At 42.2% G+C, this 257510-nt stretch overlaps 3 protein-coding genes and 1 long non-coding RNA gene across 13 annotated transcripts; 1 reads left to right on the top strand and 3 right to left on the bottom strand.

Annotated features, from left to right (window-relative positions):
* Positions 1–30708: 30708 nt before the first annotated feature.
* Positions 30709–97160, bottom strand: SIAH3 (siah E3 ubiquitin protein ligase family member 3). The gene is made up of 2 exons (XM_039507804.1): positions 96982–97160; positions 30709–31469 (listed from the first exon to the last, which is right to left on the bottom strand). Exons 1-2 carry the CDS (start codon positions 97114–97116, stop codon positions 30876–30878), a joined length of 729 nt encoding a protein of 242 aa, XP_039363738.1. The 5' UTR covers positions 97117–97160; the 3' UTR covers positions 30709–30875.
* Positions 97161–104131: 6971 nt separating this feature from the next.
* Positions 104132–143765, top strand: LOC120387306. Of its 3 annotated transcripts, XR_005590115.1 has the most exons (7): positions 114658–115104; positions 124628–124790; positions 132761–132912; positions 138766–138834; positions 140478–140596; positions 141252–141341; positions 143682–143765. It is a non-coding gene; the product is annotated as an uncharacterized LOC120387306 (long non-coding RNA). The 3 variants fall into 3 exon arrangements; XR_005590114.1 differs by lacking the exons at positions 114658–115104; positions 143682–143765 and adding an exon at positions 104132–104255 and having other exon boundaries at positions 141252–141380; XR_005590113.1 differs by lacking the exon at positions 143682–143765 and having other exon boundaries at positions 141252–141380.
* A 10170-nt stretch (positions 143766–153935) lies between these two features.
* Positions 153936–211065, bottom strand: ZC3H13 (zinc finger CCCH-type containing 13). 8 transcript variants are annotated; one of them, XM_039484835.1, is made up of 20 exons: positions 210767–210898; positions 201591–201713; positions 201051–201160; positions 194378–194489; positions 185926–186034; positions 184056–184195; positions 183071–183228; positions 181453–181650; positions 179790–179963; positions 178358–178668; positions 176670–177134; positions 175436–175618; positions 169996–170548; positions 166800–166903; positions 165364–166359; positions 161928–162431; positions 158594–158743; positions 157586–157786; positions 155453–155616; positions 153936–154431 (listed from the first exon to the last, which is right to left on the bottom strand). In XM_039484835.1, exons 2-20 carry the CDS (start codon positions 201705–201707, stop codon positions 154261–154263), a joined length of 4920 nt encoding a protein of 1639 aa, XP_039340769.1. In that variant the 5' UTR covers positions 201708–201713; positions 210767–210898; the 3' UTR covers positions 153936–154260. The 8 variants fall into 8 exon arrangements, with proteins under 8 accessions (XP_039340769.1, XP_039340762.1, XP_039340723.1 ...); XM_039484828.1 differs by having other exon boundaries at positions 201591–201716; positions 210767–210894; XM_039484789.1 differs by lacking the exon at positions 201051–201160 and having other exon boundaries at positions 201591–201716; positions 210767–211065.
* Positions 211066–212718: 1653 nt separating this feature from the next.
* On the bottom strand, positions 212719–247000 carry CPB2 (carboxypeptidase B2). Its single transcript, XM_039484940.1, has 11 exons — positions 246746–247000; positions 238344–238419; positions 233091–233215; positions 232882–232990; positions 227346–227447; positions 226035–226142; positions 223984–224094; positions 220077–220167; positions 216746–216948; positions 213147–213231; positions 212719–213025 (listed from the first exon to the last, which is right to left on the bottom strand). The coding sequence occupies exons 1-11, from the start codon at positions 246895–246897 to the stop codon at positions 212841–212843; spliced, it is 1347 nt and encodes a 448-aa protein (XP_039340874.1). The 5' UTR covers positions 246898–247000; the 3' UTR covers positions 212719–212840.
* Positions 247001–257510: the final 10510 nt, after the last annotated feature.

Below are 257510 nucleotides of genomic sequence, written 5' to 3'. Positions count from 1 at the left end.
TATATCACACTTAAACATAAATCCTTTATATAACATAAAGTTCCTTTCATTCTGAATGCTAAGAATGCCATAACTCTGATCCTATACCTTTTGAGTTCTATACGAGATTACCTCGTATCTCTGTATCGTATTACCTGTTGACCTCAAGGAAAGCAAGATTGGGAACCACTGGCCTGCAGCTCTCTCTCAAGTTAAAAGCCACAGCCACGTCACAGGATGCTGCAGGGAGGAAAAGTATTGGTCAAGGACATGGTGAAAGCCGCTATTGTTGAAATCAGATATGCAGACAGGCCCTTGTTAAGGTCACATACAGAAGGCTCATACATAATACCCATGTTATCTATTTCTTCAGAAGGAACTTCTGAGTTAATCCAATTATGATGAGAAGCTATGGTTTCAAGGAGGTCAATGTCATCATTATAGGGCCAGCTGTATCTTTGTCCCCTCTTAAGAACATAAGAATAGCCATACTGGACCTTCTGACAGTGGCCACTGCCAGATGGTTCAGAGGGAAATAACAGAACAGGGCAGTTGTTAAGTGATCCATCCCTTGTTGTCCACTTCCAGCTTCTTGCAGTCAGAGTTTTAGGACACCCAGAGTATGGGGTTGCATCCATGACCATCTTGGCTAATAGCCAGCGATGGATCTATCCTTCACGAACTTATTTAACAATTTTTGAACCCTGTTATACTATTGGCCTTCACAACATCCCCTGGCAATCAGTTCCACAAGTTAACTGCATTGTGTGAAGTACCTCCTTATGTTTGCTTTTAATGCTGCCGCCTATTAATTGGATTGGGTGACCTCTGGTTCATGTGTTTTGTGAAAGGGTAAATAACACTTCCTCATTCACTTTCTGCACACCATTTATGATTGACTGTTATCATAGTCCACCTTATTTGTTTCTTTTCCAAGGTGAACACAGTCTTTTTAATCTCTCCTCATATTGAAGCTGTTCTATACGCCTAATAATTTTTGTTGCTCTGTACTTTTTCCAATTCTAATGTATCTTTTTTGAGATGGGGCAACCAGAACTGCACGCAATGTTCGAGGAGTGGACATACCATGGATTTATACAGTGACATTATGATATTTTCTATCTTATTATCTATTCCTTTCCTAATGGTTCCTAACATTCAATTAGCTTTTTTGACTGCTACTGCATGTTGAGGGAATGTTTTCAGAGAACTATCCACAATGACTCCAAGATCTTTCATGAGTTCTACTAGCTAATTTAGATATCATCATTTTGTATGTATAGTTGGGATTATGGCTTACAATGTGCATTACTTTGCATTTATCAACATTGAATTTCATCTGCCAATCACCTAGTTTTGTGAGATCCCTTTGTAATTCTTTGCAATCGGCTTTGGACTTAACTATTTTGAGTAATTTTGTATTGTCTGCAAACTATGCCATCTCCCTGTTTATCCCTTTTCCCAGATCATTTATCAATATTTTGTATAATGCTGCTCCCTGTACAGATCCTTGGAGGACCCCACTATTTACCTCTCTCCACTGTGAAAACTGACCATTTATTCCTACCCTTGTGTCCAATATTTTAATCAGTTACTGATTCATGAGAGGACTTTCCCTCGTCCCATAACTGCCTACTTTGCTTAAAAGCCTTTGGTGAGTGACCTTGTCAAAGGCTTTCTGAAAGTCTAAGTACACTATACCCACTGGATCACTCTTGTCCACGTGTTTGTTGACCCTCTCAAAGAACAGGTGAGGCATGATTTCCCTTTACAAAAGCTGTGTTAACTCTTGTCCAACATATCATGTTCATCTATGTCTCTGATAATTCTGTTCTTTCATATAGTTTCAACCAATTTGCCCAGTACTGAAGTCAGGGTTACCAGCCTATAACTTCTGGATCACCTGTGGAGCCTTTTTCAGAAATCGGAATCACCTTATGTATACACCAGTGGCATGAACATACAGCTAGGGGTAACATAAAATCCCTCCTTTACCTGTAAAGGGTTAAGAAGCTCAAATAACCTGGTTGGCACCTGACCAAAAGGACCAATAAGGGGAGAAAATATTTTCAAATCTAAGGGGGAAGGTTTTTGCTTTGTGCTGTGTGTGGGTGCTCTCTCCGAGACAAAGAGAGAGACGAAGCAAGTAATCCAGCTCCTAATGAAATTATACATCTAATATTACAGAAATAGCAAGGAAATTCGTTAGAGTATCTTTTGTTTTAGCTTGTGAATTTTCCCTGTGCTAAGAGGGAGGTTTATCCCTGTTTTTGTAACTTTGAAGTTTTGCCTAGAGGGGAACCCTCAGTGTTTTAAATATTATTACCCTGTAAAATTACCTTCCATCCTCATTTTACAGAGGTGCTTCTTTTCCTTTTTTTTCTTTATAATAAAGTTCTGTTTTTTAAGAATCTGACTGGTTTTTAGTGTCCTAAAAACCCAGGAGTCTGGTCTGTGCTCACCTTGTTTATCTATCTGGTGGGTAGATTATTCTCAAGCCTCCCCAGGAAAAGGGGTGAAGGGGTTGGGGGGATATTTTGGGGAAAAAGGAGCTTCAAGTGGTCCTTTTCCTGAATCTTTGTCTAACTCACTTGGTGGTGGCAGAATATTCATCTAAGGGCAAGGAAGGATTTGTGTCTCGGGGAAGTTTTTAACCTAAGCTGGTAGAAATAAGCTTAGGGGGTCTTTCATGCAGGTCCCCACATCTGTATCCCAGAGTTCAGAGTGGGGAGGGAACCCTGACAACCAGTCACTTGGTACAGAGGCTGATTTAAGCAATAGGTTATATAGACAGTTAGTAGTTCTACAATTTCATATTTGAGTTTCTTCAGAACTCTCGGGTGAATAGCATGTCGTCCAGGTGACTTCTTATTGTTGAATTTATCAGTTTGTTCCTAAACCTCCTCTATTGACACCTCAGTTGGGGACAGTTCCTCACCTCAGTCACCTAAACAGAATGGCTCCAGTGTGGTACAATCCCTCACGTCCTCTGCAGTAAAACCAATGCAAAGAATTATTAGTACCATAGCACCTAGAGATCCCAGTTCATGGACCAGGACCACAGTCTTCTGGGTGCCATACAAACACAGAACAAAAAGATGGTCCCTGTCAAAAGAGCTTACAACTGAAGTACATGACAAGAGACAACAGATGCATTTAGACAGACTGGTGGTGTCTGTCTTTCTTCAGACTGTTCTCTGCAAACAGTTCCCTGGTGACTGCTTCTCCCCTCTCTCTAGAGAGTAGCTTTTTCACTGATTAGTATCCTTTTGAGCATCTGGCTCACAGCTTTGGTAAAATAAGGCCTGTAACTTAGGCTGGAACCTGGAAGTATCATCCTCCCAGTTAATAGTTCAGGAACTATGTGACCCTCTCCCCCCCGCCAGGTTGCTTATCTGGAATTGTTGTGTTGCCTTCCCACTAGTTTCCTAACAGTCCTGCTAATAACTAAATCAACATGTGTATGCAGTAAACATTCCAATAACGCAATATAACCATACAGTAACTTGTCCAATAACCAGGTCACACACAATATTCATACATTGCAGATCAGCCAACTGATGCTTAGGCCACTAACATATCCCTTCAAAGATCACTTTATAATGACGATACACATATATTTGATTAAAATCAGGGGTTGTCCCTTTCCTCCCTGCCCTGACAATGAACTTAATGCTAACTTTTGTGACATCAAATCACTTACATGGTAACAGATTGTAATTCCACAAACATGGGTTTATGAATTCATTGTTGGATCAGGGTGGAGAAATTGTACATGAAAATGTTCTTATTCAAACACAGATATCTGAAGTAATAGGAAGGGGAAGAGGGACAATTAATACTCAAGTTAATTGCTGTTGCTTAACTTTCCCCAAGTTTATTCCAGCGTGAAATTCCTTGTTTAAGGTCTCTCGGAGTGATCAATGTATGCCTTCCTAAAGCGCAATTTTCATGGAGGTTACACAAGACAGAAATATACCATGACTCATTTATGTGATTGCTTTTAGCCAAAGTGCAGCCATTAGGCTTCTGATGAGGAACATTAAAAATTGTGCTTAATAATACTGACACCGAACTTTTTGTCTGCACAGCATGTTACAAACACTAGTTAATCCTGTGAAGTAGCCAAATTATTATTATTATCCTCATTTTTCAGGGGAGTACAGAAGCAATGAGGTTGCGTATAGAGCTGGTCAGAAAATGGTTTGCTTGTTTTTTTAATTTGAGGAAAATTTTGATTTAAAAAAATGAAAACATTTTGGGTTTTGGTTGAAATGTTTGAGGAGAGAAGACACTTCCTGGGCTTTTCTGTTTAGTTGAAAACCCCAATCTTCTGTTAAAAATTGTCGGAAAATGTGCAGTCATCACTAGTTCTATGCCTTGCAGAAGCCTGCAGAAAAGAGTAATTGGCTTTACATCAGCAAAATATGCCCTATCTTGAAAATAGCTTAGAATCAGGGTTGAAAACTGTTACAGGTAACAGCTGATATAAACATATACATGTTCCTGGCTTCATGCTTTATGCTCAGCCCATACTACTCTTCCAAATCTACTGAGCAAATATTTGAGTGCTTTGCTGAATCAGGGCCCAGAGCAAACCAGTCTAAGCACCACAAAGAACTCAGCTAGGGAAATGTAATGAGGATTTAAATTAATCCATTTAATCTGTGTAACCTAAGAGAATGATATTATTTGGCTAAAATGAAATCCTATGAGATTTAGTAAAAAACAAAACTCTAACAGGAAAACAGCATGAACATCATTGTGTTTCAAGGATGTGTGTTTAATCAGGTTTTGATTCTGCATGCATTGAAAAGTAGGGGCCCGTGAGGACCCCACAATTTTAATCAACTTTCATGTATGAGGCTACAGCTGACAAGGAAAATATTTTCTTTGTGATCCATGTCTGCAGTGTTATTTCCTAATATGCTAGAAGTTAGGTGGTGAAATTAAGCTGCAAGCAACCAAGCCTGAAGCAATATTGCAAATGGCACTAGAGGCTACTTACAATACTGCACACCTTTTGGAATAATATAGTCTAGTTTAAAGGGCAGATGCCAAACAATATCCTTGCTATGGGTTTCCCTGCTGCTCCAGCAGCTTGGCTACATTATAGCATCTCTCCCTTTCCCCTCAGAATGGAACTTTAAGTTTAAATTTCATAGTATGTTGGAAAACAAACAAAACCAAATGACTAAATAAATTGGGGGTGGGGAAATAAAATGACAGATAGTCACTGTCCCGACTTCCATACGTCAGCGGTGTCCCCTTTATTTCGTGTGTGTTACAGTCTCAATGTGGCCAGACCTATCTTGGTATATTATAGTCATTGCAGTTCAGGCATGAAGACGGGCTTCCAATTTTCACATTAACCCTTTGAAATCCAAAACGGAAAAATATAAAAATGAAAAAGTCAAGTAATAACAGATATAAAATGTAAGCATATTGTCTGGCCTCTGGCCTGCCAAGTACACAAGCAAAATATACTTAAACCTGTATCATTTCTCTGAATAAACAGTAACAATGCGGGAGAATAGTGAGCATGAAATTAACACATTAAAGTTTGACAGCGCTTATGAATACTAGCAAGAATGACCTATGCCGAAAGCAGATCCCCATAGCAACACCACACCTGAGTACTTCATCGTCTCGCTGGCAAAACTCTGAGTGATTGGATGTCTTTCTGAAAGATATGCTCCAGCTCAGCAATGAATTTGGGGCTTGATACAAGAATTACTGGTTGAAATTGCCCGGGCCTTTTTCCCCCGCAGGAACTCAGACTAGATGATTATTCTGGCCCCTTCTGGCCTTAAAATTTACTAATCTATTAATCCGATACAGGGGTGATGGGGTGGCTGGTGCAGGGGGCTTTAGGTCAGCAGAAAGTTCTCCCGCACAGGGGGAATTCTCTACTGGCTTTCTCCAGTAGTGCAAACTATCATTAGCAGACCAGAGAATCTGGCCCTTATTGACTTCAGTAGAAATTACATTGGTATAAGGGCTGCAGGATTGGGGCCATGTGGGAAGATCTTTTGGGCATTGTGCTCAAGAAATATCTAGAAATCTCTCTCTTTTCAAGCTGACTTATAAGATTTCCATTGTTTTCACTACTATTAACTATTGTCATGCATTTTTTTGACCAATCAATTAAAAAAGTAGTATAGTGGGCTAGAGGAAGGTGTGGTCTGACAGAGGACTAGCAGACAAGACCTTTAGAACTGAAGTTCCACACAGTGACACTGGCTCCCTCTTTCATCTTGGGTCAGTGAAACCTCTCTGCTTCAGTTTCCCCCCGAATAACATGGGGGTAATAATATGATAGCAAATTATTTAGCTTTTCATTATGCTGTATGGTCTGGATACTGAGAACTTCACAGCAACTGTAGGGATAAAACTCAGATCGTCCTACTCTAAAACCATATCCCTTTATCAGTTGAGTTAAAGGAGAGCTTGCCAGCTCTGTCCAGCTGTCCAGTAGAGAGAAGTGATATGTACACACAGAGAGGTGGTTCATTGCAATACTTGCCTGAATTTGTCAGTTAATGTCTGTAAAGCACCTTGAAAAACTCCAGGTAAGTTTTATCATTATAGTTCAGCCCCTTACTTTTTAAAAGCTACGAAAATCCCCCTTGCTTGTGTCAGCATGCCAGAGATTTAATGGAAAAGGTATAGATCATTTGATAGCAAGCTAGGAACCTTCTGAAATGTGTGTACGGATATTTGTGTGCCCATGCATGCGTGTGTGTGTAATATCTTAGTCAAAGCAGACATTTAATAACCCATAATTTTTGTTTCTCTTTCAGAAAAATCACCATCCAGCCTCTAGTGCATTGTTCATCCTATTAATAAACATCTGGCAAACACAAGACACTAGTGACAAAGTTATTCAGACTGAATATGGAATGAGACTAATCATTACTTGTAAAAATCCTGCAAGCTGACTTTCTCATTAAAATTTCATTAATGTCTTTTTTCTGACTCTGCGAAATCTGGTATTTTTAAAAGCATCTCACTCTATTATATTTCCATTAACATTACCCATCATATTAATAGCTCTGAAATATGCACTAGTATGTCTGTGCTCTTAATGAGTAAAAAATCCAGAAACACAGCTATGCTGTGCAAAATAAATAATCATTATTATGCTTTGTATTCATCCCAGGAACATACAGTAAAGACATCAGCAGGGTTCCGACCTGTTTCCAAAGTTGTCATATGTTTAGAAACAAAATGGCACTAAAATATTATTACTGAGCAAAATCAGTATCTGGCTGACAAAAAATGTGTTAAGTGGATGCAGTTAAATGGCCATTTCTTTCTCTCTTCTTTGTTTTCTTTTCTCTTCTTCTCTCAGTTCCACTGGGAGCTGCCCCATTGCAGTACCCCTTTCATCAGCCGGTAGGACAAGCATTCATGCGAATGACTCTCTTTGGAACTTGCTCGGTAGACCTGTCGGCAGAGGTTTCAATGCAGCTAAGACCCTCTCCCCCTAGACACTGATTACATCAACTCAGTGACATACAATCCTCCACTTGATGAGCGGGCTCCCTCCCAAATGCCAGTTTACCCCTCTGAAACTCAGTCTCTCTCTTCATAATAACAGCCCCTTCCTCCGGTACCACAAAGCGAATGAAACCATTAGAAATGTTAAACAGGGGAAATGTACCCTCAGTACACATCTTAAAGGGTATGATCCAACTCCTGGTAAAGTCAATGGGAAAACTCATTGACATCAGTGGAAGTTGAGTCAATTTGTTAATTGAATTATGTAATTATGTTGTTGGCTGCCTGAAGAACCTGACAGGCCTGATTCTGATCTCAGTCCAGTGCAATCCAGGAGTAATTTCATTAGGGGTTTAATGGAGTTGCACCAATGGAAAACCACTGTAAGTCTCCACTCAAGCAAAGAATTTAAGCATGTACTGAACTTGAAGCAAGGCAGCACTCACTCTGCAATCAATGGGGCTTCTCGCATGCTTGAGTGTCTTGCTACATCAGGGTTGGAACAGCATCAGAATCAGGCCCAAAGTGTTTATCTCATGAAAGAAGCAATTCCATTTTAAAAATGCTCCCAATGATCAAAGATTGGTGGGAGGGTGGAGAAATGTTGCAAAATGCAGGGAGTTATTGAGCCAAATTCCATTTGCACCAACACTGATGTAAATCTGGAGCTAATCTAGTGTGGTCAGTGGAGTTACATGGAGACTTACATTGGCATAAATGAAAGCAGGACTTCACCCTCTGCCTTAACATAATGAAAAATATAGTGACCCTGAGGACTTGAAATACCTTCATTCATCCATCCTTTCAAGATGTGTAGGTGCATCCTGTAAACAAATACAGTAATCCAGGAACACAAAGGAAGCCTGCTCTATTATTCAAATTATTATGCAATCAGTAATGTTCACTTTCTTATATCTTTCTAAATAGTGTGAGAGAAAAAGCAATATCCATGTTTTCTGTCTCCTGGGAGGAGACGGAAATTTAACATGTAACCTAAGAGGAAGACAGAGTTATCGATGCTGAGACCCCATCTAATCTTCACTTTGCACAGAGGGATTAGGGTTAGAGTTATGGATTTGCAGTTTTAATCAGAAGAGCCAAAGGAAATTTCATCATCTATTTTGGATTATTCTGGCCACTCCATGTACCCCCATTCCTCAGAATAATGATGAGCATTTGATTGAATCCCATCTCACTGATACCTCCAGGCTTTTATGACTTTATGAAAATTTGTAGTAATTTCAGCTGCTGTCTCTCAGCTCAGAACATAATAAAGTTTCCCCTCATAATTTTCCAGAAGATTTGGGAATTTAATTAAGGAACATTTTCTATGGACCATTGGGACAGCTGTTCCCATCTAATCTGATCCAAATAATAAAGATTGCACTCCTGGTTCAATTCCTGTTCTGAGTGACCAGCAAATGTCATGGAATGATTTTGTCCTAGACACTACAGTATCAAAGAAATTTCAGTCCATCTGGTCCAAGGAAGAAAGTCTTGTTGGGATTTCCTCTGAGCCCCGTTTTCACTCAGCCTCCCAAGAACTCAGTGTGACTCCAGCCTTCATCACTCAGGTATCTTTATTTGGTATATGGCAGTGCTACAGAGTTGATCAGACTCAAATGCAGTGGAGATGGCTGCAGGGTACATCTCAGCTCCAAAGTTACACTAAACATCTCATTGCTTTTACTATACATTGCATCACACATTTTTGGATTGGCTTGGTTACTTTGCAGGAACTAATCCCATGCAGCAAGCACTGTCCACGCACTGTCCATGGTTCGACTTCCTCTTTACCTCATTTCTACATTCCTAACATATTTTGTTCCTTGTTATCTAGTTCATAGTAAATAGTTCCCTGCGTGTTCTCCTTCTTGTCTTAGTTGGCTCAGACATTCTGTCTTCTTAACCTACTGACCTATTTACTTATCTTATTTAGCACAAACATTCTGTTTTCAACCTGATGATTCATTTACATCCCTAATTCTATCTTCCAGAAAATGAGGCCTCCCTCCATGTGTTAATTACTCATGTCGGGCCGGGCCTCAGCTCCAAGCCTGAACAAGTTCCCACTGAAACCAGCTGTCCTCATATAACAGCAGAAGCCAGTTTCTAGCTATAAAACCCCCATAAGCCTGGATCATCACAAAATATGTGCTGCTCCAATCCTGCCCCACTCTGATTAAAGAGGAAAGGGAGGTAGATCATAAAGCAGAAACATATTTCTAGTAATTTCTGTTGCCCTTTATTTTGCTTTATAACAGAGTACTCCCAGTCACCTCAGTGAGAATTGTGCATGCTTCACCACTTCGCAGGATCAAACCTCAAAAGGTGGACTTACCATTCATTTCTTAGGCCTGGATCCTACAATTTACAATGTGTGGTCAGTCCTCATGTCGATGAGGCTCTGTGCACGTGCAGGCTGCACCCAAATGTTGTACATTTGAGAATCAGGGCCTTTGATTATAAGCTGTTTGGAACATCATCATCATCATACATGCATGGTCTACTGGGGACTGTTGCACCAGCAAGAGTGACCATGGTTAATGGTGTTGCCACAGGCATTGTGTAATTAAGGTCCCAGATCTAGCTCAATCCCTCAACTCCACGAATCTCTGGGCTGACCTTGTGGGAGGTAGGGGTCAAGGCGTGAACCCCTTCACGCATCGATGGAGGGTTTGAGAGCACAATATGCTGGTGTGTCTTGTCCGTCCTGGCAACACGGCCGAAGAGCCTGCAATGCTGCTTTTGAATACAGTGTGCAACTGAAAGAAAGACACATCTCTGCAAGACTGTGACATATCTTACAAAGTCAAACCACCTTGTGCTCAGGATTTGGTGCTGACAGCACATATGGAATGTCTCTAGCTGCTCCAAGCCTGCCTATAAGAGAGTCCAGGTTTCTGATCCTTATAGCAATACAGGTAGTACACAGGTTTAATAGAGCCTGAACTTTGTCCCAGCACAAAGACATTTTTGCATCCATTCGCAAGACATGGACTTCATGCAGGAGGTGGTGAGACCTGTTCATCGAAGAATGTCTGGTTTGCTGTGACCACTTTAACAGTGCTTGCAGCCTAGGTAGATGAAATGGTCAGTGTTCTTCATGGTACATGACCCCACTTGCAGTGAACATTCTGGTGCCCCAGCTCTGAGGTTTTGGACCTTGGACTTCTGCCATGAGACATTCCACCCCAGTGTCCTGGAGACCTTGGAGAGTGGGGCTGAATTTCTCTAATTTCTTCACAAACAGGGCAGCATCATCAGTGTAGTATTGTTTGGAAAACACTTGTTCACCAACCTTGATTCCAATGTGTGGCGACAAGTCCTAATATCCAGTTGATAGCTTGACAGAATAGTGCCAAGGCCAGAATGCTTCCCTGATACACACCTGAGGTTATGTAGAAATGCATCGAAAGTTGTGACCTAACACAAAGGGACTGTGTTTCCCTATGTGTTTGTACTGCACCTAACACTGTGGGGCACTTAGCCTGAGGATAGCCCCTGGGAGCTACTGTAGTATATGAATTGTTGCCCCTTTGCTGAGCAGTAGCAGATTTCGGAACCAGGCAGATTCCTATTAGGATGGTTTGACATGATTTGTTCTTGACAAATCCATGCTGACTGTTACTTATCACCTTATTATATTCTAGGTCTTTGCAAATTGATTGCCTGATTATTTGCTCCATTATCTTTCCAGGGACTGAAGTTAAGCTGACTGATCTATAATTCTTTGGGTTGTCCTTATTCCCCTTTTTATAGATTGGCCCTATATTTGCCATTTTCCAGTCCTCTGGAATTTCTCCCTTCTTCCATGACTTTTCAAAGATAATCACTAATGGCTCAGAGATCTCCTCAGCCAGTTCCTTGAGTGTTCTAGGATGCATTTCATCAGGCAACTTGATGTGCAATCCATTAACACCTTTTGCCTAAACAATATTAAATAATAATACGTAATGAGATTGCAAAATCAAAAAGGGCCAAAGCTATACAGAAAAGCAAACTCTCAGCACCCTGGATCCTGACCAACAGCCCAGATTTCAGTCCCTGCACACTCCATACACAGAATGGACATAGGAGACAAAACTATTTGTTCACCTCTAGTGGTCCTGTTAGTCTGTCTGTGTAATCCCTACTTCCCATGGAAAAAATCCCTGTGCCAGATCTCTGGAAAGAAGAGGTGGGGGTGTGAAAGGAAGAGGCCATAGCATCCACATTTAGGGGTTTCAAGTAAAGAGGGAGTAAAGACCTCAGGATTTAGTTATTTATATTGATTGTACACATTGAATACTGCATAACCCCAGCCAGTGAATGTTAGGGACCAGATTCATTGGCTGCTTTGCAGCACTAGAACAATTCACAGCAGCCTGAGAGCAGTGGGTGTCTCTGGGCCCTAAAATGTTAGCATTATACTTTCTCAAAGAAAACAGAATTCACTAGACAGCCTTGCAACTGTGCAATTGCTTTTGCTTAATCTCACTCATGTTTGTGACCCTGGATGAAAGGCGATAAGTCACCTTTTTCCAATTTCTCTGCTATTGTTTGGTATAGGACTGAATCACATTCAGTTAAAGCTGTTTTTATAATAAATCTTGAATCAAATTGAGTTTAAATTCAGTCTCTTTGCCTGTAATTCAGTTTTCATTGATGCAGTAAGTTGGTAGAATGGATGTATTCTGAACTTTACTGTATTTGTTAATGAGAACAAGGAAATGCCATTGGAGGAGCATTTCTACCATTGTATTTTAAATCCAGAGACATTTTAATTTCTTACTACTTTTCATTAGCCTGACAGCTTCAAAAGTCATAGACCAAATGGACAGACACAGGAAGAGGGGATTTATCATTCCTTTGAAAAGAAACCCACTCATTTCCTTCTGAATACATTTTGTTTTTGTCTGTAGCTACGGAAAAACCACTTCTTCCCTCTTTTACAGATGTCTGAAGCCTCCCCTATTACCTTGTCACTACCAGAAAATAGGATTTCTCACCTACAGATGGCTAGGAGGGAGGAGGGTGGCCGTGAACATTAGGTTGAAATTACTTGTCAAGTTTGATCAATTCGTAGAAAGACAAAATCCCTTTTGAAAAGGCATGGTTGATTTTTGAAGATTAGCAGTGTTGTCCTTCCAGCTCCATTGTCTGACTAAATTATACAAGGATGCAGTTTATTACATAAATGAAAAATGCATTTGCATGTAGATGGTACATAAATTATTTCATTCTGCTCAGGACAGGGCAATAAACACTTTCCCCCTCCACACATCCACTCCAATCTGGACTTATGAGATATTTTGGTTTGGTTTTTTTTTCTCTTTTCCCTTTTATTGCTTTGTATGTATTATTATTTGACAAGGCACTAGGGAAGGACTACATGAATCTATTAAAGATAACAAAGCTCCATTATGACCTGAAACTCAGGAAAGGAGGCAAATAAATCTTTTGTAATGTGGAATAGTTGGTCTCCAGTTCTTAGGGCAACAAAAACAAAACAAAAAAAAGTTGATCTCAAAGCGAACACAAATCTGATTCCTGCTGCTGTTGCAGTGCTTTCTTTTTACAGTTTAGTCATGGCATGATCTGATGCATTAATTACCATTTGTGTGGCTCTGTTTATGGGAGCATTAGGAGACAATACCTGATTCATTACATCCTTGAGCAGTATTTCCAGGGCACAAGTACGTGTGTGAGAACTATGGTTTGTTGTATACTTTAAGGTCTATAGCTAGAGGCTGCTAATAATAAAAAAAAAAAATTGGGTTTCCGGGAAACTGGGTGGGCGGAAGCCCGCCCAATGCTAAAGGATCCCCCCCCCCCAGCCTAAGGGGAGGATATACAGGACCTCAGAAACCCACTAATTTCGGGGGACAACTAATAAAAGAACAGGGACAGGAGTGCGGTCAAAGGGTCATAAGAAGGGAGCCTGACGGGGACACCGAGCAGAGGTAGTTGGCTTTCTTTTAAAGGAGAAAAGCTACAAAATGTAGCCTTTTTGTTTAGAGCGGAGAGAAAAATCTTGATTGCAGACACTGACATCTATAATTTATAGCTAAGGTTGTGCCAGTCCTATTCCAGTAGAACCCACCCATTTCATCATTGTCATTGGAAAGGCCCCATCCTGTACCACTGAAGCCAATGGGAGTTTTGCCACTGACTTCGATGTAAATGGGATCTGGTGCAAACTTCTCTCCTGGCTGAAATATGCCTTACAAGACCTCAGCCAAGAAGACCATTTTTATTTTAATTTTTTTTTATAGATCTGCTAAAACGGTGGGCCAGAGCCAGTTGCACAAGCCCCTAACTTTAGTAATCCTAGCTTGCAAATGTCAGCCCATAACATCTCAGAGCTTGTCTACTGAAAACTTACCTATAGCCCTCATGGATGTGAAAAACCCCACATCCTTGACAGACATAGCTATGCTGACTTAACCGCTGGTATAGACAGTGCTAGGTCAAAGGGTGGATTACCCTATAGAAATGGGAGAACCCCCATAATGTACACATAGCCTCAGTATCCACATCTGTAAAATGGAGATAACAAAACCTACCTCACAGGTTTTTGAGGATTAATTGGGTGGGAAAACTGCCTTGGGGATTTGGCCATCTCATTCCCATTCATTTTGAATGAGAAATGGCTGTTCAGAGCTCTAGTCTTTGGCAGTGTTGAAATCTCACTCTTAATATTTATAATCTGCTATCCCAGTATCATTAGCAAACAGACTGGGCCCAGATTCTACTAATCACATTGAAGTAGTAATAATAAAAAAACCTTCCTGTTTGTAGGTACTTTCCTCCCTCCATTAACAATTTTTTTTCTGAAAAACCCCATCAAGTTGCTGGACACATTAAACAGTAGAAAAAAAGAAAATGAAACAACCTTTTAAACCGTCACATTTTTTAAAGAAGATGGTTCTAAAAGTGGGCCACACAGCGCCTTTGTAGCTACTTTCATTAGCATTCCTGGTTATTTTTAGCCCATGGTCTCACTGTGCATGCGGAGAGACTGTATTATAGTAAGTGCATGCTGCCTTTTAGTCCCCTGGCAGCATTTCAATCCTCAAAGTACATTTTTAGTACTGTCTCAGCATTCTATGGCACTACATTTTCATTTGCAAACTGACAATTGCTCCACAGCCATCTGTGTATTAATTAGAGGGGGAAGTGGGGGAAAACCAGTCAACCAACCAACAAAAATCAATTCATTCCTCCCACTTGCCATTACAGGATTGATCAATCCTGCAAGGTGCAACCTTGCTGGACTGGGCCTAAGGTTATGCTAGAAAACCTAAAGCAAGGGCCTTCATGTGAAATCCTCCACCCAGTGCTTCATGGGAGGGTTACACTAACTCCCACCAATGCTGCACAGGGAGTTCAGATGGTAACTCCTCCATCAGTGTCAGCTGTTACAGGCATGAATCCCCTTGTTCACTGAGTGGTTAGTTCCCTTAGCATGAAACTCATGTGTAGGCACAAGGAGATAGCAACTTCATGGCTGATGTGTCTGGGGTTCAAGTTTTATGCTTTGTTTTTCCTAGAGATTTGCATCCCTATCAGAGAACTGAGGTTCATCACATTTCTTTACGCACCCCACGTTAGCCTCCATTCCAGTTATGATGCTCCCATTCATCTACCAGGACAGCTCATGAGTTTAACTCTTAACTCCCTTCTTTATGGAACAGAGACCAAAAGGTTCCTGGAGTCCAATAATGCAGCCGACAGACACCCTCTATCATGCTGTATCTTAGATAGTATGGGCAGAAACTGCCTAGTGTGTATGTGCACCACTGCCCTCTATTGGACAGAAGCAGACCTGCTCAACTGTGCATAGACTCATAGACTTTAAGGTCAGAAGGGACCATTATGATCATCTAGTCTGACCCCCTGCACAATGCAGACCACAGAATCTCACCCACCCACTCCTGTAACAAACCTCTAACCTATGTCTGAGTTATTGAAGTCCTCAAATCGTGGTTTAAAGACCTCAAGGTGCAGAGAATCCTCCAGCAAGTGACCCGTGCCCCATGCTGCAGAGGAAGGCAAAAAACCTCCAGGGCCTCTGCCAATCTGCCCTGGAGGAAAATTCCTTCCCAACCCCAAATATGGCGATCAGTTAAACCCTGAGCACGTGGGCAAGACCCACCAGCCAGCACCCAAGAAAGAATTCTCTGTAGTAACTCAGATCCCACCCCATCTAACATCCCATCACAGACCATTGGGCATATTTACCTGCTAATAATCAAAGATTAATTAAATTGCCAAAATTAGGCTATCCCATCATACCATCCTCTCCGTAAACTTATCAAGCTTAGTCTTGAAGCCAGATATGTCTTTTGCTCCCACTACTCCCCTTGGAAGCCTGTTCCAGAACTTCACTCCTCTAATGATTAGAAACCTTCGTCTAATTTCAAGTCTAAACTTCCTAGTGTCCAGTTTATATCCATTTGTTCTTGTGTCCACATTGGTACTAAGCTTAAATAATTCCTCTCCCTCCCTGATATTTATCCCTCTGATATATTTATAAAGAGCAATCATATCTCCCCTCAGCCTTCTTTTGATTAGGCTAAACAAGTCAAGCTCTTTGAATCTCCTTTCATAAGACAGGTCTTCCATTCCTCGGATCATCCTAGTAGCCCTTCTCTGTACCTGTTCCAGTTTGAATTCATCCTTCTTAAACATGGGAGACCAGAACTGCACACAATATTCCAGATGAGGTCTCACCAGTGCCTTGTATAATGGTACTAACACCTCCTTATCTTTACTGGAAATAGCTCGCCTGATGCATCCCAAAACCGCATTAGCTTTTTTAACGACCATATCACATTGGCTGCTCATAGTCATCCTGCAATCAACCAATACTCTGAGGTCCTTCTCCTCCTCTGTTACTTCCAACTGATGAGTCCCCAATTTATAACCAAAATTCTTGTTATTAATCCCTAAATGCATGACCTTGCACTTTTCACTATTAAATTTCATCCTATTACTATTACTCCAGTTTACAAGGTCATCCAGATCTTCCTGTATGATATCCCGGTCCTTCTCTGTGTTAGCAATATACCCTATACTGTTAATCATAGAAATCACAGAAATGTAGGGCTCGAAGGGACCTCGAGAGGTCATCAGCTCCAGCCCCCTGCACTGAGGCAGGGCTGAGGAAACCAAGACCATCCCTAACAGCTGTTTGTCTGACCTGTTCTTAAAAACCTCCAATGATGTGGGTTCCATAGCTAACAGAGACTCTGAAGTGATAGAAGACTGTGCTATATAAGTGGGAGGATCTCAGTTCCATCCCTGTTATCACTCTGAAGTCTGGGTAGCCATGCTGTATAGCATAGTGACACCTGTGACGTTCTAGGCAGCCATTAATTTGTTACAATATAGATAGGGCTTTTGTCTTTCAGGGTTTATTAATGTTATGGGGGGGTATTTTTAGCAATTTTTGACTTTTATGTAGATGTCCAAAAATCAGTTTTTTTCAGGTCTGTCTCTTTGTATATACTGTAATGAATTATATCTATAATATATCTATTACTCATTACAGTAGTATATACTGTAATGAGTAATCTCTTTGTAACGTCCCTAGTGCACTTTAACATAGTACTGCTTGAAACAGCACTCTGTTAAAGTGCACTAGGTAACCTTTAGTGCATACCAGCAGGATCTACATGGACCAATTATTGTACAACACATTAGTGAACTTCAGAAATCACACCCACATAGTCTGCATTACTGCTCCATGTAGACAAGCCCTAAGATATAATTAACCTTTTCTGGTGTTTTGCTGATGTTTATTGGCTAAACAACCAATTTATTTACTGGTTAAAACAAAAAGCAGAAGCCCTGCATATAGAGGTATGGCCTATGAAGTCTAAGGATTCTAGCCGGCCACAGCCCAAGTCAGCTAATACTCTGTGATAGCTTTGTTTTATTTGGTTTTGTTTAATAATGGATTAATTGAACCAATAGACAATTGCTATTTGTCTGCCAAAGAAGATATAAGTGCAAAGCAAACATCATGGTTGTGCATGTGTTTATTTTTGATTAAAACCTGTATGTAAATATCTATGTATACAAATTAGGTCTGGCCATCAAACTCTCAGCATGTTGCCTAAGTAACCCTCAGTATCGTAAAGATTGGCACCTCTGTTTTATTGTGTTCTATGGCAATCGATCAGTTCCATCTGCAGTTACTCACATCAATGCGTGCGCTTCATGTACATGTTCAAGGAGAGAATTTGGCCCTTCATGCTCTTTTAGTGCCATTTTCATGAGTATGTGTGTGAGCGAATTAAAGGTGTCTCCAGTCCAGAGCAACTACATTTTCTTTCTCTGTTTTGCTGAATTATGTAAAATACCCTGGGTGCATCTCCAAGATAGGTTCTATTAGGATTAAGTAGTAACGACCTGGTAATTCATGTGGTAGCTGGGACGATAGCATGGACCCTGCGTTAAAGAGTGAGCTGAGGCTGCACCACTAAATTATGAATATTCACAGTGCAAATCTGGTCAGTTTTGATCATTCAGGGCTATTCAAGGCAATTTCTATCAGGCATCATGAAAGCAGGAAACAGGTTCTGGGAATAAGAAAGTAAAGAAAAAGATTGAGGTTAAAGTGAATTGACAGGCAATAGGATTAGAACTCCTGCCCAATCCTGATCTTGCAAATAACTAACAGTAGCCTGAAATTAAAGAATTAAACCATGAAGGTTTTCTTGACAACTGATCTGATAGCTCCAGAAGTCTATTCCAGGGGCATTCTCCTGTCAGCCCCAGGGAGACAGAAAGAACACCAAGCAAGCCACGATGACCAGCCTCCTTTTCTTTCTTCATAATCGAATGTGGAAAAGCTCTGTAATGCTAAGGAATTGTATTGCCTTTCTCTTTGTTTCCACACACTCAGCCAAAATTAGCATCTGGCTACCAAAGGGCCCAAGCTGCAAAGCTGAGGTCCCTATCTGGAATTTGAAATCCCCTCCACCAAAAGTGGGGAATGTGGTGTTGGATCAGAGGCTTTGGTTCAGCCTGAGAGAGAGCGACAGGGATGAGCCAAAGTTTGGGGGTGTTTGGACCTGGGGTTTGGTTGTATCTATTGTAGTGGTGATGGTGACCCTTTTCTCTTAGATCCAATTCTGATCGTAAATGAGGGGAAGATTAAAGGTGGGGGACAATGAACCATAAGTCAAGCTCTGCAGCCAGTGCACTGTTGCAATTGTTCTTTCTGTCGTAGTATTTCATTCCCACCATCTCATGATGCAGTGCCCTGTTCGTAAAAATAACCCTCCAATGCAAGCTGGTGTTACAAGGAAAGAATACCAAATAGGGTTTAACGCCATTTTTCATGGCAGATATTGTGAAATGTTTTACAGATACAGATAGAAAGGTTTATTACTGCTCTTACATGTAATACATCATCATAAGGATTTCTAGAAAATTATATACCCCAGTTCAGATTATGCAATTCTCTCTCTGAAATATCATAGCAGCCTGAAAAAAGTGTTTTTCACAATACAATACATTAGATTAATACAAAATATTTTAAGATGATAGTAGAAAATTGAACAAATACAAGCATATTCCAGACATTGGTAGAGAGAAAACAGTATGTAAGAACATAAAAAAGGCCATACTGGGTCAGACCAAAGGTCCATCTAGCTCAGAATCCTGTCTTCCAACAATGGCCAATGCCAGTTGCCCCAGAGGGAATGAACAGAACAGGTAATCATCAAGTATCACCCATTTCCAGCTTCTGGCAAACAGAGGCTAGGGACACCATCCCTGCCCATCCTGGCTAATAGCCATTGATGGACCTACCCTCTATGAATTTATCTAGTTCTTTTTTGAACCCTGTTATAGTCTTGGCCTTCACAACATCCTCTGGCAAGGAGTTCCACAGGTTGACTGTGTGTTGTGTGAAGAAATACTTCCTTTTGTTTGTTTTAAACCTGGTAGATACAATAAATCTCTAATATTTTCCTATGTCATTTATTCTCCTCAGGATCTGACCCAGAACTTCTAACTCAGGCGTTAAATAAGGCCATACTTAACTATAAGCATGTGCTTAAGTCTATCTCTATTCAGCAACGGGCTTAAGCACCTGCTTAAATCCCATTAAAGTGCCACTGAAATCAATAATTCTTAAGCATATCTTATGGTGCTTAAGTGCTTTGCTATATAAGGGTCTTTGGCAACATTTTTAGGCAGTGTAAAGAGAAAAGGATTCAGGTCCTTAGCTGACTATTTTCCTATGCCATAGCAATAAAGGCATCACTTGGGTTAAGTTTAGAGGTGAGAGCAACAAGGATAATGTTGTGGTGGGCATCTGCTATAGACCACCAGACCAGGAGGATGAGGTAGCTGAGGCTTTCTTCAGACAACTCACAGAAGTTTACAGATCATAGGCCTTGGTTCTCATGGGGGACTTCAATCATTCTAACATCTGCTGGGAGAGCAATACAGCAGTGCACAGACAATCCAGGTAGTTTTTGGAGAGTGTTGGGGACAACTTCCTGGTGCAAGTGCTGGAGGAACCAAGTAGGGGCCATGCTCCTCTTGACCTGCTGCTCACAAACAGGGAAGAATTGGTAGGGGAAGTAGAAGTGGGTGGCAATCTGGGCAGCAGTGACCATGAGATGGTCAAGTTCAGGATCCTGACAAAAGGAAGAAAGGAGAGCAGCAGATACAGACCCTGGACTTCAGAAAAGCAGACTTTGACTCCCTCAGGGAACTGATGGGCAGGATCCCCTGGGAGGCTAATATGAGAGGGGGATGAGTCCAGGAGAGCTGGCTGTATTTTAAAGAAGCCTTATTGAGGGCCAGGAACAAACTATCCTGATGTGCAGAAAGAATAGCAAATATGGCAGGCGACCAGCTTGGCTTAACAGAAAAATCTTCAGTGAGCTTAAACACAAAAAGGAAGCTTACAAGAAGTGGAAACTTGGACAGATGGCTAGGGAGGAGTATAAAGATATTGCTCGAGCATGCAGGGGTGTAATCAGAAAGGCCAAAGCACAACTGGAGTTGCAGCTAGCAAGGGATGTGAAGGGTAACAAGAAGGGTTTCTACAGGTATGTTAGCAACAAGAAGTAAGTCAGGGAAAGTATTGGACCCTTACTGAATGGAGGAGGCAACCTAGTGACAGATGATGTGGAAAAAACTGAAGTACTCAATGCTTTTTTTTGTCTCTGTCTTCCCAGACAAGGTCAGCTCGGACTGCTGTACTGAGCAGTCCTCAGTGGTGAAAGAACAGGTTAAGGACTATTTAGAAAAGCTGGACATACACAATTCCATGGGGCCTGATGCAATTCATCCGAGGGTGCTGAGGGAGTTGGCTGATGAGATTGCAGAGCCATTAGCCATTATCTTTGAAAACTCATGGCAATCGGGGGAGGTCTTGGACAATGGAAAAAGGCAAATATGGTGCCCATCTTTAAAAAAGGGAAGAAGGAGAATCTGGGGAACTACAGCCTCACCTCAGTCCCCAGAAAAAAACATGGAGCAGGTCCTCAAGGAATCCATTTTGAAGCACTTGGAGGAGAGGAAGATGATCAGGAACAGTCAACATGGATTCACCAAGGGCAAGCCATGCCTGACCAACCTGATTGCCTTCTATGATGAGAAAACTGGATCTGTGGATATGGGGAAAGCGGTGGATGTAATATATCTTGACTTTAGCAAAGCTTTTGATACGGTTTCCCACAGTATTCTTATCAGCAAATTAAAAAAGTATGGATTGGATGAATGGACTATAAGGTGGATAGAAAGCTGGCTAGATCTTCGGGCTCAATGGGTAGTGATCAATGGCTCAATGTCTAGTTGGCAGCCAGTATTAAACGGAGTGCCCTAGGGGTCGGTCCTGGGGCTGGTTTTGTTCAACATATTCATTAATGATCTAGACGATGGGATGGATTGCACCCTCAGCAAGTTCATGGATGGCACTAAGCTGAGGGGAGAGGTAGATACGCTGGAGGGTAGGAATAGGGTCAGAGTGACCTAGATATATTGGAGGATTGGGCCAAAAGAAATCTGATAAGGTTCAACAAGGACAAGTGCAGAGTCCTGCACTTAGGACGGAAGAATCACAAGCACTGCTACAGACTAGGGTCCCACTGGCTAACCGGAAGTTCTGCAGAAAAGGACCTGGGGATTACAGTGGACAAGAAGCTGGATATGAGTCAGCAGCGTGCCCTTGTTGCCAAGAAGGCTAACAACATATTGGGCTTCATTAGAAGGAGCATTGCCAGCAGATTGAGGGAAGTGATTATTTCCCGTTATTTGACACTGGTGAGGCCACATCTGGAGTATGGCACCTAGTTTTATGGCCCCCACTTCAGAAAGGATATGGACAAATTGGAAAGATTCCAGCAGAGGGCAACAAAAATTATTAGGGAGCTGGAACACATGACTTATGAGGAGAGGCTGAGGGAACTGGTCTTATTTAGTCTGCAGAAGAGAAGAGTGAAGGGGGATTTGATAGCAGCCTTCAGCTATCTGAAGGGAGTTTCCAAAGAGGATGGAACTGGGCTGTTCTCCGTGGTGGCAGATGACAGAACAAGGAGTAATGGTCTCAAGTTGCAGTAGGGGAGGTCTAGGTTGGATATTAGAAAAAACTATTTCACTTGGAGAGTGGTGAAGCACTGGAATGGGTTACCTAGGGAGGTATTGGAATCTCCATCCGTATTGGTTTTTAAGGCCTGGCTTGACAAATCCTTGGCTGGGATGATTTAGTTGTGGTTGATTCTGCTTTGAGCAGGGGGTTGGACTAGATGACCTCCTGAGGTCTCTTCCAACCTTAATCTTCTATGATTTTATGTTTCTTGGAAAGGAAAAAAAATGTAGAGTGCAGAAAATATCTTCATTATGTTTAGTGATGGAAAAACTTCAAAAGATCTGGAGGTCGAACTAAGCATTTGAATTATTATCTGAACCATAAGCAAACTGCAGGATCCTTTGTGCCTGTTTTACAAACCATTCCCTTTTGATCCACTACTGCCAACGCCCTTTGCAGATCCAGGCCCAAACACCCTTTGTTACTGTTATTAAGGCTCTTTTCTTTCTACCTTTGAAGAATTAGGAGAAGGTCCTAGCATACTTCACGGCCACTTTGTAGGTTTTTAGATTGCCACATGCTTTCGAATTCCCTGCACTAGTATGCTCAGTGGGAAATGAGATTGTGTTAAATATATGTTAGCACTCAATGTAGACAAGGGCTGTTTCTACAGTGAAGCCTAGGGTTAACCATGACCAGCTGATTTTAAATCCATCAGTCCTTGTCTACAGCGGGTGGTAACGTGTTTAATATCATGTTAGTTACCATGCATTATAACACAATGTCATTTCCCATGGTAGACAAACAAAAACCCTTTGAGGCTTCCTCATTACTGGAGATCTATTCCCTTGACATGGGAAGGGCTTTGGCAGCTGAGAGGACACCAGACTGTCCATTTCTTAGAGCAATCGAATCAAGTGGTTTTCAGCCACTGGGAGAAGAAAGGAGGCTGGGAGTGCCTGTCAGGGAGGACCAGTGGGGTACTTTTCATAGATAAATTAGAAAAGTTTGGGTTGGCAACTGGGAGAGACTTGGTCTGGGGGCCAGAGTTGCTTGTGATGGAACAATGAGGAGATTGTTTACAGCTGGTAAGGGGTTGTACTAGGGCACCTTGGTATTTTAGGGATGGGGTCCAAAGAGGGTCTTGGGGAGTGGGCCAGGGATTGGATACAGGTGAAATGGGACTGGACATAGGGTCAGGGAGTGGATGTGGTCACAGAGAGGCACTAAAGAGGGAACACCTATGCTCAGATTCGAACATGAGACAGATGTTTAGGTTGAGGGAATGGGGAACATTTGGGGCTGGTTCTTCTACAGAGTTAATTCATCTCTAAATATAATATAGAAATGGAAACCTGTTCTGAGCTAGGATTGGGGACCTAATAATTAGAAGATACTTAAAATAAAACTGCTCTGGGATAGGTTAGAACGGCTGAAACACCAGGACGCTTTTCAGATCCCAACCGTCCACAACAAAAATGGAAACAAAATTGATGCCTCAGTGAAGGACTAATAACACTGTCTTTAACTATCAGCAAACAGTAGGGAAACAAGTAATAGACATGTTAGTGGCAATAGAAATGATCACATGCTTCATTCACCACAATGAATTCTGTCTTTTCTGAGAGGAGTTTCGGACAAACATTTATGCAGTTGAGGGGTCAGAAGGCCTGCAGTTATCTACAGGCCAACTGTGAGTAAATGGGAGCCTACAAGATGTTTTTAGGAATCATTCCTTCTTCAGAACAATTACATATCAGAGCTGGCTCAGTCTGTGAATCTTTCATCAGACACTATCATGCTTTATCATTTAAAGTGAAAGGTGACATTGTAAAAATGACTCTATGAGGTTCCATGTTTATTGACATTCTTCATTAGTCAATTTGCTCAGTTGATGAGTAGTAAAGAGATGATTTGCCTAACTGCCAGCCCTGCAAACTCAAACTGGGATCTGAAAGTCAGGCTGTGGTTGTTCCTGCTTGTGCATTATCACCAGTAATGAAGAATTTGCTTGAAGATGTTGCCTCTCCTGATCTGCACCATAGGAGTCTATTGTCCTGCTATGTGACCACAGAACACATTGAAAGTTATAAATAGATAATGGTGTGTGTACATGCATCTCCTTGGAATACCACATTCTGGAAATGAGGGTGTAAAAAGCCTCTTGCATCTCAAATGTCAGAGGGGTATCCGTGTTAGTCTGGATCTATAAAAGCAGCAAAGAGTCCTGTGGCACCTTATAGACTAACAGACGTATTGGAGCATGAGCTTTCGTGGGTGAATACCCACTTTGTTGGATGCATGTCCTGCATCTCAGTATCTTCATTTCCTCTCTTTCTGCCAGCCTGTGCAGCCACACAACCAAATCTCTCCCTGCATCAGTTAAGATTAGGTGATTTGGTTTTTTAGCCTTTTCTGCTAAAATATGTTGCCTTTTATAATGTGTTGTATAGTCCTTAATTTCATTATTAAGGTATACAGTGTTTATGTTTTTAGAGTTCATTATGATAATCTAATCTGACTTTGTGCATAACATAGGCCACAGAATTTCACCAAGTGATTCCAGCATCAAGCCCATAACATGGTTGAGAGAGAGCATAAATTTAAGAGGTTTAATAGGTGTTCCTCTTATCCCACTATAATGTACATTTCAGACTAACAGCCCTGGTGCTTAAAGTGCTTGGTTAAAGGGCACTTACTCATCTAATGGTTGTGCTTTTATATCCAGGACCAAAGAAAGGCATCTGAGACTCACACCCATTAATAAAGAAAAGGTTTTGGAGAATCCAAGATGCAAATGGAGCATTCCCCTGGCATATATCCAGGATTCAAGTTACTTAGAACCAGTGCTTAAATTTTTCTGTGACTATGTCTTCACTGTTATATATGCTCGTTACTTCTTTCGAGTTAACCTAGTTCAATCGAGATTGGCACACCCGAGCTGCTATGTTCACACTGGCACTGCACTCGCTTGTGAGTTGCACTATGACATTTGGGGGCACATTCCAGGGTTTTTTGCACTACCATAAGCTGAGCCTCTCAATGAATTCTTCCTCAGTGAATTGTGAGAGAATTTGTCCGTCCCTTCTGGACACTCAGGGGGAATGGTGAAAAGGCACTGGCTAACTAATGACACTAGGCTGCATCCATACTGCAGAATGGTCACGTTAGTTGACGATTTGTGCTAACTCAGGCTGTAGCTTGTATTCTCTAATGGGCCAGTCAAATTGAATTAAAAGTACCATCACACTCGACTTAAGGATTTTTATGTGTGCACAGGACTCAAGATAGGGGTAACACCAAAGTTGTAAGTCAAGTTAACTTGGCACAAGCCCTTCGTCTGTAAACAAGGAATCTGATCTGTCAGGGAAAGAAGGCTCATGGAGGCATGGGTTTGAGGCTCAGGTTCAAGGGCTCCTAAATCTGAGGTTCTGAGTTTTTCAAATCTTTCTCCTTTGAGTTAACCCTAGAATAGAGACCCCCCAAACTGTTGTCTATGGAGTCTGGATCACTCATGGTGGGCTGGGTGCTTACTGGTGATGCTTGCAGAACATGATGCTGGCTCCCTCGAGTATGTCTACTCCACAATTAGACACCTGTGGCTGGCCTGAGGCCGCTGACTTGGGCTTGTGGGGCTTGGGCTAGGGACTGTTCAATAGTGGTGTAGACGTAAACCCCAGCCCAAGCTCCAATGTCTATAACTCACGTATTACATCAAAATTAATACAACAGCACACAGCTTCCACTGTGTGGCTCTGCAGAATCAAATACATTCAGAGAACAGTTACTGTGATGTAACGTTTCTTTCTGAAGGCCATATCATGCCTTTGGATATATGTGTGCATCCCTAATGTCTTCAAATTGTTGCCCTTCTTACATCTGTGGTACTCCATTGTCTTCAATGATAATTGAAGACAGGCTTTTGCCCTAACAACTCTTTCAATGATGCATGTGTGAGAATATGAGAGCCAAGTCTCTTTCTCCTATCTGAGGTGAGTATGTACTGCTCACTGGATTAAAAGGTAGTGCGAACTTCTGTTTGTGTCTAAAGTAAACAGCTCTGTCTCTGAATACACACAGGCAGCAGATCTCTTGTGTAAGGAGATGTCATTTTTACATAGTCACTTTTGGGAGTAGAACCCACATTAACACATGCTGTCAGATGCCGATGCATGCTCTTATGGTATGTGTGTTGTAGCATGAATGGCATGCACAGAAAGGTAACCAGTGCCTCAGTACTGGCCCTCAAGGCTTCACTCCTTAGAGATGATGAGCGAGGCACTCTGCAGTGATATCTATCTTTTTTTCTAAAGCAAATCATTAGAAATTTTATTCCAGAGTTCATATTCTCTCCTGGTTTTGTTGGTTTGTTTATTGCTCTGTGTCTGTTTATATTGGAGGGAATGTAATGTTATGAAGTAATGTTCCAACAGGAAGAAAACTATCCTCCATTTTGCCACCCAGAGCAGGCTCCCCCATTATTCTGAAAGCAAAATGAGTGGCTGATGAGACCTAATTGACTTATAAAGAGTCATCTATGTATATGGTGTGGGCTTAATTCTGGATGGGCTAAAAGGACTAGTGTCCTCTTACTGAAGACCCTAAGGTAGAATTCTGTTGGTTAGAGCAGGGAAAGGAAGTCAAATGTTCTAATCTGACTGTGGGCAATTCACTTGGCCCAGCCTTACAGGAGTGTCATGAAAATTTACTAGGCTAGGCCCAAAATCTACTCATGTACCTGTGACGCTGCACCCCATAATGCTTTATGGGAATATGACATAACTGGAATATGTTTTGTGCTGCCTGTGCCATGTAACATATCTCTGTAAAAGTATGGTCTACTGTATCTATTCATCCTATTTGTACACATATATCATTTTGTACTTAAGGTTAAGAATATTGGCTGTGTACTTGCTTAGAAATCAAGCAAGATTTGCGAGGCATTTGGTCAGCTTCTTTAGGAAGGAATTCACAGGGTTAAGTACCCGCTCAGGAAGCACTTGGGGAGCAATGGATCTTGGAATGCTCCAATCCACATAAAAAGTCTTCCTGGAGACATACAGGATACCATGTGAACAATGGCTTCTCTGAGTCATGCATGGACATGTGACTTGCCCAGGTGACTCCAGAACTCCTTCTTGGAGCTGGACTTTGCATAGGAGTGAGGAGGGGGTCTTCACCCACAAGGGCTGTGGCTCAGCAAGACAGGGTGCTGGGGTCCTGAGCTGGCAGGGAAAACAGGAGCAGAGGTAGTCCTGGCCCATCAGTTGGCAGCTCCCAAAGGGGTTTCTGTGATCCAACACATCACAATAACCTTCACCATGAAGGCTGATGATAATGGGGGAAAAAACTAATGCTGTTTTTCTCATTTGTCAAAAAAATATTCTCACCCTAAGCAAGTGGGGAAATATAATTTTACAAGGTGGACTTAGCTCAGCCTCAATTTCCTCATTACTAAAACAAGGATAGTTATCTACCTCTCAGATATGTAAAGCTTAATTCAGCAAAGCTTCCAAAGGGCTTTGAGATCCTTGGATGGAATGTATGCTAGAAGCACAGAGTGTTCCAGTATAATATTAGTTCCAAAAGTGAAAAATCCAGGTTCTCATTTGTGAAACCAAGCCCTGGTTGCCTTTCAGCCATGACAGGAGAGGTATAAAAACGTATAGTAAGGCCATTTCAAGGATGCATGCAAACCAAATTTCACTGATTCTATTTGCCAACATTTTCTAATTTCTGTAGCATTGTTTTCCCACTGAAATAGTCCACTTCATCTTCACTTTGTGGCACAAAGGGTTGGTCATGCATTTTGAACAATGAATCAATTAGAATGCCTTCTATGTCAGGAGATACTATACAAATCTGAAAACATTTGAGTTTTATTTAGCAGATACTCCAAAAGAAGCCATGTAAAAGGAGTCACTTAGATTGACCATGATTAATTTGGGGAGCAGCTATACTTCTAGTGTTCTGCGTTCTGTCATCCCCACCCAGAATAGAAAACTATTTCATTATCAGGTTCATATGCTTTTACCTTAGCATACAAAGGCCTGGGCTGGTTTAAGCTAGTGGAGCTATATATATATATATTTAAGCTATATATATATATATATATATTTAATATATATTTAATATATATATATTTAAGTTCAGTAAACGATCATTTGCCTGAGGAGCTAGAGACTCCAGTTTAAAGCCACAATATGCCAATGATTTATTTATTACTGTTATTTAAGAAAATGTGCAGCAGTTTCCAGTTCTGAATATTTAACTGTGCATAGAAAAATAAGCTGCTCTGAAATTCCTTTTATTTTAGTGCATTAAAATATAACCAGCACATTCCAACCAGAATTCACTTAGAGCAGAGAACTACGCTACAGCTTACACTGTACCACTGTGATCTCATTATTGAGACTGACACTTCCTTTTTAGAAGTCATACTTCATTTCTATCCACTTATGAATGGCAGGCCCGAGCCTGTTGATGAAATCTTGACTTTTCTTTGATTTTCAGTGCCACCAGCTGGGATAAAATCCTAGGTTAAGAGTCAATGAATGTCTGTAGCTCAGTATTATCTTCCTGGTATTCAACTCAGAATCAGGAAAAAATTAAAGGCAGGGTTCCACCACCGATTTTTACGGATGAGCAGAGTGGGGCCTGAGCCAGACTGTTCAGATCTAGACTTTCCCATTGGTAGAGGGGCACTTGGATCTGGAGATTTTGGCATTGTTTTTACTAGGAAACAAGGCGTGTTCTTAACTTGAGTTAGCTGACACATGGTAACTAACATGAGTAAACAGCTAGTGATGACAAGGCAGTTTGTAGTTTTCATGTGACTTAGTAGGTCAAAGTAAACCCTAGGTTCTCCCACTCAACCTAATACATGTGAAAATTACAAACTACCTTGTCTTAACTAACATGAGGTAAAATCTTAGTGAACTCAAGCTAAGAACACATCTTTTCTCAAAGTGAAGATGTACCTTTAGTTTATCCTTCTATATACAGTGGTCAGACACAAAGTTCAACTCCACATCTGGATCTGAACTTGCCTTAAATTTGGAGATACTCAGATCCAGGGTATTGGAGCTGATTCAGTACCAGAAATGGGTCAGAATCAAGAGCTATCACAGAATAATAGCTCTGTGAAAAACCCACAAATTTTCATGACACTACTCTCACTTGGTTTCCTATGAACATTTTTGAGCAGGGGGATGTATAGAAAAAGGGGGGGGGGGAATGTAAAGTTGGAGGAAAAAAAGATTCATATTGCAGGTAGATATTCCAGCTGTCACTTTAAAATCTGTATTAATGAGTGAAAGCCATGAGGCGGAGGGCCAGGAATACAACAGCACAATCGCGCTGCAACACTTCTCCTGGAAACTTTTGCAGGCTTTAGATTTCTTTTCTGAAAAATGCCCTTTGAATATTTGAGAAAATAAATGTTAAAAAATGAAAGCCCTCATGATAGATTATGGATACCTTGATTTTAGAGACAGATTGGTTTTCCTCTAGCAAGCCAGCCACTCTCGAGAGTGATATGAGAATATAACTTAATTTGGTTCAATATGACGTCCAGCTGGGTGGTGTTATCTGATTTAAAAGGTAGATTTCCAGGCCCTGGATCAGTGAGGAGTGAATACTGTGTAGAGGTAGTGGGTTTTTCTTCAGTGGACAGAGTAATCTAAGGGATGAATGGATCATCAGTGCCTGTTCTGTATAATGAGAGGCCAAAGCATATCCTCTAGGATGTATCTACATTGCAGCTGCCTGCATGCCTTCCAATCCAGGTAGATGGTATGTGCTAGCTCTGCTTGAGCGAACACAATAAAAATAGCAGTGTGGAGCTGCCCTAGTACAAACCCAGCCAACCCACTGGGTCTGTACTCAGGTGGCTAACACACACCACCACCTGTGCCACAATGTCCACGCTACTACTTCCAGTGTGCTAGCTTGAGCGACCATAGTTTATCCAGGCTGGGGGGCAAGCTCCCAGCTGCAGAGTCGACCGGCCCTTAGACTATAAGTTTTTGAGGGAAAGGACTGCCATTTGTTATATGTTTTTATAGTGCCTAGCACAATGTGGCCCAACTTGTTCGTGGGCTTTAGTCTCCACCTCATTATCAGTGTTAAATGATCATGGCTGTTATTGTTGTTAATAAACAATAACTGTGGGATAAATATGATCTGCCATTTGATATTAGGTCTATGATTCCCCCTTGCCTTTAAATAGTGATACTGGCTCCTAGAGGTGGTGGGTCATATGATGCAATGCTCTATGCAGACCATCTGCTGAGGTCTGATGGAGTATTGCATGCTGGAGCTTGCCGTCTTCTCGTGTAGTGCCTTAAAGCTTTGGACAGCTGCAAGTTGCTCCATTTTAAGCAAACTAATTGCAGTCCCCCACTTCCTATGAAGTTGCTAATGAGTGACACCCACAAATGGGCCAAGCAGGAGCCTCTGTCCCAAAGAAAATATTTCACCTTACTACCAGGAACTGAGAGCGTCATTAGTACTTGGTTATTAGGCAGACGCTAAAGGAAAAGTATTTGCATAGTGTAACCAAACCAAGGATTCTACAAGTCACCCTGCTGGTTCTTTCCATGCTGGCAGTCTCTGCTCAAGAGATTCAGTAGCTTATTTTGATGGAGACAACAACTTGATTATCACCGTTAAAATGTGTCGTAAAATTGTATTAACAAAACAGCGAATACATTACACAAAGGCCTTAATCATAGGATGTTTACATAATGCCCACTGTGGACAGGTACGAAAGAGCATAAAAGACCTGAGACCCCAAAAAAGTCCATTAGTTCTGGCTTTCTCAAGCTGCTGAAGCACAGAGTTTTCTTCTTTACATTTCTGCTTCAGCAGCATGAACTTTGCTCGCAGTTATTGCAATTCCTATAGCCAGGCTTCCATTATCAGAAAAGAGCTGGGCCAGTGAGGTGTTAAGGACAAGGCAATCGCCGTCTGATATGACAGAGTCAACGCACTCCAGTACCGATCTCGGGGTAGCTTCCCACTTCAGGCGCCTCTGATTCCTGTTGAGCTCGAGCCTGTAGGTGAAGTTATCGGCTTGTGTGGGGGTGCCAATCAACATCATGGTGGCAAAGAACTGGGGGTGGCCTTCGTATTTCTCCTGCTTCCTGAGCACAAGCAAAAAATGGTGGCCCAGGCAAGAATGCATTATTATCCAATCTGTTGGTGCAGGGAGGTGCATGTCTGTGGCCAGGAAAACAATCTCTGCCCCATGAAGGATGTTGATCCGGTGCGTCTGTCTCAGATGTGATACCACCACTTCTACATGGCCTTCCCACTGACAAGAAAACAGAGGGCACATGCAAGGAATCAGTTGCGGGTCGTGCACTGTCTCAGGGGGATGGTGGGACTGAAGGCTGCCTTGCTCTGTGGAGGTCTGACCGACTGCATGCCTGTTTGATACATACTGCAAGAAGAAGAGAAAAAAAACCACGATGAAAGCTGGGGATACCATTCCAGGCACTGACTTGGAACATACTTACAGGGCCTGGGCCTGAGAGGTGCTGAGCACCTGCAAATCCTATTGACATCAATGGAAGCAGAAGGAACTCAGCACCTTTGAGATCAGACATACCCACTGTGAGCAAGATGTGGACTTGTATAGACAGCAAAAGGTGCCAGCAGCTGTCTCGTTCTGCTGGGGAAAAGATAAACCAGCAGGACTGCAATAAATCATCTTAAATGAAAGTGATGTATGTGTTTTAAAAAGCAATTGCATTAGTTCAAGGGAAACAAATCTGTATTTTGTAAAAAACAAGGAGAGTATGGGGCATTGTATGCAGTTATGGCTCTTAGAGCTCCTAACAGGGAAATGCAATATTTATAGCTTTATTACCCTTTAATGAGACACTCTGGCAAACATGGACTTTTTAAAAAATCTGAAATAGCATGTTGTATAACACATAATTTGTGAACCAAAATCAATTTTCATTGTGTATGATGGCCTCAGTATTTTTCTTTATGAAAAAAATATACTTTGTGCCTAAATCTTGCTTTTTTTAATCCATATATATCTAAAGGTGGACACACGACAGACTGAGGCAGTGGCACAATAGCCCATGCACAGAGACACCAGCTCTTGGAGTCCTGGTGATTGTGTCAACATTTCAGCTTTCATTACAAAAAAATACAAGTTTCTATCCTCATGGTTGTGAAGAAATGCTCAATTTATGTTTTTGAATTTAATTGATGAAGTGACCTCTGCCTCAGACTGCGGGCATCCTGAAACAATAGCTATGAGCGATAGGAACTGTCTCATACATCTCAATGGGGAGCTAACTCCAAGATCCACTGCTTTGAGGAGACCTGCCAACACCTCCTCAGCACAGGATTTTGTGAGTGACAGAGGAAAAAGAATGCAGTGAGTATTCAACCCTTCAAAGTTCGCTCAACACTAGTGGCAGTTTACTACTTGAAACCCAAGTCTTGAAACCCATTTTCAGCCATGGGAGGTGTTCATGCACCAGCAAAAGCAATGAGAGACAATGAGTATGCTGCTGCAGAACAAACCATGTGCTGAAATGAATGTGTTGATATAACACATTCGACACTTTGTCCAGTACTGCTCATTTTAACACATTTCACCTGAAGCAGGAAATAACAGTGTGTATCAGAACAGCTATCACCTGATTATGTCTCTAGTAGAACTGGGAATTTATCAGTCCATTTGGCGTTCGCTTGTGAATGTCAAGTTGCTGAGGCCTAACTATCCCACCCTATACCACATTTTGGACTGAAGTCTCCTTCCATTATTATTTCCACATCACTTGGACTTTGTCACCCCAGACATCCTGGGGGATATCCACTCGTAAATTGCCCCACTATGTAAATGATCAATATTCACTTGAAAGGCATGATTGTATAGTCCAGGCTTTTCAGGCAGTTGAATTTTGATATGTAACCTCTAAAGATACAGTGGGCGGAGGACAATGTTAAATGTGCTGCTGTGTATTAGGTGGTACTCACTGAGACCCTATACATCTACTTTCTTCGATATTTGATACAAAGAGTAATGGATCATTTAAACATGTACTGAACCATCTAGTACTTGCTTTGGAGAATTATTACTCCAAATTATTATGTATGTATTTTGTTGTGTTAAAATCCAAGAATTTAAAATTTCCAACAAGGTACTGAACCAAAGACTGATAAATAACCAGCATTGCCTGGAAAATAAAGTAGATCATTATAAACTAATTAAGGTGTCTGCCTTTAGCTGCCTGCTTATCATAGAGGGATGACAAGTTCACACTTTATCCTGCATTTCTTCCTTCTTCTTATTTGGATGAAAGTTATAGTTAATTTAAACCATCTTTGGTGAAGGAGGTTGTTGCGACAGCAGATCATAAAAGGCCCTTTTTTAAATCTCTGAAATGCTAATTGCTTCATAAAATGAATTCTAATCTCCCCATCTAATACAATGGGTGTGAGCAATTACTTTCACTCAGCAAATTGTTAATGCAACATTAGTGATTATACTAATTAAAACTAATGAACTCTTACTCACATGCGGATAAACCTCTCAACCACTCAACAAATTCCAACCGTCTATCAGTTTTATTTAACTTCCATTTTGGAAGATGGATCTTAAATTAACCTCTGGAATAACATTCAAAATTAGGTTTTTAAATGTAAAGCTTTATTAACTGTGTATAATTCCTCTCCAAAGATTACCAGAGTCAGATAAACCATTTCCATTGAGGGCATAATTGAATTTAAAAATGTATTCTCCTAATTTGATAAGTTACACTAGCATGGTGTATAATGGTAGCTCATCCATCTGAATCGTAGTCAAGGTAAAAAAAAGACATGTCTCTGCAAATATCATGCTATGACAATCATTCTTTAGTGGCTCAGGAGCTGGGTAAATAATTTGTAATGAATAATTTAATTCATTGAATTTTACCTCTTCCTAGCTTTGTGAATTTTCCACAAACAAATTGTGAATTTCTCAAATGTATTCAGTATTGGAAAGGATTTGTTATATCATTTCAGTGAAGAATGCCAGGTTGGTATCTTGTTTCAGGTCAGATTAGTATGAAATACTGGAACTTCAAGATAAGTTGATTACATGAAGGTCACGTGGTGTGCTTCTGTTGTCTGACTGGATAACAGCAACCCTTGGCATTGAGTTTCTGGTAAGAATACTTACATGTATGAATTAAAAATTCACTTCTGCAAATATTTTGCAAGATTTGTTTAAAATCCATAGTCTCAATGAACATCCTTGCCAGAAAACTCATTTGCTAGAATATCTCCTAAAACCCTTGAGATTTAAGTGGTATATAGGCCTTTTGCTGGTTCTCCACACAGGCATGAGTTGCACCCACACACACACACACAAAGAGGCATGAGTATAACAATAGTGAATTAGTTTAAGTGTTCAAATGAATACTTATGAACTTTTCCCCATGTTTGACCCACACAAACAGTTTCCTTCTGTCATTTTTTTTAAGGTAAGACTTATTGGACTGTGGTTCTCTTTAAAAACAATCAATCAAGTGCAATGCTTAACTGATCCTTTTGCCAAAAGGCATATTTATAAATACATGGCAAACTCAGCTGAATTACAAAACAAGAGAGAGGACGTTTGGGCTTGTTGTTATGATGAAGACGATCCAGGTTCAGTTTCTGTCTCTTCCACACATTTTCTGTTTGAACCTGGGCACATCACTTAATCACTCTATGACTCCATTCTCCAGATGTAAAACAAGGATAATGATCTTTCCTTTCTTCCACCATTTGTCTGTCTGGACTATATAGACTGTCAATTCTTTGAAGCAGACAGGGTCACCACAAGCACATATACAGCACCTAGCACAATGGGCCCCTGATCTTCATTAGGGCCTGTTAGCACTACTGGGATATAAATAATCTGAATATTTTAGATTTACACTAATGTATGTGAGAGAAGAATTTGGCCTCTGCTTTAGTAATGACTGAGAACTGTAGGGTTATTCGTTTCTGTTAGCTGACAGGAAAATGAGAACATCACGCTCAGTGAGCAGGGATGACTCTCTCCGTACCTGGCCAATAAGGATTGCTGACAGAAGAGCAACTGCTGTTAGTAGTCAGCTCTTTCTGGATACTTGTATAACTGGGTTTTACCCAGCAATCACTGCGTGCTTTAGAAACATTAATTAATTCTCACAAAATCCTGGCTTATTTGCTCAGACAGGTCACGGGCCTGATCCAAAGTCAAAGTCAATGGGAGTCTTTGCACAGGGTCACTCAGCAAATCAGTGGCAGAGCAGAAGATAAAACCCAGGAGTCCCAACACCCTGCTCTTCCCAGAAGGCTGCACTCTCTCTCTACTGCCATTTTGGCAGTAGATGTGCTTTTTCTTAATTTTTAGTAATGCTTTTGACACAGTCCCATATGACATTCTCATACACAAACTAGAGAAATGTGGGCTAGATGAAATTACTATAAGGTAGGTATTCAACTGTTTGAAAAACTGTAGCGTAGTTATCAATGGTTCACTGCCAGACTAGGAGGATGTATCTAGTGGGGTCCCACAAGGGTCTCTCCTAGCTCTGGTACTATTCAACTTTTTCATTAATGACTCGTATAATGAAGTGGAAAAAATATGCAAATGACACCAAGATGGGAGAGGTTGCAAGCATTTGGGAGGAAAGGACTAGAATTCAAAATGACTTTGACAAATTGGAGAATTGGTCTGAAACCAACAAGATGAAATTCAATAAAGACAAGTGCAATATACTACACTTAGGAAAGAAATATCAAATAGACAAATACAAAATGGGAAATAACTGGCCAGGAGGAAGTACTACGGAAAAGGATCTGGAGTCATAGTTGATCAGAAACTGAACATGAGCCAAAATGTGATGCGGTTGCCAAAAAGGCTAATATCAATCTGGGGCACATTAACAGGAGTGATGTATGTAAAACACGAGAAGTAATTGTCCCACTCTCCTGAGCATTGGTAAGGCCTCAGCTGGAGTAATGCGTCCAGTTTGGGGTACTGCACTTTAAGACAGATGTAGACAAATTGGAGAGCCTGACCTATGAGGAAACATTAAAAAAAAACTGAGCATGTTTAGTTTTGAGAAAAGAAGACTGAGGGAGGACCTTATATCTTTAAATATGTGCAGGGCTGTTATAAAGAGGATGGTGACCAATTGTTCTCCATGTCACTAATGGTAGGACAAGAAATAATAGGCTTAATCTGCAGCAAGGCAAATTTAGGTTAGATATTAGGAAAATCTTTCTAACTACAAGGATAGTTAAGTACTGGAATAGGTTACCAAGGAAGGTTGTGGAATCCCTGTCACTAGAGGCTTTTAAGAACAGGATAGACAAACACCTGCCAGGGACATGCAGGTTTATTTGCTCCAACCCCAGTGCAGGAAGCTGGACTTGATGATTTCTCGAAGTCACTTGCAGCCCTACATTTCTGATTTTTTGTGAAAATATAGGTTGAGTGACAGCCAAGTGCACCTTGATAAGCTGGAATTTTACAAATAGTTCAGGTGAGAAGCAGACACTGTTCCTTTTATGGACACAAATGACTTGTTTCCTTGGGTGCTTGAACTACAACGGGCGTGGTAGACCCTCGCTCCCATATTTTTACGTGTCAGTTAAGGCAGATAAAGTTCTCTTTGAATTAGACTCCCATGCCCTCCCCAGCCCCTGCACACTTCACCTATGACACACCTCACATGTTACTTATATATTTCTTCCCAGTTTATGAATGATTTCTAGTTCTAAAGTCCACAATGTCTGAATTTTCTCCCTCATGCTGTTTTGATGTTCATTCATATAATCTGGGAGCCACACTATAAATGAAGTATCTCAAATAAGGAATTGATTAAATGTAACCAATTTGCTGCTTGTCCTCCACTCTATTAGCTGTGCTGCAGAATCCTATTGATGTACCATTTAAAATCAATGAAACATCAGGTTGTTCTTGGTACATCCCAGCAGAGCTCAGAATGTGCATTCTGCAGCAAATATGGAACTTGGGACATTCAGCAGCAGTCAAGGAGTTAAAAAGTCACTTTTAGTGTTTAATTAAATGCCATTTAATTATTAAAACCATATTTATTGAGGTTCAATAGTTACAATATAAAAATGACAAACCTCTAGCAGTTCTTAAACTTCAACAAATGTTTATCACCAAGTTATTAAACTTCCATAATAAATACACTTTCCACCAATGTTTTTAAGTGAATGTAGCTCTGGTAAAAGAGAGAAGCCTATTTAAATCTTGAGATGGTGGGTGGAGCCCCCCAGAACAACATAATGTCCACCCCCCTCCTTGCTTTGGAGCAAGGACTTGAAATTTGACAGGGGGGCAGCCTTTGTGTCAGAGATGTGCCTTTTGCTGTTCCTGTGACATTCCACTCAAGTTTTGCTAAGTTATAGGCATTTGAAAAATCAAATTTGCATATCCTCAGAAGAGACTTGAACAGATACATTCCCCAAAGATTCCATCACACTGAGCATGCACCAGCCCAAGGCATAGTAGGACTTTCTCTGTGCTGCTGTGGGCTGGACTGGGACTGGGCACCAGTACTAAGAACAGAGAGCCTGTGCCTCATATGCTCCGATTCCCCCCACCCCCAGATGAGACTGGTCAGTTTGAGGAGCAAGCTGTCTGATTTGAGTGCAGAGTGGACAAGATCCAGACTTAAGGGGGGAGGTGGGGCGTGTAGAATGGAAGGAGCCATGGGAGAGGATTGGGACTGGAATCTGGGGGAAACTGGGACTGAATAAGTGTCATGACTGGGATGAGAACAATCTGACTTAGTGGTCAGAGTGAGTGCTGAGTGCCAGGTTGAGTCCAATACCAGAAGGTCAGAGTCTGAAAGAGGCCAGAGGGCACACGAGGAGTCGGGTGTCACGAGGCAGGCAGGGTCAGGTTACCAGGAGATCAGAGTCAAGCAGCAGGAGCAGGTAGTGTAAAGAAAGCAGTTCTAAACAGGAAAAATCCAGTTGCACGGACAAATTCCTGTTCCTCCGCTCAGTTTAAATACAAGCAGGGAGCCAATCGGATCCCAGAGTCCTCCAACAGAGTTCAGCTTCTAGTTCTAGCAACCAAAGGGGTCACGTAGGTGGCAGGTCAGAACTTACAATAGCCTAAGAGCTCTGTGGGCAGGTATTCAAGACCCCCCAACCCCTAATGCTAAGAGGAAATACTGGGAGCGGAACCTTAGAAAACTGGGGATCCCTGGCATAGGGGTATGGGACAAGAGGGGAAGGAAACAGAGTGAGCTGTGGCTTGGTGTATGGTGTGGCACCAGTGTTTTCTGCACTGAATCCTCTCAGTTTGTTGGATTGATGCCTCCCTTTTTAAGGTTTCAGAGGGGTAGCTGTGTTAGCCTGTATCAGCAAAAACAATGAGGAGTCCTTGTGGCACCTTAGAGACTAACAAATTTATTTGGGCATAAGCTTTCGTGGGCTAAAACACACTTCATCAGATGCATGGAGTGAAAAATACAGTAGGCAGGTATAAATATACAGCACATGAAAAGATGGGAATTGCCTTACCAAGTGGGAGGTCAGTGTTAATGAGGCCAATTCAATTAGGATGGATGTGGCCCATTCCCAACAGTTGACAAGAAGGTGTCAATATCAATAGAGGGAAAATTACTGTTTTAGTGACTCAGCCACTCCCAGTCTTTATTCAGACCTAATTTGATGGTGTCCAGTTTGCAAATTAATTCCAGCACTGCAGTTTCTTGTTGAAGTCTGTTTTTGAAGTTTTTTGTAGAAGAATGGACACTTTTAAGTCTGTTATTGAGTGTCCAGGGAGACTGAAGTACTCTACTACTGGTTTTTCAATGTTACAATTCTTGATGTCTGATTTGTGTCCATTTATTCTTTTGTATAGAGACTGTCTGGTTTGGCCAATGTACATGGCAGAGGGGCATTGCTGGCACGTGGTGGCATATATCACATTGGTAGATGTGCAAGTGAACGAGCCCCTGATGGCTGATGTGGTTAGGTCCTATGATAGTGTCCCTTGAATAGATATGCGGACAGAGTTGGCAACGGGGTTTGTTGCAGGGATTGGTTCCTGGATTAGTGTTTCTGTTGTGTGGTGTGTAGTTGCTGGTGAGTATTTGTTTCAGGTTGGGGGGCTGTCTGTAAGTGAGGACTGGCCTGTCTCCCAAGGTCTGTGAGAGTGAGGGATCGTTCTCCAGGATAGGTTGTAGGTCCTTGATGATGCGCTGGAGAGGTTTTAGTTGGGGGCTGAAGGTGATGGCTAGTGGCGTTCTGTTACTTTCTTTGTTGGGTCTGTCCTGTAGTTGGTGACTTCTGGGTACCCTTCTGGCTCTGTCAATCTGTTTCTTCACTTCCCCAGGTGGGTATTTTAAGAACACTTGATAGAGATCCTGTAGAGGTATATCTCTGTCTGAGGGGCTGGAACAAATCTGGTTGTATTTTAGGGCTTGGCTGTAGACAATGGATCATGTGATGTGGTCTGGATGAAAGCTGGAGGAATATAGGTAAGTATAGCGGTCCGTAGGTTTCTGGTATAGGGTGATGTTCGTGTGATCATAGCTTATTTGCACTGTAGTGTCCAAAAAGTAGATCTCTTGTGTGGACTGGTCCAGGCTGAGGTTGATGGTGGGGTGGAGATTGTTGAAATCCTGGTGGAATTCCTCAAGGGCCTCCTTCCCATGGGTCCAGATGATGAAGATGTCATCAATCTAGCACAAGTAGAGGAGGGGTGCTAGGAGACGAGAGTTGAGGAAGCGTTGTTCTAAGTCAGCCATAAAAATGTTGGCATACTGTGGGGCCATGCGGGTACCCATAGCAGTGCCGCTGACTTGAAGGTATAAATCGTCCCCTCACCCTCAACTATTTCATATTTGGGGATGATTTATACCTTCAAGTCAGCGGCACTGCTATGGGCACCTGCATGGCCCCACAGTATGCCAACATTCTTCCATGACTTAACTGAGAGAAGAGTGTCAGGCCTATGTACACAGTGGCCAGCCCAGCTGCATTGGTATTTCATGACCTGCCCTTCTATACTGCTGATGTTGACTGCAGAGAGAACGCTAATGTTAGTGTGTTGGTCTTCCCAGCTGATCCTAAGAATCCTCCCAAAGCAGTGCTGGAACCACTCCAGCCACTTGAGCTATCGTCTATAGTTTACTTAGGTCTCACACACATAGAGAAGAGAGGAGATGACAACTGCATTGTAAACCAAAATTTTGGTGCCTGTTTGCAAATCCCTATCACTGAAGACTCATTTGAGTAGTTTTCCAAAGGATGTGCTGGCACAGAGGATCCTGTCTTCAATTTCTGTGTCAGTGCTGGCTGTTTGGGAGAGGTAGCTATCAAGGTATGGAAAATGGTCCACATTTTGCAGAGGTTCTCCACTGATGGTGATTTGTGGAGTACAAAGAATAGTTTGTGCAGGTGAGGGCTGGTAGAGTACCTTGATTTTCACAATGTTGAGAGAGAGACCCAGGCTGTGATAGGTTTAGGGTACTTTGCAGGTTGGCCTCTGTGTGTGCAAGAATGACGCAGTCATCCGCATACTGAATCAGTGATATCAGTTCTTGTGATCTTAGATTTTGTTTGGCGATGTCAGCGATTGAGGAGTTGACCATCCAGATGATACTCAATCCTGAATCCATCAGGAAAGTAGTCACAGATGAGAATCAGGATTGCACCAAGGTAAATGGAGAGGGTTGGTGTAATGACACAGCCCTGCTTGGCACCAGTGCGAATGACGCGTGGTTTGGTCTCTGAGCTGTTGTACAAAATGGTGGTAGTCATCCCATCATGGAACAGTCTGATGATGGAAATGAATTTCTGGGGACAGCCAAACCTACACAGCACTTTCCATAGGGCATTACAATTGATACAGTCAAAGTCCTTGGTTAGATCAATGAATGCCATGAACAGTTCCTGGTGTTGCTCTCTGAACTTCTCCTGAATCTGTCGTGCCACAAAGATGATTTCAATTGTGCCTCGGGATGGCCTGAAGCCACACTGTGGTTTGGAGAGGAGTTCCACGGCCGATCATTCCTCATGCAACCTTTATTTGAACTCCCTGTGTGTATGCAATATAAGATAATAGCCTTCAGTTACATGATCACATTTTTCTAGAGGACCCCCACTTCATTCACTGCACAGATTGGATGGTGCTTATTTAATTCTTTTTTCTTCTTGTTGTTCAATGTGTGGCCCTTTCATGAGCCACCTGAGATAAGCGCTGCCTGGAGCCTGCACCCCAGCCCCAAGCCCCCTCCCACACCTAAACTCCTTCCCAGAGCCTGCACCCCAACCCCTGGCCCCAGCCCTGAACCCCCTCCTGCACCCCAGCCCCACACCAGAGCCTACACCCCCAGACAGAGTCCTCACCTCCTCCTACACCTCAACCCCTGCTGCAGCCCGGAGCCCACCTGTACCCTGAACCTGTCACTTCTGGCCCCACCCCAGAACCTGCACCCTCAGCCCACCTCCCATACTGCCTCCCACATGCTATCACCCTGCCCCAGCCCAGAGCCTCCTCCCACACTCCGAACCCCTCATTTCTTGCCCCACTCCGGAGCCCTTACCCCCTCCCACACCTAACCCCTTGCCCAACTGGGTAAAAATGAACGAGGGTGGGGGAGAGTAAGCAATGGAGGGAGGGGGGGATGAAGTGCGCAGGGGTGGGGCCTTGGAGAAGGGGTGGGTGGGGGTGACACCTCCATAAGGGGGCATGGCAGGGGATGGGGCAGGGATGTTCGTTTTTCTGCAGTCAGAAAGTTGACAGCCCTAAGTGAAGGAACAAGGCCTGGTGCCCAGGAAGCACCTGGTGCAGAGGGGAGAAGCGGGGTGGGGGTGGAAGGCCCCAAATGAATCTTCTTTCCTTAGCTGATGCAGGCTGCTTAAGGGACAGAGCTCCGCATCTTCTATAGAGAGGTTGTGATTTTCTATCAAAAATTGTATAAATGTTCCTTATCTATTATCTAATGTACCTGATCTATTGTACCTTATCTAATGTACCTGATCTATTAACTTGTGCCATAGTCTGTGAAATGTGCTACTTATCCTATGCTCTTCCTGACATCCTCCTTTTCTCTGCTTATATGGGCCCCACCCAATCTCCCCAGCTACATAGAAACTATCTCCACTAGTTCTCTAATTCTTAGCTCCCATTTGACTCATAAAAGCTTTGCCACCCACTGATACACACCCACATGTTATTTACACCTACCACGTAGGGAGTAAAGCTCTAAAGTTAACATGAAGAAACTAGTGATCCTTTTAATTCTGGGCTTCAATTAATTTCTTTTCTGCTCTTTTTAGTATGCTAATGACATTTTATAAATCTGGTGGATGAAAGAAAAGAGAGGGGAAAAACCCACGATGTCAAAAGCCAAATTTCCATAGCTGAAATTAAGAAATCCCAAACCAGAGCCCATGTTAGAGATTTATTTAAATTTTTAATTACATGAAATCCTATTAATTTATGAATGCATCAGCAGACTATCTTAAGTACTGTATATTAGTCAGGGGGTTGGTAGTGGAAGGAGTTATTTTCTCCACTATCAAATGGTGCTGAGAGGACAATTTCAAGCTCATTTTGCTCATCTCAGTTTGCAACATAATCAAGCATGAGACGGTGACGCTGTGCTGCTGGAATGTGTTAACGTTTCTAATGAGGCACCACTGTATATGGAGAGAAATTGCTGTTTTAAGCCTTGTCGATGCTAGAGTTTTGGAACCAGTAAGATCACACAGAGGTATGCCCCAACAGTGCTGTGTGTCCACACTACTCATGCTGTTTTTGATGCAGTTTGGCAGCAGTTTTGTTCTGTGTCCATGCTAGCAGTGTACCATATTCCCTTCCAGGTATCTATCCCTCAGTTCTTGGCCCACGTTGCTGAAGTGGGGGCTTCTGGGAAATTTCAGCATGTCTTCTGGGAGCTATGGGGAGCTGTGGTGGAAGAGTTAAACTCCCATCGTTCCTCAGTGAAAATCATGTAAGTCCCCTGATTACTTTTACGATTTCATCGTCCTTTTCTCAAAATGGACACCAGAGTGAATGTTCCGCTCTATCCCTCCTCAGCAAGAAAGATGTCTGCTGCAGCTTTTGAAAAGCATTTGTGAGGCAGCTGAAGAGGCTGTGGGAATACAGCTGAAGGATTTTCTGTCAGCACCCGTCTGATTCATGATGGAGCAATGTTCATGCACCTACCACTGCCTGAGTAGACAGCTCTGTGCTGTACTGGCAGTTGATCTTCAGTGGGCAAAGTGTGGCTTTTGGGTGTGCACTACAACCACAGGCAGGTGTGACTGAGTCATTCTTAAGACCTTGGATGAGCTGCAGTGACTGTGTGACATCAGGATATGGAAAGAGACTATTCTGTGCCTCTGTGGTGAGCTAGCCCTGATACTGCAGTGCCAGACCATGAGGAGGAGCTCCCCTAAATGTAGACGACTAATGAAAATTAAGAGAGATGATCGCCCCTGTAGAATCTGGTTGCCCCAGCTAGCAATAGATCAGCTGGGTACCAATTCGTGGCTGTGGCCAAAACAGTACCCACTGTGGAAAATTTGCATTGTGATTTGCAGGGACATGTGATCAAGGTGGCCATTGTGTCAGATATCAAAGGGATGTAAATAGCTGAGGTTCCTGACCTGAAGGAGGCACTGATGGAACCCATGCACTCACACTAACAGAAAAGGGCACCATTCAGTGATCAGGCATGCCTTCACAGAACCACAGGGTTGGAAGGGACCTCAGGAGATCATATAGTCCAACCAGCTGCTCAAAGCAGGACCAATCCCCAGACAGATTTTTGTCCCAGATCCCTAAATGGCCCCCTCAAGGATTAAACTCACAACCCTGGGTTTAGCAGGCCAATGCACAAGTGGAAGGTTCATGGGTATGTACATAAGGCTGCAGTATTGCCAACTCCAAAAATTCATGAAGGTGGGTTTTTTATATAAAAGATGATGATCAACAGAGGGCTCAGGCAATGGTGCTATAGGGAGGTCTTTGGGATGTTTCCCGTGAATGCCTCCCAGTGGCTACAGGACTGTTCTCATGAGGCACACTCCATCTGAGAGGGGAGGGAAAGAGATTTCTGGGATACAAGTTGGCACAAAGATTAAAAGAGCTTTAAACTAGGAATTAGGGGGGAGACTCTTAGGAGATTCTGATGTAATCTCCACGCCTGTTTCCAATATTGAGCCAGAGGAAAATCCAGTGACAGAGGATACAGCAATGGAGACAGGAACAACATAGGGTAGGAGAACAGACAACAAAAGGAAAGATAGTGCCAAGACCAATAAGAGTAACAGTCAGCGAGATGATACTGGTAGAAAATGACTATCCCTAAGGCCAATTGGAAACAACTAAGATGTCTGTACACCAGTGCAAGTAGCCTGTGTAACAAAATGGAGGAACTAGAACTACTAATCCTGGAAATGAAACCAGATATTATAGGGATAATAGAAACATGGTGGAATAGTAATCATGGCTGGAATTGAAGGGTATGTGCTGGTCAGGCAAGACAAATAAAGTAAAGGTGATGGAGTAGCATTGTATCTTAATGACTAGACTGTAAAGAAATGAAAAGAGATGGAACAGATAAACCAGAATCTGTTTTGGTTTATCTGTTCCATCTCTTTTCATTTCTTCTTTGGGGAAGGATGGTAACAGAGGCTACACTGGTATAGTGCTTGGGGTCTGCTACAGACCCCCAAGATCCAATTTGGATGTGAATAGAATCTTCTTCATTAATATTTCTAATGAAATAAATACTACTGAAAATTGTGTGATTATGGGAGATTTTAATTCCCATATATAGATTAGAGGACAAATGCTACTAGTAATGATACAGCCCAAATCATCTTCAATGTGATAGCTGACAGGTTTCTTCACCAAATAGCCACTGAACCAACAAGAGGTGATGGCATTTTAGAATTGTATTGGTAAGTAGTGAGGACCTCATAGAAGTCCTGGGTGTACAGGGCAACCTTCGTTTGAGTGATCATGAGTTAATTCAGTTTAAACTAAATGGAAGGATAAATAAAAATAGGTTTGCAACTAGGATCCTTGATTTCAAAAGGGCAAACTTAATTTTTTAAAGGGAGGCTGGGAAATTAGTTAGGGAAATTGACTGGAGTGAAGAATTCAAGGATCTGAAAGTGGAGAGGCTTGGAATTACATTTAAGTCAAAGTTGCAGAAACTATCCAAAGCTGGGTTCCACAATGATCCCTTCTGGCCTTATAGTCTTTAAGTCTATGAATCTATAGACCATATACGCTGCTTTATTTCCATGAATATATTATATTGTGGGGTTTTGGGCCAGTCTTTTGATTTTTGAATTCTCCTTTCCCCTTGCCCATCGTGTGTGTGTGTGTGTGGCCAATCTTCCCAAATTTATTAATGTGACTTTTTTTGGCCCCCACTGCAGGTGTTCTTACACCCACATCTGCCCATCCCCTTCACAGCAATTAATTCTGCTCCCCAAACCTTAAATCAATCTTGTCCCCCAGCTCTCCATCCATTCTGTCCCCACATCACCTCTTCCAGCCCCACCTCTGCCCCTCTTGCAGCTCCTGGGACTCCACCCATCCCCCTCCCAGGCCCAAGATGAGGGAGTGGAGTTGCAGAGGGTTCCCCTTCTTTCCCTTCTAGGTTGGAGGGGGCACCGATGTTGTTTCCATCCCCACTGTAATTCTGGGGGACTGTGCATACCTTCCTTTCCCTCAGCCAATGACACATTTTCATAACTGACTATACAAATGTGAAGAGATGCAGGTTCAGCTATGCACTCAGTAGGTGCAGGATGGGGATGGAATGTGCATTCAGGAGCTTGAAAGCAAGATAGTGAAGGCAACAGACATCACTGACTGCATAACATGCCTGAATGCAAAGGAGAAATGTTCCATGGAGTGCCAAGGCAGCCTGGCTGACATCAGCCTAGGCACAGCTGGACAGTGGTTTCACCTGAAACTGTTAGTGCAATCTGCAGCCAATGTACTGCACAAATTAGGTGTATTCTATGCACATGTTTTCATACTGGGCATAGGACAGTGGCGTGAATATAACCTTTAGTATAGGTTATTTTATGCTGTCATGCTGCTATTTATGCATTAAGATATCCTTTATTTATCCTCTTCCCTTTGGACTCGATTGAGATTTTATGTCTTGTCCCGGGTAAGGGGTGACGTATAGCTAGCCTGTCCCAGCAGCAGTGCAAGGAAAGAATTGTGCAGGGAAATAATCTGCTGGTGCCCTTAACTAGCAGCCGATAACTCCAGAGTCACAATATGGCCCCTGCTCTGCTTCTTGGTGGTGCAGCCACGTGCTGCCTCTGACTTGGGCTGCACTGCAAAGAATGCCCAGTACAAAAATTAGGATGTAGCAGACAATTTGTTTCACTCTTTATTTGGTACAAAGTGCAAAGCTATTAGGGCTTTAATTGAAAGCAAAGAGATACAGTAGTTCTGGGTTGTATATGCTCAGTTTGAAAGGGACATGAAGGGTTCGGGGGAGCCCTGGATCTGACCTGATGGTTTTCTGGTTTACAGTCACACAGGAAAGACATTAAGATGGAAAGGAAAAGAAAAGGAGGAACTGGTTTCCTGCTGTGCTTTTAAATTTACCAGTTCAGACTGGCTCTAATAAGTCATCATCCAATATTCATTTACAAGTTACTACAGTAACAGCATGTCTGAGAGGAGAGCAGATTTATTGGTGTCAGCTGAGATAATTAGACCAAATCCACTCAGACAATAGAAATTCTTTCCCTGAATCAGACAATTTCCAGCTTTCCCAATAAGGCAATTTAAATGTAATATAAAACTCTTTCAATAACATGTCCTGAAAGTGCAGGGCTGTGACATAAAACATTCATTTTTACTAGGAGAAAAGAAATCCCAAACCAGGGTTTCCAAACCCCCTCACTGATAGAGATTGTATCGAATGTCAGGCTTCTCTAACTGGTGTCCTAGGTTCCCCTTCTGAATCACCGAAACATGCTGGATTTGAATGCGCCACAGCACAGCATGGGCTGCTCCAAACTCCAGTTTTGCAACTGTCCTGCAGTCATGAGCAGCTGGGCCCATGCCATGAAGTGCACAGCTGAACTGGGATTTAATTCCTAATCCGCTAATGTCTGGAGCAGCCTAGATTCTGTGTTAGTATTGTTTCCGTCCATTATAATGACAGGCCTGAGCTGTGAATTCCATATTGAAATCTGCACTTCATTCCATATTGAAATCTGCAGCATTCAAGGAGGAGGGTATGTGTTTGGGGTTTTTTTTAAATAGGGTTCAGGTCCATCTCCAGTCACAATTTGAAGTCATGAGGCCAAAATCTGGTCCCTGCTCCAGCCCCTTTGTCCTGTTCTACCAGTGCAAAGGGGGCAGAAATCTACCCTAATGGGGCAGCTGAGGATGCCTCCATCAAGACGGAATCCCTGAGGGAGCAGAGGTGGTGCCACTAGCTCCCTACCTAGTCATCCATGGTGAAGGGAACTTGGCTAGCTGTCAGTGTCCCCTAGCTGGAGCATACTGCTCTCTGGTGATCCCTGGGCAGTGTAACCAGCTTTGAGGTTGCTCCGTCTATGCCAGGGGCTGTAGCCTAGGGATCTGAGAGTGAAGAGTGGATTAAAACCATCTCTGCTCACTATCTTCTCAACTGCAGCAAGCAAAGCTCTAGCACAGCTGTGAATCTGGCCCATGGTTTGGAGAAACATAGGTTAGAGTGTGCACAACCAGTTGGTAAAGCTGAGGTATTAGTCTGCTAATCTGGTCCAACTGTCCCACATGGGCAGAAACCACGGTGTTACAGATCGTTAAAAAGAGAACAGAGGAAAAACCTTCAGGGTCCTAAATAACTGCACATAATCTTGCATGTCGACTTCCTGAACTGCCTATACCCCACCAATGACGCCAGCCTGAACTTCCTGTCTGTTCACAGGTCCAACAAGCAGCATTTCCCCTCCCCCCCCATCTAACCTCTTGTATATGGAGAGAACCCCCCAATTCTGGTCTCTTCATGCAAATCCCATGTTAAGACTCACCTTTTTCAGGATGTCCATAAGAAGTGAATCAAACATAGTTATCTTTTAAAAAAATCTTAACTGAGTTATCAAGATAACTAAACCGAGTAAGTGTGTGTGTGAGATCTTCTTGCTGGAAGCCTTTCTTTGCTTGACCCAGTGCCCTCCTTCTTTGCTGCCCTCACTCGTTGCCTCGTGCTTGAAGTGTAAAATGTCAGCTCTTAGCGGGAGAACATTTTCTAGAAGAGCCTGATCAAAATCCCACTGGTGACAGTAGAAAAACTTTCATGATGTCCATGGGAACTGGGGTAAGCCCTAAGCCCCAGATCCTCAAAGGTATTTAGGCACCCAACACCAAATGCCTAGTATGCTAACATGATTTTGAGCACTGTAAAAATAAATATCAATTGTGAAAGAAAGGCTGGTCTTATGGTTAAACCCATCATCTGGGACTCAGGAGAGCTGAAGTCAATTCCTAGATTTTCCCCCATCTGTAAATTGAGGAATAATATATCTTCCCCTCACCCTTTGTCTAGGTTCTCTATTTAGATGTTTTTCAGGGGACAGACTGTCCCAAGCTATGTGTATGTACAACACCTTGCACAATATGGCCTATAGAAGCACAAATAATAATGAAATCGCCTCCGATTCAGCTGTTTGGGTGTTTTTTTTCTTTACATGATATTTACATTTTTTAGCGAGGGGTCAGTTTTGAGTCTATAGTACAAAATTGACCATAGTCAGTCTCCATAGTACAAGATTGATCATAATTTATCATTACTTCATTGGCTTCTGTAAGCGTGACTTGAGTTTAAGTATTCAGGGTTTTAAGAGGAAAAAACACTCCTCTCTATAAATATCTTTAGGTTCTAGAAACAAAAAACAAGAGTTCATGGAAATTTCACTCACTCCATGTAAATTATGTTGCTGCATCATTAGTAAAACCTTTGTAGTGGGGAAGAGGGAATTTCCATGGGAACAGTAGTGATTTAAGCCACAAATATTTTTGTTAGATTCAAAATATTAATCTGCTCCTCTTCCCACCTCCCCTTTGAATTCTATGTATAAACCTTCCAGAAGTCAGCTTGTTCCCAGGCAGAGGAGTGCAAGTAGAGGGGAATAAAGGAGGCTGAATTTAGTCAGAGAAGACAATGTTCCACCTACACCAAGCAAATTATGGTTATTAATAGAGGGAAGGTTTAAGAGGTTTTATTTTTTTAAAAAAAACTTTTTACATTAAGCAATACAATTGTGAAAGGTACCAGATTGACAGCTCTGGAGACTGAGGAGCTCTGTCTGCAGCAGTACAGCACAGACAGCCATGATGTTTGTTTTTTCCACACTGCCCAGCCAAGTTGCCTCAAGCCTAAACTGGGTGGACCTGGGCCACCTTGTCAGCAAATGTGCCAACTGACAAGGGCATTTTTGTGATGAGGATTTTCCACCAGGAACTGGAGATTGGCATTTCATATTGGAACATGGGGTGTGTCCGCTTGGTTCAGTTTACTGCTCTCCCATTTCTAGTGACTTACATCTGGCAGTGGGCAATCTTTCATGTATCAAAGGAAAAATAAATAGGGCCTCAAATGGTGGTAATGTTTGATCGTTGCCAGCCCAGGCTGGATTTTAGCTGGTAACCCGAAGGTGAAAGACTTCATCCATATCCCACCCCGATCCTGAGAGCCTTTCACATCACTAGGTTTCTATGGTGTTAGTTTTTTATATTCGGATATATAAACTTATCTTGCTGAAAGCAAAGTGCAAGTAACCAATGTACAGGATCCGCTACTTCAGTCTTATGAGAATAATGGAGTCTTGGAACCTCTCTGTTTAAATGAAATTTTCCTACTACTGTGCTTAATTTTTTGTGAAGAGCCGACAGTATGTTAGACACACAAAGGAAGCACAGCTTCTACCCAGAGGAGTTTACCATCCAAACAGATGGACAACATAGGATGCTCTGGGAGACGCAGAGGAAAGTTCTATAAAGGAGCATTTATATTTGAAGGGTGAGATTTTCCCAAGAGCCTAAGGGAATTGAGCTCCTAACTCCCACTGCCTTTCACTGGGAGTTAGGCACTCAGCCCGCTGAGCTATTTTGGAAAATCTGACACATGTTATCCATCTCCGTCTCTAATGGGTGGGTGACCACATTTTGCTGGGGATTAGCATTTGTGGAAAAAGGGAGACCTCTTCCTGTTTCCTATTAAGCAGATTCTGTCTCTTATAAAAGCTTTCCAAGGCTCTCCTGTTTCTCATGTGCAAGAGTATCTTAGCCCGCAGCTTCTAAAGTCACAGGAATGGAACATGGCCTCATCCAGACACACCGAGCTTCAACCACCGGAGTCCTGATGTTCCAGCGACAGCTCTACTAAACAAGGAGAAGAACTGGCCAACAAACAATTAGGTACATTATAGGAATAGTTTTGATACCCCTACTCAGGCTGAGAAGTACCTTACTCCTTGAACAGTCCCACTGAATACAGTGGAGCTGCTTGTGGAGTAAGGCACAACTCAGTATAACTATATGGAGCAGAATCTAGCCCTTAATAACTGTTTTGTGTGAGACTATGGGTTGGAAAGGGCAGCTATTGCCAATTTGCCTATGGCACAAAATTCCATGCGCTGGCACTGGGGTAGGACACCGTGTAACCAGCTGAGGCATTGGGCCGGTCATACCAATTCTCAAGCCTCGAGATTTAATTGTGGAATAAAACTAATTTGCTGATGTTGTCATTATCAGGACAAATTCTCATCTCAGACCTTCATGTGAAAAGCACTAGAACAAATGAATGATTACTGACCCGTGATACCTATTAGAGATTACACTTGGGTCATCTCATTTGTTGGTTTAACACAAGAAATTAAGGGCCCTAGCATGGCTGTCACAAGACTTGAATTGATAATGAGAGAACCTGGTCTTTATGAGAGACTTATTCTAGCACAACACACAGGAAAACTAACTAAGAACAAGACCTTGAACCTGGCAGGACTTACCTCTCACTCTGATGTCCTTGCATTACTACCTGGAAGTGTAATATAGCAGTGATGCAGTTCAGTACTAAAATTAGTCTTCATATATACAGATAAGTGCTCTTGTCTTTTGCTTCACCCTTCGCCTACATCACCGCACACAGCTAAATTGCACACTGAGGTGTTTTTGAATCAAAAGAAGTTAAACTGATAGGCCAATTCATTTCCAACAACAGCAGTCTAGTTGGACTCCTGTGCGCATTGCCTGAGTCTGATTGCAAACCAGGTCTCTGCTGCCAAGTGACAAAATTGCACTTTAAAAAGCATCCTTGGTGCTGAAAAAGAAACATTCCTTACAACTTTAAAATGATTGAAGCACTCCATGGCTAATCCATCCCTGGACCACAAATCACTAAAGGCTAGATTCTGCTGCCCTTTACTTAGCTTGAGTAGTACTTTACTCTGCCAGCAGCTCTGGGACCACTCACAAACTAAGGTACAACACACATCTAAGGGTGGCAGAATCTGGCCCTTATATTTTAAGACAGGATTGACTGTTAAAAGTTAGTTTCTTTCTTTCAAGTGATAGGGAAGGGTCCAGAAGCCCACCACACCACCAGCAGTTCCTGGAGACATTCAACCTGCCTGCCTGCCTGTGTAGCACATATGTGGGATGAATGCCCTGGCTACACTCAGTTGGCTTCTCCACCACCTTCTTGGAGCTGTATTGTATCCCCCTCCACTACCCTTATGGTGTGGAAGGATGGCAGAGCCATGGCTTTGTCTCTTCTGCAATGTGTTCCACCACTAGCAGCATTACCTCTTCTTTGTGCTCAGAGAAGCCCAAAGACCAGCGTGATACCCCCTGCCCAAGTAGGGTTATGCAAGGTGGGAATTTACATCCATACAAGGCTAGCTACAGTGTGGGCACCAGTATGTAATCTGCTTTGGATTTAGAGCCTTCAGGCCAAGAGGTATCTATGAACACAGGGACCTACGTCTGCCTTACCCCTTGTTTGGCCATTTACACCTATGCAAAGGAAGTGCAACATGAGTATAAAATGGTACCAAATCAGAATGGTAGGGCCAGATCCTTAGCCAGTGTAAATTGGTGTATCTCCATTGACACCAATCAATTTACTCCAGTTTAGCATCTGGCCCAGGAGAGTTTTACACCTGCTTTGCACCCCTTTTGCAAGGTTGTAATGACTACACAGAGGGAAGGGAAGGACACAGTCAGTTCCTGCTGCTTTTTTAGCTGTTGTTGTTAATGCAGTTGTGGAGATGACACCTTTCCACTCCCCCCATTTCCCATCTTATCCCTTCATCACACAGGCTGTCTTTCAGTTCTTTAAAGGTTTCCTCTCTTTGCTTCTTTTATGGGATTTGACCTCTCCTGACCCGAGGCTGTGAAAGCAGCTTTGCAAAGCTGGACATGCAGGTTACAAAAGACTTGTATTTCCATTTTGCATCTTTTGTGAGCCTACTTGTCATTTGTTTCAGGTTCCTAGTTACATGGAGGCCTGCAAAGGGGAGCCATGCTGCAGCCTTCAGTTTTACTCCAATTGGCTGAGATTTTCCTGGTATTGATCAATAACAGATATTACATAGGCATCGATACTGAGGATGCATTAAGTAATTGGAAAAACTAGGCCCACATCTCCCCCTTCCTTTCACTCCAGGGCCATTTATCATAACATTCTTCAGCAGCAGAAAAAAATGTGCAGGAGCTGAATCAGCCGTGGTTTAAAGTGGCCAGAGATAATTCAAAGTAATAGCTTGCAGTGGAGCTCTGGTGTTATGTTAAATACTTATGGGTGTGACAACGATTTCAGTTACACTGGGGCAACTCAGGAGTAACAGACATCAGTGAAATTTGGGGTCTCTGCATTTTGAAGATACAGGTCATAGCACACTGCATCTTTCTCCATGTATTGCTTTCCTCTATACTCACAGTGATGCAATGTCAAACACCAAGCAGGAGAAATATGTTTCTATCTCTAATATAAACACCCATTACTGTGATAGCTGGGTGCCGGGCAAAATAATAAAATAATAATAATGTAACTAGGATGATAAAATAGAAAGGCCAGTAAAGAGGTGGGGGGGGGGGAAACTCACTATTTTAGAATCCTCCCCTTCCTGGATCCTGAAAGGGCATTGGCAGAAGACTAAGGGAGAGTGAATGCTTCAGGCTGAGAAATCAAAGCCCCAAAGGCATGATAGGGCTTTCAAGAAACAATGTTACAGTACTATATAAGATGGAGTATTGGGTAGGGGGCTGTACATCAGAATATTATGGTAGAACAACATCCGGGGCAACTTAAATGATCTAGAGCTAAAGATAAAGCCACAGCAACTTCCTTCATAAATCATTTTGTCATTCTCATGCTTCTGGCATTATTGTTGTGTCTCTCAACAGCAGATGGTTGTTACATATTACACACGTTATGGTACTGAAACACCAGGGGGTGAATTACAAAGAAGCATTGTGCGTGAGACCTGGAGGTCTCAGGGGTTGGTAACAGCAGACATGCAGCCTTTCACCTCTAGGATACCAGTGCAAATCCACCCTGGGCCAGTAGTGGCCACAGGTTGTTCCCATCTGACTGGCCTATGTGTTATGAATCTGGTAGTCTCACATCCATTGCCAGTGCATGGGAGTTCACATGACAAAAACAACCATCCCAATTCACACTCTTGCTGATAGTCCTGAGAGGACCAAGTCTGCCTGGACACTACACTACCTTCTCATGCTTTGTGGGATTCCATGCAGGTCAGGACTGAGACACATGGGTGGAGCAGTGTAACTTGACTTTGGCTGTCCATATCGTACATGTTCAGCGTGTAAATAAATCCTTTCAGACTCTAGGGCTGCCATTCTGGCACTTTTCCTAAACATTAAGTTAATGTGGGAGGAAAAACTAATAAGCCTTACCTATGAAAGTCTTTTCTTCTGGTGAGTTACGTTCAGATATATTGTTATATTTGTCTTCTTTATTAAAAAAAACATTTCTTCTGTCCATTGTGCATTGTGTTGGCAGCTTTTCTGGAACCATTTCAATTCACAAATTGTATTGTAGCCCTTTTGTTGACATAAAAGGCCATTGGGGCTTTGACTTCACTATCAATGGAATAGTTATAATACTGTGCAAAGCACCCTTGGAATCAATGTGATTCTCCTATTAGAAATACTATGCACACAAATTGTAGAAAGAAGAGTCAATGTGTATCATAAAGCATGTTAAGTAGATGCTAAACCTGCAGTGCAACCACATTTCAAACCTCAACACGAACCTCTCCCTCTCTCTCATAGATAGTTCAGGATTTTTAATAATTGTAGTATTTGTGAGAGCTCTCCGATGACAATCCTAGGGACTGAAATCCAAACCAGGGCCTAGTGCTGCACTACATTGTATGGTTTTATGCTGATGTACTTCCAGTTGAGATCCAGTGGCAGAGTAAGCTTCCCCTCCCAACCTAGGTGCCTCAACTCCAGCCTTAAGAGACCACCACGGTGGGCAGTGGTTAAAGATCAAAACAGAAGTAGAGGAGCTCACCAGTCACAAGTCTTGATCTTAAGTGGTGATCATCTTGTGATGACACACCACAGCAAGGGAAAGAGAATGGTAATTATCTATGTGTGGTTTTATACTGCTTTCATCCCCATGTTTCTGAGCAGGGCTGGCTCCAGAGCTTTTGCCGCCCCAAGCTTTCTTCTTCGGCGGCACTTCGGTGGCAGGTCCTTCCCTCTGAGAGGGACCAAGGGGCCCGGCGCCGAATTGCCGCCTAAGAGCACCTGGAGCTGGCCCTGTGTCTGAGGGCCGAGAGGGCCATAAGAAGGATGGAACTGAAAGGAGTTCATGTTCAAAAGCAGGCTCACAGCCCACCTCACAGAACTATATGATGTTGGCTCCCACATACGGGCACCTTCGTGCTGCTCTCAAGCCTCTTTCTGTACATGCCTCCATTTCAAATTGGCTAGGAGAATCTGCCCTAATGTGTCACAGAAACTGGGGGGAGTCCTACCTCTGCATACTTTGAAATAGTGATGCAATTTCCTGCATTTGGGGAGATAAAGAAATGAAACTCAGCTTAGCCTGGCACCTCTCTGCAAGAGAGAATTCCTGATACTTTACAGCTACTGGCACCAAAACTTAAGGGGAAAAAAAAAGGGACAGAGAGATATGATTGGCCAGGTCAAAAGTTAAAAAAAAAAAAAAGCTCATTTACTAAAACAAAAAAATTTCATTGTGAAAAACCTAGAGGATCCTTATATGTACCAAATTGCTTTCTTTGTCTTTACTTCAAGCACGAAATATCAATTACGCTAAGGTTATGTCCTAGTTTAAAAGCAGGGTGAGATTTATGTGAACAATCAGTTTTAGTTACAGGGAATTAATCTGGTGTTGGACTGAATTACTTTTCTTTTATGTCATTTGTCCCCTGGTACCAAGTGGCACTCTTGAGCAGGGGTATCTCTAGTAAATGTGCCTTCTAGTTATATGTCCAAATCTGAACAGCACAAATACAGCTACGTGAAGGTTCAGATTCAGCGGAAGTAAATACACCCAGCTGGGCTTATGTGACATAATATTTTACTAGAGTCTTATCTCCAATTTCTTATACAAAAACAAAACAAAACAAAACAAAAAAAAACCTCAACCTGTTTCTATGAAAAAGATCTGAAGCTAAAAGGCCAGAACCACAATTATTTGCTGGAGCTGTATATTCCCTCTGTGACCATGTCATTGTAAAAAAAAATCCAATTATAGACGTAGCAGATAGTTTGAAAAATGAACTGAAATATGAATGATGAACGAATGCAGAGCCAGAGTCCCAGCTGATGAAAGTCAGCGTAACTCCACTGAAGTGAATACAACCAGTTTAATGCAGGCAAGGATCTAGCCTGTAACCTTTTTGTTTCATATGAATCCTACCACCTTCAAAGTTCTCAGCCTGACCACAGTCAGCACGGTCACAGCATTTCTTAGGGAAGAGACCCTTTTGCATCTCACTTTTGACATAGTGCAATAGGGTGTTCACCTGATACTTGCCCTGAAAGGGTTAATGAAGACTAAGAAGGGGCTAATTAACCCAACAGGCCACAGCTGAGAGGAACCAGGTGGCTAAGCAAAGCAATCCCCTAATTGAATGAGGAAGCCCAGCTGTGGCAGAAGGAGCTGGGCAGGGACTATAAAGGCAGGAAATTGGCAACAGAGGGGGCTTTAGGGAAAGTCTGTAGTCACTCCTTGGAAGAAGGGTGGTGTGTTCTGAGTGGCAAACTCAGAGGTGGGGAAGCCAGGAAGCTAGGACAGGGCTCAGAGAAAGGTAGTAAGGTCTAGAAGGGAACAGACCTTGACTGCTGGTTAGAGGGTCCGTGAACCAGAACCTGGAGTAGAGGATGGTCCTGGGTTCCCTTGCCAGCCACTGAAGGAGTGGCACTGCAAGGCAGTGAATGGGAAGACTGCTGAAGGAAAATTTAGGTACCCTATAAGGGGAAAACATGTAGCGTGACCTGGCTGGAGGTCCAAGTCACAAGGAAGTGGTGGCAGTAGCAGCTTGAGTTGCCAGAGAGGTGCTTCAAACCTCCTGAGAGAGGTGGAGAGACAGTGTGCTATCATAGGAAGGGGTGTTGACCATGTGAGCTGTTCCCTCAGAATGACCTGGAGGAGGTGCCATACTTGTGGTGTTTAAGATTTTACCTCCCAGCCTCTTCTATGGTGCCCAAGAGTGAAAAGCCACAAACACAACAGTCAATAACTCCAAATTTGGGGCCCCTTAAATAAAAGGAAACTCATTAGGGAAAACAATAGAAAAATCATTAAACAAGAGATTAAAATGTCACTCAGTGGGCCACAGCCTCATGCTGAGAAGTGCTGCACTCTGAGTCCTTTGTTCACCTCCATATGAGGGGTGGATGTCCCCTAACTCTGTCTATTACACTGTATTTACACATAACCCAAGACCAGTATCTGTATATCCAGCAAGATGTGGGGTGTTAGTCCTCCCACCCTTTCCTATAGGCTGGTTTCCCACTCCTGTTTGCAATTAGCCTTTGTGGGGCTCACTGAATCAGTCCAACTCAAACCACAAGGTATTGGAACTAGCTGAGTTCAGCTCATAAGACTGAGGTTTCCTGTCTGGTGTCCTTTACATCAGTGGATGTCAGCCAGGGGATGCAGAGGTCTTTCAGGGGGTACATCAACTCATCTAGATACTTACCTAGTTTTACAGCAGGCTACATAAAAAATGCTAGCAAAATGAGTACAAACTAAAATGTCATTTGACTTGTTTATACTGCTCTATATACTATACACTGAAATGTAAGCACAATATTTATATTCCAGTTGATTTATTTTATAATTATATGGTAAAAATGAAAGGTAAGTAATTTGTCAGTAATAGTCTGCTGTGACACTTCTTTGTGTTTTTGTCTGATTTGTAAGCAAGCACTTTCCAAGTGAGGTGAAACTTGAGGGTATGCAAGACAAATCAGACTCCTGAAAGGAGTACAGTAATCTGGAAAGGTTGAGAGCCACTGTTTTATATCATCTGGTACCACAAGGACATTAACTCAGCAATCTCTTGATACCAACTGGCACTGGGCATAAAGGGTTCATAAGGGTTACAGGAATCCTCTGGGTCTGATATGTACATACAAAGTCTCTAATAAAAGCCTGTGTCACACCGGTTATTTTAGCTCCATCTCTAAAAAGCCTGCTATGGTCTATATATAACCACTTATTTCCAATATTTTTATTCACTATCATTTGAATCTGTTCTTTGTTAATTTTATTTTTTTGTTTTCACTGTAACTACATTGAAGTGCTGAGTTTTCAGCAGAGATGTTTTCTAAAGGAGTAGTAAGCTGTGGTGTATTGTTCCTGGTAATTGAGTGTTCAGTGGATAAGGGGCTATACACTGCAGGGAACGCTCAGGAATCGGGGGTTGGTGTGTGCCTATTGCTAATGTTCACTGAGAGAGTGAGGCCTACAGAGGCTTAGACAACAGTGATTGTGTTACCAGAGGCTGGTGGTTTCAGGGAACTGATCCATAGCAGATGCACACAAAATTTCCCCATGCTCAGGCAGGTGGAGTGGTGCCCCATAACACTGGGTGCCCTTGGCAAGTGTCAGACACCATGAGAATGTGTAGTGTTGTAAGAAGATAAACAGATAGAAAACCAGGTTTGCTTTCTACTGCATTCTCCATTAAGCAATCCCTTAGTGAATGTCCCTTCTGAGCTTACCTAACCCTTATGGTCTAGTTTTAAGGGATGTACTGACTTTAGAGTAATAACAAAAGCTTCATTTCTGAAGTATCTGATTTTGGATGTCCTCTTCCACACTAGGGCAAATGGAAACTGTGGATAGGATAGACACTCTGGACCAAATTTTAAAAGGACCTCAGGCATCTGAAGATGCAGATAGATGCTTTTGATAATCCCACTTAGGCATTTAAGTGCCTGATTCACATTGACATCAATAGAAGCTAGGTACCCAGTCACTTTTGAAAATCCCACTAGGCACCTATTGGCATCCTCAGGTGCCCATATACCTTTAAAAATCTGTCCCTCGCTCCCCGCTAGGTCAGATACCTAGAAATGTAAAGGAGTTCACACTATCACCCCATAAAATGAGCACAGCACCATCTGTCACATTTTGGGATGCAGCTATCTGTCTCCTACAAAGTCTGAGACCACTCAGAACATTCTTATACAATCCTCTCCCTCTATAAATCATAGAACAGGTACTGTCCTCTGACACTGAACTGAAATGTGAAATGATTAACTCTTGGCCGGACAAATGGAAAATCATGCACAGGTCAAGTAAAGATACTAGAAACATTGATTCAAAAGGTGGGATGGAATCCACAGCCTGCTGTAATTAGTGTGCAGCCAGGCTATGGCTGTTCTTACAGATCACGAGCAGTGTGGGAGTGGAGAATTAGACATGGCCTCTTTCTTCTCCTGTCTTTTAGTCTAAGGCATCATATCTACTCCCCCTGCTTCCCGCATTATGGAAGGCCAGCATAGCCCACAAGTGGGCGGTCCCCTTGTTCCAGGTGTCCATTGCCTGTCTGTCCCATACAGTGAAGATGAGACACTTCCACTGTGTTTTGGCTATGCCACAGAGCATTTGCCACGAAATAAAAAATATAACAAATATGGCTTTGGGAACACCAGACTGAACTGGTAACACTTCATCCTTCTAATACAGAGCTAGTTTCTGCTACCCTTACTCAGGCTGTGCAGCGCCTTACTCCATGATAGTCCCACTGAAATCAACTGAGTTCACTAGGATTACTCACTGAGAAAGGTACTACTCCATGTGAGTTACAGAATCTGGCCCACTGTTAGGTTGTTACTCAAATATTGCTGTAATAGCTCACTTCTAAAACGTGTATTTGAAGTAAAACTCCAAGTGATCCTTGGAATTTTCTGTAGCGTTCCAGCTGTTCTGGCTGGGAAACAAAGTTAATAACCCAATTAAGTGTTGAGAGGGAAATGCATCTAGCGTGTACTCTACCAAACTCCAAGTACCTTAGCCCAGAGTCTAATCTCAGTCATGCTGGTGCAAAAGTACAGAGAGGGCATTAGTCAATGGGGTCCAATTCATCAGACTTTTGCATCCATTTTGCACAGGGGTAAGTGGCTGCATAGCAGGTGTAACAAGCAGCCAGACCAAAACAGCTGTGTTTTATACCAATTTTTCACAGATGCAAATGCCCACAACAGACACAGGCCAATGGGTTACCATCAGAGCCAGCTTGTTGAGAGTTCAGATTCAGGTGCGCTGATTTTTATTCTTTACACTTAGAAAACACCCTTTAGCTCAGGATCTCAAAGCTCTTTACTACCATTAGGTGGGCTCAGCTTTTGCTGTCCTTTCTCGTGCTGAGTAGTGCCCTAACCATGCAAGAAGTGCCCTGAAACCAACAAATACTTCTGGAGTAAGGTATTACTCGGTGTAGAGTGGCAGAATCTAGCCCTTAAGCATTATTCCTTTTTCCTCCCTCCACTCCCCCTTCCTCTCCTACCACTCATTTTTTACATTTGTCTCACCATGCCCCTATCTAGGGTGGGTTCCAGCCACCTTGAATCCACCTCAGGCGTGACCACACCAAATGCATGTTTAATTACACAAGCATTCTGCCAATGTCATCTCTCCTCTGGCTCCAGAACACAAGGCAGCTTCATGTTTCTCCCTCATGATTTTTCCTCCTCCTTCAGTAAGAGATGGCTTAGAAGAACAATCTTTCCATGCACAGCATACTGTGATCAGTTCAATCTGCCACTCACCACAGTTGCAGTTCCCTGTTGGTGGTGTCAGTAATTAAATCACAGTCCTTTTGCTAAACCTTCTTCAAGGATTCTTTTTTGTCTAAATTATTATTTTACAGCAGCTCCCTGGAACTCTGCAAAGTCTTAGAGCTTGTTAGTTTTAAGACTGTGAAGCTGAAGTGTCAGGCTTTTTATTAATCACCTTAAGCACTTAGCTATAGTGGGGCGGAGGGGGACTTCAATTTGAGTGACATGCTGGAGATCTCATGCGGCCAGTACTAAAGCATCAGAATTTCCTGTTATAGATGACAATTTCCTAAGTCAGTGTGTTGCTTCCTACCCGGGGGAATTCTATATTAGAACCCATATTGACAGGAAAAAAGGAATTGATCACTATTGTCAAAACTGTGCCTACAAATCTAGCTTATGAATTTACAATTAGGGCCTTACAGTAACCTAAAACTACAAACATTGATGGGAAAAGGTAAAAAAGGAAGACAGATTGAATTAGTCCAAACAAAAAGTCCTCTTGCTATAACTCCAGGACTGTTAAAATCATGCTTGGTAAGCATGGAACAAGAAATCGGTGAACCAAAATTGGTGTGTTGGAAACCAGGCCTAGTAGGTGAACAAAATGATAAGGGATGGGCTATTCTACTGTGAGAGTCTGTATCCCTATGTTCACCCTTTTTACAAAACTATAACTGATTTTGTACAAAATCCATGCTTTGTGAGGGATCATTTAAAAACTCATAATGTGCTGATCATTATTGTCCTGGTAAAATGTGTAGCAACATTGCATGTAGTAGACTTTTTCATTGCTGAAACATATTCCAAATTTAAAAAAGCAAGCACAAACCAGTTCCTCAGACAAAAGGCAAACTGATGCCTCAGCCAAGTGTCAACAAAAATCAAATGGACTAGCATCTAGTTGAGCTCCCATTCTTTGGCAGGAAAAAGGGCATGAGAGATGTACATGAAAAAAACAGCTGGAAGTTCTCATCCCATAGACTTTCCAGCCTGATCCCCAGCTGGAGAGGACTCTCAAAGAAGAGAATTGCTATAAGAAACTGAGCAAACTCCCCAGATTATCTCTCCCTTCATCTCTATTCATGTCATCAACAACACTTGAAAGACAAAGGAAGCATCGCTGGACTGGGGAGGGATCGTGGCTAGAATTTGAGGTGAGAGCAATCCTTTTGTTTTGAGTTCACTAAGCTTGTTAAGTTAAGAATTTGCATTTTACCTTTTATTTCTTTGTAACAAATTCTGACTTTTATGCCTCATTACTTGTAATTTTTTACAATCTTTCTGTAGTTAATAAACTTGTTTTATTGCTTAAGCTGGGCAGTACAGTGTGTTTGGATTCAAGTGTTTGGGAAACTCCATTTGAGATAACAGGGTTTGTGCATATCATTTTCTATGAATGAAATGACAGACTTTCTATGAGCTTGTATTGTCTTCAGAAATGTTCATCTGCTGCACAAGTCTGGGACTGGGAATTGTAGCCCAGTGGGCTATCTTACCTCTATTGTATTCTCTGCTTTGCATTATATTCTGCTTTATCATATTCAGCAGTAAGGCAAGGAACCTATAGGTTTGTATCCTTTAAAACATTGGCTTTAGAAGTTAGCATGCTATTTCTTCTAAAGCCAATGTTTTAAAGGATACAAACCTATAGGTTCCTTGCCTTACTGCTGAATATGATAAAGCAGAATATAATGCAAAGCAGAGAATACAATAGAGGTAAGATAGCCCACTGGGCTACAATTGAGGCCTACGAACTTTGTCATATAAACGTAGGTAACCCATACATTTTGTTATGCATACTTCCACCTTTTCATGTTCTCTGTATGTATAAATATCTCCTGTCTGTGTGTTCCATTCTATGCATCCGAAGAAGTGAGCTGTACCTCACGAAAGCTCATGCTAAAATAAATTTGTTAGTCTTTAAGGTGCCACAAGTACTCCTGTTCTTCATACATTTTGAGGAACTGGAAGTTGAATGTAAGGGGGAATTTTGTCCATAATGACATCACCCAACCATAGAAACATGAACTAACACCAGCTTCTGGAAGATTTTGAATGGAACATCTGACCACAAGAGGGCCATGGCAACGAATTGACACATGTGATAATGGGGTGAAATCATAAATATACTAACCTATAGAAAGACACCTTAATATTGGTAAGGGGAGGAAATACAAATAAGGAAGAGAGAGAAACCCCTACTGAGTATGCATTAGACATGGTAACATAAGAGTAACACTTTATAAGAGTGGCATCCTAGGGCAGTAGGGGAGAGAAATGTAGTCCTAGGGAGGAGCTGGAATGATGGCCACTGGTGAAGTTGAGGAAGATGATTGGCTAACATTTTCAGGTTGTTCTGCAAGTGATGGTGTGAGTATGGATGTTCAGATGTACTTTCTGTATTATCTCTCTCTACCTTACTGAGTTAGTGTGTGTGACTGCACAATGTATTAATCCATTATTTGTAAATAAGAGTTCCTATTGTGAGTTTTGCACCTGTGCACATTGGGGTTCCCAACTGTGTAATTTTAATAATACTGGGCCTGATCTTGGGATAAGAACCTGTCTCCCCTTAAAGTGATAAATGGGAATTCTTATTCATAATCTATAGATCAGGCTACAGAATTTGTTGGTGTTACTCTTATCTGAATTATATAGCAGAGCAATTTATATGCTAGAGGCTGTGTGTGAGCAGGCCAGGAGTGGCAGCTCTCACAGCGAAGCGAAGACACCCCAGGTTAGAGAACTGAGGGGCACAGTGGTCAACAGTCCAGATTGTACCTTGGGTAATGTCACATCTGCCCATCACTCCTTTTTCAGGTCCTTAAAGAAAGACTTGGGGAGAAAAACTGGCTACTTGGAGTGATCTTCACAATAATGGCTGCCACCCCCAACATCTACTGGGACCCTGGGCCTTCGTGATCGAGATGTCCTGAGTGGGCCAGGGAGAGGGACCCAAATAGCATCCCCACCTGTACTGGCTTCACCTGAACCCCAGACATCACCCGGGATGAAACAGGATCAGATTTTAACAGCTCCAGATTATTTCAACTTTTTCTCTTTCCCCAAACATCTTTTTTTGCCATGTTAGACTGTCAAGCAAGGGGTCCTTCTAAAACCTCTCTTCAGCAACAGGGAGCAAGGGCTGATGAATTGAAGCCTTATTTAGTACTTTACATTTCAAATGTTTTAATTGTTTTTTCATTTCTTTATCTTTAATAAAAGGTTAAAAGGATTTTTAACAGTGTGTTTGCCATGGTACTAAGCAAACTGGGGTCTCTGTATACCAAACACTAAATCTTGTTTAGCAGTGTTGAATGTTGGACAGTGACTGGGTTATGTCCACACCTTTAGCCATTTACTCTATCTAAATTAATACCTCAGAGAACTAAAAATCAATGGCAGATTAATCAATCAAATCAATGTGCAACCAGAATAAAGTCCAAACTAGTTATGTTTTAATATATACATCCACAGTACCTTAAAAGGACCAAAATTCACAAACCTGTAAACAATTACAAGCCAAATCAGCTGGGAATTAAAATGTAAACTAGATGCCCAAAAAGCCACACTCGAGAGGGTTGTACTGATTAAACTGACCTGGTTTACAGGGGAAGTGTAAGCAGCTATAAAGAAATGTCAGAAAGAGGAAGTTGCTAATAATGAATATTAATCAAAGCTAGGAAGTATAGAAAATTAATAAGAATCAAAGGAACACAAAGGGAAACCTATGGCCATCAGAGGGAGGGACAATAAGGAGTTCAAGTATATTAAGAATAAAATCCCAATAATGCTATTGGTCTATTACTAGATGGAAATGTTAGAATTATCAGTAATATTTCTGTTCTGTTTTTAGGAAAAAAATTATGATCCTATCAGATGATTAATGGCAACACTCTTTCCATTCCATTAGTATCTTAGGAGGATGTTAAACACGGGCAACTAAAGATAGACATTTTCTAAATCAGCAGGTCCAGATAACTTTACTCCAAGAGTTTGAGAGCTGGCTGAGGAGCTTGCTGGACCGTTAATATTGATTCCCCCCCCCCTCCCCCCAATGCCTTGAAACACTAGGACAGCTCTAGAAGACTGGAAGAAAGCTTATCTTATATCAGTATTTTAAAAAGAGCAAACAGGATGACCCAGGTAATTATAGGCCGGTCAATCTGACATCAATCCCAGGCAAGATAATGGAACGGCTGATACCGAACTTGATAGAGAATTACAGGAGGGTAATAAGTAATACCAAGCAGCATAGGTTTATGGAAAATAGATCCTGTTTAACTTGATATTTTTTTGAGATTACAAGTTTGAGAAAGGTAATAGTGGTGATGAAATACTTAGATTTCTGTAAGTCATTTGACTTAGTACCGCACAACATTTTGATTAAAAAAAAATTAGAATGCGATAAAGCTAACATGGTACACTTTAAATAGATTAAAAGTTGGCTAACTGATAAAATTCCAACTATGACTGTAAATGGGGAAATCATAATTGGGCAGGCATGTTTCTAGGAGTGTCCTGCAGGGATTTGTTTGCTGCCCTATGCTAGTGAACATTGTTTTCTTCCAGATTATTGATCAAAATCATCACTGAAAGTTTACAGATGACCCAAAAATTGGGGGAGTGGTAAATAATGAAGAGGATTGGTCACAATACAGAGCAATCTGGATCACTTGCTACGATGGGCACTGGCAAACAATATGCATTTTAATATAGCTAAATATATACATGTAGGAACAAAGAATGCAGGCCATATATACAGCATAGGGGATTCTGTCCTGGGAATCTGTGGCTCTGAAAAAGATTTGGGGGTTATGGTGGATAATCAGCTGAACATGTACTCCAAGGGTATGTCTACACTATGAAATTAGGTTGATTTAATAGAAGTCAGTTTTTTAGAAATTGATTTGATACAGTCGATTTTGTGTAAGCTCACACGGAGTGCATCCACAGTACTGAGGCTAGTATCGACTTTCAGAGCATTGCACTGTGGTAGCTATCCCACAGTTTCCGCAGTCTTCGCTGCTCATTGGAATTCTGGCTTGAGCTCCCAATGCCTGATGGGGCAAAAACATTGTCGCGGGTGGTTCTGGGTACAGTTCTGGGTTCTGGGTCGTCAGGCCTCCCTCCCTCCGTGAAAGCAATGGCAAAAAATAATTTCTCGGTTACCCATGCAGACAACATACCATGGCAAACATGAAGCCCGCTCAGCTCACTGTCACCATGTGTCTCCTGGGTGCTGCTGGCAGATGCGGTACTGCAGTGCTACACAGCAGCATTCCTTTGTCTTGTGGATGGCAGACAGTGCAATATGACTGCTAACCATCGTCATCGTCCTGTGGGTGCTCCTGGCCAACCTCTGTTAGGTTGGTTGGGAGCACCTGGGCAGACATGGGTGTTCCTGGCTGGCCTCGGTGAGGTCAGCCAGGGTGCCTGGACAAAAATGGGAATGACTCCATGTCATTCTCTTCTTTAAGTTTTGTCTAATGGAGATTCAGTCCTGCCTGGAATATCATGCCAGCTGGAGGCTTCTCCCAGTCAGCAGCACCTACCCCAGCCTACCCCTTGCTCCCATGGCTCATGAAGCCTGGACAGTAGTAAGGAGCAGTTCAACTATAGGCTGAGTAAGTGCATAATGGTGGTAGAATGTGCCTTTGGAGGTTTAAAAGCTTGCTGGTGCAGTTTACTGACTCGGTTAGACCTCAGCAAAAGCAATATTCCCATCGTAATTACTGCTTGCTGTGTGCTCCACAATATCTGTGAGGGGAGATGTTTATGGCAGAGTGGGAGGTTGAGGCAAATTGCCTGGCCACTGATTACATGCAGCCAGACACCAGTGTGGTTAGAAGAGCACAGCAGGGCACACTATGCATCAGAGAAGCTTTGAAAACCAGTTTCATGGCCAGGCTGTGGTGTGAAAGTTCTGTTTGTTTCTCCTTGATGAAAACCCGCACCCTTGGTTCACTCTACTTCCCTGTAAGCCAATTGCCCTCCCCTCCCGCCTTTGATCTCCGCTTGCAGAGGCAATAAAGTTGTTGTTGTTTCAAATTCATGCATTCTTTATTGATTCGTCACACAAATGGGATAACTGCCAAGGTAGCCTGGGAAGGGTGGGGGATGAGGGAAGCACGGGGTGGGGTAGTTGTAGGGGCACCCTCTAGAATGGCATGCAGCTCATCATAGAACTGGCATGTCTGGGGCTCTGATCCAGAGCGGCTGTTTGCCTCTCTGGTTCTTTGGTAGGCTTGCCTGAGCTCCTTAAGTTTCATGTTGCACTGCTGCGGGTCCCTGTTATAACCTCTGTCCTTCATGCCCTTGGAGATTTTTTCAAATATTCCGGCATTTTGTCTTTTGGAACAGAGTTCGGATAGCACAGATTCATGTCCCCATACAGCAATCAGATGCAGAGCCTCCCGTTTGGTCCATGCTGGAGCTCATTCAAAAGTTCGCGGGGCTTTTCCTGTCTACCTGGCCAGTGCATCTGAGTTGAGAGTTCTGTCCAGAGCGGTCACAATGGAGCACTCTGGGATAGGCCCAGAGGCCCATACTGTCAAATTGCATCCACACTACCCCAAATTCGACCCAGCAGGGTTGATTTCAGCGCTAATCCCCTCATCGGGGAGGAGTACAAAAATAGATTTAAAGAGCCCTTTATGTTGACAAAAATGGCTTTGTCGTGTGGACGGGTGCAGGGTTAAATCGATCTAACGCGGCTAAATTTGACCTAAACTCGTAGTGTAGACCAGGGCCAAGTGCACTGTGGCCAAAAGGGATAATGAAATCCTGCGATGCACAAATGGGAATCTCAAGTAGGAATAGAGGTTATTTTACCTTTGTCTTTGGCATGGTGCAATCACTTCTGGAATAAACAATTCAAGAAGGATGTTGACAAATTGAAAAAAAGGGTTCAGAGAAGAGCCACAAGAATGATTAAAGAATCAGGAAACATGCCTTATAGTGATAGACTTGTGGAGCTCCATCTATAACTTAACAGACCAGGTTAAAGGGTGATTACTTGGGGAACAAATATTTAATAATGGGATCTTCAATTTAGCAGAGGAAAGGAAATACAATCAAATGGCTGGAAGTTGAAGCAAAATATATTCCAACTGGAAATGTGTAATTTTTTTTAACAGTGAAGTAATTGACCATTGGAACAATTCAGGGTAGATTCTCTATTGAAGGCAATTTTTAAATCAAGACTGGATGTTTTCTAAAAGATATTTTCTCTGAAGTATTTTGTGGAAGTTTACTCCTGGGGGACTTCAGCACCACAGCACAATGCAGAACTTGTGCACAATTAATGTTCTGTGCAGAAATTCCATTTCCGCCGAGCAGAAATGGGCTGCAGAGCTGCTGGCCTCCACTAGGGGCCGCTAGACCCAGCAGAGCCCAGTTCCCTAGCTTGCTAATAGACACTGCTGGCGGGAAGGGAAGGGAGCTGAAGGTTTCCAGGCAGCTACAGTTACTAGAATGATATGAAGGAAGGAGTCAGCATGCGAAAAACTCCATGCAAGCCCAGGACCCACATCAGGCTTTCTCCCTCTGGTACTCCGGGGGGGTGGAGGGAGGGAAAGGGAGGACGGGAGGCGCTGTGGCTGTCTGGGCTGTGCGGGGTGGAGGAGGGACATGCTGCAGCTGGGCTCCAAGGGAGAGGGGGCAGAGAAACATGAACTGGGCTGTCATAGAGGTTTCCTTAACTCTCCATTTCCTGGGGGAATCTTTTTGTCTGTATTGTTACAGACATAATTGCTGACAGGTATTTTGAAATTACCAAAATTTGAAACTGGGCATGATTATATAGTGTGGTGTTGACAAATAACATATGCCGAGTTTTAAAATATTGTGCATAGGATTTTTAATTTTTGGTGCCAAATTCCCCCAGGAATAGAAGTGCTATGGCTTGTGTTGCACAGGATGTCAGACTAGATCACAATGGTCCTTCTGGCCTTGGGAACTATGAAACAACATAAGCATCTCATCACTTAGTTGTATAGGGACATGGTGTTGTGTGGTTCTGCTATCCCCCTGAGAGATAAGTGCACCATGTTACCATGTAACTGTTTAATGCTCTTGGTTTAGTGCTGCTCCCCACAGCACCAATGTTAGGGCGCTTGATAAATCAGGGCCATATCTTCCCCATAATCCTATCCAGTCTGGTGCAATCTCAGTTTCAATCTCCAGCCATGGGAGTGTCCTTTTATATAAGGCACATTGTAAAGGATCTTGCCAGTCCAGTTCATGATAAATATAAAGAAGGCAGGAATGAATAAGATAAGTAGTTGTACCACAGATTTATGACACGGTGAGGAGCATTGCATTAACAGGTCTCTACTCTAAGTGCTAAACAATGAGGCCAATGCTTCCTACCACTCCCTCTCCCCAAGATAAATTGACCCTGTCTAAGTAAGAAAATCTTTCCCAAATCACATTACAATCAGCTTAGATCACAGAGAGGCTTCAGGCCATAACAAAATTAGAGCTTTTAAATCATTATCCCTTCTCCACAAACATCTGCATGATACAAGGGAAGCTAGACTGCAAAGGAGAGAGAAGGGTTTCTCCTGATCTCATTACAGCTTTAAGTAACAAAATAAATAAAGGAAAGTTGACCCATGGCTGAGGGAAAGCCATCAGGGGTTACACAGAGGCAAAGAATTACTCAAGGATTTATTTATTTTTTTTGTCATGAAATGATTTTCTATCCCTTGTATCTTTTCCTGGACTCCATAAACTAGGTAACACATGTACATATAGTTACTCAGGTAGACATGTCTGTAATTTCACATTGTGTGTGTGTAATGCCAGTGTTTTTTAATTCCAACGTCTGAATATTAACTGTCGTAAGAGTTTATTCTAATATATTACAAGACTACAGCTAAAAGGTTGTATACAGGAGCCAGGGAGCGTGTCTGATCCCCTTACTATGCCAAGCAATAACTGAACTGATATGGTCATTGTACTCAAAGAGAAGTGCAAACACTGTATTAAAGCTGAAATGAAGCCAGCGGAACACAGGAGTATATTCAGGCTATTGCAAAAGAGGCTTATACACATAGCATTATGGTGGGAATTGGACAAAAACTCACTGAAGCTGGTGGGCATAGCAGCCACCCTTCATTCAGGAGAAATCTAAAAAACAAGTCAAATGTGGAATAGATAGCTGAATCAATTGAAGCCACCACCCAAAACACAGGTCACATATAAGGCTGGTCAGAAATCTGAGCTACGTAGGTGGAGGGGTTTGACTGGGGGCTGAATGCAAATACATGAAGGGAGATATTGGTTGAGGGAACTGTGTGTGTGTGTGTGTGTGTGTGTGCATGTGTGTGCAGTCATGGGGGGCTTGTCTATATTTCTGTTAGTCTATAAGGTGCCACAGGATTCTTTGCTGCTTGTCTATACTTGAAACACTACAGTGGTACAACTTCAGCTGCGCTGCTGTTAGCACTTCAAGTGCACATAGGGTGACTAGGTGTCCCAATTTTATAGGGACAGTCCTGATATTTGGGACTTTTTCTTATACAGGCGCCTATTAGCCCCTACCTCCTGTCCTGATTTTTCACACTTTCTGTCTGTTCACCCTAAGTGTAGATGCTAACTACACAGACGGGAGGGGTTCTCCTGATGACATAGTTAATCCTCCTCTCCCTGAGGCAGTAGCTAGGCTGATAGAAGTCAGTGGAAGACTTATCCTCATTGTCTACATGAAGACTTAGGTTGGCTTAAATATGCTGCTTGGGGGTGTGGATTTTTCACATCCCTGAGTGACATTGTTGGGGTGATCTAATTTGCTGGTGTAGACCAGCTGTGTGGTGAGTGAGTGAGTGTGAGTGAGAGTGTGTGTGTGAGAGAGAGAAGAAGCAGCAGCAGCAGAAACATTACGGAAGCAGACAGAGAAAGCACCTGGGAAGTACCAGAGACAGACAGAAAAACACTTGTAGCATGTTCCTAACTAAAAACTGAGAGCAATTTGGGGCAGAGTGTTGACTGGAAAGAGGCTTAGAACTGAGAGCAAAGAAACAGTCTCCTGCTGTTTGAGTCATACGGTGTTCAGGGAAACAGGACTTTGTGTACATTCTTTGTAAATAAACAGGATTGCAACAAAGAAATACGAGACTCATAGAATTAATTTCTCCTCCTAATGGAAAGAACCTGGCAAGACCCCAAATATTGGCTAACCATTTGGGACAAAAGGAGTAATCATAGCAAGGTCCATGACCATGATAGTTTTCCTCAAATGAAATCTCCTGAACTCTGCCCATATCAAATCAGGATTTTCTTCAACAACCTATTTTTACTCTGTGTTCCAAACACTTTGTTCTCAATTGTGAAGAGAAGGAAAATAAAAATACTTTTTTAGATCCAAACCTAAACAAAGAAGAAATGAAGAAGAATGAAACATCTGAGTCTGTAAAACTGAGCTAGAACTTTTGCATTTCCAACAGGCTCTTTCAAGAAATTTTCTGCATTAGTTGCTTCCAGTCATATAGTGAATCTAATATGGCCCCCAAAAACAGTATCTGAGCATCTCGGCATTGATGGATGTATCCTCACAGCACCCCTGTGAGGTAGGGAAATCTTATCCCCTGTTAGATATGCACTAGATCTCTCACAAATTCTGTGGCCGAGCTAGGAACTGATTTCATATCTCCCAAATCCCCTTGCAGTGGCTTCACCACAAGCTCTTCTTTATTCTTTCAATGCAGAAAATGCAACAAGAATGGTCTTTCTCGTGGTTTTTTGGCACTTCTGCTTCTGGCTGGATTTCACAAGTGCTGTGGCAGGCAGAGGTGAAAAAATTACGGACATTGGAGGGGGAGGAGTTGAATTGAACATTTCAGAATCTTCACAGAGGTTTGGTCAGCTGCAGTAATGGGCAATAGGTCTGGAGGAATAGCGGGCAAGTGGGATTGGGCAGGAAGAGAAGATTTCTATTTTTCCAAACCAATTTGCCCACCTTGGGTTTTAAGTAGAGGTGGTCCCCAAATGCAAAGTTTAGATCCAGATGTAGACGTTTTCCAGCATCCAGGAATGTTTGAGCCTAAAGTTTCCTTTCTGGTCCATGTCTGTTTTAAGCTGTATCACAGTTATACAACTATCTCTTTCTTGCACAATGACTGATTTCCTGAAGAGAAAAAATAAGTAACCTCCACTCCTTACACGCACACACACACACACACACACACCCCTCAAGTGCCAATTTCTCACTTTGCCCGGGGATACTACAACAGTTTTCCTTTCCTGATTTTGTTACTAAACGAGCTCTGCCAGGCAGCTTGTGGCGTGTTCCTTAGCAATCAGAACACTGTCTACACTGCCACTTTACAGCGCTGAAACTTGCAGCACTCAGGGGGTGTTTTTTCACACCCCGGAGTGAGAAAGTTGCAATGCTGTAAAATGCCAGTGTAGACAAGGCCTTACTGTATGAACTTCAACAAACCATTTGATCTCTCTGGGCTCAGCTTCTTGATCCCTAAAGTGGAGAGAAGAGTAGTTGCAAGTAGCCTGGGGGATTTCCTTTCCAGGAACATTCTTCTAAAAACCTGGCTATTTGGCAATGGTAAACATTTAAGTTCTTCAGAGCAATTCTTCTGAGTCATGGATACAATATCAAAGGGAAGAGTAAGATCATCAGAGAAGAAAGGTAAGAGATTACTTGATCACAGTCTTTTAGGCCCAGATCTTCAAAGGTATTTATGCTCTTAACTCCCAATAATTTCAAAGGACATTAGGTATCTAAACTGATCATACAAGATGCTGTAATCTAGCAGAATAAAGCATAACAGATCCAGTCATTGGACATTGAAACTAGATATTAAATTAAACATTTGTGCCTTTATTTCCAGTTTTAACCATGGGGATAATAAATCGTTGAAAAAATACCAAAGGCTGTGGTGGATTTGCCGTCACTTGAAGTCTTTAAATCAAGGTCATCTGTCTTTTTAAAAGAGATGCTATAGCTGAAGCAGAAGTTATGGTGCAGGAGTTACTAGGTGAGAATCTCTGACCTGTGTGATGCAGGAGGTCAGACAAGATGATCAGAAGGTTCCCTTCTGGCCTTAAAATCCATGTAGCCATTTTTGCATTCATGGCTGGGATGGTTTAACCATACTCAGGGAGGCAAGTAAATCATCCCACATTCCTGCCCAAGCTCCACTCTGCTGTTACCTCTTCAAAGCTTCTAGTCTGTGCTGAACAAGGAAGGAGGACCTGCTACCCACCCCGTACCACCACCAGCAGCTTTGTTCATTCTTTAAGATGTATATTTCCAGCAATGTACATGATGAATTGACTGGACAAATAAAAGCAGCAGAGTCCTGTGGCACCTTATAGACTAACAGATGTATTGGAGCATGAGCATCAGACGAAGTGGGTATTCATCCATGAAAGCTCATGCTCCAATACGTCTGTTAGTCTATAAGGTGCCACAGGACTCTTTGCTGCTTTTACAGATCCACACTAACACGGCTACCTCTCTGATACTTGACTGGACAAAGTTAATGGAAAACAATGGAGTGTGTGTCCCCTCACCCCTAAGTCTCTGAAATGTGCATTTGATTTAGGCTTAAGACAGTTATTGCACAGCCATGAAGTATCAAATAGTTGTTAATCCTCCGTAAATGTAACAACTAGGTAACAGACACATATCTCTCATTTTTGGCAGCATGACAATTGGCACATCAGACACTCTTCTGAAGGAGCAGTTCTTTCTAATTTTCCAGTATGGGTTGAGTCTTGAGCATACTGTAGAAATGAAGAAATTGTTTCATTCTTGGAATTCCTGGCTGCTGAAGTCACAACAGGTGGAATCTTTGAGGGACTGATTATTTATTTTTTGCATTACTGTAGTATTATTATTAGACCTTGGCAGACCCTACTTAGCATATATACCTTATTAAATCATATTAGGCATCGCCAAGGTTTGTGAGCGACAGTAGTTTTGTTCTTCCTTGACGGTTATAGGCTAGTAACATTATAGAACTCTTTGGATGCTTACTGTATCTAAAGATTGATTTAGGGTTAAATTAGTGCACCTTGTTCTATTATATATTCATATGGTTAATAGTCTAACTTAAAGTATGTGAAGGCAGTAGCCTGTGTGAACTGTAAAAGCAGGCAGTAATAAAGCAAGAGATTGTTGCTGATCTGCAGCTGATTTGTCTTTATTTGAGGAACTACTTCAGTGTCAGACTTTAACCAGTTCTTCTGAACAGCTTTTTTTCAGCAGCAAACCCATAAGCAAGCTGATTAAATGCCAGTTGGTTTTTGTAGACATATTTACTGAGCACAAAGAAGAGATCCATCTCTGTGACTTTTCTTCTGTAAATATTTTTAAATAAGCAACTGGTATTTAATTACCACACTGTAAAATAATGGCAAATAGATCTATTTCTAGATACAACAGGGCAGTTGCTTTATGGTAATTAAATAACATCAATTGATTATATTTAGACTCAAACCTTGGAAGATCAGGAGTCTCACTTCTCAGGATGGAATTTATTGGCTCCAAAGACCTTGCTTCTGGGCTGGCTCAAGCTCATACAGTTATTAAGACTTCTCAGGGTTGACAGTATTGAGAAATAGCAGGCAAGAGAAAGGTGGAAGCAAAGTATTTCCTATTGTCTTGTAGGGTTTTCTTTTCACTGGAGGGAGGTGTCTCTTCACATTTCTATTCTCGCTTGCAATCTTGAAAGGGCAGAGACTGATTACACCATAAATTTCATGTTGAATAACAATCTTTTTTAATCATAGTTGTGTTTTGCAAATGCAAAAATAAAATTGTGCATTTCACTTTTCACTGGCATTGATAGGAAATGCACCATGTTATTAAGAACAGGATCAGGCCAATAATGGGTTTTTTTAATTAAAGCGTTTTTATTTTTTGCTTTTCAGTGTATAGTGTTTTTTATTCATTGGTAATATACTGCAAAGTGCTACGATTCATATGCAAAAACCATTTCATTAAACTCTAAAATCAACTCAATCAGTACTTTACAACCAATAGGGGGATGATGCTGATAAGGTAGGGAAGGAAAGTATGATGGAAAGGAAAAAGAAGGAGGGAAGAGAGGAAGGAGTTTATGGACCAGTCAATGGGTCCTGGGGCATTCCCTAGTTGAATGCACAAAGATACACACATCCTCACCATAGCTGATAATAGCTAGATCCTCCCAACTAATTGTAAGCCAACCTGGTCCAGATGCAGGGCCGGCTCCAGACCCCAGCGCGGCAAGCACGCGCGTGGGGCGGCCCTTTCCCGGGGGGGCGGCAGGCTGGGCCGGCGGACCTGCCGCAGTCATGCCTGCGGGAGGTCCAGCGGAGCCCCGGGACGACCGGACCTGCCGCAGGCATGACTGCGGACGGTTCGCTGGTCCCGCGGCTCGGCTGGACCTCCCGCAGGCACGCCTGCGGCAGCTCAAGCGGAGCCGCCGGACCTGCGAACCGTCCGCAGCTGCGGGAGGTCCAGCCGAGCCGTGCGACCAGCGGACCCTCCGCAGTCAGGCCCGCGGGAGGTCCGCTGCTCCCGCGGCTCTGGGGCGCCTCCCGCGCATGACTGTTTGGGGCGGCCAAAAAGGTAGAGCCGCCCCTGTCCAGATGAGCACCAAAATCCATGATTAAAGATGTAAGATTATCAGGACCGGCTTTAGGCACCAGCAAAGCAAGCACGTGCTTGGGGCGGCACATTTCCAGGGGCAGATTCCAGTTGTCGGCCGGGCTGGGCTGCGTGTCGTGCAGCAGCAGGGTGGGCAGGGCCAGTAGGCCGGCCAGCAGCCAGAACACGGCCAGCAAGAGCAGCGCGGAGGCGCAGGGGCCAGGAGTGCGGCAGCAAGTGCACGATGGCCAGGTAGCGCTCGAAGCTGAGGCAGCCCAGGCAGAAGACAAAGGCGAACATGTTGAGCAGCACCAGGTAGCTGCTGAGCTTGCACAGCGCTGAGCCAAAAAGCCAGTGGAAGTGTAGTGGGCAGGCCACAGTGTCAGGGTCACCAAGAAGGCCAGGTTGGCCAGCGCCAGGTTGCCAATGTAGGTGTCTGCGGAGCGCTTGGCTCGCGGGCCCCGCCACGTGGTGAAGATCACCAGCCCATTGCCCAACAGCCCCAGCATGAAGACCAGCATGTAGAGCATGGGCAGCAGTGAGAAGGACACCTCCCAGTCCACTCGCAGTGCGCACCCGGCCTGCTCTCATTTGCCTCCCTGTATAGTAGGGCTCGCCTCCCAGTGGGTCCGTGGCCGCGTCCTCCATGGCCCTGCACTGTGCCCTGCCACCGCCACCGCCCGCTGCCTATAAAGGGGGCTGCCGCCACTGTCCCCTGCAGCACGTCCAGAGACCTACCCCTGGCTGCTGCTCTGTCAGCCCAGCCCACTGGGGGCCAGGCTGTCCCGGGCCAGGGTCCTGCCCTCCACCACAGGCACACCCCGGTCCAGAATCCCAGCCCCTGACCGAGGCAAATCACTTCCCCCTCACACACTTCCAGAGTACCCTCACCCCCTGCCTCCCAGCCCAGAGCAAAGCTCGAAGAGAGACAGAAAGGGAACAAGGGTGGCTCCTGTTTGCTTGGGTTGGGGGGGCGAGTGGAATTGCTCCAGACCCCACACCGGGTGAGCCAAAACAAAAAACAAAACAAATAAAAAAACATTGCAAAGTGTAAACTTGTGTAAAAGCCACCAAAAAAAAAAAAGAGGGGGGGCAGCCAAAAATTTTTTTTGCTTGGGGCGGCAAAAAACCTAGAGCCAGCCCTGAAGATTATGTGTAGGATCATGCACCCAATGGAAAAATATTACATATTTTTCTCCCCTGTCCATTATACATATTCATGAATGATTTTTTTCTTAATTTCAAGACAGCTAGCCCCAGCCGTATCCAATTCCTCAATTGGTACAATGGTGATCTCTGATTTTGCTCCATTATCCTACAATTTACTCCTGACACAGTTGGCAAGAAACAAAAATAGACAGAGGTTTAATACCTCACTGGTTTTCAGACCCGATTTTGAAATGCTTATAAAGAAAGAAATTAACCTCTTCCTGGGTACCTGTGAGCCATCAACTCCCTCTGACAAGCTTCTTTGAGAAACTTTAAAAGCCTGCCTTAGAGGCAGAATTATTAGCTTTGCTGCAGCTAATAGAAAAACGAGGAAAGGAAAGTCAGAGCTGGACCGAAAATATACTAAACATTCTTCTCCAGGATACCTAGGCACTCTGCCAAAAACAGGTACAAACTCAATACGTCGTATGTAGTTCAAGCTGAATTTGTACAGATAAGACTAAACTTCTGCCCCTTCACACGAGATCCTGGAAATTTTCGTTGGTAAAATACCAATACTCCAACTCATTGTGGGCCAGCAGCAGAACTACTATCAATGTGAATGCTTATCAAGGCACTGAAATCCATGAAACTGGGTAAGGCTCCTGGCCCAGACAGCTTGCCTGTTTTTTGTAAACATTTTTTCCAGATCCTTTGCAGGTAAACTGACTACCTTGTTCAACACATCTCTGTAAGAAGGTAGTTCCCCCCTTCCCCTCCAATCTGGCCAGAGGCCTTGATTTCAGTTATTCCCAAGGTAGGGTAGGAGTTCATGTTATGCTCAGACTATAGACCAATTTCCTTCATTAATGGTGATGTGAATATATTGGCCAAAATTTTGGCAGCCGGTCTGGAAGGATTTGTGCCCAGCATCATATATTGAAACCAGGTGGGATTTATTAAAGACCGGCATGGTTTAGATCAGCAACCTTTGGCATGCGGCTCGCCAAGGTAAGCACCCTAGTGGGCCGGGCTGGTTTGTTCACCTGCCGCTTCCTCAGGTTCGGCTGATCGCGGCTCCTACTGGCCGCGGTTCGCTGCTCTAGGCCAATGGGGGCTCCGGGAAGCAGCGCGGGCTGAGGGATGTGCTGGCCGCTGCGTCCCACAGCCCCCATTGGCCTGGAGCGGCAAACTGCAGCCAGTGGGAACTGTGATCGGCCGAACCTGCAGACGCAGCAGGTAAACAAACTGGCCCAGCCTGCCACGGTGCTTACTCTGGCAGGCCACATGCCAAAGGTTGCCAATCCCTGCTATATGTCAACGATAACTTTTTATTTATAACTAATCCTGAATCCGCAATCCCAACCCTTCTAGCATTAATCCAGGATTTTGGCTAACTTTTGGGGCAATAGAATTAATTGGGAAAAGTCAGAACTGCTTGAGATTGCTCAGCTGCCTTCTAGCAGGGTTTTCTCCCAGTGGCCATTTCGTAAGCAATCAGAGGTACTTAAATACTTGGGGATAAAAATACCAAGGGATCTAGAAAATCTTGTAAAAATGAATTTAGAACCCACCCTTCTACAGCTAGTGGAGGATACCAGTTTGTGGGAGGCACTGTCTCTCTGAGGGTGGGAGGGGGATTAAATTAATGCAGTTAAACTGTATATTTTACCTAGATTTTTGTACATTTTGAGTAAGCTACCTGACATCATGTCTCCATCTTATTTTAAAAGATTATTAAGGCCTTTTATATGGAGCCCAACACAATGCCCTGGGCTATCTTAGAGGAAGTTTCAACTCCACATTGATAAGAGTGGTTTCAGGCTCACAGATCTTCAGAACTATTATGTTGCCTCTGTCATGCCTCAGGCCTCTCATTGGTTCCAACCCATGAGTAACAACATCTGCATATAGGTGGGGATTGAAACAGAACTAATGAAACCAATCCCCTATCAGGAGTCTTTGATTCCTCATTGTACCTTACAGAGAAAACAGGGCACCCTCCACAGTGGCCACCAGGAGAGCAAGTGCCATTTGGGCAAGTTGGTCACCTCTGAGACCATACAGAAGTCACTGTCTGGGCTAATTCTGACTTACAGATTGGCAGCCAACCAATCATACAGTGAGACTTACTTGGTTGACGGTGAGAAGAAAGTCCCTTTGAAGGTCCAACAACATCAGTATAACCTCACTACCACAGTGCTATAGCAATATATACAGCAGAAACATTTTTTGACTAATCTCTTTGGTCCAGGAGCCAGAGGGCTGCCCGACACCTGTGAAGTACCAGTGAATAAGGCTAAGATTTTGTCATGGTTATTTTTAGTAAAAGTCAGATGACAGGTCACAGGCAATAAACAAATATTCATGGAAGCCGTGACCTGTCCCTGACTTTTACTAAAAATAACTGTGACAAAATGGCAAGGTGGAGAGGGTCCAGCACCCACCGAGGCTGCGACTCCAGAGTCCCCCCGCCATTGCCCATAACAACTGGGAGCTGCAGGGTCCATCCTCCACCCGCGGCAGCTGGGAGCTGCAGGGGCCACCCCCATCAGCTGGGAGCTGCAGTAGCTGAAGTGAAAAATGTCATGGAGGTCTCTGGAAGTCACGGATTCCATGACCTTCATGACATAATCTTAGCCTTGCTCATGAACATTAGGTGCCTCCCTTGGGCAGACTGTTTCAAACCAAGGCACAAACCCCCAATTGGTTATTAGCTTCACCAATCAAGTATCGAGTGTGAACTCCTCTAGCACTATAACAGCCTTAACATGGCATCACAGACAGTCCCCTTGGGCACTCCTGTCCATCTTGCCACCCAGGCAAGTCTGCCTTTGTGATGGATGGTCCCTTACACCACAAGTTACAAGAACATTCAGGTTATTCCCCCAGGGGACCAGTCACTTACTCCAGGCCAAGTGCACCTCAGATCACACACCAAAGACAACACTTCTAGTCAGTCCAATAATAGACTAATCCAAGCAGCTTGGGGATCCCTTGTTTAAGCTTAGAAATATTCCCCTCCCCAAGCAGCATAGTAATATCTATTTCTTCTTGACAAGGATTTTTATTTCCTTGCCCAAGAGCTCAAGCTCATGGGAAGAGCTTTTGTGCATGTCCCCTCTTCATGTGTGTGGGGGAAGCAATGAACAAAGTCTTATATCCTCTGATGTTCCACAGTGGCTTGTCTGGTGTCTATAGCCTTTCTTTTGTTGGAGAGGAGATAACATATCTTGTGGTGAACTGGTATTTCACAGCTGATAATGCTTCTCTCCTGGCTGTGGGAGTTTACAGTTTCAGAGCAAACACTTAACTATTACCTTATAACATGGAATACAGACTTTATAAATAAGATTAATACATCTAGAATCCTATAAGCATGTCCTAAAGAGTAAACACATTCCTATACCTCTAATACCTATTTTAACAATGCTAACACACAGGTGAGCCAGATTGGTTTCCAGCTATGCCTTAGATGGCATTGCGGGAGGCCTGGGACCTTGGCATGAGCTGGCACACGGATCCGCCAGCATCACAACAGGGTGTAATAAAGATTCTCCACAAACTCTTCAGACTCATGCCATCCATATATGATGAAAAAGAACCCTTTGCATCTCAAAGTTATTACTAAATACTGGGATAAAGAGCTGGAGCATCCCTCACAGGCTTCACAGTGGTCATTTGTGTAATACAATGCAAAACATGCTTCCATAGGGTTAGGCCCACAATGTCTGACTTTTTTCTTGGTGTTTGGAGGAAAGACTGACCTAGCAGTGCTGAGGCCTCCAGATGCAGTGGAATAGTTCCAATGTACAGGGAAGCCTTCGATGACCCTATGATTGCTATGTAGGAACTCCCTGCCTGCTGTCATCAGGCAGTATGAGATATGACTGGAGGAGCGGCAGGGCAAGGACAAGAGATCTGCTGCTAAATGAATCTGCCAGCCATTGCTCTCAGTGGAGCAGGAGATCCTCTTCTGTGGCTCAGCAACCAGGGGAGATTTCCTGCTGTCTCACCCCTATGGAATGCTCCAACCCACAGCCCAGTGGTTCAGGCCACTGCCTGGGGAAGGATGTATCGCATTATGCACACACAGTTCTTTTTCTTAGCAATTTTGAGTTTAAGAAATACATCTCTTTCCTGGGGTGTATTAACAGGAATGTCATACATATGACATGGGAGGTAACTGTTCTGCTCTACTTGGCACTGGTGCCACCTCAGCTAGAGTATTGTGTCCATTGTTGGGTACTGCATTTTAAGAAAGATGTGGATAAATTGGAGAAAGTCCGGAGGAGAGAGAAAAAATAAAAAGAGGTCTAGCAAACGTGACCAATGAGGAAAGGTTGAAAGATTTGGTCATGTTTAGTCTAGAGAAGATAAGGCTGAGGAGACATGATAACCATCTTCAGATATCTAGGAGGTTGTTATAAAGAGGATGGTGATCAATTGTTCTCTATGTCCACTGAGGATAGAAGTGACTCTAAGAGCCCATTAATACCCACTGACAAAGGGTTCATTGCCATGTAACAACTACCCATATTACGCTTGACAAACTCACAACAGTTTGTGAGAAGAGTGTTGTGTGAAGAGTCAAATGAAAGCTGGTGACACAGCAGTCACTAATATCATTGTGTGATGTATGTACAGATGGTGTGTAAAGAATTATGGATGTGTGCTGGAAATATGTTCCTAAAATACATCTTGGTGGCAGAGTTGTTAAACAAGTTTGTCCTAAACAAAGGAATATGGATTTACCTGTCAGCCTTGGAATCTATTGTGAATCAAGTATTCTGAAACCAGCACAAAGGACGCTTCATTTGCATTCTAAGTCAACAGAAGAGCAGGTTATCAGGAGCATGAGGAAATAACATGCGGTAAGCTTCCCAAAGCACCAACAGTAGGGGAGAAAAACTTTATCTGAGGATACACTTCAAAATTACACATTTCAAAGGTTGACTGGACTATAAATAGAAGGGGAGTAAACCCCTAGTTATCCATTACTTAGGGAACAAAGAGGAAGCACTCAGTTGTATGAACTGTGGATCTCCTGCCATGTGTGTGGGTGATGCTGGAAGGTTGCTTTAGGTAAGAAACATATCTGAGCCAAGGAATGCAATCCACTAAGTTTTAGTCACTGGAAAGGATGATCATACTTTTGTTACCATTTTCTGTCTCTATTATCTCTGCTTAGTATCACTTAAATCTCTGTTCTTTGTTAATAAACTTGCTGTTTTATTATAGACCCATCTCAGTGCTGCTATATTAAGTGAAGCGTGCATCCTCTACTGAACCAGCAGACAGGTGTGTACTCTGTCTCTTTGGAGACAGTGCACCTGGTAATTTTTGTGAGTATCCAGTGATAGGGGCTGGATACTGCAGAGGAACTGGGGGCAACCATAGTTCCCTGCCAGGAAAGGAAAGTACTGGCAGAGTCCTGAGGAGTTTGCTGGGCTAGCTAACAAGCCAGAGTGTCAGGGAGCTGAGGTACAGTTTAGCAACAGCAAATCTCACTTTCACTGAGGCAGAGGGGTAACAAGGTGGCTTACAGTTCTGGATACCCCAAGATAGCATCACAGTAGGACAGGAGGTAATTGGCTTAGACTGTAGCAAGAGAGCTTTAGGTTAAATATTAGGGAACACTTCCTAATGACAAGGGTAGTTAAATACTGGAATAGGATACCTAGAGAGGTTGTGGAATCCCCATCACTGGAGGTTTTAAGAACAGACTGAACAAACATCTGTCAGAGAAGACCTATGTTTACTTAATCCTGCCTCAGAGTGGAGGGAAGGACTAGATGACCTCCAGAGGTGCCTTCCAGCCCTACATTTCTAGGATTCTCACAAGACAGTGGAAAGGCTCAATTTCCACTTGAATTTCTGCTCCCAGTAATGTTTTTGTTTTACAGAAAAGCAAGGCAGTGGTTTGGATGGAATTTGCTGCATGACCTGTACCTCTCTCACTAATGGAGATGTGTGTCTCTTTGGGTAATTGAGACCTTTATCTTTTTTCAAAATCTCTCCCCTTTTATTTTATTATTTTTTAGAAAGCCACAATGAGAAAACAGTTGATTGTGGTGATATAACATGAATACAAATTTCATACACAATTTCAAACACCATGTAAGATGTTTGCAGACAAAACTGAAAAACAAGACACATTGACAGGATAAAGTAAGAGCTCTCCTTGAACCACGTTGCGCCTGTATAGAGACCATTCCCTGACATAAGCACTAAGAATGGCCAGACCAATGGTCCATCCAGCCCAGTATCATGTCTTCTGACAGTGGCCAATGCCAGGTGCTTCAGAAGGAATGATCAGAACAGGAAATCATTGAGTAATCCATCCTCTGTTGTCCCCTCCCAGCTTCTGGCAGTCTGAGGCTGGGGACATCCAGAGTATGGAGTTGCACCCCAACCATCTTGGCTAATAGCCATTGATAGACCTATCTTCCTCCATGAATTTATCTCACTCTTATTTGAACCCTGTCATAGTTTTGGCCTTCACAGCATCCCCTGGCAATGAGGACAAACGGATATAAATTGTCAGTCAGGAAATTTAGGCTTGAAATTAGACGAAGGTTTCTAACCATCAGAGGAGTGCAATTCTGGAACAGCCTACCAAAGGAAACAGTGGGGGCGAAGGACCTCCATGACTTTAAGATTAAGCTAGATAAGTTTATGGAGGGGATGGTATGATAGGATAACTGGCTTAGTCAATAGGTCAATAAAGTGCCACACTGGTAATTAGTACAATGGGTCAATGATAGGATATTGTTAGCCTTTTTCATGAGGGTCTGGCTGGAGAGTCTTGCCCGCATGCTCGGGGTTCAGCTGACCGCCATATTTGGGGTCGGGAAGGAATTTTCCTCCAGGGTAGATTGGCAGTGGCCCTGGAGGTTTTTCGCCTTCCTCCGAAGCATGGGGTAGGGGTCGCTTGCTTAAGGAGTGGGTGGATTGGCTTATGTGGCCTGCATCTTGCAGGAGGTCAGACTAGATGATCATAATGGTCCTTTCTGATCTTGAATTCTATGATTCTATGATTCTATGAGTTCCCCAGGCTGACTGCGTGAAAGTTGTATTTCAGACCTGCTGCCTATTCATTTCATTGGGTGACGCCTGGTTCTTCTGACATGCACTTCTGTTCCTGTTCTACCCTAACCTGCAAGGGTTTGGGGTTATCCCCTTGTGTTATCTGCCCGTCAAGCAGGGCCGGCTCCAGACCCCAGCGCGCTAAGCGTGCGCTTGGGGCGGCGTGCCGCGGGAGGGCGGCAGGCAGCTCCGGTGGACCTCCCGCAGGCACGTCTGCAGGAGGTCCACCGGAGCCGCAGGACCGGCGACCACCAGAGCGCCCCCCGTGCCGTGCCGCCGTGCTTGGGGCGGCGCAATTCCTAGAGCCGCCCCTGCCGTCAAGACCCCCTTAAGGGCATTGAATTGATTTTGAGTTAACTGTATAACATTAGGATATTGGGTGGGTGTAAGTGATTTTTATGTGTCCCAGACTTAAAGGTCAGAGGCTAAATTGCGTTGAGAATAACTCACTTTATTCAGAATTCTGCCTGCAACTAGACCACCTCAGGCTGTGAGCTTGTCATGTCCCAAACTCAGCAGGGCCTGGTCAGTATGTGGATGAGAGACCTCCAAGGAAAACTAAGGTTGGTACAGCATAGTTCTGATTCAGTAGGCTCCACTCTGCCCACTTAAGTTAGTACAATGCTGACAAATGCCCCAGTATGCTTTGCTGTGGTGGGTCTTTCTTATAGATGAGACATGACTAATCATTAAAGGGTTTGTCTTACCTTGGAAAATACATTGAGGTTAGCAACTTTCATGACCCCTCAACCTTTTTTCTAGTGAAGACCCAAGTTAGCACCTTCTACCTCAATGTAGCATATTGAAGTCTACCCCAGGTGGAAGTCTACATTGAGGTAGAAGGTGTTAAATTGTGTCTTTACTAGGGAAAAAGTAAAGGTGTAATCCAAGGTGAGCTATACTGAGTGTGAATACTCCCAAAGAGACACGAGCACTTTTCAGAAGAGGAAGGTTGTTAGTACCCTTATCCTAGCCAGCCATGATATCTCAGCTAACTTCTACCTCAGATCACAATTTTCTGTTACCTAAACAGCCACCCAACTCCATACAGTTTCAGGTGGGGAAAACTTTCTTCACTTTCCCTCCTAAAAACAAACAGATAAACTGTGCTGTGTAATGCTGGTGCAGAATGATTGCTTCATTCTTTTCCATTGGTGGCTGCATATGAACGGTGGAGGAATGATCCCTACATGCATTATTTAACACTTTTTAAATGTTTTATATTTTCAAAGTACAGGTTAATCATCATGAAGTAATTAGGGCCACAAATATGAAATGTGGGTACCTACAATTAACTTCCAAATTTCATAATCCAGCTCCTAAGTACATGTAGCCAGATTGTGAGCTGAGCACCCACAAATCTCATTGATGCCAGTGGGATCAGCAGGTTTCTCAGCACTTCTGAAAAGTCATATGGACCTTATCTACAGGTCCTTCATACAGATTTAGGAGCTTAACTTTAGGCACCCACATCTGAAAATTTTGACTCAAGTCTCAAAACACCCACGTGAGGTCAGAAAATATTATTAACCCAATTTCACAGAGAGCAAGCAAGACCCAGAGAGGTTAAGGGACTTGCCAAGACCAGGCAGTGAGGTACTAGCAAAACTGGCTCCCAGCATCAGACTCAATCTATTATATCATGTTGCTTCTTCTATTTTCTGCTTTCAGTTGTAGGCAAGCACCAAAGTGCTCAGAAATTATATAGTGATGCATGAATTATAAACAAGTACATCAGTTAGGCTTTAGGTGAGCTGTAGCTGAGAGCAGAATTTGGCCCACAGTATACGAAGTGCATTGGCATCCTTCTGAATGAAAAGAACTACATGCATTATGTTATTTCATCTGCAACTTTCATGTAAGTTGTAAAAGGCAAGAACAAAAAGGGTTATTTTTATCAAGAGCTGGGAGACTGGTTTCAGTATCAATTATTTTTCCCTGCTAGTGAGTCAAGAAAAGGTCTTTCCTTCCCTACTTAACATCTGCTTCTTTAGTCTGAGTTCTCTTGCTAAAGGAGGTCAGTTGGCTTCTGGTGAATCAAAGTGACTTTAGCTTAAACAATAATCAGGCATAGTACCTTTACACTGCCAAGGGTAACATACTGTTGCTGCTGGATTTATCTGTGAATCAAGGAAGATTCTTTCTAATCATTGCCTCACTATTAAAAGTACATTAAAGGGTGGAAAAATTATTGAGAGATACCTTGCAAGTTAAGCTAACGTTTCTAGTTTAACTGAAATGTTAAATTATCCACAATTGCCCTGCCAGGCCACTGGAGAGATTCAGCTAGTTTCAGATCTGTTTTCTGATAGTGTCTTCATCTTGTACCAACAGCCTGAAAGAAAAATTCAGGCTTGGTAATCAGGACTTTGTTATTTACAAGCCTGTGGCTGTGTTTATACCACCTCTCGTAACCTTAGCTTTGAGTCTCCTTCTGAAATATTTTCTGTTACACTAAGAAATCCAATAAAAGTTTCATTTATTTTAAAGCTATATTATTTCCTGGCTGATTTACACTCTTCTGAGATTCCAGGCAAAAGTTACAATTGGAAGGAAGATTCCAGTAAGGCTGCAAGGGGGAATTGGGTGAAATGATTTAGAACTACCACAAGTGCTTATATCTGTTTTCACAAGATACCTTAAATCTTGAGCTGGTTGAAGACTATAAAAAAAACTGCCTGCAAGTAGTCATTCCAGTTTAAAATGAATTTGATGCAGCCACCAGGCTGCCTTTTGTGTTCACAGTCTACAACCATTGAAAAGTGTGTGTGGAGAGTTCACTGTCAAGGGTTCACTGTCAAGCATTCATGCACAAGTGGGGTATTTTACAGGGGATGGGACCCTGACAGCAGTTCCTCAAGCCCCTCACTAGAGCCCTGGCACAGAGAAAATTAAAGTCAAACATGGAGCTGACCCCTCCCCCCTATTTGCAAGTAGAACCGTGACCCACCAACTATACACAATTACTTTGTGGGAATGAGAGGACAGTAAGTATTATAAACAGCTTAATTAATTTTAGGAATGACACCTCAGACAAGTCTGTGTGGCCCAGACAGGGAAAGGTATTTTCTAAAATTCCCTTAACGTGATTGCTAGAGAACTGCTTGTGAGCAAGTCATAGAGTTAAAAAAATAATTATAACATTAATTTAAGCAAGGAAACCTTGATCCAGTTGCAGACATTCCACAAGGAGAAAGAGGCTAAATTCATTGAGCAAATTATTCTCTCAGCTCTACTTAAAACATGGCTTGCTGTAGGCAACTGGATATGGAGCACTCTGTCTTCTCCATTTAGTAATGTATTTCACATTGCCTGTACGTATCAGTGACTGACTGACATACCCCTAAGCATATTTTGGAGTAATTCTTCTCATCTCTGGCCTCCCCTACACCCACAACACCCCCCGTTACAATACCTATTAAACATAGTTGCTAAAATCAGAGGGGTAGCTGTGTTAGTCTGGATCTGTAAAAAGTGACAGAGTCTTGTGGCACCTTATAGACTAACAGACGTATTGGAGCATGAGCTTTCGTGGGTGAATACCCACTTTGTCAGACGCAAGTGGGTATTCACCCACAAAAGCTTATGCTCCAATACGTCCGTTAGTCTATAAGGTGCCACAGGACTCTTTGTCGCTAGTTGCTAAAATGATATTCCTAGCCTGGTGATCTGCCCACATCACCCCGACTGCCTTCAAAATACTCCACTGGCTCCCCTTCTCCACTGCAGGTTTAAACTTCCTGTACGTGGACTCCAGGCCCTGCACAGCTCTGCCCCTGCCTGCTTATCCATCCTAGCCACTCACACTGTCCCTCTCCTAATCCAATGGTGACAGCTTCAATGCCCTGTTTATCGGCTTCAACTCCCCTCCCTACATATCTCCTGAGCTAGTCTGAAAAGCCATTCTCCACTTCTCCTGAAGAGCTCCATCTTCCATGACTCCTAAAAGAAAGGAGTCAAGGACATGTATTTATTTGTGTATAGACCCTTTTTTAAAATTAAATGTCTGTTTCACATTGCTAAGTATCTTCCACATCTTCGCTGAGTCTCCACACAATCTTAGTGATGCAGTCCATGCCTTTCTCCTCTGTCCTCACCCTATTGTTTTGTGGCATCCCTCTTTTTGATGTTATCTGAAATTAGATTGTATGCCCTTTGGGACAGGAAGCATGGTGCCTTATCTGTACCTTGAGGCAACTTGCACACTCTTGTAAAATAATATTGCATATCATGTTTGGATGCTGTGCTCATATCCATATCACCTGTGTTTATCTTAAAGAGGTCTGGCAATCTTGGCTGGATTTTCTTTTGGACAAACCAAAGGAACCATTTTTTGTTAGCTGTGGTCTCAGACCTGGAAGTGGCCTGGCTGGATTTACTACTTGTTAGGTGATAGCTACCTATAATCAGAGGCATCTTCTCTCGAGCTCTTAGTACCTCTCAGAAGAAGAAACTTCCATGCAGCCCACAAGCCAAACCTGGCTCACATAACTCTAAAACAGGGGTCAGCAACCTTTCAGAAGTGGTGTGCCGAGTCTTCATTTATTCACTCTAATTTAAGGTTTCGCGTGCCAGTAATACATTTTAAGGTTTTTAGAAGGTCTCTCTCTATAAGTCTATATATTATATAACTAAACTATTGTTGTATATAAAGTAAATAAGGTTTTTAAAGTGTTTAAGAAGCTTCATTTAAATTAAAATTAAAATGCAGAGCCCCCCGGACCAGTGGCCAGGACCCGGGCAGTGTGAGTGCCACTGAAAATCAGCTCGAGTGCCGCCTTTGGCACCTGTGCCATAGGTTGCCTACCCCTGCTCTAAAATGTAGTTTACAATTGTCCTCATCATTATCAGAGGGATGCAGATAGTAGAGACTACAGGTCCCAATATGCAACCCTGCATCTTGATTGGAACAGATGATGCATTGCAGCACGGGGACCAGTAATTTTTCTAGCATGTACCTCCCTATTAAAAGGAGAAGGCGGCTGAATTCTATTCTGTTTTATACATATTAAGTGTGGCTCTCAGGTTCCTGGCAAGTTCCTACTACAGGCTCCAGCTGAATGAAATTTGAATACCTCTAACTTGAAGACAGATGACTAAGGCCCCAACCCTACACACACGCTAAATTCTAAGCATGTGAATAATCCCTTTAAATTCATGGTACTACTCCCTGTGCTTAAAGTCCAGTACAAACATGTTTGCAGGATGTGGGTCTGCAATGCTAAATATTCTGACACTATCAATAGCATCATCCTGCAGTTACCATCTCAAACTCTCATTTAGCAAAGCCTGAAGGTGACCGTAACCTTCTGCCTACCCCAGCCAGGACAAAGAACCCCCTTTGTGTTTCTTTACTAGGTTTTCACACTTATTACGTTGCTTATTTTCCACATGGCAGTCTCTAACATTGTAAGCATGTTTTCATTTTCTGATGGGATGATGCTCTTCTCTGCTCTGTTGAAGCCCACCTCATTGTTTATCTGTAGCCTCTATTTGTTTTCTACACAATGAGAGGTTACTGATTTGATCCAATTTTTTTCTGTCTCGTTTGTGCTCCATTTTTCTGTGCTTTGCCTTTTATTTCAATGGATAGATAGTGCCAGAGAAAGGAAAGTGTTGGTAAGCTCCAGGCTTGGGAGTCAGGGGATTTGGATTCTATTCCAATCTGTGCCACAGATTTCCTGTGGGATTTTGGCAAGTCACCTAACTTCTCTGGAGCTCAATTTCACCATCAGTAAAATAAGGATAACAACACATTCCTTCCACGCAGGGATGATGTGAGGATAAATCCATTAATGTTTGCCAGACATTCAGAAATGCCTCTAAATAAGTTAACTGTTTTTTGATTCAGGTGGTACACTGAGTATATGTAAGGCAGCTCATCTGAAATGCCAGGATATTTCTCCCTCCCCTCCTCTTAATATAGAACACTTGGGTAGAACACGTTTCATGCATCAAGCAGAAATCTTGTATGTGGTGTCGGACTCTCAGGCCATCAAGTCTTTGTGGTTGTGTAGGAACGGGTCAAATGGCGAATGATCGCTATGGCCGACTGTCTGGCTAAGTGTTGAAGAAGAAGACGACGCTCACACTGAGGTTACTAGAAAACCTCCATGAACCACTGAAATTTTATCCCAAGTGCAGCTATACTCATTCCTGCCACTGAACCCATATATCCCTAGAAACTAATTCCAATAAACAGAGATATTGACAAACGTCTGAAGGTACATGATGCATTCGGATTTAGCCACATGTTTCTATTCACATCAATGAGGTGAAAGGGGCTAAATCTCTCTGCTTTTACAGTTCCTGAATATCTTCTCACTGGTGATTGTTTTGCTGGTATAGTCTATCAATAGCTGAATTGATTGCATGGAACAATTAGTTGATTAATTGAAACAAAATTACAGTCATTCAGTTAAATTGCAAATCAGGAACCCACTCCTGCTCTGAAGTCCATGGAGTTTTACTTCAGTGGGGACAGGAGCAGGCCAAAATCAGGTTACTAAAAAGCAAGCAGGAAAATCTTTTGCTTCAGGTTTTCTAACAGCAGACAAGTGGCAGTGTGAGGAACAACAGAAAGGAGAGGAAGGTACTTTACAGAAAGAGGTAGGCTATGAAAAGAAATAAAAATGAAGCAATCCGATAAGGTGTTGAATGCCTTGACAGTCAGGCTTTCAGTTTCCAAATAAAACACCTATCAGGACAAAAAGGCATGCTAGGAAATTGCTCACATTTATAGCTGTCTCCAGACAAAAACCTCAGCTCCGAACACACACAAACTGGCAAAGTTTGGATCTAGATCCTGATCAACTGAATTTGGCAGCTCATCTCTACTTGCATTACAGCAACTATTATAAAAATTGAGTATAATGGGAGCAAAATATTTCCTAGATCGCTTTTGATTTTCTAAAGAAAGCTGCATCCTATCAAACTGAAACTGCATTCTTTCCCTTCCCACCTTCCAGGCACAGGCCTGGGGGCAACATCTCTCAAGGCAAATGAAGGGGCCTTTTATTTTCTTTTGTGTGTGTAAATGTTGTGCACGGGAGAGGTGCCAGATTGACAGCTCTGGAATCCTCTGTGTAAACTGACTCCCCAGGTTATTGATCCCTCTCATATGGCAGGAGTATGAACCTTTGTCACCCTGACCCAGGTCAGATGAGTAGAACCAGGAAATAAAGTCCACTCTCTTACCAGTATGCCTGTGTGTCAGACATTTATTATAGCTTCTGTTTATTCCCAGAACTGGGTCAGAATAGGCAGTGTCCATGTAAAGCTTCCCCACCCTGTACTGGGAAGATGTCTTAACCCTGACTTGTAAGGAGGGTGAGAAGGTAATTCAGTCTCCATGAACATTGCAGTGTTGCCAAGTTGGACAATTTTATTGCAAGTCTAGCAATTTTGAAGGTCTGCTATGAGCCCCCACCCCACATGCTGGAACCTGAGCATCTCAGCTTTCATTTAAGGAAGAAAAGCACATTTTTAGCCCTTGTGGGTGCAGAGAAAAGCTTGAAAACATAGACCCTAAAGTCTCCAACACCAAAAGACAAATAAAAAGAGCCCAACATTTATTCTTATTTAAATCTCATTATTTTTGAGCCAAACTCATGATTTGGGAGTGCCTAAACCCATGATTTTTGAATGCATGGGGCTCGCAATATTGCATTTAATCTGTGGCTTCTCTGCTGAGTAACCTACAAATCATGCCAATTAGTGCCAGCTGTGATTATTTTTTGTGCAACACATGTCCACTGGGAACTGGATCGAGACCTATCAACTCATTTCACATTGTCAGGCCTTTCATTCACGCATCTCTTTCATTTGCACCCTCTGTGTTAGCAATAGTCACCCTATGGGGCTACATTTCTCCTGAGATGTATTGGCCCATTATGTGCAATAGAATTTAAGAACTACGCTGAAAGATGATGGCTATAGTGTGTTGTGGGTGGGGCTGATGGATCAGCATGTGGGACCATATTAGATAGCTAGTTATAAACACCTGCTGTCAAATCCCCTGCTGAGAAGATGGGTATTTCTCTAATATTATAATAACTGCACTGTCTTCCGTTGAAAATGCCTGACTTGAAACTTCTTGTGAGGAACTTTTTCTTTTTAATAAAAACTTCTTTAAAATCACATTACTCTCAACACCCAACCTTATATTTACCTGTCCACCCCCTGCTCCCAGAGCTGTATCACAACAGACAACAGCAATAGTTAATCTCCCACAAGAGGGGGGTCAGTTTAAGACGATTAAGTCAGAAACTATTTTTCCCGCCATTTCTTGTGCTTTATTTTCTCTTAGGAGAGATCACAATTGCTGTTCTATCTGATTACATTTAAACTCTGAGCTGTCCTAATTTTACACTGTAATGTCTGTGTTAGACATTGAAAATGAAGCCCTTGTTGCTCCGTGTTAAGCCTCTGTGGGGTGTGTGTATAAACTCAGGGTTAATGGGTTAGAACAGAGAAGAACTCCAGGGATTAGATAGATAGAGGCATTAATAGACAGTCTCCCCCAAGGGAGAGTCAGTGAAGCATGCTCCCACATGCCTTTGATGCAGGAAAAGGGTTGTGCGTGAATCACGATGGTTGCGTTTGCACAGAGATGTAGCAAACTGCGGAGGTTTCTTGGCTATTTGTCATTAAGCTGATTTCCAGGTTTACATTTTGAAGCCTGTTCAGCTGAGGCAGTGGTTAAGAGATGCAGCAAGTCAGCTATGGTTGGCGCCTTCTCTGGGGACACTATGCTCACATTAAAGGCTTTAGCTAAAGCTTTTACCTCTTCTTCAAATTACACTGTGTCAAATACTAATTGAGAAATAACCTAAAGCCAATAAGGACTCATTTGCACTATCAAACTAACCATGTTTATACTGTAGTATGTGTGTAACACATTGTATTCTGAATGCCCTCTAGTGGTGATTGTTACTGTAGTACTACTTAATATGGGAAATTGCCTGATGAACTAAACTAGTCAGAATCTTGAACCAGAAAGGAAGGGCTTCTGGGTGGGGAGAGTGGGACAATATAGCAGAGTGGGTTGTTAGCAGCATGTTTCAAGCTGCCTCCCTCTCTTTCCTTACACTAAATAAATAATTAAATCCCACATGTGTACAATATACCACGGCACTTAATCCTGGTTCAAAGTCTGTTGGGGATAAAGTGGATTACAACGCAGTCTGGCTGACCAGTGTGCATGGAGACAAAGTATTATAACAGGATTAAAAACCCTTCTCTCCTTCAGTTAAAGCAGATTTGTTTGGGTTTTTTTAAGATCTGGTTATAACAGTTTGGCCTTGTGAGCCATGCAATACTCCGAGTGGCTACAAGATTAAACTGTGTTTAGGCACCTCTTTATCATAAGGAACCATATTTAATGTCATGAGAGCCTAAAGGTCCTGTAGAAAGGAGAAAAGATGGTATCATAAGAACAACACATTTATTTACACCAAGAATATGAAATAAACAAAGGACGGTGGTGTTAATCACAACAAGTTAGAGTTACATAAAGTCACCAGTGCATAAATTGTAAGTTTTGGGGGCTGTCTTTTTATTATGTGTGTGTGTACAGTGTCTAGGGCAATACAGCCTTTATCTTGATTAGGGTCTGTAGGCACAACCGTAATAAAAATATTATATTATTGTTGCTGTTACTGTTATCATCATTATTATTATTAATAATAATAATTAATAATTAAGGAGGAAATACTCCATTGTAAGGCTGAACTGCTGTAGCAAAAGGAAAGAAGCAGAGACTTTTGAGTTCACTGGTCTTCTGCCATCCCTGTAATTTCCTGCATTCTTATATTTCAGTTCCCAAACAGAACATAAGACATGAAAGGGCTGATGGAAGGAAGGTGTAAGAGGGGCTGAGGAACCTGTACAGTGGAGTTATCATTAATGGAAGAAAAGAAAAGAAAAGAAAAGAAACAAAACACATTGACCCTTCTTTGCACGTGAACCAGAATACATTCCTGTTCTTTCCACGCAGAGAAAGTACTTAAAACTTTCACAGTAAGCTAAATGGCCTTTATCCAGGCGCAATGAGCACTGCTTCTTTAAGCAACCCCCTTTAATTATCATGGTCTTAAAGAGTGTAATCATTTAGCTAGTGGCTAGCTACATAATAATGCTTTTGCCTTTTATTTCAAAAGGGAGGCATCACATTGTATGCTTGAAGGAATCCCAGGTTGCTAAGTAATGGATATAATATGATTGGGAATGAAGGTGACCTATAGAAGCATGGTAAATACATGATTTTCTCTGCTCAGCAAGTGAATTTTGATTACAGCTCAGCACATGCCTCTGGTTTTAAGATGCTTGTGGCATTCTTGTGAAAGCTCATGAAAGGAGAAAGTACAAAAAGCTGCAAGAAAGAGAAATAGGCTTCAAAAAACCTATTTATACCCACATCAAATAAAGAAAATTAAGGGCGATGGTTGTAATCTTGTCTGTCCTTGTTTACAGCTGCCTGTGTTAGTCTGTCATACGAAGAGAAAATAACAGCGGATCAATACAGCTATCTGCATTGATATTTTAGCATTTTTTTAAAAATACACTAAATGGAGCGTAAGCCTCCCTAGTTAAGTCTTTTCTGCCTGAGGAAGAATATATGTTTGTAAGTGTGTATTTTACTGCCAACACAGAGACCAACACTAAAGGAATTGGTAAAGTAGCACATTCTTTACAGTCTTAGGGCTGAATTCTGATCTCAGTTACAGTACACTGGAATGAATCTGGAGTAATTCCATTGACTTCACTGAAATTCCCCTGGATTTACCACTGTGTTAGGAAGACTGGAACGTCACATATCTCTCTCTGCAGAATATTAGCATTTCCTGGCACTGCATTGGCAAGTAAACATCTTGGTAAATACAGGATCACTGAATCATGTAAAATGTACATGATGTGTAACCACAGAGCCTCAGATTGGGCTTGATCCTACATGCACTGAAAGCTCCCATTGACTTTAATGGTGCAGGACCAGGGCCCTGGCGCAAACTGACTTCAGTGGAGCTATGCCAGTGTACACCAAAGGAGGATCTGCCCATATGGGATGTGTCAAGATAATTGATCATGTAAAGAAATGTGATAAGACTTATTTATTATTCATATTACAGTAGCAATCACATCAGTGCTCCATTGTGCTAGGCGCTGCACAGATCTGGTTGCTACTGTAAGAGCAACCCCTGCCCAAAGAGATCACAATTTTAGAGTGAGCACAAATGTTCATCATTTTGGGTGAGGAAAGTGCTTGTGCTCATGGCCCTTGTTCTCAGTCAGATTTGTACTCTCATTGTTACATCTTGTTTTATATTTTAGGATTGTCCAAAAAAAATTATGGTTAAAATGACCAAATCATGGATCATCAAATATGGGACATCAAAGTTTGTCATAATACTGTAAGTCACCTAAGGAGTATATTTGGCTTTTTATTTTAAAGTACTGTAATACATCACTTGTATTTTAATATATTGGGACACTTTATTTCTAAAGTTCATAATTTATGTAATTTATTATATATTTGTACAGTGCCTAGCACTATGAGGCCCAATCTGCTTGTAGTCTTTAGATGCTAGCCCTGTGACAGTTATCATTATTCTTATTACCAAATATGGAAATCTTTGAAAATATTTCACCAGTATCATGTTCTGTGACAAGTTCCAAGTAATAGTTAGAGCACTTATATATTAATAAGTTTGCAGCACACTTCACTGTACAAGTCATTGGTTTTTTTCATATTGAAATGGTTTCTTGATCACATTCATATCCCCCTAGTGTTATAACGTATGCAGTGAAACAGGCTCACTGGGCCTGATCCTGCAAACCCGCCATATGAGCCACTCCCATTGAAGGAAAGGGGAGTTTTTGTTATGGGTTCAATCCTGCTGTTCCACCAAATCTGAAACTCCCATTTGCTTCAGTGGGACTTCTGCATGTAATGCCCGATGCAAAGCCCAGTGAGGTCAATGGAAAGACTCTTGACGGCAGTGGGCTCTGGATCAGTCCCCTGAAGGGCTCAGCCACTATGAGCTCAGAAAGTGAGACACTATTTATTTCTGGGGATAAAGAAAACACCAAATTGTTTCAAAGCATTGGAACGTACAGACTGCAGCTCCAACCTGAGAGAAATTGCTCTGATTAACTGCAAGCCCAATCTGCTGAAATGCTGAGCACCCTAAACTTCCACTGCCTTCCATGGGCACTCTACATCCTACTGGATTGGCACCTGTCTAGGCTCCACTGTACTTCAACTGGCAATAACCTAGGACACTCATTTGCTGCTTCTTGTTGTTTTAAGCAGAATGATTTGATGGTCTCCTGCTACTGTGATACATCAAAGGGGTTAGGGTAGAATTCTCCATTTTGTTAAAATATCTTCCATCCACTTACCGAGTCTGAATATTTCTTTCTACATAGTTCCTACCTATTCTGAACAGTCACACCAAACCTTAAGATAATCGGTTTTTTAAATAGGTTGTATTGGTGGGGGAGGGGGAGAATCACTTTGCAAGAGATGAGATAAGAAGTGAGCTAGTCGCTAAACGTTCCCTTTGCAGCCCTGCAATGCCTGCCCTACCTCATCCATACTGCTGGGGGCTCCCAACATGCTCAGAAACATACCCTCCGGGAGTGGCTGTACTTCTAGAAATGACCTCTTCTCATCAGTGGGACTCTCTAAGATAGTGTTGTCTGACACTGTAAATAGCATTCCTAGCAGCCTGCATTTTGTGAGTGCTACTTTCTGGAATAATGAAAAACAAGATTGTGGTGGCAATAACCAATGGCATTTTAAAGGCATTTAGGTGCCTGCCTCCCTTTGACCCTGAGTTCTGAGGCGAGACCGGTTCTCTCAAAGGATCCCCTAACGCCCTATGCTGGGAAGAGGTTCCCTTTGAGTTCCTGACAAGGACTTTGGAACAGCCAAAGAAGAGTCTGCCTAAAGAATCCATCTGTGGTTTTAGATGGCAGGACAGGACATTCTGTTCAAGAGAAGTCGGTGAGGACCTCCAGCAACCAAGATGGGCATTGATAAAACTGCTAATTTGTTATCATAATAAACCAATTAAAGACTCCCAATAGTCTGTTTGCCTCACTAGTTGCTTAGCTCCTCTCTAGATGAGATCACAATCATTGGGTTTTGGCATAGGCTCAGCTACTGCCACGTTGTCAACGGAAATCTAGAAACTTACTAAGAGAATATAGCAAGAGGGTTATTTTTATGGTGTCTATAAATGGTTTTGCTTTATTAAGGCTAATTTAAACTCATGACTAAAATATGTTCACCTTGCAAATGACTAGGGGCACTTTATATGACAGATGAAATTATTCAAATTCCCTATAGAAGAAATAGACAAACTCAAAGAAAACCTCCCTCTCTCCCTCTTCAGCTTTCTAGTCAGCAGCACGTTTCCCTTTGGTATCAGACAGTTCGGAAAGATTTCCAGGATCTGTGTTCGCACTGTTTCACAAAAGGAAACAGATTTTCATTACACTAACTTTTCCAATATTTTTTTCCAAATATTTGCCTCTTGAATATTTGATACACAGATGAAGGGGAGGGTGGGCTACTAGAGGGAGAAGCAACAATGTCACAACATTCCCTGTAGCCACTGATTGCTTGCCTTTAGCTCTAAAGTAAACTAAGCAGAAAGACCATATGAAACAGTCTCTTTGCTAGTAATGTGTTCACAACAATCTGTCCTATTGTGCTAAAACATCATTTCACTCCCTATGGAGAAACAAATGAGTAGCATAAAACACTGGAATAGAAACATATTTTTAACTCACCTTTAGGCTGTGTGTTGGGTTTACAACACAGACAAGTTGCCCAGCAGCTGAAAAAACCCTCTTAGCCTTGTAATGTTGAAACCTAAGGTGAATAAGATCTAATACAGCCCCAAAGCACTGGGTGAAGAAAAGCATCACAACTTTTGTTGTTGTTGTTTGGTGAGGAAAGCAACGAAGGAGACTGTCAGTCCTTGAGACTGGGGAAGGAGCGCAGCCTGTGAGAACTACACTCCTGCACAGCTTAGCATGCCTTCATATTCATCATCAAAATAAGATGGTTAGAATCTTGCAGCAGTGGGTCAGCCAATCAAAAGGACTGGAATGTTATCCTTGAGGTCCAGAGACAGCCAATAACAAATGCTCCCCCCGCCTACAAAAACTCCCTGATGAATTGAGCCTGGTGGAGAATGCATTATTGAACATTACCATACATCAGCACATTGCATTTATCTTGTGATTACAGCCAGCCATACATAATGCTGTGGAGATATGCAGACAAATTGATTGTTTAATGTCTCCATTTATTAATTGACTTAATTTAACACAAGAGCTCTCTAATACCAAGGCTAAATGTAAAACATTAAAAAAAACCACCAGTAAAACTGTGAGAAAGTAGCCAAATGGATTAAATATACTCTGTGTTTTACTTATAAAAGCAGTTCAGGAGAAAAATCAAATATTAGGAGAGTATTACAATTTCTTCTAGGGATTAAACAGAAGCAGATCTGTATATATAAATAAATGTGTGTGTGTGTGTGTTTGCAAGCTGTAATTAGGATTTATGGCACTCTGACTTTTTCTGAATCTTATTCTCAACTACTTTTCAGGAAAGAAATTCCAAGAGCCCCAAAACATCTTTCTTAAAAATATAAGACCAGCTCCTCAGCTGGCGTAAATTGACATAGTTCCATTAAAGTCAGTGGAGCTATTCTGATTTACACTAGCTGAGGATCAGGTCCATGGTATCCAAAAAGTAGTAATTACTGGATGCTGGAACTAGGAGAGCACAAAAAGGCACAGAGCATGCTTCTAAAAATAATGAAATACATGATGCATGAATGCACCCACACAGAGAAACGAACACTGAAGGAAAAGTGGCTTGTAAATCAATGGAATAATTACAGATGCAGAAGGCTTTTACTTGTCATTCATTTGCATAGTGGTGGGCAGCAAATTGCTAATTAACCACTAGATTGTCCTAGACATTAAAAATGGGATTAAGATCATGCATGCAAAATAATATGCTTTGCTATATTATTACCAATATGGCTCTGCTTCGATGGGTAAGGGACATTGACCTAAACCATCAGGACTTGTTAAACTTGAGTCCCATGACAGGGCTTTGCAGGGGTGGAAGTTCCATAGCAAATGTGTGGCTCAAAATGCTTATTCATTTTGTGGGACAATTCTGTGTGATCTGTTGCTCTGCTTGTTAATAAATCAAAGAAGGCTAATTTAATTAGCTCTCTGCCTGTACTTCCTATCAGGGTGCTATTTAGGATTGCTGGCTAAGTACTCAGATGGCTTATTTAGCTTTTGTAATCCTTTTCCCTTCAGAGCATAACAGATAAAAGTAGCTCTTTGTTGTTGTTTTTTTTAAACACAAGACCAGCTTGGATCAGAATTCTGCTCATGACAGACAAGCCCACATACCGAGCCAGCTCCAATCTGTGACTGAATTGTCACAACTGCTAGTTCCTAAATCAATACTGTCTCCGCCAGACTGCAGAGGATCGTTGCAAAAACCTTGAATAGATAAATGTGTGGGATATCGTGAAATTCTGGTACAGTAGGTTATGCAAAGAGAAAAAAATGGGGAACAAAAAGTTTGCTTGAGAATTAGAACAAAAGATATTCCTTGCAGTTCTGAGAATATGTATGGAGAATATTTTTCAAGTAAGCTTGAAGAAGAACTGAGCAAACATTATAATTAATTTATTTGATTAAATTTAGCCTTTTTCTCTTCATGAATTATCTACAGACTATCCGTTTTTTTAATTTATTTGTTATTTGAAATTGTTCACGCACTTTATATGAACATATTTCAACCTAGGAGTTGTCAAAGCACATATTTTGCAAATAATGTTTTGTATTAATGAATGTTGTGCATTACTTATGATGTGTGATTTATCACTTAAGTCACATGGAATTATTTCTGTTTCCGTGATTGAATGGCTGAAATGTTTATAAACAGTAAGGACCAGATTTTTAAATGTATTTAGGTGCCTAAAGTTGCAGATAGGTGCATAGTGTGATTTTCAAAAGTGCCTTGGTAACTCTGGCTCTAAATGGACTATCAAAGATACTATATTTCAAGAGGGCAATATACTGACATTTTCATGAGTCTTTCACATTCCACAAGTAATCTTCCAAATAACTATTCATTGCTATGATCTGTTTGCAGAAAATGACTTGCAAGAATGTGAATACAACTGAATGTATCTTGTGGTTATTATTTGTGTTCATGTTCATCAATAGTCTTTTGCAGAATTGGACCTAGCTATAAATTATAAGGCATAAGTACTTTATAATTTCCATACCCTTTATTTCTATTTTAAGTATATAGGGCCTAATTCTCCTCTCACTGACATGAGTTTTACCGTGGTGAATTGAATGCAAGGGAGTTACACACCAGTGTGAGTGAGAGGAGAATCCAGCCCAGACACTGGATTTACTTGATCAATACAATCTAATTATGAATCCCTCGTTTCTATAGCTCACTACTACTAAATCCAAAGGTAATTTAATTCCACATCATCTGACCATGGGCTAGATCCTCAGTAGAATCTGGATCTGGTAAATGAGCACAGCTCCAGTGACATCAGTGCAGTAAAGGTGTGTTTATCATTGCAAAATACTTCACATGATGCTGTTACTGCATGGTCCTAATGTGATTATAGGGTCAACCGTACAAAAAGAGCACAGCGGATCTGTAATGTAACGGTTAAAATGTTTCTGGTGTGTTCACTGGACCTTTATTTCCCCCTCCCCCCATGATTTGCTCCTTCTAAAATTCACATTCAAGCTGAAAACAGTTGTTAATGTGTCAACATTCCCTACTCATTATCTGAAGAAGAAAACAAGTGGCTACGCTGTAGAACTCGACAGGGATGGTTCAGATGCTGCAGCTGCAGGGGTCCCCCAAGTCTCGAAGTCTGATGGCATCAGAGACAGATGGAAATGCTATTGTGAGGTTTTGCTGCTCGTGTTCCAGTGTTGAGTAGTGTAGGGTACAAGCTGACCGAGAGCTCTGTGGAGAGTTTGAGCCTCCTGGGGAGTTAGGAGACCTGTTTCTCCACTGCTGTAGTCCACTGTGTAAGTCACTTACACTTGTGCACAGTGAATGCAGGTGGTGCCAAATGCTATCACTGTGCACGTTTAACTGTGCAAGGTGCAAGGCAGAGGTGAGTCAAGCCCAAGACTTGTTTCCCCAGGGAATTCCACGCCATCCCCAATTTGTATGGCTAGAAGTTTCAGGATATTTGTGAGGTCACACTCTGAATGTTGGACCTTCCAGCCAGGAACCACAGTCATATGACTTCCTAGACTAGCTTGTATCAGCATGAGACCTAAGTTCCTAAAGAGACTATTGCTGTGTTAATATTTTTAAACTCTCCCACAGGTACCACATTTTTGCAGAGGCAAAGTGTCCGTATAAATTATGCATAACCAAGGCAAAGGACAGAGTGTGTGAGAAGTCAGAGCTTTTACCAGCCATGAGGTGAGGCTGCAAGGAGGCTAGGACCCTGGAGCTATCTAGTTACTACTAACACACTCATTACTCTGGTGGCTAAGCTCCTGAGGCTAGATAGCCATTTTGCCTGCTTTGTTTTTAGCGGGAGTTGCTGTGGTGAAATTGAGACGCTAGTTAGGAACTGCAGGTATCTAGGCATGAGGAAAAAAGATTGCAAAATGCTAAATTGAAAGGTTTCAGTTTGATTTTTTTTTTTACTAGACACCTTTTGGGCCGACCTTTTAAAATTCTGCCTTCTCTTCCTCCTTTCTACATCCTTACTCTCTCTGGGTCACTTCTCACAAGTGACAGGCTCTCAGTATATTGGTCCAAATTCTGTTCTCACTTACACCTGTGTAAATCTGCATTAACTCCATTGAAATCAAATCAACTACTCTAGATTTATTCCTGTATAACTTTTATTGGAATCTGTTCCATTATGCTCCAGTGGAAGGAAAGTAAATGTTTTTCAGACAGCATTTGTGAGAGCCTGGATCCTGAGGAAGGATGAGGCAAACACTGCCTGCAGGATGCAGTGCTTTATGAGTATCTACTCAGGCAGGTTATTAGCCTGTTTGCATGACCCTATTACTGACTCCCTGTAAGTCTTCAGGCAAGGCTGCTTGACTTAGGACATCCCCGTATGCATATGGCCCAGGTACTATAGATTTATAGTACCTTGGAACACACAGGTCAAGCAGCTATGCTGCTGCCCTCTTGCAGGTACAGCCTGGATTAGAGTATACTACCTTCTGCTTTGGGGAATGACCCCTTGTACATAGTCTATACTGATCTTTATAGCTACTAATTTGTTCTCGAACCTGATACTAGTTCTAATGCATTGCAACATCACTACCTGAGCCAAGCTGCACATCCATTTTCTGCCTGGCAAGAGACTTCATGTGTCCATTCACCAGGTCATTTGGAAAATACCTGCTACAGGAATGGTCACCTTTCAAGCAGTACAGCCTGCAAAAAGTAGCAATAAACTAGAAAGGAAGGAGATGGCAGGTTTCAAATGCCTAAACCTGGCAGGTTTTACTCAGCCCTAGCTCTTTCCAAGGATGGATTTCAGTCCTGTGCCTTTGGAATGCAACCTTAAAAATTGTAGTCCTGTCTGCTGTACTTGGGGTTTAAAAATTCCCTGGAAGTTTTTATGAGTAGGTGGGTTTGTCCCTATAACCTTAGTCAAAAATCTCCCTCTCCTCATTTCTGGTGCATCAGACAGTACACTTGGAACCTGATTGTGTTCTCACTTATGATGGGGAAAAGCATCTACGAGGCCTGATCTTTCCATTCACTCTCAACAGTAAATCAGAAGTAATGCCACTGAAGTCAACAAAGTGTAAAAGTAGCATAAGGGAGAGGAGAATCAGGCCCATAGATATAAAATCCAGATGGACTATTATGGCCATATATTCTGATCTCCTGTATAACATCGTAATTTATTAGCACTCAGTAATTACTGCATCAATCCCAATAATTTATGGCTGAATTAGAGCAGTGGCTCTCAACCTTTCCAGACGACTATACAGGGGCGGCTCTACAAATTTGGCCGCCCCAAGCAATCATGCCTGGGAGGCGCCCCCGAGCCGCGGGAGCAGCGGACCTGCCGCGGGCATGACTGCAGAGGGTCCGCTGGTCGCGCGGCTCAGCTGGACCTCCCACAGCTGCGGACGGTTCGCTGGTCCGGCGGCTCCGGTTGAGCTGCCGCAGTCATGCCTGCGGGAGGTCCAGCCGAGCTGCGGGACCAGCGAACCGTCCACAGTCATGCCTGCAGCAGGTCCGGTCGTCCCGGGGCTCCGGTGGACCTCCCGCAGGCATGACTGCGGCAGGTCCACCGGCCCAGCCTGCCGCCCCCCTGGGAAAGGGCCGCCCCAGGCAGGTGCTTGTCCCGCTGGGCTCTAGAGCCGCCCCTGCGACTATACCCCTTGCAGGAGTCTGATTTCTCTTGTGTACCCCCAAGTTTCACCTCACTTAAAAACAACTTGCTTATAAAATCAGACATAAAAATACAAAAGTGCCACAGCCCACTATTACTAAAAATTGCTGACTTTTTCATTTTTACAACATAATTATAAAATACATCAATTGGAATATGAATAGTGTACTTACATTTCAGTGTCTAGTGTATACAGCACTATAAACAAGTCATTGTCTTATGAAATGTAGTTTATACTGACTTTGCGAGTGCTTTTTATGTAGCCTATTGTAAAACTAGGCACTACCTAGGTAAATTGATGTACTCCCTGAAAGACCTCTGTGTACCTCTAGGGATACACATACCACTCGTAGAGAACCATTGAATTAGAACATATAGTTTTAGAAAATCTTGGCTTAAAGACTTTTTTTTTTTGGGGGGGGGGGGAGAATATTTGGCAAAGAATGTTACCATATTCTTTACAACAGCTGGGATAGCAGTATTACTGGCTTTGGCCATTGATCAGACAGCCTCCAAAGATAAAGAATACAAGAAAAGACCATTTTTACTTGAGCAATAACAAATGCAGGAATCAGTTCATGAGGACTGGCCCTCTGGGAGGAGTTTTTAGTCTGAGGCACAGTGTCTGAGGCAGTTTGGTTATCTGTCTAAAGAAAATGTCCTGAGATGTGGCAATTACTACTAGGAGAAGAAAACAAAGAAAAAAGTATTGCATAGAGATATTTTTAATGAGCGATCATTTCAGTTGAATGTTTTCTCCCAGGCTGCCTCTCGTGTCTGTAGAAAGCGCCCTGTAAACATCTGCAAAACTAGCTCATTCTCCTCTGTGGTGGGGGGGTAGAAACCCCACACTGGGCAACCAGGGATTAAGGAACAGCTCTGGGCTCAGCCAGCCCTGCCTCGCCACCACCTGTAGGAAATGCACCAACTGGAGGAGGAGTTACAAGTCAGGGTAGTGGCTCACTTGCTGGCAGACCAGGGAAGAGAGCAGACCTGCATCCTGCAGCTCCAGCCAAGAAGAGCTGAAGGAAAGTTAGAATATTTCCCTAAAACAACTGCACAAAGGTCCCTCCCTGGGGGAAGGGAGGACCTGCCACAGAGATAGCCTGAGGGGGAAGCATTCTTCTCCTGTGCTTATATGAATTTCAAGTTTTGTTAAATCCTCTTTGTTTTGTTTTGACTACCCCAGCAGGGGAAAGTCTTAACACCACAGGTGCTGACTCCATGGGTGCTCCAGCCCTGGAGCACCCATGGAAAAAATAGTGGGTGGTCAGCCCCCACCAGCCACCCGCCAATCAGTTGCTCGGTGAGCCCTGCCAATCAGCTTTTTAGCAGCCTGCTGGAGCAGCTGCGGGGAGGGAGTGGAGTGGGGTTGGGAAGAGGTGGAGCGAGGGTGGGGCCTCGGAGAAAGGTGTGGAGTGAGGGTATAGCCTCGGGGCAGAGAGGGGGTGAAGCACCCACCCAAAAAGAAGAAAGTTGGCGCCTGTGGTTAGCACTGACCTGGTAAGGGGACAGGGCCATGCCACAGCAGGGGGCAGTTGCTGCCCCGAGAGAAAGGGAGCTACCACGCTACACGCAGCCACCAGGAGGTGCCTTGTGGTGAGTGGACACCCTTCACGCTGCCTTAACCCAGATGGTAACTTTGGGACAATTGCAGGGAGGTGGCAGGAAGTGGCCCAGGGAGGACAGCCTTAAGCGCCCCTGGTTGTCAGATCACTGATAGCCCTCAACGGGCCCTGGATTGGAGCCCAGTAGAGTGAGAGGGCTCAGGCTCCCCTACCAACAATCTGCCCACCATTCACGGAGCCAAAGCCCCTGACCACTAGGCAATGCTCCCCTACCAACCACCCCCCCCCCACCAACCACCTACTCCTTCAAAACCCTCTTTAGAACTTTCCTTTGTTGTGACACGTACACAAACATTGACAACGGATAGGCTGCCAGTGTGCTAAGACCACAGCCTCCCATGCTGACCATACTGTACAGTTGTTTCCTTGTACTCCTCAGTCGGTCTATCTATATCCGTTGTGTCTTGTCTTGCACTTAGATTGTGAGCTCTTTGGGGTGAGGGTGATGGTTTTGGTCTGTATTTGGACAGCATTTAGCACAATGGGGTCCTGGTCCATGCCTGGGTTCCTAGGTACTATGATCATACAAATAATAAAGAATGCCTCCTCCCCTGCTTGGCTATGTAAGTCTGCTTAGTCACCTTTATTGTAGGCAGTTTGTACCACTGCAGGCTTTCAACACCGTCCTCTAAACCCTTCAGGGATAAGGGCCCTCTTATCAACTTGTAACTAACCCCTCCTTACGTACCATCCATTAACTTGGCCCACGGCTCTCTCCTCAGGCACATGGTGGAAGGCAAAGGGGCTGCCTGCGCAACTTACTCAATACAGACCTGCTGAGCAGGACTTTTCTTGTTAACCTTCATTCAGCAGAAACTTACATCTCCCTCCGGCACAGAACGACATTAATGCTATAAGGGATTAAAAAAGACACCTCTCCAATGTGATTATTATTAGTAAGGAGTATTCTAGCCACTGGGTCAAGAGGGGAATTCTGCATTTCTCCTTGAGGGATGTCTGGTGCCCAGGGAAAGAGGTTGCCTCCATCTTCTTAATTTGTTCTCATCAAACTGCTACATTTTTTATGACCTTCTGCTGGTTTATTAACAGGACAGTTTATGGCAATATCTCATGCCCCTTCTATCTGTGAATGTTACACCAGAGAGAGCGAGTCTCCTTTAATGCACAGGAGCAACATGACAGCTTGATAAAGACACATCACACTTTCATGCTGTTATTAGGTAAAGTATCCGCCATGATTTCCTCTTTGTGGTAACTGCCCGGTTAAATTGTCAGTGTAATATAGTGCCCACATGCGAGTCATGCTGCATTGGGCTACATCAGCTCAGAAAGCTAATGTAACCTAACAGCACAATCACCTTATGTCAGAGGAAAAGAAAGTGCCCAGAAACAGGTTGTTTCTGCATGAGCTGTAGCTCGCGCAACGAGGCGTCCCTCTAATTTTTAACAGGCTTTAGGGGCTGAGTTATTTCAATTGACAGCATGCCTCATTTTGAAAGGCTGCCTCTCCTTTTGTTCATACTCTGGCATTTGGTACTGAGTGCTATACTTAACCTGAGTAAACAGCATCACAGATTGGAGACAGCACTGGTGTCACCATATAATTTTGTTACTGTGCTCTTATCCCCAGAGCCGACTTGCAGTCAGAATGTTGGTTCTCTCACTGAGCAAGCATTGAAAGCATCACAAATTGACTGTAGGCTTTTTGTCACCAAGTTTACGCAGGGGGCAGGGGAACCATAACCCCTTGAGGGTCAGTGCATGACGGTCAGAAGCAAGAGAGTCCTAGAAAGGGAAAATGTTCTGCTATGACAGCAAAGCATAAGCAGCTTCAGAAAGCACAAGCAATCAGCACTATTCCCAGGGCTTAATTTGTGCCAAGGCCGTGCCCCGGCACCTCCGGGCTTGGCAGTGCATAGCCCCGGCACCTCCGGGCCTGGCAGTGCATAGCCCCGGCCCCTCCGGGCCTGGCAGTGCATAGCCCCGGCCCCTCCGGGCCTGGCAGTGCATAGCCCCGGCCCCTCCGGGCCTGGCAGTGCATAGCCCCAGCACCTCCGGGCCTGGCAGTGCATAGCCCCGGCCCCTCCGGGCCTGGCAGTTCATAGCCCCGGCACCTCCGGGCCTGGCAGGTCATAGCCCCGGCACCTCCGGGCTTGGCAGGTCATAGCCCCGGCCCCTCCGGGCCTGGCAGTTCATAGCCCCAGCACCTCCGGGCTTGGCAGGTCATAGCCCCGGCCCCTCTGGGCTTGGCAGGTCATAGCCCCGGCCCTTCCGGGCTTGGCAGTTCATAGCCCTGGCACCTGTGGGCCTGGCAGTGCATAGCCCCAGCACCTCCGGGCTTGGCAGTTCATAGCCCCGGCCCCTCCGGGCCTGGCAGTTCATAGCCCCAGCACCTCCGGGCTTGGCAGTTCATAGCCCCGGCCCCTCCGGGCTTGGCAGTTCATAGCCCCGGCACCTCCGGGCTTGGCAGGTCATAGCCCCGGCCCTTCCGGGCTTGGCAGTTCATAGCCCTGGCACCTGTGGGCTTGCTGCATCAGTTATGAATGTAAAAAACTTGCCCCAACACCTCTTTCATTACAAATAAAGCACAGACTATTCCCAACCATGTCAGTCCTTTCTCCAAGGGCAAGACGCCCAGTTAGGGCTTGTCTACAGGGATTCGTAATGCACATTCCAGGGGTGTGACTTCTAAAGCACACTGAGGTGCTGCGCATTAATTGGCCTGTGTCAACCCCACTGGTGCGAACTATAAGTTCCCTAGTGCGTGAGGGGCTGAACCTCTTTGAGAAAAACTAAAATGAACATGAGGACAGTATTTAGCAAGGCCATTATATGTCCCCCATCGCTGTAGGAAGGGCGTACCCATCGGATATGAATACCTCCCAGGAGTTTTATGCTGTATAGGGTGCACACAATTACATTGCTGAGCAAAGACTGCACTGTTCTGCAGCTGCGTTCCTCCTTGTTCTTAGCTTACTTGGGTCAAAACCCCTGAGCCACCCTAAACCCTGAGTTACACCTGCTTCTGTGGGTGAATCCCAATGGATGGCAGAAATTCCAGGTGGTTGGGGGATTCCAGCACGACGAAGTGCCTGCAACCCCTGTTCTGCCAATGAGTCCACAACCAGCTAGCACAGCTGCTGAATGGGCCGCTGTGGCCATGGATAGCTAGAGTGGTCCTTGCACTGATTCAGCACAAACCCCAGGGAACCTCTGCCAGAAAAGCTCCTTGGGAGCTATTTTCCCCTGGCTGAATCCCCAGGAAAGGGCATTGATGCAAACACTGCCTGACCTGTCCTGGTGGTGAATCCCCGATGTGGCTTCAGCTGCTCCATTAGTGCTGGAGGGTGAGATTTGCACCCCTCTGCATTTATTCTGCACATGAAGAGCTCTCCAGGTTACATTACAATCAGGACTCCAAGTTTCTAATCTCTGCCACTGACCTTGAGTAAGTCATTTATCCTTGCTGTGTCTCAATCCAGGTGACTGCTTGCTAGCATTGTGCTCCTTCCCATCCACATGCACCAAATGCAGCTTGGCTGCCAGTGGTATTTTTCGATAATAAATCCTCCAGCAAGTTCAAGTTAAACACAGCTTTGCCAGAGACAACACAAAAAAGGGTTCTTGTCCAGAAGGAAAGATCACTTGTAATCAAACCACACTTTACTATCTAATCCTCTTCCTCCTCCGAGAAATTCACGCTCCTCTGACTCAGCTTCTGTCCCCACGGCACTTTGAACACACAGAGCCTGATTCTGATCTCAGTTATACAGTGTGAATCAGGACTAAGTCCACTGAAGTCAATTGGCATAAACATGGTGTAGATTAAATCAGACTGGGGCTAATTAAGCATATTATTATTTACCCCAAATTTCTCAATTACTTGTTCCTCATCTCTTCTCATTTGTAATGATGTTAGCTGCATTTCTGCTTTATCCATGTGGCATGGCCCCTTTTTCCACACAGAAAATTGAATAGACCCCATTGCTCTAAGAGCCAGACTGTGCTCTCAGACACACGTGTGCCATGCCCCTTTAAGTTGGTGGGATTTGAACGTGGGTTTCTGATGCCTGAGTTTGACACCAATGCACTTATTTCACCTGTTCAGGGTCATGAAAGGAGAAGAGAGATGACTAGTATGGTATGAAATCAATTCATGGGCTATGCTTTAGTGTAATCTACCTTTTCAATTATGTTGATGTTAGTGGAGGAAACTGATTGATACTGTGCTCATAGGCCAGCCAATTTTAGTGAAGGGTATCTAGCTTATGCAGGGTTATGCCCTGCAGCTATGCTACTTTCTTAGCTACATGTAAAAACTAGTCTTTCGACAGCAAGTTCCTCATGTCCTAGAAATAGGTCATGATGTCTACGATGCACTTTTAGATATTTTGCCACTACCAGCTTACTGCACAAATGCCAAGGTCGGACAATCTGCAGAAGGTTAACTTAGTCGTATCGCTGATCCAATCTGTTTATGGTGTCTTTGTATTTTAAGTGGAAAAATAATGCTTCGGATAGGGTCAGAGCAGCAGCTGATCTTAGCAGCTGAGTGTTGTATGGACTTGAATGGTGGGAATGATGTAGGTATTAGGGACACCAGAGAGGAGAAGGAGGATGTAGTAATCAACACAGGAGACGAGGAGCATCTGACTGAGAGTGTTAGCTATGTGGGCAGAAGGAAAAGACTGGCTTTCAGATATGCTATAGAGGAGAACGCATGAGGATATGGTTTGGATGTATGAGGTAACAGAGAGAGAGAAATTGAAGATTTCCTCAAAGGTCGTCTCATCAGCTCTCTGCGGCATCAATAAGTTCTGCTGTAATAACTGGGCTTACAAATTTACCCTCACTGTGAGCTCAACTGTAAAATGTGTATAAAAGTTTGTAAAATGTCACAGTAACCTATAATAACTAATATTGATGGGAAAAGATAGGAAAGAGAGACAGAAAAACCGAATGAGTTTAAACAAAAAAGCTTCCTGATGTAACTCAAGGACAATGTTAAAATCATGGTTGGTAAAAACAGGAGCTGTGGAACTAGAAATTAATGAGCCAAAATTGATAAATTGGACGTTTGGCCTAATTGGTGAACAAAATCACGAGGGGATGGGCTATGCCACCCATCATTCCCTTTGTGAGTCCTTAAAGAAAGAAACTTTTGGGGGGAAATATGGAAGCGCAGATGGAGGCTACTGAAGTGAGCTTCACAGTCATGGCTGACACCCCCACCATCTCCTGGGACAACAGGACTTTGTCCTAATACCGGCAGATGTCCTGAAAGATGGCAGGTGATGACTCTACCCCTACCAGCTCCAGCTGAATTCCAAACACCACCTGAATGGGATTGGACCTTTAACAGCAGCAACAACAACAGCGCCACCTTTCCTCAAAAGGACGGTTAGAGCCATCTTTGATACCATCTAAGAGTCTGTCAAACAAGAGGGTTTTTCCTTCTAAAACTCTTTCCAGCTACAGGGAAAGGGAACGAGGGATGTTAAAACAAAATTTTACTTAATACTTCACATTTCAAATGCATTAGCCGGTTTTGGTTTTTTTTCTTTTCTGAATCTTTAATAAAAGGTTTAAAGGATTTTTAACAGTGTGTTTGCAGCGGTAATCAGGCTGAGGTCTCTGTATACCAACCCCAGACCTTGTTTAACTGTTTAATGTTGGACAGTGACTGGGTTATGTTAGCACTTTCAACCCATTTATTCCATCTGTATTAATACAACAGATCTCATCCTGCCCTGTCTGCAAATACACCTCTACTTCAATATACCGCTGTCCTCGGGAGCCAAATAATCTTACTGCTTTATAGGTGAAACCGTATTATATCGAACTTGCGTCGATCCGCCAGAGTGCACAGACCCACCCCACCCCGGAGCACTGCTTTACCGCATTATATCCGAATTCATGTTATATCGGGTCGCGTTATATCGGGGTAGAGGTGTACGTTCAGTTCTTTGATTGGTAGCAACAAATATATTTGACGTTGCAAGCTTGGGTTACAAACTTGGGTTTGCATTTTCACTCACGCATTACTTCCTAAGGGCTCGACTGTACAATCTTTACTCACCTTGTTAAGCACATACCTCAGTGGAACGATTCAGCCAGGTATCTGCTCATCAACGTAAGGCTTGCTCAAATTAGCCCTAATGCATTAAAAATATAGTGTGTTCCAGGTGATATCATCAGAATAATCACTGAAAGCCATATTATGGACTGGATTTCAATGAGGAGGTCAGTTTAATGTGGATGACATGATGCAGCCTTTATTTGGAGCAGGGATGTTCGAAAGACCCTATTGCATTTCTTTCTCTCTTTTGAAATACAACTCATTTATTCTGATATACACCACCAGTAAGAAGGAGTTTCTGTCTCTAGCTCTCAACAATTTTTTAAATACTAAAATCATTCCTTATCCAACAACAGTTGGAGTAGTTTAAAATAGTCATTCAAAGGGAAGATAGTTCTAATTTGCTGTGAATCTCTTAATCAAAGGTCTGTGTCCGAGAAACTGACTGACTGCTCTTGAAAATGTGACCAATTTTGTCTCTGTGATATGATCGTATTGGTCCTGGAATATTCAGACCTTTATTTAATGCTCTGGCATTACACTGCTACAGGCGATGTCTTCACTGCTAAAAGAGGTGTATTTTTACATCAAGATAGCTATCTTGAGTTGAAATCCTAATGGAGATAAGGTACCGTAGTTTTTGCCTTGATGTAGCCAGTCGAGGTCAACGCTATGGTGGTTGTAGCTATGGTTTATCTCCACCAGCTACAATGAGGTAAAAACTACCTTGTCTTCACTAGGATTTTAAATCATGATAGTTAACTTGAGATAGCTAGCTTGGTGTACAAATACCCTAATCGTCACTGCTAAAAGAGGTGTATGTCTATACTGCACTCATAGGGAGTGACTGCATCTTCAGATGACAAACCCAAGCTAGCTTTAATCTCACTAGTTTGGGTCCCAGAGCAGTGAAGCCATGGCAGTGCATGTTTCAATACAGGATCATCCTGCAAATAGTTACCCAGGGTTCCAGGTGGACCTGCATTGAAGCTCACACTGCCATGGCTTCATTGTTCTGGGACACGAGCTAGCTAGATTAAAGCTAGCTTGAGTATGTCAGCTTGAACTGCTGTCACACCCTCTAACTGTAGTGTAGACATGCCCTTAGCCACAGTCTACAACGTACTTTGTAACAGATAGCTCTAGGTTTAACACTGCATAGATACTAACATTACCACGTATCAGAGGGGTAGCCGTGTTAGTCTGGATCTGTAAAAGCAGCAAAGTAGTTGTTCAGTAATTCATATAGGATTGTTTGTTTTTTCCTGGTTATCTATCTAAGTTTTTATACCATGCTTATGGCCAGAGTATTTGAGCTCCCTGTAGCTAGTAAATTATAATTTATAGACAGTTTTATAAAATACTTTAATAATTTATATCAAGCCCATTGTGATAATATCTGGGCCCATCTTAAAAAGTTAAACCCATCAGTATCTATTGGCAACAACCGGCTACAGAACAAACAGCTCATCACTGTTACCCACTGCCATTGAGATAGCCTCATCCAGCTATTGACCTCAATTCACAAAAAACAGATCAAACAGATGAGGTTTGACCTGCATTCTGTAGGCCATCACACTTGGGCTCTGTGGACAGCAGGAAAATCAATCTGAGAATTTATACTATTTTACATTTTAAATGGAAATTTATAAAATCATGATACAGGTAACACTGAAATACTGAGTTATTTGAAATCCAGTGCACACCATGTAGTATAACAATGACATGCCTTGGGAGGGGGTTGCAATTTTTTTTTAAATGCAAGGATGTTGGATTATCAGCTGAATAACCTGGTGTTATTTCACACTCTCCATGAAGCAAGGCCATTAGAGACACTTTTTTCTTAATTACTCAGCAATCCCACTGAGATTAATTTACCTCCAGGGTTGAAATATGCCAGGCATTTAAAGTGCAACCCAAATGATTGTATTAAAAGTTTGCCAGAAGGACTATCGGTATTTTATGTGCATAACATCCCAATTCAAGTGGTTTGAAAAAGTGGCTGTGATGTATTTAGTTTAATTATTCCTTTCATTGCTTTTATAAATGTAGTATATATACTTCACACTGTACACCTAGGCACGTTCATTTTTAACTAAAAACAAACCAATAAATAGATTCTGTTTTTCATGTAATGTATTCATTGCATTACTGTTGGTAACGAAAAAAATACAAAGTAGATTATAGGAACAATAAAAAACTTAATGGGCTAGTTAGTAAAGCATAAAAATAAAGGCCTTCTTTGATTTAAAGAGCAGAACAAATTTAAACAACATGTGCATGTCTGAAATGTAAGACAGCAGGCTTTAGAGGAAAAAGCACAGGGTCTGGAGTTAGGAGTTTTTCAGTTCTAATCCTAGTTTTGCCACTGACTCGTTATGCAGCACCAATCTGTGCTTTAGTTTAGCCAAATGAAAAATATGGATAGTAATAGTTTAGTACCCAGCTGAGGTGAGATGAAGATTAGTTAATATTGGTAGCGTGAATAAGCAAAGCACTCAGAATTATTAGAGTCATGGTCACGTGGTGATATTATTTGGCAACACGGTTAGTACTGTGTGTAAATTAAAACATCCAGCTGGCGTTTCTTTGCTGATTAGTTACATAATGTATAGTCTTGTGGGAAGCAAATCCATACACAAACACCTACACAAAGGCACAAGTGAAAGAATGTTTTATTAGCAGAGCTCCAGCAGCCTGCTTCATACTCTGTAAAAGCCCTACTGATTGATCCTGCCAGCAGTGCTTGGGTTTGCAGTTTAAGAGCCAGCCTTAAAGAGACACACCACTGCATGGAACAAAAGCAGAATTAAATGAAAATAGTCTCTAGACGTACTCCTGAGGGTGCAATGGCCAGTTCGGGGTAATGCTGTTCATGAGTTTTTAAACATAGCCAGGCCTTTTGATTTTGTGTGATTATAATATGGGCATAAATCCCAAGTCACACGACAGTGAGAGCCAAGTTTTTATAACCAGTTAGGAATGTGACCAGTTTTACAGCCACAAGTTACAGCAGGGGTCGGCAACCTCTGGCACGAGGCTCGCCAGGATAAGCACCCTGGAGGGCTGGGCCAGTTTGTTTACCTGCCGCGTTGGCAGGTTTGGCGGACCGCGGCTCCCACTGGCTGCGGTTCGCCATCCCAGGCCAATGGGGGTAGCAGGAAGCGGCGAGGGATGTGCTGGCCATGGCTACCCGCCACCCCCATTGGCCTGGGACAGCAAACAGTGGCCAGTGGGAGCTGCCATTGGCTGAACCTGCCAACACAGCAGGTAAACAAACTGGCCCGGCCTACCATGGTGCTTACCCTGGTGAGCCGCGTGCCAGAGGTTGCCGACCCCTGAGTTACAGGGTTCCATTTGTGTTGACACACCAGCTTCTATGCCATCATAAATGTGTTTTCGCAGCCATACCTAGCTCTTTGGCTGTTCACATTTTTAAGAATACATTCTGGGCAGATACCCCATAGTGGCCCAGCAGCAGCTGCCAATGCAAGTGAAACCCACATACCTCCTGAGTGTAGTGCTCTATCCTCCCTAGTGTCAATGAGACCACTTAGAGAAAGAGATTAATGAGTCTGCTACAGTCTTAGCTAAGGGCCATGTACCTTTTAGCTCATGCATTTAGCTCCAGAAATCCCAGGTTCAATCCTGGGACAAAAATTGGTCCTGCTAGTGAAGGCAGGGGGCTGGACTCGATGACTTTTCAAGGTCCCTTCCAGTTCTAGGAGAGTGGTATATCTCCAATTATTATTACCTTTTTTTATCCCATCTGCCAACAACTGGGGTCTGTCGGTTTACACAAGGACTATGGGTATTTTTGCAGCTCCCTCCTCAAGTCGGATTTCTTAGGCAAAAATTATAATCTTCTGCCTCCAAAATCTGCCATTTACTGTGTACAACCCCTCCCACCCCACCCCACCCCACCCCTGGATGAGGTCTCTAGGTGTTACCACAATATGAATGTCAAATAAATAATAATAATGATCAAGGGCCATAGTGGCCATTTTGCATCACTGAGACTTTACTGGCCCTTCAGGTGGCTGCATCTTCCATTTTCTGGCTGGTGCTGCCTAAGGACAGAGAGGAGATTGTAGCAGCATCCAAAGATGTATTGGGTGTGGGCATACCATGAAGCAAGTGCTGCTGAGCCATGTGAGTCATGTTCCTGAAACAATGGAGAGTTCTGAACAATACTGGGGTTTCCCAAATTGTGCAGGGGCTATTGACAGAATACCCTTTCCAATTCTTTGCCCTCACAATCAGGCCATGGAGCTCTACAACCAAAATTCTTACTCTGCTCTGGTGGATCGCAGATGGTGTTCTACAGATGCAAACGCTGGCTGACCTGGCAAAGGTTAATAATGCCAGGACATTAAAGAATTTCATCCTGGGAAGGAAGAGACAACCAGGGATTCTGTTCCCCCAACACAGCTGAGAAATATGTGGTGTATCTGCTCCAGCGGCGATTCTTGGCAGCCCAGCCTACTCTGGCTAATGTAGCCATAGCCACGTCGGGAGGATGTCAGCAAAGGGTAATTTTAGTACCACTTTGGTGATGTGACACAGACAGTTTGGGAGACTGAAGGGGAAATGGCAATTCCTACTGAAGCAAAATGGCACAGAACTGGAGTATATCCCTACAGTCATGGCTGCTTGTGTTGTGCTCCCTCTTGTTTGGGAAAGCTGCGAAAACACATGGGATGCTGAGGCTGGGCATTTTCTTCAACTCATTGTGAGCCCCGAGGCTACTAGTGATGGTCCTGCTGTCGTGGTGAACAAGGTAAGTGCAGTATTTCACTCATATGTATCCTTGAAGTCAGGAAGAGGAAGAGGAGTGAAATCCACATAGTGCGATGCTTCTGTTAAATGTTCTTCATTATTTGGCCTTATTCTAATCTGATTAAATTGACATCTGGCATTCATGGCTGTACGTAATAAAATGAAGCATGTATTGAACTCTGTTCCCGGGCTTTTTATGCAGGCACATGTCATCACAGAACAGGATCTTTATTAGGAAAACAATCATGCAAAACACTTTTGGGGCTGTGCAAACTGGAACACAAGTGGTATTTAAATGTCAGCTCTGCTGCTTGCTTGCAGCTGGTGGGTCACGGGGCGGTGACAGTTCTCGTCTCTTTCCACGCTGTACTGATGGGAAGCGGTTCTGAGATTCCAGGATGGGGAGGAGGCATCAAGTGTGGAAGGCTGAAGAAGTGTTGTTGCACTTATTGTGAGGCTGGAGTGCATGAATAGTCCCATTGGCAGCCTGGGAGCTGCTGCTGATGGTGTCTCTGAGCATGTCTACACTTTCCTCCGGAGCGATCAATCCAGCAGGGGTCGATTTATCGCATCTAGTGAAGACGCGATAAATCGAACGCCGGGGGCTCTCCTGTCAACTCTGGTACTCCACCGGAGCAAGAGGCACAGGTGGAGTCAACAGGGGAGCGTCAGCAGTTGACTTACCGCGGTGAAGACACTACGGTAAGTAAATCTAAGTACGTCGACTTCAGCTACATTATTCATGTTATTCACGTAGCTGAAGTTGCGTAACTTAGATTGACCCACCCTCACCCTCACTGTAGACCAGGCCTCTGTCACCATTTCCATCATGTGACTGCATACTTCCAAAGACTATCTCCTCTCTTCTCCTGCTGCCTCTCCACCATCCTCCTCCTTCCTTTGGTAGCTTCCCACTATCCCCAAAACACCACAACACCAACATGCAGTCATCTCAAAAAGATCTGAGCACCTGCTCTCCTGTGGAAGATACTAGATCCAACACAGGCGCTATGTGTTTTGATAAAAAGCCTTTTTTCTGCTTCCAGCCCAGTTTCATTTTTTTCTGGGTCCTGCCATGATGGTGTAATACTGTGCTTCAAGATGGCACCCTCTGGAAGCTATGCATGTCAGGAAAATCAGGATTTTGAATTTGTTGCAGGAAAGAAGGAGAGCTGGGATGGAGCAAACCTTCTTTCCACACAAATTGATTACTAATTAGCAAACGAGACTTTTATGGTTTTCATCTCCTATACATGAAAGTTTCCCTCAGTCTGCAGGTTCCTCTTTAAATTTACACCATGGATAAGAAAGCATCCTTTATTCTTGCATTTCCACATCATTTCCCAGTGCTCTGTCATTAATGTAAGTGCAGCCCTGAGGGTATCTCCATTTGTGTTAGAGGGTGTCAGTCTCATTTACAGTTAATTTGGGAGAGATCAACTCCACTTTGCTTCGCAGGACTATAGCACAGAGCCAGATCTGTTTATGAAACACACTTTATTACAAATAGTGGTGCCCTCAGGGTACCACATCAATTTATAAATACTTAGTCACCCTTATTCTCGTAACCCATTAATTGCCAGCATTTTCCATTTTGTTAGACTATAACCATGAATCATCTCATTATTTAGCTGTTTCCACCTGGAAAGTGACATCCTAACTAATGAAACTGGGGTAAGAGTCATTTATTTGCAATCTAATAATACTAATGAGATAGTTACATAGCAGCTTTTTGTCCAAGGATCTCAATGAACTTTACACACACTTAGAGAGCAGTTAGGAGGAGTGTAGATGTGCGAACTCGCCCCTGTGGCGCCTCCTGCTGGTTACATAGCTCGTTCCAGCTCTGGAGCGCCCTCTGCAGGCCAGTGATCTTCCTATCCTCTTGGGCCCCGTGTCCCTCCCTGGACCCCGGTGCCCTTTTAGCTGGGGTTCTGCTTCCTGGCAGCAACCTCTCAGTCTTAGGGTCTCCCCTCCCTCAGGAACCCCCAACCCACTATCCCCACTTTGCCTCAGTTTTGGCTACTGCCAAGTCTCCATCTAGCCCCCATTCCCTGGAGCCGACTGCAGTATCAGCCACTCATCATAGGCAAAGGGGTTTGGACCTGCTGCCTTGGCCTACCCCTGGGCTGCCCTCTGCAACCCCCAGTACCTTTTAGCCCAATCCTAGGCCGCAGCCTGGGGCTTTCCAGACTGGAGCTCCCCAGCGCTGCTCCACTCAGGTACTTTGTCTCTAGCTCCCTGCAGCCAGGCCCATCTCCCTCTACAGGCAGAGGAAGACTGTTTGCTCCTGGCTTCTCTGGCCTTCTTATAAGGCCCTGTTGCTCAGTTTGGGGTGTGGCCCCAGCTGCAGCCACTTCCCCCAATAGCCAGGGTTTTACCTTGCCCTCTGCAGGCCTTTTCCAACCCCTTCCAGGCTGGAGAAGGTTTCCCCCCTCTACAAGGATGAAGAAGGGATTAAGGGCAAAATCCTTGTGTGACACCTTGTCGGGGTGTGGGAGTGCAATCCAGACCAGTGTCACTACCTGTCCTGTAACCTTGGGTGCCTCACAATGCTTTGCTATTATAGCTCCCAACCTGGAATGCTCACTGCCAGCCTGCCAGCATGCAGTCACACCCTGAGTTTCTGTGTGCTATACAGATCATACTCCAGCCCAGCCCTTCTATAGCCCCACTCTGGCTTCCACCAGCCTTAGTTATTACTTGCAGGGTGACCCCAACTCACTCCCAGTTCCAAATTTTCCCAAAACCATGTGCTCTGCATGTCCAGCCTTTCCCTGGACAGTTCACAGAAATAATGTGGTTCGTTTGTTCCTTTAAAGACACAAAAACACATTGTGTAAACTTAACTGGGTGGTAAAGACACCCTCCCCTTTAAACACAGCACTGAGTTGCTTTATGGTAAAAATGAAATAAATGTATTAACAAAATAGACATAGGATTAAGTGAGGTCAAGCAGAAGGTAAAACAAAACAGGGCATGCTTCTAAAAGCCTAAAACCCAGTCTAGCAAGATACAAGCTTTGTTCAAGATGTTTTCTCTCACCAATCATTTTCTTCCCAGTATGTCTGACTTTCCCTATCAGTACCTTCCATAAAAGCACAAGGTGCTGGCGTTCCTTGTCTTCCTAGGTGAAAGATCTTTGCCTAAGCAGGTTTCTCACCTATATTCAGCTCCAGAGCCTTCAACCCCCACTTGGTTGAAGGACCCATCTTTCTCAACTTGCACGAGCTCTGGCCTCTTGCCTCTGTCTAGTGATGGATGCCAAAGATGGCTTCTGTCCTTGCTTATATCTTCCAAAGTTCTATGAACTTGTTTCAAGAGACAGATGACCTCATGCTGTTTTTCCCTTCCTGTGGGCTTCCCCTCCCTCTGTACGATTTCTATGTGAACAGAGCTTCCATTGTTTCTGATTCCACCATGCTTAATTTACATAGGAGACAGGTAGATAGCTGTGACATTCCCTTCTGTCTGGGCACACTGTACAACCTAATATCAATGAGTATCCATAACTCCTTACATAGTGTTAATACATACATTTCACAATGATATTGATCACCAGTATGGCATTAGCTTTCAGTGAAGACCTCACTTTATGCACTCTTATAATACACTAATATTATATAAAATCAGTCAATTCCATTTGGTTTTCACTTAGATATTCAGAACTACCACCACCTCTGTCTTTATAGACCAATAAATCTTTGAAATGCGTATTTGAAGGTTACTCCTCAAAGTAAAGTTTATTTACGCTATTAGGAAGGCAACATGGTGGTGAAGGAAGCTCTGTGCCTTCTCTTCCCCCACTTATGTTTGCTGAAATGCAAATTGTTCTGTTTCTTGCCACTTCCTCTCCTTGCTATCTTGATGGTCCTGTTTCCGCTTTTATGCAAATATGGACATTTGTTGCCATTGCTAGAAGATCGGACTGGTCAGAGAATCAAATACGCATACCTTTATCTAAAGCAACCTGTTGATCAACTCCCCTGATGCGCCTCTCTAGAACGCATTTTAGTTTTCAGTGCAGCATATGTCCATAACTCTTAATATCCACCATGTACATACATCATGGAAGATTATTAATGATCAATGAGTTATTCATTTTCAAATGATACCACACAAGGTGTATTTTGTACAAAGATTATTACAGTAGTGTGTAGGGTGTCAATACAGGGATGCTTAGCATCATAACTGGCTCTACTGAAGTCAATGCAAAACTCCAAATAACTTCTATAGGGCAGGATTTCATGCCAAATCTTCCAATGTCCAGAAGGTAGGTAAACATTATTATCCCCATTTTATAAATGGGCAGAGAGATGAAGTGACTCGTCCAAGCTTACACAGCAAGCCTGTGGCAGAGACAGGAATAGAAGCCACATCGCTTTGGATGAGGGGAAAGCAGTGGATGTGCTATTTCTGGACTTTAGCAAAGCTTTTGATACAGTTTCCCACAGTATTCTTGCCAGCAAGTTAAAGAAGTCTGGGCTGGATGAATGGACGGTAAGGTGGATAGAAAACTGGCTAGATGGTCGGGCTCAACGGGTAGTGATCAATGGTTTCATGTCTAGTTGGCAGCCGGTATCAAGTGGAGTGCCCCAAGGGTCGGTGCTGGGGCCGGTTTTGTTCAATATCTTCATTAACGATCTGGAGGCTGGTGTGGACTGCACCCTTAGCAAGTTTGCAGATGACACTAAACTGGGAGGAGTGGTTGATACGCTGGAGGGTAGGGATAGGATACAGAGGGACCTAGACAAATTAGAGGATTGGGCCAAAAGAAATCTGTTGAGGTTCAACAAGGACAAGTGCAGAGTCCTGCACTTAGGATGGAAGAATCCCATGCACTGCTACAGACTAGGGACCGAATGGCTGGGTAGCAGTTCTGCAGAAAAGGACCTAGGGGTTACGGTGGATGAAAAGCTGAATATGAGTCAACAGGTGTGCCCTTGTTGCCAAGAAGGCTAATGGCATTTTGGGTTGTATAAGTAGGGGCATTTCCAGCAGATCGAGGGATGTGATTATTCCCCTCTATTCAGCACTGGTGAGGCCTCATTTGGAGTACTGTGTACAGTTTTGGGCCCCACACTACAAGAAGGATGTGGATAAATTGGAGAGAGTCCAGCGGAGGGCAACAAAAATGATTAGGGGGCTGGAGCACATCACTTATGAGGAGAGGCTGAGGGAACTGGGATTGTTTAGTCTGCAGAAGAGAAGAATGAGGGGGGATTTGATAGCTGCTTTCAACTACCTGAAAGGGGGTTCCAAAGAGGATGGATCTAGACTGTTCTCAGTGGTAGAAGATGACAGAACAAGGAGTAATGGTCTCAAGTTGCAGAGGGGGAGGTTTAGGTTGGACATTAGGAAAAACTTTTTCACTAGTAGGGTGGTGAAGAACTGGAATGGGTTACCTAGGGAGGTGGTGGAATCTCCTTCATTAGAGGTTTTTAAGGTCAGGCTTGACAAAGCCCTGGCTGGGATGATTTAGTTGGGTTTGGTCCTGCTTTGAGCAGGGGGTTGGACTAGATGACCTCCTGAGGTCCCTTCCAACCCTAAGATTCTATGATTCTATGATTGCCTAACTTCCCAAGCCATCCCTTGCTCACTAGACTATGCTGTCTTTCATTTCTGATAGCTGTTTGTGTTAGGAAGATGAATGGGAAGCCAGGGAAATTCTATCCACCCAAAACTACTCCCTGTCTCTAAACATTGAATTACCTTCCACCCAGGGCTTGCACTTTCATATGCTAAGTAGATTACAGCACGTCATTCCATTTACTGATTTGCTGTGTCAGAGCTACAAAATTAGCTTACCCTGCATGCTTTCCCTGTTCTGTTCTTTTCCACCTAATTCCCATCAGCCATTCTGAGTGACCATCCTTTGTAGTAAGCCTGTGTGAACATGTTGATTGGGCAGTTCCTCCCAGATGCCAGTTGGTTATGGGGAGAGAACTCAAGGAATCCTCCTCCTCCTCTACCATAGTGTCCACCAAACTTTGACCAGTCGTATTTGTCCAGATAGTAAATGGTCTGACTAATCACCAACTCAGAATGCTTTCAATCAGTGTCAGACCCGAGTACCTCCTATTGCAAAGACATTTTTCCCTACGTTATGGATAAGTTCACCATATCTTATCTAAAACAATCTCTCCAGCGCTGCAGTGAAGGACTGCATGCAGAGGTTAGTGAACATGATTTCAGTCTCACAACCAAATGTCCTAAGAGCACTGAGAGAAGCCAGCATCGCCATACATGGAGGGGGATCCGTGTCCCTATTAGTTGAAGGCTGGATCTGCCACTGCCTAAGAACTTCAGAGACAAGAGCTACCAGCAAACATGAAATACACAATAATCCAGCCTGTGCTTGGGAAAATCATCACTCAGTCCAACCAACAATTCCAGCTAATACCCTGACTCCAACCTTTCCTTTTTTGGCAAGCTTATCATGAAGTTGTTAGTGACTCAAATCCAGGAGCAACAGCTCTTTCCCGATATCCTTTGCCTTCTAAATCAAGCTTCAGATTAGGGTATTATAGAACTGATGCTAGCAGCATTCATTGAGGATCTCCTTTGCCGTGTCTCCATGGCTGATATTTTTAGGTCTATTACCAGCCTTTCACAACAATCATGAGGTGCTGCTCCTCTGTGATCCCACAGGAGCCGAGACCAGCTGATGCTGCTCAGCACCTGTCCCCTTGCTTTAATCATGAGGGGGCTGGTGACAGGGCATTCTCAGTGAGGACTTCTCACTTCCCCCATCAGTTCAATGGAGCCTGGATTTGTTGACCTCTGTTTCCCCAGGACTTTCTCAGGGCAACTGAATGCTGGCTGGGTGAGGGTAGCATGAGATCTTGGCTTTTCTTCTAAAGAGCTGTAGGTTTTGAATGGTGGAACTAGGCCCAGCCCTTGTTTTCATAACACTGGGTCTAATGTGTGACTGATAAACTGAGCTGTATTGTGAGTAGGGGATGGGGCACTGTCAGGAGTCAAAAGAAATTAAATAACTCTAAAAGAAAAAGGTGTTCGTTTTGAAAAGACAACTTCCGCTCTATTAAAAATTACTAGTAGAGCTGGTCAAAAACTGGTCATTAGCATTTTTTTCAATGAAAAATGGCTTTTTGAGTAAGTGAACATCTTCAAAAAAAGAAACTCTGTTCTCAAAGATTTTTCAGTTCTCAAAATCCTAAAATTTGAATTTCTCAATGAAAACCAGAAGAAGTTCAATGAAAACAAAAAATTTTCATTTTTGTCAACATTTCTGCATGGAAAGGGGGGAATCTTATCCCAGGTAGTTCTAGTTACTATTGTAAAATAGCCCCCTTTTACTCTACACATTGGCCAATGAATGATTTCAAATCATATCTGCTTGCTTCACTGAGAAAAAAAAATGCTTTCAGTCCTGTTTGCCACTGCAGAACCTTTGTAGCCATCACGGAGCAGTCTGCCTTATTTAGGGTTGCCAACTCTCACTGAAGCCATTCCAGGAGATTTCCCCCCACCCCCAACATGATGTAATGTCATTTTCTTAAAATATCCTATTAAAATATCCCAGATTGTTTTCAATAGTCACCGGGAGATCAATGCCGATTCCGGGAGACTCCAGGCCAACCCTGGAGGGTTGGCAGCCCTACCCTCATTGCATCATCAGGAGAATGATTAAGCTTCTAATTGGAGAATCTTTATTCTGCTGAGTATGAGGCAGAAAGAACAACAGCTTGATTTTCAGATGTCAGGGCAGTTTGTAGCTCTGGATAGATTTGCTATGGCAATCACTGCAAGAGAATAAAGATGGAGCCCCTGCAATGGCAGTTTTACTCTCATTTATTGACTACAATCACATTTTAAGTAGCTTTTGTGCAGGAAAGACCTGGGTGAAAAGGAGGACAAATCAGGGAACTGCAGGAAATGGCAATAGGAAGAACATGTCAAAAGAGTGTAATGGTCATCTTGGTTATGATGATAGACTGAATATTTTAGCATCCAGCGTTTTAAAGCCCTGAGATGATCCTGGCTATATGCCATTGAAATTCATTATTAAATCATATTTAACTAATATGGTATTAACTATCAGAGGGGTAGCCGTGTTAGTCTGGATCTGTAAAAGCAGCAAAGAGTCCTGTGGCACCTTAGAGACTAACAGACGTTTTGGAGCATGAGCTTTCATGGGTGAATACCCACTTCGTCGGATGCAAGTACTGGTATTAACTGTGATTGTGACAAGTATTTCTCTATGATTTCCACTGTAATGCAGATATACTGAATGCATCATTAGTTTAAAGCATTGGCCTTGAATGGATAAGTTTCATGCTCGTTCCAGCTGGGAATATGGAATCAGCCTCTGTCTACAGAGGTTAAAAAAGGATGGATACATCCTTGCTACTATCTTCAATCCTGCACTTTTGACTCTCACATTAAAAATAATCCATTTGCAAAAGCAGAGTCTTAATTGTGCTATCTTGGCCAAATCCCAGCAGAGATAATTTTGCCAGCCTAGACAGAGACGTTATCCTTCATAGCCCCTCAAAAAACTGCTGCATACTGTTGCTGCCACAGAAAGATTGCAGCACTCCACCCAGGGGGTGGCTGCATTTCAATAGTTGGTCAGTGGTCCCTGTAGATACATTCTACCCGGCACTTTAGACTCCTGCAGGGGCAAGGGTCATGCTAGTGAAAGGCATTGATTCTCAAACACATGCAAGACCATTCATCAGACACATGTAATAAGGTCATTTTTTAAAATTATAATACAGCTCCAGGATGGACCAAAAAGCAGGTGACAGAGCTGGAAGTTCTAAGCCAGTAAGTGGAAAGCTGGGGGTTCCCTTTAAGGTTTCATCTTTGCTATCCCAGGCTTTATGGAACACTAAATCATTGTCACACTTGCCCCCATCTTCCTCTTTAATTATTTCCCTCTCCCTCTCATTGTGAAAGCTGACAGATAAAAATTGTAAAAACAACAACAATTCCTGGGAGTTCTCCTGAGCTTTATGGAACATTCCTAGTAACATGCATCCAGATGCAGTGACTGTGGCATCGGTTGTCTATATAGCTTGATGATGGCTATATGATGATGGAAAGATTAGGGATTATTTTTTTCCCTAATCTTTCCATTACCTATAATATTTTTACACACAAAGGGTTTGTTGCTTAGAAAACAGTTACTGTCAGCCTTTGAACAGCTGAAAAGCTTCAGCATCTTAATGGAAAGTAAATTATTGGTGCTTTCACAATCAAAGAGGTTTTGTAACCTGATGGGAATCTTAACCGTTTCATGTCTTTTTTTTTATTTGTCCACTCTTCTCAAAGTGAATGAGAATTTTGCAGAACAGTTACAGCGTGTGCGGTAGCGATGCAAGTTTCCCCACCAAGGTGTTTCAACCCTGAGCAAGATGGGCTTTCTTCTAGGGCAAGAGGATATTTCAGCTGGCCTGCCCATCAGTGCATTACCCCCTTCTGACTGCAAAAGGAGGATACCCAGTGAACACCTGTCCTGTGGGACTTGGACTGACTTCAACTCTTTCATTTCACAGAGGCTACAAGACTACAGTCAGATGGTGACAACTATTGGTTGAATTGCATTCATCCTGATTTCTTAGAGGCTACATATCCCATTGCCATTACCCTGATTCACTCACACTTGCAATCCGCTGGCAGTTGCAACAGGATTCTGTATTCATCACTCTGTCTCCACTGGTGAGTAGTGTAGTTACTGCTAAAGAGTTGCTGTGTTTCAGTCTGAAAGGGCCTGCCTTTTAGCTGTGGGTAAAGTGCCTGTGGTGCATGGAGAGTGTGTAAAGTATTTTGGGATTATTTGTGGACCAAATATTGGCCGCGTTTACACCCTGTAGAATCTCATTTATTAACCCGAGACTCCACAAAGGGTATGTCAGGGTACAGATCGGTTCATATAAATAATTTCACATGTGCGCACACACAGACACTGACTATCACACACAACTCTTAAAAGATAAAAGATCTTTCTACCTTTGTTGAAAAGGGTAAGGCAGAAGCCAAACTACCCACATCAGAAAACGAAATAGTATCCAGGCTTGAAACGTTCAATAGCTTCTCAGCAAAGGTGTGTAGAGGCAGAGAGACACAGAGAGGCTCTGGCTAGGAAGCCAGTAAATAAAGGACAAAATTATCTCCAATCTCTATGGTAGGACTCGACTCTGATATTTTGCTCTCCCTCCCTGTGACATAAATGGGAGGTCTTGTAGGGAGAATTTCCTCCCACCTGTAAGTCTGGTTTGGCGGCCTGTCGCCTCCTGACTGACAGCTAGCCTGTAAGCTCTCTCTAAGGAAGGGAGTGTCTTGGTCACATGTCTGTACAGCACCTCGCACAACAGGGTGCCCTGCATGACTTGGATCCTAGATGATACCATAGCACAAATAACAAATAATATTGTGAATATCATTTGTGCTTTAATCTGCAGAGAACTCTCTCATTTCTTTTCTTAGTTAATAAATCCTTAGTTAGGTTACTATAAGATTGGCTAGCAGTGTTATCTTTGGTGTGCGATCTAAGGTACCAATTGATCTGGGGTAAGTGACTGGTCTCTTGGGACTGGGAACAATCTGAATATTTTGTGATTTTTTTGGTGGAAGTGACCATTGATCATGATGTCCAGCTTGCCGGGGTTAGGATGACCAGATGAGAGACATGAAATATTGGGGGGCGGAGGGGGGTCGCTGGCAGAGGAAAAAAAACCAAAAGAGCCGCCAGAGCATAGGAAAAATTGGTGGGAGCTGAGCTACCACCGACAGCTCCCCACCCCCGACCGCACCAGTTCACCTCCGCCTCCCCTGAGCTGGCTGCCGTGTCCTGCTTCTCCCCACTCCCTCCCAGCACTTGTGCCGCCATACAGCTGATTCATGCAAGCCTGGGAGGGAGGGGGGAGGAGGAATGAGGCGTGCTTGGGGAAGAGGTGGGGCCAGGGTGGGGATTTGGATCCAATGGGGCAGGAAGGGGGTGGAGTCAGGGCGCACCTCTGCCTGTGCGCCGAAGTGCAAAATATCGGGACAATTTGCATCTCGACCGATGTTTGGTCAGGACACGGGACAAACAAGTAAATATCGGGACAGTCCCGATAAAATCGGGAGGTCTGGTCACCCTAGCCGGGGTGGCATGATAGACTGGAGAGCCCAAGTGGACTGTCTGTGATGCCATGGTAAGACTGTTATAGCACTTCAGGAGTTCACACTTGTTATTGGGTTGGTGAAATCTAATTATTGAACATGCCACCAGTTTGGGACATCTGCCCTGCTTTTTGATTGTCTGTCCTGAAGTTGGCACTCACAGTCTTGAACCACTCCAGGCAGCATGACAAATACTACTGAGTCCTAGTATGTGGCTGTGAGAGGAGCATTGCACACCACTGAGATGTGAATGTAGGGAGGGCAGTTCCCCTGATTTTTGTTCCTTATCACTAAACCTACAAATCGTTGCTGGAAATGTATTTTACTCCCAGCTATATAGATGAGTTAATAAGCATATAATGTGTGATCTACAGTATAAACATCAATAGGACTGTACATAGTGTAAAGCAGGTCAGAATATAGTCCACATGATATGAAGCTCATATTATATATAAAAAAACCTGGCTTTCTTTCACTGTAACTTTCTTAACCCTGTTAAAGGGAAGGATTGAATTTAGCTCCTGACAGGTGAAAGATTTATGGCTAGAAATGTGAAGGATAGTGACCCCTTTCATCAGCAGCCCACATGCCTAGTGGGTGAGAAGCTGTGATTCGACAAGGTCATATTCATTACCTACACCCTAGCCCAGAGACACAGATGACAACTGCACCTCATCCTTCAGCCAGGAAGGCTGTAGTCCAGGCCGCTAAGGCAGCAGGGGTAATCCACACAACTCATTCTATTTCCCCTCCCCCTGCAAAGAAAATTAACAATTTCACTTGTGATCCTAAATCCGATTCTAACCTAGGTGTCTAGATGGCAAAGGCAATTGCTTTAATCCATTAAGCTACTTTAGCACCCTGTCTTTATCTGAAACTTGCAGACAGAAAGTGTCACTGGGAACTTGATGGACTTAAATACTTAGTGCAATCAAAGTTCGTGGTGTGTAAATTACATTTTCTTGGGTAGCTTGTTTAAAAGGGAAAAAGCAAAAAAACCCGATCCTTATCACAAGCCTGGACTCTTCGGATACAGCTGTGACCATGTTAAACAAACCATGGCAGTGAAGGATTTGAGAAGAGTTTGGGGACCGAGGTGGTTTGTTTGTTGTTATTAATTTGGAAGTGGCTGCAGCCTGACAGACAAGCCATTTTTAAGGGTGACGCTAACCCAACAAGAAAAAACAACAGAGCCTGTTAAAACAGTGATGCTACGAGTAGACATTTGTGTGACATGTTGATTTCTTAGTCTCTCCCTATTATTTGCCAAACTGCGTAAGGTTTCCAACACCTTTATGCTGAATCTAGCTGTCACAGAACTGTAATTTAGCGTATACACAGGAATCGATGTTTGATGACTGGGAGCAGAGAGATCCCTAATGACAGCCTTTTTGGCCTCTGGCATTTTAAATCCCCTGAAGCTGTTGTTATGTTTAGATTCTGACTGTGGAGAAGCTAAAACCTGCATCCAGAACTGCCTATCTGAAGGGGGGAGGAGACCGTCATGCTCAGAAGCATCGTGTGCTATCTCAGCTCAAGATTTTAGAAACTCCAGGGATTGATTTTACTGACGCCCTAGGAAAATCATTCAGGGACCACATGTTTTGAAAAGGAGCTGGATCTGGGATTGGAAATGTGGTCAGGTCTTCATGCTCATGCCTAACAGCTGAAAATGAGAAAGGCTGAAAGCAGAGATACCTTTGCATTGAACGATCTGCTGGTGGCAACATGCATTTTGACCCCTTCTTGAAAAATTGGCCTCTTAATACCTTCAGGGAGTGTTACTTCCTGGTCCATGCTCATTAGTAGGGTGGATATAAATTGATTAAAAAAACCCACCGATTTTTAAAAAATGTAAGTTTTTTAATTTAAATTAAAAACAGGTTTATATACCAAAAAAAATCAATTTAAAATTAAATTTGAAATTGACAACCTATATTAAAGCCTAAACTTATTTAAAAAGTTATCAAAATGATTTAAAATATATACAAAATATATGATCCTACCTGAATCATGGGATGATCTTCAAATAATTGCAGCTGAGTTGTGAAGAAGACATGGAAAATTACGGAAAAGTAATAATGGATGTTTATTAATTGTGGTAATTTGGAAAAGCCACAGCAAACCTATTTGTTTAAAAAAAAATTGCTGGAACAATACAAACACTCAACTATTATGTTATGCCTGTGAATTTTTTTAGCCAACCAGATAATTTGGTGCAATGGCAGTGCCCTAACTTGAGCAGGGTGAGCGCGGCAGCCATCCAGGGCACAAAGCTGTGGCTGGTGGGCATAGGAAATGGGGCAGAAAAATGAGGGGAAAAAATGGTAGGAGGCAGAGCCCTGCAGTGAGCGTAGTATTGCCACCCTTACTTCTCCACTGCTGCTAGTGGCGGCGCTGCCTTCAGAGCTGGGCCCCATGTCCTGAAGGCAACACCACTGCCAGCAACAGTGGCAATACCATGCCCACTGCAGAGCTCTATCCCCTACTGTTTTTTCCCCTCATCCCTCTGCACCTGCTTTGCGCCCTCGTTAAAACCCTCCCCAAAACTCTCCAAGATCATTTAATGTACTAATAGTCAACAAGGTGTGCGTTGCAAACCTCAAAATGTATGCACAATTCTGGACTGTGCCAAATAAGCTAATTTAAAACAAAATTGTGGTAGAAGCCTAATATTGTGAAATCCACAAATCCTGCAATATTGCAAATGAAGGTAGGACTTAAAAATATAATATTAAGCAGTATGTGTTTGCTGCCAAGTTTTAGAGAAAGACAGACCACTGAACTGGTGGAAGTCGCTTGGCATTTGGAAGCAGAGTCTGTTGAAGTGCTAACCCAGTTTATGAAACAGTAATCTCTTCTGCAGGTTCAGAGAGAATATTTTCTTCATTTCAGTTTATTCAACTAGTTCAGTTCAATGACTAGTTTGTTCAAAGTTAAGAAACAAATTGGAAGTTGAAAAAGTTTTCTTCTTTAAAGCTATGAATAAAAGCTAGATGTGAGAGGATGAGATCTACTGGGTCTAAAATCTTAAAGGACGTGGTGACCAGAAACAATCAGTTCAATTAACTAACTAGAGATAATATTTCCTTTGCTTAATAAATCAGTTAGTTTTAAATGTAAAACATGTTTTGATATACACATTTGATATCCAGCACATTTATTGTACTTAATAAAAAAAATGCTGGTTTTGTGCATTTTAATTGTATTTGAATTTCCATCCAGATAGAGCTTGATATAAGTCACAAGTAAAAAAATAATACATTAGGAAAAAGTTAAACTCTATAATTGCTTAAATAAATGTGTATAGCTATAACGTATCCTCCCAGTTAGCAAAAAAGAAGCCCAAAATTTAGTGTATTTAGTGTATTTAGTTGCAAATTGATGTGTTTTAATGATTGCCAACCACTGCGAATTCTTTAGGGAATTATTATAAAAAATATATGCAAAACACGATTAAAATCGATTATGTAAATCAAGGTTTCCTGCTTGCTGATTTAAATCATTATTAAAATTGGAGACTTAAATCACTTTGATTTAAATCCCATCACCCTGGTGATTAGTAAGAAAGCAGTCAAATTGAACACAAAGAGTCAGGGTCCTAGAAGGAGAAGAGTGTTTTCAATTGAGTAAATAATTTGAACCACAACTGCTTCTAAATGTCTACACTGATTTGCTGCAACAGTAGTTTAATCTTGGAAAAGTTGGCTGAGATTTTCTTAAATCCTTGCATCATAACCACCCTATGCATGCTATGTAACCCAGCTTGACAGAAAACCTAAAATGCTTCATTACCCTTCATGAGATTATTAAAGCCAGTGAACTAATGGATTTTCAGAGATAGAAGCCATTGCAAGAGGCTCTAAATCAGCAGTGGGTGTTGAATCTGAATAAACTACTCTCTTACCAGGCTTTTAAAGTCTCAAAGAAAAGCACAGGAAGCTCTGTTCTTGTGCTGTCTTAAATAATCCACATAGTCGTACGTCCATCTATTCCCTGGACACGTCACTCCCCAAAGGCCAGATTCTGCTATCTGGCTGCAATAATAGAATCGTGCTGCAGCCGCTTGGTGCACGGTTCTTGACTAGACTCTTCCAAAACCTTCCCTGCACAAGAGTTAAAATCAGGGGAGTCATTATGGACAATTAACTTTTATAGTTGGCACAGCAAGGACCCTGGAAATTTACAGATGAAGCTAAAATTTTGTCCTTTGTTCATTCCATTCTAATGAGGTTTTCCAGCTCATACACTCTCTCCTTGATGCAGGCTGTAACTATTATTAAAACAAAGGAGTTTCACATGCTGCAGATGAGGAACAATAGTATTTAGGATTGCCTCGTGTTCAGTTGCTAGTTGACAAAATTGTCCATACTAAGGAAAGTTGAAGAATATTTCAGGTTTAGCTTTATTTATGTGGAATTAAACTGGTCCCTTCATATAGCCTTTTTTTAAAGAGTGACTTAACAGCCATTGCATTTTCACAGTAGTGCTTATAGCTCTAAAGGTAGGGTGACCAGACATCCCGTTTTTAAAGGGACAGTTCCGTATTTAAGCCCTCTTGCGGGTGTCCTGACTTTTTATTAAAAATGGACATCCTGCTCTTGCTGGATCCCTGCTCACCAGCTGCCTGCCCACCAGTGACTGATGATGGGGAAGGAGGGTGTGAAAGCTGGTGGTGGGGTGAAGATGCAGTATGTGAGGCCAGCCACTCCTCCTGCCAGTCCGTCAGTGCAGCCCTTGCTGCGTGTTGGCTCTTGGCCAGCAGGTCCCCACCCATTGTCCTGTTTCCGGCCGCACTGGCAACGCAGTGCAAGCTGCAGTGGCTAGTGAGTGTGGACAGGCATCAGGCAGTGATGAGTTACGTGTTGCCTCGATTGCCAACTCAGGGTGGGCTCCAGCTTTTCCGCCGCTCCAAGCGGGGGAAAAAAAAGAAAAGAAAAAAAGAGTGGCGGGACTTTGGTGGAAGCTCAACCGCGCCGCTTCTTCTGCAGCAGTTCGGCAACGGGTCTTCCCTCTCTTCCTCTTCAGTGGCAATTTGGTGGCAACTCAAAGAGGAAGAGAGGAAATGAGGGACCCACCACCGAATTCCCGCCGAAGACCTGGGCATGCCGCCCCTTTGAATTGGCCGCCCCAAGTGCCTGCTTCCTACGCTGGTGCCTGGAGCCGGCCCTGTGCCCACTCATCGGCCCTTTACATGTTCCCCCTCTTGCTGTCCTCTTCCTGCTTTGTCCCTTCACCTCACCAACCCCATTGCTCCTCCATCCCCTTCCCCCCTCAACGGGGCATGTGCCACTCCCAGCACAGTGTGGAGAACCAGTCCCTGGTCAGAGTGCTATGCTCACCAGCAGCCTGGCCAGCAGGCTCATTCCTTCTCCCACTGCCTCTGGCTGGGCCCGCAGGAAAGCCCAAGACCCTCCGGCCCCAAACCCCTCACAGCGCTGGCATAGGGAAGCCTCTCTGCCTGTCAGCTAAGCTCTGGAGTGGGGGGGGGGGGAGGGCGAAGCAATTTCCAGCCTGTTCATGCCCTGAACCTGCAGGATCCACAGCAGCCCCCAGGGCAGGGGCCTACCACCCTCGTCACCTGCGCCTCCCCCCTCCACACTGCATCCTGCCCCCAAGGAGCATGGGGCTGCTTCATCCCCTAGGCACCCTCCCCTGCTGAGCCACCTCTCTGTCCAGGTTCGCTGAAGCCCCTGCAGTCAAGTTTCCTGGGCTCTGGTACACAATGCAGCCTTAGGGCTTAACCCCTTCTTGTCCGTGCTGTAGCTGGGGGACAGGTGGTGGCTGGTGGTCGTGGCCAGCAGTAGCCTGGAGGTGTTAGCTGCCTTTCAACACTGCCGACAGGAAGGGATGAGCTGCTTCCAGCCATACAGGAGGGGAGGGGAAGAGATGAGCTCTGCAAAGACATGGGCCAGGTCATCCCTTCCCCCTCCTCCTCCTCTGCAGCTGGAAGCAGCTCCCGTCCCTTCCCTCCCACACCGTGCTGAAAGGCTGCTGCTGGCCACATTCTGGTGTGACCCCTGACAGAAATTTGGGGAGAGGAGCATGTGACCCCACGTGGCCCCCCAATGTGTTGCCTCGGGAGGACACGGTGCCAGATACCAGGAGCGGTGGGTCTGTGCCGGGGGCTCAGCCAGGCATGGAGGGTCAGGTCGGTTGGTCAACCTCCATCTGTGAGAGAGAGAGAGAGAGAGAGAGAGAAAACCCTAAAGCCTTCAAGATAAGAAGGTAAATAAAAAGAATCCAACTATACCATATTTCTTTTTAAGAGGTGCTCAGTCAACTTGATGTTAATTTGAACATTTGTACAATTGGTTGCCGTTGAACTCACTAGAATACTAGTAATTTTACCAGGTGTCCCATATTCGGTGTAGGGAAATATGGTCACTCTATCTAAAGGAGACCTACAAAAGGTTATTAAGAAACTGGTTTGTGCCCTTTTTTCACTCCTTTATAGTGCAGAAAGAGAACCTGATTTTGTTTAATGTTTTTAAAAAAAATGTCCTGCTTGTTTTTTCCCTTAGGAATATCAGGAACATTAAGTCTATTCTTCTCTGATTTTGCTGGAGGATATGTGGGAGGTCTCGGGGATACCATCCTAATGGAAGACGGGAGGTTGTCAAAGCCTTAAACAAAGTTCCCTTTATTCTGTGTGTTGGTCAATCTCTGAAGTCAAGTAAGTGTTAACAAAAACAGTTTTAAAATAAAACTAAAATTACACACATTTTAGGTAGTCTAACAAAAAAATCCCGTCTCTGCCAAATTGCTCAACTTTCACTCTCTTGGGTCTTGTGATGTCACCTTTCACTAGTCTCCAGACCTAGACAGGACTTGCATTCCTAATTTAAATCAGCCTTTCTTTATAAGCCGTAACAGAATAATAGCAAGGGACCAACCCCATTTCCTCCCCCACCCTCGCTTTGCAAGCCCCCTCTAAGGCTGGACTGTAGTCACCTCTATCATGGATTCTATGATTTGCCATTTAAAAACATCCTGTGATATATTTTGGGCTATTTGCATGGGAGTGCCTAGACGGGCGGGTCTGATGTACTCATTGAATAATTTTTTCTACAAGCTGGGTTGCATGAGAGGCTAATAGAGAAAAGAAACTCAGGGATAACAGTGCAAGGACATAAAGGGCCAGAGCAGCAGACTCTCAATGAGAGCGTTAATTACTCAGGGACTATTACATTGGAGAGGAAGGTTGAGTTCGTAAATGTAGCTTGGTTACTAGAAAACACACCAGTTCATTTCACAGCCGACAGGGAAACAATCACACTTTAGCACTCGTTGGCAGTCTGGGCAGAGACACAGAGGAACTGGACTACCCTCTCACCACTAGATGTTGTTCCATCACCACAGGGTTGAGGTGTGTCAGGAGGACAGTTTGTAGAACCTGCATTGCCTCTGCCCCTGCTCTCCCTATCCTGTGGATTGAGGATTCAGTCTTCAGGATAGTTGATCTCCCTCCTTTCACTGGCCAAAGTGGCCAGAAGGAAGAAACTCAACAGGAAAGTGGGGCTCATTTGACTGAGACCCTTTCACTCTTTAGGTCACATATCCAGGCACAGTTCCTTTGGGTGAAGTCCACTGAGTCCCTAGACTCTTCTGCGAAGCAGTGGGTATTGTGTGGGTTTCTATGCTCAGTGTCCCCTTCAGGTTCCCTGGTTTTAACAGTCTGATCTGCATTCCCATTCCTTTGTGTGGTCTTGGTCCCCTGTCATTAGTTTATTCTTGTTCTTTCGTAGCTTCCCCTTCCCTACTGTTTTTATTGAGGGATGGCTTCTTCTGTTCCTTTGTCCACTGATTCCTTGGACTCATTCTCAGAGCAGTGGGCACTTTCTGGGCTTCTCTGCTTAATGTCCTCCTCTGGATTCCTTGTTCTGACCCTGTGACCTGTACCTCCACATCTGTTTTTTCATTCTTTGTCCTCTGCAATCTGGGCTCTGTGGCCCCTCACATCTGAGGGGGTGGACCTTTCATTCTTTCTGCGGACTCTGCCCGCCAACCCAAACTCCAGGTAGTCTGACATCTTTCATGAGCATTAAATTCACAGGCAGGATTTAAAAAGAAAGAGAAAACATGCTTTTTAATTTTTTTTAAGAACACTTTTCTCTTACGCTCCTCTGAATTTGCTCTGAGAGAGCCACAGACCTGAGCCCTGCACAACCTGCCCTATGCATTGTGGAAAAGCATTATGCTCTGCTGAAGCATTGCACCCAATGGACTGATGGAGTCTGCTCAGGTATGTAGACTCCTAGGTTAAAAATGGTTAAACTATTTGCCAAATGCGTCTGCTGCTATTATTGCCCCCAAACAAACAAACAAACAGATGATTTAGGTTGCTTTGTCATAACCTCATGTCTGCTCCAAGACACAAGACTTTGCTAGCTCACAAGTAAGGATAGTGATCACATGGTTAAAAACCAAGAGCAAATTGAAGGCCCCCTTGAAAACATTGAAAACAGATGTTCAGAAGACTCAGACCTCTCTCCATTAATTTCAGAATTTAAATGCCCGTTAATTCCTCTTTTTATTGCACAGCGCCACACTGCAGCATGTTCAATGTCAGAGAGAACTATCCTGCAGGGACACTTGATTGATCAAACCTGAAGGTCACTTAAAAATGTGGGAACTTACAAAACAACAGGGGTGAGGGAGGGCGGTGCTTCAAGTGGCACGTTTCAGTCGGGAACCATCATGTTATATCGAACAGCTGCTGAAACTAGAAACAGTTAGATGTAGGGGATTGGCAGTGATGACTTCACACATGATCTGTAAAAAAAAAAAAGAGGGGGAAGAAGGCAATACACACAAAGGGATTTAAGTCTGGAAGTTACCCAACTCCTAGCCAAATAACCACTGGAAACTGGTGAACATCTAGTTTCAAGGAGGGGCAGATGGGACTCGTATTTTGGCATCTGGTGAAGAGGTTAAAGGGTATCCGTTCTGCCATGTTTTCGCCTCTTCTTATTCTGCCTCTCTCCCTCCTGCTTCAGTCTACTTACCCCATCCACTCCCCTCCCTAACATTCACCCCTTTCCCTCTCCCTCACTCTCTTTCCCAGACATTCATTCTGTCACATTCCCTCTATCCTTTGTCTTCCAATCCTGTTTCCTATATCTACCACCATTCAGCACTCCCCTCTCCTACAGAGAAGGTAAGCAAAAGCACAAACGCCTGCCCCAGTGACTATATCTGGAGAAGGGGGTGGCTGAGTTGCTTATAGCCTTGCCCCTTAACCTCTGCATAGTCTCCAACTCCTATGGATCTAACTAAATGTATAGGAAGGCTGCCACTGGAAGATTCACTGGGAGTTCTCACCAAAGACAGAAACATATGATCAGCCTAGCGGATGGTGGATCTTGGAGACACACACCCACAGCTCCCCCCCCCAATTTCACCGGTTCAGCTGGCCAATGGCTATTTCAGAAAGCCAGAATCAGCGGCAGAAGCAACTGCGATAAAAAGCCTATAAGACCCAGTAAACGCAATGGTTCCCCAATCCCATGGCACTGAGGAAGTCATAAGAAGTGGTCCACTGTACTATACATACCACTGGCAGCTCTGCTGAGAATTATATTGTAGCCGGATTTACAATGCAAATATTTAACTTGCAAATCATATTTCTAAGCAAAAGGATGTCCATCTATATGTGGTCAGTAAGTAGCACAGACTAGTGGAAATGAAAATAAGGAAGGGCAAGCGCTTCTGCGGTAAACAACTCTGTTAGTTGACAGATGAATGAACTCTCCTCCCAATTTTCTGTTAATGTCAAGAGCTTCACTTAATTAACAAAGATGACATGCCTATTTACCTAAACCTTTAACTGTGCATATATCATGTAGGTCAAATATATATTTGAAGACGGCATATCCCAGTTGCTTTTGGGGGGGGGCGGGTCTTGGTAATACTATTGATATACGGCTTTTCTATTTAGCATCTACGTACATCTTCTTAGACTCTTGTCTATGGTGGAAGCTTGTCAGTTTGATATCTACAAGGCCAGAAGAAGTCATAATTGAGAATATGTCTAACTGGTGCAGTATTAATTATCTGTAACAAACATGTCAAGTCAATATGCTGCTTGTACACATAAGATTAGCTTCAGTTAGTACATTAAAAGGTCAGCAGGAAGAAGAGAGAAAATGAGAGATGTGGAAAATAACATCTCTGATGTGGGGGGATATGCGGTGGGTACTCGTGAGAGATTGTCTCCAGAGTATTCAAGTCCCTTTCCCTAAATTAGCTGCACTTTCCTTCCACACAGTTACTATTAATCATGATGCTGTCAGTATAAAGACACAGGAATATGTTATGCTAGCCAATGACTTTCCAATTAATTCCAACTCTCCTGCCCACAGAATACAAATCCTTTACCCACGGAAATATTATTTCTGGTGGTCATCTAAGAGCTGCTCCTTAAAAGAACAATAAGTGTTATGGAACTCTGCAATCATAACTGATATTACTACATGATAAAATTCAGGGTGGACAAGAACCTATTCAGAAATATGCAGTACTCCCTTAGGACTAACAAAGTACCTTAATAATTCAAGGGAGATATCCAAGGTACAGTTAACTTTGGTTAGGCATATTGATCATTTGATGCTGGTAATGAATTGAGGCACTATTTAGAGGTCTCCAAGGAATATGCTAATTGAGAAGGTATTATGCTACTACAATGTGATGCATTAGCGACTATTAGACTTCTCTTTAATGGATAAAGACTAGGTGAAGGAGCCACCTCCAACCCATGCAAAGAAAGCAGTTAAGGCTGGAATTTTTTTAAATTTTTCCATATGGACAATATGGGCAAAAAGCCACTAAAGAGTGGGTTGTCCTTTCTATGATAGTGTTCTATTTTGCTGAGTACATCACTTCTGTTGATGCTGTTCAGAGTTATGTGTGCATCAAGGAAAGAATATAAACCAGTTTGAGCTGCAAAGACTAGTTACAATGGAGTCAACTAAACAATAAGATTTCAGCCTTATCTGTAAATAATCCAGGCTTTTGTATGTTTACTTTAAACCTCAGACCTGCAACACTTTAGAGAATGTAGAAACCTACCTCAGAGAATACAGATTTGCAGATATATGTGTTAGTCTGTATTTTTAACTGAAAAAGCTGTTACAGCTCTAGATGTATTTTGTAAATCCATAATTGAGCTGATTTTACACTATGTAAATTATTTACATATGTGAGGAACACATATACTAAAGATAATGAAAACCATGCATATGCTGATTAAACACTTTAAATGTTACTAAAATAAGTAGAGATTTGTAAGGCCCTAACTCAGTATTGTGGACTAACAGTGTAAAATAGTACTAAATCATGCCAGCTTTGAATTATGGACACAAGCTATTCAAGAACAGCAAACAATTTCTTTCCAGTCTTCCATTTTATGGATTCTGCTCCTCCTCTCCCCCAAGATGTATAACATATGTAAATAGGAGTTAAAGACAAAGACATTAAATAAGTTTCACCACACGCTGAATCTTAAACCTTTGCAAATAGGGGTTTATAATGCAAATATCGACACACTGCTATGTCCTGAGTCCTTGCCTTTAAAAACAGTAAGAAAAACCAGAACAGCCTGGTCACTCCCAAGCATCAAACTGTATCAGCTATGATGTTCATCCCATTTACTAATATGAACAGATTTCTGGGTTGGTTTTTTTTTAAGGCTAAATGCATGAATGACATTAGCGTTGGCTTCAGTTGCTACTTTCCTCCACATTGTAGCCTGCTTGCTACAGATAAGTGTGACAAGTTACATTTATGCTGCAACAGAAGGGACTGATGAAAAAAGTATTACATCTAAATAAGGATTTTAATATAGCTTTCTTTCTAAAGGAGATGGCAGAAGACCTTCAGAAAAGGCCATAATAATTCACATATATAGAGAGCCATTGAATCTTATCAAGTTATTAATGAAATTATTAGTCTTTTTAATTCTAAATGACTAAAATAGCCTCTTAGTTGGATGGCTAACTTTAATATCATATTGATTAAGATTTTGCCTAAGGGAACTTGCATTCTATACTAACAATCCAGTCCAACGAGGAACCCATTTAACACTCTTATTAGCTCTATACAAAGATTAATTAAGCAATAATTTCTTCAAAATGGCTCCTCATCAGTGGTTAATAACAGATTTGTTAGTTAACTTCGTAAAGCAAGATCCACAGTGGTGAATGTTCTAGCAAGCTGGTTAATTGTTTTAATGATTTTTGCAGCTTTTATTGCTGATTTAAATTGTACTTCTCAATTTGTAACAGGAGTAATGTTCATAAATAATTATCCACAAGATGCTGTTATGGCAGCACAGATGGAAAAAGTCAGTCATTTAACTAGAGGGGTTCTGGAATTCATTTAGAATGAAGGCCACAATTTACAGCAAGTAGTTCTTTTTAATGCATTTTCAAATAGATCTACGATTTCTTGGTTTAACATTTTGATTTAAAATGTTTTTATTGTTGCTATCTAATAATATTTCATCATTTCCTTTTAACCTACACTCCAGAAAACATAAATGTCTCCACTACCAAGCAAACAAAACCCACAACAACAGCAGAAGTGAAGGCTGGGGCAGGTGAGAAACATCTAAGACCTATAAATAGGCCTGGCTATCAAATATAAAGACTCAAAGGTACATCAAAACTTACTATTGTAAAGTCTAGTAGAGACCTTGCTAGATGCTGATGACTAGCATGTGACTGATTTCAACAATTACCTGTGCCTTGGAAAGATTTGCAGTGAAAAAAAGAAAAATACAGCCCCTATTAAGAGTTATGCTGACTTTTCATAGGCTCTTTCACAAGATACTGCCAGAAGCAGACAATTTCAATTACACAGTGAAGACTAGATAAAGGACTTCTCTTTGCACCTGCAGACCTTGCATTGTTATAATCTGCATAAAACAAACAAATAAATCTATCTAGTGCAGTAGTTCTCAAACTTTTATACTGGTGACCCCTTTCATATAGCAAGTCTCCGAATGCAACCTCCCTTATAAATTAAAAACACTTTTTTATATATTTAACACCATTATAAATGCTGGAAGCAAAGCAGGGTTTGGGATGGAGGCTGAAAGCTCGTGACCCCCCCATGTAATAACCTCGTGACCCCCAGTTTGAGAACCCCTGATCAAGTGTAAGCCAGGGTCTGAATGAGCTCTCCTCTGCCATCTGTTGATGAACTGGGGGGAAAAGACCTCAGGAACAGACTGTATTTGCATAGACACACCTACTTTGCCTCAGTGATCAGCAGACAGACCTACCTTGCCAAAGAGATCGATTTTGGCATTTTGGGTTAAGATCCACTTTAGTCTTGGATGCAGGAGCAGTGAAATTTAATTATCCTTATCGTTAGCATAACAGATAGGAGAATTATACTTAATATGCCATAATTGAGGGAGTTACCTTACACTGAACCCCACTCACTAAGTAGGGGATAGTGATGTTAACTTCAAGTGAAAGTCAGAGCGGGTGTGTGCTGTTCCTGAGGGTATTCAGGGTTGTGTGGCATCTCACCAACACCTGCCTTTAGCAAGAGGAAACCTTGTTTTTGGCTCCTCTAGATCAGCTCCCTGAAACTCTGAGGCTTTAGCAGCACAAGCAATACCATCCAGTAGTGATAGGCACACAGTGACCTTCAAGTTCTCTGAGCATTCCCGCTTTCCAATGAACACTCAACAGAATTACTAGGTCTGCTGTTCTCAAAGGAACACTACACACCAGCTTGTAAGATTCAACTCAGGACCTGCACTTGCTTACCACCACAGCATTAGATATATTTATAGTGAAAACAAGAATATGTTTATTATCAAAGAATAGAGATTCAAGTGATAGTGAATAAGAACACTGGAAAGAAGGTTACACTCATCTTGTGCAGCAACTGGAGTTCTTTGAGATATGTATCCCTATGGTTGTTCCACTTCAGGTATGCTCACACCCCACACAACTTTAATCATGGTACTTGGTAGTAGTCCCTGTTTGACCAGCGCATGCACCCTATGTATTCCTGTGCCCCACTCAGAGGCCATATAGGGCTGCATGGGCAAACTGCCCTCAGTTCCTTCTCCATCACAAAGAGGTAACTCCAAAGCGGAAGGGAAGAAGTGCAGGTAGTGAAGCACCCATATGGACACATATCTTGAAGAACTCCAGTTATTGCACAAGGTGAGTAACCTCGCCTTCTTTTTAAAGTAGTGTCCCTATGGGTGCTCCACTTCAGGTGACTACCGAGAAGTACCCCCACTGGGAGAGGGGAGCCTTTGGAACCAAGTTCAAGACTCAAGACAAGATAATATTTCCAATTTAGAAGACTGGGCCACTGCAGAATGCTTGGAAAAGGTATGTATGGAGGTCCAAGTGGCAGCCTTACAAATGTCCAGAATAGGAATCCTCATGAGTAATGCCATATATATATATAGCGAGAGAGAGAGATCATGGAATGGGCCAATACCCTAGGAGGCAGTTATATACCACAAATATTCTGGTGATTTTCTAAATGACTTAGTTCTGTTCAAATGAAAGGCTAATGCCCTCCCAACATCCAAAGTGTGCAAAACAGCCTCCTCTCTGGACTCATACAGCTTTGAGGGGAAAAAACAAAAGATGGATAACTTGGATGACACCTTGGGTAAAAATTTTGTGTGTGGACTTAACTTTGTCCTTGAAAAAAAATACTGTAAATGGAGGGCACACCACTACTAGAGACTCTTTCTCCAACCCTTTGGACGGCGGTAACAGCCACCAGCAAGGCCATCTTCAGAGATAAATTAATGAGAGAAGTAGCTGCCATTGGCTCAAAAGGAGGATCCATAAATCCTAAATTCAAATCCAAAATCAGGGTGGGTTCCTTTACTGGACGGGAAAGGTTCTCCAACCTTACAGTTATGGGATGAGCGAAAACTGAGAATCTCTCAACCAGGGAATAAAAGGCTATTATAGCCACCAAGTGGTTCCTGATAGAACTCAGAGATAGTTCTGTCTTTTTGGTCTCTAGGAGGTAGTCTAGAAGTATTGAGAGGGAAGAGTGAGCAGATGGAAAATGTCTCTGGACACACGGATGGCTGAACCTTTTCCACCTGTGATGGTAAATATAGCTTGTGGAATCTTTTCTACTGTTCAATAACACCTGTTGTACCTCCTCAGAAGTAGTAGACTCTTATTCCCACAAACCACTGAGGAGCCAAACTTTGAGACCGAAGAATCTTCAGATTGGGGTGAAGAGTCCTACTAGCATCTTGAGAAAGAACATGAGGCATGGGTGGAAGGCTGATTACCTGACAAGTGCGTGGGTGAAATACATCTGTCTGGGCCACGTTGGAACTGTTAATATGATCTTGCTTGATTTTGTTTACCACTTTCAGAATCCAGGGTATTAGTGGAAATGCATATAGAAGGCCTCTTGCTCATTGAACAAGGAAGGCATTTCCCAATGAGAAAGGGCCTCACATCCCCAGCCCCTGCCAAAGTGTTTACATTTCCTGTTGTTAACCATGGAAAAGAGATCTATTTCTGGAAATCCACAAGCCAGAAAGATTTGATTGAGAATTCAGGAATCTAACTCCCAGCATAGTTGTGGGAGAAGTACATCTGAGGTCATTCACTATCCTGTTTTGTTCCCTGGGAGGTAAGCTGCTGAGATTAGGATGCAATTGGCTATGCACCAGTTCCAAAGCTTTATCACTGTAGCACAAAGGGAAGGAGATCTGACCCCTCCATGTCAATTGATATAAAACATGCAAGGCTATGTTGTCTGTCGAGATCTTTATGGACCTGTCTCTGATTAAAGGCAGGAAGTGGATACAAGCATTCCTGTCGGCTCTCAGCTCGAGGAGGTTGATATGTGGTCATGCCTCTTATGCAGACCATTTGCTCTGAGTGTTGGAAGTCCCTAAATACACTGTCCCCTCTCTCCCCCCACCCACAGCTCATCAGGGTTGCATCTGTTGTTATGGTGATGGAAGGAGGAAATTGAACAAATGAAATCCCCATGCAGACATTATCTGGATCTTTCCACCAATTGAGAGAATTTCGTGCTTGACAAGGGACCAACATCAGCTTGTTCAGGCTGTGTTTGTTTGGAGTATATAAACAGTTCTGAGCCAACCCAAAACATCAAAAACAGAGCTTGGAATGTTGTGTCACAAAGGTGCAAGTTGCCATATGTGTGAGTAGTTAAAGACAAATTCTTATTGATGTCTGTGGGCTGATTTGAATTTTTGAGATGAGATTTGTTAACATCAAGAATCTGTCAGAGGGAAGATAAGTCCGGGCTGATATTGCATCTAAGGATGCTCCTATAAACTCTAGTCTTTGTACCAGCCTCAAAGTGGATTTCTCAATGTTGAGCTGCAAACCTAGCTCACAAAACAGGGATCTTATCTTTATGGCAGCGAAAACCTCATTGTAAGATTGGCCTTTGAGTAGCCAGTTCATCCCAAGGTGCCGAAGGTAATCTGCGACCACTGCCAAAATGTTCAAGAACACTCTTGGGGCAAAAGAAAGGCCAAAAGGAATTACATGATACTGGAAGTAATCCCGATCTATCAAAAACTTCAGGAATCGTTTGTGAGATGGATGAATTTCAGTATGAAAATAGGCATTGTGAAGATTGAGGGCTAAAAACCAGTCTCGCAGTTGTAATGATGGAATTATAACTGAGAGAGTCACCATCCTGAATTTTTCTGATTTCACAAAGTTGTTTAGGAGTATTACAGCCAAGATCAGTCTCCATCCCCCATTCTTTTTCATGACCAAAAAATAGTTGGAGTAAAAGCCCCTCCCCCTCTGTGTTGAACTGGAACTGGTTCTACAGCTCCTATGTGCAGAATGGAGTTGACTTCCTGTTTTAAAAGGTACTTGTGAGAGGTGTTCCTGAGGCGAGACAAGGAACAGAGGTAGATAGAGGAGAAGGAGATAAAATTGATGGATTACCCCAGTTTTATAACCTCCAGCACTCATTTGGCTGACATAATTTGCTCCCATCAGGATTGAAAGTGGGAGAGACTGTCATAGATATGGCCACTGTTGTAGATATGGATCGAGCAATAGTGTTGGTCACATCCAGTAAGGCCTGTAATGATGTTCTAGCTAACAATTTGCCCTTGTTAATAGCCTGAAACTGTTCACGCTGTTCAGCTGGCAGCTGCTCGGTATAGGGGGTGAACTTGGCATAATTTGAGTGGTTGTACTTTGCCATGGGAACTTGATAGTTCACAATCCTGAATTGAAGAGCTGGAAAGGAGTAGATCTTTCTGCAGAAATAGATCTAGATGTTTTTGTTCCCTCTCATACAACATGTTTTTTTCCTGGTGTAGTCAGCCATGACCATTCACTGCCTCCACAATCAGGGAGTTTGGTACTGGATGCATAAACAAAAATTCAGAATCCTTAGCTGGGACATAATATTTTCTTTTGGCCCTTTTAGGCATTGGTGGTATCATCACAGGGGTCTGCCAGAGGGATCTGGCAGGATTCAACAGAGTCTCATTGAAAGGCAGGGCAACCCCCAGTGACGTGAGTCCTTTGAAGAATATCCAAGAGCTTATGCTGCAGCTTTCTGATTGATTCCGAGGTGATCTGTAAGGAATCTGTGATGCATTTTATTAGCTCCTGGAAGTGTTAGAAGTCATCAACTGGGGGAGGTATAACCACTTCATCTGGTGAAGATGAAGAAATATTCATTTGCAGAGTAGCCTCTTTATCTGCCCTGGCTTCCTACTCCTCAGACAACTCTTGTACCTGAGGTAGCTGAGGAGGGATGTGGATGGATGAGTTCTCCCTCTGTAGTCCCTGTGAAAGAGACTAGAGGTATAGAAAAATTGTTGCTGATATGCAGACTAAGGATCCTAGTATGAACACTGGAGAGGTGGCATCCACTGGCGCTCGAACCAGTTTGGGTAGGTATGGGCTTGTCTCTGATATAACTCCCCCTTCTTCTCAAAAGGGTCAGGAAGGAATTCCTTTAATTGATTAATAGGGGAATCTGGGACTGAAATATCTGAGTTGGAGGAGAATTCAAACGGGGGAGCCCCTCCACTCTGAAGGTGTTAGAGAGTTGACTGTTACTGGGGAAAGGTCCCACCTCGGTGATCAAGCTTGTCTTGGTACCGATAATCATTCAATACCCATTAACAAGGGGACTCTGGTTCCTTCGATACAAATAAGTGCCTGGAGTATCTGAACTCCTGCAGCATCGGGTGGGGTTTGAGCAACAGGGCTCCATTCCCCTGTCAGTGGTGTGGGCAGATGCAGTCCCACTAAGTCTTTTCTGGCAGAAGTAGGCAGGACAAACAAGGATGTCTTGGGAGGTGCCAAGACCATTTGAGAAATGTGGTGTCTTCCTGGTAATGAAGCCATCTAGTGGTCAACTTGGATACAGACTGAACTCAAGGAGACCGTAGGTACTGCTCTCATAGGGTGCCTCTACACTGGAATAAAAGATCCATGGCATGGGTGTGGCTGGTCCAGGTCAGCTGTCTCAGGCCAACAGGGCTCAGGCTGTGGGGATAAAAATTGCTATGTAGATGTTTGAGCTCAAGCTGGAGCTTGAGCTCTGGGGCCCTCTCACCTTGCATGGTCCCAGAGCTCAGACTACAGCCAAAGCCCGAATGTTTACATAGCAATTTTACAGCCCCTCAGCCCAACCCCCATGTTCCGAACTGTGCGGTGCTCTCTCAATGCTGCGGGAAGCAGCTCAGATCGAGATAGATCATCACCTGCTGATGTACAGCACCTCAGAGTAAAGATGAGGTAGACCACGGGCCACCATGAGGAATACCTTGGACCACATTCCAAAATGTGTTACTGCAGAGGGGTCAAATAGCAGGAGTCTAATTCTTTCCAAAGACTGCTCTTTTTAGTTTTATTATTTAAATCCACAATCACAAAACATCTCTAATCACATCAAGTACAGCGTGTCATGCTTGGGAATGCTCCAGAATCCATTTGCTGCTGCTGTAAGTTACAGAAATTCAATAATTCAGATTAGTAGAAATCCAGTACAGATGTTTTGCCTGCTCTCCATTTAATTTGCTGGTCACACCAGACACACACGTCCCCTTCAGAAATCTGAACCTCCTATCAAAGAAAAATACATTTCAGTGGTAATCAGGGCCCAATAACAACAGTCAAAAGATGATGCTGGTACCGTTAACCTGTTACACTTGCTCCTCTTTTGACACTCAAATCAATACACCACTGACTAGTTGCTCTGAACATTGTCAGAAATATTTGTGTTGCTGTAAAGACAAACAAAACAAAAGAGAGTCTTCTTCATTGTTCTTAAAGGCTAAAGTGCTGAAAACCAATATCTGCAGTTTAAAAGCAAGCACAGAAGGAAAACATCTTTCCAGGTATTAGAGGTATCACTTTGGGAGTATGTTGATTTAGTCACGTCATTCTCTTCACAGTTCACACTTCTTTCTACAAGTGAAAATGAGAGTTGAATCACCCATATGTAAACATGATTATTCCTCTTCATCCAGAACTGTGTGGCTGATGTATACCCCTTGCCAAATGGGGAAAAAAAATAATCAGACTATGAAATTCCTTGTCCAGCTGCCTAGTTCATTAACTAACCAGTACATTTTATTACAGGCTTCAGCAATTTAATGTGAAATGGGCCCATTTTATGCTACCATGGTATATGAGCAATGTGAAATTGCTTTTTTGCTTTTCCTAAAAAGGTACTCAAGTGTCACCCTAACTTGAATGTTTCCTTATGAACAAACACAGCAGCAATGCAGTATTTCCTTTGATGACATTTGCATATACACTGAGAGGCTATTGCTACAGTGCTCCCACTGAAACACTCATGTACCCACATAAAAATGCACAAGGGATGTAACAAATTTGCCTTTCATTTGTTTGAGATGACTCTAAGACCAGTGCTAATATCAGTATATTTTAGTCTTCAGGTGATTTAACAAGCTCTCACACTTCCACTAGGGCCGCCCAGAGAGGGGAGCAAGTGGGGCAATTTGCCCCAGGCCCCACAGGGGCCCCCACAAGAATGCTCCAGCCCTGGCCCCACCTCCGCTTTCCCCCATCCCCTCAGCGCGCCGCGTCCAGGAGCGGCCCTGGACAGAGCTAAAGTGGCGTGGCTCTGCTGCGGCCTGAGCTCCTCCCCACTCAGAGCCGCATGGTAATGGGGCGGGGCTGCGAGGTCCGGTCCCGCCGGAGCCACGCTGCTGCAGCGCTGTCCAGGTGCCAGGGCAGCTCCTGAACATGGCACATGGAGGCTCCAAGAGAGGGGAGAGGCAGGGGTAACCCAGGAGCAGCCCTGAATAGAGCTAAAGCGGTGTGGCTCAAGCAGGGCCTGAGCTCCTCCCAGCTCAGAGCTGCGTGGTAAGGGGCGGGGCTGCGAGTTCCAGGCCGACCGGCAGGAGCTCAGGTCCCGCTGGAGCCACGCCACTGCAGCGCTGCCCGGGGCTGCTCCTGGACATGGTGCGCTGAGGCTCCGAGAGAGCGAGGGGGGGGTTGGATAAGGGGCAGGGAGTCCCAGGGACAGTCAGGGGAAAGGGAGGGGGCAGAGGTTTGGTGGGGTGGTCAGGGAGCAGGGAGTTGGATCATGGGCATTCCGGGGGTCTGTCAGGACTCGGGGGGGGGGGAGGTGGATGGGGTCAGGGCAGTCAGGGAACAGGGGTGGTTGGGAGGGGGTTTCAGGGGGCCAGTGAGAGGACAAGGAGCAGGATGGGTCAGGGATTCTGAGGGGGACAGTCAGGGGGCAGGAAGTGGATGGGGGTCAGATAGGGGGCAGGGCCAGGCTGTTTGGAGAGGCACAGCCTTCCCTACCATAAAGCTCATTTAGCAGTGTGTGTTAAATAGCTGTCTGCAAGCCTCAAAGAGCTGTTATCTTTTCCATGGAGGAGGGATCACAAGAGAAGAGCAATATCCTACACCACCTACCTCCTTCCCAACCCTACCAAGGGCGACCCTCCTTCCCTGCATTCCCCAAGGCTCCAGAGGTTTTAATTCAGTGGTTCTCAAACTTTTGTACTGGTGACCCTTTCACATAGCAAACCTCTGAGTGTGACACTCCCCCCCCTTATAAATTAAAAACACTTTTAAAATATATTTAACGCTATTATAAATGCTGGAGGCAAAGCGGGGTTTGAGGTGGAGGCTGACAGCTCGCAACCCCCAATAATAACTTTGTGAGCCCCTGAGGGGTCCCAAACCCCCATTTGAGAACGCCTGGGTTCATTTAATTTTAGCACCCTATGTCCATTCACATGCATGTGCTATTTTGAACATTTCAGTTTTCACAACAAAAGCTCATCCCAGATTCTGGAACAAGCTCAAATGCTCGGTTCATGGAGTATGTACATAAGCTATACTAAAGACAAACCCACAGTAACTGTCTCCAGTTTGTGAGGGACCCCATGGAGCCAGTCTCTAGGAAACAGATACATACATGGAGGTTAAGTCCATTAATGACTATTAGCCAGGATGGGTAAGGAATGGTGTCCCTAGCCTCTGTTTGTCAGAGGGTGGAGATGGATGGCAGGAGAGAGATCATTCGATTATTACCTGTTAGGTTCACTCCCTCTGGGGCACTTGGCATTGGCCACTGTCGGTAGATGGACCTTTGATCTGACCTAGTATGGCCATTCTTATGTTCTAAGCTAAATGAACCCAAAGTTATGGAGACAGATATGAGTCAAGGAAGCCAGCAGAGTATCAGAGACCTGGAAAAATCTCTCACTGGATAGGCTCAGGCATTTGGTCACAATTGCTGAGGTGGTTCAAAAGTTTTGGATTTTTTTAAGCAGTTTTTAATTGTTTCTTTAAACAAACACAGCAAGTAGCAAATATTTGGCCACATACTTCTGAAACCCCAAACCATGTTCAGGTTTTGGCAGACTAATTTCAGCTTTTCAATTAAAAAAACCACAACAAATTTTGAAGGAAAGCAGACGTCGTCCGTGATTTTTTTCTGCTTTTTAAAAACCCCTAGTTTTCGATCCAAAAAAAGTTTTGATGGAAAATATTTGTCCAACCCTTTTAATGAGCTTTAGTGCCTTTTAGCACTATCTGATGCTGAGAACCAGTGATACCTTGCAAAGGTGACTTGAAAAGAAGTTATCTCAAAACTGGGTTTGTGCCGAGATGCGGAAGGTTTTTAAATATTTATTTTTCCCAGGGCTGCCCAGGGGAGGGGCGGCGCCAAGTGGGGCAATTTGCCTTGGGCCCCGCAGGGACACCTACGAGAATATCATATTCTATAGTATTGCAACTTTTCTTTATGGAAGGGGCCCCTGAAATTGCTTTGCTCCAGGTCCCCTGAATCCTCTGGGCGGCTCTGACTTCCACCTGGATCACAGGAGACAGTAATTTATGTTATGATGTCCTCAGATGAAAAAACATGCTAAAAATTTGAAAGCTATTAATGCAGTGTTAACTAGAAGTATGCAGAGTGAACCAAATCAATAAAATACACATTTATGAATAATTCTGCAATGACTCACTCATTCTAGACTGTACTGTACACACTCAAATTTGTATGCCAAAAAAAGGGGGAATGGGCTAGAATACAGCAATTAAAAATGAAAGGGATAAATATCTCACAAATTTATTATTCTATAATTTCCAGATTACTTCTGAGTTCAGATTTTGACAGTAAGTGACTGTTTCGACAAAATTTGCAAGGGAAGGTACCACTGCCTAGCAGTGGGGAACAGAGCACATGTTGCTCAGTAATATGCAACATTCGCTGAAAAAATATTTCCTTTTATCAGTTGAATTTGCCACTTCTCCATTTCACTGAATGTCTCCTTGTGTTATGAGACAGGAAGAACAAAAGCTCCCTGTCCACTTTTTCTGTACCATTATTTCATATATTTTATTACGTACTCTCATTCATCTCCTTGCCAAGGTAAACAAACCCAATCATTTTAATCTCCTTTTATGAGTTTTTCCATGTCCCTAATCATTTTTGTCCCCTTCTCTGAACCTTTTCTAGTTCTGCAATATTATTTTGAGATGGGATGAATACAACAAAGAGTATTCTTGATGAGGCTGCACTATTGATTATATATGATGACATTTTCCATATTATTCTCTGTCCCATTTCCTATGCATTCTAACATCTTTTTGCTTTTTTGACTGCAGCTGTACATTGAGCACAAGTGTTCATTGAACTATCTGCAGTTACGCTCAGCTCCCTTTCCTGGATTGATATAGTTAATTTAGAACCCTGAAAGACATGCAAATTTTTCCAATGTGCATTAATTTGCATTTGTCAACATTGAACTTCATTTGCCATCATGTTATCCATTCACTTTAGTTTGGTCTTTGAAATTCCTCACAGTTCTCTCTGGTTTTAACTAATCTAAATAAGTGTATAATTTGAAACTTTTGCTACCTCACTACTTACCCTCTCTCTCTCACTACCACCCTTCCATATCATTATTATATTAAACACAGGACCTAGAATGGAATCTTCAAGCACCACCACTGTTAACCTTTTGCTATGAAGAAAACTGATCATTTAGCCTCTGTGTCCTGTCTTCTAGCCAGCTTTTGATCCACAGTACTTTGCCTCTTGACTGTTTAGTTTCTTTAATAGCCTCATGAGGGACCACATCACAGGTCTTTTGAAAGCCTAAACAAACTAAGTCAACTTTCTTTTGCAGAAACCATGGTTAGACTCTATCATATTTAACTTTCAGGTGTTTTACTCTAATTTTAATGATCATTTCAACAAATTTGCCCAGTACAGATGTAAATCTTACTAGTCTAATTACCCAGATGATGCCAGAGTCTTTTTTCAATACAGGTACAACATTTGCTACCCAACACTCCTCTCGTACACTATCTATTTCTAATGAGAGATTGATTGTTTTTGCCAACAGCTCAGCCACTTCACAACTCCTACAGAATTCTTGTACATACGCCATCTAGGGATGCCTTGCTTTTTACATCATCAATTTGTTCTAACCCATCTTCTGACACTATAGTCCTTGATATTACCTCACCTTTGGGTTTGTCTACACTACCACTAAAGTTGATGTAACTTATGTCACTCAGGGGGTGTGAAAAAACACCTCCCTAAGCAATGTAAGATACATTGACTTAAAGCGGTGTCTCTACCATGCTATGTTGATGGGAGATGCTCTCCCACCTACATGCTTCCGCCTTTCATTGAGGTGGAGTATTTGCATCAACAGGAGAGCGCTCTCCAGTCAACATAGCGCATTTTCACCAGACTCTCAGTAGTGAAGACAAGCCCTTTGTTGCCAGAAAAGAGCAGGACAGAGGTCGGTATCTCCACAAACATCCTCTGTGGTGAAGACTGATGCAAGACATTATTTAAGTGTCTCAGAACCTTAATTGCTCCTTTTATCCCCTCGGAAACCAACAGACCAACTTTTTGGTGGTGGTGGGGAGAGAGCTGCCTGCTCCTGATATTTTTGTTTTTATACCTTTAGCTATTTGTTCTCTGAATTCCATCTTAACCCTTCTAACATCTTACCTGCTATAATGTGTCCTCCTAGTGTCAAATTTCCAAATTTTGAAGGATTTCTGTTTGGTTTGAATAATCTCTTGAACGTTTCTCTTTAGACAGATCTGTTTACTCCTTGCCTCCCTAGTTCCCTTGTTGCTCAGCAGTCCTTATACCTTCTGAGATTGTCTTCTTAAGTAGCATCCTTTCCCTATTTATGGATTTGATTGCCCCCTCAAAACCTTCCTCTGCCATCATGCCTACAAAAAATCCGGACAGCTGTTAGGCAGCTGGTGCGCTAGCACTGCAGCCCATCACACTGTCAAATATTGTCTTACTGTTTCTTTGTGCTCTTCTTGTCTGTCTCATCTTTTACTAGATTCTCAGCTCCTTAGGACAGGGACCATCTTTCTTAACTGTTTGTACCGCACCTAATCCTGACCCATATTTGTGCCCCCCCAGTCCCCTCCCAGGAGAGGTTACTTACCTTACAGTAACTGGACTTTTTTGAGATGCCTGTGTCCACAGCTCGCTATTGTAAATGTATGCTCCCCGTGGGCACAAACCCAGAATCTTTTAGCCACCAATGTCCATTGTGGCCTCACGTGTGTCCCCCCACTTCCCTCACACGACCTTCCCTAGGGTATAAAAAGGTAAAGCAGCCCCACCCACCACAGACAGTCAAGTAAAAGACTGGCTCAATGGGGAAGGAGGCTGAGAGTGGCACCTGTGTGCACAAAGTCATCTCAAAGAACTCCAGCTACTGTAAGGTACATTCCCTTTCTTCTTGAACTTGAACCGAGCTCTTTCACATTCCAGGTGAATGTGCTAACCACAGGGCTAGAGGGTGTACCAGGAGGTATGCTATGGCTCTCGAACTCCAGTCCATGGAGACCTTCCTGGCTGGCTCTAGAATGTTTTTTAGAAGTAATCAGTGGGAGAATGTCGAAAAAGAAGTTGGTAGCCTTGCAGCAATCTGTATTATAGCATGAAAGATTTAGACAACCACTTATAAGGATTCTATAAATGCCCAAAAGAAAAATTTCTGGATGGAAAGGGTCAGAAGAGTCACCAAATGGAACTAATTTTGTCACATTCCTATTTCAGTGGTTGTTGCTCACACTCACTATATCTGGTATACACTACAGCAGTGGTTCTCAACCTATTTACCATTGTCGGCCCCATATGCAGCCCTCTGTGTATAACATGGCTGCATCCACAAAATATATATACTACCTGTATAGAATATGAGGGTTGAAAGGGACCTCAGGAGGTCTAGTCCACCCCCTGTTCAAAGCAGGACCAATCCCCAGACAGATTTTTGCCCCAGATCCCTAAATGGCCCCCTCAAGGATTGAACTGACAATCCTGGGTTTAGCAGGCCAATGCTCTACCCTTTGAGCTATCCCTCCTCCTCAAATGATGCTGATTAGGCTGCAAGTGGCCCACAGGCAACAAATTGAGAACTACTGCAGTATAGCCTTTTCAGAGCCAGGATTGTTTTAGGTTTTTTTTAAAAGAAAAGATGCCTGAAAACCTCCTAGCACCAACTGGGTATATCATCAATAGAGTGGACTGCATATTAATAGAAATTCCAGGTTAGAATACAAATACTGTACAGTGTGCGCATATGACTGATCACACCACACTGAAACTGATGGTAATGAGTCACCACTGAAAGAACTTGAGGAGACTGCTAGAATCATTACAATGACCCACTTCTGCTACAGAAATGTCACTTCAGGACACAAATTAGCAAATACAGTTTGTAATGGCATAAAAAAATTATTTCTTGGAACAGCAAGTCTCAAGAGATGAGAGGCTATTCTTGATACAATCCCTGATAACATTAGGAATGGTTCAGGAAGTAGAGTTGGACTAAACGTTTTACAGCCAGTGGACAGAAGTGAAATTCCCCTTCCCTAAATTATTGTAAAATTAGCTAAATGCACTACGAGGGTTTGTAACCCTCTGAATTGGCCTCTCTCAGACAGGATTCCTGGCAACTCTTACGTTCTCCAAAACCAGAGGACTTCCTCACCTATAAACACATTCACATCACTTTTTGGGGCCTGTTGCTGCAATGACTGAGATGGGTTCCATAGAACTCTTTTCAGAGTCCCTCACTGCTACTCCCAAAGCATCCAGGTTTCCTGCAGAGCACTGTAATGCACTTTACATTCACAGGCAACGCAAAGCTTCTCCACAGCACTCACATTTCTTGTCACACGGGAAGCAAAAGAGCATACTTGATTATTAGGGTTGAATTCAGTGCTGATTTCACGCAATACCATTAGATGAAGGTGTATATATGTCAGTGCTGCATTTGGCCCTTAATGCAAACAGCCACTGAGTGAAACACATGCCACCACTAGCCCATCAAACCTACTCTATTTTGCATTCTTTTATAGGGAAAAGTGAAAAATATTCTTCTACACAGTCAATGTGTATACAGACACTGACTGTTTTACAGGGAAGGTGAATAAAGAAAGTTCATTGTAATTAAATACCAATCTATTTTGTGTACTGCAGTCTTACACAAGACTATTTTTAGCAATAAAACGTGTGTATTTTGGAAAAGGAGATTAAAATAGGCTTTAACACAATTGGAAGCTATGAGTTAATACATTCAGCTCAAAGGCTACCTTGTAGTTATAAAATAAGCTAGAGCACTTTTAAAGCCTAGACAGAACAGGAACATTAACTCTTGCTCTGTTTAAACTACTGGTGTATGTTTAAAATACACATTAAATCACAGAAAGAGATTAATTGCTCATAATGCACATGGGGAAGACCCCAACAGAATTAAAGTAATATAAGCCCCCAAAAATGTTAACATGAAAGAGATAGAAAGAACGTAAGTTTTGTATGGGCCATGTTTTACTTTAATAAGCATAAAAACAAAATGGTAAAACTTATACAAAGGCATACCCTATTCAGGTATAAACATACCTACACATGTGCATACAACAAAGCTGCATATTTTCTTTAAAAAAAACCATGATTCTCTAAAAGCTACACTATTAGCATTTTGCTGTGCATAACTGAAAGCTGGATGCCTGCATACTAGGAAAGCATTATGGTAAAAATTAGTTACCTGTATGCAGAGCTACCTAAAAAAGGCTGGATTTGATTTCATTTTGATGGTCACATTGTTTTTAAGTATCTGTAATAATATATAAATGACTGGTCCCACGAAAAATTATTTCAGAATGAAGAAAAAAGATACACAGACAGTTTTCTTCTTCCTTTAATATCAGGTGATGTAATAGACTTCTAAAAATGGACATCTTGAAATTATTACACTGATGCATAAAACAAGTATATGTTACATTGTAAGATTCAATGTTATAAACGTTGAAATGAACTGAAAACAAAGATCTTTGTATTTTTACTATTAATTATTCCCTCCAAACGCATAATAGAATTACCTGTAAAAACAGTCTTTTCTTCAATGTCTTACAGCTGCTTTCCAACCAAATCAGAAAGTTCAAAGGGTATAAATATCAACATTACTGATGGGAGATAAACTAGATGGAGTTCCAAAGTGGACACTGGCTTAAGACACACATACTTCCTGCTGGATATTTGGTTGTGGAAGTTTACTATCTTCTGTCTTTTCCTGCCCAGGACCTTGGCACACAGTCTTGCGTTTAAATAACCGTAGACTCAACCTTAACAAGTCACTGTCTACTACTGGAGAATTCGTGTAAGTCTGTTTTGTTGTGCCCTGTTTGGATCGAAGAAAGAAAAATTAGTGGCTTTTTGACAAGTGGGCTGAGATATTAGACTAAAATATCCTCAATAATTAAATAACAACTGTATGTCCTTTGAAATGGTCCCTCCTAGCATTAATTCTAACAGTAATTTTGCCTTCTCTATTGACATGCAAAGTCAGGAAACCTAATTCAGCATGTGACAACTGACAAATCCTTAGAGAAAACATTTTACAGGAACAAATATTTAGTAACATTCCTAAACTAGAAAACTATACTTTTATAAACATTATTTGTACAAAAGCCCACAGAATCCAAAGACATCAAGGAATTATTCAAAAACCATCCCTGAAACCACATTTCTTTAAATTATTTTAATTTATATATTCTACCTTTATAAAAGCATGTTCCCGGAGTTTAAATAAAATCTAGCATACAAGGGAGCACTCACCCCTAGTAACACATCTCAAATTAATCTCTTAGGCTAAAGTAAAATAAAAATCCCATGACCACTTAATACCAATGGAAGTCCATCCTCCACTAGATTTTGGTCAGTAAACCTTGATTTCACTGCACACATACAGACAAAAAATATTTCCATCAATAATCAAAAAGGAGAGAGAGGAAAAGCTGCTTGAGAACTCACTTTGATTTAAGGATATTCGTTTTGTAAGGTTTGACATGTGATGTTGACAACCTGTGTTTTAACAGTTATAAAACTTCAACTTTGTGAATGTCAACATCTGCTGCCAATTACAGTCTGACTTGACCACTCCCTTCATTTTGCACAACTGTGAAAATTTAAATCAATACCAATTGAAAAAATGCTATTATCCACTGACATTTAAAAAAAATAATCAAATTCTGCCAAGTCTAATTATTTGTGCGTGGAGGGAGGCAAGAACAGAAAAATAGACCAGCAACAACATATAAACTATATCAGAAGAAAGGGTTATATCATTGTAGAGATATTTTGAAGGCAAAGACAATTCATGTTCTTATATTTTAAATGCTTTATGTAATCCATGCACTTGCCTTTTCATTTTTCACTAGCTGCTTGCGAATTGCAGAATCCCTTCTAAAGCACAGGGCTTTACAGCAAGGACCAAGGTTACTAAGAAGACCTGCTCTCTCTTCTTTTCGCAGTAATGCAGCCATGTTCAGGGCCCCAAGTTCATGTTCAAACAGATTTTCTGCATCTACAAAGAGATCAGCATGTATAAGAATAACTTTGCCGACTGTGAAATATTTTTTGTCCCACAGAAAAGTGAATTTATTGAAGGTAAAAATTCTCACATGTGATTTACAGACTCCCTAGTCATGTATTATTTCTAAAATTCTTGCCCAAAGTTGAACTCAGTGTTAGAGGAAATAGGAGACGAGGTGACCCTTGGCCTCTGAGAAGAATACAAACAACAGCTCCTCACTTCACCCTTTCCACTGATTGGTGGAGCAGCATTAAATAGAAGAGTCTAGAATGGGTGTGCTTTCACCTTCTGCACTGGAGGGAAAGGACTATGATGGCAGTCATAACTGAGGGTTAAAAACTTGGGCACAGCTTTAGAACGGAAGAATAGGCTTCTTCCGTGATCAGATGAATGGGTGTGAAGACAAGGGGGTTCAAAGTTGGCATTAATCAAAGTCCTATGTTCCCCTTTTGTGTATCACCAATGACCAATGGGTACACCATCATCAAAACGGGCCACATGTGGCTAAACAGATGTGAGATGTAGAATATTTCCCCTTTCCTTAGTGCAGTTGCCACTTCTCACTCTGCAAAAGGGTGACGCAAAAAGGATGGCAAAAAGGTGCCCAGGAACCATGGAGAACAAGTCAGAAAAATCGATATTTTAACCAGCACACACTTCCTATGAGAGTCGCTCCCACCCCCCAAAAACTACCCTGTTAATACTATTTGGAATGGAAGCATTAATTCTTCCTCTATGTTCTGTATAATATCTCTGCCAGAAGTGTCAGTGGGCTGCAGCAGCAGCAAAACAATTAGGTTGGGGGAATCACAGAGAAGTGTGGATTTGGACCTAAGCTTCTATCTACTCTTTTCCAGGTCACAACCTCTAACCCAGAGAACACTGCCATTAATCCAAGAATAAGGAGAGGATGTATCCAAACCCACCTCTGATTAATGTAAAAATGAAAGGATAACATATTAAAGTATAACAGTGTGACCGAAAAACGTAAGTTACAAAGACAAATGTGATATACTACATGGCCTTCGGTAAAAGTCAGTGACATCTAGATATCAAAAACTGTTTTATTTGGTGCTTGGCAGAGAGCAAGAGCATTTTACATGAAGTCTCACATATGGCACTGTAAAAAGCAAGGGACCTGGGACAAGTCTAACGGATAAAGGTTTGAAGGCTAATGCAGTGATCTAGGCAGAATGCATACAGGGACATGGGGACACATGTTTTAATCCACTTACAAAGTGATCTTTTGACCAAGCTGAGCAGGACATTTTTTAGACAAGGTAAAAGTAAAGAAGTACTCAGAATCAAGGATGGGTCAAAGAAAATAACAATGAAGTTGCCAAGACAATCCAGATGGCTAATCAGGAACTCAAGTAAATGACAGACCAAAAGGCAACTTCAAAGCCTGCCTGTAACCAGGAGTCTGCCAAGGTACCAGATGCTGTTGCTCAAAGAGCATGTTTCACAGCTAAGCACCAGGGTCCTAAGAGGAAACAGTTGTAAATAGTAGATGGGGAGGAAACAACTAAATAAAGACTAGAGATTTAAATTCCATCACTTGTTAGAAAATGGATAAACAAACAAGAATCCCAAAAGGGGTTCTCTTTCTTTTGTACTTCAATTTACTAACAGAAGCAAGAGATCCACGTACATTAATAGGTGAAAAAGTAAACACAAATCAACCTAGATCAACGGAGCCACTACAATAATACAAATATATATTTATACCAGCAAGTATCAACATAAAATCTATGTGCATCTTGAAACTAAAATGCTTACTAGTTCTTTCTTTTCAAAGACACTTTATAGAATCATAGAATATCAGGGTGGAAGGGACCTCAGGAGGTCATCTAGTCAACCCCCTGCTCAAAGCAGAACCAACCCCAGCTAAATCCCATCCAGGCTTTTGTCACTTTCTAATCCTGAGATGGAATTTTATCCCCGCGGGAAATAGAATTACCTTTAGGTTTTTCTAAAACTCTCTGGCAGGTTTCTTTAATTTTGGTGACGAGTTCAGGGCCCGCCAGTCGTTTGGAAATGCCAACTCTCAACATAACAGCACATGGTGTGAATTTTAAGAGTGCCGCACCAGGTTCCCGTGGCTCTTTTGGCTGCTTTGGCATAAGACTGGACCAATCCACATCTATTACATCAACAGGATCTGCAGAAAGATACAATGGAGAATGAGCTATCACATCAACATCCCTTATTATGAATGGCTAGCTTCATCTGGTGTCTTCAAGGCAGTATAAATCAGCTGAATATTGTTCAGAAGCTCTCTCAAAAGGTGAATTCTTTTGTATTTCAGAATTTAGATTATGGTGTCAAACTCATGACGTTGGTGGTAAACTGAATTAAGGGATTCCTCCAAAATCTACGTCTCTTGCTTGTATTTAAAAAGAAAACCCAATTTCTGTTTTTAATATTCTTGAAACCTCCTGATGAAGAGACTGCTTGGGCTCTGCTGAATCTGTGGGTCTGGAAACAGTCACTTCAGTAGGCATAGAAATCATAGTACAACTAAGAACACACTACACTGGACCTGATTTAAAATATTTAACTGATTGGTGTATAGATTAGACCTTTGGCTGCTATTCTTTGCTGTAGCGTTGGTGCAGGCAATAAAATATATCTGCTCTTTAAGGAGACGTGATTTACTGGATAGAACTGGAGCTGTGTTTTTGTCTAACACAGCAGGTATGTTGTAGCCAGCATGAACAGATCCCACAGGACTTAGCATGAAATGCCTTTCCTACTTTGGGTAGGTTAATAGGCAGTCAATCCATTAAGATACATTGAAAAATATGAATCTTGGAACCATTACAGTATCTCTAAAATTCCCTGTCCCTTTCAAACACACCAGTTCCCTAGCAATAATAATGAATGGGATACAAAGATACTTATTAATTCAGCTGGTCCAATTTTTGCATTCAACTGCTAGCAAAAAGGGATTTACTATACATTTTACCTGGCATCTTCTCATCCTCCTGTTGATCCTCCCTCTTTTCAGCATCACCTGCCAGAATTTCATCTAGTTCATCATCACTGATTGGCTCATATTCTCCAGCAGCAGACCCTAGTGACTGCACATCATCTATCTTGGCCTCGTCTTCTCCTCCTACAGAAACAGACATGCACTGTAAGCTTAAAAACTGTCATTTTTTAATATTTCAGTATCCTGATAAACTAGACTACAGCATGTATAGGCTTGAGCAAATAAACCTGATAGCTTTCTTGTGGAAGCACATTCAACACTGATAGAAGTTGTTCAGTTCTGCGGGTGGTCAAATAATGTTTCCCACCTGACAGATAATAAACCCTTGAATTTAACTTGGCTCAAGTCAATTTCTACTCGTGCAATGTTAGGCAGCATTCATACTCAGGGTCACATTTAAAAGGAATACAGACTGTGGTGTAAGTTACATGAAAGTAGGTGTGTGTATCTTGCACTTTCAAGCCCCTTTCTGAGAAGGTTACACCAGGTTCCCAGAAGCCACCTACTACAGGACAGGCCCAACAAAGAAAATAACAGAACGCCACTAGCCATCACCTACGGCCCCCAACTAAAACCTCTCCAGCGCATCAAAGATCTACAACCTATCCTTAAAGATGATCCCTCACTCTCACAGATCTTGGGAGACAGGCCAGTCCTCGCTTATAGACAGCCTCCCAACCTGAAGCAAATACTCATCAGCAACCGCACACCATACAACATAAACACTAACCCAGGAACCTATCCTTGCAACAAAGCCCGATGCCAGCTCTGTCCACATATCTATTCATGTGACACCATCATAGGACCTAATCATATCAGCCACGCCATCAGGGGCTCATTCACCTGCACATCTACCAACGTGATATATGCCATCATGTGCCAGCAATGCCCCTCTGCCATGTACATTGGCCAAACTGGACAGTCTCTATGCAAAAGAATAAATGGACACAAATCTGACATCAGGAATCATAACATTCAAAAACCAGTGGGAGAACACTTCAACCTCTCTAACCACTCAGTGACAGACTTGAAGGTGGCAATTTTGCAACAAAAAAACTTCAAAAACAGACTCCAAAGAGAGACTGCTGAACTCGAATTAATATGCAAATTAGACACAATTAACTCAGGCCTAAACAGAGACTGGGAATGGTTGGGTCATTACACTAATTGAATCTATTTCCCTATGTTAAGTTCTCCTCACACCTTCTATGGGTCATCTTAATTATCACTTCAAAAGTTTTTTTTTCTCCTGCTGATGATAGCTCATCTCAATTGATTAGACTCTTCCTGTTGGTATGCATACTTCCACCTTTTCATGTTCTCTGTATATATAAATATCTCCTGTCTGTGTGTTCCATTCTATGCATCCGAAGAAGTGAGCTGTAGGCTCACGGAAGCTCATGCTGAAATAAATTTGTTAGTCTCTAAGGTGCCACAAGTACTCCTGTTCTTTTTATCCAAGGGTACAGTTTGCTTGCCCTTGATACATTAAAAAATTAGAAATCAATGCAGAAAACTAAGGGAAAGACAATAATAAGAGTGTAAATTAACTACTCAGAACACCTGTCACTGCTTTGCAGGGAGCACAGCATCTCTGGCATCATTAAAGTCTTCACTTGAAGCAAACACATTAAACGTTCAACACACAATCATAATTAAGTAATTAAATCCTCACACATTTTATGTTAAGGCCTATACACAATGACTGTAGCCTAAACAGAACAAGACAGTTGATGCTGCACCAACATCAGAGTTGAAAGTTGTGCTAAGATACGCTCTCTTTTCTCTCCAATGGGAAATTTTTAGACGCTACACTAAATTTCACTCTGGATCTCATCATAATTTTCAGTGTCAACACTTGCATAACGAACTTCAGATTTTCATGATACATCCTCTATTTTCTAGTAGAATGCTGTACTACTGAACACACCAGTTCACATTTTTTCCTCAACTACATGCTTGAGTAGAGCAGATATTTTCTGATTTTCAAAAGTCGAATGACCTCCTTATGAAACAACGTATGTGGCACACAAAATGTGCATGAGCCATAATTCAAACCCAACAACCAAAGTTATTAGGTAATAATCAGGAGAAAGAATGTACATCACCCTTTTGTTTTAGTTCCCATTTAAAAAAATATTTTGCTTTGAATCACTGGAAGTGAATTATTTTTTATTCTGTGTGTCTAGGAAAAGATATAAATTAAGACAAAACTATGCTGTAATTAAAAAGGTAAATATAAACAGATTTCAGACTGCTAAAAAGAATACAATACAACCAGGAAAAACTGAGTAACAAAATACTTTCCTTCCCTAAATATGTGATCCTTTGGGAGAAGGTATGGACAATATAAACATAGCAGGAAGAATTTATTGAATGTCAGCGAGACATGCACTGAGAATACTGTTTCTTATTTAGTCACAAATTTGTGCTTGCTTTTTTAGATTTTTCCAAATAGGTTATGGAATTTTTCCCTGCTTCATAATGAACCAGACAATTGACAATTGAACTCGTTCAAGTGCAAGACTCAAGCTACTTAGTTCCGCTCTTCCTCAGTGGGTTTTAAATGTAGTTTTCGATTTAAGTGTTTGCCCTTGTCTATATTACCTTTATTTCTTAAACTGAGCACATATTTTTTCAGAGCGAGAAAAACTAGCACATTTTCTGTGTGTTGAATAAAATTACTTTTCTGAAGTTATTCCTGGACAAGACCTATCTATTTATATGTTAAGAACTATACACATCTTAAAATTATACCATCGCCAGTTCTCTGGCAACTGGCTCTGTGGAAAAAAATAATATGATTGAGATCTTTTAATGATGCAACATTTTTTAAAATGTAGGAAAATAAGACTGTCAATTTTTCTTCTCCTAAAATGCTTTCTATTTTTCTACAGTTTTCCCCTTTAACTCTTCTTACCAATATCCTCCTCAGCTGTCACTCCCACACTGAGAAAAAGGCTAATGATGTAAAGGGGTGATGAAGAAAAGGGAATTTTTATTCTTTAAGCCACCTGACTATTCAGAAATTTGGTGCCTAAGCAAATTATACCTTGTCTCATTTATGTTTATTTGTCTCAAGACTGCTTTGGAAGTACACAATTAACAAAGCACATGCTAAAAAGGCTGCTCATAGGGATTATATCTCAGGGTACCTGCTTCCACAGTGGAAAAGCTGGAGCCAATCTGCATATCAGAGAGTGACCTTTCAGTAGAAAATTATTCTAATTACTGTAGTTTGATGTTATGTTAAAAGAGGAAGGCATAAAATAATTGACACACTAGTTTCTGTTCCAGAACATCTCACCTTCTAAGCTCTCCACTTTCTCAGCTTCATTTCCATCTTCAAATCCTTGTGAAGTTCCCAAGTCCTTTTCTGTCCTTTCCTTCTCCAAAGCTGTAGTGTCCCGGCAAACCCCATCAGATTCCTTTTCATGATCCCTGTCCAGTTTTGGTTCATTGCGCTTTGTTGTCTCTGTTTGAGAAGAAATGTCAAGAGTTCTGTCCCTGTCTCTTTCAGTAGTATCAGGAAGTTGTCTCTCTCTTTCCCTGTCCAAGTCTCTTCTTTTTTCCCTCTCTCGCTCTCGGTCTCTGATTCTGTCACGATTCCGTGGCCAGTCTTTATCTACATCCCGGTCCCATTCTCTCTGCCTTCCATCCCTCCTTTCTCTGTCTCGTTCACGATCGTGATCATGTCTATCTCGTTCTTGAAGCCTCTCCCTGCTATCAAAGGACCCAGATCTGGAATGGACCTGACGATCTGATTCAGGAGAACTTCTTCTTGAACTGTGGCTTCTTGAATCTTGACGATCTGAATAAAATATTAAAAAGACATGACTGTAGCAAGTGAATGCAGTACACATTTATCTGTATCAAAACAGACAAAAATATCCAAGTTTTTACAGACTCTGCTGTCAAAACAGATCTTTGAGGGCAAGAACAACACAGAATGAAGATTTCTTCATAAAAATCACCTCTATGTATTTGACCTTATTCAAGGGCATGACTTCTCTCTTAATTATCCCCTTCCTCCTCCCCCACTTCCCCCAAAAAACATTTTTCAATAGCTAAAAACTGCTTCTTTAAAATCAAACTGTAGGCATTTCTGTATGTGAAACAAAAGACGGGAAAACAAGTGTCATCGTTTTGAAAATTTGCCATTCTGAAATCTAATAAAGCCATTGTTGGCAAATAAACTTGTTCTGTAATTCCATCATATGTCAAATTTAAGCAAGATGTAGATTGACATTTGATTGGGGCCCTCCAGGATATACCCAACTGTGGCAAGAAGTTTGGCATTTTCCCCGAGTCAGTACTGAACCAATTCTCCAGCATGGTTTTAGGAAATAGTGGGTTGGTGGAGGGTGCATTCTATCCCGTAAAAGAGGAAAACCAATGACCTGATCACTTGTAATCATGAACCATTTCAAATCAAGCAATGGTTTCTGCCTAATTTCCCCTTGAAATTCCATTCAGCTACTATATTCTTCACTTACAAGTATTTTGCAGCACTGCATGAAATGTTAAAACAGCTTTGCTCAAACAGACACGGCCATATTTCCACAGCAGGTGAAAATATTTTCTATACATTCCTTATCTGCCTTCAACAATCTTTAAATGAAAAGTCCTATGCATGTGCAAATTACAAAGATTGGCACGTCTATAAACTAAGAGCTACCAGTTTAGCTTTCTTCCCCCACTGAAGTTAAAGACCCAGTAGAAAGGCTGACAGTGTCAGGTCATCACACACAACCACTGCCCAGCAACAAGAGTACAGGATAGAGAGGACCAAGTAACTGCTGCCCAATTGTCTGCAAAACTGTTTAAAGGCTTCTTGAAAGTTTAAAACAAATATTCCATTGTGTCCAGAATCACTTAAAGGAAACCATTACCTATAAAAAGCTTGCTATTGGGTTTAAAGAGCCATAACTTTAAATAGCATGTGTAAATGCTGTTTATTTTGAGATGTTTTCATATGGGTATATTTGTGTTCTTGACAGTATCTTATTATAAGAACATAAGAACAGCCATACTGGGTCAGACCAAAGTCCATCTAGCCCAATATCCTGTCTTCCGACAGTGGTCAATGCCAGGTGCCCCAGAGGGAATGAACAGAACAGATAATCATCAAGCGATTCATCCCCTGTTGCCCATTCCCAGCTTCTGGCAAAGAGAGGCTAGGGACATCATCCCTGCCTATCTTGGCTAATAGCCATTGATGGTCCTATCCTCCATGAATTTATCTAATTTTTTTTTTAACCTTGCTATAGTCTTGGCTTTCACATGTATTTTCTTGATGCTAAATCAAGACATTTTAGGAGAAGCTTGGTATGATTATTATCCTACTTTGAACTGAACTGGACTAGAAAGAGCAGAAGACGACTCCAGAGGCTTGTCCAGACACCTGAGGAAACAACTGGAAGTCACAGCCACATTTTTTCATCAGAAGATTATAGGGAATAATTTGGACAACAGAACCACCACCACAGAAAGTGGTAATGGAGATTTCACCTTAAAATGGAATCTGTAAATAAAACAAGGATTTATAACATGGGGACATATTTTAACATTCTAGAGGGTTGAATTCTCTGTTCATGGTTTAGTAATTAAGTTTAACTAAAAGACACCTCCCCACCCCCGTGAGCAAGATCAATTTTTTTCAGTATAACAGCCTACCTGAAACAAAGAAGAAGAAAAATAAAGACTTGAAAAAAATACTATCTGGTCAGGGGTCAGGTCAAGTCTTTCAACCCCACAGCAGCAATCTCAGATTGCTGACTATGCCTCAACATAAAAAGTATCTGCCATCTGAAAGAGTTAAAAAATAAATCAGAGTATGGGACACAGATGTATGTCTCCCATGCCAATTTTGTCCTGACAACATCCAGGCTGCTCTTGCTTCTTCCCTGATCTCTTTTCACATGGAGGAACATCCACCGATGTCTCTATCAGAGAAACATCTAATGTTCCCCATTTGCCAAGTGGGTGAAAAGCATTTTCAGTACTGCTAAGTTATGTATGATGTAGTACAGGAAGCAAGAAGAAAGCTGGAGCTCTCCAACAGCCAGTTTGTTTAATGAGAACAGTAACTCTCCAATGAAGAGGCCTAATATCTTAAATAATTTCTTGCCTGTTTTCCTCACTCTCCACAGGCATAAAACTAAGCAATTCAGTTCCAATTGATTATTTAAGTTCAGGACAAAGATGATTTTCATTTGTATTAAACTTTCTATTAAGGGCCGCAACCTAATGACTTCAACATGTTTCCTGAGAGAAATTTGCAGTGAACATAGCTCCCTGAAACATGTAAAATGTAACCTCATGCACATCATTGCATAATTTCAATATTAAAATTTAATTTCAATTTGTTTATAATTGTTAAAGTACATTTTATATAATAAAATTACTACTATGCTCTGTGTTAGCATAAGAGCTTTTCTAATTTAAAAGTTTAATTAGTTCCAGATATGTTTTAACTCTGACAGCATAAATTGCTATTTCTTGTTGACTATTCCAGGCTCAGCAAAGGGATAATCCATCCCCATTGATGCCAAGAGTTTTAAATCATAATTTGAAGGAATATTCAATTCCCTCTAATTTTATTAAGGAGGCAGAAGATGATTCACTGGATATGAAAGGAAAAGCAAGAGCTTAAAGCCATGCTAGAAGGATTTTGAAGTAGAGTCTATTTACTTTCACACAGTATGATATAAATCTGTCTCATAAGGACAGTATCTTATTACCTGAAGATGTGCTGCGGCTGGGTTCCCCTCGTTTCAACTGATCAATTCTAGACTTCCGTTCTCCGGTGATTTCTAAGCTTTTTTTCTCTCTGTCCCTGGAGCTGCTGTGCAGGACCCTTCTCCGACCTGTCTGGTCATCTCCACTGCGATGAGCAGACTCATTGGAGGGTGATCGAAGTCTGCTTGAAGTATGACTTCGATTGCTACCAAGACTGCTGCTGCGCTTCTGATCCACAGGTTTGCGATGAGGTGCATCTTCTATAGTAACATGTGGGGTTTCTACCTTTTCTCCCCTCAGTCTATGGGTTTTTCTGTGGGATTCTTCTGTGCTTCTTTCTGGAACAATGATTTCACCACGTTCTGGAACATCTTCATCTGACCAGTCACTAAATGTTGTCTCTTCCCTTTTCGGAGCAGTTTCTACTGCCACAGCTTTCTCAGGTACTGCTTCAGCCAACTCCTCTTTTGTTGTTACAGGGGGAGTTCTTGGGCCTTTTTTCTTTTTATGGTGTGGGACAATTTCTTCATCAGAAACCTCAGAATCACCCTTTGACCTCTTACGCTTCTTCTCAACATTTTTCTTTTTTGGAACTTTCTTGGGTGAAAAGACCTGACCCTCTTCTACAGTTGACTCAGTGTACCGTTCCACCCCAATGTCATCATCTTTTTTCTTCTTTGTGGTCTTTTTCTGCACTTTAGATTTCTTCTTATTCTCCTCATGTATTCTATCAGATGCATCTCGTTCTTCAGAAGGGTGATGTCCTAAGCTCTCTTGAACCCTGGTTCGTGAGCTTTCAGTGACTTCTGTTTGTTCTCTCTGCTCTCTCTGTTTATCTCCTGAAGAAACCCTCTCTTTGAACTCCGGTTCTTCATAACGTCTTGAACTTTCCTTTCTCTCTGGCTTTCGACTCTGCCTGTCTTCTGTAAGGTGCGTGGGGCTGAGAGATCGGGATTCTTGTGGTCGCACAACCTGACTTAGCAGCCTGTGCTTCTCATCTACAAGTGGAAAAGATATATATTTTTATTGTTCAGGAGGGGGAAAAAATACACATTTTGTGCATCCTGTACACACCAAAGGAAGTTTCAATCAAAACAATCCATTATTTCCAGCTACATTCTTCAATCTTTTAAGCAGCTGCAGTATCAATGGATTTTTTCCACTTTTAATAGTTATGCATCTTAAAGACAAATGTTGGGACTACTGCCCCAGGACAATACCAATACATTATAACAAAATTAGCATATAGAATAAATAGTATGTCTAATACATAGCCCCACCACTCTACAAGAAAAACTGCCTTACAGTGAAAAAAACAGGGAGATGAAGACACTTTGAAAAGCTTAATCCCTCATTTTCTATTTAAGGTTAAAAGGAACTTCTTCATAGTTACAGGTTAGCCTGTATACTGTGGCAGACACAACCCACTCCTACTTACTTTTATCGTCTCCACTGTTGTAGGCATCGCTATCAGGAGAATGCTCACGGCGGCGCTTGGGTGATGGACGAGGACTAGGGCTACTTTCATTTCTGTGACGCTTCCTATATTGGACAAATAAATGCAAATTCCATGCAGATGCCTTTTAAAAAACCAATAGCTGTATTTCTTTATCAGTAACATAACAACAACTGTACTCTATGCACCTCTCTCAAAATACAAGATACCAAAAGATGTCCCACAATTTTCTAGCTTTATTAGCAACAAAGTTTCAAGTAAGATCAGTTTTCATTTGCACTCCAAATACTTAAAATACTTTCATTGATGAGACTTACCAACTTTTAAACAAAACAAAATATTTTTTAAGATGATCGACTGTTTTTTAGAGAAAGGGAATTTATAAACTTGGTAAGTATTGTTTAAGAGATGATCTTAATCTCAATATTTTTTGGGCCAAAGGTCCCACACAGATACCTGGAATCCTACGAATCAGCAACCCAGGCTATGCCAGAGGTAGTCATAACCTGCAGCACCATGGTGGGCAGTTCAGCCACACCAGCCTTAAACTCTTAGGCTATGTCTACATTGCACTTTCGTCAGTAAAACTTTTGTTGATCAGAGCTGTCGGGGGGGGGGGGGGGGAGAACAAAAAACCCACCCCTGACTGACGAAAGTTTTACCAACAAAAGCGTCGGTATAGACAGCACCATGTCGGCAGGAGACACTTGCCCGCTGACAAAGCTATTGCTTTGGGGGTGCTTTTATTTTGTCACCGGGAGAACTCTCTCCTGTTGACAAAGAGCGGCTACGTTGTGTACCTTACAACGGCAGGGCTGTAGTAGCACAGAAGTGCTGCTGTAAAGTGCGCAGTGTAGACATAGCCTTAGTGATGTTTCAGCCTCTTTCTTCTAGGATGATGCTCAGAATTCCAGTACCAAAAACCCTTTAGGACCTTTTCCTTGCCCTTGGTAAGGCAACCAAAAATGACAAAGAAGTGACCTTAAAAGGAGTTCCTGCTCGAGGCTGAAGAAGAGATGGTGCCAAAAGGAGCCCACACCCAATGGCCTTTGGGTGTAGAACTAACTTTCTTGGCACTGAGGAAAATCCTGGCACTGTGGACCAAACCTATTTGGTGCCAAAAGTGGTGTATTGGTGCTGACGACAACAGGTTCTTGTTCGTGACCTGGCATATTTATAAGACTACCTTGGTAAGAAAGGCACAGAACCCCCACTGCCTATTGGTCTGGGTTCCAAGTGTAACGGCCCTCCACATCAAGAATGACCCGGGAGAAAAGCTTTTCCCAGGAAGTACATACATACAGACGTGTGTATCTACTTCCAGGAGGAAGTTGCAGCATGATGAATACCACTTAAATCAATCTGCCATTCCTGTCCAAGTCCTTGGAGAGACATCTAACCAAGGCCCAAAATAAAAACAAAGGACCGGAGTCTGGCCCCTGTTCCCACTCCTTTTGCATGACTCAAGTGGTGTTCAGGCTGCAAAGACGAGGCAGCTCAGAATTCTACTGGAGTGCTGGAATCACTGGTAATGTAGAGTCAAGGAAGGGTTGGTTGCCTGAAAACAGCTGTACTGTTGTAAATCTGGATGCAGAATGGGCCATTGAGGGCTATTGTAACTGCACATAGTATAAGCAGCCCAGAGGCTGCTCTAACAGACTAATGGTTAAACTGGGCCCTAGTTTATTTTCATTTATTTGTAAGCATGCCTTCTACTTCGAAAGGAAAGCGGAAAGGTTTGAGGCAATTCTTTGTTCCTGTGGGAGCTCCACAACTGTACTAGTAACTGAGGCCTTGTCACTTTTTTGTCAACAAAACAGCGGAGGTCTACACACTGAAATGCTTCTCCTGCCGATGTAACTCCCCTGCTACGAAGACATAATAAAACCACCTCAACGACAGACGTAGGGCTTACGTCTGTGTAGTTAGGGCAATGCAGTGTCTGTGTAGACACTGAATTCTTTACCTTGGTTGTTGGCTGCTTGCTGGGAGCATGGCAGCCGATCAGACTCTGGGTGTGGATCTCCCCACCAGAGGTGAGAAGCCCTAGGCAGCTGCCCCCTGCTCCTTGGTGGGAGTGCTGAGGTGAGAAGCCTGAGGGGGCAGCGGGGCTCCCAGTGGTGCGCTGCATGGACCTGAGAGCCCTGGCTTTCAATCCCCCACATTGCCCCCCTTCAGTCGGTGGAAGTGCTCCTGGTGAGGATGCGCAACACTGACAGAAACAGGGTAGTGTGGACATCAGCCACCGCAGTAAGTAATGTGGTGGCTCTAAGTCGACCTAACAAAGGTCGACTTACCTTTGTAGTACAGACATAGCCTAAGAAAGCACTGTCTCCTGCACAAATAAACGTAACCCTTTCATTAAACTATTTCATTGTGCCAGTGGAATGGAGATGACTTGCAGCTTGATCCAGAGCATGAGACTCTCTCAAGTATTGCTGGGCCAGCTGAGGATCTGGTCCTAAAAGTGAAACAGTGCAAGCTATTTCCTTTACAAACTAGCTAACCAACAATATAGGAGAAATTAAAGGAGCTTTGAATAAAATCCAAGAAATTGCTTTGAGTGTAGTGAAAAGATCACAATATCCACAGCTGGCTACATAAAGAAAGGACTGAGGTTAGTCTTGTGGTCCCAATAAGCACTACTTTAAAGACAGTTCCCAAAACTCAGAAGTGCATCCTACTAATGGAAATACACAGAGATCACTCCAATGGAGAATCAAGAATGTATTTGCTAGAAGGATCTAGAAAAAGGTTAAGCACAAAATTTATATTATCCTTCTAAACTTTGTAACTGATTATTTAAATTAGATTTTTTTTTAAAAAATGCATTCTGTATTTAAAGAGTAAATGCCATAAATTTAGGGAGGATATGCTATGTTATTCTTACATAACAGAGGTTTCATCTCATATTTAAGCAAGAATCTCAACACAACCTCAATAAAGGATCTGCTACAGTAACATCTGAATGAGACACAGTGAACTCAGATTTGCTAGGGGCTCTGGAGTCAACACATAACCCTTTACAAGCTCCTACTAGCAGACATGTGCTACTTGTACCATTGCAAACACTTGGTTTACAACAATGAAAACAGAGTTTTACCCCATGAAACATTAAAGGATCACATGGTAGTTTACATTTTTGGTGAGAAAATAAGTCACATGCAGAATCACTTACTTAGATTTCCTCTCCTCATGGACATCTCTTGTATTCCTTTCTTCTCGGACATCTTCTCTCTTATCTCTGCGGTCATCCCTTCCTTTTTCTTTGTCCTCCCAGTCTCTCGGACGTTCTCGTTCCTTATCCCTGTCGCGACCCCGCTCTCTCTCTCGTTCTCGCTCTCTTTCTCGCTCTCGTTCTCTCTCCCTTTCCCGTTCCTCCCTCTCTCGCTCTCGTTCTTTCTCTCTCTCCCTTTCTCTCTCTCTCTCCCTTTCTCTGTCATGGTCTCGGTGGTCTCTTTCCCGTTCGCGTTCTCTGTCTTTGTCCCGCTCTCTTTCTCTCTCCCGTTCTCGGGCACGATCTCGTTCTAGTTCTCTTTCCTTTTCTCTCTCCCTCTCTCGGTCTCTCTCTCTTTCCCTCTCTCGTTCCCTCTCCCTCTCTCGTTCCCTCTCCCTGGCCCTTTCATCTCTCCTATCATCAACCCGGTCTACCCGTCGTTCTTCTCTCCTTTCATCACGCTCAAGGTCATCGCTCCTTCCTTGGTGCCGTACTGGTGAGCTTGGTCTTTGATCTGTAAAGAAAGTCAAGTTTCATTGCCAGTGACTAATTAGATAGATACACCTCTCACAGCACACTAAATCATTTAAAATTAGAATAGAAGCTTCTGTATTCTTATTAAAGTAGGATACAATTTGATTCTTGCAGAATCCTGGAAAAAGGTTCTGAATGACATGAGGGGAAGGGCATTATCTTGAAATATTTTTAAAATGAAGAAATTTAAGTCTTTTCTACTTAAGCTTAAGGTCACTACAAACCATGGCTATAAAGGTTTTATTTTGTATAAGTCTATTCTCAGTAATTTCAAAATTTTATCTGCTTACCATTTGACAACTACTATTGCCCAAGAGCATCATCAGATATTTTCTATATGATTTCAATTAAACAGATGCTTAAAACTTTTCCGTTTTATCATTCGATTAAAGAATGCAGGATTTTACTTTTCTTCAATCCATTCTCAGTTCCACAGTTCCTCTAGCCAGCACTTTCAATACTTAGAAAAATATGAAACGGACTGGCCCAGTGGCTCATCATCTGATCATTCAGGTGACTCAGATCAAGAGAAGGAGGCAAAGAGGAAATATTGGACACATGAGAACTGAAATCTTTCAAATATTCCTTGCGGCTTTACAAGCAAAACTGTTATAGGCACAGTACACAGGAACTGGTGGTGAGGGATGGGGGAAGAATACATGTGTAAATTGGAAATAACTAGTCTAGAATCACAAGGAAAGCCCTATTTAACTTGAATATTAGCAGCAGCAGGGGAGGGAGAAAGACTAGAAAGGAAGACAAACTCTGATGCCTAGATCACCTTTCCTTAGCAACAAAAAATATACATAGTTGCAGACATCTAAATCTCTCTTAAGTGGATATAAATTGTGACTAATTTGCATCAATAACTATATTGTGATCTTAATTCTATTTTAGTAAAGAATAATAGAAAAATCCTCCATGGTGTATGCTAAACACATTACATAAAGGGGTGGAGGAAACACTTGTATGAATAAAGGAAAATGCAGATTTGACTTTTTGTCCATTATTGCAAAGCTGACATAATGCACATCTCCATACATTATTGAGAGAATATCCTTCAGGGGCATGCATGTGGAGTTTGAACAGAACTGAGTCAATAAAACATACGTTCCCGTCAGTTTAATCAATTTTCACCTGCGAGTGAATGAATAATGACTTAATGCTCCATTGCTTCCAGGTAAAATTAAAAGTAAATAGGAATGACATTTCTGCTATGGCCAAAACAATCATTTTTTGGATATGAAACATTAGTTCAGACAACTCGGGTCCAGATACAGGATTCACATTCTTTATGCTGGTATGCCCACACCATTTCAATACCACTTATTGCAATAGTACTACATTGTAATTCAAGTTCTTCATTTTTAAACTATTATTTTTCCACATTAGATTGGCACGAGGAGTGGTATTAAGTATCTGCAAACCAGGGTGGATAAAAATCGTTTTTTGATAAAATGCTTTTTGAGGAAAAAACCTATCTAAAGGTAGTTTTAATAAAGATACATTATAGCTCAAAGATACCTCATCATGGAATAGGGATTATAAATTCTAATTCTATAGTATGAGATGATATATTCAGGTAATGTTTAAGAAAAGTTTTGTAAATGATTTCCAATAGTTCATGGATTAGGGACCCAATCTTATGGGGTTCCAGGGGCTTCGGTGTAGATTTAGGTTAATCTTTCTATCTACCCAGTGGGACTCAGTGCTCAGTCTAGAAGATACCATCAGAGATGCTTAGTTTTGCAGTTCTCAGACTGCAGATTTGTCTCTCCAGAGATAATATGCTTGTTAACAGCAAAAAAGTTTTAAAATAAATAAATATATAGAGGTGAGAAACAATCGACCTCAACTCTATTGTCCCTCTGCAAATTTGTGTACAGAGTCAAACACTTGCCTCTCTTTAAAAGTGAAAAGTTTCAAAAAGTTCAACGAATAGAAGATTGTTGGGGGCTGAATAGCTCTGGACAAGGAGAAAAGTCTGGAGATAAATGCGAGGCGGGAGAGACAGGCAATAGAAACAAAAGTGAAACTGTTTGAGCAGCATAACCCAGAAGTCTTGAGGTCTCTCTGAGTGTAGCCTTCATTGATTTGAGATCTACCAAATCATTCTCTCACTAGAAGGGAAAACCTATAATGGCAGCAGGCTGTAAAAGAGACCCAGTTTGGGAATAAGAACCATTCAAGAAATATATGTTTGCTGATGATGTTTTAAAGAAAGTCACCCCAGTGAACTGGTGGAAGTCATTTAAGCACTTGGATTCAGAGACTGTTAAAGTGATAATCTCACTTTTAACTGCAGTAGCTTCTTCTGCCAGTGTAAAAAGAATATTTTCTTCCTTTGGACTAATTCATTCCAAACTGAGAAATTGTTTGGGATCTGAAAAAGCAGGAAAGCTTGTTTTTCTTTTCCAGATTATGAACAAACAGAAAAAATGAAGGTGAAGACGACTGAGTTAGCTGCAGAAGCCAATATTTTAAGTTTCTCATGTTGACCTGGCTGACAGTATTTTTTTTAAAAAATATTTCATTTGACTATTTTAGTTAACAATTTTAACAAAAACAAACCTGATTTTAAAAAACTTGAATGTTTAACTAAATTCAAAAATTCATATGCTTGTTTTGCTAAAATATTATCTGTTTGCTGTTGCAGAAAAAAAATCCATAAAGTTGTTGTTTTAGTTAAATAAAACAATTTAAATGTCTGGTGATGTTCTCCTCCTAATACAGCACGGCAAGAAAATCCTCAAAATATTAATGATTAACCTGTTGAATTGGAGATAGTTCACCTCCCAAAGACTTCATAAATATCTGCTTCAATTACCTTTGGTAAATGAAATAACTAAACAATCATTCATTTTCTGATATAGCTGTAAAACTCATCTGAAAAGTTTTCAAAATAAATCACTTTAAAAATGTATAATGTGTACCTTCTAAAAATGAAACCTACATCTATGTCTGAGTTGTGAAGAATATGTATTAAGGTTATAACAACCAACAAGAATGAACTTTTATGTAGAAATCCATGATGAAATCGAGTCTTCCTGACTAGTGATTTAAATCAAATCCACCCTGTTGCAAACAATGCTTAAATGTGAAACATGACAGACATCCGGAAGTACATATTTGCTAAATACATGTGGGTATGGATGAATTAATAATTACTGTACTATACGTTCACATCTTTCTCCTTTAAAACACTATACTTGTGTTTAACTTTAAAGTATTTCCGTTTTATCTGAATACAGGATGCCTAGCCCTGATAATTTGTATTTTAGTTTTGTATTATTTAGTTTAATATTTTAAAACATATTAAAAACGACTCCTAATATATTTGGAAAGAAATAAAATTTTCTCTTACGTGTTCCCTTTTTAAAGCACTCTTAGCATTTCTCAAACTTCATGTAAATCTGTACTTAAAATTAAATCTTTGAGAAGATTTTAGTGTTAGAAAAACTATTTTTTATTTTTATTTTTTTTAAGAAACAGAGCAAAGTAAAACCATAAGAGCTAAGGAAAGATACTTAAGCCTGACTCAATTCTATTAGAGCTCCTTATAAACATTTATTGTGCATTTCACTCTAAAACAAATGGCTTGCCTCCCATAAATTTCCTTTGTTGTACTGGCATATTTACATTTAATTCTAATTTTAAGATTTTTACTTAGAACTCAATAAGACATGAAAGTTCAAACTGCACTATAATTTAATCAGCTGGTTACTGCAAAGGTGGTAGAGATAAAAAGTAATTAGAGACTGCCAATGTCCAGGACACATTCAGACTGCAGTATGTAGGCTAACGACAAGAAGGAAGATGCAGATTAGGTTCAACAAAATCCTTCCTTGAAGGTAGAAGAAAAACTAAAGCAGAGCAGCAGTTAAAAAAACCTCCAGAGCTTTTCATAGGAACAGAAGACATGGCATATTATGCTGTTCTGTGGAGAGAAGAAAACTTGGCAGAGTAGTGCCTAACATGCCTTTTTAAAGGAATGAACACAGGCAGCATCTGGAATTCAATGGCCACATCCAACACAATTAAAACCTTCCCGAAGACCAAAAATTCATTTTAAGTTTACATTTATTCTCCTCACTGTCCCTAAACCATGAATTTGCCTTAATTAAGCTCTCTTGTTTTGCTAACTGCGGAAGTCAGCAAGCCAACTTTTTCAGAAGCCAACTCTAAGATGACTCTTCAGACTGGATGTTAGAACAGAACTGCCTAGGGACAACTTCAGCATTCTCTCTGCTATGAAAATGAAACGTCTCATGCTAAGCCCAAAATGGCAGACCCTTATAAAAACATGGACTCTCTCCATCCTCACCAGCATTTGTATCAAGATTTATTTGCCATTTGACACTGACCACAGCAAAGCATTAATCAATATTAAATACCCAAGTCAATAAAACGTCATACTGTATTAATCACAGTATTATACTGTGCCTAACTTTAGTAGCCAGTCAAGGTTAGCCAAAGCTTCACAACAGCATATTTAAATATAAGACAAAAATATTCTGTACAATTCTATATCAACAAGTAATATTGTATTGAAATGCAACAGTAGCCACATGCTCATGTATATAAATAGGTTATATCCTCCAAAAAAATGTGCAGTTCTTTTCAACTTACTCATTTTACACTGAAGTCACCCAAATTTGTTTGCTTAAAACATACTGAATGAATAAAAACAGCAGTGGGGGAATGCCTTAAGCCAGTCAAGGCGGTGGGGGAATCTATTATATAGCTGTGCTAATGAGCATTTGTACTAGATATGTCAATTTTCATTAGCCTCAGCACAAGACTGATGCCAAACTCCAATATCAGGTCAGCTGTATGTTTCTGAATTAGTGCATGCATGTTTACATACCTCTCTCTCTGTTGTCACGTCTTTCCCTTTCTCCATGTCTTCTTTCAAAGGATGAATCCCGTGCTTGCTCTCGATTGTCATAGCGGTCCCGGTCAGGATAGCTACTCCGTGATTCCCAGCTGTCATGGTAGTTGCCACTACTGCTATGACTGTCAACTTGAGACCCTCTGGTTGCCCGACTTCCTATTGAAAACATTTACACCCATCATAAGAGTTCACGTGTAAGAAAATCCATTGACATTTTATAACAACTAACTATTTAAAATATCTAACTTCATTTAATTATACCATTGAAACAGAAGTTAAATTCTAAACTCTATTTGACATAGAAAACTGTTTCAATGCTCAACTCCCCATCCTGATGATTTAAAAGTTTATAGTTAACAAATCTGACACACATTTGTGATAATGAGACATCAACCTACCAAAACCAGAATTAAGATGCTGCACTTGAGTTCTAGGCATCTGAAAATTATATACACCATGCCCAAATACAGTATTCTATTTTCAGGAGAAATCAACTTCCTCTAGTTACAATATGGGGTTTTCTGACTGGTAATAAGGTAGCATGGAGGTGGCGGAAATTTGTCCTTAGAAGAATAAGGCTGCAGACATTGTGCAGAAGGAAATGAGCAGACCAAGCAGTCAAGATATGATGGAGGTTGTTTTAAAATTATTGGAAGCTTTTAAAAAAGAAAATAAAAAGAAAACTGTTACATTAAAACTAAGAAACCAAAGCAAAAAACATAATGAATACAGATGACCAAATGGTGATAATATAAAAGAAGTAACAGTTCTTCAAATACAAATTACAATGGAACGGGTTTTGGAAAGCCATAGAAAATGTTACATATTTCATACGTGAGAAAAATGGAAGAAGTTGAACCTGGGAATACATGCGTATTTGAGGAGAAGGAAGAGGGGTGTGTAATGCATATGGTCGGAGAATCTGCCTCTGCTAGTCTTTCATTTTGTATTTCATGGCCCTTGGGAACAGCTAAGGTTGCAGATACCTTAAGCAGAGTGGCACAGGATTTTTAAATACTATGGCAAGATGCCAATGCTATACTGTTTTAATGAATGGAAAACAGAAGAGTGCTATGCATTTAAGCAACAACCGTTCTATTTTAACGAAAATACCACTTAAAATTGCTTTAACAGCATATGCTTATTTGGCAGCAATTCGTTATCAAATAATGTAGTACAGATATTGAAAAAATAAATCATATAGTACCTTTGTCAGATAATTCTGGACCTCTGCCTCGACTTCTGCCAGTCCGGTCACTTCTACTTTCATTTCTCGACTCATTTCTGGACTCATTCCGTGTGTCAGCACGGGAATTCTCTTCTCTGCCATGGGTTCTTCCATAACTGCGTGGTTCCTCCTGATACTGGTCTTCCTTTTTATGGGTCTCTCGATTCTCTCTGTCTCTGTAGTCATGGGTATCTCGTATAGAACGCGAGTCTCTCTGATCACGGCTATCTTTATTATCTCTGCTGTAATCCCTTGTATCCCTGGAGTCTCGAGTGTCCCTGGATTCCCTTGGCTCCCTTCGGTCTCTGTTATCCCTGGTCTCCCTCCGATCCCTTCCATCCCGAGATTCTCGGTCATCTCTATGATCTCTCGAGGCACTCTGCTCTTGGTCATAATCTCGTTCCTCTCTGGTTTCCCTCTCTTTTTCCCTTTTTCCTCTAGTTTCTGAAAAACAAATTAAATGTAATATTCATCTTGATTAAAGTCTGCAATATTAGATTCTAACAATCCAAAGTAGAAAGGATATAAAATGATCCAACCAAATAAGATTTCTTACACAAAAGCCTATGGGGAGAGATTTACAAAGGCACAAATTGGAGTTGGGTGCTTAACTACCCTTGTTGCTTTAGAAAAATCTCCCCAATGGATTTGAATCTGTGATCTAGTAAGTATCACATTTCATTGTTTAGAGACTAAATATATTCAGTAACTTCAAAATGCGTTAGGACGACGATTTGCTGCAATAATTTTAGGACTAGGAGCATACTCCTTTATAGAGTACTGAGTTCCAGTACTTTTCTTGTGGTAATTTCCCTTTTCAATTCCTTATGCACCTGACAATGTGCTCAGAGTGCATCTACACCATCATCTTTGTTAAGACCTCTCACCACTAAAAAAATGATTTTTAAAATTATTTATTTATTCACAATATGTTCCTATTATAAATACAGTAGAACCCTATTTATCCGATCTAGTTGGAACTGGGTCCAGGCTGGATAATCAAAAATTCAGCTAATCCAGAAAATGGAAAGTGTGAGACTGCAGCACCATCTAGCGGCCACTAGAGAGATCGCCTGCTTCTGCACTTGTGTGCACTGGTTGTTGGGTTAATATGGAGAGACAGATAATGGAAGGTCAGATAAATGGGGTTCCATTGTATTATCTTATAGTTGGTCTACAAATCTTGACAATGTTCTCTTCATAAATTTGGGGGTGATGGCATTTTTGTTCACCAAAACTGCCCAACAGACTTGACAGGCTATGTGGTTCACTGGCAGGTATTTGGCATCTTGAGAGAAGACCACTATCCTACTGTGATTGGTGCAGCCACTGCCATATACAGGAAAGGGTGGTTAGATACTAGAGAGAAAAAATGAAGGCCATTCTGGACTTTAACACATATCATACTGGTGAGACCTAGTACAGTGAAAGATCTTGCCTACACTATCATTCTTGTTAAAGTCTCTCCCTTTTACACTATACCCGATACAGTGGGAACAGGAGTTCTGGCACAGATGTCTGCAGGCATTTTAACCAATGTGTTGTCTAACTATCTGGAGCAAATCTAGATGAGACAATGATTAAAATAATTAGATTTTTTAACTGTCAGCTAACTACACTTTGGGGGCAACGTAAAATGTTTCTAAAAAACGTATTCTTGTTCATACCATCCCTCCTTTCGTGGCGTCTATCATGCGATTGTGAAGTCCGGTCACGATCATGCCTCCCCTTCTCTCTCCCTGGGGACTGATGTCTTGAAGGACTTCGCTTCCTCTGAGGAGAGGATGAAGAGTGCGGGGGATAGGGAGAGGAGGAACGCCTCACAGGTGGGGAAGCTGTCCTTTGATAGGTTGGAGAAGGAGTTCTTTTACGGCGGGGGGATGGGGAATGTCTTTGAACAGAGGAGCCTGATTGTGATGAAGAGGAGTGATGTCTTGATGATATGGGAGAGTGATGCTGCCCTGGTGGGGAAGTAGACCTGCAGGACACAACATTAAAATAGCCACAACATGCAATTTTTTATGATACAATAAAATAAATAAAACCTCAATAAAAAAATCCATTAAAAAATAAAATTATTTCTATAGTCTCCGCCCTCTAGCCATCAACTGGAAAATAAAATCCTTATTTCTAAAATATATGAACTGCTCCCCTCCCCCATGCATATTTACTGTTATCTCAAAAATGATGGAGGCAGGATAGCTCAGGGGTTTGAGCATTGGCCTGCTAAACCCAGGGTTGTGAGTTCAAGCCTTGAGGGGGCCACTTAGGGATCTGGGGCAAAAATCAGTACTTGGTCCTGCTAGTGAAGGTAGGGGGCTGGACTTGATGACCTTTCAAGGTCCCTTCCAGTTCTAGGAGATAAGTATATCTCCAATTATTTATAAAGATACTTTAAGGGTTTCTTATAACCACTCTATATTCCTAGTTTAATCTTTAGATAATATTCAAGAGCAAATCATCCAGAAAAAAAACCTATATATTTCAGAGAAAAAAAGCACCTTCGATTAGACAATGACAAGAACTTTGTTGCTATGAAACATGCAGTCTTCCCCAGCAACATAGCTATTTTACTAAATACGAGGTGCTTTCAAGAAATCCTGGTAACATGCAGCAGACACATTATACATTTTCTTTCTTGGGTGCACACTCTAAGTATAGCTATATACAGCATCCCTGTGGCAAGTAACAATGGCTTCTTAATTTCTGTTTTTGTAATTTTCTGTTAGCTGTAAACTCTTATTAGGATATCTCTTTGTCTAAGACAATTTAGGCCCCAATCCTGCAAACTCTTACGCATATACATAACTTTCTCACCTGCATAACTTTAAGCAGATATGTAGTCCTGTTGACTTCAGTGTGGTTATTCAGGTGAGTAAAGAGATTTCAGGACCAGGGATTCACAGCTACTCATGTTAACAGTAAAGTAGATTATTCTTTAATACTGCTACTAGGGTAAATAATTCTGTATCAAAATGCTCACATCTTTGGAAAGAACATGGATATCATGTGATCTCACCAAAGAGAAAGTGACTTGATAAGGTGGCAGGAAAGTTTGAATTGTTTAGGAAAATAAGAACTATGTTATTAACTTCCCACCTGCGAGAGGGTGAGAAAGTATGCTTGTGTGTAGTTGACTTGGCTGGAGCTCGGGAGGTTTGTCTTCTCCTTGAGGCAGGAGGTGAATATTCTCTGGAAGGAGAGGAATTACTGCCAGAATGATCAGCAGGACTAGGAGAACGCTTCTGTCTATGGGAGCCTTCTGAAGGATCTCTAAGAAACATACAAGTAGCAGCTTGTTCAGCATGCACAATATGGGATCAGTACATCTCCAATCAATTAAAGTCAACTCCAAGACCACACCTATAGTACAGGATCAAGAATTACTTCTGGTAGAATAGTTTGTTCATCATATATGAAATTATCTTCATAATACAGTGCTCAAGAATCTAATATCTACATAATCTACAAACTTGTTTAGTTCCAGAAGATCCCATTTAATATATTTTTCAATGTAATACAAAGAGGGTGAAGCCTGAACCCTCTAGATTATTTGTAATTTTTTAAGCAGCTAGATGTCAATACAAAAATAAGGAATTTGTTGTTTTTGTTGCTTTAATTTAATTCTGTAAAATCAGAACCTTACTATAAAAAAGTTCAGACAAGTTTTCAGACCTTAATGATGACTTCTGAAGGAAGAAAAGGACTGCTGGTATCTTGAACTGCCATTTGGCTTACTGAAGGATCAGGAGGATTTCAAGTATTTGTTTTCAATATTAAGTACCAAAAATTCACACACAAAGGTCACTGACACTTTTATAACAGGCTGCAGCCATTGCCATGCAAGTACTTACTGCTATCATGGTACCGCACGCACACAGGCTGCCAAATACACTTCTGCTTCTATCACAGCTGCACTGAGTGCTCCCCACTACTGCTTGTGACCTTCTGACACTAATTATGGAAAGGGGCATAACTCTGCCTCAGATCCAACCACCTTTCCGAGTCTTTTTACTTTATCAGCTCATGACAGAATGTAAAGGTTTTCCTAAACTCCTTAGTCTTCACAAAGTAATAGCAAACTTACCACTATACATTGTGTGCGTGAGAGAGAGAGAGAAAATGAATATGACCTACCTTCCCCACATGGACATACAGGTTTTGGGATGGATAAGGTGGGCAGGTATGAGTGTGAATACATAGAACCACTTTGGATGTAAGCATCTAAAAAATGTAGGGACTTAAGAGGCAATTTTTGAAGAAATAACATTACTAAAATACTAGATTTACTAAATGAGGCTTTAGGGAGAGGAGAATGCCTCCTAATGGCCAATTTGCAGAATAATAGTGTTTTCTCTTCACGGGTCCACTGACCTGATATTCTGAAGAAGTGACGTAGTGTTTCTCTACAAGGGTAAGTTCAAGGTATAATGGAAAAATTATGGCTTTAGAATGAAGATGTGAGGACCCTGGACTGGACCACCAGTCAAGGTCTGACTCACTGATGGAGAACATGACAGTTATCTCAGAAGGGCATCTCAACAAGTTATTTTTATTAAAGTGACAACTCAATTAGCTGCAGTTTATTAGTCCACTATATGATGCATTTATTATATTTAATGAATTCAGAGAAAGTTGGCAGCAAGTCAAATATAAAACCCTCTCTATTTAGTGCAATATGAACTACAGATTTAACAGAAATGCAGACAACCAAAGCAAGGTTACATTAATGCTAAAAACCTAATAATGCGACAGAACTCACCTCTGTTTCTCTTTTTTCTCCTTATGTCTTTCAAAGTCACGTCCTCTCTCTTTCCCCTCTCTTGTTTTTTCTTCTAAACGCTCTTTTGCTTTGTGTTTTTCTTTATGCTTTTTCCCCAGGGGAGTCTCCTCTTGTACTGGAGGAGGTGGACTAGGTGTACGAGGACCCTTCTTTTTACTCTGGGTGCTTTTGGAACTCCTAAATGTATCAAAATACCGGAAAAAGCTATTTAAAAGGACTAAATAAAATATCTGTTAATCTCTTAGATACTAGCAGCACCAATTTATAGAGCCAAGCGCTTTGCAGCTTTTGGGGCAGACTTCTCTATTCCATCAGCAGATAGTGGCATTTGTAGTTGTACTTGACTGAATGATGAATACAAAGGAAAATTAATGTCAAGCTCTCCTTTGAAGTTTCCCGTGGCCATTTGAATTTATAACCCTTATTTCTGAAACAGGCTTGCAAAATTTGGAACTGCTCCCAAATGTGTAACTATAGCTTCCAACGTTACAATGCCCTTGTAAAACTGCATGCATCAAAACACCAAAATCCTTTGTATCTTGTCCAGATTCTGCAATTGAAACAATACATCTGTGCACAATACACTGCAGGGTTAGTGCCTCAAATTTTAAGCTATCTGGGGTAAGGATCACTCATTCCTTGTATGTAAAGCATCCTACCATATTTTCAGGAGCCTTATGAATAAATATTGAACATTTTCTTTCCACCATGAATTACAAGGAAATGTAAAGATATTTCTTTATACCCATATGTATTTTTCATAAGTCAGTAACAAACAGATACAAACATATTAGTACCTAGATGTCACTGCATCTTAAAGCACGGTAGCAAGCAATCCCTTATACTAGTCTTTTACAGCAAAATCAACATTTACGAGTATTGTGCCCCTATTTAAGCATAACTTGCTTCAAAGGCAATTTGCTTGGCAAATATAGGTGCCTGTTCTTGTATTAGGGTTGTAATTTTCCTCACAGCTAATGGAGCTAAACATTGATTCCCAGGTTCTAGAGTCAGCAAAGTCTTTTTTAGTTGATTGATTTTTTTGTGGCAAGAAGCCCAGTTGTAACAGCCAGTGATTTTGCCTACTTCATTCCCTCTCTTGTCTTCCTTTCCCAGTGCTATAACTCTCCAGGTCACTCCTTAATCTAGAAGGCCAAGTAGTATCTTTTGTATAGCAATATGTAGTGTCAACAGAACACCTGACTCCCCAAACTGCAAAATTTAAATTCTAGCCTAAATTAACTTGCATTTAACCACCACCAACACCCCACACCATTGAACAAATGTAATTTTATTTCTATTTAGATTTCTCCAGTGCATCTCACAGGCTCTAGGCAGTTCACGGCATTTAAAGAAACTACGTTTAATGCAAAATCCAGAAGTTATTAAAATCAATGGAGACATATATATGCTGCCTTGTCCCAGGGATTCTTGTGAACTCTGCAAAAGATCGACAGTTTCAAAACTGGTACACTGAATTCACACCTGAAGGGGCAATGAAAATGAGTATCTATATCCACTGATTAGCATGAAACATTTCATAATGTATCGACATACCACCCTGTTCCCCACCCATAATGTATGTCTATCTACTGACCTCTGCTGGTCCAAGAGAGGTGAAGACACTGTAGAAGTCTTCTTCTCTTTCTTACTAACGGAAGATGAAGATTTGGGACTTGACCTTCGTTTTGGAGATTTAGACTTTCTTGGTGAAGGAGACGGTGATAATTTAGATCTAACCACCTCCGGAGAAATCTTGGATAAAGAAAAAGTTTAAACTACAAACAAAAACTCATGTGCTGTATGTGTATCCTGAATAAGGATACTAATATCATTCAAACTTTAGATAGTAATAACCACTGACACACCATCTGCCTCAGACATACTAAGCACATACTTTTGCAGTAGTTAATTACATTAGTATTAAAATATCTTAAAATAAAGCTGATCTTAAAGAAAATGCTGCACAAATGACCTACGAAGTAATTAAATGACACCTAACAGATCATTACATTCATATCAATAAAATTATTCTAATTAACACTCTAAAGTTAGCCTGAAAAATTGCACTCCAGTAAGATTTACCTTCAGCCCCAAAATTCTGGCTCTTAAGGTCCCACACCCCAAATAGGAATAGTCTTTCCTGTTATGAACCACTCACCAAGATTATGCCTAATAAAAGCCAGTGTAATATGAATAGTGAGGGCAGGTGGGGGACTGGCATAGATAACATGGTCCAGACTGAAGCATATGAAATAAATTCACAGCTCCTAAACCCCAATGTGGGCAGGCATGGGGAAGACCTCTCTCGCATGTACTTCACAGGTTTTGGGACAGCCAGTTTGAGTATACAACGATTTGTGCCCCAAAGTTCCTCTCCTATCTGCCTCCTTCCCTGCCTACACAGAAAGGCTAGCCAGAATATAGCCCTATGTTTGTTAAGTTATGCCCAACAGTCATTTATCATTTGCCCATGGTAGCACATAGCGGCTCCAGTCATGCAGGAAACAATTAGGACTCTAAGGACATAAAATGGCAGTTGATTAGTTATAAGAACATGTGCCTATTTTCAAGATACAAACCTCCTTTTTAATGACTATTTCCTCTCGCTTCTCCATGTTTTCCTGTTCCAGCTTCATGAGTTCTCTCTGAATCTTTTGACGTTTCATTTCCAAAGACAGCTCATGGTCATAATCATAATTAACTTCTCCATTATCAGAGTCTTTATTTAAAAAAAGATGACAGGCAATATATGAAATAAGTGGTCTTAAACAGTCATACTTCTCAAAAAACATCACACCCCTGAGTGACCTTATGCAGACCTAATTTTCTAATGTAGAACAAGCCTTATATTTAGATTATAAGCACTTTGGGACAGGCAGCATCTTTTTGTCTTATGTTTGTACCGAACCTAGCAAAACAGGGTCCTGGGCATAACTAGGGCTCCCAAGCAAATACACATCATAATATTCAACTACTCAAAATAGCATGAAGTATTTCATAGTTATGTAGATATCATTGAGCTTCACTGGAAACCAGGATAACTTCATAGTAAGTCAGAACAAGTCAACTGTCTCCCCCAACAAAGGGAAATAGAAGTGGTGATCCTCCCCCAGAATTGTTCCGTTTCAATCCAAAAAAATAGTTGGTACAGTTTTTTAGTTAAATGAAAGCTAAAAATGAGTGTTTGTGACTGACATCCTGGACACCAAAATCCTCTTTTTGACCACAGAACAAGGCGCAGTAGCAAGCTTTCTCTTGTCACCCTGACACAATGACCTATATGGGCTATGTGCAAAGATAATTTATTTTTTGTGCTCAAATGAGACAGGCAAATGTAAAAATTGTTGTAAAATTGAGTCCTTTTTTGTTTTAAATGAGGTAAACACACCTAATTTCACTGATCAGCTGTTCATCAGCCACAACTGATGTAGGCTGGATTTGAACCAGTCACCTAGATGTGAAAGGCCCTGCCAGCCAGTCAGTGGCTGAGGGCCAATTTCTTTTTGCTAATGTACTGATCAAACAATTCTATGACTGATGTCTTGATCGTCAAGTTTCAAAACAGATTGAGAGAGAGGGCAGACAGTAACAACTTCTTGTTTTGCATCATATTTAACTTGGAAGGATTAGATCGGGGTAGGCAACCTGTGGCACGTGAGCTGATTTTCAGTGGCACTCACACTGCCCGGGGGTCCTGGCCACCGATCCGGGGAGCTCTGCATTTTAATTTAAATTTTAAATGAAGCTTCTTAAACATTTTAAAAATCTTATTTACTTTACATACAACAATAGTTTAGTTATATATTATAGACTTATAGAAAGAGACCTTCTAAAAACGTTAAAATGCATTACTGGCACACAAAACCTTAAATCAGAATGAATAAATGAAGACTCGGCACACCACTTCTGAAAGGTTGCCGACCCCTGGATTAGATTTTTAATGGTAGATGTCAGTAAATGTTGATTTCACAAGCCAACAAACATTTCTATTGATAATCAAAATTTATAGATAGGCAAAGAAAGAAAAATGCTCGAGAACTTATAAAGCGTTTGGTTTAAAGATATTTACTTTGTATATTTTGACATGTGATTGTGATAATTTGTGATTTTAATGGTTATAAAGCTTTAATTTTTTTAATATTCATGTCTACTGCCACTAAATTTAATTAGATACAAATCTTAAAAAATGCTTAAATATAAACCAATAGCTATTGAAAGTATAGAAAAAAAAATTCTGCCAAGCCTAATTATATTACTTAGTCCAACCCCAACCACTAAATTTGTTCCTTGTCCACAGATAAATTGAAACAATCCTTATTCATCACTAATCCATGAATAGTCAACATATCAGTCCACTAGTATGGACAAAACTTCCTACAAACTGATAATCTGTAGTATTTGGAATATTGTAATAGATTAAATGGAGAGCCTTACTTGAATTCAATTTACCTTCTCTATTGGTTTCCCAGTCTCCATTTTCTTCTTCACTTTCTGGAGTCCTCTCCTTTGTAATTTTGATGTCTTCCTTCTCTCTATGCCTTCCTCTTGAAGACTCTTTCTACAGGGAAAAAATGCTGAATTAGAGTAACAATTTTTTAAAACAGAAGCCTGCAGAAGTAGATAAATTTTGCACAGTATTTTGTGCTTTATAGAAAGAATTAAACTAATTGTTTTCTTTAGTCTGATTAGTTTTCTCAGCTAAGAAGAAATTACACTGGGAAAATATTCTAATGTAATTTCATATAATCAGTGGGTCGGGAGGAAAAACATCTATACACGTGAAGTCAACAAAGACTTAAAGGTAGGCCAAGAAAGTGATGTTTACAATGGAGACTGAAAAAAGAGCAGATCAGTTTTGAAGACCAGAAATTTTTATATGAGAAATTTAGTGAAAATTAAAAAGTATTAATAGAACAGCTAGAAAAAGAGTAATACAATTTTAAATGAGAATGGTTATGTGCATTTTACAATTTAGCTCCTGAGGACTGAACTGACAATTCCCTTAGAGGCTAACGCCTCTGGAAAGTACCAAAAAGTCCTGTATGGAGGTGGGGTGGGGAATTAAAAACATAATATGCTATAGTTTTCCTGACAGCTTTACATCTGAATTACATATTTTACTGGCCTAAACAAACTAAAGTCTTTTTACCTACTGTAAGGGCACAGAAACCCATGGATCCACAAGGAAAACAGAGTCAATCTTACAGAAATTCTAACTTCACCAAAAAGACAGCTGGCCTTATGCTGCTCCTCTCTGCTCACCCAATCCCAGTAGCCAATGACAGCTGCTCCTGAGAGGCACTTTCCTCTATGCACCCTTCCCAGAGGACTTTTTTGGGAAGGCGCGGGGAGGAGTATACTACACATCCACCACTTTCCCTCTGTCCCCACCTCCTGCAAATGCGGTGCCTATTCTGTCTCTCTTTATGGGCCTTCTTGCAGACTTATAGAGCTCTTGTCCAGTCACAAGAAAAAAGTTACCCAGAAACCAACTAGGACACTTAATTTCTCTCTATTGGCAGCTTGAACTGAGTTTGATTTCAGACCTCAATCATCATCTTAGAATTACAGTAAGGAAATAAGATCACATAATCACTCCCAACTACACAAAATTCTATTTCCTGATTTTTGCATTAATAGTTTTAAATGTTGTCTCAGTTAAGATTTTCATAGCTTCCAAGGCCAGAAGGGACCATTATGATCATCTAGCATGACCTCCTGTATAACACAGGCCATAGAACTTCCCCAAAATAATTCCTAAAGTTTATCTTCTAGAAAAATGTATTTTCTTTTACAAAAGGCACTACCACATGAAAATACTGTGAATTTGTTTGGCTTTGTGATTTCTGAAATAAAAACGCAAATATGTTTATTTCAGTGCACGGCTATCTGAAGTTTCTCTCTTTGATGCACTGTTCAAAAGTTAAGTGAAATGCTTTCTCAAATGCTATACACATTATTTCTCAGACAAATTGTTTCAAACATGTCAAAGGCAATTATCATTTCAGAACTCAGTTTAACTTTAATTAAAAGCAGCATGTGTTATATGAAGGGCTTGGTTTTGGTTTGCTTATTCATGATTGGATATCTCAAAAATGCTGGGCCACATCCTCAGCTGGTGCAAATCACAATACCTTCCATAGACATAAGTGGTGCTACACCACGTTCACATGAGCTGAGCATCTGACAATAACTTATCAAGCTTTCAAAGGAAAATTGCACCTGGTCTAAGGCCAAATATGGAACTTTTCAGCCAAAATACACATTTCTGAAAAAGACAGAGCCCTATTATAGAAATCTCTTAGCTGTGCAATTCTATGAACGAACATCATTTGCAGCCTTTTTTCCTTAGAGATTCTTTATTTTCCTAGGTTCTTTTCCATCCAGTCTGCAAACACCCTCTTTTACAATGTTGGCAGCTTACATTCACCATTAATTACTTGCTATTTAATTAAGCAACAACATTAATGGAATGTGACATTGATGCTTCAGTAAAAATCTGACAGTGGACGTAACTAGCAATATGAAGTTTGCACATATACTGGCACATCCTCCACACATTGACTCCAAAACACCCCTACCTTCTCAAAGCCTATATACAAAGTAACTTGTCAATATAGCAGGTGCACTTATAGGGGCTAGAAGGCCTGAAGACCAACACAAATTGTTAATATGACAGAATGTTTTATCCTCCAAAAATTAAACACTGAATGCGATATACCTTGCATAAATCTCTAATTCATGTATTGCTGGAGCCCAAATTGCATTGTTGCTATTATTGCAAATTTACAACTAAGTCTAAGCCTCAAAAACAGCTTACTTGTATTCTTTCCTCTAAATAACAAAATGCAGAATGGTGGTTGTGACGGGACAATCTGCCTTCTAGAATACAATGGGGAACAAGAACATTTGTGAAAGCAGTTCCTCCTTTAATTACTGATAAATACAGTGAAAACAGCTAAATAATCAGTTATATAAGCTAATTTATTATTAGTCTAGTTTAAGAAACATACAGTACACCTGTAGTTATGCCAAACAGCTTCATCCTTTCAGTTGCCAAAAGAGATCAGAGCTTAGTAAGGACAACATTTAAGAAAACCCACTCAATTTATACATTCCCATTGTTGAATATATGCATTTTTCTAGAGGATAGAATTAAAAAATCTAAGTTATTATTTCCCTAATATGTCCTGGATACCTATTACTTCCATGAGCCTTAAAACAAATTCAGTGGCAAGTCTTCTACTTACTCATTTTAGTTTTTTAATTTCACTCAAAAATACATTGTTTTTGTTCCATCAAAGTATGCACCAGACTTGCTGAAAAACCCCGTAACCATACTAATGTTGTCCTTATCCTCCTTTCCTCAACCTTCCCTACAGGGATCGTACACTCCTCATTATTTGGTAAAGACCTCTGTACTCTGTACACCAACTGGGCCGTTAAAAGTCCCATCGGCGGTGCTGCCCGGCTAAGGCAGGCTAGTCCCTACCTGTTCTGACACCGCGCTGCGCTCCGGAAGCGGCCAGCAGCAGGTCTGGCTCCTAGGCAGGAGGGGGCGGGGGGCCACGGGGCTCCATGCACTGCTCCCACCCTGAGCACTGGCTCCACTGGTTCCCGGCCAATGGGAGCTGGGGGGGAGGGCACGGTGCCTGCAGGTGAGAGCCATGAGGAGCTGCTTGCACGCAGCATGGTCTGCAGTGCTGGGACAGGCAGGAAGTCTGCCTTAGCACCCCCACTGTGCCGCCAACCAGGAGCCGCCAGAGGTAAGCCTGCGCCCCAAACCGCTAACCCAGCCCTAAGCCCCCCCAAACCCAGAACCCCCTCCTGCACCCCAAAGCCCTTATCCCTGGCCCCAGCCCAGAGTCTCCATCCCCAGCCCACAGCCCTGACCCCCTCACACACCCCAACCCGCTGCCCCAGCCCAAAGCCCCTTTCCATATCCTGAACCCCTCATTCCCAGCCCCACCCCGCACCCCAACTCTCTTCCCCAGCCTTGAGCGCCTCCTACGCCCCAAGCCCCTCATCCCCAGCTCCACTGGGTCATGGGCATCAACAATTTTCTTCAACTGGGTCGCCAGAAAAAAAAAGTTTGAAAACCACTGGACTAGAGGACACAGCCATAAACCAGCAAACAGACGTCAAGCCAAGAAGTTTCATTACCTTACTAATGTTAATTGAGACAAAGTTTGTGGTTCTCCTGTATCCCACAATTCCTTTATACAAAGCATCTTATGCTTACCTGGTGTAGTAATAGCCTATCAGTACATATGCATGCAATAGTAGTATAAACTGCAACATGTACACAGATTCTAAACCACAGAAGGTTTGGAGTTTAGTACAATTAAGCTTCTACTGATTGTAGCTAGAATCTTTTGGGCAAGCACAATACTCTTTAGCTTTCATAACATATGTTACACTTCAAAGCACTGAACAAACACTGATTAAGCTCCCCAGTGTGGTAGAAAGATACTGACTCCACTTTAGAGCAGATAATGGAAGACAGAGTTAATGACTTTCCCTAGGTCAGCAAATCAGTGGTAAAACTGGGATTAGAACTCAGGTGTTTTTGTTCTGAGGCCCTTGTTTGCTGCATTATTAGACTCCAATGGTCTCTCATTCTCATGGTCAGTAATTCCATTCCAGTCACAACTGTGTTACTGCATGCTGGTATCTGTTCTCACCTCAAACATTCAGATACCACAGTGATAGAGTATAAGCACATGGATTAGATATACATACGTTTTACATTACTCCCAATAATCTTGCCTAACTGCATGCTTTAAGACCTTCTCTCCCTCTCAGCTTCATCCTGCCTCTACTCTTGGAACTGACTCCCACTACAGTAACTCTTCACTTAACATTGTAGTTATGTTCCTGAAAAATGCGACTTTAAGCGAAACGATGTTAAGCAAATCCAATTTCCCCATAAGAATTAATGTAAATGAGGGGGTTAGGTTCCAGGGAATTTTTTTTCATCAGACAAAAATATATACACACACACATACACACAGTATAAGTTTTAAACAAACAATTTAATACTGGTACACAGTGATGATGATTGTGAAGCCTGGTTCAGGTGGAGGAGTCAGAGGGTGGGATATTTCCCAAGGAATGCCTTACTGCTAAATGATGAACTAGCATGAACTCTACAAGGCAGCAGGAATGGAGGGAGGGAAGACAGCTTGCAGACAGAGACAGAGAGAGAGATGTGCATTTCCCCTTTAAGTACACTGCCTTGTTAATTAGATCAGCTTGCTGAGACCACAGCTGCTGCCAGCAAGCTCCCTCAGTCCTGAGCCCTGCCGTGTGTCGTTCCCCCTCCCCCCCCCGCTCCATGGAAGATGGAGTAAGTGGGGTGCAGGGGGACACTCTGACATCAGCCCCCCTCTTCCTCCCCTCCTCCCCACACAGCAAGCAGGAGTCTCGGGGAGCAGCTCCAAGGCAGAGGGCAGGAGCACCACATGGCAGTGGGGGGAGGGACAGCTGCAACTGCTAGCCTGCTGGGCAGCTGCTGCACAGGGAATTTAGGGGAGCAGGGAACTGATAGGGGGGCTGCCGATCCACCCTGGTTCCAAGCCCCCACCAGCTAGCTGCAACGGGCTGCTCTTCCTGAAACCAGTGGACAAAGCAGACGGCTGCCAAACAGAGCATTGCACAACTTTAAACGAGCATGTTCCCCAACTGATCAGCATCGTAACAAAACAATGTTAACCAGGACGAAATTAAGTGAGGAGTTACTGTATGTGCAACCAAGCCATCCACACACTCAGTAAGTTATTTTGTGAAATTTCCCAGTATCAAGCCCCCAATTGGAATTTGTTGGCTCATACTCGCATTTGAGCTGCTCTAAGTATTATACCTGTCTAAATCAGATTGTAAACACAGGGATCTTGTCCCATTATTCATAAAACATTTTGCATACACTTACTTACACTTGCATACAAAATAATTTCATACAAATATCTAGGAACATAGGATAGCCATATTAGATAAGAGCAGTTGTCTTCATAGTCCAGTATACTTTCTCTGAAAGTGGCCAGGAAATAGATATGTCCAAGGAAGATGCAAGAATCCCCAGAATGGACAATTATGGAATATCCAGTCCATATGAGAAGTTTCTTCCTAATTTCAGGCAGATATTGGTTAGCTGAAGCATGAGGATTTATATCCCCTCTAAAAAAAGTTTTTTTCCTGTCTAATGCAACTGTCTAGTCCTTTTATGAAAAACACTAAATTCTTGGACTGTGCCTTATGGCAATGAGTTCCCCAGGTTAGTTACATGTACTGCAAGAAAATTTCCTTATTTTTACATTTGTTGTCTTTTAGTTTCATTGGAATACTCCGTGTTCTTCTAGTATGAGAAAGTGTAAACAGGAGTGCCTAATTTACGTTCTATTTACCGTTCATTATCATATACCTCTATCACGTCCCTGCTTATTTGGCTCCTCTCCGAACAGTGCCATTCTCACCTCATTGTTCACCTTCCAGACATCATCATCTTCTATTATATCTTCTTTCAAATGGGGTGACCAGAATAAAACAGTGTTTCAGATGAGGGTGGACTATTAATTTACATCATGGCATATTTTAAGAATTATTTTCTATTCCATTACTTATACACCTTAACATTTGTTTGCTGTTTTGACTTCTACTGCACATTGAACCGATGTTTTCATTGAGCTATCCACAATAATCCCAGGTCTTTTTCCTGAATGGTTACAATTACTTCAAACCCAGTAATGTGAATGAGTGCTTTAAGGTACTCCCTTTAATGTGCATTACCTTGCATTTGTTAACACTGAATTACATCTGTCATTGTACTGACCTAAAACTGCTTCCTTTTTAGGTCCCTGTGAAATTCCTCATCATTGTCCCTAGTTTTGACTAACTTAAATATATTTTTTTTTATCTTCTGCAAATTGTCTTCTTACTGTTCAACCCTTTCTCCAGAATCTCTTTGGAGCACCCCATTGTGGAAAACTGACCACTTCTTTCTTTCTGTCTTCTGTCTCTTGGCCAGTTTCTAATCACACCTTGACTGTTTAGTTCTTTCAGAAAGCTTTTGTTTCAAGAGAGGCTACTCAAGTCCAATTTCTGTCAATCAGTTCTCCTTTAGCTGCTATTTTGTGGACAAGTTTCAATTCTAGTAGAATAAAGAAGAACAATTTTAATTGACAAGAGCTGTGCTCATTTTCCCTATCATATCATGTTCCAAAAAGTGTTTCGTAACTATCTTTAATTATTTCAAAATAAAGGTTACTTGTTTTTGATTCTCACCTTCACCTCTAGAGCTTTAGGGGGGAAGGAAAAAAAAGAAACCCAATTGTGCGACCATCCAATCCTTTGGAATAGTATCTATTATAATTAGACTGTATATTTTCATTAACATGCGTCACTTCATTCTTCCTTGAGAACTCTTGGTTCTTTACTGTCTGGTCTTGGTGACCCATTGCCCTTTATCAATTTGTTCCAGCACCACCTCTTGACAACTCATTCTGTGAGTTTGCCTCATCTTTAATAGCTGCTCTCTTCAGGTATATCTCCCCAACATCACCTGTGGTGAAGACTGATGCAGAGGAACAGTTTTGCTTCTCTGCAAAGTCTTTATCTTCCTTAATTGCTCCCTTTACTCACTGGTAGTTCAGTAGACCCACAACTTCTCTTGCAAGAGTCCTGCTTTTGATATACTTAAAAGATTAGCTTGGATTTTTTGTTTGTCTCTCTTTGGTTACTACAGGAATAGCAGGAATAGAACATTATGGCTGCCTAGTTAAGTGCTAAAAAATGTGCATGTTAAGGTTGCACACAGCAACTAAGTCATAATACCTTTTTATTCATGGGAAAAATACACTTTGCCCACTTTCCTTGTACTCAAGAACTGAACCGTTTTTTCTCAAACTTAAATAAAATCACCTTAGTGTAGAGAGTTGACAGCACTGAAAATTTCAGCAAGTTATCAGCAACTGAAAACGAGGTTAGAATGGAAACCATTACGTAACTTTAGTGACAGCAGTTCCTGCTGATTCCTTTATAGCAGACTTTCAAATTTCCACTTACATGCAGCAAGTTGGAACAGACCCAGAAGAGAAACAATGCCAATAATGCTCGCAGAATTCAAAACATTCCTTTAAAAACAGAAAGGTTTTAGCCCTTACGGTTGTGAAAAATTTTTAAATATTTAAAGAGTAAATCAATGTTGCAGCTGTCGTCCAGTTGCAGAGGAGCTCTACCAACTTTGTCTCTCTTCAATAGCAATGTCAGTGGAGAAGGTGAAATAGACTTCGCTGAGAAAAAAATTGTTTGGAGGGGGTGGGAAGGCAGAGAACAAGAACTGGTGAATTTGTTGCAGAGATAAAAGCTGATGAACTACAGTGAATGAAGGGAGAATGGAGGGGAATTAATACATGGAGTAGTGACTACATGGGCTTATGAAGGGGGTGTTTTCTGATAAGCAAGATGGAGTTGGGGTGAGTAACAAGTAAATGATGTGTTATTATGCGAATAAGGGTAGGTGCTTTATACATGTCAGTGTTTAAAGTAAAAATGAGCTAGTAGGTGTTTGCTTAGGCTGGTACATTTTATTGACAATTTCAAAAGGTTCTGCTATATTGTTAAATAGCTGCCAGTTTCACTCCAGAGGTAGCTGAATGTCAAAATTTTATAATACGCATTGCAGCTTGTGGATTTTGTAAAGAATTCAGGTAACTTTCATGACAAAGTACTATACAGATGGAAAATAATATTAAATATTTGTAGGCAACTAAATATTAAATTAAATATTTTATAACACATTATGTTATTTATTTAATATTAAACAATTCACAATGACCACGTTTCTAGGACACACTAACCTACTGCTACTGAGGGAGGCTGGATATTCCATGCACTCCATTCTTACCCTAACGGGAGAGGACGATTCCTCTGTATTTCTTTTCTGTGGCTCAGCCTCCACGTCCTGACGCTTGTTCTTCATTCTCTCCCGAAGATCCCCAGTGGGCCTTTCTGGTGACCTGTATAAGGCAGAAATAGATATGATGTAGCTGCTTCCTTTTAAGGAAAAGGACACTCAATTTCCTTTACTGATTTTTGTAACTAACTTTTATAGAAAAATTTGTTGACAAAATTTGAGTTAAGTAATTCAACCATGATGCCTAAGAGCCCCACCCAGCAAAAGTGAGGAAAACTAATGAAATCTTAATGGGTTTGGTGTTACTAAACAGCTTTTGGAAATTAAGATCATGTAACAGCTTCCTAGCAGTCAAGAAAGACTGAACTTCAGGAATGGGTTATTTTCTCACTGGAAGCAAAATGACTTGGCACAATATTGTATTACTAGTCCAATTAAACTGACATATGCAGGGCAGAGTGCAGCTTATAACTCAGATGCAGCATCACTTTCACAACTGTATTCAAAATCCCAGCCAGGTTGACCATGTCTGCCTTTCCTCAACTATTGTCTAGCTCTCGTTATCGCACTCATGACCCACTAAACCCTTCCAGTTATCTCTGGCCCTGTATATATTCAAAGATGCACTAGATTTAAAAGAAAAATCATACCTTTATTTAAACCCAGTGCAAAATCTTCTGTGAACACATTAAGAGCATCCACATGGGGCTCTGCACTGGTTTAACTAAATCTTTGTTTAAACAGATTTAAAGTTAAACAAGTGCAACTCTGAACATAGATAAGGCCTTTGAGCAGACATCATTCAAAATTGCCACTCACCCATAGCGTTGGCCTTTTTGCCAAACAAAAGGAAGCCTACCTGAATTCAGGTTCCAACCTCCTGCACCCTAAGGCCAGGACTACTTGCAATTTTGTCTTGGTATAACTATCCTGATCAGGTGTACGATTTTTTTTTTAAACCTGAAATAGTTATAGCAGTACAACTCCCCTAGTTCAAATGTGCTATGGTATAGAGGTGCCTTATGCCAGTATAGCTTATTTCCCCTCTTAGGGAATACCTTGTATCAATATAAGGCACGGCCTTTCAAGTTAAAAGCCATCTATTGTTCTCACCAAATAAACCTAGCTGAATACTGAGCTGTGTGTATCTGCAATGCCTCTTAATTCCTCCTGCAGATTCTCAACTCAGATAATTCTATTAGCTTTATATCTTTATCAGTGTAGCTATAACTAAACTGGAAGATACTGATGAACTACTAGCTCCAGGAAACCTGTCTGATATTTGAAATAATGAAACTTCCATTGGTTTCAGGACAGCAGTTTTCAACTGGTGGTCTACAGACCCCTTGGGGCCCACAGACTATGTCTAAGGGGTCTGCAAAAGGTGATTATGAAAATAAAGTTTCAGATCCCAGAAAAGGTATTCCATTGTTCTCATTAATCAAAACGATATGACTAACCCTACTGACAGGTCAAAACCCAGAAGTGTTATTGTTACCCCAGAAGTCCACAGGTTAGCATCCTTTCTCACGCTGCATCAAATGCCATGCCAAGCTCATGCAACATTTATAGTTGATTTCTGTTCAGCCAGTTTTCAGTCTAAGGTAGGGGACCACAGGTTGAATTTCCAAATGGGTCTACACCTCCATTTGAAATTTTTTAGTGGTCCACAAATGAAAAAGGGGTTGAAAACCACTATTCAGGGCATTTGTTTTTTCCAAGAGGGATTTGTGCTGTCATTAGGAATGATAGATTTCTATATTTTGTGCTGGGTTGTTTCCCCATTATAGAATAGGTCTATTTCCTATACATGCAGCTATTTAAGAAAAAAATAAAATTTGTTTCTACTTTTAAAAATTGCTGGTTTGAAGCCTTGTTATTTATGTTTCAATTTCCTCTTCTGCAATATTTTCCATCATTAAAATGTTAAACATGGCCATAAGGTACAATCTTAAAGAGATCCAATAAAAAGGACAGTGATTCCTATTTATCCTCCTCCTGCTTTTAAATATTTAACGTGCAGTAAAATTGTACACACGTCATTTTCAAGTCAGACGAAAGGTTCAACAGTAACGGGTTTTTCCATCTGCTCTCTTTTCCAGCAGTACTAATCAACAAAATACCCTGCACAAAAATATAATTAAAAGTCACCTTCCTAGCATTCATACTTGCACCATATTTTAAATTTATAGTTTTAAGTAAATTATAGATCATTTTTAAAAGTAATTTTAATCCTCTAAAAAATGTTCCTTTGAGCTGTATCAATATTTCTTCAAAGATGCTCAATATGCTACTTGTTCCCTCCACAAATAGCATTCAGCATTACAAAAAGTGGTATTTCTTTAATGTTCTTTGTGTCTATTTTATTTAAAAATCAGTTCCATCAAAAATCCCAAACTTGCTACATGAAGGAGCAGGACTTGTGGAATTGACCAAATTTCATTTACATGGCCGAGGGATTACATATATAATCTAAAGATGACATACTTTGCCCCTAGAACACTGGTTGAAGCACTGTTCTCATAATACTCTCTGTGGGCAAATCAGAAAAGCAACAGAACCTAGTGAGAATGCAACTCATGTACCAGCCAACAGAAATAATCTGATGCTATTGGAATGCATAGGGCTTTCTCCTTAAGTTTCAGGATAACTGGAGAAACCCACCAAACCCACTCCTCTCAATACACATTTCTAAATTGGAAAAAGCTGGAAGCCAACAACAGCTCAATTTATTTAGGCATTATTCAAAACTACTTTAAGATGAGGAAGGCCATCAGGAAATTAGAAGCAGAAAAAAGCACTGTGTGGCTGTCATATTTTATTGCTCTGGGAGATAAACACGGAGGTGAAATAAAGGTAAACCCTTTCCCCCTGCAAATAATAAAACAACATAAAGACAGTAGAAATAACTAATTTGGTGAAACTAAGTTAATAGGTTTACTCCTTAGCAGGTGGTTGCTTAGGAGGCATTGGCTGGTTTGGGTACTTTGGGTTAGGGCACAGAAAAAAACCTCCACAAACTGACTGGAATTTTCTAGTAAATTTTCTGCAGCTGTTTCATCTGGTGCACCGGAAGTTGTTTCTTTTAAATAATGTTTGCTCCTTTAAAAGGTCTTAAGTTTTCTATATACTACACAAGACAGAAATTCCTGCATTATGGACACTAAATGTAAGGTTTTTAGTTCCACGGGTGATTCCAATTAAGTGTGCATGTTATAGTATACAAAGGACTGGAGACAGTCTACAGCTGTCTCCAGTAACAATTTTAAACAGAAATTCCTAACAAAGTACCCTTTAGTAAGCCTGTATTTTCTCCAGGGACTTTTACATAAGATACACAGATGGTCCATATTTTAACTGTGTCTACACTAGAGAATTTCACCATATCAAGGTTTCACGTTGCAGCTAAGCACTTTTAGCACCATTACTTCCTGCAGCAGTTCAACATGTTAATGCTACGCAAACCAAGCTGCGTAAACCAGTGCATGTGTCCACTCGCAACAGTCCTTCCAGTTGTTTTGGGCACCATTGTGGCACCTATCCAATAATGCAAGCAGTTTGATTTTATATATAAACTACACACAGACATCCACAGTGTATATTTATATATAGTGTATATTCTATGTGCACATATTATGCTTGAGTGGTCGCGAGACCGTAATTAAGACTGCATCAGTTTTCAGTTCATCTCTCTATTAGTTGTGCCTCTCAATACATCATACACATATTTGTACCTGTTAACCTTATGCTGTATTTGGTTTCATCAGTGCTTTGTTCCAACAATTGTTTCAAGTGGTTTTGTACAGTGTGCATAGTTTGCGATGAGCGTGAGTTGTGCCTTCAAACAACTCTATGACAACAATATTGCAGAAGGCAACCAGATCTCCCTACACCTGCTGATGGCGCTATGTGCCTGGATTCCTCTGCAACAATCCAGGATACAGAGAAAAGACATCTCTCCAGGCAAAATAATGAAGTCCAGCCAGTCACCTTGTACCTCATGCCCCAACTCATGAAATGAACCCTCAAGAAGGTGTACCAGACATCAGGTAGTATATAAGGAGTGCCAAACAACTGGTTACTGAGGTACCATTAGCAGGTAAGTAAATAATTAGGATTCAATTTGGGATTGTGGAGTAACTCTGATGTCTCAGAGATAGAGCTCAGGCAGCTGTCTATTGTGATGCCATCCTTGTCCCCCAGTAATGAACATATAGTAATTTATTGATGTGTTGTTAAATTCTTAATTTTCTCAAGAGGAATGCAGTGTGTGTGTGGATGTGTCTGTCTGACGATCTATTTTACATTGTGTTTGTCATGAACAGACCAAGACCCACGGGAAGAGAACAGGGAATGTTAAAGTTCAAATAAAGTTTTATGTTAATGTTTCTGAAGTTTGAAGAAGCTAAGAAGTGTCTTGTTTTCCTACCGTAGGAGGATGGCCTGAATTGCGAAGGGTGTAATGGTCAGGACAGATATATTAAGTATCACTGTGGTTTCTTTTGGGCAGGCCTGGAATTGGAGGGGCAGGGACAGGTGGCAATGTTTTCTGCTACCAAAGTTGCTTGCAAGACAATCATGGGACTACACTGAGAGGATCAACTGACCCAGTACAGCCGTAACATCTGGGCTTCCCAGATACTGTAGCACTGAATGTCTGAGCTGAAATAGTGCAGACAGAAGCATTTACAAGACTTACTTGGAGACAGTATAACTGTACGGGTTCTTGGAACAGATGTTCCCTGATACAAAATGGTACAGAAGATGCCAACATTCTTTAGTGTAGAACAGACTCTTTTGTGCCTTGCTAAGACCTATGGATGAGTTAAAGCAAGCTTCCAAATGCTCTGGTTGCTCACTTATCCAAAGTTCTGAGTCAGTAAGCAGCAAGCTATGCAATTTGACTTTCATATAATTTATAGGAGAAAAATGTTAATATAAATAAAGATGTAAACCAGCATTATTCCTGAATACCAGTGATAAATTCATGCCTTCATATGAAGCAAAAAATTAAACACAAAAAAACTGCTAGCCATTAAAAGTAAACAGCTTTAAAAAAAAAAAAGAGAGAGCGCAAGAAGGGCTATACACTCAATACTCCAAATACTGTAGCAAGGGAAAGTGACATTCAGCACATAAAGGTAGGTTTAGAATCATTTACATGTAAAGCACCTCTCTTCCTTTGCTCTTTGGAGAATTCAGCACATAACATTACAGTAAGTTTCCTTGCATACTGAGAAAAAAGGTTAAATATAACCTGTATTTTATATCCCAGTTGCTACAGTTTTATAAACAATGAAAGTTAAGATGGTCTTAAGATTAAGGCACAGAAATGGGAAACAGAGCCAGGAATAGAACCATAATATCCATGCCAGACATCCTGTTTGACTTTCAACAAGTCACTTAACTTCTGTGTCTCAGTTTACCCATCTATAAAGTGAGGCTAGTTTCTACCTCCGAGGGGCATTGTGAAGCATTATTGTTTGTAACATCTTTGAGATGTTTGTATGAAAGTGCTGAAGTGAAAATTATTAAATCATATTTTTCCCTTCAGAAAGAATGATACAGACTCATGCTACTACACAGTGCACTTTTTGAAAGATAGCACTGAGTAGATAATAAGACATTATAAATTGCATTGATTTTACTTAACAACAAAGACACATTTTTTTAATCTGCTGGACATTTGTCTGTAGAGGTAGTCATGAAACCACATTTTCCTATCCTAGCACAGTGGTTCTCAACCAGGAGTATGTGTACCCCTGGGGGGGAGGGAGGGATGCAGAGGTCTTTCAGGGGGTACATCAACTCATCTAGATATTTGCCGAGTTTTACAACAGGCTACATAAAAAGCACTAGTGAAGTCAGTACAACTAAAATTTCATACAGATAATGACTTGTTTATACTGCTCTCATACACTATACACTGAAATGCAAGTACTAGATTTACATTCCAATTGATTTATTTTATATGTAATTATATGGTAAAAAGTAAGCAAGCAAGCAATTTTTCAGTAATAGTGGGCTGTGACACTTTCGTATTTTTTTGTCTGATTTTGTAAGCTCAGTAGTTTTTGTAAGTAGTTTTTGAATGAGGTGAAACTTGGGAGGTACATGAGACAAATTAGATTCCTGAAAGGGGCACAGTAGTCTGGAAAGGTTGAGAGCCACTGTCCTAGCATGTCTCTTCACAACTGGAGAAAAAGAACAGCCACCTCACACACCAACAAAAATATTGTTACTGGTGAAGGCAAAAGGATATGGGCTGTGATTTTGAGAGTACTGCCTTAAACAGTTGCAAAACAGCATTTTAGTAGAGGATAGAGGCAGACAGAAGTTGCAGTGACACACTACACAAAAATCCATTTATTAAAGTACTTGCATGTCCCATTTCAAGGCAGGTTAAAACACTATCATGCAAAAGAAGTTAATCTGCATCCAGAGCATTTTATTATTTTTTAAAGTTACACACACAAGAAAATCCAGGGAAAACCCACTGCATTTTGCCAAGTTATTTGTTTTCAGCAGCTTCACAATCCAATAAGGTTATGGATAAAACATACCATTAGGCACACCACAGCATTTAAAATTTTTACAGAAGACATACTTGAAAAAGCTATTTTCCTACAGCATGTGAACAATTCAAAGTGAGTTCTTGATTTACCTTCTATAACTGCTGCTATAGCCTTTACCTCGTGGTGAAGGGCCATGTACGAATCTACATGTGTTCCCATAGAGGCAGTTGCCAGTCTTCAGCCAGTTACGGCACTGTGTCTAAGAGACAGACATTACTAGGTGAATTTCACACTCATTTCTGGAAATACCATTGGTGTGAGTGTGGCAGAACAAACAAATGAGTCCACATTTACTCCCATTTATCTGAGATTTCCATCCACCAGTAATTTACTTCATTAAAAAACAACAATGAGCATTAAGTCTGCCAGATAAAAAATTTAGGTTTATAAAAATATTAGTAAATGTACATTGTTACTGCTCCTCATCAGAAGCTGGAACACCACAAGTAATTTGAAAATCTAAAGATTAATATCTTGAACATCTATGTGTGAATGTGTTCTCTTTACCTTTACTTACATCACTAATGACTGAATATTCAGTACTCATGAACAACTCTACCCCACTACTTATGTCCTGGAAAAGAAGTTGTTGGGGTGGGAAGGAAGAGAACAACACTTTTACAACTCACCTCTGCAGTACTTCCAGTGCTGGGTCCAAGCCTTTCAAACACACTGGGTCTTCGGGATGTGCTATCGGATATGGTCTTGGTATTTTCCACTGTGACCTTCCTTCTAATTTTTGACATTTTGTACTACTTCAACCAAAAAAAAAAGCAAAACTGTAAAATCCTTTAGTTTGGAGCTATTGTCACTGAATTCACAAGTAAAAAGAACATATTATGCTATAAATTACAGGAGAAGTGACGAATAAAGGAACAGGAGAATCATAAATAAATAGAATGTACCTGACTAAAGAGATGCCTTTGATAACTAATAAAATTGGTATAAACTAGTCAACTGAACACCAACAATGGGAGCTTTTAATTTTATTTTATGGACCTGCTTTGGATTCCCCAACATCCCCCTTTGGGAGAACATCAGATGCTGTTCTGCTCATTCAGGCAGCAAACATACAGAACAGCTGCTTTCTTTGGGCACATGTGTTTTGACGATTACCTCAGTGATTTCAAATGTAAAGAGCACTTTGAATGGTACTTAACCACTCTTTCCAGAGATGGGATTTGACTGGTAAAGAGGGCTCAGAGTTTGGCAATGTACGTTTCTAAGGAATTCCCATTTCTCCCCTCACTGTTTATGAGGGCTTATTGGCAGCCATCCTCTCCTCTCCCCTCCACTACTTAAACCAGCATGCACAATGAGCATGGCTAGTAATTGTATGGCTGTTTGCAACTGCTGTGCTTTAAAGAAAGAATGCTGATGTACTTCTGAAATTCTTGTGATCACTGAAAGAACTCAATACATTTTGCAAACAGATACACCTTATGCTTGACAAATCTTCCTAGCCATAATCTGTTTTACCTGGGAGCAAGGAGGGAAGTTATAAGGGGAGAGGAGGATATGAGGCAGGAGAACTGAGTCCAAAAAGATTCTCAATTTGTTTAAGTGATATCAATTTATACAGAAAAAATCAGCTTGGGAAAGCCAGTTTATGTGAAAACAATCCACAGCCAGTTTTAAGAAAAATTCATTACATAAGAAAAAAATACCACTGATGTAACCTACATTTTAGATCTGGCACCTTTGACAATATCTCTCCATTTCTTCACTACACTAAGACTTCGTTATCTGAATCTCATGGTTATCTGAATGTTGGCTCTTTCCCTGAGCTTTGACTTCACCACAATGTTCTCTCTGTAGAAAACTATACACTGAAGTCCTTAAGCTCTTTAACCCTTCTATAAACTGCAGGAGACAGCTTAGGGTTCTGCAAGAGGCTTTCCCAGTCCCCTGACTATTTATCCAAATCTTTGCTTGGGACATAACATTCTTTCAGATAATCAATGTTCACATTACCACATTTTTATTGTATGTGCAACGTTGTTACATGATGTGAGAGAAGTTAATTGTAGGATGTACCAGAGATTAGAAACAATGGTTAACATTTATTAATGATCTGAAGGGTGAAGTAAGATAGCAAAATAGTAAATCTTGCCAGTAACAAGAAGTGATTTAGGTTAGTAAAAACTGTGGAGAATATTGAGGAACTCCAGAAAGTTCTATTGAAGCTAGAAGACTGAGCAATACAACAGCAAATGAAATGTAAATAAATGCAATGTAATGCACAACAGGAGAAATTATTTCAATTTGTATATAGACGATGAGTTCAAATTAGCTCAGTCTTCTGAGAAAAATAATTAGGAGTCATTGTGGATAGCTCAATGTGCAGCAATGGTTAAAAAGTCTAAAGATAAACTGTCGAAGTTAGAGAGTGAAACATCAAGTCTAGACTAGCCCAGCTCCCTTCCAGTTCAAGGTTGTTCCCTACAGTTTATCCAGGTGTTTCGTTCACTCTAATTTAAGGTACCATGCAATTAGATCCTTGGATTTTGGGGAGGGAGAGACGACAGAATACAGCATATATTAAAAAGGCATTGTATATATTAATAGTAAGACTACACATCAAATACTGCATTCACTTTCACAGGCTTCATATTAAAAGAGACATCTGAAACAGAAAAATTTAGAAGAACAGTACTAAAGACAGCATGGGAAGGGGAGAGGGTCAACATATGAAAGGTGAGTAAAATGGGATTATGTAGCACAAAAAGGAGGAGAGTCACAGGAACACAATAGAAGCATATAATGATATATGGAATAGGAACACACTGATAAAGAGTTCCCATTCATCTTGGCTTTAACAAGAATGCGCCTTTATTTAAAAAAAAAAAACAAAGGCAACAAACAGAACTGGTTATTTTTAATTTACTATTCACTCAACTAGTAGACTTTTGGAATTCACTGCCACAGAAAAGTTAAGATGATTGTCAATTTTAAAAGGATAGATCTTTTATAGTATTGTGATAATAACAGTGTACTTATGAGTAACCTTCACACAAAAATTACACTTTGGACTGTAATTTCTTCACATCTTTTGAACCAAAAAGAATTTTTAGTTAAATTCCATTCAGCCATTTGAGTTTTCTGAACATGGAAAAAGTGTTTTCACACTTAACCTAGGTTTTTTATTTTAAATGGAGTTTTGTATGCATGTGTTTAGATAACATAAGATTGATTCCATTTTTAAATGTTGGCACATATCCAGCTGTCAATGAGAATCATGTACTTTGCTAACCGGAAAAAAAAATTGGTGAGACAAACCATTCCAAGTGAAACAGCATGCTATGAGCGCACAGCATGTTGCTTTCAAGGATCATCAAATTGCACATAAGAGTCTCAATCCTCTGTAATCAGATCTGCATGGTCAGACACTTGAACCTACAGTAAAGGCCCACTGACTTTCATGGGGATCCATGCATTTGAAGCCAGTTGCAGGATCAGGGCCCAGGCATGGTTATCTAGACAGAGACAAGTATATCTGAGAACTAAGTACACTGGAACAACATTTATGAAATTAAGTAGAATGCATTTATTTGAATGCACAATCACTATTTTTTTATTCTTCAACAACCACGGAAATTAAAAGCATAAAATACAGTTGATATTTTACATGCAAGTAGTGAGGAAAATTGTTTTTTGACTATGTTTTGGCAAGAGTAGGAACATTCATTTTGCCTCCCTCCATATGCACTCTTGTGTAGGCAGAGGGAGGGAAGGATTCCAAAATTTTAAGGGGGAAGTTTTATTTCTGACTCTCTCGGCCAACAATTTAACAGATAGCCAAGAGCAATTGAAATGTAATGTCCCCATAAAATTCAGCAAATTACTTTAATTCTTCCTAAGTTTCTCTAAGAAGTGCTCTTACACTTGCTTGACCACAATCCAAAAAAAAAAAAAATCAGTCCTACAATGAACACCAATGCAGTGCAGACTCCTAATCCCATCTGGTCTGCTTCTGTGTCTCCTCTTTCAACTTTTAACTTGTTCAACAAATTTTGATTGAGCCCCAGTTAGGATAGAGCCGTAAGCACTCAACAGTTACCAACTCAGTCAATAAATACATTAAATGCACAAAATTGGGAAATATCTTTTTTAAATTAATTAGAAGGAATAATTGTTAATTATTTATTTCAGTGACATAACTTAGTAACTAAATACATTTAGGAATATTTAGAAATTTGCAACTTCCATGACATCTTACCACTATTAATGAATATCACAGAAAAATAATAATGAATATGGGACAGGGAAATCAATTTTATAATACTTAATCAATTTACAGGGTTAACTGCATTAGTTAAACTAACAATAATATATTGCTTCCCCCCCACACACACACGTATATAATATCCAAAGGCGGCACTATAAAAAAATAAGAATACACTATCAACACCATTATACCTTACTCTCTGCAGTACAAAAGGTGGCTTATTATTAATTAAGCTTTTTCAAATGCATGACAGATAACATTTAGTGACCAGAATTCATTGTATTACTATATTGCAAATGAATTAACATGTACTCCCCCAACAATGCATCTGTATCCATTTGTTGTTTCTGTCTTATAGTTAGAGCGTACGCTCTCTGAAGCAAGGACTGTCTTTTTGTTCAGTATGTTTGGGGTCCTGATCCATGACTGTGGCTCCCAGGCACCAGCACAATACAAATAATGATGTTTGGGTAATATTTTCCTTGACACTTCTGTTAATGATAATGTGTAACATGTGGAATGATTTAAATCAAAAAATAGGAAACCGTAATTTAAATAATCAATTTTAATGCTGTTTTGCATTTCTACTTTTTAATTATTTTCCTAAAGAAAGGTTGAGTCTCATTAGCTAGTAACCATTAAAATATGTTGATTTCAAAGTAAATACAGCCTTTACACAAAATTTGGTGCTTCCAGAAGGATACACTATATCGATACACACTTATTTAAGCTGTTACAGTAAAAGTTTTGTTATCCGGCATGTTAAGGGCGTGCGGGGGTGCTGGTAAGTCAAAAATTCCGGTTAACTAAGAGATGGAGTTTGGATGCAGGAGGGGGCTCAGGATAGGAGGTCGGGGCACAGGACGGGGCTCAGGGTGCCAGATCCAGGCGGCGCTCACCTAGGGCAGCTCCCCGCAAGCAGCGACATGTCCCTGTTGCTCCTAGGCTAAGGCGTGGCCAGGCGGCTCTGCGTGCTGCCTCTGCCTGCAGGCGCCACCCCCGCAGCTCCCCTTGGCCGCAGTGCCCGGCCAATGGAAGCTGCGGAGCTGGCACTCAGGGTGGGGGCAGCGGCAGGAGGGACATGTCACCACTTGCAGGGAGGGGCCCAAGGTGAGCACCACCCAGATCCGCACCCCAAAATTCCCCCCATGCTCCAAACCTCTGCCCTGAGCCCACTCCTGCACTCAAACTCCCTCCCAGAGATGCCATCCTGCACCCCCTCCCAAAATGCCAGTTTCTAGAGCTTTCCAGTTGGAAAAGTGCCAGATAACACAGCTTTTACTGTATATAGTTTAACTTACGTTTATTTGGAATCTTATTTTTTACCTTTTTATGGATGTTAGAAAATGGTGAATAATGCACTTCTTGTTTACTAGATGATTTTTTTTTTTTACTTATGAATTGTGTCTAACTATTTGGATGAAAACAAATTCAATTAAATGCAGAAAGAGCATTTTAATTTTTTTTATTAGTTTAATAAATTACCTTACAGGTACTGAGTATGTAAGAAAAAAGTTTATCAAAACATGATTTGCATTTAGAACTGATTTATTAAACAAAGCAAGTATTATCTGTAGTTAGTGAACTGAACTGATTGTTTCTGGTCACGATGTCGTTCAAGATAGTCATTGAACTGAACTAGTTGAATAAACTAAAATGAAGAAAACATTCTCTCTACACCTACAGAGGAGACAACTGCTGTCAAAAGCTGGTCTAGTACTTCAACAAACTCCGGATCTAGGTGCTTAGTCAGTGATTTCCACCAGTTCAGTGGTTTGACTTTCTTTAAGACAGGGCTTTGGAGCGAAGCCTGGAGCTGGAGCGTGGAGCAGCTCCAGAGCACTGGAACTGCAGGTTTTTGCCTGGAGCTGGAGCAGAGCCGAAGCACAGTTCCAAAGCCCTGCTTTAAGATTTCTATAGCAAACATGAACTGCTTAATATTTAAATTATTTTAATAGATTATAATAAATGCAGGCCTTAATAAAAGTTGACATAATTTCACATTTAATTTTAGTGGGTTTTTTAAAATAAGATGGTATTTAAATAAATTAAAAAATCAATTTAAATAAAAATCAATTTTTTTATTTTTTTTAAATCATTGTTTTTTTTATTACACTCTTGAAGGAGACTACATCCATTGGGTTTACTTAAGTAACAGCAGTTGCTATACTATGATACAATGCTATGATTCAGGATAGAATAGAGTGTACATTTAAATTAATAGTTATGACATACCTATAGTTCAAAAGTAGTCCAACATTAAGATTTTGTAAAAATACAATTTCACAAAATCTAAAGGTAACAAGAATGTTCACACGAAATGTTGATTTTATCACTGATTTTTTTTTTAAAAGGAGAAAAACCAAACACTTTCCCTTGCAATAATAACATCCTGCTTCAGTAGAAAAGCTAGCAATTGAGAATAAATGGAAATGGAGTAGACTTATTTTCACTGTCTAAGTGATATGCAAAAACTAAAAGAATAAATGATAAAAAGTATGTTAAGTGTTTAGCCTTAATACAAGGTGGAACTAACAGGCAATTTATGTGTATTGCTTGACTATACAAGTTATCATCATCTGCCATGTTGAATAGCATCAATCTTTAAAATGCTATAAATCAGGGGTTCTCAAACTTCATTGCACCACGACCCCCTTCTGACAACAAAAATTACTACAAGACCACAGGAGGGGGGACCGAAGCCTGAGACTACCCAAGCCCCATCACTCAGGGGGCAGGGCAGGGGGCAAAGCCAAAGCCCAAGCCCCACTGCAAAGCCGAAGTGCAAGGGCTTCAGCCTCAGGCAGGGGGCCTGTAACCTTACACCCACCACCCAGGGCTGAAGCTCTCAAGCTTGGGCTTGGGCTTTGGCCTCGGCCCCCAGCAAGTCTAAGCCAGATCTGGCAATCTCATGAAAATGGGGTTGTGACCCACTTTGGGATCCGAACCCACAGTTTGAGAACCACTGCTATAAATTATGTCCCATTAGAAAACATGTCTTTTTTAAAATTGAAAATATTTTAAAAATTTAACTGTACACTGATTATGCTACAATATTCTGGGATATAGCAAACTAATGTCATTTAAGAGATAAATGACATTTCGCCACACATTAGAGTGCTAAAAAAAAGGTTAAATGTTGTATATTAATATTCAAGTGGCCAATTTTCAGATGCATAACATACAAAAACTAATGTCAACATAAAAGTAAAACCAAATTACTAGTCTTCAAGTTGGAAATGAAAACTTGTGTCTGGCATTCAGCAACTAATTACTCAGAGTTCGGCTTTTACAACCCTCTGCTATGAACATGTCTTCTTATTTAAGTTAACTACACCTCTTATTTAACACAAAGCATTCCTTTATCATCTTAAATATATAAACCAGTAATGTTAAGTAATTGTTAGCAATGTGTTTACATTTGTGAACTGGGGTTAGCCAGCTATTGGTAAAATGCAACAATTCAGTCCCTAGGATTACAGAAAAAGGTAAACAAACAAACAAAAAAAAGGAGTATGGATGCTGTCTTATATGCATGGTATTTCACATTTTGTCTGAAAATGTAGGGAGCCACTTCCCCAAACAACTTTTACCAGACTAAGGCCTGGTCTTCACTATGGGGAGATCGATGCTGCTGGGATCGATTTAGTGAAAACCTGCTAAATCGACGGTCAACCCCGTTATTCCAGCTCCCCAAGAAGATTAAGGTAAATAGACCAGAGTCCTGTCAACGCAGCTCAGTAGACACCATAGTAAACTGACCTAAACTACATCAACTCCAGCTACTAGCATAATATCTTAGGTCGACTTAGCCCTGTAGTGGAGACAAGCCCTTTGTCTTTAAATGCAACCAGCCAGTTCCCATCAGGTCCCATTCAGTAGCACACAATCTACTGTACAGTAGAATCCAGACTTCAAAAGGTCCTGAAGCAGTCCAATCTAAAAAAGCAATGGTCTAGGTCTAGAAAGGATCCAGTAGCAATCCCTAGGTGTGATGCTGGGGACAAAATGAAGAATCTATAATACTAGTCACACAGGTTCATATCCTCAAAGATATGTAAGCACCCAACTCCTGTTGATTTCAATGGGAATCAGGCACCTAAATGCCTTTGAGGATCTGGGTCATCAGCATACACCAGTGTTTTTCAAAGTACTGGTCACGACCCAGTACTGGGTCATGGAATGTCAGGCACTGTGTCGCCGTGCTGATTAAAATTATAAAGATCATTGCCATGCAGCAGGAGAGAGGTAGGGGGTGGGCAGGAACTGGGGAGAGGAGCAAGTTGGGGCTTGTAGGGCTGCTGCGGGCCTTTCTCCCAGCCCTGGAGCTCCATTCTGTCTGCCAGCAGGGAGAGAGAGAGTGGCCCCTCGCCCAGAGCTAGCTGCTGCCGGTGGGGAGAGGGCTGGGGGGGAGTCCTCTGGCCCCAGACCTGGGGCAGCCTGCCTGCACCCCAAACTCCTTATCCCTGGCCCCACCCCAGAGCCTTCACTCCCCCCACATCCCAACCCTGTGCCCTAGCCCTGAGCCCCCTCCTGCATCCTGAACCACTCATCCCCAGCTCCACCCTAGAGCCCTCATCCCCACACACCATTCTCTGCCCTACCCTGGGACACCTCCACACTCCCAGTGTTAGTTATGTAAAGTAGGTTAAGCTGGAATATATTGCAATATTATGGTTTTATGAAAACTCTAGTGAAAAGATATAATTATGTTTGGTCACAGGCTCCAAGAATTTTCTTCAACTGGATTACAAGTTAAAAAGTTTGAAAACCACTGGCCTAAACTACAAGTTCTGCATGGGCATCAATGACAGAAGTCTTTAAAGAAAAGGCAAAAGCACCAAGGTTCAGGATTTATGCTACAAGGGCTGACAAGTCCCAAATTCAGCTAAAAAGGCTGATTACATTTCACTACTATCAGCAGAGGTGACGGGGACTCCAGTGCCCTGAAGCCCATAAAGGACAAAGATCACGTGTCTGGGAGGCAATGAGAAGCCCGCAACAGGGTTCCCGTCTGTAAAGCATCGGCCACAGAAGATGGTAATCACGGTAGGATGGCAGGTCTAGCTGGCAGTTCAAGTGCAGCAGACTCGCTGGCTGATCGGTGCCCTGTCTGACCCACAGCTCTCCCCCTGCTTCTCCTCACAAATCACCCCCCCCACACACACCCCGTACCCATCTCAGCGCCAGGGCAGAGACGCCCCCAGAGCCTGGGGCCGATCCGCTCCCGCCTGCATCACGATCCCCCCCGACCAGCTACTCTCCGACTCCCTCCCCGCCGGGAGTCACCTGCCATCGCCCTTCGGCCCCGCTGCCCTCACAAGTCACTGCCCCTCAGCCCAGCGCTTCCCCCGGCGGCCCCACCGGGACCCCCGGCCCTGCAGCCGCTCTGCCCGGGCCACGGGGCGCAGGGTGGCAGCGCGGGTGGGGAGGCTCGGCCAGCACCGAGCCCCTCCCGCCCCGCCGGCCTGCTCCTCGCGGCGGTGGGAGAAGGGCCTGTCCCCGGGGAGCCCCGCTCCGCCCCGCCCCTCCCCCGGCCGCCCAGGCCCGGTTTCCCCGCCGGGGCGCCACACTCACCTGCTCCTTCCACTGCCTGGCCGGTCCCCGCCGCCTCCTCCGCCGCCGCCCGGGGCGGAGAGGGTGGGAGGGGGCGAGGGGGGAGTCCGTCCTCCCGGGCCTGAGCGCGGAGCCACACGGGGAGGAAGACAAGGAGCGCGGCCCGCTCCGGCCACCGAACGGCGCTGCCCAAGCACAGGGGCTGCCGGGAAAGCAGCGCAACCAACCGGCCGGCCCCAGCGCCGCCGCCGCTGCCGCCGCCGGGAGGAGGAGCCTTGGCTCACCGGAAACCGCCTTGCCGCCATGATCGTGCGTAGCAGCGCAACTTCCGGCCGCGCAGGGCAACGAGACGTCGGGCCTGAAATGGGGGAGGGGGAGGCCTAGTCAGGGAAAAAGAAGGGGGAGGGGCCTGCTCAGGGGAAGAGAAGGGGAGGGGCCTGAACTGGGGAGGGTGGGGCCTAGTCATGGAAAAAGAAGGGGGAGGGGCCGGGTCAGGGGACGAGAAGGGGGCGGGGCCTGGTCGGGGGAAGAGAAGGGGGAGGGGCCTGGACAGGGAAGGAAAAGGGGCGGGGCCTGGTCGGGGGACGAGCAGTAGGGTTGCCATCTTTCTAATTGCTGGTAAGGGGGCCTCCAAGGCCTCATCCCGACCTGCCTCTTCCCCTCAAGGGTCCACCCCGCTCTGCCTTTTCCATGGAGGTTCTGCCACCTCTTCCCCCAGGCTTTGCCCCTCCTCTGTCTCTTCTCGTTAAAGCCTCGCCCTCGTCACTCACTCCTTTGTCTCCCTTCTCCCCATCGCTCACTGGATCATCTCCACCTCTCTCCCCCACCTGCTGTAAGTATGAGGCAGCCCTGGATAAGCAGGGACTGGCGAGGGTTAATCACACAGTACCTCCCCTGCCTTGCAGTCAGGGGCGGCTCTAGGCACCAGCGCGCCAAGCAGGCGCTTGGGGCGGCCGTTTCCCGGGGGGGCGGCATTTGGCTCCGGTGGAGCTCCCGCCGGCATGCCTGCGGCAGGTCCACCGGAGCCCGGGACGAGCGGACCTGCCGCAGGCATGACTGCGGCGGGTCCCGTCTTCCCGCCGCCATGACTGCGGCAGGTCCGCTGGTCCCGGGCTCCGGTGGACCTGCCGCAGGCATGCCGGCAGGAGCTCAACCGGAGCCGCGGGAAGAGGGGACCCGCCGCGGGACCGGGGAAGGGCGGCGCAGCGCTCCGCGCTGCTTGGGGCAGCCCAATTTCTAGAGCCGCCCCTGCTTGCAGTAACCAGCCTTTTGGTGTCCAGTCAGTATGTCAGACTGCACCCTGCCAGTTCCCCTTTTCAACTGGACTTTCCATAGGCATATCTCTTCAGTCTGTTCAGATGCTGGACTGATTGGGAGTATTGGACATTTGAGCTGTGTTGCATAATAGTGAGACGTTAGCTCAGTCATATAGTGTTGTTCCAACTTCCATGGCGAGGCACCTCAACAGTGACTGCCACCATCCTGGCTGAAACATGAGGGATTAAACCTGGGACTTATAGTGCTAAAAACGTAAGTGGCTACATCATGGCTACAGAGCCATGGCTCTCTAGCTGGGGTTGTAAGACATTCATACCCTCTGTGGATCTGGGACAGGGAGGTACATGTAACATGTTCATCAGTGGGTTACACAAGCACTTCAGGTACAAATATTACAATTTGTTTTAAAAGTTGCTTTTCACCATTGTTGGTGTGAGTGAACTGGATTATTCAAAAGTTCTCCAAAAGCAAACACTAAAGGGGTACTAAAACGGACAACATGTATTTGTTTGAATATTATTGGGCTTGGAAGGTTGCATTTGCACAGTTGTAGTTTATCTGTCACTACCCTGATCATTCTACAGCTGGCTACATTTAAGCCACATTGTGAAGCAATTTAATATATGTCATGGTGAAAGGTAGTAAATGAAACATCAACCTGTTGCCCCTAAACAAATAATAATTATAATAAAGCAGTAAGTAATTCCTTTTATTTGAGTGAACTTAAAAAAAAGCACACTTGAATGAATGACACTGCCCATCAGGTCACCTAAATTACCAGTTAAAGCAATGAAATGACAAATTAAAATATAGCACATTAAATATTGTCGATAACATGTAAAGCTATTGTTTTGATACCACTAAGTGCTTCAATACAAGTGGGCTTAATTAGATTTGTAGGAAGCAAAAATCCATGTGTTCCTCTGTCCCGAAGTTCAAAGGTAAAAGAATACTTAATGCCAAGATCATAAGCCCAGTCATCTGAACCTCCAGGAGCTAAATCTGTAGGAGAAAGAAAAGGAAACAGATTATTACCTGCAATCTTGGCCTCAGTCCTACAAACTGCCTTGTGCTAGAGAGGATACTCTGTCATACTGATTATAGTACTAAAAATGATACTTACAGATAGTTTGTGCACCAGGGCCAGACTCATACGTTTTCTGAGTTGTTTTTCTAATAGAATGAACTACTTTATTTGCCACAGATAGCTGAAATCAATAAAATATTAATTAACTTTTATAATTTAGTAAAAGTGTTTCACACTGACTCTGTTAGGGCATTGTAACCATCCACTAAGGGTACAATAAAGAGAGAAGATCTGTTTACAACATGGTTGTCCCCAGACCTGGCTGCATTGCAGTTTGTAATGTGAATATGTGGTTGGCTTTAGAATGCTTACAAGATGTGGTAAAACATGGTTAGGTTATGTCCATGGTACAAATAGCATCTATGCTTCAACTGGACAGCAAACTTATCACCAAATCCATTCTGTGTAGCTGTCCTGTATTTTCCATTTCCTGTCATATATTGTTTAAGTAACCTTTAAGTATTTTAAGTTAAAGTTAGTGTTGAAGCATACAAAAAAGGATTTAATAATATACTACTCATGAACAACTGACTAGAATGAACTATTCTGTAATTAGTTTACAGGATGTTACATATCTGCTTCACAGGGAAAGAAGTGACAAATCTATATTTTCTTTATCTTCTTTCACAAATACATTAGCTAGGATAAAAAAAATTTAAAAGGGATATAAACCCTTAACTTTCAGGCCAGAAGATGGTCACTAATTGAGGAGGCTTGGGAAGAAACATTCCCCTGTGGGCAAGTTATTTTATGTCGGCTACAGGATTTTTTCCTCCTTCCTGTGAAGGCTGGCACTGGTCACTGCTAGAAACAGCATACTGGACTGAATAGAGATCTGGTCTGATCAGATATGACAGTGTCTGTGTTCCTATTCTATCACTGTACAAAGCCCATTTATTTAAAAAAAGAGAAAAAAAACTTCCATTAAAGAGACAGTAATAGCTAATTTTCAAAATCTTCCTTAAAGACCTTGGATCTGTGTGGCGAAAGAATGGGAGGGAATGGAAAGGTTGGAGGCAACATTAAGGAGCAATCCCAAATACCCATCACCTGTTGCTGCTGCTTGGCCCCATGCCAGGGATGCTGTGGCATAAAGAATGTCATGAGGCTGCCCAGGGAGATTGTGGAAGCTCCTTCTCTGGAGTTTTTCAAAAGGAGGCTGGTTAGCAATGTTACCTCCAATTTTTTACATCCACGTGCGGAATGCTTTTGTTATGTGTACCAATATGGAGGTGATGTGTGGCAGGAGTGGGGCCGAGGGGTTCGGGGCTAGGGAAGAGGATTGAGGTGCAGGGGGTGAGGGCTCTGGCCGGGAGTGAGGCGCCTCTCCCCAGCTGCAGCAGCTCTGGTGGTGCCAGGGCCGGGGCGCCTCTCCCCAGGCACAGCAGCTCCAGCAGGGCCAGGTCTGGGGGAGAGGTGCCTGTGCCACGCAGCTTAGAGGGAACTTAGTTGAATAGCCATCTGTCTTGGATGGTTTAGGCCAGTGGTTCTCAAATCCGGTCTGCCACTTATTCAGGGAAAGCCCCTGGCAGACCGGGCCGGTTTGTTTACCTGCTGCATCCGTAGCTTCGGCCGATTGCGGCTCCCACTGGCCTCAGTTCGCTGTTCCAGGCCAATGGGGGCTGCGGGAAGTGGGAAGTGGTGGGGGCCGAGGGATGTGCTGGCCGCCGCTTCCTGCCGCCCCCATTGGCCTGGAGTGGTGAACTGTGGCCAGTGGGAGCCGCGATCGGCCGAACCTGCGGATGCAGCAGGTAAACAAACTGGCCCAGCCTGCCAGGGACTTTCCCTAAACAAGCAGCAGACCGGCTTTGAGAACCACTGGTTTAGACCAGTGGTGGGCAACCTGCGGCCCACGGGCCACATGTGGCCCGTTGAGGTAATCAGCGGATTACCCTGACGGGCTGCATGTGGCCTGTGGGCCACAGGTTGCCCACCACTGGTTTAGACACAACAAATCCTGGATCTTTGAAGGAGGTTAGACTAGATGACCCTTACAGTCCCTTCTAACCCTGTGATTCTATGTCCACCCTGATGATGTCCTGTGTCTCCACATAGCAGGTCCCATGGAGTGAAAAGCCCTTCCCCATTCTGTCAGCAACTTCCTACTCCTTCCCTGGTCCCATGCAGGAGGCACTTGGAGTAAAGAACCCCTGTCCCACTCCCCCATGCATGGAAAGCATAAGGAAATTGGCCAGAGGGAGCAGGGAAAGGATTCTTTACTCTGTGGGGCTTCTCATCTTACTCCTTTCCCCAGGAAATCTTGTGAAGCTCTTCAGTAACCCAAGTAGCCTAATTGGCCTGCATATATTGGCTAACTCCAACCTAGCCTGGATCTCTTTTCCTAATCTAGATAAACCCAAAGATTTGGGGGCTAACCAGCAGGGCCGGCTTTAGGAAGTGCGGGGCCCAATTCGAACAGTTTCGATGGGGCCCCAGCACGGATGACTAAAAAAAAACCCAAAAAAACCACACATGTAAAAAAACACGTGGGGCTTGTACTCACCGGGCGGTGCTCCGAGTCTTCGGCAGCACTTCAGTGGTGGGTCCTTCACTCGCTCCAGGTCTTTGGTGGCACTGAAGGACCCACCGCTGAAGTGCCGCCAAAGACCCAGAGCGAGTGAAGGACCCGCAGCCGAAGTGCCGCTGAAGACCCGGAGCGCCGCCAGGTGAGTAAAAATTAAAAAGGTGCCTCTAGCCAGGGCAGGGATTCTCACTGGGCGCGGGGCCCTCTTAGGCGCGGGGCCCGATTCGGGGGAATTGGTGGAATAGGCCTAAAGCCAGCCCTGCTAACCAGTGCAGGAAAAATAATGGTGTTCTTCACTTCCCAGCTTCTCCGGTTTATCCTGTTGATTAATAGAATGGGAGATGATCCTACACAACTCCTAGGCTCTGCAGGAGAGAGGAGCCCTGATCGTGTGGATCTCCAGAACGTCACAGGACTTGGACTTCTTTTATACAGGCCTTAGGAGACCATTAGCCCCAGGACCCCTGGCTAGCGGACAACGTCATGACCTGCAGAATCAAAAAGGTATTCTGCTTCAGTGGACTACCTGTGATCTGCTGGTCCTCCTAAGGACCTCAGGGTCTGTAAAAAAGGGCTAGTTTCCATCAGACCATTAGGACCATTTAAACATATTTCCCATAGAAAAAGATTTACTTAAGGTGCAGTAAAGGCTGCAGGCACCTATCAGTGTTATGGGTGCACCCTATTCAAGAGCAATAGAGTTAAAAAAAAGCTACAGACTCAGTAGGTTCAGATATAGGGGAAAACTTACAAGAAACCTGTACTTGAATGTACTGAAATGCCGTACTAAGGTACTCAAGTTACCTTTACTTTGCCCCCTTAGCGATACCTTGAAAATATCAGAAAGTCAGGCTACCTTATCCATCCAGAATAAACATTTTCATCTTATCAGTGTCCTCCAAAACTAGAATACTTTCTTGTAATCATATAGTGGTGGTGCCAACAACCAGCATCCTTATGCTCTTATCCATCGAAAAATCAATTTTCCCAAATCTTGAACAGACTCAAAGCCTACTGAAGGCAGTCATTCACACTTCTCATTAAATGTCCATTCCCGCAAGGTGATGAAGGTGGGAGATATAGATGAAATTTAATAAGTGGTAACACTTACCAGCTCATCATGGTCTTTACTTTTATTCATAGTGTAGGAATATGGAAACAGTACCATCTGTGAGTAAGAGTGCATAGTTATATATGCCTTAATGTGATCTTTATGCTTTTGGAGAAAATGAGCCACCGCTTTCACTTCTGGTTCAGACTCAGGATAGGGTCCGCAGTATATTTCATGACAATCATTATGAGAGGCACCTTTACCTGTAATAAGATAGAGGATACAATGTCACCTGTTGAGTTCTTACAGTATACACTGAATTGTCTCATGGCTCAGTGTCAATATAAAGCATTAGGATGCTATACAAGTGAGCATAGAAACTGGGACATCTTGGATGCATCATTACTGCATGTATCATTATTGCACCATTAAAGCATCTGGGCCTGATTCTCCACTACCTTGCCTTACGTTAAAAAAAATTGGAGAGGATACAGAAAAGGGCCACAAAAATTATTTGAGGGCTGGAGAAAATGCTTTACATTCAGAGACCTAAAGAGCACAATATGTTTAGCTGATCAAAAAGAAGTTTGAGAGGTAACTTGATTACAGTGTATAAGTACCTTTGTGGGGAGAAAACATTGGTACCAAGGGATTCTTTAATCTAGCAGAGAAGGACGTAACAAGAACCAATGGCTGAAAGCTGAAGCTAGATCAATTCAAATTGGAAATAAGGCACAATTTTTTAACAGTGAGGTTGATTAACCATTGGAACAAACTACCAAGGGAAATGGTAGAACTGGAACAAACTCTTCACATGGACTGCCTGTTGGATTATAACCTTTTACATTGATTCCAGAAGGATTTTTACAAATCAGCAGCCTCACTATCTCTGTTATGAAACTGACCTAAGACCTTTATTCATATCTCTATGTAAATGGATCTTTTAACCATAGCAACTCTCTTTCTTTTTTCTTTTTATTAATAAATCTTAGATTTAGTTAATACAGATTGGACGATAAGTGTGTATTTGGGTGAGATCTGAAATATTCATTGATCTGGTGAGCAATGTGTCCAGTCACTTGGCATTGGTAAAACTTTATATAATGGAAATAAGGTTTTTAGTAGTCCTTCCCTATATTAGACTTGGCTGTCTGTGTGGGAGACAAAGGCTGGATTGCTTAAAGGGGACTGTATTTTGGCTTCTTGGTAACCAGATAACTGTTTGGTTACTGGCTTGGTGAAATCTAATTACAGAATAAACCACCAGTTTTGGGGATTGTCTGCCCTATTCTTTGTAGTTTGCCCTGAATAAGCATTCTCAGTGAAGCCCCTCCAGGCACCACGGTCACAGCAGATCTACCCTACAGACTTATGTAAGTATAATTACGTCATTCAGGAGTATGAAAAATCCATACTCCTGAGTGATGTAGTTATACTGACCTTAACCTCCCATGTAGACAATGCTATGTCAACAGGAGATCTTCTCCCTCTTGGGGGAGGTGGATTAACTACACCAATGGGAGAGCTCTCTCCTGCTGGTGTAGGAGCATCTTCACTTAAGCGGTACAGCGGCACAGCCCTCAGAGTTTCACAGCTAAATACAAGGTGAAACAAATTGTTTAGCATAAGTAGTTAGCACATATTTCAAGGGACCATTCAAGGAGAAGTGGCCCGTTAACACGTCTCCAGTCAGAGAGGAGAAAGGAAGGGAGGGGGGGGAAAGGCAGCTGGGTGCGTTGGGGGGGTGGAGGCATTGTTAGTGGATTGTAGATTGTTGTAATAAGCCATAAATCCAGTTGTCTCTAGTCAGTCCATGATTTCTAATGTCTAGCAAAGTTATGTATTTAAGCTCCCTGGTTCATCTTTTGAAGATGATGGGCAGATTTCCTTTGAGAATGAGAACTGAGAGGTCACATATAGAGAGATTGTTTTGTAAAAAAGTGTTCACACACAGGCAATATGGTGTTTGTCTTTTATCATTTTTCTGTGTGAGGGTTTCACCCATATAGTTATTATTGGGCATTTAGTGCACTGGATGAGATACATCACATGTTGAGATAGGCATGTGTAGGACCCATGGATCTTAACAGGTGTGTTGGGGGTGGGTGTTGATCATCAGAGCAGTGGAGATATGTCGACAGGTTTTGCATATCTTGTTCTAGCAGGATCTGGTTCTGCTTTAAGTTAGTGTGTTCTGGTCCATAATGCCAGCTGAAGTCAGTTGTAGTTGTACCTGCTCAACCTCTGAAAATGAAGCCCTTCCCTTAAAGAGTGGTTCTACTCTGAAAAATGTTAAATTGAAATTGTTGCATGCCACCTTTATTGTTTCACAGTGATTGTTTGTCAGATGTGTTCAGTTTAAGTAAAAAATATTTTAAAAAGAATTATAAGACTCAATCATTAACGATAATGAAGAGTCTGCAGGCAAGGTTATGTTGTGAGTTGCACCTATACAATCCCATTACTTTCAATGGGTTTGCTAAGGGGTATATTATTGAAATGTAATAAGCAATTCTACTGAGGATGTCCAAGAAGAAATAGAATTCAATTAGCTTTCTGATAGCTATATTGGCTCCACAAAATAGAAACTTACTTTAGTTACTGAAGTCATCCGATATGACTCAATACACCCAGAAAGTAGGTCTGTTGCATATAAAGGTGTCCTTTTTTGCCACGTGCTGGCCACAACTTCTCGCAGCTCCCATTGGCTTGGAACCGCAAACCGCAGCCTCTGGGAGCTGCGGGCAGCCATGCAAATGTAAACAAAATGTCTGGCAGCCAGCCAGCTGATTACCCTGATGGGCTGCCTATGGGCCGCAGGCTACCCACCACTGCTCTAACCTCAGTGTGCCTGTTTCCTCACTTTTAAAATAGAGACAATGTTGGAGTTGCTAAGCATTTTAAGTGCTTTGAAAATGAAATGTGATATATAAATCCCTGCTGTAATTAATATTCACAGCATATAAATTTCCTATTAAACTCCCTCTCCAAGTTCTGTATTGATTAAGTATTTTACTTTTGATATTACTCTTAAATCTTATATGGTCCCCATCACCATAGTATTTTAGCATCTCACAACTTTAATGAATTTATCCTCACAACACTCGGTAGGGAAGTTTGTTTAGTCCCATTTTACTGATGGAAAAACAGGCACAAAGAGCTTAAGTGTCTTGCTGATAACCACACAGAAAGTATGTGGCAAAACTGGGAATTGTTCTCTGGTCTCCTGACCTTCTTATAAACATTTTGATTAAGTTCATTACTAAGGTACATTATCTTTATATCAGAAATGACTCTATGACTAGGTAAATAAAAATATTTTCAAAATGAAGAACTTTGAAGGTTAAAACTGAAATGTCTGTAATAAAATATAAAGAAAATTGCATCGTACCACACCAGCCTGCATCAAAATTCCTGTTCATGTCAGTACCAATGCACCTGTTGTTGCCGTGCTTTGAGCGGCTCTTCCTCCACAACCGATTCTGTGGACAGAGACTCAAAAATGTGGGTTTACATAAAATGCTTTAGAAAAATGCTTATCGCTATTTCATTTGCTAGTGAAAATGCAACTTTTACATTTCTAGATGTCAAGGCTAGAAACCTCCAATGAAGGGAAGCAAAATAGGAGATTTAGGGACCCTATAAAACAATAAGCTAGTTATCTGCATAGAATCATAGAAGTGTAGAACTGGAAGGGATCTCAGGAGGTCAGTTAATCCAGTCCCCTGCACTCAAGGCAGGACTATGTAATAACTAAACCATTCCTGACAGGTGTTTGTCTAACTTGTTCTTTAAAACCTCCAATAATGGAAATTCCACAACCTTCCTAGGCAATTTGTTTGGTGTTTAACTACCATGACAGTTAAGAAGATTTTCCTAATGTCTAATCTAAACCTCTCTTGCTGCAGTTTAAGACCATTGCTTCTTGTCCTATCCTCTGAAATTAACAAAAACAATTTTTCACCCTCCTCTTTGTAACAACTTTTTATGTACTTGAAAACTGTTATCTTGTCCCCTCTCAATCTTCTCTTCTCCAGTCTAAACAAACTCAATTTTTTTTCAATCTTTCCCTCATAGGTCACATTTTCTAGACCTTAAATCATTTTTGTTGCTCTTCTGGACTTTCTCCAGTTTGTCCACATCTTTCCTGAAATGTGGCACCTAAAACGGGACACAATACTCCAGCTGAGGTCTTATCAGCACAGAGTAGAGTGGAAGAAAGCAAGTCGTATCTTGCTTTCAACACTCCTGCTAATACATCCAAGAATGCTATTCACTTTTTTTGCAACTGTGTTACACTGTTGACTCATATTTAGCTTGTGATCCACTGTGACCCTCAGATCCCTTTCTGCAGTACTCCTTCCAAGGTAGTCGTTTGCCATTTTATGTGTGTGCCATTGATTGTTCCTTCCTAAGTGTAGTACTTGTCATTTGTCCTTACTGAATTTCATTCTATTTACTTCAGACCATTTCTCCAGTTTGTCTAGATCATTTTGAATTTTAATGCTAGCCTCCAAAGCACTTGCAACCCCTCCCAACTTGATATTGTCCACAAACTTTATAAGTGTACTCTCTATGCCGTTATCTAAATCATTTATAAAACCACTGAACAGAACCGAACCCAGGACTGATCCTTTTGGACCCCATTCAATATGCCCTTCCAGCTTGACTGTGAACCACTGATGACTACTCTCTGGAAATGGTTTTCCAACCATTTATTCATTCACTTTATAGTAGCTCCATCTAGGTTGTATTTCCCTAGTTTATGAGAAGGTCATGCAAGATGGTATCAAAAGTCTTACTAAAGTCAAGATATACCACATCTACCTCTTCCACCTTATCCACAAGGCTTATTACCTTGTCAAAGAAAGCTATTAGGTTGGTTTGACACAATTTGTTCTTGAAAAACATGTTGACTTACTTGTTGTCACTTTATTATCTTCTAGGTGTTTGCAAATTGATTGCTTGATTATTTGCTCAGTTATCTTTCCAGGTACTGAAATTAAGTAATGCTAAACATGCTAGATAACAAGACAAAAAGTTGTACAGTACAACACCTGGTTGGTCTGGTATAATTATTTTGATTTGACTAGAACTTGGACTACGCAAATAGGGGAGGACTCAAAAGATTTGTCCAGACACACAATTTGACAACTGCAAATCAAAATCACATTTGAGCTTAATGAAAGATCTGAGGGTGGTAATTAAGAGAATTTCAAAAGATGCTGCTTAAAATAAAGATTGTACAATTTTTGCATACAAAAAGGGAAATTGTGACATTCTTACTCGGTATCTATTCAGTCAAACTCTCATTGAGGTCCATGGGAGTTTGCCCACATAATGACAAAGTAAAAATTGAGTCAATATTTTAGAATGTGGCTCCATGACCCAAATTCTCCTGTTACCTTAATCTCACTCCATTGATTTCAATGGCACTGTGCATTGTAACTAGGAGGTGAACTACTGCTAATGATAGAATTTTCATACACCAAACTCTTTTGCATGCACAGATTGAGACCCATTGGGTATATCATGTGTAAAGTCTATGAATTGTGGATGCAACTGGTAGCCTGTAAAGACTGTGTATATAAAATTGAACATACACAAATAGAGGCTGGATTTAAAAAACATAGCCCAAAGTTTATAGAAATGGAGAAGATAGGTGGCATAAACATACAGCCAAGGGTAGCATAAAATCCCTCCTTATCCTGTAAAGGGTTAATCTCTCCTTTACCTGTAAAGGGTTAAGAAGCTCAGAGAACCTGGTTGGCACCTAGCCAAAAGGACCAATAAGGGGAGAAGATACTTTCAAATCTGTGGGGGAAGGTTTCTGTTTTGTGTTCCTTTGTTCTCTCCAGGTCCGCGAGGAACCAGGGCAGGAAAAATACATCTCTCTAAGCCAGGGTCTCAGGACTAGTGCATTGGCCTGAGGGCCTGTCTCTGTCTCTGTCTCAGGTCTAGGCAGAAGGCACTGTGGCAGCAGGTGATGCCGGCTGCTGGCAGCAGAGAGGAGGAGCGTGCGCTCCTCAGGCGCTCCCCCCAAACATTAGGAGCAGCGAGTAACAGAAAATAACTTGAGACCCCTGCTCTAAGCCATATCTGAACTAAGCATCCAATATTACAGAAATAGTAAGTATTAGTAAGGAAATGCGTTAGATTATCTTTTGTTTTAGCTTGTGAATTTTTCTGTGCTAAGAGGGAGGTTTATCCCTGTTTTTGTAACTTTAAAGTTTTGCCTAGAGGGCAAATCCACTGTGTTTTGAATCTGATTACCCTGTAAGTTGTCTTCCATCCTGATTTCACGGAGGTGATTCTTTTATCTTTTTTATTTAAATAAACTTCTTTTAAGAACCTGATTGTTTTTCAGTGTCCTAAAGACCCAGGGGGGTTGATCTGTTCTCACTTTATAACCAATTGGTTAGGATATTAGTCTCAAGCCTCCCCAGGAAAGGGGGTGTAGGGCTATGGGGGGATATTTTGGGGGAGGTATGGCTCCATGTGGCCCTCCATGAATGTTGTTTAAATCACTTGGTGGTGGCAGCGATCCCAAGGGCAAGGAAGGAATTTGTGCCTTGGGGAAGTTTTAAACCTAAGCTGGTAGAAATAAGCTTAGGGGGTTTTTCATGCAGGTCCCCACAGCTATACCCCAGAGTTCACAGTGGGGAGGGAGCTCTGACAACAGGTTTCTGCCTAAAAAGGGAATCTGGACACTAAGTAAAAGGATAAATTCATAAAGCAAATAAGTAATTCAGCCTCTGGGAGTCTTGAACCTTCTTCTCATAGTGAGTAAGTAAAATACCTGATAAGACACTGGGATGTTATCTGAGCTTACCTGCTGCTCATTCGTTTATTTGAAACAAATACTTGGAAAACTATGCTATCTGGCCTTAGACCACAGAAAGGAGAAGTGAGTTGTTCAGTCAGGTCTTTGTGCCTTATGGTGGACTGTCATAGTATTGGCAGTCTTGCTGATGCAGCCTATCATACTTATCACTTGACATCCGAAAGAATTAAAATCACAGAGTGGATGCTATGACGCTCCTAAGCATTGGTTTGACCTGGGATCTGGAAAATGCCTGTGTTCTATGAGTTAAAATCATATATTTGCAGTAACTATTGTGGTCTATGAAGGGGCAAAGAATAGAGAAATTCCAGGTGTGAGTTCAGAGGTTTGGGCTCAAAACTGCCACATGGCATTTTGAAAAGTATGCCTTTAAATCTGTCCAGTATATCAGCCCTCACAGTATTTGTAAATAACATGCTGGAATGTTCCACCGTCTGTCTAGAAACCTACGTACAGTGGTCCACGTATATTCATAGCCATCTACATTCATCACAGGCATGACGTAGAAATCAAGATGCTGCAGAAGTCTTGTCATGGTCCGATCTTTCTCACGGAAGTAGGTTGTCTATAGAACATGAAAAGAACTTGTTCATAATGTTTATAATAATGTTTTACTCGCCATCTTTGAAAGGCACCTGACACGTCCTCAGTTGGCCCTATGTAAAATAATAATGTGATGATAGTGGCATCAGTCCAGCCCCTGAAGGACAAATACCCACATCACAGAAGTCACCACTACAACCAAAACCTTAGTTAGCACAGAGAGGCTTGGAATTCAATTAAAATGGAGATTCATCTGTCCGCTTACCCAACTGGGTGGTCACTTTAGGCCAGGACTGAGGCATATTGGTGAAGAAGCTTGTACTTTTGCTGCTTATGCAGATAAACAGTGTAAGTCTCCAAAGTTGTCACAAGCACTAAAACTGCTTAATAATAGCATTTGAAATGGCTGTTGCAAGTATGCATTGTTTTGGTTTTTAAAAATTATTAAAAATGAAATACACCCTTGTGCAAAGGGCCACCCACAAGACCTAGGCACTACTTATGTCCCACCTAAGACCTATTTTGAGGGCATAAGTGGGACTTAAGTGGCACCTATGCCTTTTATTTGTCCTCTGCATAAGGGTAAATTGTACCCTAATAGATTTAGCTGGGTTGCTAAATATAAAGAGTTAAGTTTAATAGTATCTTTTTTCCCCCTCATATGTCTTGCATTAGGCATGTCCTATTATTGTAACTTCCCCTGTCCTTTTTATTCCCTGGCAATTGTTTTTCTCTGATGTGAATATAAAGTGGCAGTCTTTATTGTGCCTAAAAACAAGATTAAAAACATAATTAAGAAGAATGTTTATTGTAGCCAAGAAACTACTATGTGGAATGTGTGTGGCTATGTCTGCGACAATTTTAATAGAAGTGTTATTCCCATAAAGTGACATGGGAATAAAGCTTTGGATTGAATTTAAAATGCTCAGGTAAATTAGATGAAGGAGATAGGGAGGCAAACAGTTTATATTTTCTCTCAACTAGTTAACTGCTTACAGATCTTACAGGTACATTTCAGTGGCATGACAGCAGCACAGCTGGTCATCATTTAGACCAACAGCAAGAGGTTAATTAGCATTAGCGCCTATGGGAGTGTTTAAGGCTTGCCTTATTCAAAGGGGCTTGATGGAGTTAGGTGCCCAAATCCTATTGACTTTCAAAGAGATTTGGGCACCTAACTCCTATAGGCTCTTTTGAAATCTCCTATCTAAACTCCTTCACATACTGCCAGCCAATTCTGGAGCCACATTGATTTCAGTGGAGTTTTATGGGTGTAACTGAGGGCTGAAGTTAGACCCTTATGTTTATTCTGATGCTTTTACTCTCTATATATCATTCAAATCCATGGTGGACAAACTGTTATTCCGCCTTCGAGTTGGGTAACTCTACATTTGGACTTTACCACTCAAATGCACTCTTAGGGTATATCTGCACTGTCAAGCTGGAGGTGTAAATGCCATCTGGAGGAGACATACCCATGCTAGCTCTGATCGAGCTAGTGCACAAAAAATAATGTAACTATAGTGGCAGGAGAGGCTGGCTGCCCTGAGTATGATACCATCCGAGATGTTAGGCAAGTACTCAGGGCAGTTAGCCCCTTCTGCCGTTCGTACCACTCCTATTTTTAGTGCACTAGCTTAGTCAGAGCTAGCATGGGTATGTCTCCTCCAGCTCGAAGTGTAGACATAGGTTTGAAATACAATAACCTGTGTTCTCCATTCCTGACCATTCCATAAATATGAAAGACTTGGCCTAACTTACTGCTGATGTGAAAAATTTACCCTTATAACTGCTATACGAATTGAGCTTTTTAATCTCTGTCTCATGCAGACACTTTATTCTTCAGTGCTGTGGCATTAAATTGAATAGGAAGTTGTTGAGATAGAGCACAATTTGCAAGAGAAGGAAAATAGGATCAAGGTATTTTGTTTTGTTTTAAATATTTTAATGAAATCTACTCACATGTCCTATGAACCACAGGCAAAAAGCAGGAGCAATCCATTCCCTTGCATGGATACCACAGTCAATCCATATGGCACTTTTGGGTGTTCTGTCTCTATTAGATGAAAGCTAATGAAAAAATATGGTATGTTTAAGGCTGTAAGAAAATTGTGGATTTTTGTTTGTTTGTTTCAGGAGCAGTGGCCACAGTGTATTAAAGTTGTGGTTTTGGTGCAGTCAGCATGTGCACACAGCACTAGGCAGACACTCTCCTGGAGGTCTAGTCTCAGGCTTCCCCTCAACCTGTTTCCTGATGAGGAAGAAAGACCCACTCAGGATACCCCGACAGAAGCAGCAGCCCCGGGTGCACACTCACACGTAAGCTCTGGCACCTTCTGCCAAGGCATGCAGCCTTCCAAAGCAGGGCAGCAGCCAAAAGACACATGGTGTATCCTATTTTGCTCTCAGAGGCAAGCATGGCAGAAAAGCAGTTGGGCCAAATTTGAGTGAGTGTCATTGCAATGTGGTACACAGGGTCGCAACACCACTCAAATTTGCGGTAACTATAAAAAGATGCAGTTTCCACAAAAAAATTGCATCCCACGATTTTCTTGCAGCCTTATTTATATTGAAATGGCACATGAGAATGGAAATAGAACAGTAAACAAAAAGAAGAAAGAGAGACAAGAAAAGGAAGTGCTCTCTCTGGGTACGTCTACACTACCCGCCGGATCAGCGGGTAGCGATCGATCTATCGGGTATCGATTTATTGAGTATAGTGTAGACGCAATAAATCGATCCGTGATCGCTCTCCCATTGATTGCTGAACTCCAGCTTGGAGAGAGGCGGAAGCAAAGTCGACGGGGGAGCCACAGCAATCGACCCCACGAGGTAAGTCAAACTAAGATACATCGACTTCAGCTACGCTATTTTTGTAGCTGAAGTTGCGTATTTTAGGTCAATTCCCCCCCCCCCCCCCCCGCCAGTGTAGACCAGGCCTCTCTCTCTCTTGCATGGCGTTCTCAAGGAAACACTGGGCTGGACTCTGATCTCACTTACTCTACTTTTTGTACCCAGTAACTCAATTGACTCACTGTAGTGCAAAGGAGAGCAGTATTTGATCCATATGCCAAATTTCAGTGGCTCCCTATTTACTTTTGGGAAGGGAGGAGTGGAGCATTTACAAAAATTAAAAAAAAACAAAACATTTTCTATCAAAAAAAATTTTTATTGAGCTACTAGTACCATTTTTTAAAATTCTCTCTGACAAAAACCTACACCTGTAGTTTAAATTACTAGATAAAAAGATTGCACGTTAAATCATAACCATACCTTCAATATATAAAGTGGTCGTTTCTCAAATGAGGATCCAATATATATTTTCTGGAGGAGATCAGCATTCATCTCTGTTATTTCTTCCATCCATGAATATATCTATAAAGATGGAGTGAATCAGTTAGCAAATATAGATTCAGTTTAAAAGTCTCAGCCCCAACTCTGCTTTCCATGCACAGGAAATATTCCCACTGAAGTTAATGAGAGATTTCGCATTTAGTGCAAGGAATGCATGGCTGTGCCTTCTTTTTAGAAAGGGAAGGAGGGATTTTTCCAAAATGCTTACATGACATAGCTGCACAAGTTCCCACCCAAAACCAGTGGCTAATTATCCATAGCCAGCTCTTCTATCCAGGAGCGGCGCCAGGGTTTCTAGTGCCCTAGGCAGAATTCAGGGGGCAGCATTTTGTGCACGTCCCACGGGGCTTGCGGGAGCTTCCGGTTCCGCCACCAAAGAAGGACCCTCCGCCGAAATGCCGCAGGCGACAGCAGCAGTCATTGAGCTGCTCAATTGCCTGCCGCTGTTTTCCGCGGCACGTCGGCAGAAGATCCTTCTTCGGTGGCGTGACGGGAGCGGAACTGGAAGCTCCCGTGCGCCCCGTGGGGAGCGCACAAAATGCCGCCCCCCAAATCCTGGCACCCTAGGCAACCGCCTAGGGTCACCTAATGGAAGCGCCAGCCCTGCTTCTATCTCATACAATTTGAGTGACAAAAGAAGAAGAGTAAGGTAGTATCTTTTATTGGACCAAATTTGGCCAAGTTATAAGCCTTTGAAAAAATGACAGTTTGCACATACTCAGTAGAGACTTCTCTGATTTTACCAGCTAAAATCTCTGATGATTCCAGCCTCACTGAACATGCTCAAGTTTCTCATAGCTCCTTGTGCTGAAAAAGTAGTATGTAATCAGATACTTGAAGACTGTATGCTAATACATATCCACAAAGGGCCAAATTAAGAGTACACAGGAACATTAACTCTGGCATTTCCTAACTTCTGAGTGCTTGACTTTGCAATCTTAATAATGTTTTTTTAACATAGTTTTTTGTGTGGAATATAAATATACTGTATAACCTGCATAAGGCATTATCTTTATTAGGAGCCTAATTTAACACTCATTGAAGGCCAGTTTCACAAAGATTAAAACAATGTTGATCCTGATCAGCTGGAAAGAAGAATTTAATCAGAAAAATGTGAATGGTAATTGGGAATCATTTACAAATATCTTAGTAGGTGCCCAAAAAGCTACAGTCCCATAATTGAGAGAAAAGGCCATACTGGTTAAAAGATGGATCTGGTTTAAAAAGGAAGTGAGGGAAGCTATAAAAAATAAAAACATATAACAAATGGAAGAAAAGGGAAGCTGATAGGAATTAATATAAATCAGAAGTTGGGAATTATAGAGAATTGATAAGGGAAGTGAAGGGATCTATGGCCAGCAGACAATAAGGATAATAAGAAGGACTTTTTAAATATATTAGGAACCAAAAGAAACTTCACAATGCTATTGAGCCATTACTAGATTAAAATGGTAGAATTATCAATAATAATGCAGAAAAGGCAGAAGTGTTCAATGAATATTTCTGTTCTGTATTTGAATAAAAACATATGCTATAGTCTCATCAAAAGGTGATGGTAACACTTTTTCCATTCCACTAGTATCTCTGGAGGATGTTAAACAGAAGCTACTAAAGTTAAACATTTTTAAATCAGCAGATCCAGATAACTTGCATCTATGAATTTTAAAAGAGCTAGCTGAGGAGATGGACCATTCATATTGATTTTTCAATAAATCTTAGAGCACTGTAAAAGTTCCAAAAGACTGGAAGAAAGCTAACGTTAGCTCCGTTTTTAAAAAGGGTAAACAGGATGACCTGGATAATTTCAGGCATGTCAGCCTGACATTCCAGATGAGGTCTCAGCTGGAATTCTGTGTGCAGTTCTGGTCTCCCATGTTTAAGAGGGATGAATTCAAACTGGAACAGGTTCAGAGAAGGGCTACTAGGATGATCCGAGGTATGGAAAACCTGTCTTATGAAAGGAGACTCAAAGAGCTTGGCTTGTTTAGCCTAACCAAAAGAAGGTTGAGGGGGGATATGATGGCTCTTTATAAATATATCAGAGGGATTAATATTAGGGAGGGAGAGGAATTATTTAAGCTTAGTACCAGTGTGGACACAAGAACAAATGGGTATAAACTGGACACTAGGAAGTTTAGACTTGAAATTAGACGAAGGTTTCTAACCATTAGAGGAGTGAAGTTCTGGAACAGCCTTCCAAGGGGAGTAGTGGGGGCAAAAGACATATCTGGCTTTAAGACTAAGCTTGATAAGTTTATGGAAGGGATGGTATGATGGGATAGCCTAATTTTGGCAATTAATTTTGGCAATTGATCTTTGATTATCAGCAGGTAAATATGCCCAGTGGTCTGTGATGGGATGTTAGATGGGATGGGATCTGAGTTACTGCAGAGAATTCTTTCCTGGGTGCTGGCGGGTGAGTCTTGCCCACATGCTCAGGGTTTAACTGATGGCCATATTTGGGGTCAGGAAGGAATTTTCCTCCGGGGCAGATTGGCAGAGGCCCTTGAGGTTTTTCGCCTTCCTATGCAGCATGGGTCACTTGCTGGAGGATTCTCTGCTTGAGGTCTTCAAACCACAATTTGAAGACTTCAATAACTCAGACATAGGTTAGGGGTTTGTTATAGAAGTGGATGGGTAAGATTCTGTGGCCTGCTTTGTGCAGGAGGTCAGACTAGATGATCATAATGGTCCCTTCTGACCTTAAAGTCTATGAGTCTATGAGACATTGATCCTGGGAAATATAATGGAGAGGCTGATACAGGACTTGATTAATAAAGAATTAAAGGAGGGTAATTAATGCAAATCAGCATGGCCTTATGGAAAATAGATCCTGTCAAACTAACTTGCTATCTTTTTTTGATGAGATTACAAGTTTTGTTGATAAAGGTAATAGTGTTGATGTAATAGACTTCTGTAAGGCATTTGACCTGGCACCACATAGCATTTTGAATAAAAAACTGGGGCAGGGATCAGCAACCTTTGGCACGTGGCCTATCAGGGAAATCCAGTGGCGGGCTGGGATGGTTTGTTTACCTGCAGCGTTCACAGGTTTGGCCGATCACAGCTTCCACTGGCCAGAGTTCGCCTTTCCAGGCCAATAGTGGCCAGCACATCCCTCAGCCTGCATGGCTTCCCACAGCCCCCATTGGCCTGGAATGGCGAACCGTGGCCAGTGGGAGCTGCGATTGGCCAAACCTGCAGATGCTGCAGGTAAACAAACCATCCCATCCCACCAGCGGATTTCACTGATGGGCCGCGTGCCAAAGGTTGCCGATCCCTGAACTAGAGTGATATAAAGTTAACATAGCACATATTAAATGGATTAAAAACTGGCTAGTTGATAGGTCTCAAAATGTAATTATAAATGGCGAATCATCATCAGGCAGGTATGTTTCTATTGGGATCCCACAGGGATCAGTTCTTGGCACTACACTGTCTAACAGTTTTATCAGTGACCTGAAAGAAAAGGTAAAATCATCACTGATTAAGTTTTCAGATGACACAACAACTGGGGGAGTGGTAAATAATGAAGAGAACAGGTCATTGATTCAGTGTGATCTGGATTACTTGGTAAACTGGATGCAAGCAAACAATATGTGTTTTAATACGATTAACTCTAAATCAGTGCTTCCCAAACTTTAACAATCTGTGAACCCCTTTCACTAAAATGTTGTGTCTCACGAACCCCCTATTAAAAATGAATATTCCAGGGATTTTCTCCTTTACCTGAGTTTAAATGATAAAAGCAGTGATCTTGGAAATATAATTTTTTATGACATGTTTATTACACACTATTTATTATTAATTATTTATCATTACAGTATTTTTACTACATTATGAAAATGGCAACACTCTTCCAAGATCTCACTTTTGTAGCTTGTATCACTTTGAATAAGCCTGTTATAAGACAAGGCTCCTATGTTTCATCAAGGAGTATCAGATGTGAAATAGCATGAAGGTATTTAAGAAGCCAACTCAGAGTTCCTCCTACACAAGCATTCGGGTCTTGAGCAGTCCAGGCAAACAACGCACATTACAACAAAGCTTAAACTTGTTCTTCGCAATAATTTAAAAAACAATACTAGCTGCCTATTTAATTTTAAAAACAGCACAAAATATCCACCTCCCTTTCTATTTCTTATAAGGAATCTTGAAGTTTAAATCTCCTCAGTGTGATAGATATGCTTGCATTGATATGCTTAGTTCTTGGAAGTCCAGGGGCTCCAGGCTGCTGGTCCTGGGGTGCCTAGGGACAGCTCTGTCCGCCATTAGGGAATTTTTTCCCGAGAACCCCCTGTAACATTTTACAAACTCCCAGGGGTTCACGAACCCCAGTTTGGGAACCACTGCACTACAGTACTTGTATTAGGTGAATTGAAAAATGCTATTTCTTTTGTTTTTTACAGTGCAAATATTTGTAATAAAAAATAAATATAAAGTGAGCATTGTACACGTTGCATTCCACGTTGTAATTGAAATCAATATATTTGAAAATGTAGAAAACATCAAAAAATATTTTAATAAATGGTGTTCTATTATTGTTTAACAGTGTGATTAATCACACAATTGATCGTGATTAATTTTTTTAAATCGCTTGACAGCCCTGCTTTAAACAGGTTGACAGGAGAGCCTGTTAATATTTCTTCCTTGCTGGCTCATATCCATTTAGTATTCAGAAAAACAGAATCATCTGTAGAGTGTTGAGTTTACAAGCACATTGTCCTGCTTCTCATAAGTCCTAAGTGAAAATGATTAGAACTCTATAAAAGAATTACAGAAAACACAGGTAGACGATTAGAGATATAAAACACGTAGCAGGTCATCTAGCATATCTTTTTGCAGCAGCAAGAAAAAAGATATTAATCAAGAAAGAAAAACAAATTCCTTTCTTTGCATTTTCCCTAACCTTGCTTTCAATGAGCTTTCCACATTATTCTCACTAAACACTTCTTTGGAGTGAACATTAAATGATAACAGTTAAGGCAAATTTGGCAGAAATACACAACTGCAACGTGCAGGGTGCCTTTTCAGGTGAATTGCAGAATGATCCATTAGAATTAAATTTTCAGAAGCAACTGAAGTTATGATTGTAAACTTAGGGTGTGCATTTCCATGAAATCTAAAATGTCTTGACCAAATTTCATTTTAGGTAATTACATTGCGCCTACCTTAAATTTCTCATGTGGTTTCAGTTGGTGGGTAAAGTGGTTCTTATGTAGTGTGCTTTGTAAGGTGCTGGGATCCTTCTTTATTAAAGGTACTGTATTAATGTAAACTATTATTAGCTAATCAATACAAATGTAATTGTTTCCCCGATAGGTCTGTAATGTAATAGTCCATATCACCATCAGACAGTCCATATCACCATCATCATCAAATTAAATTTAAGCCCTTTTTAATGCAATAACAATAAATGCATAAAGGATCACAAGAAAAATATAACATATCTTACTTCATTCAGAGAGTGATATTGTTCATAATAGGATGCCGAACTGCGGGGGTTGACTGTGTCATTGACAGTTTGTTTTTTGATAACTCCTTGAACATCGTCCATCAAAACTCTGAACAACAAACAAAGAGCATAAACCATTCTTAAGCAGTGTCTCCAATTGGCTTGAATTTCTGATTTAATATCTTCACAGCAAGAAATAAGAATCATACTTGTATGGGATGGTGGATCGGTTTAGCTCAGCTTTCACATCATTTATATCGGACACATTAACATAGAAATGGACTTCTTTGTTCTTCATAATGTTTTCAGCCGAAACAGGTTGCCAGAGAACAACCTACAAAGTTTCCAAGAACATTTTTTTCACAAGGAAAGAAAAAATACTTTACCATTTAGTAAACATCCTGAACACGATCAAAACACAATACATGTCCTCAAACTACTAGGTCGTGTGTGGGAAGCAGTTTTATGTTTCACGTGTTGTGCTGTCACATCATGCTATTGCTAAAAATGAAAAGTGTGTGGGTAAGAAAAATTTATAATAACAGCTGAATATAAATTCATAAATCAAGAACAAAGGCAGGAACATCACCTTTCATGAGATAATATTACTAGTTTAATATATCTGTTTAGCTGATTATTACAATCCAAATCCTCAAATCAGTAGAGGGTTATTTTTCCTGAGGGTATTTGGGGAATTAATGCAGCTCAGACTAGTCATTGCAGTTATTGTATTCAGTGATTACTTTGATTATAGATGAACCAAATGCCAGAAGGGATTTCAAAATAAATTCAGATGAAACAGCAATATAAAGGGGCCTAGAGAGATTAAAATTGGGCAGAAAATAAAATGAAATTAATTTTAGTAAAATTCAAGTTCGTAAAATGAAAGTTAATGAAATAAAATAAAACTCAGCTATTCAGTGGGAGATTGAAAACTGGGAAGCAGTAATGTTGAAAAGACTTAGGGATGGTAGTGGACTGCAAATTAGACATGAATTTATAATGCGAAAAAAGGCCAGTGCAATTTTTTTGCTGCATATTCAAAATCAACATGTCATGCTCTCCTTGGATCTGGTGCAACTACACTTTGAATATTGTATTCATTTTGGTGCACCATACAGGACTATGTTAATTACAGGCGCCAACTTTCCAATGTGCTGTGGGGTGCTTGATCTAGGGGAGAGAGGGGGAAGTGCTGATCAGCAGGGCCCACAGATGGGCAGGAGGCACTGAGGAGAAAAGGGGAGCTGAGGGGGGTTGCCGGTGGGTGCCTAGCATCCACAACTTTTTCCCCATGGGTGCTCCAGCCCGGGAGCACCCATGCAGTCATCGCCTATGATGTTGATGCAAACTAAGTACTTTTTAGTTCACACCAGCAGCATCCACATGGGGCAGTTAGCACCCAACATTTTGGTGTGCTCTGCAATTCATATTCCCACAGTCTGCACTGCAGTGCAATGTAGCTATAGCCTTTGGAACAACCAACATAGAGAAAGACTCTGGAGAATATATTCTAAATTTTAAACAAAATTAAGGGACAGATTCCCAAAGGTACTTGGGTACCTAGTTGCCTCTTTAGGTGCTTATGTCCACCATTAGAGGCTGGTGACATTCTCAAAACTAGTGCTTAGCTTCTGCCTAACCCAATAGGCACCTACATTGCTGCTGGTGGGCATTCACAAAACTGCCTTTGTCCTGATGCCACCCCATAGCTAATGAACTACTTGGAGACCTAGCCCTCCCTTCACCCCCAGTGCCTCCCTCCTGCCAACGGCCCTGCCAATCGGCTCCTCCCCTTCCTCCCAGCAGCTCCCACCTGCTGCGATCAACTGTTCCATGGTGTGCAGGAGGCACTTGGGGAGAAGCGGGAGGAGTGAGGGCTGGGAAGAGTGCATGGGGGCAGGGCCTTGGGGGAAGGGGTGGAATGGGGGTGGGGTCTGGGGAGGAGTGGGGGTCAAGCAACCCCCCCTCCCCGGCACATTAGAAAATAGGCACCTCTGGCCTGCAATGCCTAAGTACCTTTGTGAATCTAGCCCTCAATGTATAGTATAGGCAGGACAATAGAGGTTTACATTAGTTTTAAGGAGACATATCATACAATCTGAATGCAATCAATTAAGCTGCTAGGTCTTGAATACCCATTATGAAGGCCATATTCAAAGGTGAATCTAAATCTGGAGGGCGTGTAAACTGGTGTAACTTACACTTTCTTTCCAGCCCCCCTAAAATATATATTGCAGCAACTTACTTATTTGTTCAATAACCACTTTAAGAACATGCAATGTTTACCCCTTCTAGTACATATATCTCTAAATCTGGCCTGCTAAGTCTGAGTATAAGGAAGTACAATGAAGTCTAAGTTGGCTTAACTAAGTTAGCAGAGAGTCTAGCAGGTGAATGAAGTAATACAGGTAACATAGGAATTGTCAGAATGGCTCAGACCCTTGTCCAGTATCCTGTCACCAAAAGTGGCCAGTACTAAGTACATCAGAGGCAGACACAAGAAACTCTGCAGGAGGCAGTGATGGGCTAACTTTCCTTCAGAGGGGGGTTAGCTTATGCCCACAAGCATGGCAGTTTATATCCCTTCCAAAACTCTTGTTAATTTTCAGATATTTATTAGTATAACTCTGTCAGTGTACAATGCTTTGCTGAATCCTCCAATCTCTTGACCCCAGTGATATCTTCTGGCAATAAATTCCATAGGCTATGTATTGTGTGAAAAACGATTTCCTTTTTCAGTTATCCTTAAACGTTACATATTCTGAAAGCTTTCGGTTGCAATAGACATTTTTTGTTCTTATATTAGGAGATGAACAGCAGTGGTCAGTCTATCTTCTATATACCATTAATTACTTAAGGCAGTACTGCCTATATTTAAGGTTGTCTGATATTTCCCATTATAAGACCCTGTTTTCAAATGCATTTGCTTTTAATTTTGCTAAACTGGCCTGTTAAATCGAGGTTAAATTTTCCATGCCACATGGCAGCCTAAGGCTGATTTTTATTTTTTCAGTTTCAGCTAAATAGCTCAGCTGTTTCTGAGAACAAGAATTCATTGTTTTGCCCATGTTAAAAAAGTTCTTACAGCTGTTTAATTAAGAAGCTTTAGTGCCCTCATGCTTTGGAGCAGGGACTTGAAATTTAGCATGGGTTTGACCTTTGTGTCAAGGATGTGCCTTTTGGCGTCCCCATGAAAATCCACGCAAATGTGGTCAAGTTATAACCCTCTGAACATTCTCAGTTCACACATGATCTGTACAGACTAGTTAGAATTTGGCAGGAAAAGTCACTGAATGCTCTACCTTCACTGAGCATGCTTCAACCCAGTACTGCAGGAGCTGAGCAACACCTTCCCTTTGTGATGCTGGAAATCAAATGCCAGCTTTGGCCAAGGTCATAGGCATCAGCTAAGAACTGACAAACTCATAGCTGGAAACCAAACCAGCTCACCTGGATGTTAATTTTGTTCAAAATAGGTATTAGTCCTAGAAGAATGTATTTAGTGTTTAGACTCTATGAAATGCTTGTAAGTTGCTGCATGTATTAATCTCATTTGTAACATCTGCATTCCATGCTGAAAGGTAAAATATAAATTTGTTTTATAATAGTAAAATCCTGCTCTGACCTTGTGAGCTCAGACGGGAGGAGTAGTTCCTCTGCCCGTCAAGAAGGACTATGAAGACTTAATGGGCCATCTAGGACAAAAAGCTTTGTTGATTGCCCCAGCCACCCGGGAAGAAGTTACGGGCAGGAGCCCTCGTCCCATTGGTTTGAACTCTGGGGGAAGGTCATATAGAGATGCTCACAAGACGAAATGGTGACCTTTTTGTTGTTTGAATTTTCACAGGGCCAGAGACACTAAACTAAGGCAGAAATCCCCAGGAGTTACCCCGGGTCTGCCCTGAAAGACATTTTGAATTGACAGATAACTACATCTCTGTCATCTTTAGGAACTGTAGATGGTAACTCATTTGTGAGTATGTTTGCTTGCTTTAACGTGTAAATTACTCTCTCAATTTTTCCGCTAGCTATTAAACCTTTAGACGGTTTATTACAAGATGAGCTTCAGGCGTTGTCTTTGGTGTAGGAACTAGGGTACCAATTGATCTGGGGTAAATGACTGGTCTTTTGGGATTGAAAACAACCTGATTATTTTGTGGGTTTTGGTGTAAGTGACCATTTATCACTAAGTCCAGTTTGTCTGAGTGTCAAGATAGACTGGAGAGCCTAAGGGGTCTGTCTGTGACTCCGTGGTAAGACTGTTATAGTGATCCAGGAATTCAAACTTGTTACCGGGTAGGTGAATTCTAATTACAGAACATACCACCAGTTTGGGTGTGTCTGCCCTGTTTTTAACAGTCTGCCCTGAGGTTGGCACTCTCAGTTGTGAGCCACTCCAGACAGCATGAAACCCTTTACTGACTCCTCCTGGCTTCTGGGGGGTGTGGCACCATGGACTGGAACTGCATGCAGAGAGATTGTCTTTCTTTTGCTTTCAGTGCCTCCCTCTCTGCTGGTGTCCAGACACACTGGAATGCAGAGAGAGGGAAGAGGGGATTACAATAGCCAGAGAGAGAGATGGGGAGAGGGTGATCCAGAGCTAGAAGGTGAGAAGCAGCGGAAGGGGAGGGAGACCGGAGCTGGTCTGGAGGAGGTGAATAGGAGCAGTTGGTGATGGAAATAAGAAGCAGGAGGGAGGGATAGGATAGGGGAAGGGTGACAGGTGTCAGGGAAGCAAATTGGACAGAGACAGGCTATGGGCAAAGGGGCTGTTAAAGGCTCTTGTGATCAGGGACACATCAGGGATCCTGGTAATGACACTGAATAGGGAAATGGTTATGCTTTTCATTACGGGGTGCTGACTTCAAACGAAAATATGATAAAATAATGGGGGAAGTGCTTTAGAAGAAATTTGGATGCCTTATTTTAATTAAACGCTCTTCCCTGCAATAGCAGATGGAAATCACAAAATCCTGCTGGTGTTCTATGAGATTATTAGTTCTAGATGAAGAGATTCTTATCATCTAAACTCTGTCTTTAGCGAAACACCACCAAGTACTGTAATATCCAATCCTGCGTGTCGGGGTCCTAGAAGTCATACGGTTAGAAATTGTATTAGCTTATACTCCTGGGACTTCCTGACAAATGATTTTACCAACCATCACATGTCAGTATTTCATCATCTTTGTTTTGTTGCTGCTAATGTACAAAATCAATTACATAATTCTGAAATCGGGTGCTTGATATAATGTGATAAAACGTTATCAATCAACAGAATCTGCTCATCTCAATCAGTAGACATTAAAATAATGGAAATAAAGCATCCATTGTGCTTCTAGAAACTAAAAATATATATAACATAAGAGAATGAAAGGGGGAGCTAAATCTTCCTCCCAGTGGAATGGCATTGGCATGCCTGAGAGCAGAATTTGGCCTAGAGTTTATAGAGAACAAATTACCTCAAAGTTGGTGGTTAAATTCTGAAGGAATTCAGCTTGTCTCTCTGATCGTGGGAGAGCCCATAATACTTGATCACTGGAAAGAAAAAGACATTCAGAAAAAGCAAAGGCTTGAGTGTGTGCATGGAAACATTCTGTATTAATGTACAAGTCTGAACAGTCTGTCTCAGTCTCAATTTGCTTCTCTGACTTGGGTGCTAGGGGAGCCGAAGGAGGTTCAAGCAATTAAAATGCTGGGCCAGATTCTATCCACTGCTTGCATTGCTGAAAAGCCCCTGGATCTCCCAAAAACGGAGCAGCCCCCAGCTGATAAAAAACTGAAGTAGACAGTTCCTACACTGCTCTCCCATAGCCCAAGGGTGTGTCTGGAACCAGCCTGACGTATTTTAGAGCAGCCCGAGCCTCTAAAGGACATCAGGGCTGGTGTATAACTGGTCCCAGGATTAGGAAGCTGCAACTAGCTCTTATGCTGCAGTCCCCAGAGGATGCTGAGTGCAACAGAGAAACTGGCCCTCTCTCTTTACTTGTTGAGGTCATACTGTGATTGTGAGCTCCTGATGGCATGTCTTGGATTGCCACAAAATGTGAATATGCTCTTCCTTACACATATTAAAGGTGCCCCAGCTCTCTTTTCTTCCCAGCGCCCAATCCTGTCCATCTCCCCCTTCCTTTGCTCCCCTCCCCTTCCCTCCTCTACTATCTACCTGCCTGCAGGTGGTTTGGAACCTATATACCACTGGCCTGCTCCTCTCTCTCATTCTTTACAGATACTGATACTCATCATCCTGCTTGAAACCCATAGCCAGAGTGGCTAGCTATCTGTTGTGCCGATTAGTGCCCCAGTTGTTCAGTCCAGGGCTAGGTGTCCTTCCTCTGACTGTATCCCTCACCCAAATCAGTGCCTTTTCACCACTGTAGGGAGGGACTGAGACGGGAAGCAGACCAGAGATGTACACATGCTGCCAGGGCCGGTGCAACCATTTAGGCAACTTAGGTGGTCGCCTAGGGCGCTAGGATTTGGGGGGCGGCATTTTCTTCAGCAGCAACCGCAGCGGCCGGATCTTCGGCTGCCCCAGTCGCTGCCGGCATTTAGGCGGCGGGAGCGCGGAGAGGGCCGCCTGCAGCAAGTAAGGGGGAGGGCAGCACGCAGGGGAACTCCCCGCCCCAACTCACCCCTGCCCCGCCTCCTCCCCAAGCATGCCATGGCTGCTTCACTTCTTCCACCTCCCAGGCTTGCGGCGCCTAAGCTGATTGGCGCCGCAAGGCTGGGAGTCGGGAGAAGTGAAGCAGCGACGGCGTGCTTGGGGTGGAGGCAGAGCAGGGGTGAGCTGGGGTGGGGGGGTGCCTCAGGGCGGAGGGTGGGGAGCTTCTGCGGGGGGGGCACCTCAGGGTGGAGGGGGGGAGCTGCCGTGGGGGAGGGCGCTCAGGGCGGGGGCTTGGGGACAGGGGAGGGCGCAAGATGGAAGTTTTGCCTTGGGTGCGAAACATCCTTGCCCTAGCCCTGCATGCTGCTGACTGGGAGTTAAGAAATAACTTTCAATCCCTATGTAAGTGCAGAACAGTGGTGGTTTGAATGCACCCTTATCAGGGAGTTTGGAGAAGTTTGAAATAGTATGTGTGTATCAGTGATGCCAAGGGTTGGCTGTCCTTAAGAGTGAGATTTACAGCCCAAAGAGTCAGGTGGTCTGTTAGGTCATTGCTTAAGACAGGGACTCTCATCTTTGGTCCTTGGCAACACCCAATAGTCCAGGGTTTTAATCCAACCAGCACTTAATAGTTTGTTTTAAAATGTGCACTATTTAATATTGCATATGGAACACTTAAATGTCCTCATTCATAGTAAGTCTAGGGCATGTGAGAACTCTAGATGCAATGCAAAACAGTGGATTTTAATAAAAACAATTATTTGCTGGTTGGAACAAAAACCTGGATGGTTGACGATCCCTGAGACATGAATTTGTCCAGTGTGGTTTAAATTTTGAACTGTATTTTGCAAAACACGCCATCTTTTGATCAAGTCCTGCTTGTTTTTTGGGCGAACTCAGATTTTTTTTGACCGCCAAGTATTCACACACGCAAACAACCTCCCCACCCACTCCACGTAACTTCTTCTCTCCTCTCGTGTGCATATAGAACATGGGCCTATAGTCTCTATGATTACCACAGTACACAAGTTTGGAAAGTGGCTTTCCAAGCTCTAAGCCTTGTGCCTGAGGCCCTAAATATATTGTTGTCTCTTACAGTGCCTGAGTAAAAATATTTTAAATCTTTATATATTTACTCAAAATGAGTGGGATAAGGTTAGCAATCTGTGTGAGTGTGAGATAGCTTGCTAATGAATGAGTCTCACACCCAGTGAAAAAGACTTGACATGTCTGGTGTATAGGTAAGTACAGGGAGTGGGGAGAGGTGCCAGTGCAGGTCTGAGCCCCATTTCCATTTTCTTGGAGTGGAAGCGGTTGACCCAGCAACCGCATGGAGTTGGTGACAGTGCATGAAGCAGGCTCTTGAAGGATGACTGACAACACCATTTCAGAAAATTGCCCTTAAAACAAAACAGACAGGGCTCTCAAAACGTAGTTTTAATCTGTGGATCATGATTGTCACAACCCACTCTTGTGATTTATTTCTAGCTGTGACCTGACTGAGGCTAGCAACCAAGTGATTTATCATTTCTGCTTTTAGCTGTGCTCCACACAATCACTGTTGTTTCTCAAGCAGAACCAACAATGTGCCAGCCTTCTCCACACACCCCAACCTTCATACGAGAGAGAATCAAACAGCAATCAGAGTTATGCAGCACTGGCTACTTGCCCACTTCTCAGGGCAAGTGCACTACATAACTTGTGATTGGGGTTGTTTTGAAAAGGAGCTTGTCTCCTGATGCTGCTATCTACCATGGGAGTTAATTTTACGAAAGGTGCCTGAACTGGGCTGCCTGCATGTGACTTCTTCATGTAGTTTCCATTGCTCAATATAGTGCAAAGTATTAAAATGAGGTGACTGTTGTGTATTCATACCACTATCTTCTGTTGGATGGAATCAGAACTGCTCAGCTGACTGTTATAGGCATTTAATTAGTCAACAGTTAATGGAGATTCTCCTATAACTTATGTTGGAGGGGCCTGTGCTTTTGGATCATAAGGATATGAGTTCTGTCCTTACTGCTGTTGTGAAATTTGAGATACTATGGTGTGCACCCTGGAGACAATTGTGAAATCCTACTGATAGATTTGGAGGACAGGAACTGAGAATTCTTATCCTAGACCCTTTCCAATCTGGCCTCTGTCACTTTCCCGTAACTGAAATCACTCTTGTCAAAGTCTCTAATGACCTCTTCCTGGCCAAATCTAGAACTAGTACTCCATCCTCACCCTCCTTGACGTGTCAGCTACCTTTTACATCATTGAACATGCTTTTCTTCTTGAAACCCGGTCCTCCCTGGACTTCCATGACTTTGTTCTTTCCTGGCTTTCCTCCTATCTCTCTAGTCGCTTTTCAGTGTGTCTATCAAGGGATCCTCCTCATCCCCCCTCCAACTTCCTATGGGTGTTCCCTAGGGCTCTGTCCTTGGCCCCTTTCTCATCTTCCTCTGCACCTTAGCTCTGGGTAATCTTATGTGCAAAGACAAATTCAACTACCATTTCCATGCTGACAACTCACAAATCCATCTCTACTCTAGACCTGTCTCCTTCTGTCCAAACTAAATTTCAGACTGTTTCTTTGATGTCTCCTCGTGGATGTCTAGGTGCCAATTCAAACTCAAAGCAGAGCTCTTAATCTTCCCCACAACCTCTCCCCACTATCGCCTTTCTCAATAATTGTGGACACCACCACCACCCTGCCTGTCATTTAGGCCTGTAACCTGGGTGTCATCTTTGACTCAGGCCTCTTTCTAGATCCTTATATCAAGTCTATGTATAAATCATGCAGATTCTTTCTGGCTAACATATCTATGATATGGCCTTTCCTATCAATCTACACAGCTAAAGCTCTCATCCAATGTTTTCATCATCTCATGTCTCAATTATTGCAACATCCTTTTCTCGGGTCTTGATAAATGCAGTATTGCCTCACACATATTTATTCAGAATGCTGCTACAAAGATCGTTCTGCTAGTCAATTGCATTGACTATGTCAATCTTCTCTTTGCATCCCTCCACAGAGTTTGCCTTCTCTATCTCTTGAAACATGTGCTACTTGTCTTTAGTTTCAAGGCCCTTCATGCCTATGCCTACCTATCATTTCTCCTCTGATCGGCCATCACCCACTTGTTAAATTTTCAAACACCTTCAGTATTTCTCTCATGTTGTCCTTCATGCTTGCAGGCTGCTCCTTGTAAACATCAGCAAAGCTACCTTATTATCCACCTGCACATCCCTCCTTAAATCTCTCATTTCCAATGATGACTACAAAAAACTTGGCAACGGCCAGAATCTGATGTGCTGAGAGACTACTGTCAGTCATGCTTCCCACTATTGTCTCATTATGTTCTTGTACTCAAGGCCGGCTTTAGGCTGATTTCCCCAATTCCCTGGAATCGGGCCCCACGCCTGCACTTAAGAGGTCCCCATGCCTTAGGCGCCTTTTTAATTTTTAATTTTTTTTTTACATACCCAGTGGTGGTCCAGGTCTTCAGCGGCACCTTGGCGGTGGGGGGTCCTTCATTCTCCCCAGGGCTTCGGTGGCATTTGGGCGGCGGGGGGTCCGGAGCGAGTGAAGGACCCCCTGCTGCTGAAGTGCTGCCGAAGACCCGGACCACCACCGGGTATTCGATCGGGCCCTGCAGTTCCTAAAGCCGGCCCTGCTTGTACTCCCTCATCAGTCAGTCCATAACCATGTGTTGTCATTTATCATCTACATAGATTGCAAGCTCTCTTTTTGTTCCGTTTGTACATTGCGTAGCATAAAGGAATCCTGGTGTACAACTAGGTCTCTTGGGCACCATAATACAAACAATAAATATGAATAACAGGTGGCCAGGGATTTGTTACAGCTTCTTTCTGGCAGTCATGAGTGTCTTTAATCTCACCAAGTATGTGTCTTGCTTTCCTCCACTACTCATGGCTTGTATATTTGACACATAAAATTGTCCCTCATGACTAGGAATTAAGATATTTCATGACAATGGAGAACAGAGTTATGAACAATGGAGTCTATTCCCTTCCACAAACCTTTTAGGTGCTGTAAAATAGTCTCCACCTTTATCCCCTCCGTAAAACAGTTCAGTGAGATGGACACAGGGGCGGCTCCAGGCACCAGCGAAGCAAGCATGTGCCTGGGGCGGCAAGCCGCGGGGGGCGGCCTGCCGGTTGCTGTGAGGGCGGCGTTTCTGCGGGAGGTTCGCCAGTCCCATGGTTTTGGCAGTAATTCAGCAGCGGGTACGCTGAAGGCGCGGGACTGGCGGACCTCCCGCGGAAACACTGCCGAAGGCTGCCTGACTGCCATGCTTGGGGTGGCAAAAAACATAGATACGCCCCTGGATGGACACATTCCAATGTTGACAACTTTCATGATCTTATCACTAGTCTTGCAGTATTTGGCATTTTTCTTAAAGGCCTATCTTCTGGAATCATGCTACAGGCTTTGTGGTTACAGAGAAAAGCCTGGAAATGTGATCCCTAAATGCTCTGACACCAGTAGACAAATAAAATGTATTAGTTTTGAAATCTGTGATACAGGAGGGCCAGGGAGCAGTGGGAGAGTGGTAGAGGGGAAGTATATAAGCCCTAGGCTAATTAAGGTGTGGTTCCCTGAAGACTAGGGAGGGTTGCTACAGGTTAATTGGAGCACCTGTAGTCAATTAAGGCCCTGTTAGCAACCTAATAACCCCTCCCCCCCGCCCCCGCTTCAGGCAGTCAGGGGAGAAGGAGAGAGGACTGGAGCTTGGAGGTGTGCTGTGAGACTTGGAAGATCAGAAAACCGGAGTACGGGAGACCCTGCCCCAGCAGGGGAGGGAGACTCCCTCCCCCAGCATCTAAGGACTGAAAGTACCTGTTAGGATATAGATATTCAGGCCTGTCTGCAAAGGCCTATACTTTAAGAATTTGGGTGTATTCTTATCACTTAGCTAGTTATAGAGGTATAAAAGAAAGAATCAAAATCACTGTCTGTGGAATGGCCTTCTCTTACTGTGACAGGCTAAGGCCGTCAGCTAAGATGTAGTTAGGGAGCCATAAGCTGGGAAGTGTATAATCACAGTCACACATTCCAAACTAGTCACATTGAAATAAGGTGTTATTGGGCTTTTAGGAATACAGTCCTGTCCTGATATTCCTATCACCTCCAGAGAAACGGAAGAGCCTAGAAGATGTAAAAGGAAAAACTTAGTTTGATAGCATCCTGTCTGGTAAGAACTCACTTATCAATAGACACAGCTGGAAAACCCTTATGTCTGTATAGATGTAGTTGTGAAATCCTCACTTCTGTATTGTTTTGTATGTTTATTTGCATGGTCTCTGTCTGGTTCTGTAATTGTTTCTGTCTACTGTATAATTAATTTTGTTGGGTGTAAACCAATTAAGGTGGTGGGGTATAATTGGTTAAATAACCATGTTACAATATGTTAGGATTGGTGAGTTAAATTTCAGTAAAATGCTTGGTTAAGGAAGAGCTAAGCAAAACTCTGGTTTTACTATATAGTCTGCAGTCAATCAGGAGGTGTGGGGGGGGGGGAAATGGGAACGGGAGGGGGAATGGGAAAAGGGACTGGAGATGGGGGAATTGGGATCATGTTTTGCTAAAGGGGAAATGGGAACAGGGGATGGGAACAGGAACAGGGACACAGGCAAGGCTCTGTGGTGTCAGAGCTGGGAAGGGGGACACTAAGGAAGGAAACTGGAATCAGGCTTGCTGGAAGTTCACCTCAATAAACATCGAATTGTTTGCGCCTTTGGACTTCGGGTATTGTTGCTCTCTGTTCATGCGAGAAGGACCAGGGAAGTAAGAGGGTGAAGGAATAAGCCCCCTAACAGTACCCCACCCAAGGGGGAAGACGGTAAGGACCCATAGGGGTTGAGAGGGGCTGGGACTCAGAGTGAGGAGCAAACCCAGACCCCCTCCCCTGCTTCCCCCCTTTATCAGCTTCCTGGGCCACTAGTGGGGCCCTCGGTGCCCCAAGAGCAGGAGCAAGGGGTGGCATCTTAGCCCCCCACCAAGAAAAGCACAGGACACATCATACTACATCGGCCATCTTGTCACACATCTCACAACTTTTCAGCTAATTTCAGTGTTTTTAGGGGCCCTGACTCATGATTTTTGAACACTTGGGGTTGGAAATACTGCATTTCTGCTGACTACGTCAAATCTTAACTATTGTGTTTAAACATTAAAAAAAGCTTCAACTGGTGTAAATTGGTGTAGCTCCATTGACTTCACCCAAAGGTTATTTTATTGAGCCTGTCCACTTCCTTCCCTATTTATCCCATTGCGTATAACCAGTTGTAACCTGTATTTAGGTAACCATTGGAAAATGTGATTACAACACAAGGCAATAAAAACAATCTTGTGTTTAGGGCACAAGACTAGGAGCCAGAAGACCTGGATCTAGCTTCTATTCCCAGTTCTGCCACAAACTTTTAGTGTGAACCTGAGTAAGTCACATAAGAGTGTTGTGAGGTTTCGTTCATTAATATTTGTGTAGCAGTTTGATATATTCTGATGGTGGGTGCTATTTAATCATGATGATTTTTGTTACTGAGTTTGCTCAATATAGTTACAAGTTGCATTATCTTTTTATCTCCAGATATCCAGTGTTTCGGGTTTTAAAACCAACTGAATATTAGAAAATATAATCTTTTTGGCTGTTTTTGTTTCTGGCATCTGTTTTCATGTTTTTACTAGAGCTTTTTGATTTCAGGCCATTTCTGAGGTTTATCAATAGGTAGCAATAAAGCTGCTTCTCAGATGTCATACGAGGATGAAATGGTTATTTGAAAATGAATTATGGCAGGAAAAAACAATCATAAAAACTCTTTTAGAAAGAAAACAGATTGTTAGCACTTTCAGAAATGGTTTCTATTTCCACTTCAAGAAGTAATTCATTTAAAGCCTTGTTTTAAGGCAAATGAAGCAAATTATTTTTTCCCATTAAGCTTAAGTATGCCATTTAACTGCATTCCAGAGCACTGACTGAACAGAAGTGATTTGCACTTAGACCAAAAAGAATAGTTTTAATATGATTAAAAACATAGGATTTATGGTTGCAAAGGAGACATATATTAATTTCATTGCCTACGTCATCTATATATTATATTGATCTATACATCCAATTACAAATACAATAAATAACCTTAGATCTATGTAAAATGTTTGTTTATACCAGTAGGCGATATTATGATTCAGCCAGACAGCCTTCCATACCCACACCCACTAAAATACAGATAACACCAGGAGTTTGTTACCTTTGAAAAGTGAAGACATGTTTCTGCTGAATGCAGATAGCTACGGTGACAAATAGAAGGTAAAGCTTCATCTCAACAGCATCTGCCATGAAATCAAGTGCAGTTAGAGAAGCCAAGGGTTCAGGACCTACACTATTGATTTCTAAAACCATTATTTGAAGAGTGGTTAAAATTTAATACTGTCACTGTTCTCTGTCCCCCGCTTCCTGTGGTTGAGTAAATGTGACTTAATTCCTGTGGGAGATTCTGTCCATATTGATGAAGCAAATACTAGAAGGGACATGGTACATTTTAATCATTTTCATATTGATGAGTCACTTTGTCTTCTGAGCTTTTAAATCATTTTATTGTGGCTACAAAACTCGGGCCTAAACAAAAAAGCCACATTGATGCCTAAGTTGTTGATGTTATCATTCTGTACAGCATACAGGAAATCATGGTCTAATGTGAAACGGGGATGGTGCTCTCAGTCCCAACAGAAGCAGATAGATATCCATGTTATTCTCTCACTATTTCAGGATTGGAACACATCTCCTAGACCTGCTTCAACCACACCTGACCTTGCCCACTTTTGGTGCTGCATTGGCCAACTCCAGCAGAGCGGGAACTGTGGGCTACTTGCATTGCTGCACCCTCTCTCTTGGGAGATTTTCCTTTGCTGATCCCCAAAGCCTGGATTTTCCACTGGTGGAAGCCAGGTAGTGAATCAGGCCCTCGAGGTTTAGCTTTGTGATGGAAGTACTAACTGTTTTGCATAGGATTCCTCCTGTCCTACAATCCAGAGAGTAGCACTGGTGCTTTCTGTTTTTAGGCCCAGTGAGACTGAGAGGGAAAAATATAGAAACAATAGTGCTTCAGATGAAAAGTAAAGGCCCAAAACTTTTCCTGTGTCTTTGTTAGTTGCTTCATGTAATACTTGAAGTAAGATAGGTGATGATACAGGGGTAAAGAACCCGAGGATCAATGGGGAGCAGCAGGAGACAGACTTCTGAGTTATATTCTCAGCTTTGGTAGTGGTCTGTGCCTAAGTTTACCTATATAAATACATGCGATAATACGTACCTCCTCAAAGGAATGGTGTGAACCTTAATTCATTAATGTTTCCAAAGTGCTTGAAGATCCTCAGATGAAAGCTGTATAGACATGCACAGTATTATTTAATAAAAACAGCTGAGTCTTTTAAACTAAGGACATTTCTTGAATGTATCATAAGACAAATAATGGATCCCAACACAGCCAAAAATAAGCCAAAAGAAAATACCTCTAATGTGTCAGTAAAAATTCATGAATCATAAAAAAGTCCCTGAATTACAAAAGAAGGGCAAGACTGGTTGAGCAGGACATAGGAAATGAAAAATAATAACTAATAATAAAAAGAATCACTACAATGCCACCCATTACTGCCTAGATTTCGAAGTCCCTTTCTTATCTTTTCTAAACTTTGTACAAATAAATATCAGCTTCTAGTAAGTTACACAAACAATTCTCAGATAAGGAAGCAGTGAGCACTCTGCCACAGTGGTTGATGTTTAAACCAATGGTTCAAGTGCTCCTCTGTCATAAGAAAAGCTGCCTGCTGCACTGAGACCAGGTTTCCAGAGGGCTCTGGATAAATCAACGATTTATCTGTAGAAATAATGGTCTCTCTTCATTCTGAAATGCGTAGCAAAGTAGAATATTGGAGGATAGTGCAATCTGAAGATTGAGCTTCAAAGCACATGACAATATAGCAGAGACCCTAGGAAATAATGTATTATAGTCATCCAGACTATTAATTTATGTAATTAGCTGATTGATTAATTGATAAAAGTACTCATCACCACAGTCTCTAGTCATTGTATTAGTTATAGAAACAACACCATACTGGACAATAACACTAAAGAGTCTTATTCCACTGTGAAACCAGAGCCTCTTACATACACGCACAAACATCACTCCAAAGTCCCTCCTAGGTAGGCAAAAAATTAATTTGTTTCTCAAGATTCACTTGACAATAGAAATTCTTGTTGTTCTCTGTCAATGGTTACTAGACTAACTGTACTTCTGAGCTCTCCTGGTCTTTTTGAGTGCACCCTCCTCAGGTCTCAGGCCTTAAGCCGTCTCCTCTCTCTTGGGATGGAATCATGTGATTCTCTCACTCTCAGAATCTGCCCTGGGCTGCAGTCCCCTGTTCTCAACCACAGCTATGTCATCAGGCCTGATTTATCTTCAATGTGTGCATTTCTGGCCCCACTGAGAGCAATGACAGTGATAACCAGGACCCAGACAGCCTTCTTAAAGCAGAGTATTTTTTATTTAGAACCAAAGCGTTTAAGAGCAAATAGATATTAAAATAATAAACCAGTCTATTGGCATGCCTGCCTCTCCCTAAGCCTTGCCATCCCCTGGATCTGGGAAAGCCCAGCTGCTTTAGAGCCTCTGTCAATCTCTGACAACTGACCTCTCCTTTTCTCTCCTGAGAAGTGCTTTTTAATTGTTTTGTGTCCTTTTGATCTCTCAGCTCCCAGTCTGGCAATACCAGACTTGCATCTGCATTGGAGACACAATATAAGATCCCCAAAGCTAATAGCTTTCCCCATTATCTTTGAAGGTGTGTTGGAGATTGCTTATCTAGATCTATTGCTGTTCTTTCCTGCTTACTCATCCAACAACTCTCATTGAGTTAAATCGATATAGGCATATAATAAACATTCCACTAGCCTCATCTAGTTTTACAGTCTGCCTCAATTACAAGGCCATATCTACCACATTCATAATATTATTACACTATTCCTAGATGAATTAGATCAGTGTTTCTCAAACTGGGCTCGCCACTTGTGTAGGGAAAACCCCTGGTGGTCCGGGCTGGTTTGTTTACCTGCCCTGTCCGCAGGTCCGGCCAATCGCAGCTCCCACTGGCTGTGGTTCGCTGCTCCAGGCAAATGGGAGCTGCTGGAAGTGGTGCAGGCCAAGAGACTTACTGGCCGCCGCTTCCAGCAGCCCCCATTGACCTGCAGCGGTGAACCGCGGCCAGTGAGAGCCATGATCAGCTGGACCTGCGGACGGGGCAGGTAAACAAACTGGCCCAGCCCACCAGCGGCTTTCCCTACACAAGCGGCGACCCCAGTTTGAGAAACACTGATTTATCGCGTCTAGTATAGATGTGATAAATCGACTGCTGAGTGCTCTCCTGTCGACTTCAGCACTCCACCAGAACGAGGAGTGCAAGCAGAGTCGATGGAAGAGCATCAGCTGTTGACTTACTGCAGTGAATACACCGCAGTAAGTAGATCTAAGTATGTCGACTTCAGCTATGTAGCTGAAGTTGCGTACCTTAGATTGACCCCGCACAGTAGTGTATACAAGCCCTAAGACTGGGATTCCCAAAAACCAGCATGCCACCTAAGCTAGCCAATGTCATGGTGAGGGATGTGTCCTAAGCCCTGCCTGTTTCAGGACATTTGCTGCCTAAATCTGGTCTTCCAGCCACTCATTCTGCTGCCGGCCACACCATCTGCTCTGACATCTGCTCCAGTCCACCCCACTGATCCTCTGGGATATCTTGAAGTCCCACCACTTAACACAGCTTCCAGTAATTTCAGCTGTTAGTGGGGAAGCCTCCCTGCCACCAGAAACACTATCCCAAAGCAGGGATGTTTAAACCTGGTTATCAGTTTTTCAGCACTAGTAGTCCGCAACAAAAGACTCTCAATTGAGTCTTAATCAGCTCAATTATTACACAATGGACACAGAGAGAGTGTCAAATGGTGCCTATAACCCTCAGGCAGCACCCATGCCACCATATACAAACTCTTGTCTCCACCCTCTCTCTTCTCTATGGGGCTTTGGCACCTCTATCCCCTGCTTAGCAAGTACAGTTCGGATAAGGGTGAACCCCTCAATCAGGGCATCCCAAAGCACAGTTCAGCTGCCCTTGATTCACACAACTAGAATAACAACTCTTTATTACCCTTACACCCAATAACAAAGTGACTTGCAATCCAACACCAGCCAAAAGTGATCATTTGGGCAAAGCAGCCCGATCATGCTGGAACATCTAACAAAGTAGATGTGTCTATGCAAACAAGGTTGGTTCATGGAGTCTTCTCCCCTAAGCTCATCACTAGATGTCAGGAGAGAGCTCATGTATACCCTGTTTACACAGTGGTTAGAGCCCACTTCTGAAAGGTGGCAGATCTCTGTTTTAACTCCCTTCTCCCCTTATGTGGACAAGGGATTTGAAGAAGGAGTCTCCCACATCCCAGATGAGTACCCTAACCAGTGAGCTAAAAGTTACAATTGAAGTCCTTCTCCTCCTCACCCTCCCTTTTGCGTGCTTGCCTGTGAGGCTTGATCCAGTAGTTGTGTTCAGAGAACACCTACTAGATTGGGCCCTGAAGAAGAGTTAGGTGGACAAATGCCTATTTTCTTCCATTTCATGAATCGCTCAGGGCTTAGCCATCTGGACTCCTAGAATGAGGAACGATGTGTGTGTGCACGCTCAGAGGCAGAAATATAGGCACCTCAGATACATTTACTGTAAAAACGTAGGTGCTGAGTTTAGGCACTTACAGTGTTCAGTGGCAGCTGAGTGGGAGTTTTGTGAATACCAGTGGCATCTGATCCTGAGATTTAGGTACCTAAAGTGGAAGTCAGGCACCTTGGTGAATCTAGCCCATAGTGGAACATGTCCATGGAGATGTATGTCATGTGATGGTTAGGTGCGTGATACTATTGAGCATGAAGGCACAGAGTTGTAGAGCAGACTTCCTGCCAGTTTCCTCTTCAAGGCGCTTCTTCAATAACTCACAAATCCTTTTGTCTATTTGCAGACCTTCTTGGGTTCTGATGTATTAAATTAATGAAGAAATTCCTAATAAAGTTAAGCCCATCTGTTTTCCCTTCTCTCTCCCATATCTTTTCTGCCTGTAGTATCACTCTCAAGTTTTTCTGCTGGAGTCTACTCATTCCCAGCAGCATCCGTACTCTACTCTGGTCTCCCTGAGCATCCTCCCCTTCTCTTCAGCTTCCTACTGCTCTTTATAGGGGAATCAGCTGATCCCTGCTTAGGCGTGCCTACTTAGTAACCAGGACTGGGCTAAGTGAAAGGATTTTCAAAAATTTTCAAGATATCAACTTTTCATCCCAATTTAGGCTGGAGAAACCCTTTCACTCTTTCCAACTGAATGGTATCTTCTGGATTTCCAGGTAACGGCTGAACCTTTGGGCAAGAGCTTTCCAGAGTTCCTGACCTCCTTAAGCACTTTTGTTGTCAGACTGTCCTTGCCTGGAGTCTTCCCTTCTTTCATTTGATGGACTGCGTGACAGACTTCGCTGATGAGAACCGGGAGTATGTGTTCATCAGTTTGTTGAAGTGATGTCATTGGGACGTCTATATGGGATGCAAAGAGCTGGATATAGAAATCCCTGAAGATTGCCTCCATCTCTGTTTGATCAGTTACTGATTCTCCATCCTTGTTTTTCAAAGCCAATAATGATGACCTATACAACGCCAGTTCCCGTTTGCATTTTTTGAGACTTTTACGATCTTCAGCAGCCTTTAGGAGCTTTTCAGTTTGAAATTTCTCTGTCTTCCTTCAGCTTCATTCATATGAGCTTGCAGAGAAGGGAGTACTCAAGCCTGTCACTGCCATTTCTTTTCATTTTCCTCCTCTTCTCCAGTAAGGTCTTTGTATTCTCTGAGATTCTTCCACTAGCTCTTTTGAGTCTTTCACGTTCAGCTGATTTCACACACTGTTCCAGTCTCTTGCTGAAGTTCTCATAATAATCGTCGCAGTCATCCAGGAGGCTCCAGTCTTCCCTGGAAATGTTTTCCTTCAGGATTTCCTCGCCGAAAGCTACCAGTTTGTGCCTTCTGTTCACCATACACAGCGCCTTTTTCCCCACCTTCACAGTGAACGTGAGTCTGGCTCTCAGTAGGCGATGATCACTACCAATGTTAAATGATGGCACTACTGAAATATCCTGCACAATGCATTGTCTATCGATCAGAAAGTAATCGATTTCATTCTTTGTCTTCATGTTCGGTGCGATCCAAGTCCATCTCCTGTTGGCCTTCTTTCAGAACCAGGTGTTACCAATGAACATTCTCCTCGTCTCTACCAATATAGCTAGTCGTTCTCCTTGCACGTTTCATTCTCTGATACCATACCTTCCTATGAACTTTTTGCCTTCTCTCCCTCTTCCAACCTTGGCATTAAAATCTCCCATCTCAATTGTATATGTGGAACTCTGAGTGAGGGTTTCCTCCAGCTCCTGATAGAATCCTTCCACATCATCATCTTCGCATGCACTTGTGGGAGCGTAGATTTGGATGTTTGTGAGGGCGCTGTTTCGGTTCAATCGGCGGTAAAGCACTCCAATACACGATGACTTCAAATGGCATGAGACAATTTTCAAAGACCATTCCTTGTTTATGATGAATCCGACTCCTCCAACTGTCCTCATGCCTTCTTCTTTTCCTAGAATTACTGTGCTTCCATCCCTCCAGCTGACCTCCATCTCCTTCTTTCATCGTGTTTTGCAAACACCCAGCACATCACAGGCTGTTTTTGCCTTTTCCTTCATGAGATGGTTTATCGATTCCTCCCTCATCAGTGTTCTGCAGTTATAAGTGCACACTGAGAGAGTTGTCTGGTTTCCTTTTGGCAACCTGGCACCTGAGATTCTTTTCAGCCTCTCGTCGATCAAATGCCTCTCTGCCTCCAGAGCATGGAATGAGGAACGTGCAGAGAACTGAGACTTGGTTTTCCGTGTTGTTTTAGCCATTATTTTAAGCCACCCACTGGCTGGGCTGTCAGTGGTGCATTTACCTCCTCAATTTAGCTAGCTTACAACCTCAGAAAGAAGGATTATACACCCCTCCGCAGAGGAATCAACCCTCTTGCTGGGCTGACAGTCCGACACCTTGATAGCATGGTCAGACCTGCCGGAGAATACATTCCGGTACCATCGCTGTCGAATAGCCAGGGTCACCACTGCGCCACATTGAGGCATCGAGGTAGGATTTGCAGCAGATCAGCATTGTATATTGCTAACACCGTTGCAAGCATCGCAGGACATTTTGGGAAGGGTCAAAGGTGTGAGTGAGTGTGGAATGGAAGATTCCTTTGCAGGTTGCGAGAGGCCAGAGAGGGAAGAAGGAAGAGAGCAAAGAATGGGTTAACTCCACGCTCCTATTAGGCCCAAAGATAAGACGCTGACTCCAGCTAGCTCAAGGCCACAGACAGCACACATATGACTCTTGGCTGCCTGCCAAGAAAGAGGGGAGCCCGGAATCCACTGACCAGCTGTAAGAAAGGAAGATTCAGCTGAACAGACCTGCAGAGCCAGCCCATAAGAAGCGAGGCAAGCAAAGGCCAGCATGGAGGACAACAAAGAGGACAACAAAGCCTAGCTGGTGTGTTTTGGGAAAGTTGAGGAGACCACAGAGAGCCGGTTATGACTAGAACAAAGAGCATCAGGAGCAGAGGTCCCTGAACGGAACCCCCCCAGAGGAACCCAGGACTTAAAACCCTCCTGAGAGCTGAAGCAACAAAGAGATTACAGCAACCCCGGATGACCTGGCCCCAGGACAAGAACTCCTGTCCACCCCTCTCCGTCTTCTTACATTACACCCAGGCTTGGCCAGCCTTGGGTAGTGTGGGTGTGAGTATGAAAGTGGGTTAGGGCTTGGGGCACTAACACTTTCTTCCTTCCTGTGAGTAATGTGTGGACCCCCTGACAACCCCAGCACTTGCCGCTGTTATTTTATTATTTTATTAATGAAGCTTTAAAACTTAAACACTTGGTGTGTTTCGTCATCTCCTCCCCAAACAATCATGTGACCTCAGCCTTATCACCTGATGCCTCAGGCAGATTGGTAATAGAAATCTGTCACACCAGCACAGAGTCCCACTGAGTTCAGCAGACTCCATGTGGTGCTGTGGTCCATGCTAGCAACTCAGGATGCAGGAGTAAGATGTAAGTTTGGCCTGTCGGTTGCTAATGATAAATCTATTAAAAAAGCAAACATTAAGAGGCATAATTATTATTATTGCAGCCACATTTCTCAAAACTTTTTTTTTGTATTAGCATATTCTTTCCATTGTTATTTTCCTGGTGGTAGCCTGTTAGTTTTCAGCTGATCAGTGATGAGTCCCTGCAGTGGCTGATAATAGCAACAGTGGACCCATCTGATTAAAACAAATCCCAAAGGCCATACTAAATTATGTTGTTATGCTTCAGGTTGTTTATATTCAGGTTAAATTGCTAAACAAATCCCCTGGATAATGTTTACAGATTCTTACCCCCTTTCCACCTCTGGTATTATTAATTATTATTATTCTTATTATTATCAGTGGAAAATAATTATCTGCTCTCCATTTTATATGATGGAAAGGACAATGACTAAAGTCTAATTAAACTCTGATCTCCACTGTCCTCCATACTATGCAGCATAATGCTGTTGTTCATGAACCACGGAAGGATGCAATTAGTTTAACAGCTTTTTATTATGAGTGCAGCAGAACAGAATTAGAACTCAATTTAAAAGTCTCCCTCTCAAATTCATTCAGCCATTAAGGCCACACCATCTTTCAGTTTTTCCATGGCATATAATTGATAAATTATTTCTTCCTCCACACCTCTGCTCCTCATCTTTATTCATGAATCAGTTCATCTCCACAGGATACTGTGATCGTTTACATACATGGGCAATGTCACCAACTTCTGTCATCTGGTTGAGGAAACAATTTGCAGCCTATCAAACCAGTGAAATAAGAAACTCTTTAGTATGTCTGAATTGATACGATTCTGTAATTCACTTCTGGCTAAATCTTGGTCCTACTGAAGTCAATTGGACCAGAAATTAGCTTTTACATTGGGTTGTCTGCTCCCACTACCAAGAGCAGTAGTCAGTCATTAGCAATGTGTCCTCGGAAACAGTCCTCATAGATGCACTTTTATATTTTCCCTAATTCTTGCTTTTTTCTTAATTTTTTTGTTTTGTACTTTGTATTTTTTTTAGTTGAAAAAATAAACAGAATAATCATAAATAATAGAATCAGCCTCAAACGGGAAAGATCATTTTAAGAAAGAAAAGATCTGTCACGTGACTGGGACTCGGGCAGTCATTCTTAGTGGTTGGAGCAGGAGTCTGTAGCTAGGAATCAGAGCCCAAGGTCAGTGCCAGGGTCAGAGGGCAGAGCCCAGGGTTTAAGCCGGAGTCAAGAGCCAGGAGTGATGCCCCAGATCAGAACCAGTTTCAGAGCCCATAGTCAAAGTCAGAGATCAGGAATCAGAGCCGAGGATCAGAACTGGGTTACCTGGTGTGAGTCAAGGAAGGGGCACGTCTGGGTCCACGCAGGATGAGAAACAAGCAGGCTCAGGAGCAGTCACAACTATGGGCAGATGCTTTGAGCAGCCACTGAACTGCTGCTGCTGCTGGACTTAAGAGCCAGTCGGCTGACTCCTCCCACCGATCCGGCACTCGTCAGGTTGCCCGGAGATTGGCTTTGCTGTAGGCCCTGATTCCTGACGAAATTCTTAGGATTCACCTCAGTGTTTCTTCTTTCTAGAAAGCTGTAATTTGAGTTGAGACTAGCTAAGAAAGGAGGCAAGGTCATTGCTGATGCTAAGTCATAGATGGAGAGTTCCTCAGAAGGAAATAGACGTCATGGACTAATTTTTTAAAAACAGTCTCCAATTTTCGACTGCAGTTTTGTGCCTGCTGCTGTTAGTACACTGATGCCCAGCTGCTACAGCAACCAGCATATTAGAACTGCCTTAGATACGCAATGTCTATCTTTCTGATCTTGTATTTAGCTGTGACACTCTTAGTACCTTCCCCAGACCTGAAGCAGAGCTCTATGTAGCTTAAAAGCTTGTCTCTTTCACCAACAGAAGTAGGTCCAATAAAAGGTATTACCTCACCCACCTTGTCTCTCTAATATCCTGGAGTTGACACAGCTACAACAACACTGCATAGATATGCAGTAGACAGGTGGACGGATGAATGCTGGAGATGCAAATGAGTATTTACATAAGTAAGTGACCACATCCATTGTTCAGATGGTTAGCTATCTAACTGCCATCAATTGCACTTGCACCTGTTTATATCTGTTGAAGGTACATATTTGGCGGGGAGGTTGGGGCCCCTTTCAAAAGTGTGACTCTGTGTTAGCAAGACAATCTTGCCGTCTAGGATGTTAACATTTAAAGGTATCTTCAGAAAGATTTTTAAATGTTTAAAATTTCTCCCTGCATTGCTTTTTTTTTAAAGTTTGTTTAGATTGGACATTCTTCAGGGCATGGCCTTGTCTTCCTTATGTATGAAAAGTGCCTAGCACACTTTAGTCACACCCACAATCTAAGTAAATAATAATAATATCTCGCATATAGGATCACAGAGTTACAAAGTTCACACTTTTGCCACAGACCCACACAAACCTTCTGTATATCCTAATGTGACCCAGGGAACCTCTTGATGCCAACTGGTTGAGGACATATGGGGTGAACAGAGATCCCCTAAGTCAGGTATATATATACATTAGTTCACCAAAGGGTGGCATGTGAGGTCTCTACCAAGAGCCAGTAGCCTCCTGGTCATCATAATCATTGTGAAATGTATGCAAAGGTAATATTGAAGAAATCATGTATTGATACTGAAAATTAAGTTCTTAAGGTAAGTCAGGTGACCAGAAGGTGGCATGCCTTGGACAGGTTCCTTCTAGGCAGTGTGCAGCAGATGCTTATCTCCCTATCTGGTCATTATGTATTGTCCATT

The sequence above is a fragment of the Mauremys reevesii genome, linkage group 1 (genome assembly GCF_016161935.1).
Source record: "Mauremys reevesii isolate NIE-2019 linkage group 1, ASM1616193v1, whole genome shotgun sequence".
NCBI classification, from domain to species: Eukaryota; Metazoa; Chordata; order Testudines; family Geoemydidae; genus Mauremys; species Mauremys reevesii.
Note: the sequence above shows the minus strand (reverse complement) of the source record. Positions and strands in the feature narration are given on the sequence as shown.

What these genes read in the sequence shown, in the direction of transcription:
- SIAH3 (XM_039507804.1), bottom strand. Translation starts at nt 97,116, where the DNA reads ATGCTTTTCTTCACCCAGTGCTTTGGGGCTGTATTAGATCTTATTCAC. An exon ending in ACCCAACACACAGCCTAAAG is followed by an intron (nt 31,470 to 96,981) that starts GTGAGTTAAAAA and finishes TTCTTCTTGCAG; the next exon opens with TATGTATCAAACAGGCATGC.
- ZC3H13 (XM_039484789.1), bottom strand. Translation starts at nt 211,050, where the DNA reads ATGGCGGCAAGGCGGTTTCCGGTGAGCCAAGGCTCCTCCTCCCGGCGG. An exon ending in GAGAAAAAAGAGAAACAGAG is followed by an intron (nt 179,964 to 181,452) that starts GTGAGTTCTGTC and finishes TATGTTTCTTAG; the next exon opens with AGATCCTTCAGAAGGCTCCC. An exon ending in ACTTTCTCACCCTCTCGCAG is followed by an intron (nt 178,669 to 179,789) that starts GTGGGAAGTTAA and finishes TGTGTCCTGCAG; the next exon opens with GTCTACTTCCCCACCAGGGC.
- CPB2 (XM_039484940.1), bottom strand. Translation starts at nt 246,897, where the DNA reads ATGGTTTTAGAAATCAATAGTGTAGGTCCTGAACCCTTGGCTTCTCTA. An exon ending in CATGTCTTCACTTTTCAAAG is followed by an intron (nt 238,420 to 246,745) that starts GTAACAAACTCC and finishes TTTTCTTTCCAG; the next exon opens with TGATCAAGTATTATGGGCTC. An exon ending in AATATCACTCTCTGAATGAA is followed by an intron (nt 227,448 to 232,881) that starts GTAAGATATGTT and finishes CCATCTTTATAG; the next exon opens with ATATATTCATGGATGGAAGA.